Source organism: Myxocyprinus asiaticus, chromosome 42, assembly GCF_019703515.2.
Source record: "Myxocyprinus asiaticus isolate MX2 ecotype Aquarium Trade chromosome 42, UBuf_Myxa_2, whole genome shotgun sequence".
NCBI lineage: Eukaryota > Metazoa > Chordata > Actinopteri > Cypriniformes > Catostomidae > Myxocyprinus > Myxocyprinus asiaticus.
The window spans coordinates 9562834-9837500 of record NC_059385.1 but is presented as its reverse complement, the minus strand read 5'-3'; the positions used below and the strand labels follow the sequence as shown (position 1 = coordinate 9837500).

The window sequence follows — 274667 nt, the reverse complement described above, 5'->3', positions numbered from 1 at the left end:
CAAAGAAAGTGAATGGAGACTGAGGCTGTCATTTCCGAAAGGTGTTCCGTGGAAAAGACAAACAGGTCTGGGACAACATGAGAGTTGGAAAATGAACATTTGAACATGTAACATTTTTAAGTTACTTATTGTTATTTGCTTAATTTCTGAACAATAGAAGTCAATGGAAAGTACACAAGTAAACATTTGCAACTTTGTGTGTGAATAGCCTCTCTTATTAAATTCCAAGTCATTCTTGTTCAAATAATGCGTTCACTAATGTAATGTTCTGAATAAGTTTGCATGAAAGAGCACAACGAAAGCTCGAAAAGCTTCAGACTTCCTCAGGGACGTACCCTTTGTGGGGGCACGCGGTGTATTCCGTCGTCTTGATCATCCCACGTTCAAGAAGGAGGATACGAAATATCCGTATCAGACACGTGCATTACGTCTCAGGGTTCCCCAAATCACTCTCCAGAATTGGTCATGAGGACGTAGACTACCGGTTGTACCCATTTGCGTGCTCTCCTGCACTGAGAGACTTCAAATCGAGATACAGTTGTACTGATTTTCGGCGGCTGATCAATGCGATGCCGTTATGACAGCCTCCCATTGACGTCTGTCTAAATAACTACGCGAAAACCCATCTTCTTGGGAACGATTAAGCGACGCCATCAGTTGAGATTTTCGACATAACTGCGCACTCTGGTCGAAATCTGCTCATTACAACAAGTGAGAAATCTATCCCGCGTCAGTCATAAGAAATTAAACAGCGATTTACTGTTCTTGCTGGAAATTTAGCGTCCGCGGGTTCACCAAAGGGTGAACGCAAAGAATCACGACCCATGTGAACGCTCCGGCTGGACAATCGATTGTGGCACATATTAAAACATCTTGAAAATAAAATGAACGGTATCGTTAGAATATTAGATTTATTTTTCCAAATATGAACCAAAACTTATACAGACCATCCTATATAAAATGTGTCCCGAATGCATGAATTAACATAACTTAAAAGTTCATATTTTTTTCTCAGTCTGCTCTTAGGCAAACAAAGTAGAGCTACATCAAAACCAACATTCATTTAATCATTATTTGATGGCCCTAAAATGTATTTAACTTCATTGCCAGTCTTGATAGTTTAAATTACAGGTTCAGAAACAGGAACAGGAAACTTATAGGCTATTTACAGGTAGAGAGCCATTCTGTGCTTGTTTTAACATTACTCCAGGAGCATTGTGAGAATCCAAACTCTCCACTTGGTCTTTATAAATAGCAGCCCCGTTGACAAAATTCCGTCGATGACGTAGAACACGCGCGTAGTTGAGTAGGTGATACTTTTTAGTGAATGAGTCCCCCTCCCTCTCCAGCTTACTAGTACTACCAGATCTCTATAAAAAGCGCACGGTAGATGGGAAAGCTTGAGAGTTGCTTGTTTCTACCAGGAAAAAGAAGACAAGACGAGAGTGACGAGTGTAGACAGTGGTGGCCCATATGACGAGAGAACCGTCCGGCTAAACTTCTCACTACGCAGTGCGCCGGTGGCAATCGAGCTGCTACCCTACTGGAGCGCAAACATCCAATAGACAAATGACGAGAAAACGGACTCCTATCGCAATTTTGGACGAAGAGTCTTCTATTTCAAGGTAAGTGTGATTTGACACTCTTGGTTGAAATGGGATATTCTCGGCTGAAGTTCATTTAAAAAAATGACATTTTCTATCGTAGAAGTTTCTGTCTTAGAAGTTTTCAGGTAGCATTTTTATGCGTGATTATTAAAAGCTGTACGGTATATTGAAGATGACCTGAAACTTACTGCAGTATGACTCACTTTTTTGCACGTCGGCAGCATGAAGCCCATTTAAAGAGAGCAGCCTAATGGACAGTGCAGTTGACGTTGAAACAGTTCTCTCTCTCTCTCTCTCTCTCTCTCTCTCTCTCTCTCTCTCTCTCTCTCAGGGTGAGCAAATTATAACTGAAATAAGAAAAATTAAAATGCACTTTTATTGGAGAGGATTTAAATAATAATTTGTAATCCAGTGTCATAATTATGAATTCAAAATTGCAGGCATGATATTAAAATATTATTTCCCCAATGTATTTGCGTTTATGAACTGAATATTGTGAAATAAGCCAATCCTTGATAGTTGCTGACATCTGTCTGTACAATGCCCTCCAATCTTCGCGGTTAGCTCTTCTCTCGTCAATGTGTGATATCGAGAGATTTCCACTCGTCGTTTTTCTGTACACCTCTGTATCCCTGTATCCCCCCCCCCCCCCAATCCTTTCATTGTTGCTGTTATATTCAACAGGATCGTTCTCTTTTTTCGCTTTACCTCCCTCCTTCCTCCCCTGAGTGTATGAGTTTCCTTCCTACCTAACGTTTCTGTTCACCTTTTTTTTATCTACACAGATTCTGACGTGTTTTCAGGCGTTGAAGTCAGGTCTGCGTCACTCTTGCGCACTTTGCAGATGAGTCGTAGTCACCTACAGTAACCCTTTAAAGAGACAGCGTGTGCTCTTACAAACACACTCACTCACACACAACACACAAAATGACTGCAGTACAGCCCTCTAGTTTAATTTTATGCAGGGGTGATAACGAAGGGAGTGGGCGTTTGTTTTTCATTCACATGTTAAACATTTATTCATTGATGCCTTAGTGTATGAATGAATATAAAACTGAATTCGCGTAGCCAACACTAATGACGAATATTTTGAGTGGCTGAAACCCATATGAATACACAGAACGTCCCTCTAACGTTAGTGTATGGCTCAAAGTTGGTTATTTTTCGGGGAACCAATTCCTAACGTTCAAAGAGCGTTCTTTTTAGGTTTAATTGTTTTGTTTTTTGTTGTTGTTTTTTTGTTTTTTATAACCAAAAACTAACGTTTCTAGAATGTTCTGTGGACCAAGAAAAAGAGTAGAACTTGTGATTCCGAGAGGCAGTTACAACATAAAGTAATTGTCTGCCTTTGGGACGTTGTAACTTTAACAACACCGAGGCTTAATAAAAACTGAAACTGTTTAACAATAAGCTAGGGCTGCTATTTTACATTGGTTTTCCATTATAAGAAGCGGACGGTGTTTTCAGAACCATGGACAGCGGTTCGCGCGCTTTCAAAGCTACATCCGGCTCTCACGCTGGAAGTCTCGAGACTGAACAAAATTCAGCCGTCTGCCAACAAAAGCCACTGCAATAAATTACATAGAGAATTAAGCGACACATTGAGAATAAAATCAATCAAAAATCTGACCGGAAATGGCCCTACTTTTTAAAGAGGTTCAAGCCGGCATTTACGTCACTGATCCAGCATCTGTGCTCGTGGAAATCCAAAAACATTTTGCTTGGTCAAACCATTTATAGTGATATGTTTCTAAAATAGATATTTTTCAAATAACCAATAAGACTAATATTATTATTAAAACTAATATATTCTTTTCATCTACACTCCTTTATGTTTACACTGAAAAAGTGCTAACCCACAATTGTTAGCTCAAGGATCTATTTCTACTTGATGACTTAGTTGCAACCTAAATTGTCAGGTTGATTTAGTGAGATTAAATGACTTTTTTGACTTGAATAAAACCAGTTAATTTAGATCTTATCACATTAAGCAAGAATGGCTGCTGACAAAACATTTCGTGTACATTCTTTGTATAATAAAACTTCTATTAGCCTACCCATGGTGCAGTGCAGGTCTAAGATAAACTTTTATGTTCATACAACACTTAAAATTGCTTCTCTTCAATTGCAGTAGCTGTTCTTTCTGTCTTTCAGTGAGCTGCATTGTTCCTGATGTTACCCAGCATGGCTGTAATGGGAGTCTTTTCAGAGTATGCCAGCACTTCATGACCTTGGCTCTAGACTGCTTACTGCTTATGGAGTCCAACAGTACAGTAACAGTCTACAGTCATGGCTACTGAAGTCTGGCTCCAGCACCTGTCTTACAGTATGATGATGGGTGATTAACTCACCGTAGGCAGTGATACCAATGTCTCAACATCACACACAAATCACATTCATAACAGGCAGAAACACAGAGGATAGTTACGGAGTACTGGTGTTACATTGGTTTTAGCTCTGGAAACCTAAATACTGTTTGAAGTTGCAACTGTTTTATTGTCTTTTACAAAACTGTAATCTGAATTGCAAAGGTTGATGTTGGTAAATTGGAGATAAAAGTGAACACTTTGTAATAAGGAGCTCTCTCTCTCTCTCTCTCTCTCTCTCTCTCTCTCTCTCTCTCTCTCTCACACACACACACACACACACACACACACACACACACACACACACACACTCACACACACACACACACACATACATGCTGGTGCAGCTATCATTATGAGGACTCTCCACAGACATAATAATTTTTATACTGTACGAACTATAGATTCTATCCCCTAACCCTACCCCTAATCCTAACCCTCACAAAAAAAAAAAAAAACTTTCTGCATTTTTACATTTTCAATAAAACACCATTTAGTATGTTTTTAAGCGATTTGAATTATGGGGACACTAGAAATGTCCTCATAAACCACATTTATAGCATAATACCCTTGTAATTACCTAATAAAAGTCCTCGTAAACCACTTAAACCTGCCCACACACACACACACACACACACACACACACACACACACACACACACACACACACACACCAAAATACTCTGCTGTGACGGCAAACAGTTATGTATAACTGAGCCTGTATTGGGGGAGTTCTGTGCTATGGAGGCTTGCCGTTTCATCTAATAAGCCAATAGAACTGCACTTTTTCCAGTTACCATGCCAACACCCCCTCATCCCTACCTCTGCTGTCTCCATGGTGACCGTGGCTTTAGATTGTTACTGTAGCGACGGCACGTGGTAACAGTCTACAGCCATGGTCGCCAAGGGGCAGGTGTTCTAGCGACAACTGGAAGCATCAAAGGTAATTGTGACTTGCATGCAAAATTGTGTTACATAAGAGATTTACTAAGAGGCAGTAGCAGAATGATTTGATGTTAGAAAGTAGATCAGATTCTCACTTTATTTATTTATATATCTTTTCCCTCTAAACACTTCTGAAATAGCTCCCTGATTCTGCAGACATTAGAGTAAACTCTGGATTTCTTTCTTGATTTTTTTTCTTGTAATTTTCTAACTAATAGGTTCTTGATTTTTTTCCCCACCTAAAAGAAAATAGAGAAATGGTGCAGAATGTAAACTTTATTCTTATTAAGGAAAATGGTAATACAATTCAATATGTGTAGATTCATGAAACTGAATATGTTTTCTGTTGTAATAAATGTAATACCTGTACGGTATCATTTAGCTTGTTATTCTCTCTAATGTTTTTGTGTGATGATGCAGTATCCTCATGGCCAAGAGAGTCATAATAATGTTGGATGCCAGTGATTTCTCCTTTTCCAGATTATTTCCAGTGGAACAGGGAGATTCTGTTTCATTTAAACAGATTTTCAATGAGTGACAGAAAAACTGTGTAATTGATGAAATCCATACATTTTTACTGCTTACAGTTACATCTATGAACATCAATGTGTTTAGATCTGAGAAATTAACAGAACTGAAATGAGCAGGGTTGTCTTGTATAATTTATTTGAATCCGCAGCATATTTCAGTCTTGTGTAGTTGAATATGGCCCAGATGTGAAAACGGCTGTATTTTAAACGTTAATCTAACGTTTTGCAGTCTTATAGCGCCCTCTGGAGGACAGACACTATAGTTGCAGAATACAGTCTGTAAAGTAAAATGGGGCATTTTGTGCATGGTACCAAAATTAATTCAGCATCAAATTTAGTATTTGTTTCAGAAATCTATATGTGAATTCAATAAAATCCTAGTATCTCAAGAAAATGTCCCATGTTTTGTTTTATTATTTCAAATTATACAAGTTGTTGTTGTACCATTTTTAAATAAATTATTTTGGTCATGCTCTTGGGCTAGACGTAAATCTTGACCAGGGTCATCTAAAATGAATAATTGTTTAATTATTTTTACCCAGGTATTAATATTTATTTATCTAGTTTAAACCATGTTGATCTTCCAAACAACAAATTAAAATATTAGTATAGATACACAACAAGATGTTGATGCAAGATGCTCTTTTCCCTATAAGTAAGAGACCATGTGCCGATATTTAAACCTCAGCACATAAACTCTTACTGTTCAGGGCTAAGGGCATTATATTGGATAGATACATTTTTTCACACACTGATTCACAGCCTCTCTAAGAATCAGTTACACATTAAGCCTCTAAAAGTGGTAAATAATCTCACCTTGCAGTGTCAGTACTACAAGCAGAAGAGCATATACAATAACAAAAAAAATAATATTTCGTTTAAAACAAAAGACACCATAGTTAAATTGACCATTTCATCAAGCAAGTCTATTAATTTTAAAGAGATAAACTCCTTAAACAGAGACATTAAATGTAGTCAGTAGAAATCAATGTAGTCTCCGATTTATCAACTCCACCTCCAATTGACCCAAATGCGCCCCTAGAAAAATCACCAGATGGAACAGCCAAACCACAAGTATTTATATTTTTGTCCAGGTCAGAGCAATCTGTCAGCCAAAACCTTACAGTTCATTCCACTGATGTCACAGAGAATGAAAGAAAGAAAGAAAGATAGACAGGGACTGTGGTACTAACTGTCCAAATAAACAGGAAAACCATGAACCAGCAGGACTGTGTGTTTGAAATAAACAATAAGTAACTCAAACCACACTGTGCTGGATGAATTCCTGGCATGAATTGTTTGTATGGTTATAGGACTCTGCCTGAACCTCTGGAACAAATAAACAAATTGCCAACATGCTCTATCATAAATACACAAAAACACAACATGTCTCATACTGTAGTTATATGGAAGAATTTATCCTGTCCTGACAATTACAAAGGGATAATTCTGAAACAAACAAGCTTACTCCACCATACAACTATGATAATTTTAAATAAAATCTCTTGATTTTAAGCATATTATTATTATTATTATTATTTAAATAAAGAGTAATAATACACCTTTTCTCATTTTTGTGATCAAAACTCTGAAGTATCAGTCTTCAATCCCTATCATTTTCTTCACTTTTAACCCTTCTTGTCACTCAAAGTATTTGTCACACTAACCTCATACTCTTTGTAAACACTGAGCATGCGCCTCATTATAGCATGACATCAGAGTGACATCATAGCTGTCCCTGAGGTTCAAATCGACTCCTTGGGAAACTTGAGTGCGAAGTCTCCCACCATCTCTCACCATCCCTGCTGAGATCTCATTGGTCAATCCTGCCACACCAGTCCTCACAGTGACCTCTTTGCATTAACAAATTTCTTGGAATTAACTCTTATACTGAATGCTATTCTTGGAAACCTCAAATACCGCATTCATTTCTTTGATTATTTCTTCAGTTTTTCCACTCTTTTCTACTTCCTCTTTATTAATCTAAACCACATCATCTATCCAAACCTACTGTTATCCAAGAGATGTCAGTTCACTTGTTTACTTTAGAGTAAACAAGACCTAACCATACACATAACCAGACATATTATGACATTTAAAATGGAACAAATCGCAATGCCAACTTTAAAAATGTGACTTCAGTAGAATCCCAAGTGTCTCACAAACATTTTTATTCTAAATTCTATATATTGTATAACAGAGAAATTTGAATATAGATAAATATATTCACACAGCAAATAAAGCCATTCTAATATGCTGAATCCACAAGATCCTGGAAAGTCTGCATACAGACATTCAAACATTTTGTTTTACCAGGAAACGTCTTTCAGAGGAGACCGTGAGACGAACAGGTTGCTGTGAGACCCAACATATGACTCCGACATAAAAATAATAGGCACCCAGGATCATCATTGCTCCAAATGCATCACTCCTCAAAACATCCTATGAAGTTGTACATTTCAATATGGGTAGCATGAAGGATCTGAGATAGGTGTTAAGAGGCATCAGTGCAATCTTGTGATATAGTCCATTCTGAGATGGAAAGTGAGCTGTGCCTTCTGGATGGGAGAATGCAAAAGTCACTTCAAGTAACATTTCAGGATGAAACTGGGTTCTACTACTCTTATAAAAACACTCAGTTGCTCCACCCCATTCTTAAAACCACTCCTATTTCTTTTAACACAGGTTACTGGCATCCTTCCTAATGCAATGGCCCAACAGAGTCAAAATCCAGCTTGATGCACACTCTCCACCTCCTCTCCAGACATTCCCCAATCTTACACAACTCTCTCTCACCCTTTGCCACTGCTGTTGTGTAAGCCAATGGATTCCTGAGGCTGAGAGTCACAGTCCTGTTGTAAAACTTACTGGCAAGAGGGATTTTCTGTGTTTCTTCTCTTGTCTTCCATTTTATCAAAACCATGTGTTTGAGTGCAGAAAGGGACACGTGGCACTGAAAAGGAAAGAACAGAAAAACAAAAGGAGAAGGATACAGGAAGAACTGACAGAAAGAGGGGAAAAACAAATGAAAGGGCAAAAAAAATTCTTAAAGTTTACCTGATCATTGACCAGATATTTATAGCCAAATGTACTAACATAATATGAGAAATGTGTTATATAATTAAATCAAATAAAAATGATGAATTTATTACATGGCTCTCTGGAATGCTTGATTAAGACTGGTCAATAGTCAAATATTTTTGTATAATGACCGCTAAACTGATAATGACAACAGGCAACCGATTTCCGATGTCTTTCGTATCACTCTGTGGTCTATTTCTTCTTGCATATTAAAATAAATTAAACTCAAAACAATGATTCAGATTAATTCATTTATATATTTTGCGAAATTATTTGGCTTGTACATTATCTCTAGTACTTATAGCCTATAATTTTATATAGTCATTTTAATTAAATACATTTATATACAGTACAGGTGCATCTCAATAAATTAGAATGTCGTGGAAAAGTTCATTTATTTCAGTAATTCAACTCAAATTGTGAAACTCGTGTATTAAATAAATTCAATGCACACAGACTGAAGTAGTTTAAGTCTTTGGTTCTTTTAATTGTGATGATTTTGGCTCACATTTAACAAAAACCCACCAATTCACTATCTCAAAAAATTAGAATACATCATAAGACCAATAAAAAAAACATTTTTAGTGAATTGTTGGCCTTCTGGAAAGTACGTTCATTTACTGTATATGTACTCAATACTTGGTAGGGGCTCCTTTTGCTTTAATTACTGCCTCAATTCGGCGTGGCATGGAGGTGATCAGTTTGTGGCACTGCTGAGGTGGTATGGAAGCCCAGGTTTCTTTGACAGTGGCCTTCAGCTCATCTGCATTTTTTGGTCTCTTGTTTCTCATTTTCCTCTTGACAATACCCCATAGATTCTCTATGGGGTTCAGGTCTGGTGAGTTTGCTGGCCAGTCAAGCACACCAACACCATGGTCATTTAACCAACTTTTGGTGCTTTTGGCAGTGTGGGCAGGTGCCAAATCCTGCTGGAAAATGAAATCAGCATCTTTAAAAAGCTGGTCAGCAGAAGGAAGCATGAAGTGCTCCAAAATTTCTTGGTAAACGGGTGCAGTGCTTTTCAAAAAACACAATGGACCAACACCAGCAGATGACATTGCAACCCAAATCATCACAGACTGTGGAAACTTAACACTGGACTTCAAGCAACTTGTGCTATGAGCTTCTCCACCCTTCCTTCAGACTCTAGGACCTTGGTTTCCAAATGAAATACAAAACTTGCTCTCATCTGAAAAGAGGACTTTGGACCACTGGGCAACAGTCCAGTTCTTCTTCTCCTTAGCCCAGGTAAGACGCCTCTGATGTTGTCTGTGGTTCAGGAGTGGCTTGACAAGAGGAATACTTTAGCCAAATTCCTTGACACGTCTCTGTGTGTGGTGGCTCTTGATGCCTTGACCCCAGCCTCAGTCCATTCCTTGTGAAGTTCACCCAAATTCTTGAATCGATTTTGCTTGACAATCCTCATAAGGCTGCGGTTCTCTCGGTTGGTTGTGCATCTTTTTCTGTTAACATGCTTGGATACAGCACTCTGTGAACAGCCAGCTTCTTTGGCAATGAATGTTTGTGGCTTACCCTCCTTGTGAAGGGTGTCAATGATTGTCTTCTGGACAACTGTCAGATCAGCAGTCTTCCCCATGATTGTGTAGCCTAGTGAACCAAACTGAGAGACCATTTTGAAGGCTCAGGAAACCTTTGCAGGTGTTTTGAGTTGATTAGCTGATTGGCATGTTACCATATTCTAATTTTATGAGATAGTGAATTGGTGGGTTTTTGTTAAATGTGAGCCAAAATCATCACAATTAAAAGAACCAAAGACTTAAACTACTTCAGTCTGTGTGCATTGAATTTATTTAATACACGAGTTTCACAATTTGAGCTGAGTTACTGAAATAAATGAACTTTTCCACGACATTCTAATTTATTGAGATGCACCTGTATATGCATAAAAGTTATATAAATTTGCCACAATTTTAAACATCATAAATATTGTGGGATGAAATTTAATTTATTAATTATACAATTGTGACCAGCTGAAAGTACATTATCCCTACTTAAATAATTTTACATACTTATTTTTATTCTATAAGTGTATAAAAATTATGCACGTTTGCTACCATTTAAAAATCCAGTAGCAAATGAATTATGTTTAGATGATAGAAGATAAAGAATGACATGGGTAGATTTGTGGTATGTGGTTAAAGGAATAGTTCACCCAAAAATGAAAATTGTCTCATTATTTACTCACCCTCATGCCATTCCAGATGTGTAAGACTTTCTTTTTTTCTGCTAAACACAAACAAAGATTTTTAGAAGAATATCTCTGCTCTGTAGGTCCATACAATGCAAGTGAATGGTGATCAGACCTTTGTAGCTCCAAAAATCACATAAAGGAAACACAGAGGTAATCCAGGACTCCAGTGGTTAAATCCATGTCTTCAGAAGCAATATAAATGGTGTGGTTGAGAAACAGATACAAGTCCCTTTTTTACTCTAAATATCCACTTTCACTTTTACATTTGAAAGTCACATGTGGTGCTTTTTTAGTTTCACTTTCACATCTGAAAGTAAAAGTTAAAGTGAAGATTTTGAGTAAAAAAGGACATAAACATTGTTCTGTTTCTCACCCACATCTATTATATCACATCTGACGATATGGATTTAAACACTAAAGTCATATGGATTCCTTTTATGTTTCCTTTATGTGATTTTTGGAGCTACAAAGGTCTGATCACCATTCACTTGCATTGTATGGACTTACAGAGCAGAGATATTAAAAAAAAAGAATCTTTGTTTGAAGAAAGAAAATCTTACACATCTGGGATGGCATGAAGGTGAGTAAATGATGAGAGAATTTTGATTTTTGGGTGAACTATTCCTTTAAGAATTTTTGTCAACCACATTACTCAGACATCTATCCTTTTTTCAGTCTTTTGAGAGTCTGTATACAAACACATATACATACAGAGAAACAAAAACAGAGCAACCAAGAAAAAATGCAATTCATATTTTTTCACATATATTTGTCAACAAGAAATTACTTTGACAATCAGTTTTATTCCCATAATGTGAAGTACTGCCAAGTGAAACAGGAATTTCAAAGAGAGAGAAAAAAAATTTAGTGAGGTATTTAATCTTTTGGGAGTACATTAGATCATGAAAAGTGGGTGTTACATGCCAGAAAGGAGCCAGAGTTTAATGTGAGTTTACGAAAATAATATCTAATGGCAAGAATTGGTTAACATTATCCAATAGCCAGCATGGCCTCTGTAATGTAACAGGAAAGTTGTTTCAGAGGTGAAGCAATTTATTAAAGAAAGTTTACAAAGACAAACCTTTTTTCTTTTTCATTTGGAATAACATCTACAGATGAATTGTGCACAATAAGACCAAAAGCATGCAGTGTGGTCTGCTGAAAACAATACATCACAGCCTAATAGATTTTGCACAGAGCTGTTTTATTGCCATTTACAAGAATTAGAGAGGGATGGAGCCAGGGAAGGCGAGAGAGAATCAGAGGAACAGTGAGAGATTGTGTCATTAAAGGGAGAGGGAAGGTGTTGGGACGCTCTCTGGCTACATGGAAAGAGCGAGAGAAAAGAGAGGAGTGCTTTCCGCAAACATCTGGAAATCATCATGAATGCAATCCTGGACTGCAAACTCCCTTCAAGCTACAAGAGAACACAGAGTTCCCATTCTGCCTGTGAGTGCTCACAAACACATAGACAAAATTGACAGAGAAATCAAAATGATAAACAGCTGCCAGTGACAAAAGGCCCACTCACTCTCAACCACCCCTGCTGGGAATAGGAGGTACTGCACTTATAAGAGTTAAAGTGAATTTAATGGGTTTTCTATAAATGCAGGGCATCTCAGGTACATTAAATTAGATTAACAACACTAAAATTATGATTTAGGTAACCTAAAAGCTCAAATAATGAACAATTTTGTACAGAGGAATTAATAAGTGCCTTAAAGCTGAAATGTGTCATTTCTGCACCACCAAGCGTAATTGCAAATATAAGCATTGTTTTCAAACAGAATTCCTCATATGCCATTACTCACAAAGTAGATAGTCCCGCCCGAAAATATTTTTTTTGGTGGTGATGAACAGGTAATGACATATGGATGCTTTTGATAGAGATTAAAGAAATAGTTCACCCAAAAATAAGAAGATTCTCTCACCACTAACTCACCCTCTTAACATCCCAGATGTATGAATTTCTTTCTTTCTATTTTTTCTTTTTTTTTCTTTTGCAGAATACAAACAAAGATTTTTAGAAGAATATCTCAGCTCTGTAGGTCAACACAATGCAACTTCCACTGGAGTCGTATGGATTACTTTTATATTGCCTTTATATGCTTTTTGCGGCTTCAAAGTTTTGGTCACCATTCACTTGCATTGTATGGACCTACAGAGCTTAGATATTCTTCAAAAAATCTTCGTTTTTGTTCTGCAGGAGAAAGAAAGTCATACACATTTGGGATGGCATGAGGGTGAGTAAATGATAAGAGAATTTTCAATTTTGGGTGAACTATTCCTTTAAAGCAATGTTCTGGGTTCAGTACAAGTTAAGCTCAATTGAAAGCATTTGTGGCAGAATGTTTATTACCATATAAAATTAATTTCGACTCGTTCCTCCTTTTCTTTAAAAAAAGCAAAAATCTGGGTTACAGTGAGGCACTTACAATGAAAGTGAATGTGGCCAATTTTTGAGGGTTTAAACAGAAATGTGAAGCTTATTCTGTTCGAACTTGTGTATTATTTTAGCTTTGAAGTTGTTTAAATTGTAATTTTTACATTAGTTTCAGGGTTTGTTGACGTTACATCGTCATGGTAACGAAGTTGTAAAATTGGCCATAACTCCACACAGAAAAGGTTTTCAAGTCCTTATAATGCTAGTACACGGGTGCCAGCACTTTGATGGTCCAAAAGTCACATTTAGGCAGCATGAAAGTAATCCTGGAGACTCCAGTTGATCAATGTCTTCTGAAGCAAATCGCTAGGTTTATGTAAGAAACAAGTCGATAATTAAAACGTTTTTAACTTTAAATCTGCGCTTCCATCCAGGGCTCTGACGCTGTTTGAAATGGCCAAACTATCCTATGACATTTGTTCTTCTGTTGTAATTAAGCACTGTCAAAGCCCTTCTGATAGGGAAGCCTAAAAGGTTAGCATAGATTAGCGTAACACGGCCATTCCATTGTCATTCTCTGGTGGTACACTGGCGAAGAGACAAGAGGCCGTTCTTTTTGAATGAATGTCTATGGATGAGATGCTTCACAATGCTGAATAAACCACTTTTGTGCAGAAATAGCACATCATTTATAGAATTAACTGTCTGCTAATCTTCAACATGTTTTACACTAAACAATCCTTTTGGAGTGTACTATGTGAGGGGTTTACTTTGATAAAATTGCTTTTTTATAAGAGAAGTCATGCACGATTTTAAGACCGGAAGTTTCTCTCCATTCATTTGTATAGCACCAGCAAACTGTCGTAAAATGCTAGTTGACCGTTACAGGCGTTACGCTCTCTCCAACGATAGAACCGCGAAAGTTATTATCTCGGTACTATAAGATCTCTGGAGCCATTTCAGGAATTCTTGTGTGAACTCGCCGACGTGCTTACATCACGTGACAGCTACGTGATATAGGTCAACTGCTGGCAGGAAGCGCTTTTTAAAAGTTAATAATGTTTTAATTAAAAGTTAATAATGTTTTAATTATCGATTTATTTACACAAACGTATCGATTTGCTTCAGAAGACATTCATTGATTGACTGGAGTCTCCTGGATTACTTTTATGCTGCCTAAATGTGACTTTGGACCGTCAAAGAGCAGGCACCCATGCACTTGCATTATAAGGACCTGACAGAGCTTTATCTTCTTCTAAAAATCTTTATTTGTGTTCTGCTGATGAAAGACAGTCATACACATCTGGGATGGCATCAGGGTATGTGAATAATAAGAGAATTTTAATTTTTGGGTGAACTATTCCTTTAACTTGTATTGAACCCAGAATAATCCTTTATATATCGATACTGTCAATCAAATGAGCTGGAACACAAATAAAACAGACTGAAAACTTGTGAAAGTCTTTATTGAAGTACTGTAGCTTTTTCCCTGAGAACACATTACTATAAAACATCCCTTAAGTTTTTTTTTTGTTGTTTTTTTTTTAAGGCTGTAATTATGTTTAAATCACTTAGCACATTTTATACATTTTCCATGATTACTTCCATAAACTCACATATTCTTTGATCCCATCACTGAAACTTTTTAAGAAAGTCTTGGTAGGTCTGTCTGTGTGCGGATGCTGCAGGAACAAAGTGTCCACCAGGGTGAAAGAGGATTTGAGCTCCATCAAATGTGGGCAGCAAATCTCGACTCATTTGCTCTGGAATCACACGATCGTCCTGTCCAAACACATGCAGAGAGGGAATAGAAATCGCCGGCCCCTCGTAGAACCGCTGATGCTGGGAACAGGCACTACGGAATCCAGCGACCAGTATGGCAAAGTGGAAATTAAAATCAGGCTCTAATTTGTGCTCCTGTAGGGCACACAGCATAGCCACCAGGGCGGCGCCCTGACTAAAGCCCAAGATGCCATCAAAGGGGCCAAGCTCCTTCACTGCAATCTTTACTGCCTCCACACTGTCTTCCAGACCCAGGCTGCTCTCACACTCCTGATTAGCATTGAAACTTCGAGCCTTGACATCAGAGAACCACCAGCCCCTCTGGTCATCATCACCGCCACCGGCTGCCTTTTCTAGCTCCTGATTGGCTGATTTGTAAGATAAGCAGTTAAATAGAAGACACAACTGTTACACTGATGTCTTCAATATGATAAGAATATAACTTAGTGTAACTCTGTTTTAAAATAAATGTATCTGGACTGCATTTTTGGGGAGCACAGTTTTTAATGCACATTGGATGCCCCAAAAATGCTGTTTAGGTCACTATAGGGTTTAAAGACAGACAGTTTGGTTACTTACTTTCGTTTTTAATGGCAGGCACTTGGTGTGGTGCACTAATATACACCAGCTCCACTTGTTTCTTTAACAGTTTGCGTAAAGCACCTGTCTTCTCTCTAAAAGAGTTGCTATTTTGTCGATACCCATGAATACAGATAATTCTGAGAGGAACAGCAGCTTTAGACATGTCTTTCGAGTCTATTTACAATTTACTAGCTATTATCCAAACAGGACGTCTTAAAATTACAGAGAAATGACTGTGTTTTAGTTACTGAAAATAATATTAAAACATTTCCGGATGCTTCGTCTCGTGACTCTAATATATTTAGCCGTGCGGAAACACGACGCATCAAAGGTTCCGCCTGTCCGAGCATTCGCTGCTATTTATTTATTGAACTCACCGGTTGCGTTTTTGAGCAGGGTTATTGCTATAGGTTATCGTAACGTAATAAGGTATGTATTAAATATCAAGCTGAATTTGTGATAATTCTAATTTAATTATGTAAATTGGTGTGAAAACTAAATCTATTTTATAAAATGCTGTTTTATATATTGTAAATGTTTTAAAACGCATGAAATCCATTAAATATTACATAAACAAAGCTTTTATAAAAACTGAAATTGAAACTTCCGAATGGAGACACCAGATGACACTCTGTCCCTGTAGAAATGTGCAACCTGCAAAGTAACTCGTCTCGTTTGCCTCTCATATAGGCCTACAAATGCCTGATGGTATATAATTATAGCAACTAATTGAATCACTCTAATCCTCAATAAATATTCTGTCTCAAGGCTAATCAAAGAATGTACAATTTGAAAATGAGTTATGAATGTTATCTAATAAAATTTAATGTTATGTTTAAGATTTTTTGGTAGAATGTTACCTAGACATGTATGTATGAATGTATGTATGTATGTATGTATGTATGTATTTATTTTCACTTAGAGATGTGTAACAAATTGAGTACTGTGTAAGAATGACACAGATTGCATCAGTATTGGGATGGATGAGTGACCATGTCAGAGGGACCCGTAACATTTGATTTGAACAAAACAACAACAGTAGGCTACATGGAAAAAAAGTCTGTGGGCAAGAAAAGTTCACTAGCACACAAAGAGTGTAATAGTGTTGACAACAGACATAGTGGTATGAAAAGCATGTTCGGAGTGGTAAAATCGAAATGAATAGCGAAAGCTGATAAGGAAAGTACCACAGCAGTTATAATTAGAGCAAGAGCAAGAGCAAGCCAAAAAGCCCAGAATAGGCAACATAGCATGGATATGAAATGCTAGATCATTTCAAAAGAATTCAAGAACAGAGACAAAGCATACTATTTATGCATTTCTACAATAATGCATAACAATTTAAGTATGCTGTGTTTACCCACATTTCCAAAAGTTTGCATAACAAGAGAGAAAAACACACCTCTAAACTTTCAAAGAATATACATATCCGAGTCAAAGAGTTTAACAACAATCTGTATGCATTTAATATTTCATGCTATCCTGGAGGGAAAGGTACTTAATTTGGTTAGATGATTATTTCTGTATGTTGATGTCAGAATTTTCTAGATGATTGTGCCTCCTGAGCACTTGACAATTAATCGAAAAATGTGCAGAGACCCTGGAGGATTACTGAGATAGATAGATAGATAGATAGATGGATGTGTTTAAATCCATATCTTCAAAAGCAATATAATAAGTGTGGGTGAGAAACAGAACAATATTTAAGTCATTTTTTACTCTAAATCTCCATTTAAACTTTCACTTTCAGATGTGGAGATTTTTTAGTAAATAGAGGACTTAAATTTTGATCTGTTTCTCTCCTACACCTACTATATCACTTTTGAAGATATGGATTTAACTACTGGAGTTTTATGGATTCTATATTCCTTTATGTGATTTTTGGAGCTACAAAGGTCTGATCACCATTTACTTGCATTGTATGGACCTACAGAGCAGAGATATTCATCTAAAAATATTTATTTGTGTTCTGCTGAAGAAAGAAAGTCATGCACATCTGGGATGATATGAGGGTAAGTAAATGATGAGAGAATTGAAAATTTAGGGTGAACTATTTATTAAGCATGTATAGAGTACTGCATCTCACCCTTGATGAATTCCTATTTTTGTCACGTGATAGAAAGAGAGAGGCAGCAAAACCAACACTGAACATGTGCTTCAAGCCATAATTAAACCAGGTTTTGTTGCGATGCACCATGTTAACTTAAATTAGTAGCTGTAAAAGAAGAAGAGGTTTAATTAAGGTTTGAGGCTCTCGTTCTCATTTATTGTCTTGTCTGTGCATATTGAAAGTATATAAATAACCAGCCATTCCCTATGGATAGCCTCCCTACCTCACTCATTTCATGAACAAATTTACTGAACACATCTATAACAATTTTGCCAGTGCATTAAATGCACAAATTGGAATTGAAACGAGGATTGAGTAAATGATGATAGAATTTTTAATTTTGGGGTTAACTATGTCCATCAAACAACGTCTCGTTCGCACCGGTTTATTACCTCTGAGTTTTCCCTGTCCTCTGTCTGAACTGCTGCTCTCTTTAATATTCACCATGATCAACCAGAGAGATGAGACACAAATGAGACCAAATAAATAAAACAGGCCCTAAGGTCAGCCTTCCTTTCAGTGCTGTTTAAGTGATTTATTCTCAAATGCAGCCTGTTAGCGGCAGGTGAAGGTGCTCCATTCTCACCCTTTGCAGCAGGAAGTAACCCCTGCAGCAATGTCGGCACGGAATACAGATGAGGAAATGGATATCCATAGTAACACACATGAAACGGGAAAGCATGATTGCGCTGATACACTTGCTCCCACACACAGTGTAATGGACCACTGGGTAAGGATGACACAGACTGCATCACGATTGGGATGAGTAACCATGTTTTGTAAAAATGTGGTAATCAAAACAACAAGCAATTTCCACCATTAGCGTAAAAAAAAAAATCGGTATAGGGATTATAGGGAGCGGCAGTACCAGTCAGTAATACTATTATTGAAGATGAATAATACCAAGAAATTGACCATATTCAGATGGTCTCACACCACATTCTTCACAGTTTTAGCAATAAATGCTTTTTGAGTTATTAATAATAAAATGTGTATATATTTTCTTAAATGCTGAGAACTCCCCTGACATAAACATTATTTGTGTTAACATGATTTTAGCATGATTGCTTACGAAAATTGCTTACTAACCTTATCTGTGTGAAGTTATATATAAAAGTACAACTTAGTTCAGGACAACGTAACTTGACAACGTTTCAATATATTTAAATATAAATGGACTGGCCCATTCACTTCCATTGTAAGTGCCTTACTGTAACTGCAATTTATTTATTTTGATAAATGAGTGACGTGTTGAAAAAAATTTATGTGGTAATCAACTTTATGTTACAAAAGCTGAAGACTGAGCTTAACTTGTATTGCACCCAAAATGTTTCTTTAAATGAGGTTCACAGTATTTGGAACTGTTTCAAAATTTGGGACATTTCTGAATACAGTTTAAAACCCTGATTGTTGTGAATTTCATATTTTCTAACAATACACAATAAACAGACATGAAAATTAAATAAACACACAAATGAAATACAAATGTTGAAGGTTCTAGTAAAAATAAAAATACAAAATAAAAAAAGATTTGGGACAATTGTTACTCTAACATCAGATAATTCTATCTTCCATGGGATTGGGATATGCCTTATTCCTTGTAAGTGCCAAAAGTACATGGACAATATAATGTCTAATAGCACAAGGCTTGATGAAACATACAGCATCCTTTGACATACATATATTAGAAGCTGTGGGATATCAGATCTCATGAGACTTCACAAATATCAAATTATTAGAGCAACTGTCCATTCCCTTACAATAAAAATGCATTAATGTAGTTACAGCGCATTATAAGAAATGTATGAATTTCACATATCAGGTAATGTGTCGATATAGAGCAATATAGAGGGAGACACTGCAGACAGTTTGGATGCAGGAAAGTATAAAAATAAATGGTATTAATATCATAGTTCCAGTTCAGTTGCGGCCATGGCATTGTTATTGTACTGTGGTGATGTACTATAAATAATATCGTAAGTCATTTGTACAGTAAGTTCCTGGAAGTGCATGAGCACATTGCAATCACAAAGCTTCTTTATCATAATCCAAAGTCATACAGTATCATCTCAGGTTTACACCACCATATGGTTACTATCTCACTCTCAAACAGATACAGTGCAGGTTTTACACATTGAGAGAGATATCACAGCATGTTACCTGTAATGCTGTGCTCTCAAAGAGCTGGGATTTTATTGTAGATTCTTGCTTGTTTGTATTGTACCATGTCACTATCTTTGTGGGTGGGATGTACCTTTTCCCGTTCCCTGCAGCTATTCTGACGAAATATTTATGCCTCTCCTGAGTGACCTCACTGTTTGGTTCATATCCTACCAGCTCAGTTCGGAAAGCTAGCTGTTACAGTTTAATAACAGCAGTGTTTCACACAATAAAATGCCGACAGTCTGTGCCATTGACTTGCCTTGTCTATAAACATAATAACTGCAGTCAGTTTGCATCAATGTAATTTTCTGTTGTAAGTGCATTACTGTAAATGTTTCCTGTCTGGAATTTTTGTTTGTGGTAATCAACAGCACGCCACAAATGCCCACAGGCCTTAAATTGAAAATAATCCGCAATATTCCTTTAAATGGTACTGAAGTATACACTCAGTGCCTTTGAATTTTCTTCTTAACTGTGCTGTCTTAGTACATGGTAAGTGTGTTACACTGATAATTAGGACCAAGTTTTCCCGGAGGACAGGGCAATTAGCGCTAACCATTACACCGCTATTTATAGCATGATATTGTGTCTTTGTTTAAGTAGAATGGAAGAGAAACTGGAGGTAAAGACAGAGGTCAAAAGCTTCAATGAATGACACCTATTTTGCTTTTATGACGGTGCTATCCAGAGGGATCAATTTAAAGACAGGTCAGAATGGATAAATGATCTATTTCACAAGTAATTTTATCTGAGGTTTCTATTTGTGAGGCGCAGTAATGTTGTACGGCTATGAAATTGTGATGTGAGAGACATTGTAAAAGCAGATTTAGTCAGTGAGACTGATTGAATGTTCAGAGATCTGTGAACAGAAGAGGAGCTCGGCTTGATCCAAGATAAATTTGGTCAGTTAGGTCGACTAACTAGAAATTGATTCACTGGCAAAAATGTAGTCTTTCATCTCGTCCTAGGTCCCTACCTGCATTTTTAGTTCATGCAAGGGTTTTGCCAATATAATATTTATCCAAGCCAATCTTTAGCCAAGACTCATAATTTACTTCCGTAATGTGAAACAGGCCTTTATGAAATCAGAATTGGAGTTTTGTGGCTCTTAGTCCATGTCTTTAAGGTCATATATGCTAGTATCCTAAAAAAAAAAAAAAATGAACAAAAATGACCTTTTAGCAGATATACACTGGCAGCCAAAAGTTTGGAGTAATGTACAGATTTTGCTGTTTTGGAAGGAAATTGGTACTTTAATTCACCAAAGTGACATTCAACTGATCACAAAGTATAGTCAGGACATTACTGATATAAAAAACAGCACCATCACTATTTGAAAAAAAACAAAAACATTTTTGATCAAATCTAGACAGGCCCCATTTCCAGCAGCCATACAACACTGTGTCCTTGAGTAATCATTCTAAATTGCTAATTTGGTACTAGAAAATCACTTGCCAATATATCAAACACATTTGAAAGCTATTTGGTTCGTTAAATGAAGCTTAACATTGTCTTTGTGTTTGTTTTTGAGTTGTCTCAGTATGCAATAGACTGGCATGTCTTAAGGTCAATATTAGGCCAAAAATGGCAAAAAAGAAACAGCTTTCTATGGAAACTCGTCAGTCAATCATTGTTTGGAGGAATGAAGGCTATACAATGCTTGAAATTGCCAAAAAACTGAAGATTTCATACAAAGGTGTACACTACAGTCTTCAAAGACAAAGGACAACTGGCTCTAACAAGGACAGAAAGAGATGTGGAAGGCCAGATATACAACTTAAACAAGAGGATAAGTACATCAGAGTCTCTAGTTTGAGAAATAGACGCCTCACATGTCCTCAGCTGAGAGCTTCATTGAATTCTACCCACTCAACACCAGTTTCATGTACAAGAGTAAAGAGAAGACTCAGGGATGCAGGTCTTATGGGAAGAATTGCAAAGAAAAAGCCACTTTAGAAACAGAAAAACAAAAAGAAAAGGTTAGAGTGGGCAAAGAAACACAGACATTGGTCAACAGATAATTGGAAAAGAGTGTTATGGATCTTCACCCCATTGAGATTTTGTGGGATCAGCTAGACTGTAAGGTGTGTGAGAAGTGCCCGACAACACAGCCACATCTATGGCAAGTGCTACAGGAAGTGTGGGGTGAAATGTCACCTGAGTATCTGGACAAACTGACTGCTAGAATGCCAAGGATCTGCAAAGCTGTCATTGCTGCATGTGGATGAATTTTTGATGAGAGCTCTTTGAAGTAGCTTAATTTTTTTTTTCAATTTTAATAATAATTTTTCACATTATTAATGTCCTGACACATTGAGATCAGCTGAATGCCAGTTTGGTGAATAAAAGAGCAAAATGTATTTCCATAAGAGCAAAATCTGTACATTATTCCAAACTTTTGGTCACCAGTGTATATATTTCAAAATTTGAATCCTCCTCTTCTGGGAAAATGGACCAAAAATATTGATGACTCATCTTGGGGGTATATACAAATTCTTGTCCAATAAAAAAGTTATCTACTACTAATGACTAATTCTCTAAAACTGTAATAAGATTGCTTTACTGATTACTAAATTGGAAAAGTAACCACAATACTAAAGACTTGACTTTTAAGTAACTTTCTAAACCACTTTCCTAGAAAAATGCAACAAATTCCTTTTTGTTCACTGTCACATGCAAGCTGTACACTCACAAGTTTCTCTTTATGATGACTTGTTAGAGGGCAAACACCCATCAGCTGTCACAGAAACACACACAGACATTAACATGATTCATGTTTTAAATGTACACATATTTAATATTATTCCAGAAATATATGTAACCCAAGTAATGTATTTAGAAGTAATTAACTTAAAGGGATATTCTGGGTTCTATACAAGTGAAGCTCAATTAATAGCATTTGTGGCATAATGTTGATTACCACAAAAAAATGTTTTGATTTGCACCTTGTTTATTAAAAAAAGTTGTTACAGTAAGGGACTTACAATTGAAGTGAATGGGTCCAGTCCATAAACATTATAATACATTCAGGGTTGGGGAGTAACAGAATACATGTAACAGGATTACATATTTAAAATAAAAAATTTTAGTAACTGTATTCCACTTCAGTTACAATTTAAATCATTGGTAATTAGAATACAGTTACATTCAAAAAGTATTTTGATTACTGAAGAGATTACTTTGCGTTTTATTGTCATTTGTTTCATTCAATATTTAGTCCTTTCAGATGGAAAACATTTATACATAAAATGGTGCGGTCAAAAGTGCATTTGAACAGCGGTGAAACACTTTCTTATGATGTTTTACATTCATATGAGCAGACAGAGAAGTAAGTTTGAAGTAAGTTTGGAGCAGAAGAAATAGAAATAAACCTTGTGTAAATTGCCAGTTATACGCTAAGCTAAAATGCTATTTCTAGCCATTTTACATGCACATGTTACCAGGCACGATCATAATTTTTTTATCAAGAAAATTCACGTTGGATCATAATTTCTATTTTTCTAGTAAGACCTTTGATATTAGGGCAAAAATCATATTCTTGATAATCATTTTTGTAATGTTTTCCTGTAAAAATATCTAAAAATCCTTAAAACAAGATCAATTTTATATATCTTGTTTTAGAAACAACACTGCATAAGATATTTAGGTTTTTCAGAGAATGTATTTTTAAACATGTGTATTTTGTCTTACTGTACTGGCAGAGTTTTTATAGTCAAAACAAGTGAAAGAATCTGCCAGTGCTGAAGAAGTAATCCAAAGTATTTAGAATACGTTATTGACCTTGAGTAATCTAATGGAATATGTTACAAATTACATTTGACAGCATGAATTCTGTAATCTGTAGTGGAATACATTTCAAAAGTAACCCTCCCAACCCTGAATACATTCATGCTAACATGTACAGTATAATGTTTACATCTTGTGGCTATACTTTTGAAACAATGTGTACAGTAAATAATTTTTTATGGACTGGCCCCATTCACCTCCATTGTAAGTGGTTTACTACAGTATAACCGTAGTCTAAATAATTTTTTATGGAAATCAACATTATGCCACAAATGCTGTTCATTGATCTTAACTTGCATTGAACCCAGAATGTTCCTTTAATTGAAGGTCAGTAACTGTAATCTGATTAAAAAAAAATTAAAATGTAGTGCGTATTTTCGACTAAAAAGAAATTGGATTGCAGTAACTAATTACATCGTACTTTGTAATCACATAACAACAAACACTGCCTGCCACAAACTAACGACAGCAAGTAGCAAATCATGGTTCACAACTGTGACAAATTGAAGGCTATATTGACCTTAATAACATTGGTGACTATAAAATTGTCTATTAAACAAAAAGTGACAAGTGATTGGATTACCGAAAGTTTTTATATAACAGACTGTAATAAGGGAAGGGTTGGAAAATAAGGAGGCTTGGTGACATCAACAAGAAAGGACGTTTTTTATGGACGGAGCAAGTTTTACATTTTGATTTAAAATTATGTTTAGATTAAGATTAAGATTATGAAGAGAAACATAAGGAATGTTTATTGAGAAAGTAAATAGGGTCAATTTTGATTTAATGCTGATTTAAACATAAAAGGGCAAAGAACAGAAATTAAGAAGAATATTGAGAGATTTGAAAATCTGAGAGATACCTTCAGAGAATGCATGGCATGTAAAGTGCAGCCCATGTCTTTTAGTTGTTTATTGAGGAAGTGAGATCAGCTGCCCACTGTTGAAAGTATGTGTGGTCTGCAGAGTGAGCAGGTGTCAGATAGCAGAAGGTCAATAGATGCTAAATGTTCTGTAATGAGGCGATGTTGAACTCGAATTCCATTTGTGATTCTCCTACTATTGCCGTGTGAGAATGTGCCACCTTACACACACACCCACACATTTATTTCCCTCTCCCTCATCAACTTCATCTGCATACATGTATACAGACAGCCTGGACTGACTGTCACTTCCCATTAGGATCAGTCAGTCTCTCTCTCTGGTCTCTATTTACGTTCACACCTGGCCATAATAAGAGCTCACTGCCTGAAATTTCACAAATGAGACGTTATACAGTAACCTATTAAAACAGCTGGGGTTATTTGATATTTATCCTGCTCTTTATCAAAACTGACTGGTACTACCTCATTAGGATTGTGCTTGTTCAAATGGGCCTGATTTTTGAGCTTACACACAAAGAATCCATATACAACTCCCTCTAGTATTATGTTTTTACTCCATTTTACTCCACTTCAGTGTTTGCACAGCGATAGGCTTCTGTTTACAGTAAAGAAACTTCAGATTTACCCTTTATTAAAGGCAGTGACCCTAGGGTGGATTTATAGTTGTTTTAATGTATAATTAATCAGAAATACATCATTTAAACAGGGTTTACCTTATGGTTTCACAACATGATCACACAGGAAATCGACAACCCCATTCAGCTGAATTTACCAAAGTGCATTTACTTTTGGTGCCACTCTCTGGACAATTCACCCAAAAACTGGAGCAAACATGTGCCCATACATTCAACAGCACTTCCAGCTTCATCCACTGGGGGCAGTGATTCCAATTTCAGTAAGCTCAGACCGATTTCAGCTGAAGAACTTTCGATCCACTGTTGTCGAATTCACAGTGAGATCAATTTGAATTTTTATGGATGCCTTTTCAGTAATATGTCTAAGGTAGAAGGGAAGCTTTCTGCATGGTGTTAAAAAAAATGCTCACGGCAGCTTTGTAAGTGTAGATGGGAACACAAATAAGCTCCAATGCTTGCAAATGCAAGTCTTAAATAAATAGAAATATGCCTAACATATGTCAGAGTGTTTCTAAGACCCCAGAGTTCTGAAATATGGACATTTAAGTGGATGACTAGGAGCATAACTAATTCACATGCACTTAGCCAAGCAAAAAGAAAAAATCAAGAGAAGGATTACATATGGTACTCACTAATCCAAATATGTGAATTATTTAAGGGAGTGGAATCTTCATTAATATATTATTGTATATGCCTTAGTGCAGACAAGCTAGGAGAAACAGAGAGAGAGAGAAAGGTTTGGAGTAAAAGAGGTTTGGTTATTGACAGTGCAGTTGTTAATATACAGAGAAAGAAAGTGTCATGATACTTTAATCTCTTGCACTGTTCATTTTCTCTCACAAGACACATAAAGTATAAACCTATCCTTACTTCACTCGACTCTACAGCAAAGACACTGCATTCATCTCACTGGACAACAGAGAGAGAGAGAGTGAGAGAGAGAGAGAGAGAGAGAGAGAGAGAGAGAGAGAGAGAGACAGATATGGTGAAGGAAAAGAGAGAATAAGAATCAGAGGCATGTGAGGAAGACAGAAAAAAAATAAGAGGAAGAGAGAAAGAGATCTTGGTGGTGAGTTGCTACCAAATGAGAAAAGAAATAGGCCTGTTTGTGAACAGATGGGCAAACAGACAGACTAATGAACAGGCAGACAGACAATCATCCTGGTTACTTTCATAACCTCTGTTCCCTGATGGAGGGAACGAGACATTGTGTCGATGTAGTGACACTAGGGGTCACTCTTGGGAGCCCCAAACACCTCTGCTTTTTGAAAAAAGGCCAATGGGAATTGATGAGTGGAATTTGCATGCCACTCCCCCGGACATACGGGTATAAAAGGAGCTGGTATGCAACCACACATTCAGGTTTTGTGCTGAGGAGCCGAGACAAGGTCCTGGCCATTTCAGCAGGTAGTTCAGTGTTGTGGCAAGAGGGACACAACGTCTTGTTCACTCCATCAAGGAGTGGAGGTTACGAAAGTAACCAAGACGTTCCCTATCTGTCACTCGCTTGACGTTGTGTCAATGTTGTGACACTAGGGGTCCCTATAAAAAAATGCCACAACTGGCGGTGTGAGATGGGCAGACCGCTGTGTGCCTCATAGCCAGTGCACCAGGCTGTCACGTAACCTCCCCCAATGCTCTTATGACCGCCGAACGGTCCTTCGGGAACAAGTCGACTGCCCAACAAATAGGGACAGGCTAGCCCAGCTGTGGCATCTTTTCCTCTTTTTTCTTCCCAAAAAGAGTGGAATTTGTTAACCGAATGGGGGCCATAAATGTCTATGTAGGGGGGGTGTCACTCCCAAGGGGAAGACACCGCGGAGACCACACCCCGCCCAGAGAAGGGGGGGGGGGGGGTATTTTGAGTGGAAATACATCACATGGTCTTACTGAGTCTTGTTGGAAGTATGTCATGTGGAGAAGTCGCATGGTAGGTCCTACCCGAGGGGGGGAGGGTTTCTACAAACATGGTGACCGGGGGCAGAGGGGCCTCTGCACAAGGAAGACGCAGATTACCGACAGGGAAACAATTTAGTGGAAGATATCACATGGGGTCACCTATGGGGAACCAGCACATGTGGAGCACCTACTCCAGTACAGGGCCTAATTAGTCAGTGAGCGATCCTCTGTTTGGAGACAGCACTTCCTTTCCACTGTCCACCAAACAGACAAAGAGCTGCTCGGAGATTCTAAACTCTGCGTGTGATCCAAATAGATGCGTAAAGCACGCACCGGACACAGCAACGCCAAGGCTGGGTCTGCCTCCTCCTGGGGCAGCACTTGCAGGTTCACCACCTGATCCCTAAAAGGGGTCGTGGGAACCTTGGGCACATAGCCCGGTCGGGGTCTCAGGATCATGTGAGAGTAACCTGGACCAAACTCCAGGCACGATTCGCTGACAGAGAACGCCTGCAGGTCCCCTACCCTCTTGATGGAAGTGTGCGTAGTCAGGAGGGCAGTCTTCAAAGAGAGTGCCTTAAGCTAAACTGACTCCAGGGGCTCAAAGGGAGTTCCCCGTAGAACCCGAAGGACTACAGAGAGGTCCCACGAGGGGATGAGGCACGGTCTGGAGGGATTCAACCTCCTAGCGCCTCTCAGGAACATGATGATCAAGTCGTGCTTCCCCAAATACTTACGAAATGGTGGCCACATACACCTTCAAGGTGGAAGGGGACAGCCGCCCCTGCAGCCTCTCCTGCAGGAAGGAAAGCACTGATCCGACTGCGCATCTCTGGGGGTCTTTGCGTCAGGAAGAACACCACTTGGCGAACAGATGCCACTTCAAGGCATACAGGCGCCTAGTAGAGGGAGCCCTAGCCTGAGTGAATATGTCTACCAGGGCCAGACATGGAGATTCCAGAGGTCTGGTTGTGGGTGCCAGATTGTGCCCTGTCCCTGAGAAAGAAGGTCCTTCCTCAGGGGAATTTGCCGGGGTGGGGGGGGGGGGCTGTCGTGAGGAGATTGAGGTCCGAGAACCACGTCTGGGTGGGCCAGTAGAGTGCTATTAGGACGACCTGCTCCTTGTCCTCCCTACCTTGCACAGGGTCCGGGAGTATCACTGGGGGAAACGCATATTTGCGTAATCCCAGGGGCCAGCTGTGTGTCAGCGTGTCTATACAGAGGGGTGCCTCAGTCGGGGCGTACCAAAGCGGGCAGTGGGAGGATTCCAGGGAAGCAAACAGGTCTACCTGTGCCTCCAAATCAGCTGGACCACCTGGGGGTGGAGTCTCCACTCTCCCCTAAGCGTAGCCTGTCGTGACAGCGCGTCCGCTGCGGTGTTGAGGTCACCCGGGATGTGAGTGGCCGCATCGACTTGAGGCACTGCTGACTCCAGAGGAGGAGACGGCGGGCGAGTTGTGACATGCAATGGGAGCGTAGACTGCCTTGACGGTTGATGTACGCTACCGTTGCCATGTTGTCCGTCCAGACCAACTCGTGTTTGCCCTGAATCAACGGCCGGAACCTCCACAGGGTGAGCAGTACAGCCAACAACTCGAGGCAGTTGATGTGCCAACACAGCCGCGGGCCAGTCCAGGAGCCGGCGGCTGTGTGCCCGTTGCATACGGCACACCAGGCCATCTTGGAGGCACCCGTCGTAACCACGACGTGCCTGGAGACCTGCTCTAGCAGAACCCCTGCCCGTAGAAATGCAAGGTCGGTCCAAGGGTTGAAGAGGCGGCGACAGATCGGTGTGACGACCATGTGATGTGTCCTACGGAGCCGGTGCTGTTGCTACAGGAGGACGCCCTTGGCGACAAGCAGACGGGGTGTGGGGTCTTGAGCTGTGCCAGGGCAGGATGTGCTGTATAGCCTCCGTCTGCTTCACCGCCGAGAACTGCTGGGCGAAGTCCTTGACAGTGTCGCCGAACAGGCTGACCTGGGAAATGGGAGCATCAAAGAACCATGCCATGTTAGCCTCTCTCATCATGACCAGGTTGAGACATAGACTCCTGGACTCCTTGAGACACAGCTCCTGGACCACCAGGGTGGACATCGCCTTCCCGAGAGACTGCGCCGTGACCTTTGTCGCCCGGAGAGCGAGGTCGGTCACTGAGCAGCTCCTGCATCAATCCCGGGTCAGGACTACCCTTGTGCAGTTTTCTTAGCGCTTTGGCTTGGTGCACTTGCAGGAGAGCCATGGCGTGCAGGGCAGAGGCAGCCTGTCCAGCGGCACCGCGGGCCTTAGTCACCAGAGATGACATAACCCTACAGGCGCTGGACGGGGGTCTCAGGCGGCCCCACCAGGTGGCTGCGTTTTGCGGGCACAGGTGAACTGCAACTGCCTTATCCACTTGGGGAATCGCCGAGTACCCCCTGGTAGCCCCACCATCGAGGGTAGTGAGAGCAGAGGAGCTCAGAGACCGGGTCCAGGCAGTGAAAGGTGCCCGCCACCACCTTGTGAGCTCCTCATGCACCTCCGGGAAGAAAGGGACCGGGGCGTGGCATGGCCGTGAGTGGTGCTCCGTGCACAGGAACCAATCATCAGGCTGCGAGGGTTCACGGGGGGTGGAGGGTTCCACTCCAGCCTGACACACGCAGCTGCCCGGGCAAGCATGGCTGCCAGCTGCGTGTCAGGCTGCGACTAGGCAACCACACCTGAAGGTGGGAGCCCAGTCAAGTCCTCAGCATCAGACTGGACAGCCCGCTCTCCGATGCTGCAATCGAGAGCTCATCCACTTCACGAGCACCAAAACGAGATCGCGAACTCGCCCTGAGACGAGCCGGCAGTCTTATCCCAGCGGGGCAAACGAGTGTAATGGGGAATGGCCGTGGGGAGTTACCCGGCGGAGTGGCTCCCATTGGGGTCCCCAAATCGCCCCCAGTGCTAACCGACGTGGCCTCATACCCGTAGGTAGAAGGACCGAGGCGAGGAGCTGCTGGGGTGGTCTTTCCTTCTAGCGAAGGAAAAACCGCGACCGCAACGTTGCCATGGTCATGCTCTCGCAGTGAGAACCTGACCTGTCCACGAACGCTGTCTCCGCATGGGCTGCGCCCAAGCACGTAAGACCGCGATCGTGGCCATCGGAAGCGGAGAGGTAACGACTGCAACCAGGAAATACACACAAACAGAAAGGCATCTTTAAAAAGATGCTCTCCGTTAATGCCACTCTTTTAAGAAGGGAAAATTTACTCTTTTAGTAGGAAGAATATACTCTTTTAGCTACTGAAGCACCCAGGGGCGTTCTCTGCACTTCACCAGTGCAAGAGGGGGAGAGGCCGCTGTAATGTGCCGTAAATCCTACAGCTTTTTGAGGTGAATGGCTCGGTAGAGTAATTCAGCTTGCTGAACACAACCGCTCGGCTCTGAAGAGAAAATCTGAATAAGTGGTTACATACCAGCCCCTTTTATACCCGTATGTCCGGGGGAGTGGCATGCAAATTCCACTCGCCAATTCCCATTGGCCTTTTTAAAAAAAGCAGGGGTGTTTGGGGCTCCCAAGTGTGACCCCTAGTGTCACTATATCGACACAACTTCGAGTGAGTGACAGATAGGGAACAGACAGATAGATGAAGACGGAGGGATAGGATACAAGCAAAATAGAGCTAAAAATAGTTCAGTATCAGTATTAGAGGTGATATAATGAAATTTAATAGTTAGGAGTTTTATACTTACCTATTGACTAAAAGAACAGGTAGGTGATTACATTGTGTGGTAGCTTTCCTGTTAGTTACACTGAAAAAAAAATGCGGTTAAGTAAAGAAAGATATTGCAGAAAAGAAATATATTTTCTATATTGAATAAGTTAAAGCGTGAACTTGAAAATATTAAGTAAATTCTACATTTGTTTTTAATTCCAACATTCCTACAAAATGTATGCTCTAGCTTATTAGCAAATGCTATTTATGATTCTTTGTTATCTTTACAAAGCACCATCATCTAAAAATCATAAAGATATCATATTTATTCCTTAATTTGAATACATTTCAATGCTAAATAAAGTAAGTAAAGTTTACTTAACTTTTCGAAGATGTTGTTCCCAGCATGCACCAGGCTTGAGTAATTAATGAGCCTGCATGGCTTAACTGTTTGCAAGTTTATTTCCATCATTTTTATTGATGATTTAGTTGTTATGTTTGGTAACTTCTTGTTTTGTGAAGTCTGAAGTTCATTTTCTGCTCAAAATGACCAGTTCATGATTCTGTTAATTGTTAATGTCATCGTGTTTTGTGCACCAAGTGTTGAGGTCTGCATGCGCAACTTCATTTTGTGATCCCATTGCCAGTTAAGCAAGATGATATTGCCTGAAACACTACAGAGCATGCATTAAGCTTTCTTGTGGAAAGCTTCTGTAAGTCATGTAGTACATTACTTTACATGTTAATAATGAAAGTTCAAAATGTGGAATGTTCTAGTAAATGCTCATGTAAATTTTACTAAGTTTTAACAGTTTTTAAGTAATTAAATACCATCAGATTTGTAAGTTAATAAAATGTTTCATGTTTATTCGCTCACTTGAATCAATATTATATCATGAAAATAAGAAGATTTTATGTCATTTATTTACCATTGAAAAACTTTTTCATTTGTGTAGGACAAATTGATGCTCCTGAATATTTGTGTGGGTAGATGAGATGCATATCCTGCCCTTTTCTTTACCCAAGGGCGTAGATTTGGCTTGAACATTGGGGGGGTTGCTGCGTGAAGCATTTGCATGTTTCCATTGATCGTGGGGGTTACCTCCTCCCCATCCCCTCTGGAATCTACGCCCCTGCCATTGCCTAGAAAGCACAGTATACAATATTAGCTGACATAGTTCATAATCTCCACTGGCCTGTAATCAATATGCTTGTATGATCGATCTCACATTTATTGGTGTGGACAGGAAGCGTGTCTCTATCTATCCTTTCATTCTTTCCCTTTTCTTCTTCCACTTCAATTAAATTACTCATCAAGTCAAACATTATTTGCTTTGTCAGATTATGTTTTTGTCCCCACTCCACAGAGGAGAAAATTTGTGTGTGTTTGTAGTTTGTTAATGAAAGTGGAGACCAGCAGGGGAGGTAAACAACTTGTGTCAGTGGGGAAGAAATGTTTCATTTAATGTTTATGCAAATTTCTAACAAGTTGCCACACCAAAACAACACTTATGTGGGTCTGTATCAGATGAAGATATAAACACAACAAATGAGATGTTAGACACTCCATCTAATAATTGTCAAATCATATGCTGACTTCATATTAATGATACATTGTGCACACAATCAAATACACACAAAATGAACACTATCTCTGAGACACATCAAAATGCATCATATATCAAATAATGATTGTGCATCTATGTCTCTGATTTTACACACAGCTACTTAACATGCAGATTGAGCATCTAGACAAATTCAGCAGAAAACTGCATTCACATTTTCTCTTACAGTCTTACTAGCACACATTTAAGATGGCATGAAGATACAGTATATTGTAGTTCTTGCAAAAAATATGTACTGATCTTGAGAACACTTTTAGATAACACATTGCATTGTATCAGATTATCTTTGTCTATCTTTTTTTTTAATAAATGCAATGTAATGTACTTTACAGTTGTGGAATTTATAAAATGTAATATTTTTGAATTTAAAACAAATCAAGACTTGCTTAATTGTAAGGCACAATATACTGTAACTATATATATATATATATATATATATATATATATATATATATATATATATATATATACAATTTTATTGCATGCATTTGCATTGTACTGCCCTTGATAACACATTTAGATAGCCTATGTTTTATATTTAGATCCGATTTTTCTTCATTCCATACTTTTGAAATTTATATAAAAAAGACAAATTAACACAAATTAAAATATTTATTGAAATGTTCATTATTATTTTTGTTTTTCGTATTTTTAATCAGCATTATTGTTCTATCACTGAATTAGGATAATTTTGTTTTTCTTTGTTTTTCTTTCTTTCTTTCTTTCTTTCTTTCTTATTTTGTGCTTTCTGTCTTATATGACAAAAAATATGTTGATGTATGCTCAGTTATATGTGGAAAGATATGAAAAAAATGGATTGAAGGAATATTCTGGGTTCAATGCAAGTTAAGCTCAGTCAACTGCATTTTTGGTATAATTTATTATATAGTGATTACCACAAAAATTTATTTCAAGTTGTCCATCCCTTTTCTCTAAAGAAAAGCACAAATCTGGGTTACACTGAGGCACTTAGAAGTGAATAGGGCCAATCCGTACATGTTAAAATACTAAATGTTTTAAAAGTATAGCCAGGCGATGTAAACAATATGTGTGTTAACATGATTTTAGTGTGATAAAATCACTTACTAACCTTTTCGGTGTAAAGTTAGATCCAGTTTTACAACTTTGTTGCAATGGCGACTTAACGACATAAACCCTAAAACCCTGAAACAACCGTATAAAAAGTTATTTAAAAGACTTTAAAGCTCAAGAACAATTTTTAATAATTTAAGTGCTTTTATAAATTATAAGCTTCACATTTCTGCCTTAAACCCTCCAAAAATTGGCCACATTTATTTTTTATTGTAAGTTCCTCACTGTAACCTCAATTTTTGCTATTTTATTTTCTTTTTTTTAAAGAAATGGGAAGGATAAGTCAAAATAATTTTTTGTGGATATCAATATTATGCCACAAATGCTATCGATAGAGCTTGACTTGTATTGAAACTGGAATATTTCTTTAAAAACTAATGAATTATTTAACAGCGATGCAGTCTTTCAATGTAACCCAACAATTTAAAGAGAACAGAAATATCTTTAATTTTAAATTCACAGTTTTTACCATTCTGAAAAGCAATACATAACCTACATGATCATATTTTACTGCAGAAATTAGTTGACATTTGCATAATCAATCAGAGTCAAGCTCTATACTCCTTCACACTGACTCTACAGAAAGAATGCAATCACCCACTCTTCTCCTCCTCTCCCATTTTAGAACATATAAATGGATCCAGAAGTTTCCTCACTATCACTCAGGCTAGGGCGCCCTCTACGAGGCGCCTGTATGCCTTGAAGTGGCGTCTGTTCGCTAAATGGTGTTCTTCCCAATGCGAAGACCCCCAGGGATGTGCAGTCGGATCGGTGCTTTCCTTCCAGCAGGAGAGGCTGGAGGGGCGGCTGTCCCCCTCCACCTTGAAGGTGTATGTGACCGCTATAGTGGCGCACCACGATGCAGTTGACGGTAAGTCTCTCGGGAAGCACGACCTGATCATCAGGTTCCTTAGAGGCGCGAGGAGGTTGAATCCTCCCAGACCGCGCTTCATTCCCTCATGGGATCTCTCCATGGTCCTGCGGGGCCTGCGGGGAGCCACATTTGTGCCCCTGGAGTTAGTTGAGCTAAAGACGGTCTCTTTGAAGACTGCCCACCTGACTGTGCTCACATCCATCAAGAGGGTAGGAGACCTGCAGGCATTCTCTGTCAGTGACACGTGCCTGGAGTTCCATCCGGAATACTCTCATGTGGTCCTGAGACCCCGACCGGGCTATGTGCCCAAGGTTCCCATGACCCTGTTTCTGGATCAGGTGGTGAACCTGCAAGCGCTGCCCCAGGAGGAGGCAGACCCAGCATTGTCGTTGCTATGTCCAGTGCGTGCTTTGCACGCAGAGCTTTAGACGCTCTGAGCAGCTCTTTGTCTGCTTTGGAGGACAGCGGAAAGGGAGCGCTGTCTCCAAACAGAGGATCGTCCACTGGGTCATTGATGCCATCGCTTTGGCATATCACGCCCAGGGCGTGCCGCCCCCCATGGGGCTATGAGCACACTATACCAGGAGTGTGGCGGCCTCCTGGGCCCTGACCAATGGTGCCTCTTTAGCAGACATCTGCAGAGCAGCGGGCTGGGCAACACACAATACCTTGGCGAGGTTCTACAATCTCCGGGTCCTGGTTACTTTCGTAACCTCCGTTCCCTGATGGAGGGAACAAGACGTTGTGTCCCTCCTGCTACAACACTGAACTACCCGCTAAAATGGCCGGGACCCTGTCTCGGCTTCTTAGCACAAAACCTGAATGAGTGGTTGCGAGCCAGCTCCTTTTATACCCGTATGTCCGGGAGAGTGGCATGCAAATTCCACTCGCCAATTCCCATTGGCCTTTTCTCAAAGATCAGAGGTGTTTGGGCTCCCAAGGGCGACCCCTAGTGTCACTACATTGACACAACGTCTCGTTCCCTCCATCAGGGAATGGAGGTTATGAAAGTAACCAGGACGTTATGGATGGTGTTAACAATTTAATATTATTTTTCTTCTTATTCATTTTAATCATTTTAAATTGTATTCACATTTATTTTAAAACTTTTTATTCTTATTTCATGTTCTTAATTGTTTTTTTTAATGTATTTTTTTATGTATCTTGTATTTTCTTTCTAATTTAAATGTAAAGCACTTTGAATTGCCATTGCGTATGAAATGTGCTATATAAATAAACTTGCCTTGCCTTGCCTTGATGGGAACCCTACTGTCGGTCTGATTTATGAAAATGAAAAATTTATATATTATAATTAGCTGGCTGTATGTTAGGGATAGACAGAATGATTTAACATAAAACAGCCTAGATAAGTACATGATAGTAGAGATTTCTATGATCCTCTGTGACCTCATTCTACGTTCTTCCATGATGGATTCACATTAGACACAAATCCTGGAGTTTCATATGGTTTCAGTCGCTGTGAAACAGCAAATATTAAACAGAAAATCTTTGTTAGGGTGAGCGTCACGAAATCTGTCAAGAACATGTCCAGGTCGTTTGTCACCCCAAAAATGAAAAGACTGAAATTAGAAAATACATTTTGCTGAAAAAGAATCAAGCCTATTTTGCTGACCATTGGACATTTAAGCATATATTTATGCATTTGGCAGATTGGTGTATGTTTATTGGGACTTGGAAACCCACCTTATTAATATAGCACCATGTTAAACCAATTGAGCTACACCGTATTTGGTCTTGTGACATGTTCACATTTATTTGATCTCTTCTTATTACTATAATGCAAAGTAATCTAATTCATTACTGTAATGTGACAAAAACTAATTCTCATTACTGTAATATAACTATAACTATAATGTTATATTATTTAAAAGGTAAATTATTTATACATTATGTTAGTGTTTCGTTTAGATTATGGATTGAAATATGACCTGGACATGTTTTTGTGAGATTCACTTGTTGAAACTTCACCTGCAAAACACATGTGGTATCCCTTACAAAACTATCATCTATAAATCAGTCCCTCAGCACTGAATATTCTTTGACATATTGCACAAAATCTTACTTAGAGCCAACTCAAGAAGCCTAAATGTAAAAAAATAATAAAGAACACTGAAAAATCTTTATTTTAAAGAGAGTTTTGCAGTCACAAAGCAGTCGAGTTACTCTTTCAGCCTATAATGATTCAAGCCAACTTTAATCTGAGCCAAATTTGAGTTCAGACACTTCTTTTCGCACTGGTGCTCTGCATCAGCACAATCCATCTGGGGATATGTGTGTCAGAACTGGGCTCGTGCCGGTAGAAGGCGACAGAGAAATGGGCCACACGATTCCATCTATCCAGCCCTCAGTGCCTGCTGTTGGGCTTTGGGTCGTGAGCTGGCTGATGTCCCCGCACATCCATGGGGGGCTGGAGTGTGAATCAGAGCCTTGCAGAGCTTCCAGCGAATGACCCAGCTGACTAAACAGTCGCACAAGGGCACGGTATCAGTGCATCTAATTGAGGGCCAGGAAAGAAAGGAAAGCAGAGAAGGTATGGCGGGATCACACAGCAGGAGAGAAGAAATGGAAGGTTGTGGCTCTCTGACATCTTATAGGAGACTGATTAAAGGCATGTAAGACGTATATTCGGAATGGCACACTAACATACTAAGTGTTGAGAAAGTTATTTCCAGTACCTCCGCTCCTTATATGCATATTACGCAGTCTGCATAGGGCACCATCTTATAGGGGCACCAGAAACTCCACCGGCTGCCATTTCCCATACGTTATACATTATTGAAGGACCTGATAGCAGTCACAGACCACAGATGATTGCCTCACAGCACACACCACGTCATGATCACCTCGGATCCAACCCCCCCCCCCAGTATGCACAGTATGTAGTGACCAGTCTACAGTATACTAGAAATCTATTCTGAACATTGCTTGATATTGAATGAGATTAAATTAAGAGAGGTTAAATGAAGACAGACATACCAGATAGAGAAACGATAACATCACTTAAGTAATTACATTAACACTAATATAATTACACATCTAATTATGACCACGGCTATCTTTAAGAGAGGGGCTAAAAGACAAACCAAGCAAGGTACATGTGTGTGTCTTTGTGTGCGTAAGGGCTACAGGATGTCAAGCTGAATTAATAATTCAAATGTACCATCTTCTCTGATAATGAGGAGGCAACAGGCAGGTCAAGACAGACTGAAACATGACAGGAAAGTAATAGTAAAAGCCATATTCTTCCAGCCGGACAGGCCAAAGTTTGTCTGCATGTGTAGAGTTAAGTGTCCTGACAATTTAACGTGTGTGACATGCAATGTTTAAGGTGAAGGTTGATACCAAAGAGGAAATTGCTTAAACTATATTTTTCACATTGGAGGACTTTGGTAGAAAAACATACTATTAAATTTTTGTCATTTCTCTGAGATATAAATCACTATTGTCACTATTAGCAATTTAAACACTGTTTTCATGGCAGACACAAATGTAATATTAAATATAACATACAGACTGCTCTTTTCAGGGTTCTAAGCACAGGTTATTATTGCTAAAGTCAATAAAATTATGCTTGTCAAATAATGTGACCTTAAAAAACAACCCTTTTACATAAGACAGCTGTTTGTATGCATATGTACAGTATGTGTGTGTTTATGCGAATGTGCAAAACAAACAATCTAAATTGCAGTAGGGTGACACCTTCAAATGAGTTGTCCTCTAGAAAATGTAATTGTGTTTTTCAAAGGGCAGGCACAGCACTCTGTCTGTAGTGTGAAAAACAGTAACACCCCTTTCTCTCTTGTTCTGATAAGGGCTAAATTATGATAATGTAAAAGCTTGTTATAGAGTCAGAGACCCTGGTACAATTCCCAACAGAACAAGTCCTCATCTCAAGGACAAACCCACACACCTTTCATCTACAAAAATTAAAATAATAATAATAATAATAATAATAATAATAATAGTCTACCTGGAAAAATCATGGTTATCTACCAGGAAGAAATGCATTGTGACATAAGAAATTATTTTAATCAATTTAAATGTTTATTCTAATCTGTAGTTGAAATCATATGGACCTTTATCTCATATTTGAGATGCCAAAACAACAAGCTGGTTAGCAGTTTGCCTATGCAGTGAGATCTTCTCACGACTCAAGTGTTTTTCATACTTAATGATGTAGCGTGTCCCTCTGGTAGCATTCAGAGTTCACTGGCACCAGTGAGAAACTCTGAGTCCCACGAGTCACGAAAACTAGCTTTCCTCAGTAGTCTGCACCATCTCCCTATATATTCATTATCCCACTTTTCCTGGCAATTAGGTCTGATCTCTCATGTCTCCCTGCTTCCAAATCATCCTTTGCCCTGAACTGTGACAGGAGAGCTGGGGAGAATGCTCTCACGGCTTCCTCATGTGTCAGGGCTTTTTGCACGGCAGCAGTATGAGGAAAGGAAGCTGGTGTGTTGTTTACAAATGTGTGCGGGGAAATGTGGTGGTCGTATGCAAATTGCACATGACATACTGCTGTTTATCTCTGATTTATCCTCTGGGTGTTTTGCATATTAACACTATCATTACAGGTGGAATGTTTCACTTGATATATAACTTTGCTGATGCAAGAAATTTATTTAAATTACAAATGAAAAATGTAGATGCTTCTTTCTTAGAATATCTTTGTTAACCACCATTTTTTAAGAAAGTGACTTTTCCAATGGGACAGAAAGCTAGTCAAACTATGAATAAAGAAATGTGAGTCATACTTACCTGTGCAAAACTTACCGCCAAGACTCGCAGCAAGTGCTGTGGCTGGTTAACAGGCCATTGCTTGGTGGTTGCTAAGATGTTCTAAGTGTTTTTTAGCGTATTGCTGTGTGGTTACTTGTGTGTTTTGGTCCTTTGATGTGTTTCTGGTCCCACCTTCAATGTAAAACAATAGGAGTTTTGGGCCAGTTTGATCATCCACTGGGGAAAAATCTGAAAAGTCAGTTAGCTTAGGAAAGTAATATCATGCCTCTCCTCAACAAGCCACATGATTTGAGGTCTCATTCATGTTTGTAGCACGAATTGTGTTTTTTGAAAACCCCCTAAACCTAAGTATGCACAATATTAATAGTGAAGCTTGTCTTAAAAAGCTACACAAAGCATACAAGCTCAGTGCATATGCTGTATCAAGTGTAAAACAGATGATAGTGAACATGTATTCATACCACAGTTAGATAGAATTAATTTAAGCAAAATCACACTGTTGGCACACTGCTTGTCCAATCAAATTAGAGGCCTGGAACTAACTGTCGTATAATTGAGATTATGAACCATGGAGAGAAAATACTATGCTGCCAGCTAAAAACTCTGATGATAATCAAAACAAAAATACAAAAATGGGAAGTAATCATATATGGCATTTTCAGGACAAATAAGCGCTCTTAGTTTGCATACAGGAAATTAAACTATTTACATTAAAAAAAACGCGGGGTCCATTTTTGTCATTTCAGACACACATTCCTTTGCAGAGCAACAGAACCCTACAGTGCTGCAGTAAATAGGATCTTTTAATATAAAAGATCCATTGGTCAGGTAAACAAGATAGCATTCGATAAATGGCTTAGAAACAAGAGATGGTGTGATAAATGGAATATCTGAGGAACACGAAAGATATGTCTGTCTGTCTGTCTGTCTCTTAGGAATGCTTTGTTTACAGAGCTTCCACATATTGATTGACATATCTGTTGGGCGGTGTGTCACGAATGCCTGTAACCTTGGCAGAGCTGAACGGGACTCCCACGATCTGCACAACACACGTATTTTAGCTAAAAGTGCAACAGTCATTGTAGTTCACTGAATGACTCATATTTTTTCACAGAAAGGAGGGATTGGCAAGGAAACTGAAGACAAGCCCTTCTGTTTTAAAGGTTGAGGTCTGAACATCTGACTTGGATGTTAGGAATTTAGACCTACAAAACATTCATTACAAGGTAGATGTTTGAGGAATGGTCAATAAAAGGTCAGCAAAAGGTCAAAACCCCATTAAGTCGACCAATAATCTGCCAGGAGTGTACGCCATATTTGTTGAGCAGAGTTCAATGTTGAAATGTTATTTCAAGGTCAAGGTAATTTATAAATACAAATCTGTGTCATCAAATATTATGCACAGTGGCCTTATATGAACTGCTTGTTCTAAGAATAGTTCACGCTTTGCCAATATCCCTAACAATTCTTCAAAAGCTCAGAAATACACTGAACACAAATTGAGCGTACTCTTGGACTTGCACCTCTAGAGTCCAAACCTAATATTTTTTCTTCATGTATAATAGGAACCCATGAGACTAACTTTTGAGAGTAAATAGTATTACCAGATCCCAATACATTTAGCAGAACATGATAAAAACAGACTCTGCAATAATATTCCACTCATAAAGTGCTAATCTTTGAAGTGTTCTATGTGAGAATTGGTTGAAAACTTTGATATTAATGTGTTTATTGTTTTGTAAAGCAAAATAATCCTTTTCCTTGGTCTTTCACATTTTAAAGGAAAGCTGAATCAACAGTATTTGTGGCATAATGTTATATATAACAAATGGGGCCAGTCCATAAACATTAAAATACACATTGTTTCAACAGTACAGCCACAAGATGTGCGTGAACACTGTATGTGATTTCAGTGTGATTAAATGCTTACTAACCTTATCTGTGTAAAGTTACTGTATAAACAATCTTATAACTTTGTTGCATGATGATGCAACACTGGTAAACCCAGTAAGTAATTTCATCAGACTAAAATCATGTTAACATGTATAATGATTACATCTTGTGGCTATGCTTTTAAAACGGTGTATTTTAACATTTATAGACTGGACCAGTTCACTTCTAATGTAAGTGCCTTACTGTAACCACGATTTTAACTTTTTTTTTAAATAAACGAGGGACAAGTAAAAAATTTTTTTACAAATGTTGTTGATTGAGCATAACATGAATTGAACCCGGAACATTCTTTTAATGCAATTGCAATAAAATCTGCAGAAGTGAAAAAAATAATCCTAAAAAGTCCATGCAAAACTCAGTTATTCAGCAACCCTGCTGGAGTGTTGTGTGTGGTTGCCAGGACGTTGCTATGCAGTTGCTAAGGTGTTCAAAGTAGTTTTAAGCATATTGCTATGCGCTGATATGGTGTTATGGGTGGTTGCTAGGCCATTGCTAGGGTGTACTCTTGTGTTTTCTTACTGACCCAAAAGCACACTTCCCCAAGTCTCTATGATATTCTGGTCTCTAGATAAGGCTTGGGTCCCTCCTTCAATGTAAATCTATGGAATTGTTTTGCCCATTTTATAGCCCACCAGTTGAAATCTGAAGTCCAATCACTTTGAAAAGTGCTAGCACACCTTTCTCAACAAGTCGGTTGATTTAAGGTATTATTTTTGTCTGTAGCACAAATGGTGCATGATGAGGTACATACCGAAGTTTGATACACAGGGATAAGGGGTTTCTTCAAATCCCTAGCCCTAAATATGAGCATTAGTGATGCTTGCATTCAAGCATCAGTAAAAAAAAAATAAAAATAAAATAAAAATAAAAAATAAAAAAATAAATAATTGTTTATCTGAAGTGCTTTTAAATTCAGATGGTAACCCCAACAAAACTCCAAGGGGAAGAGACAGAGAGAGAGAGAGTGAGAGAGAGAGAAAGAGAGAGAGAGGGAGAGAGAGGGAAAAAGCAAAAATCCAGACTGGACTACAGACTGAAAAATCAACATCTGACATGTCTGAGCACATAGTTCTTAGTGCCCTAGTGTGTGACCAGTTTCTAAATGTCTTCATAAGCACTTTGAAACACTAATGTTTGTGTTCCTGCATCTCTCTCAGAGACAAACAATATTATGTGTCAGTTGACCAGGTTCTCCTGGGAGGACAGGCAGAGGCAGCATGACTTCTCCACTCACGCAATGTTGTTTTGTCTTTCTTTTCATGCATATCTCAGGCTTTGTTCTTGTTATATGATAAAAGTAACTCTTCGTCCATTTATATGTGCAATGCATGGAAATTACCTTGATTAAATTATGCAAATCAATATTAAACAGTTGCCAACAGGTGAATCTGAGATTTTATTTTTGACAATTTTGTAATGATTACTAAACTTTCTCTTTTCCTGTTGTGTGTGATCACAAATTCAACCCAAAACAGTGAATTGTTTTTTTTAAGTCAACATGAAAAGGTGTTCACAACCCATTTTTACTTCAGTAATCTGACATATTTCCAAGTGAAACAGGATATTCATTAAAGAAACGTGGTTTTATTTACCGGAAATAATCTGGATCTGGGTTGAAAAGTGGCTGTTACAAACTGTAAACAGAATGGAGCCACGTGGTTGGAGGGGAGGGGTTGGTGATGTCATCCAAAAAGTAAAGTTGTATCGGAGGCGGAGCAAGTTAGGACATTTTGATAAAAGATTACCAAAACAAACATTTTTTTCTCTTTGGAATAACATGCACTGAAGAATCGTACACAATATAAGGGTCAATTTTGATTTCATTTTGACTTTAATGCATTGCACTGGAAAGTAACTGATCTGAGAGCACTGTAATATTCATCAAGTTCAGCATAAGTAAAGGTCATGTGTGACAGCGTCTGCAGATTGAGTGCAAGGAAGGCTGTACGTTAGCAATGAAATGTATTAAGATGTACAGTATGATTAAACCACAGCCTCACACTAGTTATTCGCTACTCCGCTCGCTAGAGATAAACCAAAACGGAGACTGAAATAGACCACAGGGGAGGAAGAACAATTTCTATCTATCAGTGCCCATCCTAAACCCGGCCCTCCAAGGGAGAACGAGAGCGAAGGGGAGCATTATCCTCTTTAGTCCAGATTAAAACGGTTTTGTGATTGACCCTGCTACTTTCTGGATTGTGTGATCATGATGTGGCAGATGCTTGTGTCAAATGATGCTGGATAGGGACATCAACCCCTTTCACCCTACAGAGAGACATACAGGACATGGGGACATTAACACTCTCACTTTACACAGACACAAAGATTAACAGCTTTTTATTGAAGCCACTTGGCTCAGCAATGAAGGACTGGTGCTGCTGTGGTGGCAAATTTAAGAAAACAAATATATCCTAACCTAAACCAGACAATGGCTGTTTTTCAGTGTGCGTTCTTATGTGTTCTGTTTTATTTTTATTTTATTTTATAATTGTATCCCCTTTTCTCCCCAATTTGGCATGCCCAATTCCCACTACTTACTATGTCCTCGTAGTGGCGCAGTTACTCACCTCAATCCGGGTGGTGGAGGACAAGTCTCAGTTGCCTTGGCTTCTGAGACAGTCAACCGTGCATCTTATCACGTGGCTCACTGTGCATGACACCGCGGAGACTCACAGCATGTGGAGGCTCATGCTATTCTCAACTTACCAAGCGCCCTATTGATAGTGAGAACCACTAATCACGACCAAAAGGAGGTTACCCCATGTGACTCTAACCTCCCTAGCAACCGGGCCAATTTGGTTGCTTAGGAGACCCGGCTGGAGTCACTCAGCACGCCCTGGATTCGAACTCGTGACTCCAGGGGTGGTAGTCAGTGTCAACGTTCTTATGTGTTCTTAAATTCTCGTGGATGTGTTCAACGTCATCATCCACTGCCGAAGTTCAATTCCAATGCTCAAGAACACAAGTACCGAGAATACATAAAATTACCCAGATGTACATTCTTGATGAGTCCGAATATCTATCTATCTATCTATCTATCTATCTATCCAGTTTCTGAAATCTTAAGAAAACAATTTTGCTCAAGACTTCATCTTGCAAAACAAGAGCCTGATTGCTCCTCCCACCTTTCCATCATCAGAGGGGAAAGTCAGAGGACCAGACAGGTAGCACAACATCAGTTTCGTCTGAACGGAAACTAAACATCAGACAGGCTCTCAAACGAATGGACGTAAATTAGATTTCCTAATAGATGCTTCTACCTTAGAAAGAGAGAGAGAGAGAGAGAGAGAGAGAGAGAGAGAGAGAGAGAGAGAGAGAGAGAGAGAGACGAGTTAAGAGTTAAGAAGGAGGATAGACAAATATTTGGAATATAGGGGGAGGCGGGAGAGGGAAAATATCTCTCTCTCTATCCGTCTTTCCTTCCGCGACACCTCCCTCCAGAAGTGCTCTCTATCTTTCCGACTCCTGAGGAAGCAGAACCGGGCGTCTGTCCGATAACGACCCGAGCATCTCTGGCATCCAACGCATTTAATAATTAGAGCATTATAGCCGCGCTGTAGTCGTCGTAAAAGTGGCATACTGGTAGATTTTGTACCACATCGTTGTTTTCTCGTAACATCGACTGACATTATGAAACTTTAAATAGTCTTTATGGCTATGTGAAAGGTTCCTGAGGCAATTATAAGTGCTTACTGAAACCTATACGAAACATTTTTGGTTCAAATCATTCGAAGTGAAAATTTCTTCTCATCACGAGCTTGGGGATCGTGCGATTTCAACGTCGGCGATGTTATTTTCCATTTTAATCGATACATGAGACCTGAGGTCAAGAATTTGCGTATTTGATGTGGATTGCCTCACTTTGAAGATAACTCAAACAGCTCAAACTTTTATCACATATGACACGGATTATTAAAGATGAGATGCTTATTTTGACTATTACATTGGAGTAAAGGGCAGAGCATCATCACCGCACCTTCAGGATGTTCAAGCGAGGTAAGATCAATATTTTTGATTTGCTAACTTTTTAATATAATTGTATTTTACACATACACATATTTTATTATATGTTCATGTGTTATGTAATTGCGTTTGTTGGTACAGCTCAAGCTGAAAGAAGGTTGTTTCTATTCATCGCGCGTGTGACTCTTTCACGCGCATTTCAGAAAGTCTTTATGATATTTTAGTCGGGCTTGTCTCTGGTCCCTCTGTCTCTTTAGGTTGTGGCGAGCTTTTAGTATGTGCGCCAGTGAAATACTCATTAACAGCACGTAATATTTTTCTTAAAAATAGACAAGCATTGCCGCACTGCAGCTGACAACTACTAGAGCTTACTTGATGGCCGTATTTTAACTAGTCCGATTAAAACAGTTGTATCCATTTAGTGATTCTCATCAGGCGGTGCATGGAAACAGCTGGCGCCCGTGGGACCATTGTTTGTGAACTCTTACACATGTTGTGTCTGACTCAGACAAAGAAATTATAGATGCATTTTGATCTGTTTAATTACAATCTCTAAACACTAAACATTTTTTTTTGTTTTACCTAAATGTGTTTCTAGCACACTGTATTTTGCTGTGTTACTTACATAGTTAAATGTTATGCGCAGTACCTACATGGTACATTGCATAAGAGATATGTTTTGGTAGTGCCTTGATTTCAAAACAATGTACGAAATAATTCAAGAAACATCCAGGTCATGAAAATTGATGGATGTCCACAAAGGGGAGCTGTTTTACCTAAACCAGGGAGTTAAACATGCACAATATTTTTAAGGACATTTTTGCTATTGTTTTAACTTTTGTCATATATCTTTAGAATAAGATGTGTGATTGCCAAGAGATAATATTGAAGACATGGTAATTCATAGCAATTTTTGGAGTGTAACACACACACACACACACACACACACACACACACACACACACACACACACACACACACACACACATGCTGGTGCAGCTATCATTATGAGGACTCTCCATAGATATAATGATTTTTATACTGTACAAACTATAGATTCTATCCCCTAACCCTAACCCTAACCCTACCCCTAAACCTAACCCTCACAAAAAACTTTCTGCATTTTTACATTTTCAATAAAACTTCATTTAGTTTGTTTTTTAAGCGATTTGAATGATGGGGACACTAGAAATGTCCTCATAAACCACATTAATAGCATAATACCCTTGTAATTACCAGTTTGTAAACTAAAAAAAATTCCCTGTAAACCACCCAAACCCGACCACACACACACATGTTGGTGCAGCTATTTTGTTTGTGTGTGTGTGTTCAATTTAAATGCCATTCATATCAGCAAGAACTACTTTTCATTTCCATATTGTTTTAGTCATTGGCTTTAATGTTTGTTTTTAATTCTGTTAAACATTTTTTTTATTGAAAATGGTAAAAAAAAAAAAAAAAATAAAAAAAAAATAAAATACCACATAGTAGCTATTACTCCTAACTGTATTAAAACAAGAGTTTTGGTGGGGAAAATGCATTATGAATACCAAAGTCACACAAAAGTCACCTCAAAGCAAAATGTGCTTAAAGATCAAGATTTTTTTAATCAGTGGCTTCCTAAAAACACGTTCAAGGAAGAAAAAAGAAAATACATCATCAATCTCTGAGTTTTAATGCAAACGTGTGAGAAGACAATATGGTGACTGAACATTGCAGATTACAATTGCTGGGTTTCCACCCAACTATTTTTATACGAATTTGAAATTTGCATTTAAAAACCTGAATAGAAACGCTTGATATGCGCATAAACTCTCAAAATTCACTTAAACTTTTATGAGCTAGGCAGAAGTGGATTTTCTTGAGTTTTGCGTGCGTCAAAATGCGCATTATGGTGATGGAAATTTTTGACCATTTGTACACGTGATTCCACTCTTTCTCACAACAATGCAATTCTTCGAATATAGCCCTTGACATCTGGAAGTGTTTAACCCATGGCTGGTCATTAAAGTGGGTCCTCACAATCGGCCAGTACAGTGAAACATTTGGAAGGAAACCCAGCCAATGATAGCCTTATAAAAAAAGTACTGTGGTGTTATGGCAATATCATGGTACTGAATGATTACCATATTCCTTTATCATGGTGTTTTGGTGCCTTGTAAAATTATTGTGTGGTTACTAAATTCTACAAATTTATTGTAGTCAAAAATATTAGGAGACATTTTTTTTTCCTTCATCATTGAGATCAAAGAGCTTGCAATTTTAGGAAAACATACTATAACTTTCAGAACTCAAAACCTAATTTCAGTTAGAAATTTCTCCTTTTGTTAACAGCTGCACACTTTAATTTCTTACCATACTCCAAGGTACTTCATAGAATACCTTGGTATTACCATGGTACATGTCCAAAAATCATGGTATTACCATGACACCAAGTCTAAAACACAATGGCCTTTTTTTGAGCAACAAGAGCCTAAATGTATGCTTGGTAGGCCAAAAACTCCTTGTTTGTAGTTCTGGATGTGGAGCACCAGGAGATCATTGACTGCTTGGTGTAAAGGGCCTGTTTCTTTTTCTGCCCACCTCTGTGAAACCATCTCTTAACCTCAGATTGCTCCAGGTCCTCTACAATATACAGCTTCTATTTCCATTATCCCTCCACCTGTGCAAGAGCCTCAGAAACAGTTGAGGCAGCTCAGATTAAATAAAGGGTTGAAAAAAAAAAAAGAATCTATTGGCTGTTGTGCAGACAGGAAACAGAAGCCTACTTACCATACAAAGTGCAGTGGCTGGGCAGTGAGCCGGTGCAGCTCGTTGGCCCATTTTAATAGCTTGTTCAGTTGAAAGCTTGTTTAGTCAGAGATCTCTACTGCCAGGCATTTGGAGAATGACACAGAGCCACATACACCCCCACCTGTGGCAGAGAAAATCTCCCGTGCTTGCCAGATTGCAAACCTACTCTTAATGATGATTCAGTGTCAGTGTGTGTGAATATTACCCTTCTTGCTCTATAATTTCTAAGCATTTATGTTTGTAGGTGTCTGTGGCTGGACTCTGGAGGCATGTGTACTGCTTGTGGCCAACTGTTAGTGTGTGTGGAATGCACTAAAATAGTCCCGTAAGTGACTGTTCAATTTGTAAGAGATTAAAAAGCTCTTAATTAATTGTGCAACATGTCTTAAAAAGATTATGTACAGCCGATTCCCTTCATATGTGGAAAACAGCCAATGGACCATGCCTGCCTTTTGGAGCCTTGAAACTTAATACTTTTACTCAGTGATATGATATAAACTTATTAAGTTATGATTTTAGCACTAATTATAAGTCGTCAACTTATAAAAGTACCATTAAGGCCTGTTTTACCTTCTCGCATATACTGCATGCTTTCATTTCAGTGCCCATATTAAAAGTTTACAGCATTCACGTTGCGCATACTGTATAAGCAGTGTGTACAAGTAAAGTTTTGGCAAAAAATAAGATAAAAATATACTTTAAACGTATTTATTAAAGACAATTTTTGCAGGATAGGCCTTTATAAAGCTACATAAAATAGTGTTAACTACTCACCCATTGTTTGAAAAATGACATCAGTCGGGTGTAAATTACAAATGTAGTGACAAGTCTTAAAATAAAAAAGTGTACCCCTGAAGTGTAGCTAGAAACGACTTAAATTGTCTGTATTCAGTCAGATTGAGTAAACAGAAAGTCACTTTAAAGGAATATTCTGGGTTCAATTCACGTTAAGCTCATTCGACAGCACTTGTGGAATAATGTTGATTACCACAAAAAATAATTTCGATTTATCCCTTCTTTTCTTTAAAGTCTTTAATCTGTTAAAATAAAATAAGGTTTTGAAAGTGTAACCACAAGATATAAACAATATGCGTGTTAATGTGATTTTAGTGTGATAAAATCGCTTACTAACCTTTTCTGTGTAAAGTTATATCCAATTTTACAATTCCGTTGCCATGAAGACATAACGCTATAAACCATAAAACCCTGAAACGACCAAATAATACACAAGTATAATAGAATTTATGTAAGTGCTTTTATAAAATTACAAGCTTCACATTTCTGCCTTTTAATCCCTCCTAAAAGTGGCCCCATTCACTTCTATTATAAGTACCTCACTGTAATCTTCATTTTTGCATTATTAATTTTTTTTAAGAAAATGAGGGATGAGTCGAAATTATTTATTTTTGTGGTTATGCCACAAATGCTGTCTATTGAGCTTAATTTAAATTGAACCAGGAATATTCCTTTAAAGTGACTATCTATTTACTAAATCTGACTGAATCCAGACAATTTGAGTAGTTTGTAGCTACTTCGGGGTATGGGTTCCATGCAGATTAATTACCATTTTGAAGTAAATGTGATCTTCCTCTTCAAGTAAATTAGATGCCATGGCAATCAAGTTTGTAATAATTCTCAATGGCCCACTTCCGATTATCATTTTATAATTTGTGGCCATTATTAAAGGAAATACTCAGTGTAGTAACTCAGAAGTCACTTTATTATCTTTATAGAGTCAGAGATCTATTATGCAGATGCAGGATGTGTAAAACCGGCATAATTGCACAATTACTGAGCAGTATGTGGAAAAACCATGACCCTTTTGCTAGCATTATACAGTGACTCATACACTAGAACTAATATGTTGTTTGGAAAAGGGCACAGTCATGAACCAATTTGAATACGACACTTTTTTTAATATATTCATAGCTCTTCACCTCATTGCGGATAATTACCACAAGGTCTACTCATATTTAGCATTTATGCAATCATAAAAATTGACCCACCCAAGTCTGACCCCTTTACTGTGTCATACAGATTATGAACCCAAACTCTTGGCAAACATTTGGTCCTCTCTCTCTCTTTGGAGTGTTAATTAAATCTGAAGGGTTGGAAGGTGCAGTCATTAGCTGATGATAATTAGCAGTCAATGAGAGAAAAAGCTAACAATAATCTTTCGACAGAGGTCTGCCATGTCGCAGCCTATTGAGAGATTAATGATGTATTAACAGGCGAAGAGGGAAACCGTGCAGCGAAAGGTCATCTGTGACATGAGTTCCCTTTGGAAACTTTGGACCTGCAACTCTGTACATATCGTATAAGTCATTCCTACAATTCGGTGACATTCCGGCTTTGAAACGTTTGAAAAATAAAACATTCTTTTACAAATATCTTCATGTTTCATCATTACAGGGACATGTTAAAGATTGTATTAGTCATACTGATCAAGTTAATGACAAAAAATGTCAGATGTACATCCAGTTAAATGGGCATGGTCAGGTTGGAAAATAACAGGGTAGAAATTCAGTGGATAAATGAGCCACTACATGGTTTGTGATTGATATCTAGCAAACATATTTGTAAACTAATCCTGATGATTTTATTTTTGTTAGCATAAATACTGTATATTGAAATTTTAAAATTACATACATTTCCCACATATCTTCTCATAACAGGGGCATATATGACTAACATAACAAAATAAAGGCAAACATGAATAAAACAAAAGAGTTACAAACTTCAAATAACTCAAAATAATTTAGCAGAATGGCTGATATCACAGTGTGTGTGATGTAATTTCATAACATACAGGCTGTGTCTCGTTTCGAAGGCTGCATGCTAGGTAGGACACGTCCTATGAAGGCTGCAGCATACCGAGCGTCCTCCTTTAAACAAGTCTCGTTTAAAGAGGTGGCCTTCGTAGGACGAACTGAAACGTAACGTATCATGGTTGCTACGACAGCACGCCACTCTTTAACAAGCGTGAGTGCTTTGAGTGACAAGGGAACAAAGTCCCTTTAGAAGGGAATGTGTGAGGTACATTTTAGGAGAGTTATAATGATGTAAAGAGAAAAGAAAACAGATTTTACAGGTGTACTTTTAGTCTAATACTTTATTTTAATTATATATTAATATAATAAAACATATTATATACTCTGCACCCATCTACTGAGGTACTTCAACTTGGGAATTAACATTATTTGCGTTTGAACATAATATTTACGGGCAAATTCGAGTTATTTCTTTAGACATTTCCATAGAAGCAAAGAATTGTGGGTTGTGTCCACGAAGGATACACCTCATGCATCCTCCAAATTCCCGTGAAAGAAGGTCGCATTCGAAGTGTCCTACTCTTCTGAAACGAGACAGCCTTGATGACGTATGCGGCCGACAAATGCGACCTCCGGAGGACGCAGCCTTCCAAACGAGACACAGCCACAGTATATCTTCAACAGGGTTGACAATAAATCAAGGGACACACAAAAAACCTCCACTATCAGTGTTAAAATTACACATTTACTACAAATGAATACATTTTTAGTGAGAGAATTTAAAACTAAACTCTTAATTGTATGGGGAAAAAATAGAAATCCAATGATTTAGCGCTTATTTTTGTCAAAGATGTTTGATGTGCAGTTTTGGTGATATGAGGAAATGACAGTGCAATAGCTATAAACTAATACTGATGATTTTATTATCTCACCGATATCTCGCCGATATCTCACACAACTCATGCAAATGTTGTGTGTGTTTCAGGCCCATTTCTCGATTTGTGAAACATTCTCAGCAGTTTGGGTGTGTGACGCTAAAATACGGGACAAATGGCATCGCTTATGAATTTCATACGGAACAAAAAATTTTCCCTCAATTACGGGACGATTCCTTATTTTACGGGGCGTTTGGCAACATATATTTTGCTAATTAATTGTACCTCATACTACTTCAGCATGAGGGTGACTCTCCACTTACTTTTGTGATTTCTCTCAGTCGATAATGGTGGTGACAGTGGTTATCGGGGTGGGGAATGGTAGAATTCAAGTGATAATGCACCAATTACAACAAAAAATCACCAGTTTTACAAAACAGCATCTAAACTAACACAACAGTAGATTATGGACTTATGAAGCAGCGAAACAAGTGGGTGTACCGAGGGTATACACAAATATTGATCTTAGAAGTTGTCATATGCAGACAGCCCTGGGAAAAAAGTAAGCACACAGCGTATACGTGCGCATGGCCCTGACTACACCACTATTCTTGCATATGATTGCATTTTATTAACTTGATAGTGTGGCATAATGCTACCTAGTGTAAATAATACAAACTGGCCATCCATTGTTATGGATTTTGAAATGTTCTCTTAATGCTGCTGCCAAGTTTACAAAGACCAGTATTTACTCCTTTATTGTATTACTACCAGTGTCTACTAGAAAAGAGAATAAAATAAAATAATAAAAAAAAATAAGACTCAAACATACAGAGAAAATATTTAATTTCAAAAAAATATTTAATTTAATTTAATTTTAAAAGATCATTGTTTAGGGATGTAGGCAGGTATTACAAACAAATTTTGCACACTTTTGTTTTAAAGTTTGTCTATTTATGACCCAAAAATAATAGTCAATTTATGTTCTTTACACATGGGCCTTTAACAATTTATCCAGAAAAGATTAGTTTCCACTGACAAGAAATTTGCCTGTGCTCACTGAGCACAAAATTGCTACATGACTCTGCACAATTACAGCCAATCAGAACATATTTGATGTTTAATATACAGTTACATGGAGCGCAATTTTGGAAAAATTTTATTTTATGGTGGGCGGGGCTACCCAGCATGACGCAATAGATAAGAAGCCAAACAAACCACAAAATGTCATGTGTCGCTCATCACTTATTGTGGCTGTTATGGGGCGAAAACTCAGATTTACATGGCTTTTAGTATGTACTTGTCACTTCATTGAGTCGCCTAAGGACACAGTGTAATGGTCAAAGACTTTTAATACCTAACGAACATCACTGGACCACTTTAGTCCCTTTCAAGTCTTCTCACTTGCTCTTAATGAAGGTTAGTTAAAATACAGAATGTGCTCGTTTGAACTGCCACATCTGAAGTGAATACGTTGTCCACAAGACTCTTAAATGATTTACTACATTCAGAAAATATTAGGGCCTCTCCTTGATCCTGACAGTTTAAAAATTAAGCTTTCATTATCACAGACTGTTAAAAGACAGAACAAGGACATGAGGTGTGTTTTATTTTTTCCATTTCTCCCCAAAAACTACACACCTTCAACATTAAGAGCATTTGACATGTACCGTCCAGATCTCTGATTCAACATGGCAGCCTTCACTTTCCTTGAGACATGACATAAAGACGTGTTCAAACACATCTAAGACTCTCGACAAAATGAGCTCAAAATCACAGTGCAGGAAATAATACGAAAGGACGTTCTTTGCGCTCATGTCAGCGGTCGCTGTGAGGGTTGGGTATGTTTTATTTTGGGAGACAGGAAGAAGAAGGGACTGTCCCCTTGAATGGCTTCTTTTCCTATTTGTCCTCACATATCTTGTCAGGCCTTTGCCAATGCAACCTGACATAGTTAATGCAGCGGTCTGCAATCAGGTAGCTAGCCAAGGTAAAACACAGAGAGATACCTTCTTGTTTTCAACCCATACTTATATTTATATAGTATACAAACACACACACACACACACACACACACACACACACACACACACACACACACACACACACATGCTTCCCTTAAAATAGTCAGGTGGAACTAAACCTGTTAGCGGTCCCCATCCATCATAGAGTGCCGTGAATGGAAACCGCACACAGATAAGCACAATATATAAGCTGATAGAACTGTTATCTCTACATGTGAATAAAGTAACTCTCTCTCTTTTACACACACAAACATGAAGGGTCTGCTTACCACCAAAAACCTCTTTCTGATTCACTTGTCACAGTAGGACCACCAAACTCAACTCTGATACTGGAGCCGACTGACAATCTGTCCTTTTTGAATACATACTATTTTTAGGAGCCATACACACATACATTGTGCATCTATAATGTATGCATTAATAGGATTTGTTGTGAAGGAAGTCAGATTGCACTTTTAACGCCATGCCTTTAAATTGAAGGAGGTAATCTGTGTCCTGTTTAGTCTTTTCCGAAAACCATATTTTTAGTGCCACATACAGTAGATGTAGACTGAACTGGCAAGTGGCACCAAGATATTATAAGTAATAGGGAGGGGTCCACACCAGGCATTTTTCAAGCAGGTAAAACATTGTTTGTTTTGCTTTTTTGTATTTTTCCCTTTTTCAAACTCATTAAAAAGATTTGTCCTTGGAAATGGTAAATAAATCCTTGCTGCCCTTACACAGTCAGGCTATAATGTGTCTAGCTTCAGGTGGTAACTAGAGGTCTTAAATTTATTTAGTAACCAAGATAAAAGGTTTCTTGCAGTTACAGTAATATTTTAGAAAGTGCATTTTAAAGCTGCAATATATAAGATTCTTTTTTTTATTAGAAATTTATAAAATACCATTACTAAGAGAGTACATAAAAAAATCCATGTTCAAAACCTTGTCCTTGCATTACCCTGATTCACTACGGTAAGCCTATGATTTACATGTTGAGTTTTCACGTCGGATTTGGTGCGAAATTGCAGGCTTATTTAATTTGTCCTTGTGTGTTTACGTCATGTTCGTAAGCACAGAAAAGAAGGGTCGACTGCTGTGTTGCATGTGTGTTGGCAGGGGAAGCTGCAGAAGTCTCCAGATGTTTAACTGTTAACCTTTGGCCAAGTTGTTTACTTGCAATGATGCTTGGATATGTTTTCTAGTAGGGTTGTTCAAGCTTATATTGGTAGTCGTGCTTTAATGAATCGAACATTACTCTGAGAATATTGTGTTTACCTATCGTGAGGTGTTTAATTGGCTTCGTTTTCCGGTGAAGTTACTGTAACATATTTACTAATATTCATGACTTCTGAATATTTTATAACATTGATGTAGTTTCGGTATTCCCTAAGTGTGTGTGTCACTGTTTAAAAATGTATTTTACCCAAGTTGCAGAAATGCACAAGGTGTTGTATCAATGTAAGAACTGTTGATTTAACGCATTACTTTAGTGTAATTAATTTGATGAAAAATAAAGTGTAAAAAAAATACTGCAATTAATCATATACGTCCTGTACGTAAATTCTTTAAATAAGGAGTGTACCTGCTATTAGAGCAATTCAAGCTTGATGTACCACATTGATGCAGTAGGGGGCAGTCAGTGCTAAAAGCTGTTAAAAGTTTTCTTAAGTTGTATTTTTTGTTCAATTGTTTTTCGTTTCTGTTCATTGCTTTTATTTTGTTTCTTTGTTCTTATTTTATTACAGACTGTTTACTTGTCTTGAATAATTAATTGAGAACTCGAAATAGTACTTACGGTACAAATTGAACAAATTAGTTTTAGTATTTGATATAGTATTGAAATTGCTATCGAGAGTTGTTAAATTTCAATGCCAACTACTGAAATTTGGTATCATGACAACAGTGCTTACAAACATATTGTTCATTGTAGACCTTGCTATAAAAACATTAAGAAAAAGTACATCTCATTCCTAAGTGTGGGCACCCCTGTTTTAAGTGCTCCAAATTCACTTTAATTTCACTTTTGTATAATTCCAAATATGTTTCACTGCTACATGTTAAAATACAAATAGAAAAAATACACCCGAAGGCGCAGGGAGGAGATGTTAAAATGAGGAGCATGTTACACTGCTGTTGTGAATACAGCTACACACAGAAACTCTTCATGCAGATGTTACTAAAATAAAAGCTTAATGGTTTAGAACTCTTTGGTTTAACTAGTAGCAATTCCCTATGCATTACAGAAATATATTATTTTTGTTTAATAAATAATAATAATCAATAAAATATTATAACATTACAGTAACATAATATTCAAGATGACTAGGTAACAAAAAATTATGATGATGAATAGTGGGCTGAGACAGTATCACAAAGTGGACAAAAACAGGTACACAGTGGACAAGTACAATGTGAAAACATTTCTGTCTCTCTTTGTTTCACTGTTTTATTTATTTATTTATTTGTGGCTGGAGTGAAATTGGTTTGAGTTTGTTTCTTTTTAAGAGGACTCAGGTGTGAACCCTCAAAGTGTAGCCTAAGTCTTTTTATTGGCAGTAGAGCATGGGAAAACTTTACCAAATTTTGGTAAAGAGGAATCCTGTATTAGTATATCGCAGATCAAATCGCAATCGCAATATTTTTCAAATTAATCGCAATATGACTTTTTGTCCAAATTGTGCAGCCCTAGTCAGTTTTCACAATATACAGTATGTACAGTATATGATTTAACGTACTTAAAATGATCTGAATAATATTTATTATATATTTATTATTATTTAAATTATTATATTCTAAAATACCTTTTCTGGGAGGCCTTTCACAGTAAACATTGATATTCAATTAATTTGATTAATTAATCAGCACATCATTAATTAATTTGATAAAAATAAAAATAAAAAAAGAATCGATTCACAGCCCTAATCAATCCATTGTCCTATTAAAAAATGTTTTTTTTTTAAATGCAATTATAGGTAAGGTACTACAAGGTAGTTCCCCATGAATGTATACTCATCTTTATTTGTTTATAATGTACAGATTTCATAGCACAGTAATGTACATATTCATTTGTTAAGCATGAAACCATCTCTCAATTATAACTTTACTGCCAAAGAAACTAATAAAGAAACAGTTTATTATTGTAATTTTTATGTTGCATGGTTCTGCATGTTATTTTCAATTATTACGGTTTTGGCCATTGAGGCTGTAGATTATAATAAAAAAATTATTAATTGTCTTCCATTATACTCAATATTATAAATTTAATTTCTTAAATTTGGGATATACGTAGTACAATACAAACATTAATGTGTGGTTGATGAAAAAATTAAATATTCATATTATAAATATTTATCTTCCTCAAAGCAATCTCAGTTATAAATGTTTAAACGAATAACATAATATCAAAGTGAAAATAGCACTCTGGCTCTGCAGATGAATATTTCTGAGTTATCACAAGTGTAGTCCAGGGAACCTCAAACCATAAGTTTCATCCACCCAGAAGAGCAGTGCTGAAACACAACTTACTTAAAATATTTTTCCGCAAGTAATACATTTGTTTAGTTTTTAACCACAAATGTGAAAATACATAAAATGTAATTACTGTAGTGTATAATTTTGGTGAAGCCAATGTTGCTGTGTCAGTCATTGGCTCATTGTTTTGAGTGTCACAGAGCCACATTGTTCGCAAGTTGGGATAGGAGAAAGTATTTAAAAAATAAATAAAAATAAATAAATAAAAAATGACTTGTGTCACATTTAAAATGTTATATCATAGTTAAAAAAAAAAAAAAAAAAATTCTTTTCATTTCCAGATAAAAACTAGTGAAAAATACATGTTTATATTTTTCGTTTGGAGTTATAATTTTCTGTGAAATTTCATGCTGTCTTACACACCCATTTTAAACATGCCCATACGTGAACATTTGCCCAGACCTAAGGGCAAAATTTCATGAAATTTTAAGCATGCCAAGTGCTTCAAAAACACCCAAATATAGGATGAAAGGAATAATAAAAATTAATGTGTTGCCATGGCAACAGTATTTAAGATATCAAATATCCCTTTACAAATTTACATCAGCAGTGTCTTGACATTATTCTAAAGAATTTTGAAGCAATTCATGTAAACATAAGAGGGCTATTTCAAAGTCTGTTAAAAGTTCCATACTTCCTGCTGCCAATTGGTGGCGCTTTGACCGTGACCCATAATAGCCACATCAATGTGATCAGCCCAAATTACATACAGATGAATTTTCATTAAAATCATACAATGCACACAGAAGATATAAGGAACTTACTGTTTCACATTTTTAGCCATAAATGTATTGCTTTGCCATGGTGACACTGCTCAAAATATCAAAAATCCGTTAACAATTTAGCATCTACAATGTCTTGGCATGATGTTGCACAAATTTGGTGCCAGTCACATGAATATGTGTATTTAAAGGTTCAGAGCTCGTGATTTTAAGAAAATTCGACTTCCTGTTGGGTGGAGCTAATGACTATAATTATGAAAGTTGTCCGGCTTGGTGAGGACTATATATGTACCAAGTTTGGTGACTGTAGGTGAAAATGGGGGCACTACAGAGCCCCCCTGCCTTAATGCAAAGTGCAAAATTTCAAGAGTGTTCACGCATGTTAAGTACCCCAAAAGTACCGAAAACCTTGAAAAAAGAATAATAATTATCCTTAGAAGAACAATAGGGTCTCCGCACTTTCAGTGCTTGGTCCCTAAGAAATAAAATCTGCAAAAGGTCTTTTTGTGCTGAACCCACCCCTAAACGGCATGTTAAAACAAAAACAAAAAGACAGTTGCTTTACATGTCTGTGTCCTCCTATCTAAGTGGGTGTTTCTTGGCCAGAATAAGTTGCAAAGACCAGACTTCATGCCGATAGTCAAAGGTCTGGCTACACAAATCTATCAAGTTAAAAGATTTGGCAACAAGCTCCCATTGAATGTTTGTTGTTCAACATCTATTCCATTCATGTAGACACAACACTTTGGCTACTGTTTTTTTTTTTTTTTTTTTTTTTTAATATTTTACTGTATTAGTGATCACAGGTTGATTTCGTGTGTGTTTAGGGTATGAGCATTTCTGTGTGGGCAAAGAGAATTGTTGAGATTGATATTGAAACACCAATAATAGTCCATATGAAGGAGCTCTCATTCTCTAATTTTAACAGATTGAATCTTCCACGACCTGGGGCTGGATTCACAAAACTACCATTTTCGTCTTAATTTCTAACTTCAGAAAAAGGTTACGAATATTTTGTATTCCCGAAAAAACTTTTTAAGAAAGTTCTTATCTTTTTTCTTAAGACTGTTCTTAAGAAAAAACTTAAGAAGCATTCAAATTCTCAAATTTGTTTTCTTAAAAATCATCGTAAATAACATTTTAAAGTTAGGATAACCTCACAGTTGTCTTAAATTACAAGGTAAGATGTTTAATGAATTTACTGGGTTTATCATGTTGAGTCTGAAGTTGCAATGGGCTGTTTACGTAGAAATGTGATTTTAGACCAAAAAACATTTTTGACTGTTTTGTGTTTAATGATATTTTTATTTTCAGCTTTCAAACCATGTAAATGTTATCACCAAATTCAAACATTGTTGTTTTGAAGCTTCTTAATGTGGTGACCAATCATGCTTATTCAGACGGATGCACTGCATATAGCGCTCTCTCTCCATGATCTTTAGAGTTCATAGAAACATAATTATAACATTAGAAAGCTGAGACTTTCTTTTTCACCCCATCCACATCCCTATTGGAGTTGGGCACAGTGGAGACAGCCTCCACCACCCTTTCCCATTTAACCGCCTCTTAATTTATGACATGATATTATTATCAAGCTTCCCAAGGAGAACTTTTTCCTTGCAGTAATGTCCTCGACAAGAACATACAGCTCTTGTCTACTGAAGTTTTTGTTTTTGTTTTTGTTTCTTTTCTTTTCCTCCATGTCAAATTATGTTATCAAATGGTTAGCATCTCCAATGACGGGTAGTGTCCTTAAACTAACACATCTCATGCACTATACATTCAAAATAATTATCATGAGGTGCTTGCTACATTAAAAAAAAAGGTTCATAGATAAATTCATCATTACGATTTACCAGTGTTGAAGTATTGAATTTGTTGTAGGCTATTAGACAAGGCAAGCCCATGAGCAGGCTGATCAGACAATGTCAAAGCCTGTCTTTTTATTCTTAAGAAAAAAATTAAGAAGTTCTTAAGAAAATATTTGAGAACTTCTTAAGAATTTTTCAAGAATTGCACTTTTGAACATTCTTACGAACTTCTTAGAATTTATCCTATAATTTTTTTCTTAAGAACATTTACGTGAATCCGACCCCTGATGTTTATAAATGGGACGTGGTGAGCGAGAGATAGTGGAGAGTTCTGCCTTCTCTGTAGATAAAGATGTGAAGCTTTAACTTAGATAGCAAGATCAATGGAGAGCTTGTGTGTATGTGTGTGTAAGTCTACACAAGCGTGTGTACGCGCTTTTTCTGTGTACGTGAATTATTGCGTAACACTGTTACACCGTAAGGGAAAGCATGGCAGAGGCTGCTGGGAAAGTCTTGGGGATGACTGGTGCAAATGTCAGACCAGAAACATGCAATTCTGCTCCAGATAGATGTAACATGCACAACTACAGTAATCTCCAGAATGAAAGGGAATGACAGAGGTGAGCATATTGTGAGCACACAAGAGAAATTGTAGATGTACACAATGCTTGAGTATAAAAAATATACAGAACAGAGAGAGAGCGAGAGAGAGAGAGAGAGAGAGAGAGAGAGAGAGAGAGAGAGCTGGAGAGATAGCTGGAGAGAGAGCGGGAGCGAGAGGGTCATTTTCCTCACAGAGACATATGGAGAGGAATTGTCTCTGGGAGACCTGGGACTGTGGTTGGGGTCTGGCCCCTGAAGATGTTAGAAAGAGAAAACGGCTGTTAACTACACTCAGACATCTCTCTGAAATCCAGACTGGACTGAAGGAGTTAGCCATACATTGTTAGAGACTGAGAGAGAGAGAAAGAGAGAGAAAATAGGACTTTAATCGCATAAAACCTTTAAAAAAATTACTCACTCATGTTGTTCTTTTGTGGAATTCAAAAGGAGATTTTAGTCAGAATTCTAGCCTCAGTCACTATTTACTTTCATTGCATCTTTTTTCCATAAAATGAAAGTGATTGGTGACTGAGAACGACAAAACGACAGTTAGGACTCAGATTGTCATCAAACTGAGTTTCAGAGACTGAGGCCATGCCACCACTTATCTGTTTTTGTCTGAAAACTTAATTTTCAGTTTCCTAACATCATGGTTTTCCAAAGTATGCAGTAATGTAGGGCATTGTAGGAAAATCCAGTCTGCCACTATGTGAATTCCAGTCAACCCAATTTGTGTAGATACACCGCTTCAACCCAGATGGCTTATTTATCACAGAGACAAGCAAACATCCACACCTTTGTGTCACATGGGTTATCATGTTCTCAGAGACATCAAACAATTATAGCTTGGGAGCAACAATGGGCCATCTAGAACCATCCTGGACGAATGGGCACCAGAACTTTTGTCAAATCTTAATTTACATGAAAAGCACAACTTCATTTACATTGTGAGTGGCAAACTGTTTCACAAACTGGTTAAAAGGTTTGAGTTTACAATGTTCGTTGTTCAGTTTGACTCCACTGAATCCAAGGTGCTTCATGTACTTTGTCACTGCTACACTGCAATTAAAGACTTAAGCATCTTCAACTTAAGACCAAGACGTTTGTTCCTTCCTTTTTGTATTTATTTCTTGCAGCGTTTTTGAAAGTTTCTGTTTTTAGTGGAGGAAAACCCTGTTCTAGTCTGGATGAGCGGTAATCAAGAGAAAAAGAAAAACAAAACGTATTAGTGTGGATGTAGCTTCAGGGCGGTCACACACTTTCAAAAACCCTTGCATTTTTCCTCTTTGTGACTCACCGTCCCCATTGAAATTAATGGATTTCCAGAGTTCTCTGACGCAGCGCGAACTCTAGTGTAGGTACCCTTATTCCCAACATAATCATAAAGAACCTGAGAATTCTTATTGTCTAGTAAAAGGAACAGCACAGAAACAAATAAAATTTCCCTCAGGCAACATAGTGTGCTAAAATCCCTTCTACCTTTGCCAAAACTGTGTTTGGTTTTATATTAAAGGTAACTCTGACGGTCACAGCAGCACAATACAACCTTGTTAAGCTCCCTACAGATTAAATAAACCTTGAATTATTTAGTAATAAAATTTATGAGAAAGAAAAAACTGCGTTTCCAGTGCCGTTGTGGAAATGAGAGCTAGTAAAGGGGACCCAGGAGTCTGTGTGTCCTCTCAAATGCTCCCTGACCTTGGCTATCGATTCCTGTGGTTTGCCTGCCCTTCCTTTACTGTCAGCATAACTTTATAACCCTTTACTGCCTACCCCACCACCAGCACCATGGTAAGCTGACATTCCAAACACAAAACATGGGATTTGAGTATGTTTCAGACAATATTCATACACAAAGTGCAACACTGTTTTTTGCGGTAAAGGGTATCTGCTGAAGAACATCTGTTTGAAAAACAAAGCACATAATACTAACCCTGCATAATACCTTAACCCTGGTTTAAATTAGTTTAGTTGGTCTCCCTGCCAGGCCAAGCTGGTGTTTAGCTGATCAAACTGGGATTCCAGCCTGGTTAAGCTTGAGCTTAACTGGTTAAAGCTGGTCTAACTGGTGTTTGGCTCATTTAAGGTGGTTTAAGGTGGTTTAACTAGTCTCCCAGCCAGACCAAGCTGGCATTTGGCTGGCTTAAGCTGGTGTTTAGCTGGTTGGCCAGCTGGTCTCCCACTATGACCAGCTGAAAAGTGCCCAAAACCCCTTTAAAACCAGCACACAAAAAAAGAAAAAAGAAGAAAAAGAAAATAAAAAGGCCTAACCAGCTTGGCTAGGCTGAAGACCATCTAACCACCTTAGGCTGTTTTAAGACTTGAATCTCATTTCTCAGGTGTCAAAAGGCATGTTTAAACAGTGTGGTATTTGAAAACAAGCATTGAATGACACAAAGTTTCATTGATTTTATGCTTTTGTAGTATCCAAATGCCATTATTGACCCCCATCAGACTCTTTCAACTTTCCCTCAAATCCCTAAAAGCTGTACATACCACGAAAATGAGACATGCTGCTGTGATTTTTCACACTAGCATTCTGCGAGCTATTGCTTTGTTATTAATGATCTTGATGAGTTATATTCAGTGGTTTTTAATGAAGAGTTGCATATTGATTGAAACGTTTAATGCGATCGAATAGGTATGCAGTGCATTAAAATTGTAAGCTTCAGCTCCTTTCACTTTCCTGTGTTTTTGTCACAGGCGTGTCTTGCAGCCCTCTGTTTGTCTCTTGCCCTATTTTTCTCTTTCTCCCTCACACTCTCTGTTTCTGTTGAATTATTAAAGTATGTTTTGATTGCAAGAATGATTGGGAATCTAAGGCTGAAACTTTCAACAGCTCTGTCTTCATGCCTTCCTCTTGTCTCATCCTCTCCTCCACCTCCCTCTGCACCCTTATCTATCCGTTTCTATCCATCCCCTTACTGTATGTTATTGATAGTGTTGAAATAGGTGTGTTTAAAGACAACATAAAATCAACACTGACCCTAATTACTTTCTTAATAAAAGCTTGAGTCATATTTTAACCCAAAATCAAAAGAAATGACAAATTATATTTTGCATAAATACACTGAGGCCTATTTTTTTTAAACTGTTAAGATTTAATAAATATTTGTATGAATATTTAAAATAAAATAAAAAGATTTAATTGTTTTAATAGGATTTGTTTTACTAATTTTTTTTGGCCGATAGTAATATAAAAATAATTGTATTACAGTAATTTTTATTGCAAACTTATAATGAAAAAAATAATTTTGAGAATCATTATTGAGAATAATAGAATAAAAGAAAAAAGAAAAACCTAGTAAAATGTAATATGGCAATGAGAATTTGTGAGACACAAATTATGAAAGTAATATCACAATGCAAAAAAATCTTACAGTGCATCCGGAAAGTATTCACAGCGCTTCACTTTTTCCACATTGTGTTATGTTACAGCCTTATTCCAAAATGGATTAAATTCATTATTTTCCTCAAAATTCTACAAACAATACCCCATAATGACAACGTGAAAGAAGTTTGTTTGAAAAAAAAAATCACATGTACATAAGTATTCACAGCCTTTGCCATGACACTCAGAATTGAGCTCAGGTGCGTCCTGTTTCCACTGATCATCCTTGAGATGTTTCTACAACTTGATTGGAGTCCACCTGTGGTAAATTCAGTTGATTGGACATGATTTGGAAAGGCACACACCTGTCTATATAAGGTCCCACAGTTAACAGTGCATGTCAGAGCACAAACCAAGCCATGAAGTCCAAGGTATTGTCTGTAGACCTCCGAGACAGGATTGTATCAAGGCACAGATCTGGGGAAGGGTACAGAAAAATTTCTGCAGTATTGAAGGTCCCAATGAGCACAGTGGCCTCCATCATCCGTAAATGGAAGAAGTTTGAAACCACCAGGACTCTTCCTAGAGCTGGCCGCCTGGCCAAATTGAGCGATCGGGGGAGAAGGGCCTTAGTCTGGGAGGTGACCAAGAACCCGATGGCCACTGTGACAGAGCTCCAGCGTCTCTCTCCACAGAGAAGAGAACCTTCCAGAAGAACAACCATCTCTGCAGCACTCCACCAATCAGGCCTGTATGGTAGAGTGGCCAGACGGAAGCCACTCCTCAGTAAAAGGCACATGACAGCCAGCCTGGAGTTTGCCAAAAGGCACCTGAAGGACTCAGACCATGAGAAACAAAATTCTCTGGTCTGATGAAACAAAGATTGAACTCTTTGGCCTGAATTGCAAGCGTCATGTCTGGAGGAAACCAGGCACCTCTCATCACCTGGCCAATACCATCCCTACAGTGAAGCATGGTGGTGGCAGCATCATGCTGTGGGGATGTTTTTCAGCAGCAGGAACTGGGAGACTAGTCAGGATCGAGAGAAAGATGAATGCAGCAATGTACAGAGACATCCTTGATGAAAACCTGCACAAGAGTGCTCTGGACCTCAGACTGGGGCGAAGGTTCATCTTCCAACAGGACAATGACCCTAAGCACACAGCCAAGATAACAAAGGAGTGGCTATTAGCCAACTCTGTGAATGTCCTTGAGTGGCCCAGCCAGAGCCCAGACTTAAACCCGAATGAACATCTCTAGAGAGATCTGAAAATGGCTGTGCACTGACGCTCCCCATCCAACCTGATGGAGCTTGAGAGGTCCTGCAAAGAAGAATGGGAGAAACTGCCCAAAAATAGGTGTGCCAAGCTTGTAGCATCATACTCAAAAAGACTTGAGGCTGTAATTGGTGCCAAAGGAGCTTCAACAAAGTATTGAGCAAAGGCTGTGAATACTTATGTACATTTTATTTTTTTATTTTTTTATTTTTTTGTAAATTTTTTTTTATAAATTTTCAAAGATTTCAAACAAACTTCTTTCACGTTGTCATTATGGGGTATTGTTTGTAGAATTTTGAGGAAAATAATGAATTTAATCCATTTTGGAATAAGGCTGTAACATAACAAAATGTGGAAAAAGTGAAGCGCTGTGAATACTTTCCGGATGCACTGTAACTGACCTAAAAAAGATTTACAATTATTTATCTTTTGATTTTGACATGAAAGATTACCTGCGCATGTTCTAAACAAGTTTCACAAGATTCACCCTATTTTGCATGATTCAGTTTGTTTTCATAAACTTTCATCACGATGTCTTTACCATCTCAGTCTGTGAAAAGAGTTTTATTTTTTGCTGACGTAACCTATAAGCAAATGCAAGCTTGGAAACTAAAAGCAATGACAAAAGACTGAACTGAAGCTTTTACCAAGTCTGTTTGTGTGTTTTCAGCTCCGTATATTCAGTTTTACCAGAATAAAGATAGAGCTTCCATTAAAATACTCCCCCATGTCTGTAACTCCAGCACTCCAGTGTGTATTTTCATATCATAAAACAGCAAACCGTTGGCGTCCGAGCTTTGCTTACATAATGGACTGCATGTCTATGTTGTCTCTGAGCTCATATGGCATTCACTGTCAAGCAGAAAATGACTTCAACCCTTGTTTCTGTTGGTAATCAAAGGTGTTTGTGTACTGGAGTGTATTGTTAACATTGGCTATGTACAGAATAGCACATTACCATACTACTTATACTATTGCAGCAGTATATATTGTATACTGTGCACAGTATACAAATTTTCTGTATTCATGGGATGCCCAAATGACCTGTTATATTCAGCAAAATACAGTATTCTTGGACTTGACCTTCCATTTACATTCAATAAATGTTGAAATATTTAAAATGCAATTTTTTCCTCCGCCCCCCCCCCCTTTTTTTTTCTTTCCTGATAACTGGATGCTGAATTTAACATGCAACATAATAAGGTCATCTGACAACAACGTAGCACACTACAGTTTGAAGTGTTAAACATTGCATAGTGCATATTGGGTAACACTTTACAATAAGGATGTATTTGTTAACATTACTTAATACAATAGTTAACATGAACTAACAATGAACAATATCTTTTGGGATAGAGGGAGAAATATGAAATTAGGTTTAATTTTCTTTATGCAGAATGTAACTGCATTTTTTCCTTTTGATTTTGGGGTAAAATATGACACAGACATTTCTTCATGAGAGTATATCTTCACCAAGTATTCCATTCTGAACATAGCCATTGTATTTATTAATGAAGTAAACCAAAACTAATGTAGGTTTGTTTAACGTTTGTGCGAAGACTCAGAGGACAGAACTGTGCCTATACTCATATAACAGCACAGTGTGATTCAGGAAGAGAATCACATCAGCTATTCTTTTTCAAGTGAAGGTGTTTGTTTTTAAGCGCCATGTTTGTACGGTATGTGTGTGTGTGTGTGTGTGTGTGTGTGAGAGAGAGTGTTGAATAGGTCAGTAAGAGAAAAGCCTGAGATGGCTCTAAGGACAGCTGACTGATAATACAGTACTTATCAGACTGTGACAGTGCAGGGACAGCTGTGTACTGATTGTAGATTTGCACAGTATGTACTTACTCTCTGCTTACTGACCGCAGGGATTTCTTAGCATAATCTGTGATATGTGTGTGTAGTTAGATACTGCATCTCAGTGGTTTAGAGAGGTCATTCAACTTAGAAACCATCATAAAACTACCAGTATAAAACTCTATACTTAACTTAACATTCCCTGAAAACAAGTCTTACTTATCATACATAATTTGGATTCTCAAGCAAATGTATTCCTTTTTAAGCATGTTTAGATTCTTTTACTCAATAAATAAATAATAAAATAAAATAAATAAATAAATAAAAGAATTTGATAATTGTTTTTTTTTAGTTTTTTTTTAGTTTGTCCTTCGTCTCTTATCCTGGCACTAAAAACATTCTGAAGCGTCTTGGCAGTAATGGGCATTATTTATAAAATGTTTCAGAGATGATGATAAATCAGCGAATGATGCACTTGTTTCTGGTGGATGAAGGAATGATATTGCTTGAAATAGAGACTAGCCTGCTGACAAGTGCTAAATGGAGGTATAACAGTCATTCTTTTGAGACTCATTATTTAATAAATAAATAAATGAAAGGATTTTTTTTCTATTGATTAAACCATTTCTGTTTTTAGAGGCTTATGAAAATGACTCAATTTATTAAATTTAGTTACATTTATTTCAGTAGTTCTACTGATTTGTTTTACTGAATGTTCCCTTTTATAATTGGTTTGACTCAGCATTTTGAGCAACTATGAAACATAATTGTTTTAAAAAGACTTTATTGAGAGATTAGTACTGGCAGCCCTCACTCATCCCCCACTCCATCCTTAATGTTTTTTCTAAAATGAGACATTTCGATACAGTTTTAATCCCGCACTGAAAACCAGCCACATAAATACATGCCACAAGCTGAAATACAAATGATTCACATTTCAATGTACTGAATTATTGAACAAAACAAGCATAACTGAAAATAATACTAAAATACTGTACAGTATATAATAATAATATTAATAATACAACCCTTTAAGTTCCTATACCTTTTAAATTCCACAAAAAAACATTTTATTCCTTAGTTCTAATGATAGGATATATTGGCTACATTTGTCAATATTTGACCATTTGGGATTATGCGATAAAATTATCCATTAAGGTTTATCTGATAATGCTGTTTGATTGGCAGATTTATAGTTGCTTGTTCCCCATTTGGTCAATTCCAAATGTACAGTCAGCCTTATTAATACATGTATGTAATAAAAATGTTGTGTTTACAAATAGTCTTCAGCTAATTTGGAGTATATAGGGTGTAAAATGTGTTGAAACTTGTTTGATTATTTTTGCAGTTCTGCTCGGTGATGAAATAGTGGCACAGAAATTACACACTTCACTTATAAAGAACCTAGAAATACAATATGCTTATCTGAAGAATTTATAATGTAACATCATGAACTAGTCCATTGAAGAACCTTTATTGTTTTAGAGTGACAAAGTTGAATGAACTGTTTAGCACAATTCACACAGTAATAAATCAATGTTCATGTGAAGTTGCGGCTGCACTTTGCCTAAAAGAGCATTTTGATTGAGCTGATAAGGTGACTGAGCATCTGATAATATCTGGCGCATGTGGCCTTTCCATCTAGGAAAGGTAGACGTCATATATGACATTTTGCTGTGATCTTAAGCAAGATATATAGCATAATTTATTTGCAGTAATGGACAGGTGATTTGGCAGTAGTCAGGCGGTCATCTGGGCCAGTTGTGTGCCAGTGTGCACTCATCTTGCCCAGCTCTGATGAAACAGATGGTGTGGGGGGCTGCCAAATTTCTACACATCATCAGGTGTGTCTGTGAGAGTACAAGGTGAGTGATATTTATGTACTTGAGTATGTATGTTAGGGCGGTATCTGCTTGGATGGTCCCATTTGTATTTTTAACTAGTACAATTTAGTATATTGCACAGCTAATAGAGATAGTTCACCCAAAAATGATTTTTTTTTTCATCCTTTAATCACCCTTACCATGTTGTTCCAAACCCATGTTACTTTTTTTCTTCCATGGAACTCTTTCATTGTAAAAAGAAAAAAAAAGATCCAATGAAAGCGAATGGTGTCTGAGGCCATCATTCTGCCTAACATTTACTGTGGTGTTCCACAGAAGAAAGAAAGTCATATAAGTTGGAACAAGGAATTACTGTAAATGAGGGTAGTTAAATAATTTTAGAGCCGTTAGGATATGACTCACTCTTGTCTTATCTTGTCAAACTTGTCTTGCTTTATATAATCATTTTATTTCCTTAGAGCTGAAATGGGTCAGTTTCCTTCTGGGCTTCATAATGATAATGCGATAATGGCTTTCAAATATGAAGTGTGTAATTTTTTCGATGTTAAAATACTTCTACCTATTCTAGGTTAATGTGCAGAGACAACTATAAGTAGGCCATTCTTAAATTGACTTCCTGAATAGTGTAAACACCTTGGCTCTGTGACGTTTTCGGGCAATTGAGGCAAGCATCACTTACACTATTGCTCATACTTAGGGTTTTCGCCTGGCATACAATAAAAACGGGCAAAAAACAAAAAAAAAAAAGATATTTGACAGAGGGACCTGAGCCATATCTAAAGATCAGAACATCACAGAGACTTGCATCTAACCACTTAGCAACCACCCAAAAAACCTTGCCAACTGCATACCAATGCCCTAGCAACCACCTACAACACCCTGGAATCGTGGTGGCAACTTTTACACAGGCAAATCCCACTCACATTTTCTACAGAAAAGGCAAAACATCAATTTTGCAATTCCATTTGCTACCACTAAGTCAAGCTTGCGATTTGTCATAGGACTAAAATAATTCCACACATTCTTCAGACAATCAAACCAATATATTGTATTGTATTGAGCCATGAATTTTATTTGTAAATAAATTTTATGGGCTTTAGGCCTTAAGACTCTTGGTCCTGTCTTGAAGAGTGAAAACAGTTTCTTTAAGCATTTAGCGAGTCTAGGGGTACATAGGAAAATATCAGCAGAGGGAGGGCAGATTGTGTGTGTGTGTTTGTGTATCAGGGACTATAAGAGGCCATCATTTCACATAGTGCCTCAGCTTGGCTTTGCCATTTGCTCTGGTGCAGAGAGAGTGAGAGGTGAGTCTCATATCAACAGCTGTGCACTGCGCTGATAACACACAACACACTTAATAGACAGAAAAGACAACACAAACTTATCAGAGAGACTGCACCATTATACCATACAGATGTTCAGGAAGCTAATTCAGAGCCAAACACACATACAAAGCTTGGGAGACATATATGAAAAGGAAGATAAATAGAGAAGAAATTTATGAAAGCCAGACCCATCCTTATTCCTCACCCCTCTGTTTACCCGTTTCAGTCCCTTTTCTTGTTGCCATCAGCAAACATCACTATGGCTACTGGAGATGGTGCAGTGGTTGTAAACTAGATCCAGATGGCGACACAAAACAATCGCAAAATTGTTTATTGTACATAAGTAAATGTCCTTAAAATCCTTAAAATCAAAATTTAAAATGTAATAATATTACCATTAACTGCACAGCCTCAACAATGTGCAAAATGAGCTCAATAGGAAAATTGACAATTTTGAAAGGTCTCTTGAACTTTGATGGTTTCATGTTCTGGGCAGCCAGTAATTCACAGCACAAAACTCCAGTGGTTGGAACAAAAAATTTTTTAATCCTTGTTGCAAATGAACCCATTTTTAATGTAGTCTGGGTCGTATTTTATTTTACCTAGTGCTTTGTTTTCAATGGATGTAATGCAACCTGTCCGTGTTGGCATCTGTTTTCTTTGTCCAGCTTCGAGCAAGTGAATTTGTGGCAAAATACTGTTAAGTTTGATAAGACGACAAACTCAAACAACCAAAGATATGAGAAGGTTCTCCTCCTGTTTACAGTACATGTTGATATGCCTATTTACTTTGCTATCCTAACTATGCACGATTATATGGTTAGTTGCATTGTATTATTTGCATTAAGCATTGCTTCCCTGCTTTCCATGACCCTTTTAAAACAGACATGAGACCCATTTTTGGGTTACGACCCACTGGTTCAATCACTGATCTAGTTTACAGAGCTCCTTAAAGATTAAATGAAAATTACCAGAGATGAATTCAACTCTTGAAGTTGAAACACACACACAGTGAGGATACATTGAGTTAATTACTTCCCAGGAATAATGGGACAAGAAAGATAAAAGGAATGCCAAAGTAATAGAGAGAGAGAGGAAGATAGACAGAGAATAATAGGTAATGCTTTGAGGCATTCATTCAGTCAATATGTTAACAGGCTAATCAATAGTATCTCTGTGTGTCTTGTTATGGCATAACCTCAGACGTGTCATTCACTTTTATGAGAGAGCAATCAGCTATAAAACACTGTGCAGGATACACACACGCACTCATACAGAAAATCTGATATAACCTCCTGAACTACGTAGACCTCTTGTAGTAACAAACATTGAAATTATCAGGTCCCTGTTCTGTTGTCCACTAAGATAATATCTCTGTTCTCACTAGAACCCTAAAAGTCCAGAACATATGTATGACCACAGACCTCTTTTCGCTGCTGCTTTACTGTCCTTGCTGGAAAAAAACAGGTCATAGCAATCTAAAGGCCTGTTCTCACCAAATCCGTAACGATTTTGCAAGACAAACCTCTGACTGAAGGACTATTCACACTGAGTCTGTAACAAAAATTTTATGAAAAACTATTCCACCCCTGTACAGTAGGCGGTGCTGTTGCTGGTCTACAAACATTTATACCAGTCTCCTGCTGCACATTCAGCTGTTGAACATAGTTAAAGCATTTATTTACCTAATTTGGCCTAACTGTTTCATTGTGTTCTTTCCATGGTGTTGATGCATTTTGACGAGTATATAATATGTGTTTTTTATGCGAGCAAGATGAGTAAAGAGCGCTGTTGCATATTTACTGTATTTGCTCATGTATTTTGCTACGAGAACGGACTCCCGAACCATATTCTCTTTATATAATGCCTGGATTAATGCCAGGATAATATAACACAAGGTACAGTGATATAAATACATGTGGAATAATATACATTAAGAATAACAGTAGGCAACAGTACAAAATAGGATGCATAATATTAAAAATAATATAAAACACTGGCTCACAGTCTTTTCTTTATAAATTATTGCAATACTTTGTTATATTATCCTTGAAATAAAAATAGAGGTGTGGTTCTGCAATTCATTTGTCTACTGTAGTAAAACATTGCATGTAACTAGTCTTTATATGGGATATTTTTCTATGAGCTTAGTGCAAATGAATTTCTGTACCTCACTGCTGTTTTAAATGCCAGGATAATATAACAGTGATATAGCCTACATATTAAATAAAGTAAGAAAAAAACCCCCCAAAAAACATCAGCAGGCTTTCAAAATGGGGTTTTTGTTTGCAGTACAAAGGGTTCATGAACTGCAACTATTTTTATGCATATAATTTTCAGGGGTATGTATCAGCAGCACATCCAGTACCGATGTTTGCCAGTTGATTAGCACCACCAACGCGCTGGACTGAGCATCTGCAGCAACTCTGGAAAAAAGACAAAAAGCTCTTATCTCTTATCTCAAACCTTCGGATTGTCGGCGGACGATTTGTCGGACCTGATGTGAATAGCGCCATGGGAATCCATTATTCCCATTAAGAAGCTAGTCGGAATGAACAGTCGCACAGAAAAAACAGACTTGGTGTGAACAGGCCTTAAGGTGGTTAAGCTGGTCAAACAGTTCAAGCTGGTATTTGGAACATAATTAACCAGCTCAACGGGGTCCCTACCCTGCTGAAAATAAAATGTTTAAACCCATCTAAAGTGGTTTGCTGGTCTTAGTTGGCCATCAAACTGTTTTTCACTGGTCAGACTGGTCACGTTTGATGGGTTTAGAGGCTCTTGAGCCACTTTTCCATCATCGGGCCAAAAGGTTCTTGTTGCAGAACCATGCAGTTCCGGGCTCAGTAGCATGGTTATGGTTTCTTTTTCCACTGTGGCGCTGCAAAATCAGCATTTTAATGGACTAAGCAAGTTACAATCGTGAGTTTACACCAACATGGTTTTCTGTCCCAAATATGGTTAGCTAACCGTCCTGAGAAAGTTGGGCAGAGAACTTTTTGTAACTGTAAGTGACAAGGAGAAGCCGGGGATGCCAGAGAGAGAGAGAGAGAGAGAGACGCACGTGTCTGTGTGTGTCCACCTCCCAGCGGATGACAGTGAGCTCCCCTGCCCCCTGGCGGACGGTAGCGGCTCCTCCGCCCTCTAGCGTCCGGCAACGGCTTCTCCACTTCCTGGCGGATGGTAGCGAGCTCCCCCGCCCCCTGGCAGATGGTAGTGGCTCCTTTGTCTCCTGGCGGATGGCAGCAGGCTCCTCCACCTTCAGGCAAACCGCTCCAGTACCACTGTATCATACCTCCCCAGCGTCGCGACTCTCCCCCAGCAGCGAGGGCTTTTCTGACGGCACGTCTTCCTCCTATCCTGGATTTTGGCACCAGTGTAACAAGGTTCAGGAAAGGAGGAAGCGGGAACTGGAATCAATTAACAATACTTTAACATAAAACTCAGAACTGAAACACAACAACACATTGAAAAACACACACACACAGAGCGGCCGCGTGCATCTCTCGCTCTCTCTCTCTATGGCGTCCCCGGCTCCTCCTTTATCTCTCTCCTGCTGATTGGGCAACTCAGCGCCGGGCGTGCGTCCTCTCGGCCCGGTCACACTCACACTGTACTGTACGGAACCATGCTCAAATGGAATTGCTACAGGAACCGTTACTCACCATACTCAGAACCACTCAGCCCGATGGTGGAAATGTAGCTTTGGTCTGGCTGGCTAGACCAGCTTAAACCAGCAAACTAACATAGGCCAGTTTAAGATGCTTTTTCAGAAGGGCACCGGTTTAGCCAAGGTGGTCTTCCAGCTGTAACTAAACTGACATCTACTCCTACAGATAGTAGTTCTGCTGATCAACCAACCAAACCAAACCAGTTGAGGACCACTCAACATGTTTAGACCAACTAGAAACCAACAAGATTTTAAAGTAGGTCCTCAGAAAAAACTAACTCAAATACTGTTTTTAGTGTGTGCCAAAATAACAAAACTTAACCCTAATTAGGGCTGGGCGATATATCGAATATTAACGATATAATTGATATCATTTTGCTGATGATGTAAAATTGACCAATATCGTGAATATTGCAATGATTTTAATGTGCTCTCATTTGGCCATTAAGTTTAATAAAGAGTGCATCAGTAGACTAATTTCACGATCCTTCAGGGCTGCACAATTAAACAAAATAACATCAAAATGGCAAGGTGGTCATTTGTGATTATTAATCCACAAAAGGCTGTGATTTAAAGACAGATAAACATGGTTTGTGTGTGATTCAGAACAAACCAGTGACGCACTGAACTGTGTGCACGCGCATGACGGCGCTCTCAGATCAGTTCATGTGTGTTGTGAAATCAAAGTAATGCAGGTTCAAGCACTCGTGCAATTTCAAACATTAGCAACAGCTACAAGTTATTATACAAATCTACAAATACGGCATGGAATAACAGAAAAGGAGGAGATTACAGCATTCAGGAAATGCAGAACATTGTAAACTGTCAAATACACATTCACCACTGTGTCTAAATAAAAGTTCCTTGTGAAGTTGAAGTAATTACGACAGTACTTTCGGTGTCAAAATAAAAGCCCCCGGGTGAAGATGAAGTATACAGGACAAATATATTACTTTTGTATAACGCAAATCTAATAATCAGAATAATAATGATAATTCAGCATTATATGATAATAATCAACCTAAAGTGTACCACGGTAATAATTTAGTATTATGCAATGTTCAACTGGTGTTTAAAAAAAAAAGTCTGTGTAGTAGCTTTGCACAGTAAAACCATTTGAAGGTAAATAATGCTTTTTATTAAGCTACTATGTATCATTGTGTATGAAATATAAATATAAAGTGCATATCAATGAAAATTATTGAATTTTATTCTCCCTTGTTTTTTTTTTAAAACAATTGAATGAAAAACGAATTATTAGATTTTTATTTAATGTCTTCAAAATATTTAATCTACTTGGCTACAATTTGGATGAAATGATGGTTCCTCTGATTAAAAAAAACAAACAAAAAACTTTTGAGCCATTTTAGAGCAAATACATAATTATCGAGATATATATTCAATATCGTCAATAGGCTGAAAAATATGGAGATATAATTTTTTAAGACATTCGCCCAGCCCTAACACCAATGTGGTTTTTGCTGAAGTTCTCCACTGCGGCCTTTAAGAGCCTTTGGTCGTTTTGCCCCAATAACTGTAAGCTTGTGGTGCACAGTTACCTTAGAGGCAATCAGAGCAATGAAACCATCAACCCTGATGAGAGTCTTCCTCACATCCTCAATGGAAAGCCCATAAACATATTGATCGGCCGTTAGCTGTTAACATTGATGTGTATCTAATCATGTCCTCTGTGATTTCATCACCTCTTCAGCTCATCAGCTTAGATGCTAATGCTTACTCACTAGTCATTTGGCTAAGTGGTGGCTAATGTAACATAAAACTAGCAGTTAACAAAAGCTAAATTTAAGACCACTAGCAGTTATGGACAGTTCACTTTAAAATAGGAGTTCAATGAGAATTTATTTGTATTTTTATTGTTTAGCATTTTATAGCAACGTTTTTAAGTTTTCATGGTGTCCCAAAGGAAAGAAAAATTACAAATATTTCAATTAATTCTCCCAGAAAGCAATGGAGAACTAAATGGAGACTTTTGTTTAAGTCTCCTGCTTCTTAGATTTTTCTCCTTAGAAAACACCTCAGTAATCCAATATGTGTCAGCTCAAGAGTTTTAGAAGAGATCTCAACAATATCTCAAACAACCCAAGTCTGCAATCAAAAGTCAGCGATAATGGATTTTGACAATATGATAACTATGGTGGTGGGAAAGACTGATAACTGATTAATCAGCCGATAGTTTTTAAATTGATGTCTTATTCTTTCCTTACTATGACAGGGACAGACAAAGAGTCCTAAATGAATAAAAAAACCAGATGCAGTTTATTGTTCAACCAAAATCCCCCAAATAACCTGAAAAAAAAAATCAGATTTGGTGCATAACACAGGACTTTAAAGGATATAAACCAGCCAGAAACACACCAAGGACTCTTATTTTGAAATGATTAAAAAACTATTGTCATAGAGTTTTGCCAATAACGATAGTTGCTTTTTGGAACTATTGCCACCAATTAATCAGTAAAATTGATATATCCGTCTACCTCTAGTCAACGATTAACTACATTTCTCATCAAGTTCTTCCAAGACCGAAGCTATACCATGCACGTTCATTTTATAACTCCATACTCTTACTGTATGACAACAATTGTCTCGTTTGTGTTTTTAGCAGAAATTTCTGAGCCAAAGTTGATACTTAAATACAGTATAGCTAAGAACTCAAATTCGTCGAGATGTGAAAGAGCAACTTCTGAGGAATTAAATTTTTCTCTGGGTGAGTGGCACAATCCAAATAATGGTCAATGACAAATAAGATTAAACAAATTGCCTTAAGCTTTTTTTTTAAAGAGCAAATATACCTTTTATGGTTGGAGGAGAGCTAATCCCAGATTAGCACGTTTCCACACAATGACTTCATCAGTTTTTAAGAAGTCCTCAGGATATTTTAATGCAGCATACATTTGGCAACACACACAGTCCATATGCAGGTGCCTGAGTGTGTCCCTCAGTTCTGGAGATAGAGTCCAGAGGTGAGACAGAGAGGAAACTTTTTATGTAAAGCTGCTTTGCTTTATGCAGGATGAGGGTAGTGCTCTGCGGGCCCTTCTGAATAATGCAAAGACAGGCTGAGCCCTCTGGTCTGTCGTGGAGAGGCATAGGGGGATGTGATTAAAGATTTATACCCTCTGGGCCACTGGGGAGAGTCCACCCTGTGGTCTTACTAGGCTGAGGCCCTTTGTACCTCTGTCAGAAGGGTCATATATGTGCTATGAAGAAGGCAGAGAGGACAGCTGGCCTGAATTATTCAGATGTGAGGCACTGAAATAACCAATCACATCAATGCTTCCAGCAAAGTGACTGGATTTGGAACAGTTCTGCAGTGGGTTTTTCTTTAGAGGTATACTAACTACTTTTCCACTAGTTTTACACCTAAAGTAATGAATTGTGATTTTTTTTTTTAGTGACGTACACACAAACGATGAAGTCTTCATAAAAATGCTGAAGAAAAAGCTGTTTTATTCCACATAAGTGTAGGCCTCCCTTTATGGTGGCCGCCATATTGAGATTACATGACCAGCCGAACACTACTCTTTTTATCTCCCGAGGGACGTCTGTGTTACAGTGAGGCACTTACTATAGAAGTGAATGGGGCCAATCCATAAACATTAAAATACTCACTGTTTCAAAAGTGTAGCCACAAGACATAAACTATATGTTGTAAACTGTAGTTGCCTCTACAATGAAACACTGTAAACCCTAAAACAAGTGTAACAAATGTAATTTTAAACAACTTCACAGCTCAAATAATACACAAATTTTAACTGAATAATTAATGTAAGTGCTTTTATAAAATGATAAGCTTCACATTTCTGTCTTTAAACACTTTAAAATTGGCCCCATTCACTTTCATTGTAAGTGCCTCACTTAGCCCTTTTCCACCGACATGGTTCGGGTGCGGTTTCTCAAACTGTTCTGCGCATTTCCACCGCAGAAAAGGCCGTTTCGGGGCCAAAAACCTGGTTCCGCACCAGCCCCAAAAGCTTGCTGATCTCTACGCAGGAACTGATTACATCAGGAGACGGAGGGCAGGATAATGTTTCATCACCATGGTAAAGTTTTCCCAAACAACAACAGTAGCTACCGTCTGCAGCAAGGAGTACTTTTTCACTCTACAACAACAATAACAAAAACCCACAAAATTATCAGACATCAAATGCATTCAAGTAACACGATGAAATGAGTGCTCTACTTGCAATATGGTATTTATGAAGATCCAAGATAAACTAGAGAGATCGCATAAGGAAAAAAATACTGTACGAGAATGAAGATACAGCGCAAAATGATGCACGCCATGTTCAATCGGACAATTGACCAAATCATAAACAAATTGAAAAACACTTAAGGGAGTACAGGGACCATAAGAAGGACATAAGCAAAGTGACAGTGGACGGAGCAACGATGTTTTGGACTCGGACACCGACCATCATGCTAAAGAACAGGGGCATTGAATTCAGCCAGTAACGCTTGTGATAAACAGTGAATCGCCGGTGTCCTCTGCAGCTGATCTCAGCAAGTTGTTATATTTGCCAACTTTGTTAGCTTTTCTTACACTGTTGTCATCTTATTTTGTGCATTGTTTTGTTCTGTAAGGGGATTTTTGACCAGCTACTCACTAAGTTTGGAAGATAGTGGCTATCTGTTAATTAAAACGGTGGGGTTCTCATTCAATAATATTATATGCTATGGCAAAAATCCAAATACAACCATCTGCTACACCAATGTTAATAATGATTCCACTGTCAGGATTGGGAGGGTTACTTTTGAAATGTATTCCACTACAGATTACAGAATACATGCTGTAAAATGTAATTTGTAATGTATTCAGTTAGATTACTCAAGGTCAGTAACGTATTCTAAATACATTGGATTAGTTCTTCAGCACTGGTAGATTTTTTTCACTTGTTTTGACTATAAAAACTCTTTTTTTTTTTTTTACAGATATTTTTACAGGAAAACAATACAAAAATGATCATCAAGAATATGATTTTTGCCCTAATATCAAAGGTCTTTCTAGAAACGTTACTACAAATGTTCTTTTGTATGTCGCTTTGGATAAAAGCGTCTGCCAAATGAGTAAATGTAAATGTAAATGTAGAAAAAAAAATATGATCGTGCCTGGTAACATGTGCATGTAAAATGGCTAGAAATAGCATTTTCGCTTAGCGTAAAGCTGACAATTTACACAAGGTTTATTTCTATTTCTTCTGCTCCAAACTTCAAACATGCTTCTCTGTCTGCTCTTATGAATGTAACACATAAGTAAGTGTTTCACCGCTGTTCAAATGCACTTTGGATCGCATAATTTATATGTATAAATGTTTTCCATCTGAAAGGACTAAATATTAAATGAAACAAATGACAATAAAATGCAAAGTAATCTCTTAAGTAATCAAAATACTTTTTGAATGTAACTGTATTCTAATGACCAATGATTTAAATTGTAACTGTAGTGGAATACAGTTACTTATATTTTGTATTTTAAATACGTAATCCCGTTACATGTATTCCATTACTCCCCAACCCTGTCCATTGTAACAGTTTACAGAACTTAGCAAGTTAAGCCATAGTTCATACAATATAATGTAATGACATTACCGGTCATATTAGGCGTAGATGTCGTCTCTGACAGTCTTGCTGAGCAATGTAATAATGATGAATTGCATTAATCCATATGTTTAAATATGTCCTCAAAAACAAGAGTAAAAGCTGCATACAAACACACGTGACACCCAATGTTTGTTTATGTTTGAGGTAGTCATGTGAAACTACCACGTAGGCAGTAACCATACACAACCTTACATCACCGTTCGGCTCTCAGGTTAGTGGAAAAGCATGGCCGGTTTATGACAGTCTCCAGATTGCCCCAGCTGTGAACCAGCAGAGCACAGGCTCGGCACGAGAACCGTTGCAATTTCGGTGGAAAAGGGCTAACTGTGACATACATTTTGCTTTTTTTTTTTTTTTTTTTTTTAATAAGAAAAGGAGGAACAAGTAAAATTATTTTCTGTGGTAATCAACATCATGCCACGAATGCTGTTAATGAGTCAGGAGAGGATGGAGGATCTAAATGCAGCATCTTTAATAAAACAAAAGTGACTTTCTTTCTTCCATGGAACACCAATGTAGATAACTGGCAGAAATAGGCAGATTGCTTCTTTTTCTATATAATGAAAGTGAATTGTGACTGAGGCTAACATTATGCCCAACATATCCTTTTGCTTTCCACAGGAAAAAACATATTCATTTGGGTTTGGAATGGCAAGAGCATGAGTAAATGATGATACAATTTTTTGTTGTTGAATAAACTATCCCTTTAAGAAGCCTGGTAGAGACACCAACACCAGCATCCAAAACACAACATATGCTCCCACACTTTCAACCTCCACTCCTCCTCAACCTCTACACCTTGCGTAGCATATGCTGATGTATCTCTTAAAGTAACAATTTTTCACCCGTCAGTCTCAACTCTGGTCCAAGGCCGAGGACGTGTGACAGCACCTCACTGTGCTTCTCTCTCTCTGCCTCACATTCATCCAACAGACAGATTTAGGGCTTGAAACCTCTCTGCATGTCCTCTCAAAATGAAGCTCTGCCCTTTTCACACAAAGTCCTTTCATCTACTATATCATTACTGAAGCCCCACCTGAGAAAATACACACACCAATGCCTCCTTGGATGTGTTCCACGTAAGAAAAAAGTAATACGAGTTGGTAACAACAAAGGGTTGAGTAAATGATGACAGAATCGTCATTTATGGATGAACTATCCCTAAGAGATGTACATGGTGTTCCATAAGTCTTTAACACAGAAACAATAAAAACATCAAATGAAACATTTTCAAATGAAATGAAAGATTTTAGAGGTCCAACACACACACACACACACACACACACACACACATTCTTGTAATAGAAACAATGGCCACTAGCTACCTTAAAGCTAGACAGATAGTGAAAGTGGAAGTGCAAGACAGTGAGGGCTAGGGTGGTGTGGGAAGGTTTGATGTGGTATCGATCAGTTCTCTCGGTCTGAGACGAAGCTCGAGTAATTGAGGACGAAGCAGGCAGAGCATGCTGCTTTCACTGGCCACATCACCAGCTGTAGCACACTAATAGAAAGGGAGCTGCTCTTGTCAGGGCTATCTGCGTCTGTAAGGGGATTTTTAGTGTCCTTAGCACAGAAAACTGAAAAGTGGCTTGAAAACGTCTCACACACATAATGTATTTCCCTTGAACCACATCCATTTTTTCATCAAGCTACAATCCTTTAAAGTATTAGTGCACCCAAAAATGAAAATTCTGTCAACAATAATTATCCTCATGTTGTTTCAAACCCGTATGACTTTCTTTCTTCTGTGAAACACAAAGGGAGATGTTTTGAAGAGTGTTCAAGCTGCTCTTTTCCTTACAATAAGAATGAATAGGAAAGTTGTCGAGCACCAAAAAACTAAAACAAAAAAGCATCATACAGGCACCATAAAAGTAGTCCACAATACCTTTGCACTCTATTTGAAGTTTTCTGAAGCTGTACAATATAAAGTGTGAAGAACAGACCAAAATCTACATCTTTATTCACTTAAAATCTTTGCCTCCAAAGTAGCTCTTAAATTCACATAGTTTGTCCGCTCCCGTTCACAGTCATTGGATGGAATGGTAGAAAGAAAATCATATGGGTTTGGAACAATATGAGAGTGAGTAAGTTCTTTTCTTTTTTTTTTTTTTTCTTTTTAGGGTGAACTATCCCTTTAAGGTTACTGAAAGTGAAAAATGTGTTTCACTCTATAGTCTTGTAAACCTGCATCATGCATCAATTCCATTAGAGCACCTGGTTGGTTCACACTACATTAAATTGGCCTGTCATGCATTAGCTAAATTGTTTTCACTCTTCACTTGCTGTGTCTTGTTTATAGATTCATATGGGTTTGTAAGACATCTGGTTTTGAGTTTAAAGAGCAATTTAGTGTTTTAATACATTGAGGGAACATGTTACAGACACTTTGACCCAGAAGACAGGCTTTTGTCATGGTATAACAGCCTCTTTGTCTGTTTAAATCATCTTGCGGCCTACTTTAAATGATGGCCGAGCTCCCAGATAGGCCTTGTTGAAAACCACTGTCATAAGACATCAGTGGCCATGCGGAGCATCAGGATTGATCTGAATTAACAGATACATTTAAGGGGCGTGAAAAAGATATGGAGGTGGTGCCCATGTCAAATCGTTAAAGAAGAAAAAGGATGTTCTCTATCTTGTGACATTCTGCAGTATGCATAGAGCCCTGTTTCTGTATAATTGAGGAGTCGATTGCAAACGGTCATGAATAATCATCCATCTCTCTGTAACATCAGATACAAATAATCCAAGCCTGTGCCCAACCCATTCCATCTGCCATTTTTAATGCTTGAAGCCGGCAAACTTAATCACCGACCCCGACAGATGATCCATTGTGAACAGTGATGCTGTTTTGTGTCCTTGCAGCTTTGATAAGTTCAGACAATACTGCTCCAGAGTGGCAGTGCTCTTTTCACAGGGCCATTCAATTAGCCAGTTAAACGCTCTGCCAGCTCTCATTGCCACTGAACACACACTCACACAGAACCGAGAACATAAACTTTTTCATTAAGTGCATCACATTTTGCCCAGTAGTCAGAGCTTATGGAAAATCTCAGAGTGGGCATGCTTTTTTAGTTTACGATTATTGGCCTACTTAGCCCGTTTGTTTAAAGAGTATTTCTGAGAAATACTATAATATTGAGCTATTCCTTGGGGAATGTAAACGTTAGCCCTGGACATGAAAGATTTGAATTGGTCTTTATATACAGTGTGTGTGTGTGTGTGTGTGTGTGTGTGTGTGTGTGTGTGTGTGTGTGTGTGTATATATATATATATATATATATATATATATATATATATATATACACACACACACACACACACACACACACACACACTGTATATAAAGACCAATAGTATATACTGTATAAGTAATGGTCTTTTTGATGTATATAATTGGCAAATAAAGTGTTTATCTATGAGTATTTAAAGGAATTAAAAAAATAGTCCAACCAGAACTGAAAAGCCCATAGTGACCATTGGTCATTTTGCTCCAAAAAGGATAAGAAAGCACCATAAAAAGCTGCATCTGCTCTAAATTTTATACATAGTCACAGTACCCAGACTTTTGACTATGGTTTTGACTATCACATAAAGTCTGGTGCATATTGTATCTTATTCTGCAACATACTGGAAGCTCAATTTAATTACAATTTAATAGCACAGTAGTCTGTCCTGCAGAGAACAGCAAAGAACTTAATGGAAACTTAGTTTTGACTTAATTGTTAAAGTGTTCTTTCATCTAAATCAAGCTGCATTCCCAAAGTTGCAAAGTTGCTGAAGAGAAGGCAATAAGATGGTTTCTATCTGAGTCACATACAGAGAGAGGATCATGGGAAGAGGGCAGAGGACACCTGGTTGGAGATGTTACAGCATGAAAGGAGATTTGTGATGCTACTCCACACAAATGAAAAGAAGGAACAGAGAAATTGACAGTGGAAGACCAGATATTGCTGCACAGTTCTAGTTTATGTGGACTTCGATTGGTATTTACACATATATGAAATATATATACACCACTTTTTCTCTTTCTCAGATGCACAAATAAGCAAGCATGCCTTACTGTTAAAAACAAAAACAAAACAAAATACAGTATAAGCCAGTCTATGCTGGTTTGCTGTTTTTTTTTTCTGGTTTTAGAGGGGTTTTGAGCACTTATCAACTGGCCAGGCTGTGAAAGCAGCTGGCCTACCAGCTAAACCAGATGAAGACTAACTTGGTCAGGCTGGAAGACCAGCTAGATCAGTTGAAGACTAGTTTGACCAGGCTGGGAAACCAGCCAGACCAGCTGAAGACCAGCTTGGCCAGGAAAAAAAAGGTTGGCAAGGCTTGTAAACCAGCTAGACCAGCTTGGCCAAGCTGGGAGACCAGCTGAAGACCAGCTTGACCAGGCTTGGAGACCAGCAAAAGATCAGCTTTGCCAGCCTGGGAGACCAACTTGACCAGCTTAAGACTAGCTTGACGAGACTGGGAGTCCAGCTTATACCAGCTAAGACCAGCTCCTTTCAGCAAGGTAGGCACGCACACACTTGCCACCCACTGTGAGATGTGAAACATTGTGATCATGGATGTGGAGCTCCTATAGGTCTATTGTTCTTGTGAGTGAGCTTCCCTACGATGAGAGACACACACAGAGAGAGAGAGAGCTGCTGGTTTTCCTCTATTACCCCCTACTTTGGCTGCAATCATCCTTGCATTCAGCGGAGAGCCAGGGCAGGGCGGTCGGCTGCTCCAGCAGTGCAGGCCAGGAGGGTAAAAACCAGGGAGCGGGGGTGCACAAAATAAGCCTCTGCATGCACAATCTACTTATGTACAGAGGTACATGAACAAACATTGGAAAGGTTCTATTTGCTCTGTTCTAAAAGCTAGTGGCTACTTAAGCAGCTGCCTTTTAAGGTAATATCTTAACTGAAATTAAACCTTATAAGTAAATGATTTGAGGTAGCTAGTGAAAGCTCATCATAAGCAGCAACTCCACTAATGCTTAAAGGAATGTTAGACTCAGGTTTTACTCACTAGGTTTTAAGGAGAAAATAAATGCATATTGAAGCTGCAACTTTTCATATTAAACTCTACTTACATTAATGCATGTGTGTGTGTATGTAAGCGAAAGAGACAGAGCAAATAAATTACAACTCTGCTATGTTATATTAGCAGTTTTGCCCTGTTCAGTAGTGATAATTCTCTTTAGCTGCAGACATGACAGAGGTTTGAACAGCAGGGTGAGCTAATTACAGGCCTGCATGAGACCTGCTGGGACTATACCTCCCCCTTCATCTCTCTCTCTCTCTCTCTCTCTCTCTCTCTCTCTCTCTGTCTTTTCACAACCACTTGCCCCTTTGTCTCCATCTAATTCTCTGTTTATTTCATTAACCTTTCTTTATTCTTTGTCCTAAACATCTTCTCTTCGTTCTGCTTTGGTTCCCCCTCTCAGCCCGTCCTTCTCTTCCTATTCTTGCAAAACCATGATCAGTCTCTCCCCGAATAGAAACGGCATTACTTACATTTAAAGCTCAAGTAATACACTGTCAAAAAAATCACAGGCTGGCAGATTTGGATTAACCTCAGCTTTTCGTACATCAAAAGAAAAATGCTGTCTCCCAGCAAGTTATGTGCCAAAAAGAAGGGGTAAAAACATATTTCAGAGCCATTTTATGCATTAAATTGCTTTTCTGGTGGATTCTCGTGAATCAAGCAGCTTTTCATGGTTCTACCAAAGATGTGCAGTCACAGGCCAAAAGTTCAGTAACTTCATCAAAAGCATGAGTTGTTTTCTGAAACAGCACATTCACCGTGAGTCACGCTAAGAAATGAATGTGTGTGTGTGGGCAGGTTTGGGTGGTTTACAAGGACCTTTTTTTAGGTTACAAACTGGTACTTACAGGTTTATTATGCTATAAATGTGGTTTATGAGGACATTTCTAGTGTCCCCATAATTCAAATCGCTTAAAAAACATACTAAATTATGTTTTTTGGAAAATGTAAAAATGCAGAAAGTTTTTTGTGAGGGTTAGGTTTAGGGGTAGGGTTAGTGTTAGGGGATAGAATCTATAGTTCGTACAGTATAAAAATCATTATGTCTATGGAGATTCCTCATAAGGATAGCCGCACCAACATGTGTGTGTATGTGAGAGAAGATAAAGATACAAAAACATATAAAATAAGAGATAGATAGATAGATAGATAGATAGATAGATAGATAGATTACTCTGCCAATGGATGGATGGATGGATAGATGGTTTGATTACTATTTTGACTACAGACAGACAGACAGATTACTCTACCGATGGATGGATGGAAGGATTCGTCTACCATTTTGACAGACAGACAGATTACCCTACTGATGGATGGATGGATTACTCTACCATTTATACAGACAGACATGTAGATAGATAGATAGATAGATAGATCTAGTGCAGCAAGACCATCAAGTATTTGATTGTTGGACCTTTTGCTTGGAGTAAAAAGTGAGTCAATGCTGCAAAACACTGCACGAAGATCCCTGTGTTTGCTGATGAAACTGGATCGTTTAAAGCTGAACACAGAACGAGGCAGGGAAAACACAGTGTAGGAGTAACTGTATTATTTGCAACATTAGAATGTGCATATCCTCAACATCATTACAAAGTGTGTTGGCGTTAAGTGTGCAATCTTATCTGACCTGGCCAGCTAAAAAAGACTCCCACTACCATTGAACGTGTACAGTATTTGTGTGTGTGATGAGGGGAAGCTATTGGTGAGGGTTTTGTGACAGAGAAAGAGCTGTTTTGCTTGTAAATATTAGGCTCAAATACTCTAAATCTCCTACCTTTATTTTCTACTACACGACATTTAGATTACCTGCTTCTAATCAATCTGGCTCATTTATGATATATTTAATCTTTTTTATGACTTACATCACTACAGACATTGATTTTTAAAAGAAAATAATTTGTTTTCAATCTCTTTCTATCTTGTTAAACCTCAACTATATATTCTATTTGCACACAAGACATCAAACCATTCTGTAATTAATTTCTTTCTTCGAGGGAGCATCTGTAATATACATGATCTTCTTAGCTATCTACGGTTTGCAGCAGCAATATCAAGGACGGCAAGCAGATCTGATGGCTCAAATGAGCATTCTGATGGGCTGTGAATCCTGCAGCTGTCCATGGTGCTGAAACCCAGGCATGCAATACAATCCTGTATTAATCAGTGTCTGAAATTAATCAAATTTTATTGAAGCTATGAGCTATGGCTCATGCTGAAACTATCCTTGGTGCTGATATTTTGGTATTTCATTCTGTGCTCAGTATGAAGAACTAACATAATGAGAAGTGCTTTCTAGAAGAGACCTGTTGCTGTATTAGTCAGCACAGGAGCAGCACCATATTTGCAAGGCAGCACTGTATTGATATTCCTTTGACTTTCTATTTTTATTCTTCATTTTTTTGCTATTAATATAGCTCAAAACTCTAAGCGTACAGACTGATTTCAAACTTTGTTTTGTACATATTTTTTCATTCTTAACTGTGCTACCTTTTTTTTTTTTTTTTTTGCCTTTTATAAACTAGAAATGTTAGATTAAAGTTTGAAAATCACTTTAATCAAATCAAAATTGATTGGTCTTTTCTTTTTTACATCTACTCAACCATATGTTATGTGTTGATTCATGCACAACTGACAGAAAATGAAGAAAAATGAAATAAAAAAGAAAGAAAGAAAGTGCAAAATGCTTAATCAGTAACGCAGAAGCTTAGTAACTTAACATAGAAGACATTACACGCAGAAGCTTTAAGTGCATTTCCTCTTATTTATACGTGCATCGTTATCTCTCTGACCGTCAACATTACATCACTATTCATCAGTCAAAATCTACTACAGCTCATGTTTCTCAAGGCATCCCTCAGGGTTGTTCTTGGTCCACTGCTCTCCATCACTTATATGCTTCTCCTGGTCATTTTCTCAAACTTAACACTGACAAAACTTATGCGCTTTTAGTTGGTTCCACAAATCTTACATCTCACCACTCTGATCAGTCTGTTGATATTGATGGTGTCCTGGTCAGACCCTCCTCTACAGTCAGAAACCTCTGCATTATTTTACCGCATTCAGTATAAATGACTCATCACAACATTTAAAGCTCTACATGGTCTTTCCCCTCCTTACATCACAGATCTTATTCATCCCTAGACACCATCTCGCTCACTCAGGTCTTCTGACTCTGGTTTCCCACAAAACATATCTCTTTGCCCTATGTCATTCTGACTCTTAATTGATCTGCTCTTCTGTTTATATATATATATATATATATATATATATATATATATATATATATATATATATATATATATATCTCATCTTTTCTATTTGCAAAAGTAATGTTTGGGAGTCTAACATTTATATTTCCTATTGACACACTAAAGCTGAAGATATAAATAACCATCTTAAGACAAATGCTTTGTGAAACATCTTATGTGCCTAAGACTTTTGCACAGTACTGTGTGTGTACATATATATATATATATATATATATATATATATATATATATATATATATATATATATAAACAGAAGAGCAGATCAATTAAGAGTCAGAATGACATAGGGCAAAGAGATATGTTTTGAGGTGGGTTTTGAAATCATGTATGGTGTTGAGGTCACGGAGGGATTGTGGGATAGAGTTCCATAATGTTGGAGCAGTAGTGCTAAAAGCCCTGCCACCCAAGTAATTTGCTCACATATATTTGCACTTGTAAAGCAACCTTGAGTTTGTAGAAAGGTGCTATATGAAATAAACGGATTATTATTATTATTATTATTATAATCATTATCTGAAACCAATATTTACATCTTATACTAAACCATTATCCCAATAATCAGAAAATAGCATCTTTAAACAGATCCATAAGCATATGATTATCTCAGTAATTGCTAGTGAAATATAACGGGTAAGATCAATAAAATGTTATGCCTGATCTTCCTGTCATTCAACTGTGGCTAAAATATTGATAGTAAGTGCCATAATACATGAAAGTGGGGCTGAGCTTGATTGACAGTCACTTACAGCTTCATTGCCGTCTAACCACACAAGATGTCTGATGTGTAAATAATGTACCCCCACACAGGCAAATGAGTGTGTTAGTGAGAGAGCACATGCTAGTTAGGCCCTGTGTTAAGGAGAGAGTTTTTCTTACTTTGAAGCCATTAGAGCTGAACACAAAATGTGTTTGGTTGCTAGTTGCCTCATCTGCGAATTTCTGAAGCCCAGCACTGGGATCTGACTAATGGATTATGGGTAATGTGGGTTTGCCAGTGCTCTTATGAAAGGACGTCACGTCAATTGCTGAGCGTGCAAGAATCGGCATCTTTTGAACAGATGTTTGTTTAATAAGGGCTTAGAGTCTGTAAAAATGCTCTTCATCCACTGAGAATGTCTGTTGAGTCATTTGCATTCGGACTGATGTGTGAACCGGTTCCACTGTTGTGTTTATCTCATTCTAATGTGGGTTTTTAAAAAAGAACAACAAAAAGAGGAGCGGAATACAAACATAAGGGGCTTGGCAAGGAAGATAACAGAGGAACTGGTCAACAGAAGGCTAAATAAACTGAATAACATGGACATTATCTCTTTTTGCAAAGCTTATACAACGAGACAAAGCCCCCAAACTACTTCTTGACATAATTGAAACTTTGAGTGTGTGTGTGTGCTGTAAGAATATTTTGGAAAGCATATTAAAATGACAAATAACATGCCTTTTATCTCAAGCTAACTCGACAATGGATGAAGTTACATTATTCTGAGATGATAAAAACAGAAACTCTTAAAGGAATAGTTCACCCAAAAATTTATATTCTGTCATCATTTTCTCGCCCTCATGTTGTTTCAAACCTGACTTTCTTTTTTTGTTCAGTGGAACAAAATAATGTTTTAATGCACACAATTTGAATATGTGGAGGCATAAATAAGAATTTAGTGCTATGTAGGAGGGCAAAATCTTCAGTGAAACGACACAATTTCTGCCTGTTACTCATACAAAGCTATCGTATGGGTTCAGAAGACTTGGATTATATCTCAAAAGTCACATGGTTTACTTTTATGGTACCTTTATGGTGATTTTTGTCCTTTTGGAGCTTGAATGTATCTGGTCACTATATACTTTTATTATACTGAAAAGAGCTGTGTTAAATTTCTCATTTTATGTTCTGTGGAAGAAAGAAAAGAATAATTCCATGCACAGAGAGACAAAGTGAAATGCTCAAGAATTTCTGTCAATACAGTTAAACACACACTGTTGACTGTCTCAAGTTTAGTTGACCATAAAGCTCACTATTTAACCTTTGCAAAAGTCCTTGAACTCAAATATTAAACAATGAAATGTCACCCAAAAATGTGAAACCTATCTTCACCTTTTCTGTGGCTCTCAAATCAAATGTGACGCCTTAAGCAGTTTTGACATCATGATGTTATAAGACATAAGAGAATGACATTTGTTGTCATTGACATTTAACCTGTGCCATATTGATTTGAGAGTGAATAATGACTTAAATTTAGGTCGGTTTCTCACACAAAGTTGTTGTATGGCTTCAGAAGACTTGCAATATAGTGCAAGAGTCGTATGGACAATACTTTCATGATGCTTTTATAGTGCTTTTTTGTCCTTTTGGAACTTTACAGCCTGTGGTCACTATAAACTGTCGTTGTATGGAAAACTAAGGTTTTGAAAGCTCTTTAACAATTGTGTTTTTCCATTTCCTTAGGAAAATAATGCCATACAGAGTTGGATCGACATGAGTATGAGGAAATATTGACAGAATTTTAATTTTTGGGTGAACTGTTCCTTCACAGGAATGTCCCGGGTTAAGTTTAGTTTTTAAATAAATGAGTTGAAATATTTGCTGCAATCAACATTATGCCACAAATGCTGTCCATTGAACATACAGTAACTTGTATTAAAGCTGGAATATTCCTTTAACCCTCCAACCCCACAACTGCAGGAGACATATCAGAGGTGATTGTAGACATGTATTCCTACATTTATTCTCCAAAAGAAACTCATTATATAGCTGTTGAGCACCATCTCCTGTTCTGTGTCTAATCTGGGACACTGCACCATCTCAAATTCCACCTCCTTCAGCGTATTTGCAGGCTCCCAACGAACGGTTGCTGGTTTCAGTTGTTTCCAGAACTCTGAAATCAACAGAAATTAGTAGATAAATACTGCAGAAAGAACCTGCTGCTCCATGTTTATGCTGCTACCACATGCAGTAAACAAGCTGTACTTTTGAATTCACCCTTGAGATTGTCATTTAATACATGAATAAATTAAATCATTTTCATCCAAATAAATGTACATTTGGCAATGCATGAAATTACACTTGGGTTTTGCTGCAGAGGAAATGACAACGCAGCTCTCTCTGTTTGACAGTGTGGAAAGAGACAAACAGTGACCCACTTAAAGTATATCGAAAACCATGCATCACACATTTGCATACACGCGCACAACCACGTTTGTTCTTCAGTCATGGTAGTGACTTTCCATTGACTTGTATTGTTTTTATACTGAGCTAATTATATTTTCTATCCCGTTACGCTAAAGATAACCCTCACAGAAACATTTTTGCTATTTTTACTTTAAATAATACATTATTTATAATGTTTATCAAGCCTTTTTCCAAGTGGGGACCATTGGCTGGTGATATAGGTGATTTCAGGTTTTACCATTTTGTCTTGTACATTTTGTGCAAAACCTGATGTTCCGTGTTATCCCAGCATGAATTTAATGTTCCAAAGAGCATCTTATGCTGCTTCAAAGAAGAAAAGAATATCTGACCTTTTGTACAAAGGAGTTAGCATGGTCAGTGTAAAAAACAGTTTACATTTAATTTGTGACCTAGAAATAGTACAGAATCCTAATTATTTCATATTCATTATACATATTACTGTTACATCATATCATATCATATCATATATATATATATATATATATATATATATATATATATATATATATATATATATATATATATATATATACTTTATACTGTATTTTTTTCTTCAGAATCCTAAATCCTAAAATTTCCAGGATTAAATCAGATTATGAATCCTAGATTTTCAATGTGGACTCAGACTTTTGAATCCCACTGTATATACGCAAGGACATCAGGCCAGATGTCCAAACCATGGTGGATTTATTTTATTTGTGTGAGAGAGCGAGTGCATATTAGTTCCTGGGACAGATGTGTGAGTGTGTTCACGAGTGTTACAGAAAGGTAGCGTTTGTGACGGATATGTTTGGACGGTGTTCGGGTCAGGCCGTGACACAGAAGAGCTGACATCAGCATATTAGGATGCCTACTAATCCCAACACGTTTGAACTTCTCCTCCAATCAGCTCAATTGACTCAAGGACACACTCTGCTTCACTCACTCACGATTCCACATGTCTCTCTGATTCTGAAAGATTGTGCATTCTAATGGACAAAAATGTTAAGCAGAATGATAACTTAGCCTGTGCATTTTTGTATCTCAATCTGAGCATGATGAGTCTATTGTCATCTTGATGTGTGTGTGTTAACATGTGTTTATGTCTTTTTAGTATTTGCATTTGTTTTGTGGTTTCGTGGCTTTTGCTTGTATAGAACATGACACGTGTCTTTAGAATGCAGAGGTATGCAAAGTTGTGACACTTAGTCAGACTATATATATATATATATATATATATATATACAAATACAAATACAAATATATACAAATTTATTTATATATATACTGGATATATTAGGACTGGGAAATTTAACACCTATTAATCTGCCCATTTCATCCTATTATTTAAAAAAGTCCACTGGAAAGAAGATTTTGCCCAAATTTTAACTGCAAAATGTCCTATGATTTTATGGCATGTATGCATATACTTGTATCAAAGATTAAAACCTGTAAAAATCTGAACATTTTAAAATGTACATATTTAAATAATTAAATGATGACTAACCAATTTCTTGAAAGGTTTTTCAGACAAATTATAAAGTAAATGTGCGATTAATACGTTTTAGCGATTCACAGCCCTGCAACAGGTTTACTTACCCTGACTGAGCATTTACAGGAATAATACACCGAAAATTTCAGGCTCTTTCTCACATAAAGCTATCTTATGTTTACATTTTTTTTTTATTATTATTTATTTATTGTTTTTGTTTTTTTATGCAATAGAGCACAAGAGCTACAGTATATAGTCCACATATGATTTATTGTCCTTTTTGGAGTTTGACAGGAGTTTTTTTTTTTTTTTAAACAGCATGAACATTCTGCAAAGCATCTTCCTTTGTGTTACTTGGAAGATAGAAAAATCATTCAAGTTTAAAATGAAACGAGGGTGAGTAATTGATGAGTGAAATTTCATTTTGTGGGAGAACTATATCTCAGCAAAATACTGCAAATCAATATACTGGTACACTGTTCCCCACCGACCTGATAATGTGTAAGAAGACAAATCAATATTTGTCTCCACTACTCTGAATCCAGCAAACTGGCTTGTGTTTCATGTGCAAGTTCTTTGATTACACTTCTAATTAAAGTATGCTAATCAGTGTTCAGGGACACAACGACCCAGCATGTGTGTAATTCTGTAACACACTTTTTACTGGATGGGTATCTCTAGCAATTAAATCAATGTCATCTCTGCTTTGTGTCGCTGCATCCGGAAGAGCTATCAGGTTCAGGTACAGAAGAAAAATAAATGCATACTGTTGGATAAGCTACTCAAAATTTTAAGATGTTAAATTTCAGTCAAGCAACACTTTTAAATAATTGCTGCAAGAAAAAAGCTAATAAAGGGATAGTTCACTCAATAATGAAAATTCTATTATCATTTAGTCACCCTCATGTTGTTCCGAGTCTGTATGATTTTCTTTCCTCCATGGAATAAAATAGATGTTAGGCAGATTACTGGCATCAGTCACCATTCACTTTCATTGCATTTTCTTTTTCCATACAATGAAAGTGAATGGTCACTGAGGTTAACATTCTGCCTAACATCTCCTCTTGTGGTCCACGGAAGAAAGTGTGTCATAGCGACAAACAGCAGGATTTAACCAAATATTTCTTTCTAAAAATGTTTTAAAATGCCACACAAGGATGTCTGTGCAGGGACTCAAATAAATTGATTCATTTACATGAAATGTCTAAACAAACCAATTCACTGAAGTGACAGAAACAGACGTTGGCAAAAAAGAAAAAGTGACAGCACTGTAACAGCGAACTGAAAGACAAGGAAGATTGGTGATGCAGTCTCGCTTTTGTTATGTCTGAATTACTCAAAGATTACAAAGAGATAGAGAGAGAGACAGAGTGCAAGATAAACATAGAGGCGAGAAAGTGGGAGGGAGGCAGGAAGTTCTATTGTGTTTGCTTTAACAAGACGAAGAAACAAATTAAAACGAAAGGAAGGGTGAATGAAACGGTCAAAAATTTGCCAACCCACTGTCAGTTCTTTAGTTAGACAGTGTGTTTACAATGCTTGCTTTTGTGTGACTCGTTCTGTACGATCAAAGCGCGAATTGACAAAAGCTATTTAAGTCTTTTCATCTACTCTGTCATGTTTTTCTTTCCCAAAAGCAGATGACAGTCAATCAATTGTGAAACACTAAACGAAGTGACGCTTTATGTTGTTACGTGACCCCCCCCTAGAATATCGCTAATGCTTTGTTTCGTTATCCCGTTGTTTATCATTCTTCTCAGCATGCGCGAGTGTTTAGTTCATTTGGAGTTTTTTGGTCCTTTCATCCTGCATTCAGTGCAGAGAACACACATTTTCATGTAATCATAATCTACTAAAAGAATGGAAGGAATAAGCTTTCTAATTCTCTCTCTCACTTTCTGTGAGTAATAAGTGTTTCATGAGATTCACTCATGCCTTTAACACCTTCCAATCTGTTAATGCGATCATAGGAAGTGACAAAACCTTCATGTTTGGATCATGGCACCGAAATGTTCAAATCATGTGCTGTTAAAGGGCTTCAGTGCCTACGCCTCAAACATGCACAGCCCCCAGAAACACTCATTATTTGTCTGAAATAAGGAGTTTGTCTTGTATAATCTTGGCTTGGGGATAAACTGTGGTAAGTTTGACTTTAAAGAGTCCATGTTATACTAATTTACAGGTTCCTAATTTTATTTTGGGGGTCTACTAGATTAGGTTTACATGCTTTAATGTTCAAAAAACACATTATACCGGTACATATAATTTCTCATACTGTACATTTATTTTCCCCGCTCTTCATACTCTGGCCGAAATGCTTTGATTTATCTCCTGTCTCTTTAAAGACCCCCTTTCCAAAAAGCCCAGTCTGCTCTGTTTGGTCAGCTGGCCTAGTCTGTTGTGATTGGTCAGCCGCGTAGAGCGTGTGTCGGAAATGTAATGCCACTTACCATAATTGAGTTTCAGCTCCCAAGGCTTCATGAGCAGCTCTGTAAACACTGTTGTAACTATGGTAACAGTGGCATCAGTTTTTGCTGCACCAGCTCTAGCCCGAGTCTGATAATAAATGAAATAATGAAAGTTTGAAAGAACAAGCTGATCGACCCGAACCACCTTCGCAAGCATGACTTGAGCAAGACGTTTCATAGTGGTAATTTTTAACTTTGTAGCTTCCTTACAAGTACACTGTTGATTATTGTGAACCTAACAAAGCTTCAAGTAAAGACATGTAATGCATATAAGTAAGTCATCTTTTGCTGGAATAGGTGCAGCCGAACTTTTTTTTGCCCACTATGAACAGAGAACAGAGGCTTCTCCGGTTGTACATTACTGGGTGTATTAGACAATTAGTTAGCCGTGGACTACCAATAGCGGCCGTAAAATTACAGCTTGTAATTATATAAGACTCTTGAGATCCACCATTTTGTTACACGGTTTTAGGTAAAAGCCGGTGCACAGCTGAAAGCCACAGAGTAAACCGTTTCCAAAACAATAACATTACATAGCAAGGTAGCCGAGTTTCCATCGAACCGCTGTATTCCGCGTGCCAGCGGCACCCAAAACACATGAGGGAGAAACATCAACACAATAAGATCAAAACAAAGAGAACATGGAGCATGAGTGTCCGGATCCCGACACAGACCGAAACTGAACCATACAGGAAGTCACTATCCAGACACCATGCTCTGGACATGAAACAACCGGACCCGTGCGCTCACACTAAGAACGTACACAAAACACAAGACATGGGATGATGATGCCTCCTTTTCGGTTTTCTTAATATCTTTTCAGCTTTTAGTTGCATTACGCTTACATGTTGTCAAAAGTCTGGCGAGTTCTGTAAAAACAAAAATGTACTTGCCAATGGCGATTCTTTGTCCAGCATGTCCGTTAAGGGTTGCAATTGCAACACTAACAAAAAAAAAAAAAAGTAACAAAAAGTCCTAACATGTTTTGGATGTGGTACCATGCTTATGTCATGTCATGTTGTTTTTTTTGTTTTTGCAATTTAATGCAATAGTATTCTTTGAAGTACCATGAAGGACTATGTAGAGACCATGGTATTTATCAAAGCTACTTTGGTATAATCATCATTGTACCATCATGTTACCATTTTGTAAAGGAAGGGTCCCTGCAAAATTAAAAGTACTCCTCTGGGTACCAAATAGCCTTCAACAGTGATGCGCAGTAGCTACAAGCCTAACCCGAACACTGACCCTAGCTTATAGTGCAACTAGCTACTTTCTCTAAAGTGTAAAAAAATATTAGTCTTTGTAATCTTTCATAAAAATTTAAAAACTTGCTCCACCTCTGCAATGACTGTCCTTTTGACCACTTTTCACAATCCAATCAATTCCCAATGAATAAAATGATGTCCTGCTCTACATGTTTTTCCTCATTGAATGTAGAATAAAATAGTAATTTCTATGCCCCAGTTGCCGGCCCTGGTATGATATGCATGAATTAAAGTTAGTTTTGTTAGTAAGCAGGCTGTGTAGTGAAGAGAAGCTAAATTTAAACTATCGACTTTTTTGAAGACGGCTCTTTACAAAAACAGACAGCTCTCTAATCTTGTGCTCACATTCTTTTGCTTCTTCCTCCCATTCGCTCTTCGTCTTACACAAAATACACACAAACAGAAACTTGGCAGTGTTGTCCTACAAATTACACCACAGTTCTCAACCAGATAAACAATGCCAAGATGAGAAAGAGAAGAAAGTGAGAGGAAGAATTGCACAAGCATTTTTATGCTCAATGCATTCAGCATCTAGCTTGATTTAACCAAATTATCCAAATGTGCCCAGCCAAAATCCAATCTCTCTATCCTCACATTCTCCTGCAGCCCATTATGCACCTTTCCAACTTGCCCAAATCACTTAGAGTTCATTTATTGTTAGGAATTTTTCAAAATCAATTATCCATTTACCCCACACTCTTATTGGAATTAAGCCTTGTTAGATGCTGCTCCTTTCACTGCTGTCGGTGTTGGAAATGGAGTTAATGATTGCTAATGCATGCTAATAAATGCTAAATGGGCTGATCTATTAGGGATCGGGCAGCGCTGGCTAGTGACACCACCCTTGCACGAACTAACACGCACACATGCACACACATTAATTTGTTCTATTCAATTATTTTTACCGTAATGACTGAAATTGCTGGGTGATCAAAGTAATGGATGGTGTGGTGAAGTGTTCTTGGCTGCTTACTGAAAGGGTTTAATATCGCCGCCTTCAAGTCATGTCAGAATGATCATAGTAATGTACAAGATGGGCACACATGAATGCCACCGTAATGTTGTAATTACCAGTGGGGAATTCAGGATGTTCTTAGAGCCCCATGTCAATAAGAGAATCTGGCTAATTGGTATCAGTCATAATAAGTATTAATTGTGAATGCTGACTTTACAGTTTAGTTGGTAGGTTTATTGTGTTCTGTTGATTTAGTACAGCAATAAAGCTTGCCAGAAAATACCACTCATTTAGTTGGTTTATGAGGTGACACGCTTGTTTGGCCAAACAACAGTCTCCATCTTTTTCTGTCAGCATGAGAATAATAAATTACAGCATCAATCACACACCTAAAGTGTGTCCTTTGCTCTTCATTTTGTTGCATTTGAACTAAAACACATCCTGCATTTGAGGGAAAATGAATATTAATTGCTCAGTTAGAATAGAAATATGAAATTGTCTAATACGTACATTTTATTCCAACAAAAATCACTTATCCTAATTATATACATAATTTTGGACCTCATAAATAGTTAGGTACTTCCCAGGAGGTCTTTAAAGCAGCATAAGTGTACTGTGAGTTGCTCTGGATAAAAGTGTCTTCTAAATGATAAATTAGCAATTTGTAATTAAAATGGTGTTAAGTCACATCTAGGGAAAGGGTGCAACATTAATGGGACGCTGCAGACAGAAATCCTTTTTGTCTTTATTATATTGTATATTTTTTCCGCCTCCCATGACGGAGATGCTATCTTGCTCGGAGTGGGTCGAGCAGGACCGGTTACACTCACTAAGCACAAACCAAAAACACAATTTATCCACAGAAAACAAAACAGCCCTCACCTCCTACAACTTCCTTACATACTATTATTAACTATTTACAGTATATACAGAATAGTTTTGTCAAAGATCTAAGGCTTGCCATCAATGCCACACTGCTAAATTCCACCTATTAACATCAAGTGAATACATTCAGTCGATTTAAAAAGCAGAAATGTGTGCGGCACACACACAAAACAAACAAGTACGATTGTTTGCTAACTGTTATGTCAATGGGGGCTGAGGATCTGTTGTTGTAGAGTAAACCCAGCGCGCTCTTAGAGCATAGGTCACATGGATCAGGCTTGGTGTCTTAAAAAGCTTTAGTGAAATATGAGGGAGTCTTCTCCCTGAGCTGATGAATGAGCGAGCTGCTATTATTGAGGTCCTGCTCTTCTGTTCCCCTCCGCAGAACGCAGGATTGTGTACCCAGCACAGCGGATCATTGGCAAATTTAATTACCTTTCTGAGAGCTCTTCAATCACATGGATTATTGTGTGTATGTGTGTGATTGTGTGAGGAGGGAAGAGAATAACAGAAAGTGAACTTACAAGTGTATATATTTTTTAAAAGGTGTGTGTGCTTTTGTGTGTGTGTCACTATTCTGTTGAGGCAATAGAAAAAAATCCTCATAGCTCTAATCAAACCTCCCTGTTTTCGAAGCAGAATTCCCTGAGGCTCTCTGACTAACACACAGTCCTTGTAATTGTGAGGGTGAGGACATTTTAAACCACAGTTGTGAATCAGAATTAAACTATGCCTGTTGAAAAGTCCAGCTTTTACCAGCATAAGGTCTGGTTTTCAGCCGGTCCAGCTGGTCTGCCAGCCTGGCAAAGCTTGTTTTTAACAGGTCTAGCTGGTCTCCCAGCCTGGCCAAGCAGGTTTTCAGCAGGTCTAGCTGGTCTCTAAGCCTGGCTAAGCTGATTTTCAGCAGGTCTAGCTTATCTCCCAGCCTGGGCAACTGGATTTCAGTAGGTCTAGCTGGTCTCTCAGCCTGGCTAAGCTGGTTTTCAGTAGGTCTAGCTGGTCTCTCAGCCTAGAAAACTGGTTTTCAGCAGGTCTAGCTGGTCTCCCAGCCTGGCCAGCTGGATTTTAGTAGGACTAGCTGGTCTCTCAGCCTGGAAAAGTGGGTTTTCAACAGGTCTAGTTAGTCACCCAGCCTAGCCAAGATGGTTTTCAGTAGGCCTAGGTAGTCTCCGAGCCTAGCCTAGCTGTTTTTTTAATTAGTCTAGCTGGTATCCCAGCCTGGCCAAAGAGGTTTTCAGCAGGACTTGCTGGTCTCCCAGCCTAGCCATGCTGGTTTTCAGTAGGTCTAGCTGTTCTCTCTGCCTTGAAAAGTGGTTTTCAACAGGTCAAGTTAGCCACCCAGCCTAGCCAAGATGGTTTTCAGTAGGCCTAGGTGGTCTCCGAGCCTAGCCTAGCTGTTTTTTTAATTAGTCTAGCTGGTATCCCAGCCTGGCCAAAGAGGTTTTCAGCAGGACTTGTTGGTCTCCCAGCCTAGCCAAGCTGGTTTTCAGTAGGTCTAGCTGTTCTCTCTGCCTTGAAAAGTGGTTTTCAACAGGTCTAGTTAGCCACCCAGCCTAGCCAAGCTGGTTGTCAGTTGGTCTAGCTAGTCTCCGAGCCTGGCCAAGCTGTTTTTTTTAGTTAGTCTAGCTGATTTCTCAGCCTAGCCAAGCAGGTTTTCAGTAGGTCTAGCCGGTCTCCCATCCTGAGCAAGCTGGTTTTCAGTTGGTCTAGCTGGTCTCCCAGCCTTGCCAAGCTGGTTTCTAAGAGATGTAAATAGTCTCCCAGTTTGGCGAAGCTGGTTTTCAACAGGTCTAGCTGGTCAATCAGTGACTCTTCCAGCCAGATCCCTCTAAAACCCTCTAAAACCATCAAACTAGTCCAGTCTGACCAGTGGAAACCAGCCTGATGGCCAGTTAAAACCAGCAAGAAACCTTAGACTGATTAAATCTGTTTTTATCAGAAGAATGGTGTTGAATAAGCACCTGGCTATTTTGGTGCCTGGAAAGAAAAGGTCTGTCAGCTGAGATGCTCTCTTTGTGAGATTTTGGAACAAGTTGTTGAAGGCAGCAGATTTTGCAAGTACAAATTCAGTAGCATATTTACTCTGACCCTGACCCTGTACTCTGTTTTCTCATAGATATGGTGGTTTCACCTTCAGTTTACCTGATATTTTATTTATTTTGTGTTTGTGCAGGTAGTCAGAAGTCTATGTGTGTGGGATTAAATGTGTGTGTGTGTGTGTGTGGTTAATACATTCTAGGACTCTGAAGGGCATCTTCCTCTTTAAGTGTGAAAGTGAAAAGTGTTTCTCCTTGACGTGCGTCCTTGCTTTCGCGAGACGTGGTTCTCTGTCTGAAGACCTTTACAAACAGCTTACTAGTGCATTTTTCATGTCTCTCAAATATCCCCTTCAGTATGCGTGAACACACAAAAACACACACGCACACACACACACACACACACACACACACACACACACACACACATCATACACACACACACACACACACTACTTTCTTCACTTGTACTTTGACCCTTTTCCTCTTTAAACCTTTACACTGTTCTATGTCATTTTCTTTTTTGTTCGCTGTTTTTTTCTTTCTCTGAATGTCCTCTGATCTTTGGTTCAGAGTGCTGGACACACCAGCTTTTCTAATTACAGCTCTGACAGAGAAAGAGGAGCCACTGGGTTTTGTCACCCAATTTTCTTCCATTTTTTTCACACTCTGTCCTTCTCTCTTCCTAGAGGATTGAAGCTCGGAAAACAAAGTCATATCAGTTTAAGGTGGTTAGGCTGGTATGTTGCTGGTCCAAGGTTTTCTACCCAGTCTAACGAGCATGACCAAAATGGTCTATCAGGTCAATGCCAGGTCCATCAGCTGGTAGAGAAATAACCATCAAGACCAGCTTGGACCAGCTAATGATCATAAATGATCAGCTTGGACCATCTAAGAAAAATATACCACATGTGAGTGTGCTTGCCTGTGCAAAAGTCTCTGACATAATGCCGGGGTGTTGCTATGTGGTTACTAGGGTGTTCTGGGTGGTTGTTAGGGCATTGCTAAGATGTTACTAACTGGGGTGTTCTAATTCCATTTGGGTCTGTAGACAACAGCATTAAATATACTGTATAGAGCATCTAATGATTCACTAGGGTTGTTAATGAGTAAAGCTGGTTTTGAACACTGTAGCAGATGGAGCTTTTCAAAGAGATCTAGTAACATTAATTGCCTCAATATGCACAGTAACCTTTGGTTGAGTGGTAAATTACTGACTTGACAATTTTGCCAGCAATAAACTGAGATGGTGACTTTGTGGATCATTATATCGCTAGCATGACAACACAAAAACAATTTGTCCTTGCTTTTGCATACTGCTTTAAGTTTCCTACTTGTACTCATAACTCTGTGTCCCAGCTCTGCTTTTTTCCCCCATGTCTATGAGATTTGCAGTGAAAGCATTCTGGTGTGAAATGGCCAACAGAAGAGAGATTAATCCAGCATCTCCCTTCTGTCCCTGTGCTCAGGTAATGCTAAGGGAATGGTGACTATGTGCTTTCCTACTCTGTGCTATATATATATATATATATATATATATATATATATATATATATATATATATATATATATATATATATATATATATTAGTTCTGTAGTGTCAAAGTTTTATTTTTAAAGCTAAACCATTGAAAAAATATTCAAATATCTTTCCCAAAAAATACCCCCATCTGTCATTAATCAGAAAAAAAAAAGAAAAAAAAAGAAAAAAAAAACAGAAAGCCACACCTTAAACTCACAATTCTGTTGAGCTGGTCAGGATGCTCAAACAAACAGCACTGTTTTGAAAGTGCCATAGTGTTTACACTTTTCCAGGAAATAATCCTACAACTGGCTAACCTGGTTATCTCTGCATATTAAGTTAGGATAGGAAAAAGTATTTCAACATCAAAAAAATGTAACACGTCACCTTTAAGTTGTTTTTATTTGTATTTTTGTGTGTTATGATGTGTATGTTTTGCTGTGATCTTACAATGAGACTTTAGTGCTTAAAATGTTTATTTTTTTACACATTTATTCCATTTTTCCAGTGACAAGAATCCTTTTACCTTTTGTGGTATGTCCCCCTGCAGCAATTCATATCCATATTTATACAGTTAGTCACGTTATAACTCAAGCAGTTTGTTATTTTGGAGGAATATTCATACAAAATATCAATATTTATAGTGTCCTAACTAGAGGATTTAGCAGCGGAAGAAGAATATTCATGTAATGCCATGCAACATTTTAAACACGAGTCAATGTGCATAAGTTGTTACAGTTTTCATATTGCTTGCTAGAACATAATATACACTTTGCACCAATTCGCTCGCTTGTTCTCTCTGTATTTCACACAGACACACATTGATAACCCATAACCAATGTCAAGCTTCATTAGGAAGCTATTTGTATGCCCTCGGGAATGACTCCCCATCTCACATGGCATTCGTCTCGACAGCCATTAATTCCGACCTCTGCTGTCTCTCGTAAAAACATTATTCTCTAGCATTAGCCCCCTGCTCTCATTACAGCCGGACTGACCAATAGGTGATGAGAAGCAGGTAGAATGTGTTAGGAGAGATTACAGTAATCTACCATGTAGGGCAGACCAAGGACAAATTAGTGGATGTTTTAAATGAGTGTAATAATATATAATTCACAGAATCATATATCTAATATATCAAAGTCTAATATCTCCTTATTTTGGCTGACCTGCTGGTCATGTAATTTATCCAATAGTAGTACATAGTACAATGTAACACACTGCCTCAATTAGCTTACTGCTTTTATGAAACGGCAGCAACAGCAATATTATAAAAACACCAATGCTCAATAAATAGGTAAATCTATTATTATTATTATTATTATTATATAATAATAATAATAATAATAATAATAATAATAATAATAATCATCATCATCATCATCATCATCATAAAACAATAATTTTTTATATTTTTATCATTATTATATTAATATAATAATAATAAGAAGAAGAAGAAAAACATTATGCAAATAGAATGTGCAATCATATGTACTTCATCTGCAATTAATTGCCTTTCAATGTGGCTCATCCAATCAAGAACAATATAATCTAATATATCACAGCATGAGATACAGTTAATTTTATTTTGTTTACAATTAACATTATTAATAAACTGTAAAAGGTGAAAATGTGCAGTTGTTACCTTAAAAAGCTCTTTTTAACACTCTTTTTTTATGACCAAATTTTACTTTGTTGGTTTAACCTAATGTAGTCAGGTTGATTCAGTCCTAGTAAAGTATTTTTCCAAATTCAATATAACCGATGTTACAACATTTTTGGTTACCTGACAAAACATTTTTACAGTGTATTTGAGTAGCCATATTTTAAGATATTTCCCTAATACTTATCTATTTGGAAACACTTCACAATAAGGATCTATTAGGTATCATAAACTAACAATAATAGTATTAATAGCATTTTTTAAATCTTGGTTAATGTTAATTTATCAAAATACTATTGTTAATTATTGTTCAAGTTAGATCACAATGCATGAAATTATTGTTAATATATTTAACTTTTAATGTAAAAAATGTATTAGAGTCTTTAGAAGTCCTCCAACTTCCAAACATTTTGTCCTGCCTGAACAGTTTTAAATGGAGAAACACCTTTTTTTCTTTCCTGTATCAAAGAGGTAGTCATAATTACCATCTCTGTTTCAGACCAAGACACACTGCCACAAATCATTCGGTTCTCATGAGGATTTCCAATTTAGTCTTTAACCTCTAGTCATTACGGAGAGAAAGAAAGAGGGGGAAAGAGAAAGAGAGATGCATGAGAGGTAGATCTCTGTACACATGTGATGGAGAGAGCTAGAGAGAGCAAAAAGAAGGAGAGATAGAGAAGAGGCCATCTGGGAGGTGGCGGCATAGAGGAACATGTTGTTGAGAGGGGTTTATAGCCCACTGTCTTAGCTCTGCCTGTGCCTGCAAAAACACATCAATTATACAGTGGGGCTTGTAGACAGCTGGCCTGTGGAAGAAAACAAAAAATAGAAAGCATGAATATAACAAAATAGTGGTGTCTATTAAAGGCTTACTGATCTCTCCTCATTGAACATAAGTGAGAGTTATTGCAACACTTTGCGGAACGATAGCTTCTGCCACAGCCTTGACACGGTATTAAAGATCACATTCACAGACGAGATGATAAAAAAATAACTTTTTAATGCCTTAGCAGGACACTTTCACTTTAGGAATGAACGACACATGAATGTGCAATGAAACAAACAATATCAACCTATTGGCAGCATCTAAAATGTAAACACTTTGTTTGAGCAACTTTAGGAACATTCAGTCGAAGTATGACTTTTTAATGACCAATTTATGGGACTAGAGTAAAGTCATTTGGATGGCTGAATTTAATCATTGTTAAATGTTTTTTCCACCCACTTTTGATAGGAAATAATTGGCCCTGATCATGAATCAGCTGTTTTTAGAGAATCTGAAAGTGTAGATAATTGCTTTTATCGGCCAATACCCATGTTGTACCAATCGATATTGTCTATCCAAACATACAGAAATATATGTGTGCTAGAATAACACCTTATGTATGAATATAGGTATTAGTACTATTGAGATCACATTGCTATTTGCTCTTATTGTCCAACAATGTTGCCGTTCACTGCAGTGGGATGAGAGTAAAGGCTGTCTATCCAAACACACAACAATATATGTCTTATAGAACTACAGTTCATGTACTAATAGCTATTAATACTAATGAGATCATTTTGGTAGGTCTTTGGGACATTGGCATTCAGTGCAGTATAGTGATGGAAAAGGTTTTCATTTGCTCCATTAGCAAGAGGTGGGCTGGAAATGTAAGCATAAGCATGGAAGATCTCGGGATTCATTCATCAGGCATCACAATCCAATCACAATACAGCCTCCGCTTTATTAGCCTGTCAAATGCTCATTGTTCGCATACTTCTGTGTTTTTCTCACGCGCATGTGAGTGAAACACACATCATGTTACACGCCTCACTTCTCCAAGCAACAGTCACTTCAGATTGGATGATCACTCACCTTTACGTTCACACTTTTCACCAGCCAGTCTCCATCAGGAAAATACCCTAAGTTCTCAGTCTATTCTTTTGGGGAACAATCGTCAATACAAATAGCTGGTGGTAGATGGGGTTTTGTGCTATCTGCTTCCAGTGTTCTCAATCGTATGTTCACCATAAGCTTTATAATGCATCAATATTGCTTTAAGTGGCAACATTCATTTTACTAGAGCATTCGGTTCTCACCGATTATGTTAGGTGATTGTGCGTTTCACAGCACGGTGGCCGCGCCTTTCAGGCACCCAAGCATGGGTGCACATTTCTCAAATGTTACCATGCCTGAGCGTTCTCCTATTGGGGACGCAGGATCCAATATTCATGTACGTCCTTACATGCAAGTACTTCTATGCATAAGGTCTGATCATCCATCAAGATGATGCTTCTTGCATTGTGTGTTCGCTCCTATCTAATTGTATCAGTGAAATATGTTAATTGCAAAGGGACCTTCAGCTTGGGAAAGGCACTATATAAAATAAGCTTGTTCTTCTTCTTCTTCTTCTTCTTGTTCCTATCACACATCAAATCACGTTGTTTTTTTCCTCATATGTCCACATCTGCGTTTCCTTAAAGGGAAAGCATCATCATTGCTACATGTCCTCTGACACCTAGTGGTAGGCATTACTCATTACATTTCTGTTTTTCATTAACAGCACACTGCAGATTGTGCTCTAATACAAGAAATTATCAAATAAAATCAAGGTATTATTTCCATATCTAGCTATGTCACATGTTTCATTTTATGAGAGCCATATGTTGTCATTACAGTGGAGAGATTTGTATTATTATGAGTCACTGAAACTATTGATTATTGTATTAGTATAGGATCATGAAGGTTTCTAAACATGGGACCTTTCTACACTATGGGGCTTTTTCACTAACATTTGAATTCCAAGCTTCATTACTCAAGTTTTTGCATACAGTTAATTTCTGCATCTGTTGGTCAAAACATAAGCTCCCCACTCATGCTCTCTACATTAGTTCATCAACATATGTGTTCACTACATGTGCTTGTGGTCAGGGCAGTAACATGTAGTAGCAGGTAAGTAAGGTATTTGTATGAATTTATTGGGATAAAAACAGTGCTGGCAGCGCAAACGTGCTGGCAGTGCAAATGTGCCGTCCAGGCGCTAAAACTGTGGCTTGTCGTCTGCTGTGTGACTAAGCGTCCCACAAAACTGCAACCACTGTGTGAATTCTGCTGTCAGCTCACTACATCTTCTTAGCAGCGCAGATGTGCTGTCTAGGCGGTGCAACTACGGCATGTCTCAGGTGTGCTTTCAAGCGCCTTACGACACCGCAGATACAGTTTATATAAAAGCATTTTAATTCCTCTCACATGGCAAAGCATTGTTTATCTTTGCAGGGGTATTGCAGAAATAATGCTCGCCTTCACCGTAGGGCTCAAATGTAAAACGTTGTCAAACGCAAAATGTGTTCAAATGCAAAATGTTGCTATTCTTATGCAAAGGTATTGGACAAACAATGCCACCCTTATCAAGGGCTCAAACGCAAAACTTCTTTTGTACTCCAGCAGTGGTACTGCACAAACGAAGTCACCTTTATCGTAGGGCTCAAACGCAAACGTCGTTTGTCCTTTTGCTGAGGTATTTCACAGATGATGTCACCCTTATCGTAGGGCTCAAACGTACTTTTGCAGGGGCATTGCACAACCATGCCAGCCTTTTGCAAGGGCCAATCCAAGCAAGGGCTCATTCGTAAGCATTGTTTACCCTTCTGGAAAGATATTTCACAAACAAGGCTCACCCATTCAGAGCGGCTCTGCAATACTCATAAGCTAGCCTACCCTTCTGCGGGGTATGACACAGTAGTAGCATGTCGTACACACTTACATGTGAATGTTTGCGTCTTTCATTTATATTTATTTTCTTTCAGATTTGTCCCTCATTATCTTGTATCTTTTCGTTCGTATTATTCCAATAATCTCGAGTCTTTCTGACAGAAATAGCTTGAGAAGAGATGGCATTTGTTTTATTGTGTTCAGTCAGCTCTAAGCTGGCATTGTTGTATTGCTGTCTTGAGGGGTTTATAGATTGTACCTGTATAAAGTAAAGTCTAGTTGCTTTTTGCTCTGTTATGCAAGACCGGGTCATTTAAACTGTCAGGAAGCACTAATGTGTACTTAAAAGCTCGCCATGATATAAAAGTATTGAAATTCAAATCAGCGATCAGTACATTTGAACCATGTGGCAGCCATTCAAAGATGAATATGTTGCCAAGATTTAGAATTTTCAAGGATAAAGAGGTTTGATATAACTCATGAACGGCTAGGAAACAAATCTCATCTGTAAATTTCATAAAACACACACCCATTTGTGTGTGCACACCCATGCAACTCTGATCTCCCCAAAGAAAATAAGAGAGAGAGAGAGAGAGAGAGAGAGAGAGAGATTTGAACTTACAGTTTTTCTTGGAAAAAAAGTTTGGCTTGATAATAGTGGATCTTATTGCCATAAACGTAGACTTATGATAAGCACAGCAGCACTTATGAATAATACATCTATTTTACTTAATATAAATGAGATTTACTGTGAAAAAGTAATGAAATTCAAGGAAATGTATATAACTGACGTACAGTAAGTGTACATTTTATTAATATATTTAATTTTTCAGTATGAATTACCCAATAACATGTTAGCATACACAACAGATGGGGTATTTTCAGATACATTAGATGATATTAATAATCAGTATTTGAAATGTGACGCATAGACATTTGTATTTGAATGATATAATAAAATACATTTTATGGACCATGATGGAAACACATTGGTATAATTTTGTGTTGGACATTTTGTGCTGTTTAGTAAAATTAACATATGTTTAGATGGCTATGTTAAATCTTTTGGCAGTTTTGAACAGTTTAATGTCAAATCAGTTCAGAACAATTTATTCTACAAAGAGTAAATGAGCATAATGAGGTTCGACTCCCCTGAAAAGTGTAAATACTGTTGCTCTGTTGCGCTTTAAACACATTGTTCTCTTTGTTTAAACATCCCGACCAGCCAGACACGGCAACGTTGGATCAACCAATGGCATGAGTTTGAATTTGGGCTATTTGCTTGTCCAACCAATGGAAGATAGAGACATTCAGGAAACCTGCCTGAAAACTTTTAGAAATTCTGACTGGTGATGCTAGTGGCACAGACATTACATACTTCACCTTTCAATTAGAATTTTGCCCAACATTTGAGTCTTACACCAGACCATAACAAGAACATCCACCTCAACATTTTCAGATCTTTCTTTCGCTCTGTGTCACTCTATTTGTTTCTTTCTCTCTACTTGTCTCTCTCCCTTTCACTTTTTCTGTGTGGAAGGTAGACAGGAAGCGTCTGTGAGCTTTGTGATTTCTGAAGCGGCCAGCCGTGATGTACAACTCCTTCTGCTCTGCCACAACACACACACACACACACACACACAAGATAAATCAAACGCTAAACCTGTAAAAGGAAAGGACGCATCGGCAGATGCATCGGCAGAAGTGTGCAAATTATACAGTAACTTTCAGAAGGGTCGACCTTATAAATGAATTTCTATAGGGTGCGATTGGTCGTGCAAGGTTGTCTTTGGGACCTTCATCACAGTCTGCAAACTATCAGCTATCTTAAAGACGTTTTGAACAAAAAAATGTTTTATATAATGCTTCTTAAGTTTTTAGTGATATATATTTCTATAATAAAGTGATTAATAATAACAGTATTTATGTTTTGTCAATGCATTGTCTGATGATGATCCTGATATGAAATGCTCAGCCTTTGGTGACCTTTGGTTAAAGGTGAGTGTTCGACTGTACAGAGATGCTAAGTGTTCGTGTCAAAACCAAAGTATACTTTGGGGACAGTTCATCAAAAAATAAAAATGTAGGACATAATTTACTCACCCTCATGTTGCTCCAAACTGTATGATGTTCTTTTTTTCGTGGAACACAAAACGAAATGTTCGAATGATGGTCTCGTTGTTTGGGGAAAAAAATGCAATGAAAGTGAATGGTGACTGAGGCTGTCACCTCTCTTATTGTGTTTTTATGTACACAATAAGAATGGCAGAATTTTCATTTTTGGGTTGACTATCTGCAGATGGCACTGTTTGAGCCAGGCTACATTAAATTAATCATGGCTGATCAAATGGAAATGTCAAGCAGAAACAGACTTTTACAGGGAATGAGAAAGAGAGATGGAAAATTACATAAATTAAACCAGCCAGGTTACAATCAAGGGTGGGAATTGATTTTGGAAGCCTATTCAAGCGGAGCACCACAGAGAGCTAGCACATCAAAACACAACAGTTTTGATTAGATTGACATGCACGTAAACACATGCACACACCCGCAAATACAAACCAAAGTTTGCAGATCAATTAAAAATCTTAATGTGAATGTTTAGTTTGGCTTAGTGTCTTTTTCTGGCAAATTCTTCATTGAACATTCACTGGTGCACTTCAATTTACACTCAGAGATTAAAAGATCTTTCCAACGTTTCCCGCTAATACTCATTTTATATGGATAAAGCACATTTAGAATGACAAAAAATGAACAAGAAATAGCTTGTCTAATATGCATAGTCGCAGATCTTTTGCCTGTTATCTGGTGTTATTAGTTACAGCAAAATAAATCCCTGATTTTATTGTTTCTTCCTTCGTTAGATTGCAGTCATAAGACAAATTATCCATTATCCAGCCATGACTCATATCATAAAGAACTAAATGAGAAACTCCCTCATTATCTATTGTAGTCATTTTGAGACTGCTGAAGGAAACATAGTATAAAATAAGAGGAAAAACAATATTACTCCATTAGTTACTAATAGTTACTGTCAGTGCTTATTTAGAGACAAGCTATCTATCTCTTTCTTACTCTTCCCTGTACCCATAGGAAATTAAAATTACAAATAAGATCTCCTTAATATCTCGATTGATCCTAGACAGCAACAACATTAAATGGAAAGCAAATGAACGAGACTTTTGCTTAAGTATCCTGCTGCATAGATTTTTCTCTGGTGAAAAAGGCACCAGTAATCTAAAAAATGTACTTTAGAGTTTCAAAAGAAATCTCAACAATGTCCGGAGAGCGACCTGTTAGCAATAACATTTTCTATGGGGAAATAAACAAGTGAGTAACCCAATATTTATTCATAAGTATACATTAAAATACCTTTACCTGGTTCTTGGCTTTAAATGTGCCAGAGATCATTCATGTTATGACATTTTCTGCTGCAGTCTGAACAGAGGATGCTGCGTTCGCTTTTGTAATGATAATGCTTTAGATTGTGATGTAAGAGCTGGTCTCAGATCAGTACTGCTGATCAAGGAAGCATCAGAAAGTGAGTATTACATAGAAAGAAAATGGAAATCACCTGAGCTTTTGGAGCAAAGGCAGAAGAGAGTTTGGCAGAAGAAGAAAGGACAGAAGGGATCACAACAACACAAAGGTAAGGCTCTTAGAAAGAACAGAGAAGACCTTTATCCCATGAGAGATGAGGTTTTTGCAGATCTGAAAGCTCAAACAAGAGTTTAAAATTCACATTTTCATTTTTCATGAAGGTGACTGACTTATTCGTGCCATTTAGTGTCTTTGGGATAATTTTGTATTATCCGATGTGACGTGGTCTCTCTCGGCTTTATTGATCTGCATCAGCTTTTGAGAGCTCTAATGTTCAAGCCTCATATCTTTGGAAAGCACTACCTGCTGATTGGTGTTGCTGCGTGCATCTGATTGGATAAGCGCAACAGGCTGGATGCTGTGATTGGTTTGATTCTGAAAACACGTCGCCAGGCTGTTTCTGCCAGTGCTCACTGTTTATCGAGCTAAACATCTAGATAGATAGAGATAGTGAGAAAGTGTGTGTGTGAGAGAGAGGGAGAGAAGGGTGGTAGTCCACAGTAGTTTACAGAGTGAGTTGTTACATAAGCAATACCTAAGGAGATTCTTCAGCTGCGTGCGTGGGAATGACTGCCTCTTGCTTTGTAAGAGATGCTGACTGAAGCTGAACAACTTAAAATCGACTACTAAATATAATAGGCCACATACACATTGACAAAAAGACAAAGACACATACATTATACATACACAAAAAAATTAACAAAATGCATGTATTGTGAAACGCTACAGCCTGCAACAACAAACATTCAGCGCAGTCAGTGTAATGTGATTTGCGAATTAATGATTTTTACGACCCAATTATTTTGTTGAATTTGTCAAAAAGACCAAAAAAATCAGTCTCAAACTTACAAATTATCTATTGTAATGAGTTCATTCAATAACTTACTTTCTAAATCAGTCTGCACAATTTTTTTCACTGAGCCGCAAGTAATTTCTTTCGTCATGTCCAACTCAATCAGTGAGAAAACATGTTACCAAAAAGCATTTTTTTTGTTTTTTTTTGTTTAGTACAGTGGTGGCCAAAAATATTGTCACCCTTGGTAAATATGAGCAAAGAAGGCTGTGAAAAATATGTCTTTTTGCTTATCCTTTTGATCTTTCATTTAAAATATTCACAAAAATATATCCTCTAATGGATATCAAACAATTGCAAACACAACACAAGTTTTATCTAAAAACAAATATTTTTGTCAAATATATGTGTGGCACCAGAGGCGTCATGCCCATTCAAAGTAAGGGGGCACATGCCCCCTCAGATATTTGAGCCAAGAGGATTTTAAATGGATTATTTGAACTTCCAAAAACATATTTTTACCTTTGATAATTAAATTAAATGATTATTGCATTTACAAAAGAATGTGTATATGGCAGAAATCTTTATTCACATTCAAAATTGAGTTTTTTTGTCAGTCCAATTGACAAAATTGAGTCACATGTTCTGCTAAAGGCGACGTCCCGTGGCTGCCTTGGATCATGCTCACGGGGAAGGTCGAGCACATATGGGAAAGCAAGATGTTAAGCTAATTAATTAAATCAACTTATGTGCCATTAACCTTTCCTAACTGTGTCTGTCTCAGTGGAACAGTCAATCTTTTTTTCATAGTATAATATAGATTATGTCAATATGTTTGATCGGTCACTGTTCATTTCCTTTGGTGCTGGAATGCGTTTGACTGGTTTTGCAGCATAACACTCTCTTTTCTTCATGGTTAAAAAAAGCAGCAGTTCCTCTCCTTTCCAGTCATTATAAAAACTGCTTGTTTTTTAGTTTTTTTTTTTAGCAATGAAAGGCAGTTTTACATGGTTCCTCTGTAGCATCAGATTCTGTATCCGTTGAAAAAGGCAGCGGGCGGCTGAACGGATTGAGACGAACCGCGCTGTTTATGTTCTCTGTCTAGGGGAAAACTGTAATGTGTCAAACAGTGATGGCTATTGCGATAACTGCCGTGATGAAGAGACACGGCAGTTGGCATGTTTCAGAAGACGAAAGACAAACAGATATGGTTTGCTTGGCGACATTTCCACTGTATTCATCCATTCACTGTTATTGTAAACGGTGCAGCGACTCTCTCGTCAATCTTTTCCTTGCATTATTTCTTCGCGAAGTTTCTGTGAAATATCAAGAATGTGAGCATTTTTGGGCGGAATCTTGTTATTTTCTGTTTGATTTTCTCATGAATAAAAAAAAAAAAACAATTCTCTCTGCAGATTATAAAAAGCTGGCATTTAAAACACATTTCATTTTAATGTGGTGAGGCCTATGTTTAAAATTTGATGCCCTGTTCAGTTCTTTATTTATTTAAAATGCATCAACAGATTATTATTTTATTTTTTTATAGTCTACATATGAGCTATTCATTTATTATTATAGTATTTTGAAACACTGATGTTTGACCTGGAATTTAGACTCTTAGACTATCATCTAAGAGTGAGTTAGGCAACCTTTTGTAAATTAATGTTTGGTATGATTGTTCTAAAGTTGATATTTGATATATTTTGTTATTTTATTTCTATATTTAGATGTTTTTTTTTTTTTTTTTTATGTGAAGGTTTAAATACTCTGTAGTTGAAATTTAGTCAAACTAAAGAATTTAGCCCTTGGAATTCATTTATGAAATAGAGCTAGGCTAAATTTATGCCACATTAAATAACATTACATTATTTCACACCTTTGTAAATGTACTAGTTGTAATGGTGGCTGGCGCTGACAATGATGAAGACGATGGCGATGAATTGAAGAACCCAAGTGCAGTTTTATGTACAGTCGTAAAATCCAAAACCCCAACTATAGATGTGAACTAAACAAAACATGAACAATTAACATGAACATAAACTTGACTTGACTTGACTTGGACTTGACTTAAACTTGACTTGACATAGCATGACACGTTACCAAACACAATACCTGACAAGGGACAATGGAAAACATGAGGGCTTAAATACTAGACATGGGAGAACACATGACAAAGATGACCAATGAATAGACAGAACTGATAGCAAGATAACAAGACAAATGAATCAATGAAAACAAGACACATGAACATGGAGGGAAAACAGGACATCACATGACTAGGGAACACATGACATGAAACAGGAACTAGAATACAAAATAAAAGACATGATATACATGAACACACACATTAAACATTACATATCCCCCCCCACTAGGGGCAGCTCCCGATGGCCCAAAACATGAACAAACACATAACATAACATAGTTCCAAAGTTCTGTAGGGAGTCTGGGGGGGGAGGGGCGTGGCCTGGCGAGACAGGCGTGGGGCATGGGACCAGGGCAGAGTCAATGGAAGGTAGGGCCCTGAGAGTAAACGAAGACTCGAAGGGCCAGGGTGGAGCCGATGGCAGGGAGGACCAAGGTGGTGCTGGAGGCTCGGAGGAGTAAGGCGGAGCTCGGGGAATCGGAAGACAGAGGCAGAGCCAGTGGGACTGAGGACCAAGGTGGAGCCATAGGGAAGGAGGTCCCCGGTGGAGCTGACGGATCGGAGGGACGAGGTGCAGCCAGAGGATCGGAGAGCCAAGGCGGAGCCAGGTGACCGACAGACCAAGGAGGAGCTGGAGGGACGAGGGACTCCGGCAAAGCTGACAGGCTGAAGGACCGCAGTGGAGCCGAGGGAATGCAGAGCTGAGACAATGTCGAGGGACTGACAGGCCAAGGCGGATTCCAGGGCTCGGAGGGTCCAGGCAGGGTCGGAGGGTTGAAAGTTCTCCTTGCCTGCTCAGGAGAACTAAGGGTGGGTACAAGGGCAGGAACCATCTCCAGGTCCAACTGCTCAGATGTGGCCATGACATGGCGTGGAACAGACTCAGGCGTGGCTGTGACATGGCATGGAGCAGGTTCAGGCGTGGCTGTGACGTGGCATGGAGAAGGCTCGGGCGTGGCTGTGATGTGGCATGGAGCAGGCTCGGGCGTGGCTGTGACGTGGCATGGAGCAGGCTCAGGCGTGGCTGTGACGTGGCATGGAGCAGGCTCAGGTGTGGCTGTGATGTGGCATGGAGCAGGTTCAGGAATAGGAGGAAAAGATGGCGCTAGCTCAGCGGCCATGACGTGAAACTCTGGCTCGGCAGCCATGATGTGAAACTCTGCCAACTTTTATCGGAGGTTTATCCGGAACTTCAGCACTGTAGTCGCCCCTCTCACCAGCCTTCTAAGAGGTAAACCCAAAATCCTCTCTTGGTCTCCAGAAGCCTCTAAAGCCTTCCAGCTGTTAAAGACTTCCTTTACATCAGTGCCCATTCTCAGACACCCCAACCCAGACATTCTCTTTGTCGTCAAGGTAGACACTTCAACCTCAAGGGTAGGGGCCATACTCTCCCAGTGTCAAGGCAATCCTCTTAAACTGTTCCCTTGCACTTTCTATTCCAAGAAACTTTCTCTAGTCGAGTCTAACTATGACGTTGGGAACAGAGAACTACTGGCCATCAAGCTGGTGCTTGAAGAGTGGCACCACTGGCTGGAGGGCACTCATCGCCCCTTTACTGTTATTAACGACCATCGCAACCTCAAATATCTGCAATCTGCTAAATGCCTAAACCCCCGTCAAGCAAGATGGATACTGTTCTTCACACGTTTCAAATTTACAGTCACCTATCGCCCTGGTTCCAAAAATATTAAAGCAGATGCCCTTTCCCGGTTGCACTCCTCTGACCGGTCCACATCATCACCAGAACCCATACTCCCTCCTTCACTCTTCGTCATCCCCCTACAGTGGGACATGGACCAACGAATTACCCAGGCATCTGCCTCGAAACCAGCACCAGCAGCCTGCCCACCTGGCTTAACCTACGTTCTATCTGCACTCCGCACAGCACTCCTTAAGTGCTCCACTCTTCTCCTGGATCTGGACACCCTGAAATCTCCCATACCCTTAACCTACTCAGGAACAAGTACTGGTGGCCTCATCAAGTCTGGGATGTTACCAGTTTCATCCGCCCCTGTTCAGACTGTGTCATGGCAAAAGCACCTTGACATCTCCCGGCAGGTAAGTTTTTGCCTCTTCCTATTCCACGCCGTCCTTGGTCCCACATTGGTGTAGACTTCGTTACTGACCTTCCTCCTTCTCAAGGGTTTACTTGTGTCCTAGTAGCAGTAGATCGGTTTTCCAAATCCTGTCAGCTGGTTCCCCTCAAGGGTCTCCCCATGGCCATGGAGACCGCGGAGGTACTTTTCCAACACATCTTCTGGAACTTTGGACTGCCTGAGGATATAGTATTGGACAGGGACCCCAATTAATCTCAAGGGTATGGAAGGCCTTTTTGAACCATCTGGGTGTCTCAATTAGTCTCTCCTCAGGTAACCATCCTTGGCTATCAACCACCTCTGTTTCCCTGGTCTGGAGAACCTTCTGAAGTGCCAGCTGTGGATCACTGGTTCCGTAACAGCGAACAAATCTGGAACGCCACTCACGTACACCTTCAGAATGCTGTTCGACACCAGAAGATCTAAGCTGACACCAGACACTCTACAACACCCAAGTACCATCCTGGGCAGAAGGTCTGGCTCTCCACCAGGGACATCCGTCTCAAGCTCCCCTGTCAAAAGCTAAGTCCTTGTTACATCGGCCCATTCACTATCATAAAACAAATTAACCCTGTCACTTACCATCTAGCACTACCTACACAATATCGCATCTCCCCTTCATTCCATGTAACCCTTCTGAAAACTTATATACCTTCTCCCCATTCTCCTTCCACAGAGCCTGATGAGGGCGACCGTCCATCTCCGCCGCTGCTCCTGGAGGATGGCCCAGCTTACATCGTCAGGGCCATCTTGGACTCTCGGCATCGCCTGGGTCAACTAGAATACCTCGTTGACTGGGAGGGCTACGGTCCAGAGGAGCGGTCTTGGGTTCCCCGACATGACATCCTGGACCCATCAGTCCTTATGCACTTCCATAGTCTTTCCTGATCGCCCAGCACCTCGTGGTCGAGGCCACCCTAGACATTGAGTGTTCCGGTCCGCAGGAGCTGCCCGTGGAGGGGGGGTACTGTCATGCCCTCGTCAGCCTCTGCTCCTCCAAACTCCTCTCACTCTCCTGATTATTAATTACGTCCACCTGCTCCCCATCAAACCATCACCCAGAACACTATAAAGTCTCACCACTTCCCTTCAGTCCTTGTCTAGTCTCGTTTAGACTCGCTTCTAGTATGTTCAGCTCCTCCTTGAATCCTCTGTTCGTGAGTTATATACCAGTTGGTTATCGATTATCTCTGTTACTTAGCATCCTGATTTAATCTGTGGTTTCCCCTTGTGTTTCTCTGTTTACTTCTGAGTTGTGCAATAAACTGCATCTGGGTTCTACACCTTGTCTCGGCTTCCTAACAACTATATACTAAACGAATCATTAATGGAATCTAGGACCATTAAAGGGGTGGTTCACAGAAAAATTAAAATTCTGTCATCATTTATACACCCTGTTGTATTTACTCTTTTTCCATAAAATCACTGCTATTGGTGACTGGCGTTTTTGGGTTATTTATCCCTTTAAATGTTTCGAAATGGTCCCGTCCCTACACTGAGTTTTCTGCCCTCTCTCTCTCTCTGTATCTCTCTTCCATATATGAAGCTCTCTCTCGACCACTGAACTGGCAGTTATATATATTGGCAAATGCGGTCGTGATACAATGAAGGTCAAAGGTGCGAGCAATATCTGCTGTCAGTTTAAGCGCCTCTGGGATTGAGATTACGATCTCTGGGATTTTATGGGTTCAGATAAGGCAGAATTATAAGGCAGAATTATTCAGCATCTGTTCAGTGACAGCACTGCGGCCTAGCTTTACCGCACTAACATGTACTGTGTCTAACTGACTGATGATTCCATCTATAAATGGATATAGATAGATCTATTCTACGAATTCTATGGGTGGATCCATCATCTATTCTCTGTTCTACTGAGAGCAACAGAAACATGATTGAAAAATCACTCTGTGATCTATTTTCAGAGGAAGAAAGGTGGAGAGAGAGCAGGAGAGAGAAAAAGCTATAGAGCTATAGAGGAATGGACAGAATGATTGCATAAAGAGTGAAATGACGAAGGCCTATATGGAGAGAGCGAAAATGTGTTTATTAAATTTTCATTAAATCCAAGAGTCCTTTCGTCTGAACTGAAAAACACTGAGAGAGAGCTGTTATTTATAGCAGAGCTCGATCACTCTCTCTTTCACACACACACACACACACACACACACACACACACACACACACACACACACACACACACGTTGGTGCAGCTATCCTTATGAGGACTCTCCATAGACATAATGATTTTTATACTGTACGAACTATATATTCTATCCCTTAACCCTACCCCTAAACCTAACTAGGGATGCACCCATACCACTTTTTCTCTTCCGATATCGGAAATCTCAGTATCGGCCGATACTGATCCCGATCCGATACCAGTGTTGTTTTTTTGCATAATCAGTTTAGAAAATCTTTACATTATTGTGTGGAACTAATTGGGTGTACTCTTTAATATGTAAAGAAACACAAACCTCTAACTACACATTATTTCAATATAAATGTATAGCTTATTAAGAAACACTTTATTATTAACTAGTATGCTGGATAATGTAGCAGCAAAATTAACAGTAATTCCAGTATAAGTCATCAGTAGAAAAGAATATAAAAATATTCTATACATTTCAAAATGTATCTCTAAATGTGGTACAGTAATGTTATGTTAAACATAATAGACAGTCTAAAGAAAATTTTACTTTCATATTGGGGGTCCCAGGGTTGGTTTAGCATCTGGATGGGGGGGACCCTGCATCTGTAAAGATTGAAAACATCTAACCCGATCAGCTTGCTGGCCAGCTAAGACCAACAAACCACCTTAGACTGCTTTAAGCTGTTTCTGAAGAGGTAGTATAACTCACACAACATCAATAAATCAGCCTAGCACTGAAACACCTTTGTCAATACAGAAAATGAACATGCCTGATGGTGAAAACCACTCTGGATTTTTTGCCGTTGTATCGTCATGCCTCTCCGGTTACACACTTTTCTTTTGGGTATTCTCATTGGCATGTTATTGTAAAACACTCAGTTCAGAACAAGCTCCCTAATTAAACTATAATTAGTTAGATTGATTAAGCATAAATCTTTGTGGCTTAGCTGACGCTGTTTGCGATAGGAAAGCGGCAAACGCCTGGCTTTATATGGCAAAAATGGCATGATTTGGTGCAGATGACAGTGTAAACCCCCTGAGAACACATTAAAGTCAGGAATGAAATGACATTATGTCCTGTGGTCAGCAGAAAGTCTTCAACAAAGGCTTTAATCCTTTGGGGTGTGATTCTTAAACGTGAGATTGCAACAAAAAGAGAGGATATTAGATGCCGTGTGTTGAATTGACAAGAGCGCAGGAAATCGTGACCGTCTATAACAGCTGGCCATCAGTAGAGCATACACAAAGAAAAGGCATTAATAGACCTTATTGGAGGCCTTTCTTTATTCTTTTGATTTATTTGTTTCTTTGTTCTCTTGTTGATCATTTCATAAACTGGCTGATGCAAATACGAACAAAAAAACCCTGCAGAGACCCAAATCCTGAGGCTGATTACAGCTTGTCGACCACTGCTGTGACAACACACAAATTAGATTTTTATATTTTTGGTGCTTGCTTATGCAAAACTCGCCACCATGAGGGTAGGGTGTTGTGGCTGGTCAAGGCATTGCTATGCAGTTATTAGGGTATTCTAGGTGGTTGCTAGGGTATTGAAAAGTGGTTGCTAGGGTGTTTTGAATGGTTGCTGTGGTGTTCTGGGTGGTAGCTTCATGGCCAATGCCATAGTGTCTTAGCACTTACCACTTAAAAAATGAAAATGCAAAAAACAAGTGAACAAAAATTCAAGATGACTGTTTTGAAAGTTAGCCAAGAAGTTAGGTTGACAGATGTATCTAAAAGGATGTATATCAAGAGATGGGAGTGATACAGTCAGTGCTTATCCAGCAATATGCAACTGAGCAGGCCATGATGCCAGAAAAGTTTGAAAAGTTTTTGAAAAACCTGATGGGTGCAGGTGATGGTAAAAAATGGAAAGGGAGAGAGAGGGGGAAAGACAAAAAGGATATTAAAAATGTAAACACCAAGCAATCTGCACTTCCAGAAAGCAGCTACAGAATAAACAAAGATGTACCACACACACGGATTCTGTCTCCCTCGTCATATTCTCTGTTATGATTACACTTTATTTCCTTGCCATCGATCAACATGAAGTCCCATCTTATCTAGCGTTCAGCTCTATCAATACTGTCATCTTTAAGGGCTATTTTAAGACCTCTATATATCTCAGTGGTGCCCAGCAATCACAGTATGGCTGCATCCACTGATGAGGATATATGACAGAACCTCAGATCAGATGAGCAGACCGTTTGGTTTTATTTATGTGTGGAAGAGGTCAAGAATTTATCGACATCTGCATCTACATGCATCTGTCGCTTTTCACATAGTAACTACAATACCATGTTGGGGAATCCAGCCTAAGCTGGTAGATGTGTTTTGGAACATGATAATTGGAAATAAGCTGGTCCAAGCTGGACAATAGCTTGTCATGATCTTGTCCAAGCTGGACATAAGCTGGTCCAAGTTGATCATTAGCTGATTCAAGCTGGTCATTAGCTGGTCAAAGTTGGTCATAAACTGGTATAAGCTGGACATTAGCTGGTCTAATATGGACATTAGCTGGTCCATGTTGGTCATTTGCTGGTCCAAGTTGGTCATTAGCTGGTCCAGGCTGGCCTTTAGCTGGACATTAGCTGGTCCAATTTGGTCATTAGCTGGTCCAAGCTGGACATTAACTTGTCATTATCTTGTCCAAGCTGGACATAAGATGGTCCAAGTTGGTCATTAGCTGATTCAAACTGGTCATAAGCTGGTCCACGTTGGTCATAAACTGGTCTAAGCTTGACATTAGCTGTTCCAGGCTGGACATTAGCTGATCCAAGTTGGTCATTAGCTGGTCCGTGTTGGTCATATCTGGTCCAAGTTGGTCATAAGCTGGTCCATGTCGGTCATTAGCTGATTTAAATTGGTCACTAGCTGGTTTAAGCTGGACATTAGCTGTTTCAGGCTGGACATTAGCTGATCCATGTTGGTCATTTGCTGGTCCAAGTTGGTCATTAGCTGGTCCAGGCTGGTCTAAGATGGACATTAGCTGGCCCATGTTGGACATTAGCTGGTCTAATCTGAATATTAGCTGGTCTAAGCTGGACATTAGCTGGTTAATTTAGGTCATTAGTGGTCCTAGCTGGAAATTAGCTGGTCTGAGATAGATAGTAGCTGGTCTAAGCTGGACATCAGCTGGTCTAAGTTGGACATTAGCTGGACATTAGCTGGTCCATATTGACCATTAGCTGATCCAGGTTGGTCATTAGCTGGTCCAAGCAGGTCAGTAAGTGGTGGAAGCTGGACATTAGCTGGTCCAAGTTAGTCATCAGCTGGTCCGAGCTGGTAGACCATCTTGGACCAGCAACAAACTAGCTACCAGGTTGTCATACGCAGCCTAAAAGGGATAGTTCATCTAAATAGGAAAATTCTGTCTAAAATGTACTTACACTCATATTGTTCCAACCATGATTTTCCATACAACAAAAGTGAATGGTGACTGAGACTGCCTAACATCTTCTTTTATGTTCCATGGAAAAAGGAAAGTCAGGTATAGAACAACATGAGGCTGAGTAAATGATGACAGAATTTTTCATTTTTGAGGAAAGTATCTCTTTAAGATCAAGATTTATGATGAATTTGTTCCAAACACATCTACCATTTAAAGCTGGATTTTTCCAGCAGGATAGTGATTATTGGCTATGTCTGCTATTTAGTGCACAGCAATTAACAACTGACACGAGGGTGACCTTTCACATGCTGATAAACTGTGATGATGACAGTGTTTGACTAATAGGACAGTGACAGGCTGCCACGAACACGCATGGCAGAGCAGACAGGGAGGAAGCAGGAATAGTGTACACTTTGCCAGAGGGGACAAGGCATGAGTGAAGGGAACAAGAAGGCAACTGGGACACTTCCACAGAGAAGGGACACTTGTGTTCTCAGTGTGTCAAGGGTATAAATCTATGGAATGCACACCATTAACCAGAGTCACAACACCCGAGTCATCCTCACAGAAGTGGACAGAGGGCAGCAGTAAAGAGATGGCAAAGAGAGCAAATGATGCCTTAAATGACTGAATGCTGGATGAATCATATAGATAAAGGGAAACATGAATTATAACTGCCTGTACGAAAGGGAAAAAAAATCACAAATGAGATCTCTGTAATGTCTGAATCATTTCTCCTACACAGCAGGGCTGTAATAAGACTCTCAGGGGGACACATCCCCCAATATTCAGATTAGTGGTTGACCAATGTGTGTTTTGTTGTTGTTGTTGTTGTTGTTGTTTTAAATTACATTTGGTTCCCACAATCCTGAATATGTATTTACAATCTTGTTAGAGCACTGAATGTGCATAATGGTAGCAGACATCCCTCCCACAGCAGCTCCAGAACAGGCCTTGGAAAGATATATGGATCTCACAAAACACTACAACAGAGCAAATAATGAGAGACAACAAGAAAGATAGTCATGACTGGAATCGTATTTTTGTTGCTTAGCTTCATCCAACATGTATACACGTTAATTGGACCGCAATTGACGCAATTGGCAGTATGCATATGCTCCGAAAGACAGAGGTGATGTGTGACGTATTACCGACACTTCCTCAGCTGACGTACTTCTTTCAAATATTCAATTACGGATTGTGTCATGAGTACTTGGACAGACAGATGAAACCTGTAGCTCGACAATGCAAAAACCTGATTATAACTGCACATGTAAATGTACTGATTGTCTTAAGCAGACCTGAACAGTTCTCTGTGCATGTGATGACCTGAACCCTCAACAATGGACTGAGGAATGATCGTTGTATAGTCATAAGGGGAATAGGAAGAGGAAGTGATACATCATGCATGTGGCGAACAGCCGGTGATGTGGCTCCTCATTTCTGGCCTTTTTTGTGTTTGACCCAAGAGTGTGACAACCGACCTGTGCTCAGCTCCAACAAACAGACATGTCACATTGGTGTGAAAGGCCTGTTTGTGATTGTTAGTGTTGCTTTCAGGCTTGTTGGTGTTGAGTCTTGTTCACACTTAGTCTGATATGACTAAATAATTAAATATACAGAGGCAATATTTTGCACCAAAACTATTAAGTCCAAGTCTGAAGCAAAATTTTCATCAAAAGTATGGAATTGTTTGGCAACCCGCAAGAAAGAGAAATCATAAATGAGATCACAGTGTTTCTATAAGTGGTCAATGAGATTAAATGGAGAGCAGATGGTGGCATTTGCTGATGTCTCCAGTTTATCAGATATTTTTCATGAGAAAATGACCCCAATAATCCCACGTCTCCTGTAGAGTTTCAGAAGAGATTTCAACAACGTTGCAAACTGTGCTCAGATGTGCCGATTTTAAGTTCTTGAATCAAAAGCCAGATATTTTAAAATGAACTAAAACATTTTCATCTAATTCTTTCAAGACCAAATGATCTGAGCTGATAAAAATTATTTTTCTAACATTCAAATTTTAAATTATTTTAACATTTAATTTGTTTGTTTGTTTTTAATGCCATACCAGCCTCTATGGCCATTTTCATATCACAATCCAGGTTAAAAAATAAAAACAGGTAAAACAACTAAAAACCTAAATAAAATGTTCCTTATCAAATCTGGGAAAAGAAACATACATTACAAAACATATTATGCGCACACACTCCTTCCTACATACATATATGCATGCACAGGTTCTCGACTCTCCCTCCTGCAGTTGTTAAATTTGGACCCCTAGAGTTTCCATATGTTAAGCATTTATACCTGCAGGACAAACGCACACACGCTCCATGATATTTAAAAACATCTCGGCTGCGCCGTCCATCTTCATTAGCTGGTAGGACCGAGAGCCGATACAGACATACTCAACAATTAATAACATAAAAAGCACATCTCAAGCCTCAGGGAGAGCCAGCACAAGAAGGAGAGAGCTATTAATATCCAAACACTCACACTTAGTATGTACACCCAGCCTCATATGAAGAATCCCACACATACACACCAACCAACCATACACTCAAAAGAACACATAACGCATGGTCAGACTTTGAGTGTGATGGTAGATTGCTTTTAGCACAGTTAAGAGGCAATTACAGAAGTATGTTTAATTAATTCTCATGAATTTCGACTAGCAAGCGTTTTGCTGAAAGCAAGGCAGCAGACATCTTTCCTCTCTTCTCCCACAGCACTGTTAAAGGAATGGTTCACCCAAAAATGAAAATTATGCCATTATTTACTCACTCTCATGTCGTTCCAAACCCATATGCTGTCATTTTCTCTGTGACACCCTAATTTTTGTAATGCTCTTGCATGACAATGGTTCATAGTGACCACAGCTGTCAAAAACGACCTAAAAACACTAAAAGTGCAGTTGTTCCTTAAATAACAATTGTTTGAAACATGTAAAACCACAAGAACATTCAACATACACTTAAGAGTACCACAGTAACACAACAGTACCGACACGGGATTTGAATATGGTAATCATTAAATTTCATGATATATACACACACAGTCAAAACTTTTGGAACACTTGACTGAAATGTTTCATGATCTTAATCTTTTGAACTGAGGGCGTATGCTTAAATGTTTGAAATTAGTTTTGTAGACAAAAGTTGTGCCACCATATTAATTTCATTATATATAAAAAAAATAAAAAAAATAAATAAAAAAAAAAAACCCACACACCACACTTGAAATTGATGACTTGGACCAAATAAAGAAAAGCTGCCAATAAGTGCCCAACATAGATGGGAACTCCTTCAGTATGGTTGAAAAAGCATACCAGGGTGAGAAAGTGTCAAGAGTACATGTGTCACGAGTTTTGGTAGTGAAGGAGAGGCGATGGATCTATTTCTAGGCTTTAATGAAGATAATGGAGATAGAACAATGTGGAGTGCCATAAACTAAACTCTCAAGTCTTACATAGATGAGAACTGACAAACAAAAGAACAAAACTGAAGGTTATTTATACACAAAGGGACTAAATGAGGTAATTGAAGACAGGTGAGGGTTTTCAGGAACAGATGTAGGTGATAAGGGCAGTGCACTATGGGAAATGGAGTCCAGGGGGAAACTTCAAATAAGAGTCCATAGAAACAGGGAGAACGAAAGTGACATTACCCCCCTTTACAAGGTGACTCCTGGTGCCTAAAGATGGAGGAGCAGGAGGAAACAGGTGACCAAAGGACAGGGGTGGAGTCGGGAGGTTTCGGAGGGAAGGAGGTCTCTGGTAGAGCTGATGGTGGAGCCAGGTGACTGACTGACCAAGGCAGTGCTGGAGGGACAAAGGAGCTCGGTGACGCCGACGGCGGAGACGAGGGGACGTAGGGCCAAGGCGGAGTCCAGGGTTCGGAGGGCCAAGGCAGGGTCGGATACCCTTGTCTGTGGAGTTAACTGGGCTGATGGTCGAGCTGGTGACTTGAAGGGAACTGGCTGAACAGAGGAAGGAGCCGTGGAAGGTGTCGAGGGGCTGAAGGGAGCCTGTGGAGGTGGGGCTGAGGGATTGGATAGCCTTGGCAGAGGAGGAGGGAGTGGGAGGATGGGCGGGAATGGCAGAGACTAAGATACTTGAAAGCCGGGCGGAACCGGCAGAGATGAGGAGACAGGATGGGAACAGTGGCGACTGGAGACTCATGGGACAGATTACTTCAGAAAACATCAACCATTTTAGTAGGGACGGGGCTCAGCTCACCCTCAGTGGCGGGAGTATTGGCAGGGCTCCACTCAATGCCCTCAAACTCCACTAATATGCCCTCTGGGACAGATGTTGGTGCCAGCTCTCGCACCTGGTCAGACTCCGATGGGCTCGGGCTCTGAGTCTGCGGTGGGCTCTGACTGTTGGTCCGTTGCGGGCAAGGCTGATGGCTGGCTGGGCTCTGGGGCTGGAGTGGGGCTGGCATTGTCCTCAGCAGGGCAGATGGTGAATGGCGAGTCACAGCTTACGAGCACCCACTCCATATTTGGTGAAGTTCCATCGAGGATCCTCCCTAGACAACTTGGCCTTAGTCACGATGTTGAGTCCGACATAGAACGTGAATAGGCAATCGTCTAGATAGTGGGTTAGGTGAGCCAGATCTAAAAAACTCACGAGTATGATCCGAGGGAACAATCCTCCTGTGTGAAGAGGCGGAGAACTGCCAGTAGATCCATCTTGTTAGGTCAGTTCTTCTGTCACGAGTTGTGGTAGTGAAGATGGAGGAGAGGCGAGAGATCTATTTGCAGGCTTTAATGAAGATGATGAAGGAGATATAGAACAATGTGGCGTGCCATAAACTAAAACAAACAAACAAACAAACAAACAAACAAACAAACAAACAAACAAACAAACAAACAAACAAACAAACTATCACAAGTCTTACATAAACGAGAACTGTCAAACAAAGAACAAAACTGAAGGGTATTTATACACAAAGGGACTAAATGAGGGAATTGAAGACAGGTGAGGATAATCAGGAACAGATGTAGGGCTGTGCACTATGGGAAATGGAGTCCAGGGGGAAACTTCAAAATAAGTGTCCATAGAAACAGGAGGGAGACAGAACGTGACAACATGTCTGCAAATTCTAGGCAAAGGGTGACTACTTTGAAGATGCTAAAATATAACACAATTTTGATTTATTTTGGACTTTGTTTAGTCTCATAATTCCAATAGTTCCATTTATGTTATTCCATAGTTTTGATGACTTTACTATTATTCTAAAATGTGAAAAATAAATTATAATAAAGAATGAGTAAGTGTTTCAAAACTTTTGACTGGTGATGTATATATATATATAATGAAGAGCCTCATTATGGCTGTCTTTAAACACCGAGCGCGCCTCTCCTCGGGAGACCAGTCTCTACCTGCTGGCATCTTCGCAGGTCCAGGAACGGAGCGGGGTTAGATGCATCACTGGACCTACACCCCGGAACCCTGGCATGAGTTAAATGCGATGCTGGGGATTGGAGTACGCGTCACGGCTGATGGGCCAGGATGCCAGTCCGCTATTCCACTCAAGTGCCCAGGCCCAGGGAATCCGGGCCGCTCGTGAAGCTGCCGCCCCATGCACTTTGACCAAGGAGGGGAGCGAGGCGTGGCCGCAGGGACCCCGCCCACTATCACCAGGACCTTCCCCTGTCATACTCTTCCTTCACATAACACTTTCCACCATGAAGGCCCCAGATTCCCCATTGTTTTGGACACTTTCCCCTTTGGACACTTTATTCCCCCTTTCTGTTGTTTTAAAATTTTAAATAAGTGCCTCTCTGGGGCCTGACGCCACACCCACTGTGTCCATCTTTTGCTCACCCCGCCAAACAGTGTTATCAGATTTTACTGCTGATTTGAAAAATGTTCTTTGATCGTAATCTTGACCAACCGTTTTGGAGATATCGGTCTTTCCCCATTCAAGAAGATAGGAGCTGCACTTTCATGCCGCTTGTTTAGCTGCCCAAATTGCCCAAGAGCATTCCAAAAATGGCCGCTGAGTGGACTGTCTTACCTTGAAAAAGTGACTTTGTTGAAAGGATCCGGAAATACATCTGGACCATTCTAATTCCTTTTTTTTTTTATTTACATTCTTGAAATGGTCTCTCTCTCTCTCTCTCTCTCTCTCTCTCTATATATATATACTGTATATATATAATTTGGTATTTCAAATATAGCTGTATATATCAATAGCAGCGTAAATCGCATATAGCACGGTATACACAGAGGTGGATAGTAACGAATTACAACTACTCTCATTATAGTATTTGAGTACATTTTTCAAAAAACATTTTTAAGTATAACTAAATAATAGTACTTTTAATTTAGATTATTAAAAATGAAGTATTCAACTTCGCTACATTTATTTTTCACCACAATTACAAAGTACAAAAAAAAAACAAAAAAAAAAAACATCATATTTCTGAATTTTTGGGAAGAAGAATGTTATATGCGCTAAATCTGTTTATAAACTAAAACGCACTGTGCGCAGCACGACGGAAGCCCGCACGGCACAGCATCATGACCACACTACAGCAGCTTGCATAAACTGCCGCCGGTGTCTTCTCTTCTCTAGTTTCTCTAAGACTTTGTGCCCTGTCACTACACAAGAAATGTAATACTGTGATTTTCTGCATATTTCAATTTATTCTGGAAAGGAGCCGTTCACTCAGGTACGAGGGAACCGTCTGAAAACGTTTAGCCACTGATCAAACTTCACTTGTTTTTAAGGCAGGCAATGTTTTAACTGAGTCAAACATTAACACAATGTAGTTTGACAAACAGTATATGTGGGGATATCTTGTTTATTTGCTACTATATGTCTAAAACAAACTTTTAAATACCTTAGAAAGATACAATGCCAATAGTGTCGGAAATGGCGCTGAAATTAACAAAAATATCCCCGAAATTCAAAATATGGAAGCAAAAAATGCCCACGCAATGAGTTTTAATAATATTTGATGTAGTTACAATTACATACATTGCAATTTTTGTTTTGTTTTCCACCAACCGGTTCATCGCACCATCGCGCACACAGACGGGCTGTCCGCTTCTGTCAATCCACATCAGTTCGGTTTTGTACTCCCACATTAAATTCCGTAACCGTTCGTCCCTCCTGTTCAAAATAAACTGTCCTATCGGGTATTGCTCTCGCTCATGGTGCTGTACTGTACTTCCCTGCCATGTGCTGCTGTTTATCTGTCTGTAAAGCCTCACCCACTAGTGCACAAGGGATGTTATTTGTTATTTAATTGCCATCACGGGTAAAGAAAAAATGAAATAAATACCACTTACCGTAATAATAATTTGCTGTTAATGAGTTTGGCAGTATTTTTGATCAATTTAATGCATCCTTGGTGAAAGGAAGCATCAATTTCTTTCAAGAACAAAAATTTCTTTGTGTTCTAAAAATGGAAGCGTATACACTATATATGATATAATTTTCATAAAGTAACTTGTAACATAATTACTTGAGTACTGTTTTGGAAGACTACTTATTTACTCTTATTGAGTTATAATATTTCTCAGTACTTCTACTTGTACTCAAGTGAATTATTTCTTCAGTAGCAGTACTTTTACTTAAGTAAAAAAAAAAAATCAGTACTATTTCCACCATTGGGTATACAGTATGTCAAAGTAACATGGTATTACCATAGTACACAGCCACAGTGCTTATTTATAAGAATATCACTCAGTGCATATTAGTTTTCATAAGTAAAATTTGATGTCAGCTGATTTATTTCCCTTAATGTAGTGGAGGATTTAAAGTCTCCCTTCTTAAAGCATCCTCAGGGTTACAAATCTAACATGAAAATGCAGCTTTCATGGTATTTAATCTGCATGCACCTCACAGCATGGAATATTTGAGGAATGCATGTTACAGTTGGGTGTCTTCAGGGTGTTTTGGAAATATTAACCCTTAATAATAACTGTATTCTTTTGTTTACTGCTCATATTTTAAAATACAAAGCTATTGGGTAATTAGAAACAGAAGAATATAAAAAGCTGGTGTCCTGCAGAGCACGGGCATCATAGAAGACTGCTTTTTATCACTCTTTATTCATCCTGTTGTCCTTTGCTGCCACCCCTCTTTCTTTCTATTTCCTGTTCATTGTTCTTCTGTTTTCCATTTGAATCTCGTGGGAGAGTGCAGTTTGCTCTGTCTGTGAGTTTCAGTTGCGAGTTTTCTCCTCCATGGTTCATTATGTGTGAGCATGGCAGATCGGCAGATCTGTGACGGAACTCTTGGAAATGCTATCTTAGCTCCCTCTCCCCAAAAACAATTCAGGCATGATTATATCACAAGCCAGAACACATTCCAGCACAAAGCCTGATATAGCACTGTTTCTGATGTCAGCACACCTACAGTGCAGCACTGATGTCCATCCTGTTTCACCCGGCCCTTTAACGGCGAGTAAAAATAACACAATAATAATAAAAAAAATAGTTGTTGCTTTTTTAAATGGGCCAAAGCTCTATTTTCCTTACAGATTTATCATGGCACACTTTTTAGAGTATAAGAACATAATTACGAATATTTTGCTCAGTTGAAGCACTTAGTTCACCGAAAAATGAAAATTCTATCTTCATTTACAAACCCACATGTTGTTCCAAACCTTTCTTTGTTTCGTGGAACATAAAAGGAGATGTTATGCACATTGACAACCTCAGTCACCATTCACTTTCATTGTACAGAAAAACGTCTTGGTTACTGTCGTAACCTCTGTTCCCTGATGGAGGGAACGAAATGTTGTGTCAATGTAGAGACACTAGGGATCGCTCTTGGGAGCCCCAAACACCTCTAATCTTTGAGAAAAGGCCAATGGGAATTGGCGAGTGGAATTTGCATGCCACTCCCCCGGACATACGGGTATAAAAGGAGCTGGCTCGCAACCACTCATTCAGGTTTTGCGCTGAGGAGCCGAGACAGGGTCCTGGCCATTTCAGCGGGTAGTTCAGTGTTGTGGCAAGAGGGACACAACGTCTCGTTCCCTCCATCAGGGAATAGAGGTTACGATAGTAACCAAGACATTTTCTATCTGTCACTCACTCGACGTTGTGTGGAGACCACACCCTGTTTTTGGAAATACGTCACATGGACTTACTGACCGGCAGTATCGCATGTGGAGGAAGTCCCCGTGTTAGGTCCTACCCAGAGGGGATGGAGCTCTACAAACACGGCAACCGGTGGCAGAGGGAACTCTGCCGAAGAGTGATGGTGGTGTAGTGGGCTAAAGCACATAACTGGTAATCAGAAGGTCAATTCCCACAGCCAACTCCACTGGAGTTAAGAGCAAGGCACTTAACTCCAGGCTGCTCCAGGGGGATTGTCCCTGTAATAAGTGCACTGTAAGTCACTTTGTATAAAAGCGTTTGCCAAATGCATAAATGTAAATGTAAATGTAAGGAAGACGTAGGTTTACCAACGGGGAAACCGTACCGCGGAAGATACATCACACGGGGTTACTCACAGGCATCCAGTGCATGTGGAGCACCTACCCCAGTACAGGGCCTACTAGCATACGTACTGGGCTGGCATCGAATTTCTCCACCGAATTCGCCTGCCACAGGGCTAAGGAGGAAGGAGATCCAGGGTCCACAGTCTCGTGAACTTGGCTGGGGGAAAAAAAGGTGCACGTCTTCCCCTCCAGGAAGGGGAAAGGCACTGTATGTAAGTGGTACACCTGGCCAGTTGCCCTGCATACTTACCTGTTTGTACCTGACAACACGGGACAAAACCGGCTCAAACCGGAGATTGTAGAATTTCGCAAAGGTATTGGGTGTTTCCCAGCCCGCTGCTCTACAGATGTCTGCTGAAGAGGTGCCATTGGTCAGGGCCCAGACAAAGAGCTGCTCAGACCATCTAAAGCTCTGCGTGCGATCCAAGTAGGTGCGCACAGCACAAACCGGACACAGCAACGACAAGGCTGGGTCTGCCTCTTCCTGGGACAGCGCTTGCAGGTTCACCACCTGATACCTAAACGGGGTCGTGGGAACCTTGGGCACATAGCCCTGTCGGGGTCTCAGGATCACGTGAGAGTACGCCAGACCAAACTCCAGGTAGGTGTCGCTGACAGAAAACACCTGCAGGTCCCCAACCCTCTTGATGGACATTAGCGCAGTCAGGAGGGCAGTCTTCAATGAGAGTGCCTTTAGCTCAGCTGACTCTAGGGGCTCAAACAGGGCTCTCCTCAGGCCCCGCAGGACCATGGAGAGATCCCACGAGGGAATGAGGTGGATTGGGAAGATTCAACCTCCTCGCGCCTCTAAGGAACCTGATGATCAGGTTGTGCTTCCCGAGGGACTTACCTTCTACTGCGTCATGGTGCGCTGCTATAGCAGCCACATATACCTTCAAGGTTGAGGGAGACAGCCGCCCCTCCAGCCTCTCCTGCAAGAAGGAAAGCACCAACCTGACTGCGCATCTCTTGGGGGTCTTCATGTCGGGAAGAACACCACTTAGTGAGCAAATGCCACTTCAAGGCATACAGGCGCCTCATAGAGGGAGCCCTGGCCTGAGTGATTGCATCTACCACTGCTGGTGGTAGGCCACTTAGGTCTTCCACGTCCCTTCCGAGGGCCAGTGCGTCTGTGCTGAAGGGAGCCTCGGTCAGGGCATACCAGAGCCGAATCGACTCCAAATCAGCTGGACCACCTGGGGGTGGAGTCTCCACTCTCCCCTGAGCATGACCTGCTGTGACAGCGCATCTGCTGTGCCGTTGAGGTCGCGCGGGATGTGAGTGCCTCGCAACGACTTGAGTCGCTGCTGACTTCAGAGGAAGAGACGGCGGGTAAGTTGCAACATACGATGCGAACGTAAGCCTCCTTGGTGGTTTATATACGCTACTGTCGCCATGTTGTCCGTCCGGAACAACACGTGCTTGCCCTGGATCAATGGCCGAAGCCTCTGTAGGGCGAGTAATACTGCCAGCAACTTGAGGCAGTTGATATGCCAATGCAGTCGCGGCCCTGTCCAGGAGCCCGCGGCTGCGTGCCCATTGCAATTGCCTTACTTGGAGGCATCTGTCATAACAACGACGCACCTATACACTTGCACTAAAGGGACCCCTGCCTGCAGAAATGCAAGGTCCATCCATGGGCTGAACAAGTGGCAGCAGATCGGTGTGATGGCCACGTGATGTGTGCAGCGGCGCATTCCCATCTCAGCACTCGAGTCTGAAGCCAGTGCTGGAGTGGTTTCATATGCATCAACCCGAGCAGCGTGACCGCCGCCGAGGACACCATATGCCCCAGGAGCCTCTGAAATTGTTTCAGTGGGACCGTCGTTCTCCGCCTGAATGACTTCAGGCAGTTCAGCACTGACTGCGCGTGCTTGCTCATGAGGCACGCTAACATAGAGACTGAGTCTAACTCCATTCCGAGAAAAGAGATGCTCTGAACCGGGGAGAGCTTGCTCTTTTCCCAGTTGACCCGAAGCCCCAACCGGCTGAGGTACCCGAGCACCAGGTACTTTTTTTTTTTTAAGAATATATACTCTTTTAGGCTGTTGAAGCACCCAGGGGCATTCTCTGCACTCAATCTGTGCACGAGGGGGAGAAACCGATGTAATGTGCCATAAATCCAACAGTATGCAGAGGTGAATGGACCGGCAGTGGAATTCAGCTCTCTGTGAATCAACCACTCGGCTCCAAAGAAAAAATCTGAATGAGTGGTTGCGAGCCAGCTCCTTTTATACCTGTATATCCGAGGGAGTGGCATGCAAATTCCACTCGCCAATTCCTATTGGCATTTTCTCAAAGATCAGAGGTGTTTGGGGCTCCCAAAATTGACCCCTAGTATCACTACGTCGACACAATGTTGAGTGAGTGACAGATAGGGAAAGCCTATTTAAGCTATAGACAACAAGGCAGCTTACTAGGTTTTGGAAAAGAGCTTATGTATTTGTACAGTCACTACCTGGCAATGGATTAGTTAAAGTGTTAGTTCACCCAAAAATTAAAATTCTCTCCTCATTTGCTCACCCTCATGCCATCCAAGATGTGTGCGACTTTCTTTCATCTGATTAACACAAACAAAGATTTTTAGAAGAATTTCTCAGCTCTGTAGGTCCATACAATGTATGTGAATAGGTGTCAAAATTTTGAAGCTCCAAAATCCACATAAGGGCAACATAAAAGAACCGCAGATGACTCTGGTGGTTAAATCCATATCTTCAGAAGTGATATGATATCCGTGGGTGAGAAAAAGATAAAAATGTAAGTCCTTTTTTACTATAAATTCTCCTCCCTCCTCAGTCAATCTCCACTTCACTTTCATTTCCCATTCTTCTTCTTCTGTTTTTGGTGACTCACATTCTTTGTGCATATCACCTTCTACTGGGCAGGGAGGAGAATTTTTAATTAAAAATGACTTGAAAATGTATCCGTTTCTCACCCACACCTATCATATCGTGTCTGAAGACATGGATTTAACCACTGGAGTCATATGGATTACTTTTATGCTCCCTTTATGTGGCTTTTGCAGCTTAAAATTTTTGGCACCCTTTCACTTACATTGTGAGGACCTACAGAGTAGAAATATTCTTCTAAAAATCTTAATTTCTGTTCTGCAGAAGAAAGAAAGTCATACACATCTGGGATGGCATGAGGGTGAGTAAATGAGAGAATTTTCATTTTTGGGTGAACTATCCCTTTTAGTAGGGACTTAAATGTATTAGCAGTTATTATGGGCTTTTCATATTGTTTTAAGTTTCTGTTGGTCTTAGATGCCTAGTTTAGCATGCAAAATATACTGTTACTCTCTGGTAATTGATCTCTGGCAATTGGCACTTTATTAAATGTTGCTTTGGTAAAAGTGTCTGCTAAGAACAAAAGTCTAAATATAAAATGCATCAGTCTTGTCAAAGTTCTTGTAACATTCTTTCAGCTTCAGCAAACACAAATTCAGTCTTTTCACAACATTTGTTTAGTTAAACTGCAACACTTCAAGCGCCGCATGAACAGCCATGGGCCCTATGGCATCTCTGTGAAGATTGAAGAGAAAAGAGAAATAAACAAGAAAAAACTCTGGGGTGAGAAAACAAGACAGAGCTGGCACATTTTTTTTTACCTTTGTGTAAAGAGATTATAGCTGCAGTTTTTTCAGATTAACAATTTTTTATTGATTCACATATATGAACACTTAACCCCCACTATTATCCCTCCCCCTCCCAATCCCACCCTGTCCCCAACAACATCACAGTGGTCTCAAATGATATAGACACACACACGCACAAAAAAATAAATAGATAAATAAACAAATAATAATAATAAAAAAAATAATAATCACATATCCATAAATGACTTATACCCGCCCCATTTCTGCATGAACATATTGTACCTCCCCATTCTTCTAAATGCCCCTTCCTCAAAGGCTGCCACCATTCCCATCTCCGAGCACCACTCCTGAAAAGAGGGTGCTCCAGCCAACCTCCAGCCCCTTAAATTGATCTGCCTGGCGATCATGACACTGGTTAAGACCCAACTCTTTATATGTCTACTTTCAATGTCAATGACCGCCCCATCGCCCAAGATACAGAGTCTGGGCAAAATGATACCCGAGAGCCTAACACATCGCACACCAGACTCTGAACATCTAACCAAAACTTCTGTATTTCAACACCCCCCCAGAAGACATGGGTTATGTCTCTAGACCAAGCCTGTACAATTTAGAGGGGGTCCAATAGAACCGATGTAAAATCTTGAATTGTATAAGGTGCACCCTTGTGTCTCAAGATGCAGTTTTTATGTTTTTTAGAATCCTAGCCCACACTTCCTCCTCCAATTCCAAGTTTAAATCTTTCTCCCATAACCTCTAGAGAGTGGTTGAGGCTCCGTCCCCCAGACTCTGAATTAACAAGGAGTAATACACTGATGCCTCATGACCTTTTCCAAAAGCAGTAATCACCTCTCCTAGAGTATCTGCTGCTTTAGGGGGGTGTATGCTATTCCCAAAAATAGTACATAGTAAGTGGCGCAGCTGTAGATATCTAAAAAAACTGAGATCTGGGGATCCCAAAATGTTGAACCAAATTTTCAAAGGATCTCAACACACTACTCTCATATAGGTCACCGAGTGTATAAACCCCCCTTACACTCCACTCTGACCAACAGAAAGGGGACTTATTAATGCATAGTTTGGGTTTTAGCCATAAGCTCGAGGAAACATTTAGATAAATATCTGAATTTAACACTCTGGACACTTTTGTCCATACCGAAATATGCAAATGTGAATTAACTTCTCTGGTTAGATTGATAGAAAGGCTTTGCAATGGCAAAATAGGGGCAAGAACTTCCTGTTCAATACAGAACCAGGGAGGGGCTCTTTCAGGTGGAAGTGACCAATGAGCCAAATGTCTGAGACCGAATGCATAATAATAAAACAAAATCTTGGGTAGGCCTAGCCCAGCTTTATCAATCGGCCTATGCAGCTTATTGAAATGTAATCTGGGGTGCTTACCATTCCAAATGAAGGACTTCGCTATGCTCTCAAATTGCTTGAAATAAGAGAGGGGGACATCTATAGGGAGTGACTGTATCAGGCAGTTGAATTCTGGAATACAGTTCATTTTAATAACATTAACCTTCCCAATCATCGATAAATGTAATGAAGCCCACCTGTCCACATCGCTCGAAAACTTTTTTATTTTAAGGGACAAAATTAACTCTAACTAAATCAGACAAATTTGCTGGGAATAAAATACCCAAATACTTAATGCCCTGTTTGGGCCACTGGAAGGAGCCCGGCTGGAAGGCCGTTACTGGACAGTACACTGTCAGAGCCAAAGCTTCGGATTTAGACCAGTTGACTTTGTATCCTGAGAACTTGGAAAAGGAATGAATAATTCTGTGGAGGCAAGGCATAAATCTAGTAGGGTCAGAGACGAATAATAAAATAACATCTGCATAAAGCAGAAGCTTATGCGCCACACCTACCGCCACCACCCCTGGAAAATCATCCTCCTTTCTTATCGCGGCTGCGATGATATTGATATTGATGAAACGCCTAATGTTATCAGAAGAGCTACGACCCCGAATAAACCCCACTTGATCTATATGTATAAGAGATGTCATAACTTTACTTAATCGATTAGCCAAAATTTTTATCTAGCTGGATCAGGGAAATTGGACAGTAACTTTTACACTCACTTGGATCCTTGTCCTTTTTAAGAATCAGACTGATCCGGGCTTGTGTCATGGTTGGCGGAAGATTTCCATTCTTTAATGGTTCCATATAAATTTCAAACAAAAGTGGAGCCAGTTCTGTAGCATAAGATCTAAAAAATTCAGCAGCAAAACCATCTGGCCCCAGAGCCTTGCCTGTAAGGTAAGGCCTTAATTACCTCATCAAGTTACTCCAAGGTGATCTGAGAATTAAGAGATTTTCTTTGCTCAGTCGTCAATTTAGGGAGTTCTAATGGTTCCACAAAGTTTCTAATAACTTCATCAGAAGACGAAGACGTGGAACTATAAAGATCAAGATAGAACTCTCTAAAGGCATTATTAATATCAATGGCCGAGGTAAAAATTTCACCAGCAGCAGATTTCACTGAGGGAATGGTAGAAAAAGACTCTCTCTGCTTTACATATCTAGCCACAATCTTCCCTGCTTTGTCCCCCAACTCAAAATATGACTGTCTTGCCCTGAATAACCAAAACTCCACTTTCCGTGACAAATAGTATTATATCTGTATTTCAATCAGGTCAGTTCTCTGAAGCCATCAGATGACATTCGGCACTTCAGCTCTGCCTCGGCACTTTTAATATTCCCTTCCAACTCCACGAGTTCTCATGCTTTGGATTTTTTGATGAATGAGGCATACTGTATGATCCGACCCCTAAGAACCTCCTTGAGTGCCTCCCAAACCATGCCCACAGAGGATACTGAGGACCAGTTGGTCTTCATATAGACATTGATTTCAGTCTTTAACATTTGTTGGAAATCAGGATTTTGCAAAAGGGATACATTAAAGCGCCAGCTGTATGATTTCTTTTTCTCCATATGTGGCAACGCCTCTTAACTCACCAGGGCATGATCTGAGAGTAAGATGTTTCCAATTGAGCAATCAACAACAGATGAAATAAGGACTTAGATATAAAAAAAATCTATTCTTGAATAAATCTTATGGGCTGATGAAATGAATGTATAGTCTCTACCAGATGGGTTCAGAAGTCGCCAAATATCTGCAAGACCAAGATTTTTACACATACAGTGAAGCGTCAGTGTTGCTCTAGGGGGCTTGCACACTTTTGATTCACTATGATAAAGGACTGAGTCCATCAAAAGATTAAAGTCTCCTCCCAATATTATACCATGAGGGGTGCCAGCGGCTTGCAACATCCCTTCAAGATCTATAAAAAAGCCCTGATCATCAGTGTTAAGCGTGATAATATTAGCCAAAACCAACCTTTGCCCCTGAATTTCAGCTAAAACAATAACGACTCTTCCTAATTTATCTTTAATCTGTTTGAGACATTTGAATTGTAGATGCTTACTTATCAATGTAATGACTCCCCTGCTCTTACTTGAGCCAGCACTAAAGAAAACATGTCCACCCCATATCTTCCCAAATTTTTCAGCTTCCTGTGAGGAAAGATGAGTTTCTTGAAGAAACACTATTTCATATTTCTTATGCTTAAGAAAAGAAATAACCTTCCTTCTTTTTATGGGGTGCCCCAACCCATTCACATTCCATGTGGAGAAAGATAACCCACTCATATTAACATTTGACATTTTGATATAATAGAAAACATTAATTGTGCATCAAAAACAAGATTACAAAGACCACATTTCAACATCAGTGCAACAATCAAACCCTGAACTCCCCCCGAACCAAACAAACAGAAAAAAGAAAAATGTGCGCATGACAGCGCCAACCGGCGTCCATCCCTCTAAACTCAAAAGGTCTATGTACACCTACGAGAGCCCCCGCAACAACTTTGCCATCAGATTGCTCAAGTCCGGTGCTTCTGCACAACTTTTGTGAGGCAAAATTACATTACAGAAAATACTTTGTAAAACAAACCTCAGCCAATAGGTAGAATAAACACAAAGAACGTGTAGATTCATTCACAGAACTGTCACAGAAGGTGTGTTCTTCCACAAAAAAAAAAAAAAATATATATATATATATATATATATATATATATATATATATACATACATACACATACATATACATACATATACACATACAGTACATACATAAAATAATAATAATAATAATAATAATAATAATATATATATATAAAGCCGTTCAGTTTCCTCGGACAGTCAAATGAGTGTTCAGTGAGCCGGCTGTTAATGAGTGCATAAGATGATGTAATCCTCCCAATGTCCTGCAGAAATACTCCATAAAACAAACTCCAGCCGACAGGAGGCATAAGCCCAAAGAATGAGCAGATTCATCCACAACTGTCCCGAAGGAGTATTATCCCACAAATCAAACTCCAGCCGCTAGGCGGAGCCAGCACAAAAAGAAACAAAACAGATGTCCCAGATCCTCAGATGGTAAATAGTGAATTGAGTGAGTCAAATTCACTTGGAGGCCACATAAAAAAACACACCATGACTTCCTCAGTCTGTCAACTTTATAAAAGATATCGCTTGTTGTGGACATATAGATATTTTGCCGCCATCCTTAGTATCCATTCTCAGTCTGGACGGGAACTTCAGTGTAAAAGCGATCTTCCATTGATGTAAGAGTTTCTTGAAGGAGTGTTATTACACAAAACAAACTCCAGCGCTAGGCGGAACCAACATAAACAGAAACAAAAAATGGCGCCCAGCTTCCTCAGACAGCCAAGAATAAGTACAGCGAGTCATTCCACTCTGGAGCCACATGAGAAACACCAAATGGCTTACTCACCCTATGTTTCTATGAAGGACAGTGCTTGCTTGGGACATGTAAATACTTTGTGGCCATCCTTAGTATCTATTCTCAATTTGGCCGGAAACATCAGAGCAAAAGCGATCTTCCGTTGATGTAAGAGTTTCTTGCATTCCTTGAATCGATCGCGTTTCTCTCTTGTCGAATTCGCAAAGTCCAGGAACAACAAAATGTTGTGATTCTTCCAAGAAAGCTTTCCTTTGCTCCTTGCCTCGTGTAACACACGATCTTTATCGGATGATCTGAGAAATTTGGCCAGAATTGATCGGGGCCTGTCTCCCTCAGCAGATATCCAAGCCGGGACTCTGTGAGCTCGCTCGATTTCCAGCTTGTGGCCTGTTATGTCGAGCAGACTCGGGAAGAGCTCATCTAGGAATTTCACCATATCTCTGCCCTCCTCATGCTCAGGAATTCCAACAATTCGCATGTTATTCCTCCTACCACAGTTCTCAAGGTCTTCCAGCTTTTCAAAAACATGTTGTACATCTGCCTTTGTTGCCAATGGATTAGCAGCCAATTCCCTCTCCGATGACTCCGGATTATCGATCCGTTTCTCGGCGTCCCGAATTCTTGTAACCAACTCAGAGAATTTTATTTCCATCGCCGTAATCGATCGATGTATTACAACGAGATCCTCCAAGTCTGCAAGATCTTTCATCAGCATCACAGACATGCTCGCCAGTTGACGCTGAATTTCTCCCGCCGCACCGTTCGAACTGAGTCCCTGGTCTGAGGGCCTATCTGAGGTATCAGCTTGAGCACGTAAGTGTCTTTTAATATCTCCAGAGCCCGAGGATTTTTAATTCTTTGCCATGTTGACTTCAAAGAACAAATATGTAGTCGATGTATTGAATCTCACTGATTTATAACACAAAAATAATTAAAAACTAGCAAAGCACGCAGAGCTCGTCGTTTATACGTCTGCTCCTCGCATGGCGTCACCACCCTCCACAGCTGCAGGTTTGACCATATGCACAAAATCAGTGCAAGTCTCCTAGTTCTCTGCTGAGAAAAAAAACTGCTTAAAGGAATATTCTGGGTTTAATACAAGTTAAATTCTATCAACAGCATTTGTGGATTGTGTAAAGTTGTTTAAATCATCATTTGTACAGTCTTTTTAGGGTTTTAGAGTTTGTTGACATTACATCGTCATGGCAACGAAGTTGTAAAATTGGCTATAACTTTACATAGAAAAGGTTAGTAAGCAATTTTATCACACTAAAATCATGTTAGCTGTAGGATCTGACTAGCCAGGCAGAAGGAAATTAATAAGAATTAAGACAGAATTACATCAAGATGTCCTATAATTCCGGGAAATTCCTCTAAGCATTAAGAAGCCAGGAATTCGGACTAGCGCCAAGGAGTCTGAGCTGACCTGCATCTGGCCAATGTAACTGTCACAAAACAAGGGTGGGTGTCCAGAAAAACCCAACCTTTACCCAAAACCCCCACAACTGGCAAGCACATTCCAGAGAAATAACTGTGACCATGGAAGCCTGGGGTTTCCAGAAATCAAAAGAAGCTCCTTTGTTCCGTTCATTCAGTCAGAACACAAAAACACTTAAAATAATATACTGAATGACCATCATGTGACAGTCAGCCATTATACTTATCATATGCTTAAAACTCATTGTTCAAGACAGAGAGATTGAACAGACACACACTGGATCCGAACCGTTGAACTGTTTTTAGTTGGACTCAAACTTTTGATATTCTTATCTCTTCAAAAGACAATTTTAAGTTTTTTTCAATGAATATACATATATTATGAAATATAACACTATACAAAGACTCCATTGTATCATCATTCTACACTTCACAATGCACATAACCTAATTTTAATATGCTAAGATGCATCACATGATGCCTAACTGTGGTTAGAATCATAGAATATATTATTCTGGCCTCGTGCATACATGATGCTCAATTATACAATGTATAATAATGTATATTCAAATGTTAATGTGTAGTGAAGTAACCATAAAAAGAAAGTATGTCATGTTTCATATGTAAATGCTTGCCTGTTTATGTAGAGAATGTTGATGTTAACAGATGTCATGTCTCTTGTACTGATTTCATTATATAAAAGTCAGGATAAAAGTATGTTAACTTTTGAGCAGGAAAACCGACAAACCTTAAGAACAAAGACTCATTAATCACCTTCAGAAGAATATTATTCAAGTCGGTCTTGTGTGTGTTTGGTCTTGTCTCAAGTCGGTCCTGTTCCTGGTTCATTCCCCAATCCCTGCCCAGTCTGGTTGGTCCTGTGTCAAGTTCTTCTCCAGTCTGGATTATATTATTCCCCTACGGGGTAGTTTATGTTTGTTTTTCCCTCCTTGTGGGAGTTTTGGTTTGTTTTTCCCTTTCTGGTTATATTAATAAATCCTTTGTTTTTTAAAACTCTGCGTTTGGGTCCTGAGCCTCCTCATTCTCTGCATTTCCTGACAAAATCCTACATATTACTGGTGAAGATATGTGGGCAGTTTAATCCATAATATGTGCATTTATACTACCAAAATTCTGACATATTATTGGGGATAAATGTGGGTATATTTAAATCTGCCCATTACATTTAGCATTCCATTACACAATTCTTACATATTATTGGTGATGAATGTGACAGTTGTAAATATACCCTGCCACAAAGTCGCTAATTTCCTACATAACACACATATTGTTTATGTCTTGTGGCTATATTTTTGAAATAGTGAGTATTTTAACGTTTACAGATTGACCCCATTCACTTCCATTGTAAGCGCCTCACTGGAACCCAGATTTTTGCTTTTTTTAAAGAAAAGGAGGGACGAGTCTAAATACATTTTTGTGGAAATCAACATTATGCCACAAATGCTGTCGATTGAGCTTAACTTGTATTGAACCCAGAATATTTCTTTAAAGCAGCATAAGGTGGTTAGTAGGTCTTCTAGCATGGCCAAGCTGGTTAAGCTGGTCTGTTTTGCTGGCTGTAGAGAGGTTGTGGACACTTGTCAGCTTATTAGGCTTGACCAGCTGGCTGACCATCTACCTTAACACCAGCTTCACTAGACTGAGAGACCAGCTAGACCAGAAAATTACCTTAGGCTGGTTTTTTAAAAATTCAGCAGGGTTGCCTGAGAAAGATTTGTATCATTCAGCGTATACATTGTTTTCTTCTCTTTTCCTCTGTAATTCTTGTTTTACCATTTTAATCTGATAAACTGGCAGCAAAAATGGCACCTGGTGAAATGGCCATTACAGCTGCTGTCAGTATGTGCCCAGCAGCACCTGCCAACCCCGGCCGTAAATGACACCTGCCCTACTGTCCTCAGGTGTTGAGCATTGTAAGAGAAAGAGAGAAAGGTAGGGAAAGAAAAAGAGAAGAAGAGAGCAGAGGTACACAAGCCAAGGGTAAATCGGACCCTTGCTATCAATATTATGCATATAAGTCTTAACTGCACTATAATGATAGAATTATGGTACTTTTTGTACTATAGATTATGCTAATTCAAGGAAATTGTTGAAAATTATGGAAGGGCAGTCTGTAAAATACTATATATTTAGAGTATAAACTAAGCCACGACTATAATCTTAACTCACAGCTGCTGTACTTATATGTGCATGTATAGCCTAAACCACGTACAGTTGTGCTCAAAAGTTTGCATACCCTGGCAGAAATTGTGAGATTTTGGTACAAATTTTGAAAATATGACTGATCATGCAAAAAAACTGTCTTTTATTTAAGGATAGTGATCATATGAAGCCATTTATTATCACATAGTTGTTTGGCTCCTTTTTATAACATAATGGTAACAGAAATCACCCAAATGGTCCTGATCAAAAGTTTACATACCCTTGAATGTTTGGCCTTGTTACAGACACACAAGGTGACACACACATGTTTAAATGGCAATTAAAGGTTAATTTCCCACACCTGTGGCTTTTTAAATTGCAATTAGTGCCTGTGTATAAATAGTCAATGAGTTTGTTAGCTCTCACGTGGATGCACTGAGCAGGCTAGATACTGAGCCATGGGGAGCAGAAAAGAACTGTCAAAAGACCTGTGTAACAAGATAATGGAACTTTATAAAGATGGAAAAGGATATAAAAAGATATCCAAAGCCTTGAAAATGCCAGTCAGTACTGTTCAATCACTTATTAAGAAGTGGAAAATTCGGGGATCTCTTGATACCAAGCCAAGGTCAGGTAGACCAAGAAAGATTTCAGCCACAACTGCCAGAAGAATTGTTCGGGATACAAAGAAAAACCCACTGTGTGGTTGTTTCAAGGAGCACAATACTTGTTGACCCCTCTCCAAACATAGCGCTTATGGTTGTGACCATAAAGCTCTATTTTTGTCTCGTCACTCCAAATTACAGTGTGCCAGAAGCTGTGAGGCGTGTCAAGTTGTTGTCGGGCATATTGTAACTGGCTTTTTTGTGGCATTGTCTTCTTTCTGGCAACTCGACCATGCAGCTAATTTTTGATCAAGTGTCATCATATTGTGCTCCTTGAAACAACCACACCATCTTTTTCCAGAGCAGCCTGTATTTCTCCTGAGGTTACCTGTGGGGTTTTCTTTGTATCCCTATGTGCACCTTTCAGAATTGAATGAAGAATGCCAATTGAATTCCTAAAGTTGGACTGAATTTGAATTGAGGTAGCATAAAGGATGTAGAATTGTATTTCGAAGTTGAATGTTTCTTTTCCCTAATAAGTGTTCAAGTGATGTGTAAAAATTGTATATTATTGCTTTAAGACAGCAAGCAAATCACTCTCTATGAAATATATGTTTATAGAGATGTGCATGAGATGCTCAGAATATTGAACAGTTAAAACCATGTAAATAAAGGAAGCAATTATCATATGACTAAGTTGACATAGTTTAAAAATCTTCTTAAAGTTACTTAAATTAAGTATATAATTGTAAATATGTAAAATTAATATGTAATATGCACAGCTAACATGTAAAAGTCATGGCAGGATGACATTTTAAGTTGACATTGACATTGTAACTTAAAAAAAGCAATGCAAACTTAATTTCTTAAAGTTTTACAAACACATCACTTTTTATAGTATTAATAGTCAATAATAAATATAATAAAATATAACTCCTATAGAAAAAATATCACCTATAGAAATGTGTATTTCATTATTTCATTTATTGAATACATTTTCATTTTGTGGACCATGTTGGAAGAACACTTCATTTCCAGGAATGCTCTACTTTTCTGAATATATTAAACAACCAATAGATTCATTTTTGAATCTATTTTTATGAAGTTATCTGAAAACAATGTGGTGGACCATTTCTGGTGCTGTACAGCGATAATAATAATAATAATAATAATAATAATAATAAGTTACTGGCTATGTTAATTTTATTTAAATTTATATATTTAGTTAGAGAGAGAAATGTTCTGTCTAAGTTAAAAAATATTTATTCTTCCTATGGGATAAATAGGCATACTGGAAAAAAATATTAATAATAACATAATTAGTTGTTTCAAAATGTATCTTGGACTAAGGAAATTGTGTAGTGTGACTGTGTTACTTGCAATTCAATAAATTCTACTTCCTATCATTCTAATTCAAATTCCAGTTCATCTTCCTGTGGGGCGTAGGGTTGCCACCCACCCTGGATTTTACGGGATCATCCCGGGTTTTGGCCATCTGTCCTGGAAAAATAAAATTCCATTCCGGGATGCAAAATGTCCCGGAATTTCAATATTTTTCCGACGTGTGTAAAATGAGTATGATGAGCACTTTAGCACATGCATGAACGCAGGTTAATGTTTTCTCTGCGTTGCACGCGGCTGCGCTCAAGAGCCGCAAACCTAAATTGTATGCTCCGTGCGCCAAAACAACAGCAGCAGAAACAGAGCGTCAATCAAATAAAATGCGAGACATCTGTTTGCCTGCAAGTCTGGGAGTATTCTATCTAGTTGCTTGACGTATGATGAGCTTTCACTCAGAAATACTGAATTCAACCTTTCTTAGAGAACATGTGTTTCTAATAGAATATTCATATTAGTGGTCGAGTCAGAAAATGGATTTTCATTGTTCTATTCTTAAACCAGTAAATGTTAATTAAAACATTTATTAAAATGGTTACATTTATTGTGTTAGTGTTTACTACAAAGCAGGAAAATTCATTGCTTTGTTTGAGCTTTAGCACTGGCTATAATTTATCTTAACATGAATATTGATAGTAATAAAAGTATATATCATTATATATACATATATATATATATATATATATATATATATACAGTACTGTGCAAAAGTTTTAGGCACTTGGGAAAAATGTTGCATAGTGAGGATGTCTTCAAAAATAATGCCATAAATTGTTTTCATTTATCAATTAACATCATACAAAGTTGAGTAAACATACAAAAAGCTAAATCAGTATTTGGTGTGACCACCTTTGCCTTCAAACCAGCACCAATTCTCCTAGATACACCTGGACACAGTTTTTCTTGGTTGTTGGCAGATAGGTTGTTCCAAGCTTCTTGGAGAATTTGCCACAGTTCTTCTATCTATTTCGTCTCAATTGCTTCTGTCTCTTCTTGTAATCCCAGACTGACTCATTATTCAGTGGGGGGCTCTGTGGGGACCATGCCATCTGTTGCAGGGCTCCCTGTTCTTCTATTCTATTCTATTCTATTTTCAAAAGAAATGTTTGGGAGTCTAAAATGTATATTTCCTATTGACACACTAAAGCTGAAAATATAACTAACCATCTTAAGACAAATGTTTTTGTGAAGCATCTTATGTGTAAAAAAAGACTTTTGCACAGTACTCTCTCTCTCTCTCTCTCTCTCTCTCTCTCTCTCTCTCTCTCTCTCTCTCATATATATATATATATAATGTGTTATGGATAGGGTTGCTGTTTATTTTGCACTCCTTTGTTTTGGTTGCTTGGAAAACATTAAACTAAGACAAGAATTTTCTCAATGCTAGTAGTCTGTCAGATTTGTTTCTTTTACACATTTCAATTTCATAACATAATTACATCAAATTGATTTTAGTAATATTTAAAAAAATAAAATAAAAAATGTAATATTTTTTGTTTCAGTAATTTAGTTAAAAATTGCATTAATATTTTGCAGGAATAAAAAAAAAAAAAAAAAGGCTACAATATTTTTTTTTTGGGTGTATTGATGTTAATGTTTGATTGAAATATATGCTATGCATGTGGTAATAAATAATATGTTTTATTTCTTGTGTGATAGCCAGCAATACATTTTTTGGTCATTGAACAGGTGTCCAGGAATTTTATAGGGCCGAGGTTGCAACCCTAGTGGGACGTGGCCAATTCAAATCCCAACTCATGAATTGAATGTTTTTTCTTTCTTTTTTTTTTTTTTTTTTTTTTTTTTTTTTTTTTTTTTGCACAACCCTGACCATTACTGTACTATGGTATATTTTAATCTTGATTTCCCCATGAAAATATCCATAGAAGTGGCATGGCATTACAAACAAACAAACTGTACCATAATGCTGCTACATTAGTGTGACGAGGAGAGAGAGCCACACGCAGATGCCATGTGTGTTTGTGTTGTGTGTCTTTTTGTTTCATTAAATATTATTTTGACATTCAGCCGGTTCCCGCCTCCTCCTTTCCCATTTTTAACCTTGTTACATTGGTGTCGAAACCCGGGAAGGAGGAGGGATGCGTTGTCGCGGAGTCCTCACCACTGCCATCCGCACAAACGGCAGCTGCGTGTGGCTGTCTCTTTCCCGAACTGCCGCATCCTGCTGCACTTATAACTCTCCTCGGCCGATTAGCCCGATTGGGGGCCAGGCGTGCGTAGTCACGGCCCGGCCCCGCCCTCCTCCTCATCACAAGTATTTTTTTGTAATGGATGTACATTATACTGCATATAGTATAATACAGTTGAAGTCAGAAGTTTACATACACCTTAGCCAAATACATTTAAACTCAGTTTTTCACAATTCCTGACATTTAAAAGTGGAAAACTTTCCCTGTCTTAGGTCAGTTAGGATCACTACTTCATTTTAAGAATGTGAAATGTCAGAATAATAGTAGAGAGAAGGATTTATTTCAGCTTTTATTTCTTTCATCACATTCCCAGTGGTTCAGAAGTTTACATGCACTTTGTTAGTATTTGGTAGCATTGCCTTTAAATTGTTTAACTTGGGTCAAACATTTTGGGTAGCCTTCCACAAGCTTCTGTCAGTTGCTGGAATTTTGTCCCATTCCTCCAGACAGAACTTGTTTAACTGAGTCAGTTTTGTAGGCCTCCTTGCTCACACACGCTTCTTCAGTTCTACCCACAAATTATCTATCGGATTGAGGTCAGGGCTTTGTGATGGCCACTCCAATACCTTGACTTTGTTGTACTTAAGCCATTTTGCCACAACTTTGGAGGTATGTTTGGGGTCATTGTCCATTTGGAAGACCCATTTGCGACCAAACTATAACTTCCTGGCTGATGTCTTGAGATGTTGCTTCAATACATCCACATAATTTTCCTTCCTCATGATGCCATCTATTTTGTGAAGTGCACCAGTCCCCAAAAGCATCCCCACAACATGATGCCCAAGCTTCACGGTTGGGATGGTGTTCTTCGGCTTGCAAGCCTCACCCTTTTTCCTCCAAACATAACGATGTTCATTATGGCCAAACAGTAAAATTTTTGTTTCATCAGACCAGAGGACATTTCTCCAAAAAGTAAGATCTTTGTTCCCATGTGCACTTGCAAACTGTAGTCTGGCTTTTTTTTTTTTTTTTTTTTGGTGGTTTTGTAGCAGTGGCTTCTTCCTTGCTGAGCAGCCTTTCAGGTTATGTTGGTATAGGACTCATTTTACTGTTGATATAGATACTTGTCTTCCTGTTTTCTCCAGCATCTTCACAAGGTCCTTTGCTGTTGTTCTGGGATTGATATGCACTTTTCGCACCAAAATACGTTCATCTCTAGGAGACAGAATGTGTCTCCTTCCTGAGCAGTATGATGGCTGCATGGTCCCATGGTGTTTATACTTAAGTACTATTGTTTGTACAGATGAACGTGGTACCTTCAGGCATTTGGAAATTGCTCCCAAGTATGAACCAGACTTGTGGAGGTCCAAAATATTTTTCTAAAGTCTTGGCTGATTTCTTTTGATTTTCCTATGATGTCAAGCAATGAGGCACTAAGTTTGAAGGTAGGCTTTAAAATACATCCACAGGTACACCTCCAGTTCAGCACACCTCCTATCAGAATCTAATTGTCTAATTGTCTAAAGGCTTGACAAAATTTTCTGGAATTTTCCAAGCTGCTTAAAGGCACAGTTAACTTAGTGTATGTAAACTTCTGACCCACTGGATTTGTGATATAGTCAATTAAAAGTGAAACTATCGGTCTGTATACAATTGTTGGAAAAATTACTTGTGTCATGCACAAAATAGATGTCCTAGACTTTATATATTACATCTGTGGAGTGGTTAAAAAAATTAGTTTTAATGACTTTAACTTAAGTGTATGTAAACTTCAACTGTACTTCTGACACTTTGTACAGGGTGTTATAAATCTTTCTCTTCTTCCTAAATCTCTGAGCTTTATTATCTAATATCTGAAGGTCCCCTTGAAGCTCTGATGGTAGACCACATGTTTGATACCAGGACACTTTAGGAAAGGAAAGCTGAGAGCCTTTAGTAGCAGCCAGAGAACGTCCTGGTTACTTTCATAACCTCCGTTCCCTGATGGAGGGAACGAGACGTTGTGTCGATGTAGTGACACTAGGGGTCACTCTTGGGAGCCCCAAACACCTCTGCTTTTTTGAAAAAAGGCCAATGAGAATTGGCAAGTGGAATTTGCATGCCACTCCCCCGGACATACGGGTATAAAAGGAGCTGGTATGCAACCACTCATTCAGGTGTTGTGCTGAGGAGCCGAGACCAGGTCCTGGCCATTTCAGCAGGTAGTTCAGCGTTGTGGCAAGAGGGAGACAACATCTCGTTCCCTCCATCAGGGAACAGAGGTTACAAAAGTAACCAGGACGTTCCCTATCTGTCACTCACTCGACGTTGTGTCGATGTAGTGACACTAGGGATCCCTATACAAAATGCCACAACTAGCTGAACTGTGTTACATGAACTGGCGGTGTGTGACGGGCAGACTGCTGTGTGCGTCATAGCCAGCGCACCAGGCCGTCACGTAACCTCCCCCAACGCTCTTATGGTTGTCGATTGGTCCATCAGGAACAAGTTGACTGCCCAACTACAGGGAAAGGCTAGCCCAGCCGAGTCCTCTTTTCCCTCTCTTTTCTCCCCAAAAAGAGTGGAATTTGTTAATTGACTGGGAGCCATAAGTGTCTGCGTCGGGGGGTGTCCCTCCCAAGGGGAAGACACCGCGGAGACCACACCCCACCCAAAAAGAGGGAGGGGGGTGTATTTTGAGTGGAATACGTCACATGGTCTTACCGAGTCTTGTCAGAAGAATGTCATGTGCAGAGTTCCTATGGTACGTCCTACCCAAAGGGGGAGGAGTTTCTACAGAGCATAGTGACCGGGGCCTCTGCCCAAGGAAGATGCAATTTGCCATCAGGGAAACAATTTTGTGGAAGATATCACATGGGGTTGCCTTTGGGGAACCAGCACATGTGGAGCACCTACCTCAGTACAGGGGCTCATTAGCATACGTACTGGGCCGGTCAGCAAGTTTCTCTGCAAACTCAACTGCCAGAGAGCTAAGGAGGAAAGTCATCCAGGGATCACACTCTGTGAACACGACTGGGAGTCAAGAGTGCATGTCTTCACCTCAAGGGAGGGGAAAGGCAATATGCGCAAGCAGTAAACCTGGCCAGTTGTCCCGGAACTTACCTGCTTGTGCCTGCCAATACATGGGACGAGACCGGCTCAACCCGGATACTGTAGAACCTCGCAAAGGTGTTGGGTGTTGCCCAGCCCACTGCTCTGCAGATGTCTGCCAAAAAGGCGCCACTGGCCAGGGCCCAGGAGGCCACCATACTCCTGGTGTAGTGGGCTCATAACCCCACAGGGGGTGGCACGTCCTGAGCCTGATATGCCATCGTGATGGCATCGATGACCCAGTGGGCGATCCTCTGTTTGGAGACAGCGCTTCCTTTCCGCTGTCCACCAAAGCAAACAAAGAGCTGCTCGGAGCTTCTACAGCTCTGCCTGCGATCCAAATAGATGCGTAAAGCTAGCACCGGACACAGCAATGCCAAGGCTGGGTCTGCCTCCTCCTGGGGCAGCACTTTCAGGTTCACCACCTGATCCTTAAAAGGAGTTGTGGGAACCTTGGGCACATAGCCCGGTCAGGGTCTCAGGATCACATGAGAGTAACCCGGACTGAACTCCAGGCATGATTCCTTGACAGAAAATGCCTGCAGGTCCCCTACCCTTTTGATGGAAGTGAGTGCAATCAGGAGGGCAGTCTTCAAAGAGAGTGCCTTAAGCTCAGCTGACTCCAAGGGCTCAAAGGGAGCTCCCTGTAGACCCCGAAGGACTATGGAGAGGTCCTATGAGGGGACGAGGCGCGGTCTGGAGGGATTCAACCTCCTAGTGCCTCTCAGGAACCTGATGATCAAGTCATGCTTCCCCAAATACTTACCATCTACTGCATCGTGATGAGCCGAAATAGCGGCTACGTACACCTTCAGGGTGGAGGGGGACAGCCGCCCCTCCAGCCTCTCTAGCAGGAAGGAAAGCACTGATCCGACTGCGCATCTCTGGGGGTCTTTGCATCAGGAAGAACACCACTCAGTGAACAAACGCCACTTCAAGGCATACAGGCACCTCGTAGAGGGAGCCCTAGACTGAGTGATCGTGTCTACCACCGTGGGTGGTAGGCCACTTAGGTCTTCCACGTCCCGTCCAGGGGCCAGACATGGAGATTCCAGAGGTCTGGTCACAGGTGCCAGATGGTGCCCCGTCCCTGAGAAAGAAGGTCCTTCCTCAGGGGAATTCGCTGGGGGAAATGCGTATTTGCATAGTCCAGGGGGCCAGCTGTGTGCCAGCACATCTATACCAAGGGGTGCCTCGGTCAGGGCATACCAAAGCGGGTAGTGGGAGGATTCCCGGGAAGCAAACAGGTCTACCTGTGCTCGACCGAATCGACTCCAAATCAGCTGGACCACCTGAGGGTGGAGTCTCCACTCTCCCAGGGATGTGAGTGGCTCATAGCAACTTGAGGCGCTGCTGACTCCAGAGGAGGAGACGGTAGGTGAGTTGTGACATGCAATGGGAGCGTAGACTTCCTTGGCGGTTGATGTATGCTACCGATGCTGTGTTGTCCATCCGGACCAACACGTGCTTGCCCTGGATTAACTGCCGAAACCTCCACAGGGCGAGCAGTACTGCCAACAACTCTAGGCAGTTGATGTGCCGATGCAGCCACGGGCCAGTCCAGGAGCCGGCGGCTGTTTGCCCGTTGCTTACGGAACCCCAGCCCGTCTTGGAGGCATCTGTTGTAACCAAGATGCACCTGGAGACCTGCTCTAGGGGAACCCCTGCCCGTAGAAATGCAAGGTCGGTCCAAGGGCTGAAGAGGTGGCAACAGATCGGCTTGATGGCCACGCATTGTGTCCTGTGGTGCCATGCCCATCTCGGGACTCGAGTCTGAAGCCAGTGCTGAAGCGGTCTCATGTGCATCAACCCGAGTGGTGTGGCCGCCGCTGAGGATGCCATATGCCCCAGGAGCCTCTGAAAAATTTCAGTGGAACCACTATTCTCCGTCTGAATGCCTTTAGACAGTTCAGCACTGACTGTGCATGCTCATTCGTGAGGCGCGCTGTCATTGAGACTGAGTCCAACTCCAAACCGAGAAAAGAGATGCTCTGAACCGGGAAGAGCTTGCTCTTTTCCCAGTTGACCCGAAGCCCCATTCAGCTGAGGTGCCAGAGCACGAGGTCCCTGTGTGTGCACAGCAACTCTCAAGAGTGAGCTAGGATTAGCCAGTCTTCGAGATAGTTTAGAATGCGGACGCCCACTTCCCTTAGCGGGGCAAGGGCAGCCTCTGCATCCTTCATGAAGACACGAGGGGACAGGGACAGGCCGTAGGGGAGGACCTTGTACTGGTACAAGGTCTACCACCGCGAACCGATATTGATGCCAGATGCTCACTAGAATGCGTTTTTGCATCAGCATATTGAACGGGAGTCAGCGCAAAGCCGGTTCAGTACTCGCAGGTCAGGACTGGTCGCAACCCACCGCCTTTCTTCGGTACAATGAAGTAAGGGCTATAGAACCATTTCTTCATCTCGGCTGGAGCGACAAGCTCTATCGTGCCCTTGCGCAGAAGGGTAGCGATCTCCGCACACAAGGTAGCGGCGTTCTCGCCCTTCACCGAGGTGAAGCGGACGCCGCTGAACCTGGGCAGGCGTCTGGTGAACTGAATCGCGTAGCCGAGTCGGACGGTCTGGGTCAGCCATCACGACGGGTTGGAAAGCACGAGCCATGCACCCAAACTCCTGGCGAGGGGGACCAGGGGAATGATCACGTCGGACGTACCGGCGGGTCAGGCCTCACGGCGGGGCAGAGCTCGAGGTACTGTGCTGAGTCTAGGGACATCGAAGCACTTACCTGGCTCCTGCCGCCCACCATAAGATTGGCCGAGGAGGGGGGAGGAGGAATCTCGTCCCCGTAGTCCACTGGAACCAATCCCATGTGGGCGTGTTTGTGCCACAGCTGGGCTCACAGGGTCGGGGGGGTCCACCGCTGGAACGCCATACTTGCCAAAATGGGACGGTAGATGGTGGTCGTGATGACGGCCGTGCACACCGGATATGTGACCCAGGAGACAAGGGAACCATTCTTTTGTCAGGCTTTTGGGTGCCACAGCCTCCTGGGCATGCGGCAACAAAAGATTCTCCTTCCGGCCCTCCACCAGGGGATGGAGTGGTCTGTTGACCAGCCCCAGAGAACTGGGTCTCCTCGCCCCTGGGTCGCCCATCTCAGGGGCGCTTCGAAGCCTTCCTCGGGTTCTTAGTGGCCGGCTGCGAGACGGGTGGTGTCTGCTTCCTGCGGAGGGCTCTACGCCGGAGCCAGGCCACGGGGGTGGGCTGCGGCGAAGCCAGTGTTGTTGCTGCAGGAGGACGCCCTTGGTGGTGAGCAGACAGGGTGCAGGGTCTTAAGCCGTGCCGGGGCAGGATATGTTGTAAGGCCTCCTTCTGCTTCTTCACTGCCGAGAACTGCTGGGCAAAGTCCTCGATGGCGTCGCCAAACAGGCCAACCTGGGAAATGGGGGCATCAAGGAAATGTGCCTTGTCCCCCTCTCCCATCTTGACCAAGTTGAGTCAAAGGTGGCGCTCCTGGACCACCAGGGTGGACATCGCCTGCCCGAGAGACTGTGCCGTGACCTTCATCGCCCGGAGAGCGAGGTCGGTCACCGAGCGCAGTTCCTGCATCAATCCCGGGTCAGAACTACCCTCGTGTAGTTCTTTTAGCGCCTTGGCTTGGTGTACTTGCAGGAGAGCCATGTCGTGCAGGGCGGAGGCGGCTTGTCTAGTGGCACCGCAGGCCACAGTCGTCAGGGATGACGTAAACCTACAGGCCCTGGATGGAGCCTCTGGCGCCCGTGCCAGGTGGCGGCGCTCTGCGGACACAAGTGCACCGTGAGCACCTTATCCACTTGGGGGTCACTGAATACCCCCTGGCCGCTCCACCATTGAGGTTAGTGAGAGCAGGGGAGCTGAGAGACCGGGACCGGGCAGTAAAAGGTGCCTCCCATGATCTTGTCAGCTTCTCATGCACTTCCGGGAAGAAAGGAACGGGGGTGGGGCATGGCCGTGGGTGGCGCTCCGTGCCCAGGAACCAATCGCCAAGCCACGAGGGTTCAGGGGAGAGTGGAGGATTCCACTCTAGCCCGACGCTCACGGCCGCCCGGGAAAGCATGTCCGTCATTTCCACGTCGGCGTGAGACTGGGCGACCATTCCCGAAGGAGGAAGCCCAGCCAAAGCCTCTGCGTCATACTGGATGAGCCCGCTCTCCGATGCTGCGCTCGATAACTCATCGTCTTCCGGAGCTCCGAACGAGAAGTCGAACTCGCGCTGAGACGAGCCGGCAGTCTCGTGCGAGAGCCCAATCAGTGCAAAGCGAGAGTGCTGGGGAATGGGAGGTCCGTTGGGGGATACCCGGCGGAGGTGGTCCCATTGATGTCCCCAAATCGCCCCCAGTGCTAACCGACGTGGCCTCAAACCCGTAGGTACAAGGACCGGTGCGGGGAGCCGCTGGGTTGGCTTGCTATTTTTACGAAAGCAAGCCGCGACCGCAACGTTGCCATGGTCATGTTCTTGCAATGAGGACATGACTCATCCACGAATGACGTCTCCGCGTGGGCATTGCCCAGACACGTAAGACAGCGATCGTGGCCATCAGAAGTGGAGAGATATCGACCGCAACCAGGAATAAAACACAAACGGAAAGGCATCTTTAAAAAGACGTTCCGTGTGTGCCGCTCTTTTAGAAAGAAAATATACCCTTTTTAGAATATACTCTTTTAGTTGTTTCTGCCAAAGCGCCCAGGGGCATTCTTTGGACTCCACAGGTGCAGAGGGGGAGAAGCCACTGAAATGCGCCATAGAATCCAGCAGATGAGGTGAATGAACTTCGCGGATGAATTCAGCTTCAATGAATAGAACCGCTCGGCTCCGAAGAGAAAATCTGAATGAGTGGTTGCATACCAGCTCCTTTTATACCCATATGTCCGGTGGAGTGGCATGCAAATTCCACTCGCCAATTCTCGTTGGCCTTTTTTCAAAAAAGCAGAGGTGTTTGGGGCTCCCAAGGGTGACCCCTAGTGTCACTACATCGACACAACGTCGAGTGAGTGACAGATAGGGAACCAAAACGCACCATGTATTACCACCTATATTTAAACACTTATTCCAACATGATTTGCTTGCGCTGTCGTTCAGCTGATAGAGTGTTAGACTTTAGACTTGAAAGATAAAGGTTCGAGCCCAGCTAAGCACGCAAGCTGACACGTCAGACAAAAGTGTCACAGAAACGACATGAAATGATGTGGCTGGTTCAGAAATTGTGCTTTTCATATCGTATTTGCTTTTACAACACTATCGGTTAGGTTTAGGTGTCGGTTTAGGGTAAGGATGTCTGTTTGGTTCCCCTATCATTTGCTTTTAGGACACTATTGGATAGGTTTAGGTTAAAGTTTTAGGTTAGGGAGGTACATTTACTCATTAAAACCTCCATGTAAAATTCACCTTAAAAATCTTTCACGCCCCCCACTGTATATTTCACTGGGAAACTACTGCCAAACGTGTAATGAAGCATTAAATTTCATTTTGCAAAAATGTTGCCATGGTCACATAATGTTCATGAGATTAGGCTGTAAATTTTGGCATTTAATTCACCCTGCCTTGTTTGTGCTACAGACCTGCACTTTATTAAAGAGACGTGAGCAGTTACTTTTCTAAGCAACTGGACTTTGATTTTCACATGGTGGACAATAAAACAGGCAAAACAAACCTATATACTTGCATGATGAATAGACCCCAGCCACCCTAGCCATGTATCAGTATAAGAGAGACTTGGGGGTGGGTGGGCTCTTTTGACTTGAGACAGTAAGAAACCACCTAGCAACCACCCAAAATACCCTAGCAGCAACCCAGTACACCCTAGCAATCGCATAACATTATGCTTTTTGCATGGGCAAAAAAAAAAAAAAAAAAAAAACATTTTAGAAAATCTGAAAAAATTAATAACAGATAACTGTGTTGTATGAAAAGGTAGCTAGTTACTCCTATAGCGCATATTTGGCTTTTATTTATATTATTTAGGGTTTGACGGCTAGATTTGTTTATTGTGTTTCAGTTTTTCGATATATAATCTATGAATCTACACTATATTGCCAAAAGTATTCGCTCACCCATCCAAATAATTGAATTCAGGTGTTCCAATCACTTCCATGGCCACAGGTGTATAAAATGAAGCACCTAGGCATGCAGACTGCTTCTACAAACATTTGTGAAAGAATGGGCCGCTCTCAGGAGCTCAGTGAATTCCAGCGTGGTACTGTGATAGGATACCACCTGTGCAACAAGTCCAGTCGTGAAATTTCCTCACTACTAAATATTCCACAGTCAACTGTCAGTGGTATTATAACAACGTGGAAGCGATTGGGAATGACAGCAACTCAGCCACGAAGTGGTAGGCCACGTAAAATGACAGAGCGGGGTCAGCGGATGCTGAGGCGCATAGTGCGCAGAGTCAATCGCTACAGACCTCCAAAGTTCATGTGGCTTTAAGATTAGCTCAAGAACAGTGCATAGAGAGCTTCATGGAATGGGTTTCCATGGCCGAGCAGCTGCATCCAAGCCATACATCACCAAGTGCAATGCAAAGCGTCGGATGCAGTGGTGTAAAGCACGCCGCCACTGGACTCTAGAGCAGTGGAGACGCGTTCTCTGGAGTGATGAATCATGCTTCTCCATCTGGCAATCTGATGGACGAGTCTGGGTTTGGTGGTTGCCAGGAGAATGGTACTTGTCTGACTGCATTGTGCCAACTGTGAAGTTTGGTGGAAGGGGGATTATGGTGTGGGGTTGTTTTTCAGGAGCCGGGCTTGGCCCTTAGTTCCAGTGAAAGGAACTCTGAATGCTTCAGCATACCAAGAGATTTTGGACAATTCCATGCTCCCAACTTTGTGGGAACAGTTTGGGGATGGCCCCTTCCTGTTCCAACATGACTGCGCACCAGTGCACAAAGCAAGGTCCATAAAGACATGGATGAGCGAGTTTGGTGTGGAAGAACTTGACTGGCCTGCACAGAGTCCTGACCTCAACCCGATAGAGCACCTTTGGGATGAATTAGAGCGAAGACTGCGAGCCAGGCCTTCTCGCCAACATCAGTGTCTGACCTCACAAATGCGCTTCTGGAAGAATGGTAAAATTCCCATAAACACACTCCTAAACCTTGTGGAAAGCCTTCCCAGAAGAGTTGAAGCTGTTATAGCTGCATAGGGTGGGCCGACGTCATATTAAACCCTATGGATTAAGAATGAGATGTCACTTAAGTTCATATACGTCTAAAGGCAGATGAGCGAATACTTTTGGCAATATAGTGTATGTGGCTTTGTTTATTTTTTTCCTAATTTTGTAATAAGTATCCCTAGACTGATTAGGCTATTGTGATAGTGATGACAGATGCATTTGATTTCAGTGTCACTGTGATTCTGATAAAATTTGTATTTCCTTTCTAAAGCTTTTACCTTCATATTAAACCATTTGTCACTGCCATTTCTCATTAACTTGATGTCTCTTTCTCTGTCTGATCACACTATATTCCCTCTTCACTTACACAGCCTATTTTTATCTTTTTAGCACCTTTCCTTTGGCTCCTATGATCTCTGTTTCCACCTTCTCTTTTCACACAGTCTTTCATCCCTGGTCTGTACATTCTCTCAGAGCTACATACACACACACACTGAAAACTGGCCCATATGTTGACGAACACTGCCTCAATTAAACGTAGAAATCATGTGAAATATGAATTCAGTTGTCAAAGACAGATTACAGCTTAGTTGAGCTCTCATCCAGGTCACCACTGCAGACCTGAGCGATCAAAGAAAGCTGCTCTGCTGTAGACAGACAGGTGAGAGACTGAGAGGGTGCCGGCGCACACCGGGGCCCTCAGACCTGAGATCAGATTAGTGTGGCAGGATAAGGAACCGACTGCTCTATTCAGAGGCTAAATCGCTCTCTACAATCCTCCTGAGGCTGGAGGCTTCCTTGATAAGTGCTTGACTACACGAGGAAGGCAAATGTTGCTGTTTGTGTGGGAGGAAAGATATCAAACTACTGAAGCAAGTTTTACCCTTCTTTGATCTCTTTTGGCGTCTCTTTGAGGCTGACAGTGCACCCGCTGTTCTTTACCCACACCTATCATATCGCTTCTGAAGACATGGATGTAACCACTGGAGTTGTATGGATTATTTTATGTTGCCTTTATGTGCTTTTTGGAGCTTCAAAGTTCCAAAAAATTTAATGGACCAACAGAGCTGAGATATTCTTCTAAAAATCTTCGTTTGTGTTCAGCAGAAGAAAGAAAGTCATACAAATCTGGGATAGTATGAGGCTGAGAAAATGATGAGAGAATTTTCATGTTTGGGTGAACTATCCCTTTAAATAACACTTGTTTTCAGCTAGTATATATTGAATTAAGTTTATTTTTCCCACTTCTCTTCTCCTCGTCATTTCCTGTCCACACTCCACCAATAAAGTTGGTCAAAATGAGGCCATAATTTGCTTGATAACTTTGGCGTAGCTATTTTATTCATCCCGCTATTCTTTCGCTCTCTCAGGGGGCTCTCTCTCTCTTTCTCTCTCTCTCTCTCTCTCTCTGCATCGCATCACACTACATCACAGGAGATTAATGTCAAATCCTCAAACGCTACTCTTTGACACTAAAACACGCTCCTCCCGCCCTGCAAATTTCAATTCGTTCAATTAAAAAGACCGTCACACACACAGCCACGTATAAACCATGAGTAGACACACACAGACAGCGCTGTCACTCATAATGGCTTGAAAGCCCTGCCACCCAAATGTCTCCTGTCTTGTCCTTTTGGAAATGTTGAAAAACTGACATCTGAATGCTTCAACGGTACTATCACTCCATCATTCATCTCTATCTTCCTCCTTCCCGTTTGCCTGCTGGTGCTGCATGAGGAGAGTGAGTGAGTGTGTGTGTGTGTGTGTGTGTGTGAGAGAGAGAGATTCATGCCAAAATAGAGAACAACTGATCACATCTACACGCTGAACACACGTATACACAAACATGTCCACCAAACAAAACAAGGAAAAATATTTGGCTGCTTTATTGATTTAAAAAAAAGCCTTTGATTCAGTTTGGCATAACGGATTTTTCCAAAAACTGATTCAGAGTGGATTAGGAGGAAAGGTTTATGATTTAATAAAGGACATGTACAAAGACAACAAATGCTGCATTAAAATAAACAACAGGTGAACTGATTATTTCAGCAAGAATAAGGGAGATCGTCAAGGCTGCAGCCTAAGCCCAACTTTATTTAATATTTACATAAATTAATAGGCCACAATGCTTCAAAACTCATGTAGCCCTGGAAATTAAATGTCTTCTGTACGCAGACGACCTGCTGCTGCTCTCACCTACTGAAGAGGGATTACATAAAAGTCTCTCAATTCTAGAAAATGACTGCAGTAATTGGGCATTACCAGTTAACATGGACAAGTCAAAAGTGATAATTTTTCAAAATAAAAATCAATTTCATAAAAAATAAAAATAAAAACAATTATATATATGTGTGTGTGTGTGTGTGTGTGTGTGTGTGTGTGTGTGTGTGTGTGTGTGTGTTTTTTACACTTGGGGGAACAATTCTTAACCATGTTACCAGTTACAGTGATTTAGGTCTGACAGTCTATCTCGGCTTCTGGACAATTTGACTTGGCAGTAAAAGACTTAACAGACAAGGCTCTTAGGGCATATTATAGTATGAGAAAATCACTATTTAAATTTAACCTCCCTATTAAACTGTGGCTGAAATTGTTTGACAGTGTCATCAAGCCCATACTTTTGTATGTCAGTGAAATCTGGGGCCCCAAATATAAACTGAATTATGAATCCTGGGACAAAAGTTCAACTGTAATTTTCCACCTTGAATTCTGTAAAAATATCCTGGGAGTTCACAGAAGAGCTTCTAACCTGGGCTGTAGGGCAGAACTTGGCAGATTCCTTCTCTTGACTGACATTCAAAAGAGAGCCAATAAATTCTGGTTCCACCTATCAGACTCTTCCCCAGAATATCATCATCACTGTGCTTTTTTACACAGAGCAGCTCACCCAGAGAGCGACCCTTTAAAGTATTTAGTGGACAAACATCAACTATCATCAATTCAATTCAAATCAGGCAGGCAAAACCTATACAAACACAAAACAAAACCCAAGAAGAATACCTCCATTACTGGCATATTACTGTTACTCATTGTTCTCTGTAGTTACTTTTCTTTACAATTTGTGCACTTACATGTATGTTGTTTTAAGTATGTAATACATGTTTTTTTAAATTATTATTTATTTATTTTTATTATTATTACAGAATGATTTGTCAACATTGTACATTGTATGCAGTCATGCCAATAAAGCTCATTTGAATTTGAATGAGAGAGAGAGAGAGAGAGAGAGAGAGATTGTGTGTAGAGTTGTGATGGTGCGTAAGCTGATAAATGACAGAACCAGGACGGCCTATTTTACACAGTTTGTAATTGGACTGTTTGCACAATGTAAAATATGGTTCATGGTGGAAGAGGACATTTATGTTTAAAAGCAACTTGTTAAAGTTTTCTCTGAGCTAAAGGTTTGGGAGGATCAGATGCTCACAGTTTGTAATAAAAGACTTGTGAGATGGAGGTATAAAATTATTTAATCAACGAGAATGATATCTGGAGAACATTCGACTGGGACACAGTGGAACATGTACTACTGTTTCTTTAATTCTACACATTCCTAGTAAGTTAGTAGCAACTGTATGAATGGAATAATAAGCTTTGTTGCTCATTTCACATGCAAAGAGTTCAGTCAAGCATAAACATTTAGCTAATTAACATACAGTATAGAAGTCTTAAAGATACAGTAGCAAAAACTGAAATTACGTGCTTCAGTACACGTTTAGCAGCAGTTTTCAAGTGAAATGTCCAGTGCAGGGTGCCAAAACAGAGCGAAATGAGGTTGTAATCAGATGAGGTTTTTAAGGTCAATTTTAGATGGACGTTTTAATAAGTAAAACGTACCTTCTTAACCTAAAAATGTACCCTAAACCTAACCAATAGGGTCAGAAAAGATAAATGAAAGTTTAACAAAACATCCTTGCCCTTAACCAACACCTAATCCTAACTGATAGTGTTTTAAAATACAAAATAAAATAAAAAAAAAAAAAAAAAAATTAAAAAAAATAAAACACATTAACTTAAGCAACCACGCCATTTTGTGTCGCTTCTATGTTACTTTCACTTCTCTGCTTCTTTTGCTGGATTCAATCCATGGCCATTGAGCCCCAAGTCTAACGCTCTAATCAGGTGAGCTACCAAGCAAGGTAAAGTCATAATAATAAGTGTGTATATGTAGGTAGGTCTCCAAAACAATTGCTAAAATGTTTCGCTTTTCAAATCATGCATTAAAGTAAAAGTGTTTTGATATCATAACATAGTGGGTGGTGAATAATAGAGTGAAATAAGGTTTTTTTAAAGTCATAATCAGCAATTGTACTCGTGATTTGTGTGACAATGATGACACCACATAGCTGTTGTAGCTCCTCTAGTGTTCATTTCACCAGGAAGCTGCAGCGAAACTTAGAAAGCCAAGTCAAGTCAATTTTATTTGTATAGCGCTTTTCAGCGTATTTCAAAGCAGTTTTACAGAACATCATGCATTAACAGAAAATGAAGTCTTAGAGTCATTGTGTTGTTTGATTAAATATGATAGTAATTTGTTAATAAAAATAAATAATTATGTAATTAAATAATAATTGTATTTAGAACCCCAGTGAGCAAGTTCAACTGGCAGGTCATTTCTATGAGGTTTCTCTAAAGTCCAAGGTTCAGGCAGTGGCATATGAAGTAACCCATGTCTTATGGTTGGAGTTGGCATCAGTTCCTCTGAAGTCTGTTGCAATATACTGAAGTGATGTCTGGCTGGCACCGGCTGCATTTAGTTGTCATCACTCAGAGGCACGTAGCAGTGGAGTCTGACGCCAAGCAGGAACGGAGCTGTATCTGGATGGCTCTGGTAACCTCAGCATATGAATCCCGAGACTGAGACAGGGAAACAAATAGAATAATATTAGCGTAGATACCATACAATTTTAAATTTGATGTTTAAATGTTTCTGGTTCCGGCAGACCCAACTAAACAGCCTAATTGTGAGTTGATGGATAAATTAGGTGTATGCCTGGCTAAATAGATAAGTCTTTAGTCTAAACTTAAACTGAGTGAGTGTGTCTGCATCCCGAAAAATGTTAGGGAGACTACTGTTAGGGAGACTATAGTTTAGGAGCCAAATAGGTAAAGGATTTACCTCCTTTTGTGGATTTTGATATTCTAGGATCTATTAACAGGCCAGAATTTTGCGACCGTAATGAATGTGATGGAATATAGCATGGTAGAAGGTCACTTAAGTACTGCGGAGCTAGACCATTCAAAGTTTTGAATGTAGTTAACAAAATGTTAATATTAATATGAAATTTAACAGGTAGCCAATATAATGACGATAAAATGGGGCTAATATGATCATTTTTCTTGGTTCTAGTCAGCACTCTGGCTGCTGCATTTTGAACCAATTGAAGTTTATTTATTGAACTTGCAGGACATCCTCCCATTAATGTATTCCAATAATCTAGTCTTGAGATCATGAACACATTAATTAGTTTTTCAGCATCAGCAAAAGAGAGCACGTGTCGTAACTTAGATATATAAGTTCTTAGCTATAGAAGACGATATAACAGTACATCCATCGAGAGTCAAATTATATTTTAGCGGAGGTTTTTGGTCCAATAATTAGTACCTCTGTTTTGTCGAAATTGAGTAGAAGGAAATTTCTGGCCATTCAATCTTTGATTTCATTGATACACTTTGGGTTTCGAAGAAATGTAAAGTTGGGTATCGTTGGCATAACAGTGGAAACTTATTTCACGATTCCTGATAATATCTCCCAGGGGAAGCATATATAAGGAGAAAAGCAGAGACCCTAAAACTGATCCCTATGGCACTCAATAATTTACTTAACTTTTGTTTGATTTGACAATTCCTCATTTACACAGAAAGCGGCACGTACAAATCAGTTTGCAAAAATGTATATAGAGTAATGTTCATTCTGTGAGACCAGGTTGAGAAAGTTATAGGGGGCCCCCTTGTGGCCCGAGGGGAAGGGAGAATGTAAGTGCAAGGAGAGAGTATTAGCTAGATGTGACAGGTACGTGGACACTAAAAGGGTTTTTTGTCATCATGAAGTGCACCTACAAGTTATTAATAAATGCATTTTTTTAGTTTTGTGTATTGAATGTATTCCAATTTTACGTTAATATATTAAAATTTGTTGAAGACTTTATTGTGGTGCGATTCTTGGGTGGGCCCGGTTCCGGGGGTGGGAGGTTGCCGGGGGGCTTCCAAGTAGGATTTCACTTAGTACGGCCCTGCATTTGGGAGAAATTGATACTCAGTTTTAGCACCACACAATGGACATTTGACCTCCAAACTGAAGTGATACGTGTAATAAACCTGAACCACCTGTTATAATTTAGCAAAAATGTCACCATTGTCACATGAGATCAGGCTAAACATATTAAGTGTGGATGTGACCTTAAAGTAATATAATGGCTGAGCTTGTGTTCAAAATCTCTAGCACAACAAAAGCAGTTCATTTTATCTAAGTAATTGTAACATCAAATGTTACAGACCAGAACATTGTTTTATAACAACAGACATTCTAGGGTATCAACTTAACTTTTGGCATTCGGTAACTTTCTCATCACTTGCTGAGCAATTCCTCAAAGCCGTTTGCTAACCCAAACCGTCTGTCCTGTCTGTCACTGTCCTCATTAGCAAGCGGATTCACATTTCTGGCATGTTTTTCCATTTCTCCGGTGTCGTTTAAGTATGTTGGATGCTGCAAAATCTTCAGAACGTGAATTCAATAATGTAATTTCAGAATGCATCAGTGTCATGTCAGAGCAGTCGAGCATGATTTTGAAGGAGCTGGTGCAATGCTGGTAATGCTCTTAGCGTGGAGATTTGAGGAAGTCGGGTATATAACGGCGCTGTTGGGATCTGTGGGCTGCAGAACAGCAATTGCAATTAATTAGTATATTTTATGGTGTGGCTGAACTGTTCTAGGCTCATCCTGTCCACTCCTTTTTTCATTTAATGAAAGTGAAAGGGGACTTGGGTTTGGGTTTGTAAAGCTCCAAAATGACAAAAAAAAGTACTTTATTCCAGGGGTTTTCAAACTGTGGTCCGGGGACCCCCAGGGGACCGCAGTGGGGTTTTACAAGCTCCGCGAAAGAAAAGGTGTAAAAAAATGTGCTTTCTAAAGACTGGTTGGAAATCAAGAGATGAATCATGATTATTTGATTCTATTGACAGGTTTAGTTTTAACTGTAAGAAATAAAAATAAATCTGCATATCACGATGTAGGTTTGTAAAAAAATATTTCTAGAACCTTTTGTTGTAAGGCCATATTCTCAGTAAAGCTGCTTTGGAATTATATTTACTGTGAAAGCACTATACAAATACATTTGAATTTTAAGGTTTATATATGAACATTAATAGTGAAAATAAGATGACGATGAATAAAACCAATGTAAACTTGATACAAAATAAATATTAGTGGAGTATTTTATATATACTAATATATATATATATATACACTATATTGCCAAAAGTATTTGCTCACCCATCCAAATAATTGAATTCAGGTGTTCCAATCACTTCCATGGCCACAGATGTATAAAATGAAGCACCTAGGCATGCAGACTGCTTCTACAAACATTTGTGAAAGAATGGGCCGCTCTCAGGAGCTCAGTGAATTCCAGCATGGTACTGTGATAGGATGCCACCTGTGCAACAAGTCCAGTCGTGAAATTTCCTCGCTACTAAATATTCCACAGTCAACTGTCAGTGGTATTATAACAAAGTGGAAGCGATTGGGAATGACAGCAACTCAGCCACGAAGTGGTAGGCCACGTAAAATGACAGAGCGGGGTCAGCGGATGCTGAGGCGCATAGTGCGCAGAGGTCACCAACTTTCTGCAGAGTCAATCGCTACAGACCTCCAAAGTTCATGTGGCCTTCAGATTAGCTCAAGAACAGTGCGTAGAGAGCTTCATGGAATGGGTTTCCATGGCCGAGCAGCTGCATCCAAGCCATACATCACCAAGTGCAATGCAAAGCGTCGGATGCAGTGGTGTAAAGCACGCCGCCACTGGACTCTAGAGCAGTGGAGACGCGTTCTCTGGAGTGACGAATCACGCTTCTCCATCTGGCAATCTGATGGACGAGTCTGGGTTTGGCGGTTGCCAGGAGAACGGTACTTGTCTGACTGCATTGTGCCAACTGTGAAGTTTGGTGGAGGGGGATTATGGTGTGGGGTTGTTTTTCAGGAGCTGGGCTTGGCCCCTTAGTTCCAGTGAAAGGAACTCTGAATGCTTCAGCATACCAAGAGATTTTGGACAATTCCATGCTCCCAACTTTGTGGGAACAGTTTGGGGATGGCCCCTTCCTGTTCCAACATGACTGTGCACCAGTGCACAAAGCAAGGTCCATAAAGACATGGATGAGCGAGTTTGGTGTGGAAGAACTTGACTGGCCTGCACAGAGTCCTGACCTCAACCCGATAGAGCACCTTTGGGATGAATTAGAGCGAAGACTGCGAGCCAGGCCTTCTCGTCCAACATCAGTGTCTGTCCTCACAAATGCGCTTCTGGAAGAATGGTCAAAAATTCCCATAAACACACTCCTAAACCTTGTGGAAAGCCTTCCCAGAAGAGTTGAAGCTGTTATAGCTGCAAAGGGTGGGCCGACGTCATATTAAACCCTATGGATTAAGAATGGGATGTCACTTAAATTCATATGCGTCTAAAGGCAGATGAGCGAATACGTTTGGCAATATAGTGTATATATATATATATATATATATATATATATATATATATATATATATATATATATATATATATAAATTAGGAACAGGAGTCTCTTGCAAGGGGATCATCATCATATTTGTATTTGTGCATCAAAAAGTTACAATTTTACGTTAATATATTCAAATTTGTTAAAGACTGTATTGTGGTGTGATTCTTGGGTGGGCCCGGTGAAAACCCCTGATTTATACGACTCGTGCACTATATTCCAAATCTTCTAAAGCCACAATAGCTTTGTGTGAGGAACAGACCAAGTTGTTGTTCACTAAAATTCCTCCTCTATATGGCACTGCTTTCAAATCAAATATTGCGCCATTGATGTCTATGACGTTTGGTCATGAGGCGCATCAATGCCGTCAACTCTATATGATTTTTGTAGTCCATTACAGATCTTAGCTGAAGAGGAAAACAATAATGACTATCCACTTAAAGTTTGGTCTGTTACTTACCTAAAGCTTTCATATGGCTTCAGAAGACCTGAAATATAGCACACAAGTCATATGGACCACTTTTATGATACAATAATGGTGCTTTTGCATACTTTGTGAAGCTTGACTGCCTAATTTACAGTTCATTGTAACTGCATGGAAACATTGCAACCAGTACATTTTTCAAAATTTCTCCCTTTATGTTCAACAGAAGAAAGTAAGTCATACATGTATGGAAGGACATGAATGGTGAGTAAATAATGACAGAATTTTCATTTTGGAGTGAACCATTCCTTTGAAACATCGACCAAACAGGATATGCAGACTTAGTGCACACACATACATACATGTTGGTGCGGCTATCCTTATGAGAACTCTCCATAGACATAATTATTTTTATACTGTACGAACTATAGATTGTATATCCTAACCATAACCATAACCATAAACCTACCCCTAAACCTAACCCTCACAAAAAACGTTCTGCATTTTTCATTTTCAAAAAAACATTGTTTAATATGTTTAAGCAATTTGAATTATGGGAACACTAGAAATGTCCTCATATTTATAGCATAATACCCTTGTAATTACCAGTTTGTAACCTAAAAAAAAAAAAAAACACCCAAATCCCCCCCCCACACACACACACAAGTATTAATGACTTTTTAGCCTGATCGATGAATATCCTATCCCTGTCACCACTGTCTTTTTCTCCCATAATCTTCTAAGCTCTCTCTGTCCATCTCTCCCACACCCTCTCTCCCTCGCACACCCATCTCTCTTCTTGTTTTCCTTCTCTCTTTCTCTCTTCTGTCCTTTGGCTCTGTCATTGATATAATCTTCAGTCAGACAGCGGGCAGGCCATTAAAATCAGCTCAAGCTCTGTCATTGCTTTGCTCACTTCCTGTCTCTCCTCTTGTCTTGTTTCCTTGTCAACTACCATGACAGCAGCTGAAAATATTTTCATGCAAATGCACACTTACACACACTTATGTTTTATGCATACACACACACACACTCGCACATTTTGAGGGCTCACGGTTGGAATTGCATACACACTTACTGTCAAATTACTAAACCGGTGGTAAAATGCATGCAATACTGGCTTCACAGAAGGGGGGTGGGAACCAAGCTCATGGAGGTGCTAACTGTTCATTTCATTTAAATGAAAACCAAATCATTTAAACATCCACACTCACACAAACACACGAACGCTATCATATAGGTTCAGAAACATGCAATTACTGTTAATTGAGGAGAGAAGTCTCAGTGAGGCAAAATTGATCAATTTCACACTTAGTGAGTACAGAGAAACAGATGCAGTGAGTGGGAAACTCACTGCATCTGTGAGAGAATAGGGAGGGGTTGGGGGTGATGAAAATGTACACAAAGCGTATGAATGAATGAACAAGCAACAAGAGAGAGACAGGTAGATATATTGTATGTATTGTGTGAATGCCTTGATGTGCAGTTTTCTTTCCTGTGTTAATGTATTACCTAAACATTATGTTTGGGCATGACACATTGAATGGCTCATTCTTTGTTTTTGTTTTTTTTATTTTTTTTTTAAGTTTACCTGTATTTTTATTTATTTTAAATTTATTTTATTAATTTTTTGCTATTGGTAGGCAAGTGTTTTAAGAGGGAGAGCCAAATTAATTCTAGAGAGCATTTCATTCACCGTTTGGCCCCGTTTCGCGGCCGGCCCACTGAGAAAAGTCCCTGTTCTCCCTATGGCCAGTCCGCCCCTGGATACGCCACTAAGAGCAAGATGAGTAATCAGTATTTTGAAGTCCTATTTTATGGTTTGTTTTCCTTGAAGAAAAATACTGTACATTTGAATTGCCTATATCTTCTAAAAGTTAAGTTAATTTTGGAAACTTCTCTATTACACTAGCATACAGATAATCTCAAAGCTATTATTCATGGATTGAAAGCCACAAAAGCCCAATTCTACTTAATTTGTAAATAGATTTAGGTGTTTAAATCATTCATCTTTATCTGAAGGTGTTTTAACAAATTGTATGTTTTTGAGCTCCTTCACGTCAGTGCTAGATCATCTGAGTGTGAATGGGGCGTCTCAAATGAAGATTCCATTTACTTTTACCATCAGGATTCTCATACCTTTTAAAATTGCTTCAATCAATGCAATAATAATAAGGACATTAAATACTAACTATAAATAGATATTAATAATGTATTAATGCAATATATTGAGTCAATATCATGATGAAACACTATCAAATGTTGTAGTCAGTTTCTGTTCTCTTCTATTGACTTTTGTAGTCAGGATGTTTCTCTGAACAGTGAATTGCCTGTGTTAAATAACATGAGCCGATATCTAATAGCTTCTTATCTAAAACCATTCCAAGAAATTAAAAGAGATCCTTTCATAGTGATACCACACAGACAGTATAGTTATTGGGCACCACCTCTAATATGCACAGTGACACAACAAGATTCTGAATTGATGCTACAAGGGCCTAATAAAATCAGAGTGGCAAAAATGAATTAAAACACATCATTGTAGATGCAATCAACATCATCTGAAACTGATCTACAGCGAGATCTCCATAAGAAGCTAAGAGATGTTTTTTTAGAAAGTCCTGATCATTTATGCTCCAAGTGTGTCCAACTGAGATATTGTTGTATTAATTTGATATATGTTGTTAATATACAGTATTTGTAAATATATAAATGTATGTTCATTCTGCTCATGCTTTTGCCTTTAAAAGTGAGAAAAATACAGAGAACCTACAACTTAGTTAAATAAAGACACACTTAAATACAAGCCATAGAGTTTAACTAGGACACAAACGCTAACCACCCTCTCTGCTACATGCACCTGACATATGGAGACGTTAATGCGCAATCCTCTGAATCTGAGCACACTTTTGCTCCCCGTTGCTAATTAGAACCCTTAATTCGTGTCTGGATGGAATTTGCTAACATCCAAATGACCCAATTACGTGGTATAAAGAGCTAGTTTTATTTTTGCTCAATGTGCACCTAGAGTCCTCAGACTAACAGGGAAACTGAACCAGGAGGGTCTGTCGGTTTTACGTATCTGCTAGAGAGAAAAATAATTTATCGCAACAGAACTCACAGTATAGACTCTGAGTCAGAGTTGAATTTTAACAGTTTAAAAGGCAACATGAAATCAAAACCGACTCTATTTACAGTAATTTCTTGATACTGTAAATGTTCCTGGTCTCATTATGAATGATTCAGCAGAGCAGGTTATTCCAAAGAAAATAATACTTTGTTTTTAAACTCATTCATCAAAATGTAGGAACTTTTTCTGGCTCTGAAAAAAAAAAAAAAATTGTGTGGACGGGGAAACAATAATATTAACCAATAATATCATAGCTTTACCATTTTCACACCCAGGATGTCCAATCAAATCCTTATTGATTTAAAGACCTGGGGCCGGATTAAGGAAAATCTTAAGAAAAAAAATTAAGAAAAACGAGAAAGAAAGTCTAAAATGACAGAAGAACGAAGGGACTCTGTCATTTTAGTAGGAAGTGCCAGTAAGAGCGATTTCACAGCTGGATGCATCTATCCCCAGGTACAACTACACATCTGTCTGCACTAGACACAAACACACAGGTTTTATTCACAAATCTCAATGATGTGCATGTTTCTAATTGTACCTGGAGTTCAGTGTACCAGTGTATTCCTGGAAAACCTTCATGTTAGTTTTTTGATTGGTTATTACATGTATGGATTTGCTTGCGTGTTATTACAGCAGGTGCATTTGTTCTGTGGTATGAGAGATTAATGCAGCTGTCCTGAGCCTCAATATTGTTCTTATTGATATTCTATATGCATCAGATTAAATGTGGAGCACAGATAAGAATAAATCAGTTTGCACAAGAAAAGCAGCATTTCAAAATCCATTAGAACTATAGCCTGTGGATCTGCAAACCAACATTTATTAAGCACTTCACATCACAATAGATCATAAAAAGATTATGCACATATTACAGAGCAAATCATATAATGTTTTTTAAGTGTGGCTGCTGGACTTTTTTGTAGTCTGAATCATTTCGATATTAATCATATTTGTATTGTCTGAAAGACAGGCAGCAATTTTGGTCTTCACTTTACAGTATATACGCATTTTTTCCCAGTAAAACAGAGAATGACTGTATATGAATGGGTAAGTGAATGGACATGACTGAAACATAAGCTGGGTTAGAATGAATATGTTATGATTATAAACCATTTAAAGATTAATATCCATATAGCTGTAGATGAGAGAGACATTAGCCAAGTTTTTATGGGGTTGCATGGATTCTGTCTAGTAGTTAAACAGAACGTCTATTAACCTTCAAATAGGTGCTCAAATCATACTCAATCTCCATCCATTACCACGTTGTCTCACGTTAAGAGGAAATTTATTTTTAGAGAAGAATCATTCTTTCTCATCTGTTCTCTCTCATTCACTCTCTCTCTCTCTCTCTCTCTCTCTCTCTCTTTCACATACACAGATGGGTTGATAGGAAATTTACAGGGATCAGTCACAAGGCAGTTATGATGAAGGTCAAAGAGAGAGAGCCAAAAAGCAAAACCATAGAAGAGAACCACTCATTACCCAAAGAGTCTTGATGCAGTCTCTCAAGAGACCCCCACAGGTGCCATTGTGGTCACTCCATGTGGCTTTAAAGTACTCCAATTACATGAATCTTGAGGGTATTTTTTCTTGGCAGACATCAGTGTGATTGACCACTCACAGTGTTTGGAATGCTTTCTTGGATGAAAGTGGCAATCACTAAAAGAGAATTCCAAAAGAGTGTCTGTGGCTGTTCATCAAAGACTGGATAGATGTTCCATAGTGACCACCAAAAAAAAAAAAAAAAAAAAAAAGAAGGCATATACAGTATATCCACATCTATTATTGGTGCTTTTGTGCTGTGAGGGGTTTAGGATATGTAATATAATTATTAGATTTAGGTGTAGAGATGAGAATCGTAAAGAACTGAACAATTCCAGTTCCTTGACGATACCATTAATGATACTTTTAGTCATTCTGAGGAAGAAATACTTGGAAAAAAGAAACTGAATTATTATTAGATTTACTGCCCTAAGCAGCCTGTTACAAAATGATGGGATAAGTTCATATTAAAACAAAACAGCTTCTTGTAAAATGCATTTACCTAGACTTTTTAATGAAGATATTTTATTCATTCATTTATTATTATAAAATACCACTAATTACTACAAAACCCATAATTGTGTATTTTTATCTCCACATTGTCATATTAAAAACCATGCAGTAATTACTCTGATGTACAGTGAGTCTCACAAGCTTTAAGGATAACAGTAACACCAACATTAACAGTTCATTTTGAGTCGGACATGACGACAATAATGACTTGTGATTCAGTTTCAAGTTTTTCATTCACTAAAAGAGCCGGCTGATAAGAGTCATTCTTTCAGGAGGAAGCTCTATATGTTTTGCAGTGTAGACTCAAAAGAACCGACTCATAAGAGCCATTTGTTCTGAAATCGGACTACACTGGCTGCACTTTAAGTTTTGTGGTTTAGATTTAAAAGAACCATCTCCTAAGAGCCATTTGCTTGGGAATCGGGCTACACTTGTCACATTTTATGTTTGGCACAGTATATTCAAAAGAACAGGCTCAAAAGAGCAATTTGTTCAGGAATCGGGCTACACTGGTTGAACTATTTGTTTTGTGCTGCGAAATTAGTAGCAGCGTTGCAGTGTCGCTGAATGAAACACTGTAAGAGTATTTTAGCATGGTGTCCCATCCTTATCGGCAAAAGAATGCACATTCGAGAACCGTTAACGGAACCGGAAGTCCATTTCCAGTATTTTTTAAAGATTGGAACATGTTCTAAATTAGAACTGGTTCTCAGTTCCCAACCCTTTCATGCTCATACATACATGAATAATACAATACCTTTTTTGTAATGGTCAGACTTACGATTTTCACCTGGTGGGTGATAATACAGGTGAAAAAATCCAACAGATTTACATCAAAGGATGGAATCAAGAATTTCAGATACAGGGGCTATTTTGACTTAAACCAGCAAACAACCACATTGCGACACTCTACAATCCACTCAAAACACCATAACAATTGCATAGCAACTTTCAGACAATCACCCACAAAGTTGAACATTGTTGCTGTGAGTTTTGCATGGGCAAGCACCACTCTTATTTTTTTATTGATATTATTTTATTTATTTATTTATTTTTTTCAGAAAATACAAAAATCCGTTTTACACATGTTGTGGCATTACTCCTTGGTGTGATTTTCAGTGAGAAATATTACTGAAAAATGTCCATTGACAGTGTAATTGTAGCAACTGTCAAAAACAAAAGGAAATAATTCCCTCAGATTGCATAATCCTAAAGCCTTGTCTTCGATCATTTGTCATATGTCTTGTGATCCACTGTCGCACACAGAAAAATGGAGCATTCGTGGTTCTCAACAGATTTCACAGCTAATACGAAGTACTATAGCACCTCTTTCAGAGACCTCAGCATCCTGCTGTGCATGTGACTGGAATTTGACTTTGAAGAACATTATGTGTCCCTTTCCACAAAGGAAATTATAACTGAAAAAATGGTCAGAAACATACAAGGCATCTTAAAAGAAGAAGTACGTCATTTGTTTGATGTTAAAATACACAACATTTTTCTATCCCAGCTTAATATGCTGAGACAATTGTAAGTAAGCTATTCTTTGGTTGATTTGTCTGAAAAGTGTAAAAACTGTGGCTCTGCTAAGCCTTCAAAACATTGCTTTGCGTTTGAGCATCTCGACCAGCAACACTGACTCAGCCAATGGTGTAAGTCTGGGGCGGCACTCTTTGTTTTGTTTGATCAATGGCAGACTGGGGAGTTTTTGGGAAACCTGTTTGAAAAACAGTCATACTTTTACAATTCAGTTTAGTGATGCTAGTGGCACAGAAAGTACACACTGCCTCTTTAAAGAATAAAGCAGAATTTATTATCATTCATTTTAGGGCTTTAACAGGAAAAGTGCATGCAGGGTACCTGCCGGTCCCTGTCGTCTTACTTTTTTGTCTACTTTCTTGGCACACCTTTGTCCCTGCACTCTGTTAATGTACTATAGTGGCATTTCCTTTCTCGTTCCCTGCTTTATTTTTTACATTTACACGATCCCCCCAGGCATATATCCGTTTTCAGTCGGCTGAACGGACAGACACTCATTCCCCGCTTGGTGTGGCAGCATAAAATTCCTTTCTGTCTCTAAATGCCACATTCTCCAACTCAGACAAGCAAAACAATCTGTGTGAGACATAGAAGACCACCAGGTCTCCCTCTTGGCCTCCTATACCAGTCCAGAGTTCTCGGAGGCTTCTAAAAGGTTTAAGGTTTAATTTTTCCACTGTTAAAATACTTTCTCCTAACTGAGTTTAATGTACAGAAATGAAACCACTGTGTGTGCTTTTTTTGTTTAAATGATCCGACATGTCAATGTCCAAAAAAACATGAAAAAACAACAACAAAAAACATCAGACTTACATTAAAGGATGGATCTGGGCCATATCTCAGGATTACAATATCATAGAGACTTTAGGGTGTGCTCTTTTGACTTGGCCAGTAAACAGCCACCCAGAACACCCTAGTAATGTCCTAGAAACCACCCAGAACAACCTAGCAACCAAGTCACGTTGCTTTAAGTACAGATTAGTAATCTGAATGTTTAATAATGCTTACATTTGTTACTGCAAGTCATGTTTTATCGTTTTTCTTTTTTTTTCTTTTGGTAGGTGTAGAATATGTTGGGTATTTGTGGCCGCAGAATATATTGTTTGAAAACTTGCCAACCTGTGAACTGTGCACTTTGCGTTTATGAATGTTTCATAAGACTTCTGTATGTGTGTGGTGGCCTTTAAGTGAGGGCTTGGCACACAGCCCACACCAGTAAAAACCATGGGACCTTCACCATCAAAAACCTTTTCAGAAGGAGAGAGCAATAGGAAGATAAAGGCGTGAACATTTCAAAGTTATCCACATTTATAGCACCTAGAGAATACAAAGTAATATAGATTTGGACACAGCTGAACTGTAAGCTCATTCCTGCAGTATACAGGCTGAATTGTTGGACTCAGTATTCAGGGCGGCATTTTCTGAGACTACTAACTCTTGTGCACTTCCCTACAGCCATCAAAAACAATGGATCATGATCTACTTTTTTCGTCAAGTTTAAGAAAAGAGAGATGGGTAGACTGGCAGATATGGGGGCTGTGTGTGGATTGATGAAGTGGTGTGCCAGGCTTTGATGTTGGCATGTGGCGTGGGGTGGGATTGCCCGGAGACACAGAGGATTCGGGGGATAAGTGACTATCTCAAAGGCCCAGATACCTCATGCTAAGACGAGAGCTGGGCAAGGGTCTTAAATACAGCCCACAGTGCTGTATCAGAGAGAACAAGAGAAACAGGAAACACGTTATGGTTGTGTTTTTGTGATGTAGAGTTTGTATGGTTGGCTTCTTTTGGATAGATTACTTATTGCAAAATATCTTTGCTTTTTTTTCATTAGACTGAAAACATTAAAAATAGTGCTGTTACTGAAAATATTGCCTTTTTATGATATTCGATACATCTCAAAAAATGTATGCTCTAATGTTTTACATGCTCTAAAAATTGGTCAGAAGTTTAGGGGAGTTTTAGAACTAAATCTTGAAATCTTGTCAAAATAATTGCAGCATGTTTTTCACTGACTCCTATTAACTAAATGAACACAAGGAAAATATACTTTATTTTTATTTACTAATAAAAAGTTTTATTTTAATACTAACAAAATGTTTTACCTATATATTAGCTATATATACATATATATTAATATTTTTTTCTTAGCACGTTAAAACAAATAACGCAATTTATGCAGTATCTATTTTTATTTTATTTTTACTTCCTGAAACTTCATGGGATAAGAGAGTTGTTCCTGGCAGGAACCTTAAAGGCTCTGATTAGGGTGGGGGCAGGTATAGGGCATCTGCTGCCACATATATATATGTGTGTGTGTATATCTATATACTGCATGTATGTATTTATATTCACTGTATGTATGTATATATATATATATATATATATATATATATATATATATACACTATATTGCCAAAAGTATTCGCTCATCTGCCTTTAGACGCATATGAATTTAAGTGACATCCCATTCTTAATCCATAGGGTTTAATATGACGTCGGCCCACCCTTTGCAGCTATAACAGCTTCAACTCTTCTGGGAAGGCTTTCCACAAGGTTTAGGAGTGTGTTTATGGGACTTTTTGACCATTCTTCAAGAAGCGCATTTGTGAGGTCAGACACTGATGTTGGACGAGAAGGCCTGGCTCGCAGTCTTCGCTCTAATTCATCCCAAAGGTGCTCTATCGGGTTGAGGTCAGGACTCTGTGCAGGCCAGTCAAGTTCTTCCACACTAAACTCGCTCATGCATGTCTTTATGGACCTTGCTTTGTGCACTGGTGTGCAGTCATGTTGGAACAGGAAGGGGCCATGCCCAAACTGTTCCCACAAAGTTGGGAGCATGGAATTGTCCAAAATCTCTTGGTATGCTGAAGCATTCAGAGTTCCTTTCACTAGAACTAAGGGGCCAAGCCCAGCTCCTGAAAAACAACCCCACACCATAATCCCCCCTCCACCAAACTTCACAGTTGGCACAATGCAGTCAGACAAGTACCGTTCTCCTGGCAACCGCCAAACCCAGACTCGTCCATCAGATTGCCAGATGGAGAAGCGTGATTTGTCACTCCAGAGAACGCGTCTCCACTGCTCTAGAGTCCAGTGGCGGCGTGCTTTACACCACTGCATCCGACGCTTTGCATTGCACTTGGTGATGTATGGCTTGTGTGCAGCTGCTCGGCCATGGAAACCCAGTCCATGAAGCTCTCTACGCACTGTTCTTGAGCTAATCTGAAGGTCACATGAACTTTGGAGGTCTGTAGCGATTGATTCTGCAGAAAGTTGGCGACCTCTGCGCACTATGCGCCTCAGCATCCGCTGACCCCGCTCTGTCATTTTACGTGGCCTACCACTTCGTGGCTGAGTTGCTGTCATTCCCAATCGCTTCCACTTTGTTACAATACCACTGACAGTTGACTGTGGAATATTTAGTAGCGAGGAAATTTCACGACTGGACTTGTTGCACAGGTGGCATCCTATCACAGTACCACGCTGGAATTCACTGAGCTCCTGAGAGCGGCCCATTCTTTCACAAATGTTTGTAGAAGCAGTCTGCATGCCTAGGTGCTTCATTTTATACACCTGTGGCCATGGAAGTGATTGGAACACCTGAATTCAATTATTTGGATGGGTGAGCGAATACTTTTGGCAATATAGTGTATATATATATATATATATATATATATATATATATATATTACATGGGGGGGTGTTGCTGTCCTTTTCTGCATATTGTTGCCCCCTTTGACATATCGCGGTGCCGTTTTGTGGCCCATTCTGCATAATGCGGTGGCCCATTTCAGCTTATCACGGCCCATTCGGCCCCTTTTCGCGGCCGGCCCATCAGCCCATATTACGAAAGCATTTTAAAATGCCATGCTGTAACTTCTGTGAAAATGTCATGCCAAACAAATCATTGAATCAGTGTTTTAAACTAATTATTGCAACTGGCAGTTTGAAAGAGGTATAAATCTGATATGCTATTCAAGTATCTCTGTCTTAACACTTTAGAGCCCATCGCATAGTCTATAGGAAACTTAATAGGCAAATAAAAAGTACATTAAGATCATCACTATATTCACAATGTGTCTTCTTTTCATATCGCCAACATAGTTATTTTGAATATATCATAAATATTTGATATTTTGCCCTGCCCTAACTGAAAATCAGTGTTTTTGATATTGTAAATTTGTTTGACCATGTTTCTGATGATTCTGTCTGTGTGTGTGTGTGTGTGTGAACAGTGAGTGATAAATGAAGGCTGCACAGAGAGCTCTGTCCTGATTAACAGTGTTTCAGCACTGTGAAGTTAATGAATAGACATTACAGCAGGATCAATGGCGCCTCTCTCACAGTCTCCATATAAACAGGCTTGATGAAAAGGGATTACACTCTCCAAACCAAGGCCTCTGTCTTCTCTTCCTCTTTTTTCTTACACTCTGACTCTGTCTGTCTCTCCTACCCCTTCTTGCTTTACCCGTTATCTTTTATCTCACTTCTCACTAAGAAAAAATAAAGAAAACTGAAGAATTCTGACCAGCATACTCAGATCAGATAGAATGCCTGGTAATCTCTGAATCTTTCTTTCAGAAGTTTAGTGATTTTGTCATCTCTCCAAAATATGTTTATTTACAGCATAACCAACTCTTAAATGATCAAGTTGTTGGAATCTCTTGATAATGTCTGCATGTCACATTTCATTCCCAAATTAAAAGGAAAAATATGCAATGGTCCTAAAATTGGGCCAATTAAGATTTTGTTTTAATTTAATTAAAATTATTTTCATGACATTTTAGCACATTGTAATGTGTCCGCAAGATTTCCTTATAGGTTTTGTGTAAGGTCCATTTCTTCTCGAAGGTAATTCTCATTAGATTCTTATTACTGTTAGACAGCAAACTTTAGTGTGCATGCAATACAATAATCTTTTATTTGAGGGGGCATAAAGGCTTAATTTTTCATAATTTCTATCTATTGATTTTGGGTTGAAATATAACCCACACGTTCTTGGTTTCATGAGATTCACCCTGTTACTCTTTCATGTACATGGTGCACACAAAATATTATAAAATACATGTTTTGAGTAAACATTGTTAAAGTTTGATATTCATAGTTGGCATCAATATACTTTATAGTCATATACAACTTTAATTTATAAGTACTAAATCATTCACCATGTTTTTTACTCACATAAACACACATCATCATCATCAGCAGCATGGTGGGAACATTACATTGACTACTAATTATTACACTGAGTTTAATACATTGAGATTACATTGAGCTAATTATATTTTTTGTCCACTAATCCTATACCTAACCTAAACCTAACCCTCCCAGAATCCTTTTTTTTTGTGCATTTTTTTTTAAATCTGTATTTGTGTATGTTGTCACTGTGTAAAGATCTAATTTAACCCACCAATGTGACATAATTATGACAGCAGCACATGTTTTTGCAACTGACATTTCACAACATTAAAACATTAGAGCTACAATTTGTGGGGACAGCTTCAACTACTGGATTCACTACTAGCTTTACTAAAGCATTGAAGTACTGTTGATTGACTATATTTAAATCAGGTCTAATATGTAATTCAGCTTAACTAGCGCTATGTTGTTAATAGGCGTAAAATAAAACAAAGCAATAATACAAAAACACTTGCATAAGCATATAACACAACACACTGATAAAGAAACAGACAGCGTCTTACTTCCTGCTGACAGGGGCAGGAAATTAAGTTTGTCCAGAACAAAAGAAGAGAGGGAATGCAGGAGATAGAGCGAGAGAGAGAGAGCGAAACAGTGCGGTTCAGTGTTGCTTCTCATTAGACAGACAGTCGGTGCTCATAAGTGCTGTCATTGATATGCATGCGATCGCCTCAGCTGCTGCTGCGCTATTCACTCGGTCCTTAAAAAAATAAAAGAGCCTTTAGGTTTTATCTGTCTCAGTGCTGAAAGGAAGGAAAGACACCTAGTGACAGCCGAGGTCTGAGGGTCACTGACACATCCCCATCGCCGGCCTTTCAATTAGTCTCTCGGCACTAGACATCAGCTTCGTGTTGCACAGGGAAAAAGTCAACCCAAAATACAACCCATAACAATACAAATTTCTCTCACTTTAATGTGAAATGTATCCTATTTAACAAAACAGAATGCTAAATAGATCAGTTTCAAATAAAACCTGACAAAAACAAAGTTTACTTTCATTAAAGATTTAATTTACTTGCAAATGAAATGCAAAATCAATCCATCCAACAACACAAATATCACGCACTGCAATCCACAATGAAGCCCATCTGGCCAAAACAGATTCACTAGCTTTAATGCAAAATACAAGTCAGCTGATAGTATAAATTTCACTTGCTTTAATGCAGTTATATAGTGATGGTGTAATCTCACATAGCCAGACTTATGACTATTGGCATAAAGTCTGGTCCTCATTCCACATTTATTTTGCCAAGAACTGCATATTTACTAGGGATGTGCACAGATAGTCGACGTTCAGTTAACCATTCGACACGCTACTATTACAATACTAAAATTACTATGCAGTTATTCTACACGTGCAATAGAGGTCTTAAACCTGACCTGAACTCGAAGAGTTCAGATAAACTGTTTTCTGGCCGGGCTTGGGCCAGTTTTTGAAGTATAGGGCGATTTATAGGGTGTGTCTGCGCTGTTTTTGTATATACTATTTACACAGGCTGGATGAATGTCTTTGACTGGTGCTCTGAATCGCACTGTTTTTCCTTTCAGCGTCTAGCACAGAATCGTCACATATTTGGAAACCAAGTAAAGTTAACAATAACTTACATTTTTAAAAATGCATCTCGAAACACGTTGTGTTCCATTCGTTGGGCTGCGTTCTGAAGAAGTTCAGGTTGCAAAAAGGGACTTGTGTGACTGTTATACCAGTAAACATGATTCCAGGTTGTTTTTCACTGAGCAAAGTTTCAGTCAGACAGTGTTTTTTCCCTTTTGCTCTGGTGTGCACATTTACAGTATATACAATAATTAGACAAGTTCAATGCCATTTGATTTTAAACCATTTAAAATCAAAGCACCCCAAAGAGGCTATTTAACCGCAGCAGTGTAACTCCACGCACATGACAATACTTGCTTTCGCTGCCTCACGGAAATGTTCTTATTTCCGTGCCCTGATGATAAATAGATTAACCATTAAACCTTGTGGTTAACCGAATGTTAAAAACGGTAACAGTGCACATTCTTATATTGAGTCGGGATCTGACCGACATGTAAAGCAACAAACCAGTTTGTTTTGTTTTTACACGCAGGATAGAGGCAGGTTTATTTAAATTAGGTTATTTTTGTTCCACTTGTTACCGATATGGCCTTTATATGTTCCTTTTACTCAGAGACCAACAATAGCAATACCAGGAACACCAGTATCAGACTCAAAAGCTGCTATCTTTTTGGCCGATGAGTTTTCTTTGCTGGACGAAGAAATAAAAATGGTCCCATTATTTATTTTAAAACCCTTCTGTTCTAGTCTTTAAATTTATTTTTTTATGCACATTTTTTTGATTTGAGTCTTCTTTGTGGCAAATAATAATGGGGAATAATCACTCTTAGTGTGAATAGCCCAACAAAATATTTGGGAAAGAGAAACGCAGTGTCTATACTCTTAAGAAATTTGTGTGACGTCAATGAAGCTGTCAGTTGTCAATAACCAATCGTGAACTTGCAGTGCCGTGAGTTTTGTTGATTTTAATGGGAGTGATCTGGATCTAGTTTTATCATGTTATGTTGCCTGCGCAGACTGAATGTGAGAGAAAGAGAGAAAATGGAGTGAGAGAGTGAAACAAGTGAGACAAGAAAATTTTGACAGAAAATTATTAGCGCTGGCACACAGACGGAAACTGTCTCATTCTCCAGTCCAGAGGCGTGTACTCAATCCATTACTGACAGGGTGTGCTGCCATACAGCCCACAATCACCCCACAAACCATAAGCGCTGTCCCACCCCTTTCCCTCGTGACTCTTTCTCCCTCTGTCAGTCTATAGCCTTTTATCTCTGTATGGATCTTTTCTCTTTGTCATTCTGCACAACATTAGTCCCAGCGTGTGTGGGTCCACTCTTTTCACGTCGTTTATTCAGTCTGTCACTACTGCCTACTCCCACTCTCACGTTATTTCTCTTGCGGCTCTGTTATACCAACCTCCTGCTGTGCAAAAAACATATAATGTTACTTGATGTATTACTTTCATAATAATGGGCGCACTTGGGTGAAGAAGGAATGAAAACAGGTGTGGGTTCCTGAGTTAATTACAGTGCTTGCAGGGCAGTACTGTATAGACACTCCTGAAACATTGTAGTTAGGGTTTGTTCTAAACTTAAGTATTACATTTCTGCAGTTAAATTAGACCGAACTGCTTTATGTGCAGTCTCCATCCTAACTTTGTTTTGTGGATTATTTTAGCCTGATGAGTGCAGTTTATTTATTTGTTTATTTATTTTAGTATTTTTTTTATATGAAGTTTAAAATTAGATAGGTAAATAGGTAAAAAGATAGACAGTCAAGCAGACTTGTAGATGGATATATTTTGTATTGTAACCTAAAGCCATGACATGGCAGGACTTTTGTGTGTTTGTATACATTTGCAATTTTTGACAGTTGCTGTTCGAATCAACGAACATTTCATTTGAACATTGTGTCAATGTAAGTCTATGTAAGGGATTTTTGATCACCCACTGTGTGAAAAACGTTATTCAGATTAGTTCGAAAAGATAAAACAACGTGAATCAGAACAGTCTACAACAGTCTTGGTTTGTGCCAAGATTGGTGGATAAAGTTTGAAAGCTGTAGGAGAAGTTACAGTGTTGCCTTTGTCAAACTAACATTTTTTAATGTTAAGTTTAAAAATCTCCCTTTTCCTTGTATTGATAGAATGTTCAGCATTTAAAATGTAACAGCATTGGCATCATAGTAATATTTGCATACTGAATCCTGATTGGTCTTTTGTGTTTGTGTGTGTGTGTACAGGTTTCATTATATTTGTGAGTGCCAAATTTTTGAAAATCTCCTCACTAATATAGAGAAACTTGTTGAACAGTTTAGGTGGTCCTCACTAGTAAAAAAAATTGTTTTAAATCTACTGGTGTGCACAGGTTTCTGTGAGGGTTAGGTTTATGGGTAGGGTTAGGGAATAGAAAATAACATTAGTCTGCTAAGAAATCAGTGGAAGTCTATGAGATGTCCTTACCTATATAGTGTAACAAACGTGTGTGTGGTTTGGTTTTGGAGGAATTTTTTTTAGGTTATACACTAGTACGAGGGTATTATGCTATAAAGGTGGTTTATGAGGACATCCCTAGTGTCCCTGCAATTCAAACGGCTCAAAAAAAAAACATACTAAACAATGATTTTTTGAAAATGTAAAAATGCCAAAAGGTTTCTGTGAGGGTTAGGTGTAGGTATAGGGTTAGGGTTAGGGGATGGAATAGATAGTTTGTACAGTATAAAAATCATTATGTCTATGGAGAGTCCTCGTAAACCACAAATACCAACATGTGCGTGTGTGAGTGTGTCCCTCTATAGCCACCTTTGCTCTGTTGATTCTCATACTGCAGTATTCTCAGCTGACAGAAAACAAAAGTGTTGTGACAACAGCAAAGCAGTTTAAACATTTTTAAGACATTTTTTAAAAAGTTTAAATATTTAACAGTATTCTTTAGCTGCCTTGCAAGCACTGTTATTTCTGTCAGGAAATGTGAATCTAGAAATCTAGTTATGTATCTTATTTCTATCTGGCTTATACAGTAGCAGACCCAGATGGAAACTTTTTCACATCTTTTTTTTTTTTGTTTTGTTTTTTTGTTGTTGTTTTGTTTGTACTGGTGTTCATACAAAATCTGTAGAATTCTGCAGAAAGGATATACACATGGAAAAATGTCTTAAATGATGCTGAAAATACTACACACTTATTGGTAGCTATGGTCAAATTAGCCAATATATTTTTACATTTACAGGCAAGGTGTAGGAAATATGTAGATCTTTGTAAATTATGACCGATTTTTGAATTTTTGAACAGAGATTTCTGTGGAGCCTTATAGCTTATATAAAAATTTGTGTCGGGCCCAGGTGCCCAATATTTTAGCTCCGTGACTTTGATGGTTGGGGCCCATCTGGCAGGGGCCCCAGCGGCTGAATCTTGCTAATAAGAGATCATTATTTAATAAAGAGACATCATAATATATTTAATGCACTTATTATCTACTAGAGTTGAAATAGACTCCACATGTGTGCTCCAAATGTGTCTCTTTCTAAAAAATGGAGAGAGTGGGGGGAAAAAATATAGAATAGGAAAAGAGAGGTGACTGGATGGTTTTGCTCCATCTCCCAGAACGTGGAGGGATTTCTGCAGTTTCTGTTAGGTGATCAGAGAGAAAATCAAAGAGAGTCATTATAGAAGAGTGAATAAAAAAGTGAGAACAAAGGACAAGGATTCAAAAATATTAAGACAGTAGAAAAGAGAGAGGGGGTTAAGATATGTGTGTAATTTGGCATGTGTGCATATGCAACACAATTGACAATAAAAAAGTAAACAAATTACTATTTTTAATTACTAATTACTAAAGCTCAGGAGACATAATGGTGATCTCAGTTATGCTTCATTAAAATACAATGAACTTGCTCTCAGATGTTTCTCCTAAAAAGCCTTTACAGAAATAAAAATATAAACAAATGAGACAGTTATTGACACATTGTGGATAGAATAACTTTGAACAGTTTGATGAGAAATGTTTGAGTTCCTACTGATATCTCTGATTTTTGATTGCAGACTTTCATATCCTGGAAAATCTGAGCACAGTTTGTGACACTGTTGAGATCTTTTCTGAAACTCTAGAGGACACAAGTGCGAGATGACTGGGGTTTTATGAGAAAAATCAGAAAAGCAGGAGACTTACTGTATGCAAATGTCTCCATTTGTTCTCCATTTAATCTCATTGCTGTTTAACAGAGGCTATTTATATTTTGAAGAGATCTAATTTATGATTTCTCTTTCCAATGGGAATGCACACAAACACACATAAATCTCACACACATTCATTCACACAACGAACAAGGCATTATGTTCATGGTAAAATCATTCTGATAAGATTGAAAATAACTGAAATCCAGCCAAAAAGAAAATAAAAATGAGAAAGGGAGGGGGTGTTATATGAACATTAAAAAAGGGAATATGATAGATAAAGTGATGAAGTTCTTAAACAGGGAAAGGCAGGGATAGGGATGGATTAGTGGCGATCAGTGGAAAATAAGGACATAGGCCTCAGCCTCGCTAGCATATGTTTGGTTTCGTGACAGTAAAAGCACTTTCTAAAATGATTGCTTCCTCTGATTGGATAAACAGACACCCTCTGTTTAGGCGCACAGTTGCAGAGACCTGGCACGCTATTTAGCAAATGCTAAATTGACTTGAACAAAATCATCAACAAATGTGAGGTGAAATTAACATTAAGCATGAAGACATACAGTAATTACTATTGAGTGGAAATTCAATTACGACATTGCCTTAAGAAGGATATGAATTGTAAATGAATTACGTAGTGGCGCTAAAATATCACATTTAAGCAAATCACTGCAATCTTGTGCCTTTATTACGAGTAAAATAATGATCTTTGCCCAAAGGGTTAAACAAAAACCTTTCTGTTTAAAATAGTTAATGGATGCTTCAGAATGTTTAATGGATGCGAACGCTTCTCACCAGTAGGAGCTATAATGTTGGTAAGGCCATGTCAGGCTGTCCTTAATAAGGGCTCTGTTTAACCTTTCTGTAACCCCGAGAAGTGATACTAAAATATATTTTCATTTGCAAGTACAGCCCTGAGGAAAAATAGAGGAGTGGATGAGCTTTGACCTTTTATTTAAGCATTAATTATCTAACTCTTCTAAATGGCCATATTCATGCTTGCCAACTCTTCCTCTGCATTACGTGCAGTACATGTGTGTGCACATGCAAAAGGCTGAGGCAGAGAGAGGGAGATAAAGAGCCGCACTGTCTAGAAGAGTCATTTAGGTGCAATATAGCATGGTAATATGCACTGGTTTGGCTTAAGTCGATTTTCATAATCAAATAAAGAGAATCCTATCAGACAAATTCAGTTCATTGTTGCAGCAATAGAGCTGTGTATTCAACATCACGTTTTTAGAAGAATACACTTCATTTTAATTTGACTGACTTTGTTGGAATGCTGTTATAAAGATTAAAGTAAGAAAATGTGTAACAGAGGCAGTCTATGTCAAACACAAATGCAAACATTTAAACGCAAAGGATTACATATGTCAACTGAGGTTGTGTGCAGTTTCACGCTATATTAGCCATTGTGGTATGATAAAAACTAAGCTTGGTGGAAAAGGTCATCTGTAAAGTGTGTGTATATGGAGGAGATCAGTATAAGCTTGCAAAAACACAATTGTGTGTTGTTGATCCATGTACAATTCCACAATAATGATTTGACGACTCAAAGAACAAGACATCTGACCGGATGATAAAGCTTTCTCGCAATTTTCCAAACACCTTTAAAGTGCAAAACGCACAGAAAGTAGCTTTACACTTTCTGAATAATTTGCTTGCTCATGCAAAACTCACCACCACAATGCTAGTGTTGTGGGTGGTTGCCAGGGCATTGCTAATGTGGTTGCTAAGTAGTGGTGGTGATTTTGATTCATTTTTGTGATTTGATTCTTTTGATTCCGTTCACCAAAAGATTTGTTCAGATTCGTTCATTGACTCGTTCACTGACCAGATCTTCAAGTTAACCAGTGGTGTAGTAGTGACTGAAGAGATGGGCATACTGTGAATTTATTTATAGTTTGTCTGTAGTAGTTTAGTAGTTTCTGTGTATAGTGAAAAGGCTTCCCTATTAAATTAAGATGATTTGATATCACAAGGGGAAAAAAGGTACCTCTGACAGCAGTAAAAGACAGAAAAAAATAACATTTGATGCAATTACGGGACAACTCGTCATCTGCGAAGAGCACAAAAAACTAGCACGGGTGCAGTGACTCAGTATTTTCCCAAAGTTTAATGGCATAAGTTTTTATTTAAATGCATTAATTTTTTCACATTTAGCAGTGAGGTAAATACATTTACTTCAGCGCTGCTGGCGCATCAGTATTTCACTGTAGATGCAAGAAATGTCCCGCCCCTTATTGAAACGGAAAATATGATTGGTTAGAAAATATCCAACCGCGTCTAAAACGAACGTTCCGATTGGTAGCTCAACTGAGTTGGACTGTCTATCTGCCCGTGCCTTCAGTTCAGCGCTCCCGCTGTTCCTTGTGCATTTAAAGATAATATCTGAACATTTATAAAAAAAAAAATTTTCATTAATCACAATTAACTCAACGGTGCTGCGGCATCACCTTAGTATAGTTAAAAGTTATGAGTCAAAAGCCTCCTCGCTGTTCTGGTGGCCATACGTATCATAACTCATTTTAGGTTGGCATATGCAAAATCCTTAGAAAGATAGGTGGGCATACAGCATATGCCTGCGTATGCCCTAGACTACACTACTGGTTAAAACAACAAATGAGCAAATATGTGAGAAGGAGCTTTCTTTAGTGTGTGAAAATTACTAGTGCAGGAGGAAGGGAGAGGGGGTGGTGGGCCGATAGAGCTGATAAACACAAAACACACTGATTAAAGATAAAACTATTGATTTTATTTGTTCTTCTGCAGGGATTCATTTGACTACTTTTCACCAGCATGTAATAGTTTGTGCGGTCTGTGGGGGAATTCCAGCATTATGAAGGCCAAATTTTAATTCAGAGCCTGTTATAATAGAAATAAAATCTTTATAAAATAAATAGCTAGTATGTGCCTTACCTTGAAGCTTATAACAATGATGATAATTCTCTTCAATTGCCTGGTCCAGTTCTTATTGGCAAAACTGGCCCGACCAATTAATCAGAGAAGGAAGACAAATTAATTGAAGCTGCTATAGTGAGCAGCCCCCTCTGTTGGTCAAAATAAACAGCACATGGTAGGCTTTGCTGCTCAGTCTTACTTGTCATGTGGGCCGTTTTGAACACGTGGGAAAAACGGGGACATTTCCGGGGACAGCTCCAGTCAGGGACAGACCACCAAAAACCAGGAGTGTCCCCTGAAAACGGGGACGTCTGGTCACCCTAAAAGCATCATAAATCTTTACCCACAAATGACAACAAAGCATATCTATTATGCTGTTATCTGCTGAGCATGACTTTTTTGATCAAGCTATACAAAATAGGACAACAATACTAGCCTAAAAATAATTATGAGTTTCAATAACATCCGTATGTCATTGTAATGTGTGGTCATCACTCTCTTTTATTCATAACTCATCCGGCCTCTTTTCTTGTTGAACAAGATTGACGATATGAAAGAATGACATGCAGCTCCTCCTCTCGGTCAGCAGATCATCGTTCATGATGACTGATTTGTTCATGTCTGTAGCGACTTGCGAACGAGTTTACCAGTACATTCAGTTTGTTCACGACACGAATTAAATGAGCGACTAGTTCAGTGAAGGAGTGTATTCGTTCAGTGGGTCATAACCAATGTTATGCTCCTTCAAAGCTCACTCTTGAATGTAATTGGCTTATGATAAAGTCAGTCTTTAAAAGCAACACAAAGGAAGACAAATGGAATTTGCATGTCTACAAAAGTACGAAGACACTTTAAAAATAGAGTTTGAATGCCATAACCGTTTTCACCACAAATAGCAGGTCTTATTTTCCCGATATATTGTCTAATGCTGGGCTTAATTAATTAATTACCAAAACAAAGAAAAATTTCAAGAAAAGCCTGTACATTGTTCATTGTGTGTAACCGGTCCTGCTCGACCCACTCCGAATGGGCTTTGAACCAGCGTCTCCGGTGTGGGAGGCGGGTGCGCAAACAAGGAGGCTAGGAGTCGCTAGTGCGCCTCGAGGCCAGGAGAGTGAGGTTTACACACTGCACAGCTACCTACCAGCTGGCTACCATTACACTCACCCCCTTAAACCTCACTCCCATCCGGGTCACGGCACCACTGTAACCGGTCCTGCTCGACCCGCTCTGAATGGGATTTAATCTGGTGTCTCCGATGTGGGAGGCGGGCATGCTAACAAGGTGGCTAAAGGCTAAAGCCTCTAGCGTCAGTCACTAGTGCACCTCTTGAGGCCAGGGGAGTGAGGTTTACACACTGCACAGCTACCTACCAGCTGGCTACCGTTACATGTGCATCAAAGCATTTCCATGTGTAATTCGTGTTATTTTAACTGTATGGTCTTCAGTCATTTTTACATATTCATAAACTGGGGATCATGTTTTGTGTATACCTATGAACTTGTCTTCTTGAATAGTTCACCCAAAAATGAAAATTCTCTCATTATTCACTTACCCTGATGCCATCCCAGATGTGTATGACTGTCTTTCTACAGCAGAACACGAATAAAGATTTTTAGAAGATAGAGCTCTGTCAGGTCCTTATAATGTAAGTAAACGGGTGCCAGCACTTTGATGGTCCAAAAGTCACATTTAGGCAGCATAAAAGTAATCAGTGTGACTCAAGTCGATCAATGAATTTCTTCTGAAGCAAATCGATACATTTGCTTCAGGTTTTATTTAAATTTTTTATGGAAATTCATGCTGGTCTAAGCTGGTCTTTTCAGGAGGGAAATTTCCACTGATCTAATTTAACCATCTCTGTTTTGTTTTTTTTACATCTCTCTCATTCCATAGGCTGTGGTCTAGAGTTTCTCCTGGTGCTGTGCGGTTTAGAGTTAACCCAGGCATGTCCCCATCACTGCATCTGCTACGACTCTCCCAGCACGGTGAGCTGCCAGGCTCACAACTTCCAAGTGGTTCCGGAGGGAATCCCAGCCCAGAGCGAGCGCGTCTTTCTGCAGAACAACAAGATCCAGCGACTGCTCCAGGGCCATTTCAGCCCGACCACTGCCATGCTTTGGCTGTACTCCAACAACATCTCATACATCCAGCCCTCCACGTTCATGGGCTTTACCCGCCTGGAAGAACTCGATCTGGGGGACAACCATCACCTCCGCTCATTGGCCTCTGACACATTTCAGGGCCTGACTCGACTCCATGCCCTGCATCTCTACCACTGTGGCCTAATCAGTCTGCCTACTGGGTTATTTGAGGGGCTGCACAACCTGCAGTACCTCTATTTACAGGTAGGTTTCACACTCAGAGTCTTGGTAACGTGCTGTCATTTGACTTTCTTTTACCATCTGACTTTATTTCTGCAGTGTAACACAAAAGATGTTTGGCAGAATGACAGCCTCAAGCACCATTCACTTTCACTGTATGGAAAAAGATGCAATGAAAGTGAATGGTGACTGAGACTAACATAATGCTTAACATCTCTTTTTGTGTTCCACAGAAGAAAGTAATTGGGCTTGGACAACATGAGGGAGAGTAAATGATGACAGAATTTTCATTTTTGGGTGACCTATTCCTTTGATGTGTCCTCTCTGCTAGATCTTAGTTGCTGTGTAAATATATCATATTTAGGTCCTCCTCAGCCAAATTGATTGTGAATTTATAAAGCACTTGACTTGGCACCATTGTGCTGACACTTTAGGAAAAATTTGACTGGATACAAAACCAGTTTGTATGGATATCAATTTCTTAGACTGGCATTGCTGCCGGTTGCAACTGTTGCTTAGGAATCATCTGACTTGCCAAGTAAACCCAGTTAAGATCTGCTCAAAATGTCCAATATCGTGTGCAGTCTTGGCAGCAAATCATCTTGCTTCAATAAAAAGATGACCAGAGACAATATTTTGTTCCAGTGAATATGTCTAAAAGGGGAATACACTCTTTAGGTACCACTACGAAAACTACGAAGAACACTACGAACGCAGAACACTTGGATTTTATTTATGTGTGGGGCTTAAATGTTACTGACTTCAATGAGGTTTCATGAGTAAATTTTAATGTAGTTCAATTATCTTTCTTTCTGAAAAAGGTCTACATAATATAATAACAGCATCAAACAATAAGAGCATAATCATTCATTTGAACCACAAAGGTTAGGACCACATAAGATATTTTATGTAAAAACGTAACACTTTACAATAAGATTCTATTTGTTAACATTAGTTAATGCATAAGGAATCATGAACTAACAATGAACAATATTTTAGTACAGCATTTATTAATCTTGGTTAATACTAATTCATAAAAACATTTTGTTAATTGCTAGTTTATATTAGTTCTTAATGTGATAACTAATGTTAAAGTATACAATTTTTCATTTAAAAAATGTGCTAACACTACATGCATTTAGGTATTATTATTTAAAGGAATATTCCGGGTTCAATACAAGTTAAACTCAATCAACAGCATTTGTGGCATAATATTGATTACCACAAAAAATTATTTTGTCTTGTCCCTCCTTTTCTTTAAAAAAAGCAAAAATCAAGGTGACAGTGAGGCACTTACAATGGAGGTGAATGGGGGCCAATTTCTGAACATTAAAATACTCACTTCTTCAAAAGTATAGCCACAAGACATTAACAATATGCATGTAAACATGATTTTAGTGTGATAAAATCACTTACTAACCTTTTCTGTGTAAAGTTATGGCCAATTTTACAGCTTCGTTGCCATGACAATGTAATGTCAACAACCCCTACAACCTTAAAATGACTGTAAAAATTACAATTTAAACAACTTTACAGGCCATTATAAGCTTCAAATTTTCTGCTTTTAAACCCTCTAAAAAATGGCCACTTTCACCTCCACTGTAAGTGCCTCACTGTAATGTCGATGTTTGCTTTTTTTTTAAAGAAAATGAGGGACGAGTCTAAATGGATTTTTGTGGTAATCAACATCATACCACAAATGCTGTCGATTGAGCTTAACTTGTATTGAACCTGGAATATTCCTTTAACGATGAACAATATTTTACAGCATTTGTTCATCGTGGTGAATGTTAATTTATAAATATAGGCTACTGCTGTTCATTGATAGTTTATGTTAGTTTATAAGTGCATTAACTAATGTTACCATATGCACCTTTAATTTTAAAAATGTATTCGCATATGTTAAAATGAACATTAACCAAGATTAATATGTGCTGAAAAAATATTGTTCATTGTTTGTTCACGTTGTATCATATAGTTAACTAATGTTAATGAATGCAACCTCATTGTATAGTGTTACCAAAGTATATTTACTTCTCTACTCTAAAGGATGTGCCCTGAGAACACAATGTATTAAAAGTGCTTTGGGTTTTCAAAGATATACTTGTGATATTAAAAGTGTTTTGGGTTTTCAAAGATATGCTTGTGATATGAGGAATGTAGTTGAAGGGGGGGGGGGGGGGGGGGTTAATCTAATATATTTAATATAGATAAAGTATCAAGATTCAAAGTGTGGCAATTATATGAGTCATCTTTGAACTGCCTTTATGAAGAAATAGAAACATTTGCATGATTAGATTTGGTGCTTTAGTCAATGTGCTGTGTATATTCATATCTGTGACTTAGTGGTTTTCTGTGGCTGTTGCTGACTGGCTTTATTTGGCATTCTACAGAACAACCAGCTGGAGTTTCTTGAGGATGACATGTTCATTGATCTACTCAATCTCAGCCACTTATTTCTGCATGGAAATCGCCTGTGGAGCCTCCACCAGAACACTTTCCGCGGCCTCGGGGCACTAGATCGCTTGCTACTCCATCAAAACCGACTCCAGTGGGTCCATACACAGGCTTTCCACGACCTGCGTCGCCTGACAACCCTCTACCTGTTCAACAACTCTTTACCTGAGCTGCCAGCCGAGAGCTTGGCTCAACTACCCGCACTGGAGTACCTGCGTCTCAATGACAACCCTTGGGAGTGTGACTGCAAGGCCGTGCCACTCTGGGATTGGCTGCGGCACTTCCGTGGCTCCACCTCTGCATTAATATGCGTGGCTCCACCAGAACTGGCAGGAAAGGATCTAAAGCGGTTAACGAAAGAGGAACTACCTTCTTGTACGGGCTCAGAGTCCCTCCATCAGAGCAAATCCAGCAACCAAGGGGACATAGGGGTGTCACTAAAGAAAGAACATAATCACCGATCACACAATCATCATCATCCTCACCTGCCACATCAAGATCAATACTATACCACTTCCCCGTCACCTCTTCCACGGCCGCCCAAATCTGGCCGACACAGAAACTGCACAAGGCATCGTGGCCGCAAGAGTAATGGTCAGAATGAGGTGTATAACCTCAAGGAGTTAGCCAATAAGGAGTCTGATGAAAAATATGACCCTTTAAAGCCTAAACTAAAGAACAAGTGCATCCCACGGACTTCAGTGGGGCCCCCTAGTGGTGTGCAAAGGGCAAACAGCAAGGCGGTGTCCCTCTTTGCACCTCGTTACATCATCCCTGTTTGCTTATTGGTGTCTCTCACTGCCCTTATTTTCCGCTGAGCCCATGGAAGTCTCTATTAATGGTTTTACCGTAAAGTCAGCCCTCTGTCTACTCTGGCTCCTAACACTTTTGTGTGTGAGTGTGTGAATGTGTGCATACGTGTGTATGTGTGTGCATGTGAACAAATGTGTGCGGTACCTTGGCGAGCCCATGTTGAGGAACAGAGGACTTGTATGAACTTGCCGGCCTGGAATAAAACTGGAGGTTAAAACAAACTCTGGGGTTTGAGGACTCAAAGAGAAAAGACACCAAATGGAATCCTCAATAGTATGCCTCCATTTTTACACCTGTCTCAAAATCGTGGGCCCTGTCTCTTTATTTCCTGTTGCTCCTGACAGATTAACTTGATCTATAACCAGGGAGTATACAATAACAGAAGAAGATCATCTTATTTGCATTTGTTCAGTGCATTCAATTTTCATTACACCTCTGCAGAATCATTAGCTGCCCACTGTGGTCAAAATCAGCACCATTAAAACCTTAATGTCCCTGCCCTACCTTTAGACCTGTAAACAGGCTATGGCCCAGGCTCTCAGCAGGGGGAAAAGTGTGAGCCAAATACATAAACCAACCAATATGGCAGATGTACACGTGTGAGCTGCTGGACTAATGTGTTTCTCAACAGTTTCTGAGGGAGGGTTGATAACACATTGAGTATGTGACAAGTTAAATAGATAAGCACTCAAGAGAGGTATGGTGTTTTATTGTTATAAGCAGGGGCGCATTAACACACGGGTGAAATCTAGACGCAACAGTGAAAGCCATCCGTGTAGAGCATCTTTTGCGCCTTTGGTTATAAGATTGATTTTTTTATTACATAGGCTAAATATTTTAACCATTGTTTTGGTTGCAAGATTCGCACATTAGATTCTGCTGTTCTGAAGCTGCTATGTTTGTACTCTGAGGTCACTAAGAGAAAGTAAAGTTTTTAAAAGTGTACGAAAGATTATGGGATGTCTCTGGGTTTGTCTGTCTATGTGTGTTCTATATTTGTTGATTGTATCTTGAGCATAGTATTTTGGAATGAAAAGCAGAGGGCCAAATTTTTCTAAAGACATAAAAAGTTCAAGTGAGGCTCGTCCAAAAAGCGTAGCGTGTTATCTGTCACTTGGTCACAATAGTTTGCTCTTTTCTAACCTAACAAGGTCAACATGAAACGGCATTCGCAAATCATTTAACTTCCATAACGTGAGATTTCAGTGTGAAACAGGATATTTAACTAGAAAAGAATACAGGGATAGAACTTTGTTTTATCCATTAGGAATTTAATGGAAAAGGTAGTGAATAATTGTTTCTATCATTGCGCGACCCTGCGAACACATGCATGGACGTTGTATTTCAGTTTCGCTATACACAACGCAAGATTTAAATTCATTTAAACAGACTGATCTCAGTTCAGAAGACTCTGGGCTGTCAGTAAAGGGATAAACATTCGAAGCACGGAGTCATGTGACAAAACATGGCCCCGATCACAGCAGAGTTTGTCTTTGGGTGAAACGCCAACAATACTACATCTGGTAAGAATCCTAATTAAGTTTTTTCATTGAAACCTGTTTGAGTCAAAAGATTAGAGTCTCTAGTTTAATCCAATATGCCATTTTTAAAATTTGAACAATTTATCGCAAAACACCACGCTGCTAAATACAATGTACACAATAGTTTACAATACCGCTATTTTTCCTTAGAAATCCTATATTTACTGTGCATTATCACATTGAGAATCAGTGGGTTCATCTAAAGCTACAAAATGTTGCTTTCAGAGGCTTTATATGGAGTTAGGATGAAAATTATGTGCATTTCAAACTGTTCTGAGACCAGTGCAGACAGCACACTGGAGATTAAGTAATTTACTAAATAGGGATCAAGGGAGCATCCTATAGCTTTCCTATGCAGCCAAGTGCATTCACTCCTAACATGATGTTTGGACCACTCAACATGTTTGGCAGACATGGGACAATGGTAATCAGTACATAGATTCAGAATTAAAATGTATAATTTTATTTGAACATGGTTGGCAGTGATTTGATGATGCTGGCCATTACTTTGAATCAGAATTATTTATGCTAAATGCTTCAGCACTGGCTATAAATTGTTTGTTTGACTGTGCAAAGAGATAAAATTGAGATTTTTTTTTTTTTTTTTTTTGCCAAAGTAGAAAAAAACAAAAACGTAACATAAAAGTAAAATCGAGTAAAATCAGTTTTATTTGTGTTTTTCACAATACACATTGTTCCAAAGCAGCTTTACAGAAAATCAGCTGTAATGTCTCAAAAACATAAATAAATCAACACTCCTGGAAGAATAATAAACAATTTCTATGGCTTGGTATCATTTAAAATTGTACAACTTAGTCCTGCTGTCCACATATGTGAACATAAATTTGTAGTAAACCTTTTTTTTATTTTTTTTTTTTATGTTTTTTAGGTGCTACTTAGGAAAATGTACACATCAGTCACACTTGGGTCTCAAGAGCCTGTGTGACAGATGATTGGAAAGGGATAGAAAAATAAGAGGGCTTGGTGATGTCAGACAAAAAAGTATGTTGTTTTAGAGAAGGACCAAATTATACAGTTTGATGCAAAAGACCTTTTTTTTATTTATTTATTTTTTTTTTTTATTTGGAACAATATGCACCAATGTATCATTCACAAAAAGACCAGGAATGTGTTAGTAATTTTGATTTCACGTTGACTAATATATATATATATATATATACATGGTACACTCAGAGAAATTTAACAGGAGGACTCAAAAGCGGGGAAATTTAGAAAGCCACAATGGACACTGCAAGATCTGCAGTAGAGTTACAGAATGATCCTTGCAGTAAATTGAGGAACAAATCAGTCACTCACATTCTCTGATCCCTCCTACTGTTGAGCCATAGAATGAAATGTCTGTACTGGAATACTATAGCAAATTGTCAAAGAATAGTCACAGAGCTCCCTTTTGGACAGGTGGGGCAATAGCACTTTCCCGCTTCCTTCCCTTGAAAGACTTTCTACCTTTTGAAGATGATTTAAAAGCGAACCTAGAATATTATGACATGTCCATTGTTGACATTTATTTGTTTGAGAATATTTGTCACTTGCTAAAAAAGAACTGTGTCACCATCTGTGGGGACGGAGGAAGTTATTTTGTATTCATGTACTCTTTATTTTTATATTTGTTTGCCTGCAAAATGCCATTTTTGACATACAAAGTGCACCATACTAACACCTTTATATTGTCTTCCTCAGTATGTCCTTCCTCCCTTTCTTTCTCTTCTCTCATGACTCCAACTTTCTGTCTGTTGTTATTATCTAACACCACCAGACTCAGAAGCTGTTTCTTAAGAACATTAAAGAGAAATGTGGTTATCACCACCCATGGCTGTGTTTGTGGGTGATTCTGTTTGGATTCTGTTTTCTACCTTATGCAAATGTACAGCATTTGAGGGAAAATACATACTGAAGCATAAAGATCATACAAAGTTTAAGAACGGAAATGATTACACAAGACTGAGCTTTTAGTTTCCAGGACCAAATTCAGTTACCCTTGAAACACTGCACTGTAAAAATCACATTGAATCATTCAGTTGATTTAAATTCTGAATCTAAAAGGCTGGCAAGATATCTCTCAACTGCATTCTCAACTGCATATTTCACCTATTCTCACACAGTGGAAATAATTAGATTTGATTTATATTTTTAAGCACAATTTCTTTAGAGATAACAGGACTCTTTTTTTAATATACAATAGACATACTTTATTGAGACCCAAATGGGAAATTTTATCACAAATTGATGGTAAAGCTAGAAACATACTCAAATTATGTAAACACAAACATTAATGCTTGGCCAATGCATTGCAAGTATTGTCTTTTGTACAGACTTTAATGTATATTCCTGCCTAACTTAACCATTTTACCTGAAGGAGAAAGCTAATCGTAAAAAAGACACGCTCTGCTATAACGCCTTTTGTGGCAACGCTGAAAATGCTATGCACACATCCCGTTGTGTTATGGATTAGTACGTGTGCAATGCTGTCTAAGAAGGACATTTCAGAGAACTATCCAGAGAAACACACATAAAGCAGAACAAAGCGACACTATTTGAGGACCAAAAATCTTTGACACTGAAGGTCAGGATCATTGTTAGTAGATCTTGTGAGGAAAAATTCAATTGTCTTCTTTTCCCCCTCGGCTCCTCATGAAAAGTGACCTGAGAGTTGGGATAAAATCTAGTTTTGTTTTCTCATTCACTTTAAACTTAGGGATGTCTGGGGGGAAAGAAGACTTTTATGCAAGACTACAGACAAGCCCTGATTAAATATTAGCAGTCTACAGCTTGTAATACAGTATGCTCATTTGGTCTCACTCTCTTTTCAAAGCACACACAGGCAACTGACCTTTTCTCGCTCTATACTCCTTATTCTCAAGTGAAACTAAAACGTTTGTGAAATTGAAGATATTTTAAGAGAGAGTGAGAGAGGGGAAGAGTCATGATTGTAAGTCAGCAAACAGTATGGTTATGTTTCGAATAGCATACTAACATACTACACTTAGTTTTATTGCAGTATATAGTATGTGTATTAGGAATGTCATAAAATATTAATACATTGATTACTGATCGGCACATTATTTTCTCAATACATTTTTGGGGCATCAATATATTAATATTAGCCAACATTTAAATTAGAAGCCTAATTTCTATTTAATGTAGTCTGGTGTATTAGCTTTGGGAGACCACAAGGGGGTGATAAAACATTTACTGTACTTAACACTGAAGGACCCGACAATGCGGAGCACGTGGCAGTCCAAAATTGTGAATATAGTCACCATACAAAAAAAACAAAAAGTTATAAAGGTTTTTGTACTTCTTCAAGAATTAACAGTGACATTGATGAATTTGCAGGTTAGTGTATGAAACTGGTGGAACTGCGCAAACTGAATGATTAGCAATAGCTACGTTTTGTTATGCTGTTTCTCTGTATGTAGCCTTGAATAGGTTTCATTCAAGCTGTCAAACCACAAAAAGAAATATTTGTATCTGAAAATACATTGTATAAGCTATATGAAAGATACACACAGTATTCACAATATATCATCCAGTGATGTCTAGAGTAAATAATCTATGTCCTTTGATAATGATTTGGGTCCATTTGGAAAACTATGCGAGTTGCACTCTGTGGTGATGCAGAATTCTGAGCAGCCTCCAGAGTCGTAGCTGGATGCCGCCAACATGATGGGGAGTGGTGGTGTGTGTACCTCCGTAGAAAATAATTGTTTCAAATGACAGAACGTGCTATGTCGTCTGTCAGACGCATCTGGTGTGCGATTCGCTTTAAAGGGATAGTTCACCCAAAAATTTTAATTCTCTCATCATTTACTCACCCTCATGATATCCCCGTATGACTTTCTTTCCTCTTCAGAACATGTTTAAACAAAAATAGAAAAATATTTGAACTCAGTTGATCCTTAAAATGCAATTGGATGGTGATCCGGCTTTTGAAGCTCTAAAAAGAACAGATATTCAGCATAAACATCATCAATACGACTCCAGCGGATATGATTGTGTGAAAAAAGACCAATATTTCAGTACTTTTTAACTACAATCCATCGCTTCCAGTAATCTTCACAAGAGCGCTGAATTCACGTGGTCTCTCGTGTGACATATTCGCTTTGCCATGCTACTGACGTAATCTTACGTTCTTCTCTCGGTTGAGACATCCAGGATAAGCACACAAACACACCATTGTGAGTAAGGAAACTGATACAAATACAGATATAAATCAAATCCAATGAAGCTTCTTTACAGTGTTCCTCCTACTCAGTTGTAAACAGCGCTGCTCTTCCGGGTACAACACACATGCATCAGTCCTTGCGTATCTCACATGCCAATGCGATTACGTCACGCGCATACTGATGCTGACCGGAAGCGGTGATTAAGAGTTAAAAAGTACTAAAATATTTATCTTTTTCGCACCAAAAGCAATCATGTCGCTTTAGAAGACATTAATTTAACCGCTGGAGTCGTATGGATGATGTTTATGCTGATTGTCTGTGATTTTTGGAGCTTCAAAAATCGTATCATCATTCACTTTCATTTTAAGGACCTACTGAGCTAAGTTATTTTTCTATTTTTCTTCAAATGTGTTCAGCAGAAGAAAGAAAGTCATACACACCTGGGATATCATGAGGGTGAGTAAGTGATGAAAGAAGTTTCGTTTCTGGGTGAACTAAACCTCTTAAGTTACTCTGCTGCTAACACTTTAGCAAAGATGTGTTAAAAAGTATGTATGGAGAGACAAAAACTACTGTGCAATGATTAGCCTTATTTATAAATAATAAATAACTGCTATAGATTGATAATCATCTTGAACATTTTCTGATTATCGATGCGTGAAAAAGCTTCGATCCCAAGCCTAATAAGTTTATGCATGTAATTTGCACAGCCTATACATACACTGTATTTTATTTTTATTAAGAGTTTTAAGCCTTACACCAAATGTACCAGCTCCAAAATTATTTTAAAATTACAAACTTTTATCTGAAGCAAAAGGGGGAAAAAAATATGAAAATCATAACAAAAAGAAAGATGACAGCTATACTGAATACTGTGCAGTATAAACTGTATGCTGTCTACTGTATACTGCCTAATATTTTTATATTCCTGTAATAAAACAATTTGGATCCAGGATCAGCTCCCTGTTTCAAATGGTGTGTACCAGTGTCAGAAATGAACTTTTACATACCGGAATCACCCACTCTAAAAATGTTTTTTTTTTTTTTTTTTGCGTTTCTTCAAAAAAGACACTGGCCACCACTTTTGTATACCTCATTCCCTATATACTCTGGTTTCTCACTGAGGCCTCTCTGTCAGCACAATGCATGTTTAATTAAACGCAGCAAGTATTCTGCAAATTAAAATGAGGGATGACATAGAGGTGAAGGAGTGCCCCTCATGGTGCCCGACACATAATGGGTGGAAGGAAGGATGGAGGAAGGCAAGAAAAGAGAGGTACATGAGGAAATAAAAGTGCTCCCATGTTTATTCTGTCTACCTTACGAATCCCTCTCTCCCTCCATCCCCCCTCCTCCATGAGTCCTTGCCTCCCAGATCAATCATAAATCAAATGTCGCCTGTACTCCTAAAGCTCTTACTTTCTATAATCCTTTTATCCTGCTTATTTAGTCATTCAATAGTTTCCTTCTGAGTCCAAGGACACCTGGCAGCATGACGAGGTCTGACAAGAGGAGAAGAGAAAAAAATAGACTGAATGAAAAGGGGAAAAAAACGAAAAGAAACTGAGATGGTGACACATGGGTGAGATGACAGCACCTCCGACAGGTAGGGGAAAGTATTACATAACCAAAAATTAAGTATTTAAGAGCAAGTCAAACTAAAATAAAGTAAAATTACCTTTAATTTGTTTCTGTGACTTTCATGCAAAGTTGACACAGAACAGCACTATGGACTTATTATAGAGAAAACCTCCCTGGAGCACAAAGGGGTCAAATGCCTCAGACAATAGAGCACAATAGAGTAAAAATCTTATTCCCATTTTGATTTTTAATAGTAACATACAGAGTAAGCCTTTCAAGACAGACTTACCAAAAGTTTTATATACAAGGAGTCAAAAGACTGTGTTATTTCAGTATGAACTTTAAAATTTTAAAGTAAACATTTTAATTTTGTATTTATAATATATATATATATATATATATATATATATATATATATATATATATATATATATATATATATAATTGCAGAATTATCATTAGTAGGCCTACAACCATGTAAACTACCAATAATCTTTAAGAGAGATCCACCAATCAGATGAGTTGCTGTTACCAAGAAAACGGGAATCATGGCAAAATAGTGCAACAGTTAACAACCACTCCTAAGAAGTATTAAGAACGATGAAATTGAGTCTCACAACACTCTCAGACAACTTATATGTTTGTTTGTATTTGAATATTTTGCAATAAACTTCCACTAAATTGTATTTTACACTTATGGTCAAAGACTTGAAGTCATATGGTTAGATTGTACAGTACCATCACTGCTGATTTCGATTACGTCATTTGCAATGCTTCATGGCAGAGTAGATTTGATTAAGTAGTCTTGTGCCTTTAACTATTTTTCCAGTTTCAAATAAATTTTTGTTTGAAATAATTGTTATAATGTTGTATAAGCACTGGTTAAATTAAGGCATAGAACTCTATCAAAGGCTTTTTTTTAAATGCCTATGTAGAAAATAAATGGGAAGAATACTTCCACAACCAAAGCCGCTGAGAGAGGACACAAAGAAACCCCCAACCTTCCTGTTACCAGCCTTGAGACTAAACCACAACACTGTGCCACCCCCAGAATGTGACTTCCAGCAGTTTTGAGGTACACCTTTAAGCAAATATATAACCACTCTTTGATTATACCTATAAAACTAACATCATTTAACTAATACACTACTCATAATACCAGCACTGTAGTCCTTCCATGTTTGTAGTACACCCATGCTGAGAACTTTAAAAAGTGTCATCTGAAAAGCTCTTACAGAATTCCCAGAGCTCCATTATGCGACATGAGCTCTATGACTCTCGATTTGAACGTATGACTCCAGAACTCTCGATTTGATCCTCCTCTCTTAGTACTTCTAAATCCACCATGCTGTCAAGTCAAAGCAACGCTTAACACAGAGAGAGAGAGAGAGAGAGACAGAGACAGAGACAGAGACAGAGAGACCAAAAGAAAAAACGAGAGCGCAAATCTCCGCCATCGTCTTTGTAAGACAACTGTGATGAAGTGGAGTTGGATGCAATCAATCACTGATGCAGCGCTTCAGTCACTCAGGTCATCACAAGCACTGACTGCGAGAAAATCAGTGAGACGCATGAAAACAAAACTAGCACTAGAAGTGTTTTTTTGCATGCATCTCTTGGTTTAGACGGTTGTCACTTCAGTAACCTTTTTAATCTCTTACTGGGGAATTTTTCTGTCTCTTAGATTAGTGTGCTGCCCAATTACTCAACTTTGTTCTATATGAAAGGAGAAAGATAGAGATAGACTAGCTAAAATGTGTAATTTCTACGCCATGAGTGCCACAAAATGGAACTGAAAAATAATGATTTTTTTTACTATTTGAGCTGTAAAGTTGTTTAAATCGTAATTTTTATAGTCGTTTTAGGGTGGTTTGTAGACATTACCGTATCTTGGCAACGCAGTTGTAAAATTGGCTGTAACTTTACACGGAAAAGGTTAGTAGGCTATTTTATCACACTTAAATCGTGTTAACACGCATATTGTGTGTCTTTTGGCTATACTTATGAAATAGTGAGTATTTTAACATTCACAAATTGGCCTCGTTCACTTCCATGTAACAAAAGATTAAAAAAAAAAAATTAAAGAAAAGGAGGGGGCAGTCAAAATTATTTTTTGTGGTAATTATTATTATGCCACAAATGCTGTCGATTGAGCTTAACTTAATTGAGCTCAACGTATCAATCTTAACTGTGCAAAACATTATGTTTGCCGACAGCTCATAAAGTCAGTTCAGTGATTCAAAATTTCAAATCCTTAGTTAGCTGTCTTAATCAAGTCCAGACACATGAGCTTCAGATGTGAGAAAACTGGATGTGTTTTATTCCAGTTAAAGCAACTCTTCATACTTTGCATAAGTCGCCCAACTGACCACATTCATTTGTTTACAGAAAGGATGAAGAATGGCCCATATCAGCATCCTCATTACTATTCATATATCAGAAGAAATGGTATTACTGATTAAGGCAATGTTCAAAGATTCATTTTCCATAGTTGTATGATTATTAGAATAAGAACAGTAATCAGAAATATTCCATCTGTTCCAGATCCTCCTGGAACCTCTCAGTCTGTGTCAGAACCTGCCCAGGGGCTCCACGGTTAGCAGATTGTTTTGTGTTTTGAATCTAGACCAAAATCTGATATAGCCCAAAGCAGCCGGCAGTGAACACTGCTGATCCACCGCATTTTTACTTGGCAGAAACACAAAACAGCCTCGGTTTGATTTAACAGCTGTGTTCTACAAAAACAACAAAAATGGATTTAAAAAATATGATGGCCGAAATGTCTAAAACTCCAAGATATATAAGAACCAAGACTGAATAAAACTAATGCAAATGAAATATCAACAACAGGGGTGTAAATACATTCTTTGACAACGATTTAATTACAATTATTTACCAAATGATGCAATGCATCATAAAACCTGAAATTTTATTACAATTCGTTTTGATTACTTGGACACCATTAAATATTTTCAAGTTGAAGACATAGCGTAGCCTACTCGCATAATACAACGTACAATGGGTATAGTTATAGTCACTATAATTTTCAAATTCAGCAATCAATTCATTGAATTTTCATTGTCAGTTCGATGCATTGCAATGCATTAGTGCATTTTTACTTCAATAGCAACTTATCCTTATTCCACTACCAAGTGTGTCTTTCTGTCTCAAAACGTATGTTGAAAAATAAATAAAAAAAAAATTTACAAAGATTACAACTTGATGTGCCCGTCAAGGTGCTTTATAAGATGACACAAGTCTCCATGGATCAAACAAGATTACAGTGAATTTTTCATCTCTATCCTACTTTTCTCTCCTACTAAAACATTGGACCGACTAGTTGTTTTTCCATTTCCCATCTTGCATGGTAGGCACCCAATGCAAGGATGAGGCTATAATCTTTTGGCTCATTCTTTAACATAAAAAAAGAAAAGTCTTTGAGGAGAATAAAGCCCTGAATAAGTGAAACATTTAAAGTATTCCGTTCATGTCTAAGTAAAATGGAATGTGTGATTAAGACTAGCTCATTAGCCAAGAATCCAAACCGTTTCTCAAAACCACAGATAAAAGGAGAAACAACCCTAATTAGTTGACAACCGACAACATTAGAGCCATATATAACAAAGAAGTACAAATTGGAATGTCCTTATAGAAAAGAAATTAAGAAAATACCTCACGTCTTATTTTTCACATCAATATATTTATTTTTCCTTTGAAGAAAAACTCACATTTTCTCCTTTTTAGATAAGTCAAAACAACTTATGAACTTGTCAAAACATTGCAGCTGAGCTCATCTACAGTCAGGCAGCTAACTTTTACATGTGTAACCAATTTTGGGAAGACAAAAAAGTTCTAAAACAAGGACATTTATTTAAATCTATTGGGCAATTATGTATCTTACTAAAGACACTTTGGAGTCTTACTAAATTTCAGCAGCACTCATTAAGGAGTACGTAACACATTCAAACAATAATGATCAAATGAGTGAGAAAGTGCCTTCATAATAGCATTTGGGGAAGTTGTTTCAGAGATGGCTAAATGAAGTTGTGAGAGTGAACAGAAAGGGTGAGAGATGAAAGGAAGGCAGAAGCAGTTTATTTTTAATCTGTGAAGATAGCACTCTGATTAGAGAGCAGCCCCATTAGGTTATATGAGGCACATCTATAGAACTGTTCTCAGACTTTAAACACAACAGTGTACCAGAGACAGATTACAGTTACAGACTGATGTCTTCTAGGTTGACAATATTTGCAGTATTTGACCAATGATGTAGAGGCTAGTGTGTTAAAACTCTTGCTTTTATACTAATGTTGCACATGCTGGCATTAGCTAAATAATAATAATTGTAATAAAAATCTATTGATTCCATTGCAAAACAAAAGTTATTTGCAGAGAATCCTCTTCTTATCAAGAACCATTTTCCCCTGTATATGGCTCTGGGGTTCTTGTTACAAACATACTCTATATAACATACTTTATATAACATATCTGTAAATATGTTATATGTTACATAATTGGTACTTCAGGTAAGTGTATTGGTTTCTGGGTTCTTCAAAGTACCAATACATTTTTTAAATAACTAGAAAATAAATAGTTTTTGTGGAACTTCAAAAGTTGCTCTTATGGCGTTAGGCAGTAAGATCCTTTTTTGTTCTTACAGGAGCTTTATTTTTTATAATGTAGGGAGATTTAAAGAACTTTTCAGTGAAGATGTAATCACACAGATGTTAAAAATAAAGATCAAACTCAGACACAAAAGAACCCACAGCAAAGGAAAGCCTTGAGAAGACAAGGAACAAACATGTAACATATGGGTTTTTGAAAAGAAAGATATACAGACATATAAAGAGACTATATTTGACAGAAAAAAACTCCCTGCTTTTTCTGACTTCATTTACACTTTAAATACACCTAAGAACAGTAAAGGAGAGAAAATATACATTTCTTGTTTGCACAGGTAAACATGCACGAGTTGACAGAGCACTGTGTTGACAACAGCTGTACATCAAATTCGGATAAGACTTAAACTGTAACAGATAGCACCATTAGAAATGATGACAGCGTTAAATCAGGGAGCAAAACCACCAGTAGTTCCCATCACCTAAACCACATGCCCACAAGTGGCCCTTCTTCCAAAAGTGTACAAAAATTCACTTATGAGCCTATAAAATTACATGCTTGTATGTTCAAGTTCTAAAGGGTGGGGATGAAACACATCCTTGATATATCTTCAACCTCAAGCCTCTCTCAATCTCTTTGACCCAGTTCCTCAGGGTCCACTATTGTCACGGTTACAGTGGTCTTTAGATCAGTGATATATGTTTCAGACATCAGTGGTCCAAAAAAAAAAAAAAAACAAACAGCTTCAGCCAAAGTCTAGTCTACTTAAAACGGTCATATTTTCAAGCAGAATCTATTTTTTCTTACCGTACACTGTAACTTTCAGAACTTTCTCAAATTATTGAAATTATCATGCAAAACCAACTCATTATGAACTTCCGCATCTTTTTGATGTCAGGCAGAGGAATACATCAACATAACCACCCACATTTGACGGTAAATGAATATAACTTAACTTTAATACAAGTTAAGGTCCATCGACAGCATTTGTGGCATAATGGCAAATGTGGAAAAGAATAGAACAGTTTTTACAATGTTTTTTCTTAATGTTTTTAATCTGACAGGGACAATGCATTGTCACTGTAAAAATTTAAATTGAATCAATTAATTAAAATTTCCATGTTTAGGGGCCTGGGTAGCTCAGCAAGTAAAGACGCTGACTACCACACATGGAGTCACAAGTTCGAATCCAGGGCGTGCTGAGTGACTCCGAGTGTAGAGTCACGTTGGGTTAACCTCCTCGTGGTCGCTATAATGTGGTTCTCGCTCTCGTTGGGGCGCGTGGTGAGTTGTGTTTGGATGCCGCGGAGAATAGTGTGAGCCTCCACACACGCTAGGTCTGACGGTCTCAGATGTGGAAGCAACTAAGATTCGTCCTCCACCACCCGGATTGAGGCGAGTCACTATGCCATCAGAAGGACCTAGAGCACACTGGGAATTGGGCATGCCAAATTGGGGAGAAAAGGGGAGAAAATACAAAAAAAAAAAAAAATGTTTAAAATTCCATAGAACTCAGCTCTCTAAACTGCAATATGCAGATTCTATAGAAAGGGTATGTGGTACAGTAATCTTAGCCTCAGGTGGAACGCCCATGTACTGCCCACAGTCCATTCCCCAACTGTTTGATGCATATTGCATGCAAAATAGGCTGCTAAAGTCAAAAGTCTGGCTGTGCAAATCTACAGTGAACCAGGACCACAAGGAGTTGGATAATATAAGGTATAGTATTTTAAGCACTCTCGGATACTCTTGGGTTTGAAAATACAACCCTCTACACACCATTACCTCCATCCATTACTATATTTAAACACAAAGTGGAAGAAATGTGTGCCTGGTTGCACAGAATTTAATGAGGTGCCTTCTCAAGAAAGGGACGAGAAATCAAGAGGTACCTTTCTTAAGACATTATGTTATGCAGTTGTGACTTTACAAGCATGCAGATTAGCATATAGAGAGCAGAGAAGATGAACAAACAGGGAGAGTGTGAAAAAGAACAAAAAGTTCACGAAGACCAGAGGGCAGAGATGGTTACCGTGACAGCCTTCCATCTCGTCAAACAGCGTCAAGCACAAAACCGATCAGTCTCGTCAATTTTAGATGCAAGTGTATATTTGTGCAGCGCCACTGAAAACTGGAGGGGCGTTGTGTGACGCAAACACAGCAGGGGTGGTTGACTCACTCTGACAGCACACTGACATACTCTGGAATCTCATACTCTTGTAATACCAAAATAGACCTCCAAATTAAAACTAAATTATGATACTCTGCAGGGCTGGGTTATATATGTATAAAAAAGAAAGTTATGTCTTGATATTTTTCAGCCATTTTACAAGATTCAATCACAATATTTACAGTATGTATTGCTCTGAAATGGCTTAAACTTACACACTGCACTTGCACTATGCAAGTTTAAAAATGTATTTTTGATAGACTTTTTCAGCCTGTTTGATATTCAGTGTGCAGACAGCGTCTCTTGTGGATTTTGGATATAATTTTTTGTCTCTACACACCTGAATTTATACAGGTCTTGTTTGAGCACAACAATTCCTTCTACAGCCAAAATGGTTTAAAATACTTAAAAAAAATCTGGTTTAAAATAAGACCATTACACTGTTTTTCACTAAATAAACAAAAGAAAAACATAAAAAAAATTTAAAAAAAAAAAAGTCATGCAGATGCTGATAATGCAACTCATAATTCTGAACTGAGTAAATGAAATGGACAGTTTAAAATGGTTCACATACAGTATTAACTCTCTACTGAAATTATAAATAAATAAAAATACTCAACACTCAAGCAACTTTTGATGTTATTATTTTCTCCTTCATAGGGGCACACTGAAGTCCAGGGGCCACAAGATTTTTTAAAATTTAGTTTATTAAAATGTTTTATATATGTATATTGGTCTAATTTTGAATATGCAGCTATGAAGACAGACAGCTGATGACAAAATATTTAACCCTGCTTTCTTTTTAAAGACCTGTAGGCAATAGCGTGCATGCGCACACATGCGACACACACACAGAGAAATTATGTTGACAGGCACACACACAAAATAATTTCCTTCTGACAAGCAAGGCCAAAACTTTAGACCATCAACTTCTTTTACTTGCAAAAAGATCCACATAAAATCTACCTGAAATCATGCTGGAATATTTAAAGGCCTCAATCTCTGGGAAGCAGGGCTGGACCCTTGAGAAAAGCTAATCCTCTTTACGCGGTGTGACACGTTAAGGTTCAGGTATGGATAGGAGGAGACAGAGAGCAGTGACATGCTTCAGGTAGGCTTTTATTTTCTGCCATCAACACTGTGTGCACTCTTCTCGGTGCTTTTCTTAGTTCAATCAGTTCAGTGTAACAAAAACTCTCAGTCAACATAAACTTCTTGAAATCTTCAGCTGCACAACACTTAAACAATAGCACACTCAATAAGACACGCCAGTCACTGCACACTCGTGTCGTTCTCTCTCTCCCTTCTCTGGTGTGTTTGGCTGCTTTTAAGTGCTCTCTCCGCCATCACTGTAATGAGAAACAGCTGTTGGAAATTATGCCAACCAGCTTGACGAGCCACACCACTCCCTCTCTCCCGCAAACAGACACACGACCACGCCCCCATCCCTACACGAGGTTTCATCGGCTGAGCCAGATTCATTCTAAACATTTCAGACAGGCTGGTACTATGACTCATCATTACTGGCAGAGGAAGGGGAAAACATTTAACAGAACAGCCTGCAGCAGAGGGCATGAACGCATTTAGCAGAATAACCCTCAGGACAGCTACAGTACTGATTTACAGACTTGTCGATTAGTGAGGTTTACAAGTTTATCTAGATTTTTTTAAATGTACATTTTGTTTTTATATTTTTTAGAGGCGGTGCTGTAATTAGCATGCTATGCTTTAGCTGTTCAACAGTAAAATCCTTCCGGAAAACGTGCTTCTTTAAATTAATTCCCTTTGAAGAACCACTGTTCAGAGTCATACACATTAAGACAGACGTCTTCAGCCACCATGACTTGCATTTTAAGACAACAGTCAAGTTAATAATAGTCCAACTTTCAAAAACAGGTCTTGAGTACCTGCATTCTGTTTCACTCTGTTGCACTCCTTCCAGCTGTTTTTGGATGTATCTGTGAGGAGGAGGAGGGTGTAGCCAGGCTGTAACGATGGACGCCTGCCGCTGAATCAGCCCAATCAGTGGGAGAGGGATAAGGAGGAGCCAGGACGCCAGTTCGGGAGAGTGAGAGACACACGCGGCCGCTGTGTATGTGTGTTTATGTTTGTTTAAGCTCACTTATGTAATTAAAGTTTCATTGACTGCTCAGCCAGTTCCCGCCTCATCCTTGCCATCCTTACCCATTACATTGGTGCCGAAACCCAGGAAGGAGGAGGGACGCACTGTCGTGGAGTTCTCTGAGCTGCCGTCCACCAGGAGAGGAGCCACTGCCGGCCGCTGGGAGTCAGAGGAACTGCTGCCGTCCGCCAGGAAGGGGAGGAGCCATTCTGTCCGCCAGGGGTCGGAGGCCTCGCTGCCGTCCGCCAGGGGAGGAGGAGTGGCTGAGGACCAGGTGACAGGGTGTCTGGGGATCAGCGAGCGAGTTTTTCTCTCTCTCTCGTCTATCTCTCTCTCTGTCTCTCCCCTTCACTCTTTCCCTCTCCCCTCTACCTCCCTTTATCTCTCCCAGGGCTCCAGAGAGGCGGGGAAGACCTACCGGCAGAACGACAGCCGGAAGGGCAACACCTTTGCTCCAGGAAGGGAGGGGAGGGGAGTACGTAATGCCGGAGGTTTCCCCGGCCTGAGTCGGGCGGTTGAGGAGCGTGACGAGCAGAAGGGCGTGGCCAAACCGTGAGGATGCACGCCTGGCCCTGAATTGTTCTAATCACCCGGGAGGGGGAAAAGACGAGCCGGAGGTGCCAGATCGAGAGAGAGAGAGACACACATGTGTGCATGTCTGTGTGTTTTATGTTATGTTTTAGTTGATTTATGTAATTAAAAGTGTCATTGACTGCTCAGCTGGTTCCCACCTCCTCTAGGCCCATCCTTACCCGTTACAGTATCTTATGCAAACGTCCCCAAGAAAATACATCTGATTGGAGTCAGGCAAACCAGAAACCATTAGCTTCCTTAAAACCGATTAGTCACCTAGTCATTCAGACAACTCACTAGTCGATTAGTCGATTTTGAAAATATGTAGTTTTGCACATCAGCTCTAAGTGTGGCTCATGTCTGGAGACTTCCTGTCAAAATGGACTACTTCAAGACATTCGCACACCTACACACACAATATCTGTGTCTCAAAACGGATTTCTGTCATACCTTGGTCTAGCAGTAATTGACAGTGGCCAGAGGCCCTTGGTGAATGTCCACTTCAACACTCTTTGTTTTCTGTTATGCTGTCAAGTTTGTTGGAAAGAGGGTTACCTGCTGATGTCTCGGACTAAAACGAGAGTGGCGATGATTCAGCATGGCATGTCATTTAAATTTGTGGCTCTTGAGGCCTGCTTCAGTGAGCTCAGGTAGAAGACTAGTATAACAGTGTGCTTTTGGTGGTATGTAATGACAGCTTTTGTAAGTCTTTAGCCACAGACTTAAGCTACAACACTAATTCAGCTATCAGACAATAAGGTCATTTTCCTCTGAGGGAAAAGAGACATCAGAAAGGATCTTGATTTGAGAAACAACAGGAAGGGACATGAGGGACAAAGAATGTGGGTGAATCTCACGAAAACATGTCTGGGTCATTTTGCATCAAGATAATGGAGGCTGTTTTTAGGACCAATACGATTTTTTGCATTGTGACATTATATTTATGCGAAAAAACCTTATTCACAGAATGGCATATTTAATTTTTTACATGAATAAAAACGAGGCTGTGAGGGATTGACTTACAGTCTCTTCAATGGCATGCACTGTATAAAGCTGTTTAAAGCTTGTAGTTCACATATCATTTTCCACAACTCGTGTTTTCACGAGTTTAGTAGAGTTTTTTGTCTACTAAATTTATTTTTTTCAAATTTTTTTGTTGTTTGTTTTGTCAGCGGAGTGATCAAAAACACTTTAAACAACAGTAAAACCCACTGAAGAGATTGTAAATCTATTCCTCAGCCTCGTTGTTAGGATTAGAAAAAAGATAGATTTTTCGATGCATAGTTATCTTCATCTGAACAATCTCGATATTGATTCTTAAATTCTTAGATCGATCTTTTACTATATGCGAAAATTTCTACAAATAAGAGACCAGATTTCGCACTATAAATGTCTATGATTATCCACTGTCATCAATGTTCAGATTTCACTCACCAGTGAATGAGTGGCAAATCGGCTAAGAAGCTTAGCATCATTTCACAGCATGTTATGTGTGTCCAGACTCCAAATCCATTTGTCATCGAATAATGACTCTTTTAATATTGTGTCTGTTCTTTACAGTCAATTGTTGATCAAAAACAACAAAACATAAACATTTAATTCGTATCATGTATAGCACGGATGATGTAAAGGAGCCATTTGAGTCCTCTCTTGTTAATATGCGCTTATTACAGAACTGCTGCTTTCTAGAAATTAGTTAAAAAACTTGTAAATAGTACAAATTATGCATTAAACAATAAACATGTAACAAAATATATGTAATATAATATCATATTTATTTATGGAATGCATGGACTAGTACATTTTTAAAAAGCTAAAATGTGACCAAAATGATGAAAAACAAATAAAATATAATTTGTGAAATTACATAAAAATATGTAAATATGTATGTAAAAAATATGTAAAAAAAAATTTCTTTCATATGTAAGCGAAATGGACATTATAAATTAAATTTACCCATATGAATCGATATAGAATTGAAATCAGAATCGAATCAAATCAGGAAATCTGTATCAGTACCCAGCCCTATTCATTATCATTCCCTTTAAATCCTTTAAGCACATTGTACACTCAAATTCTCATTAGCGTAATGCATCTGGACTTTTTATTTTTACTTATTCATAAAAATAAAAAAAAATAGTAATTGTACTAAAATAGGCTTCATTTCCATCAAAATATAGTATATAGTTCTATATAGTACAGTATAGTGTGTATACTATTGAAGGAGTTCCCATATATAATGATGCCTGTTTTTGCTTCACTATTTGTTCCAATGAATCCATTAATAATTTGGTTTTGTAAAGAAATTCATAGATAGGTACAATTTAAATTAAATTCAGTCAAGATTGTCTATATTTTAGTGTAGTCTTTTGATTTTGGGAAGAAATATGACCCAGACACGTTCTTGACAGGTTTCCTGAGGTGGACCCATGTGATAAAATTTACACAAACATGTTTACTCTCGCCGTCTTGTTTATGCACTATTCATGCAAAACCTTTTGAACTTCTTGTCACAGAGGAACTGTCAAAAGCATGACAATCTCAACAGGCGGATCCACCTCCCCCCACCCCCCTCTACTCTCAGTACACACAGGTTTTTGAAACTTACTTCAGAGCGCAATGTAAGTCTTTAAAGAAAATTCACTGAAGCATCCAAAAGGCATTCAAAACAGCAGGGGGCTTCTCAAACAAGCACCACATTGAACAAAGATGTCTTCATGGCCACGAAAAGCCACAAAGAGTCGCTTGCTCTGCTTGTACTGCAGTGGGCTTCAATGGCAGAGTCTGCAGATAGAGTTTCACTGAAGTTGGGAAGTTTGCTCATTGATGAAAAAAAGACTCCACCGTTAGGACATAATTCAATGGAGCACTAAAGTCGCAACTCAAAACCCACGACATGGACAAACAAAAAAAGAACTTAGAAATCACCATTCCACACATAAGACATTTGGATATTTTGTTAGAACCACTGCTTTTTTTATTATGGTCGCTATATACAATTGACTGTAGTCCTAGACAACCGATTTCCAACATAGCTGCACTAGATTTATCTCTCTCATCACTCTAAGGTCTCTTAATTTCCATTAAAATAAAAATGTCATGTCCACTTATTGCGAAAAAAGAAAAACACTGATAACCCTTTCTGGGTTTATTAATGACTGAGTGACTGTACATTATCCCAACTTACTGTATTTGAACAGAAACAATTATGTCATCTTATTTGTTAAATAAATGTTTTACATTTACAGGATTGTATTTTTCATTGTGCATTGAATTATGCAGCATTTATAATTCAGATAATGGACTGTTACTGAAAAATGGCTTTAGAATTTTACTTGAGCATTGCCGACTGTAAAACATAATTACTGGCTACAGTTTCTGATACTCAATTTCAAAATCAGTGCTTGGATTCAAAGATTAAATGAGAAACAATGTCTGTAGGGTTAGTGCTGAATCAGGCCATTTGAGGAAATATACAACAATAAACATGTCAATGTAAGAATAATTCATTAAAGCTCACTGTTATCGTCATCCCACACACTCAGACATGAATACACTCATGCTAATTTACCATAAGCCTTTTTAATATGCCTATTATATCACCTTTTTGAGTGTGCGTATACATCTTGAGTGATGGTTTGAGAATGTGTGTCTGTGTTTTTCAATTTAAATAAAAAAAACTTTAAAATGCCTCATAAAGTAAATGGAATATAAAATGGACTTTTCTGTCAATTGAATAGGTCATTACACTGAAAGCCCTTTTGAGCCAGTACATTTTTGGCTATTACTTTCAGTTGAACTCAGTGGCAATTTTAGGGGGTGGCCTGTGGTGGCCTGGGCCACCCCTGAAATCTCATTGGCCACCCTGTGGCCACCCCAGAACTGATTGGTAGTTCATCATGTTCATCAACACAAGAACGAAGAACCAATAGAAACACCTGTCAATCAAAGATGACATCTCAGGTCATTTGTTGATTTAAAGCCACACTGACCCAGGGTCAGTTTTATATTTCTGACCATTATAGTAGTGGTGGGACTGAAGCTGTGTGAGCTGATCTTTGATCAGTGGGGGGAGGGGCAGGCCGCGGGTGGCCAGGCAGGTGCCGCAGGTCGCAGGCAGAGGGCGCCAGGTCTGGAGTATAATGGTCAGTCAGAAGCACCAAGCTGACTCGAGCTAGCGTCTACCTCCAACTTCCAATGAGTTGACGATGTTGATTTGTGGTCAAAAAGAAAGCTGTTATTTGAGAGGTATGTTCATCTAATCTAACGTTTAATTTATCCCGAATTTCCATGTGAATGTGAAAACATTTTTTCATTGTTACAGTAGCTAGGTTAAAGAGTAAGCTAGACCCTACACCACATTCAGCATGTTATCTTTATATTGACATGAAATATGAAATGCCATGTTTTCTGATTTAATGACGGTGAGGTGATGAGGTGTGTAAAGCATTTTACAGATGTATATGTTCAATAGCTAAAGTTATATATATATGGCTAACCTGTGTGTGAAATGGAAGGGTTTGTGCTGTGACTGTACTTTAAATCTTTACATGAGTTATTTATGAGCTCTTTATGTGTATTATTGGTCAGTCAGACCAATAAAATCTTCAAAGTTTTTATATCTTATTTGACATTTTAAATATGCAGAGGCAGGGCAAATTGCACTTAAATGCCGCAAATGATTTGACTAACTATTTTATTTGGTAATATTCAAAGTAATTGAAGCTATCAGAACATGTGGAAAATAAACCTGAGTAGACACTGTAAATAGAGTTTTGTTTTTTTACTGTATTCAGAGCTCAATCTGCAATTTTGGGGTTTCCAGACAGACACCTATAAGCCCTCGTAGCCAATTTCACACACTGATTTGTACCCAATTTAACAATATTTCTGCTGGACAGTGCAGTTATAGCTAATAAATGAATGAATAAATTATTGATTGAATTGCGCCTCAATCAGTTATCACCTGTAATTGTATCTTTTTATGATTATACACTATACCTGATGTTATACGCAGATTAATTCTCTACAATGAGAATAGCTCTTAAAAATGTGTAACTGACTTTTCCTAAACAATTACTGATTTAAAAATGGATGTTAAAATAACCAGAGATTCCCAGAAACTGTAATAGGTTGAAATAGAACAGGAATAGAAAACTGTCAAATGTCAAAACAACAGTCTGATATTGAATACAAACAATTCAGTGAATGCTAACATGAGTTTAAGAATTCATTTATTCTACATGTGTAGATGTTGAAGCAAAGCAATGCAATATTTACACATTTTGATCATGTGCCATCCATAAAGGTTCTCCCAGTATCGCCACCCCACACTAGGTCTGTGCCCCATCTTGGCCACCCCAGTAAAAATGTCCTGGATACGCCACTGGTTGAACTCGACTGAACACCAGCCAACAACTCAGAAGTTTATTGTCAATGAACAAGAGTTACAGTTTGAGCTAGTATGTTGCATACTTTGCACTGAGAATTTTCATATCAAATCAAAGAGTTGCCAATCCTATCAAAAATGCAGACAAAAAATCTAAACATTTGAAACAAAAATTGAACCCGACACATATCAAAAACTCTCATTATTTTCACCAGCAGACATTTGTTTGACATTTTTTATTGGTACAAGTAATGAAATGAATGAAGTCGTCTCCAGGGTGACAATCAGTCACTGTTCATAAATGCTTAACAAAAGAAAGGTGATGGCAGCCAGTCCAAAGAAAATCCAATTAAAAGTTCTTCAGAGACTCAGAGCTCAGGCTCTACATTAAAATCTTACATGAAGCTGCTCATGAGGTTGTTAGGAGGTTATTACATGTCAGGAGATTATTACACCTCTACATTACCACTCTACTGTCATTAATATTATAAATATGGATCATACTCATAACAGGTACATATATTCCAGGGACCCTCATCTCTGTGCCCTTGAACAGGACTGTTGAACCCCATACACATGAGTATGTGCATCCAAGCCAATAGAAAGGTATTGGTCATTCCTGTCATGCAGAATCTTTTGAACTCTCTAAGTTTAAAAAAATGAATATGCTGGGACCTGTGTATCTCTGCGAGTATTGATGCTGACTACCACCCCTGGAGTTGTGAGTTCGAATCCAGGGTGTGCTGAGTGACTCCAGCCAGGTCTCCTAAACAACCAAATTGGCCCGGTTGCTAAGGAGGGTAGTAAGTTGTGCGTGTGGTAAGTTGTGCGTGGATCGCGGAGAGTAGCATGAGGCTCCACAAGCAGAGTCTCCGTGGTGTCATGCACGACAAGCCACGTGATAAAATGCACGCCTTGACGGTCTCAGAAGCGGAGGCAACTGAGACTTGTCCTCCACCACCCGGATTGAGGTGAGTAAACACACCACCATGAGGACCTACTAAGTAATGGGAATTGGGCATTCCGAATTGGGAGAAAAGGATATGCTTGTGTTGTAATTTAAGGATGTGCTTTAAGACATATAAGGGATATTTTCCACTATAACAAACTAAAATGCACTGTGAATGCCATTTCGTGTCGTCTTTAAACATTCCAATATCAGCAATTACATTTACAAATCTTGCTACTGGTAATCCTGCAGTATAATAGGATATTATATGTCTTTGCAAAGCATGAGACAACAACAGTGGTATTGCACTTGATGGGTAAAGTGAAAATGTGGAACAGGGCACTTCCAATCCAAGATTTCATCCAAGTGTTGGCAACTCACAAAAACAAACAAACCACAAACCTTGGAGGGCTGCACTGGCTCATCACCTGATCTTGGCCTTGGCCATTTTGACTGTCAGCGTTTCTTGAGTCTCAGTTTTAAATGAAGTGGCACTGCAGTAAGTGCAAGCATGAGTGGCACAACCCGAGTCTAGAGAGAGGAATAAAGAAAGAGAGTGAGTTATTATAAGTAAAATGTCCCTTTTTTATCTGTCTTTCACAGTACATCACTTTAAAAGTCATGATTCTATTCAGTGGCTTTACTTGAACAGTTTAATTAGGGTGGCAGGGCTGGGCCTGGGTGTGCTTATAGTGGGATAATTTTATTAAATCTTAAATATCCACATATATAATTCATAGGAAAGAACTAAAATTTAGGAGAAAATTATCCTCAATGAACAACTAGGGAGAAGGAAGATAGGAAGGAAGGAAGGAACCAAAATAAAGGGGAAAACATCCTAAATTAACAATTAGGAGGGAAGGAAGGAAGAATGGAAGGGAGGGCGGGAGGAACCAAAGAAGAAAAACTTCCTCAATTAACAATTATGAAGGAAAGAATGAAGGAAGAAGAGAATGGAAGGAAGGGTGGGAGGGATGTAGGAAGGAGGGAGGGAGGAAGCAACCAAAACAGAGAAGAAAAACTTCCTCAATTAACAATAAAGGAAGAAAGGAAGGGAAGAAAGAAACCAAAATAGAGGGGAAAACCTCCTCAATTAACAATTATGAAGGAAGGAAGGAGGGAGGAACCAAAACAGAGTGGAAAAACTACCTCAATTAATAATTAGGAAGGAAAGGAGGAAGGAACCAAAATAAAGGGGGAAAACATCCTAAATTAACATTTAAGAAGGAAGGAAGGGAGGGTCCTGAGGGGTCGGGTGCTCTTGGTTTCAGCTGACAAACCCTTTACCACAATGGTTCCTCTACAAAACATGTAAAAGAGAAGTTCAGACTCAACACTTTCATTTTCCAATCAAAATAACAAATCTGAATAGGAACTTTCTACTTAAAATTTCTATATATGAGGGTGTGAAAGTGAAGATAGACAGTTGTGAGTGGGTTAATTGAAAGAAAGAGGGTGCAGTCAGAGGTCACACAGATAACAATGACCTCAAGCTCCTGATAAGTACAGCTTCATTAAGATAAGACCCAGCATGCCTGCTTCTGATCAGTGCCCATGACTCCAGTGACAACCACTGTCTTTCCGTCTCTCCCTCTTTCTGTCTGCAGATGAGTAGAACCTAAAAAACACTTAAAACTTAGAGTAAGCTCCCTTTGAGCTTCTAATCTTCAGATGACTTGAAATAGAGTGTTTGAATGTTAGAGTAAATGAACTTCACGAGTAGAGAAAGAAACATACTTTTTCACTTGTGGAGGCTCTGGGATCCTTCAGAGATACATATACTGTAGGTTTTCACTCATTTAGTAGTAGTACAAAAACACACCCCTGTGTTAGGATTCTGCCTTCTGTCTAGTTTGTTGTTTACTCTTTATTGGCAGGATCCTGGCACTTATGTTTTGTTGTTCTTCTGTCATTGTGTCTGTTATTTTGTCTCTCCCATGTGTTCTCTGCCCCGCTTGTTTCTGTCTTGTTCCCTATCCCCGCCCCCTCATTTCTCTGATCTTCTGTTAATTTGTTCCACCTGCCCTTCTCGTTTGCCCTCTTGATTTCTCTCCCTTTATATTCCCTTCCTTTACTCTATTCAGTGTTGGATCATTCCTCTTGTGTTCAAGATTCCTCCTGTATCCCTCCTGGTTTCCCTTTGGTCAGTTGTGTGTGTTTACAGTCAGTCTTGATTTTTATTTATTTATTAATTTTTTTAATTATTATCTTAAAAAGTTCACTGTCTAGATTTCTGTTGTAGTTTTCCCTCTCATGGGTTGTTTTATTTTCTGCCCAGTTTGTTGTACTTGGGTTTTGAGTTTGTTTACCCCTCAAAGCATTTTTAATTTGAATTTAGTCTACATTTGGGTTCTCATTGTTCAAACCTGACACCCTGATGCATAAATCCAAAAATGTTTTAAATATGAGAACGTGGCACAAAATTGATTTGTAATTGTCCTATCAGTTTTATAGTTTTACTGTAACTTAAGTTGGATTGTTCACCCCAACAATTATGGCTGACCATGGACCATGGTGCTATCATAAACCATGGACTGAATGATGCATTCCTATACCATGGTATTTACATGGTAAAAGGATTTTTTATTTTTATTTTCCTTTTTACCTTACTACATGTAAAGGATGTTGTATTGTCAGCCAGTCATTATCAGTCAGGACTTGTTTGATCCTGAAGGGGTTTATTTTGCAATAATAACTGTCAAAATCTTATCCTGCTTTTTTTGTTACATTATTTTGTGTGATATGGTTGCCTGTGATGGTCAATGAGCGGTCATTACAAAAACATAAAAAAATAAAGTAAAACCACTTGACAGCAGAATCCCATGATTTACTAATCAGAATTAAGTGTTCCAGATAGATGACATTACCACAGTAACCTGTCTGAAAAAACTTATTCTATCTTAGTGACAGCTCTGTTTACTTAGAGTTTTTGAACATTTGTGAAACTAATTGTCTTTTCCAATTATCAAGAGTAATTTTTTTTTCTACTTCTTCCATCAGTATAAATCCCCTTTCTTTGCTTTATTGTATGTAGATAAGGTCATGTTTAATTAGACCCGTTTCCTTTTCAATGATGCTAGGCACTTCAGAGCAGAGAAGCAGCTTCTAGAAAGGGTCACAGAGAGCAGGAAACACTACGGATGTGAAAGATGGGGTTTATTAAGGAAGCTGTAGGCAAGCAGTGATTTAAGAAGATCAGAGAGAGGCCTTGCATGTGTGTGAAATTCAGTCGACACGCTGAAATGACTTGTTCATTTTTTAGTGTTGGCAGATGTCGGAGCCTGTGCTGTGAGTGTATGTGAGAGAGAGAGAAAAAGACAGAGGAAATTGAGTGAGAGAAAGAGGGATGAGAGGGCAGATTGTACAGCAGCAAGGAAGGGTGTTACAGCTAATTTGAGCCACACCCATGGAAAGCAGTCATCACCAGCAGAGACATGGTAAAAGCACATTCTCCATGGAAAACAATGCCATGCTTTAAACACACATACAAACACACACACATACTTTTCATTGGATAAATGTACTGACCTACAGCGCTACACAAGCAACTTGGCAACAAAGGCTTTTAACTCACACAGTATGAAATATTAAATGACATCCCATTTTAATGTTATATCATCCATACTCAACACACAAACACACACACAAAACGTATCTTTTCTTAGGTTATGTTAGACTGGAAGACTATTGTCTTATTGCATACACTGAATACTGTCTACTTTTAAACGTAGTATGTGAAACAGTATGTGACATGCACTCTTAGAATTTTTTTTTAAACTTTTTAAGGTACAGGGGCTGTCACTGGGGTGGTCCTCTCAAGGGGATATTTTTGTACCCAAAGGACCTATTGTGTACCTTTAAAGGTACAATACATATACTGTACATGTATTGTTCCTCTGAGAACAAAATGTACCTGCACAGTCCCTTTTGTATCCTTAAAGGTAAAATGATGTACCAAAAAGGACCCCTTGAGGGTGACAGCCCTTATATCTTTAAAGATAAGCTACAGTTTAGTACTTTTGTTGCTAAAAGTGTGCAGTGCAAAACAGGTTTATTTAGCATTTTTTTATCTGTTTTGAGTAAAAATGTGTTCACATTTGGCAGTCCAATTAAATAGTAAGAAAGATTTGTGTGCCTATATGATTTCCGATTACACTGTATATAACAACATTTGCAGATAACAATATCAATAGTTTGGTGGTTCTGTGTATTTTATGAAACCTTGTTTCAAATAAATGATAATTACACAACTTCTAAAGAAATTTAAATAATTTCTTTAACTTCTTTACTTTTTTTTTTTATTCATGATCATCTGCTGTTTTCAAACAATCAGCTGATGTCTGACAATGATGTTTGGCAAGTACATTGGTGCATTTTTAGTACATATACTGCAAAAATAGTAGTATGAGTAGTATGTATCCTCCCCCATGCATAGCCTTAGTGCAGATTCACATTGACACAAAGTACAAATGGAAGTACAAACCCTCTTTAAATGCTCATCAAATCTTTCTGTTCACTCTGCTTCACAGGCTCTCACTTTAGATTAGCATCTCTTTGCAGGAAGTAAAACTGACTGCCAGGTTGTTCAGGTCTCTATGAACTTCATAACAAACAGGAAGTGCAGATAATCCAGCTACAAACCGATAAAGAGCCAATATGAGCGTTCTTATCCTGACTTAAATCTCAACATCTACAACTCTATTAGAAAACACACACACACACACTGTGCTTGCATATATGTTTACATGGTTGTGTTTGATGGACAAGTCTGGTATAGGCATAATGATTACACTGCCCTACAATGCCAAAATGAAGTAAATGCATAAAAAATGAAAAGAGAACATGGCTTCCAAGATTTTGGATTGTCCAGCCAAATGTGGATTATAAAACAGTTTCAGTCCATTTTCTCTGAATGTAAGCATAGTTGAGTCAAACACATCTCATAGCCTAAACTCTAAAGAGACTTTATTTCAGTTACAACTCATTTTTGAAGAAGAAAAAAAAAAGTGCAGTTACTGCATTTTGTAGTTGTCAAAGTTATCAGTACAGAAAATAGAATATAACAACACCTTGCTTGCCATCCGATTACTTTAGCAGATACAATTTTTTTTTATTGTCTGTGTGACCCACAAAACATGCAGTATGGAGTTGTGGGTATAAAAACATGCCTTTCAACATGTAAAGAAAATCTAGCTGAAATTTTTACTTTTAGGCAAACATGTTACATTCGTGTTTACATGCATTCAAATATGGACCATCAAGACACATTAAACGCTGTTGGATTTTGCATGACTCATCATTGACATAAGGGTGACTAAAAGATGACAGTGTTTTTCATTTTTGGGTGAACAGTTTCTTTAAAGCCAGAATCCTTTTACGGCATTTAGGGTTGTCTTATCTTGTTGAGATTTAAAAGGGTCGTAAGGTAAATGAGGTAGGTACTAATGCCACATTTCCACACCTCATTTATTGTTGTTGTCGCCTCAGATTAATTTACAAAACAATATCTCACAAAATAAATCTGCCATGAAAGACCATGGCATGAAAGTGTTTCAACTCTGACTTCAACCATATTTCTTCAGTTTTATTGTCAAATGAATTTAATTATGACCAGAACACACCGCTAGCAAGAAAGCAGAAGAAAAAGAAGTAGGCAGGAGGTGGAAAGGCCGACAAGTTTGTGTATATGTGTGTGTGTTTCAAACAACACTCCCTGAAATGTTCTGGGAAGTGGTTCAAAGCGCTAAGAGGATTCAATTTTTTTAACAACGCATATCACAATACAGGCATATTTAAAATGAAGTGAGAAATGTACAAATGTTTGCCAAGATTTTAATTTCAGTTCAAGGTTACATGCAAACACAATCTATTTCAAATGCAAACTGAATAGCAGTGATTCACAGAAACATTAACACCCCAGGCAACACATCTAGAGCTACAAAAAATGGGAATCGTTAGAGCGGGGCACTTACAGTTCTCAAAGTGAACAATAGCAAAAAGGATTAAGTTAACATAGACTTAAAAAATACAGAAAAAAGTAGAAAAACATGGATTTACTCAATATAATTACCACAAACTCAAACACACCAAATTAAATGTCAATAGCAAAAGGCAATATATTGGAGGATGCTTCTGTTAAGTAAACTTAGTTATCTATATGGTGGCTCAGTAGTTAGCACTGTTGCCTCACAGCAAGACGGTCCCAGGTTCAAGTCCTGGCTCTGTGTGGAATTTGCATGTTCTCTATGTGTTTGTGTGGGTTTCCTCTAGGTGCTCTGATTTCCCCTACTAGTCCAAAAACATGCAGGTTAAGTGAATTGGAGACTCTAAAATTGCCTTGTAGGTGTAAGGGAGAGTCCCCCAGCCACTGGATGTTGTGTCAAGAAGGGCATCCAGCATAAAATCTGTGCCAAGTCAAATACTCAGATCACAGATGGTCTGCTGTGGCAACCCCTAATGGGAGCAGCTGAAAGAAGATAGCTATATATCTTAAACACAATGTGCAATAATAAAGATTTTCTCTAGTTCCTTAAATTCTTAGTTCTCGGTTGCAACTGTAAGATAATTAAAAAGAACATCCTTAACGTCTTATTCACATTAGCAAGTGCCTCATTAGCTATAAGTGTGTCCCCTCAAGCATCATTACATGAGGTAGTGAGCAACAGCGGGTGGTCACAGCAAAAAAATTCCCAATGCTGCTACATGCCAGAGACAAACAATCAAAATAATTACATTTATGTAACCAGCTGAGGCTTCTTTCCATGCAATAGAACTGTTAAATATGCCAGTGTTTAGAGAGAGCACAGCAGGAACTGAAGCAACTGTGGCATCACGGTTCACTGTGCATTCACATCGTAGAGGGCTTTTTAAGTTTCCTCAGCTCTGTTTTTCTGTATTTATGCATTTCTTTAATTAATGCTGGAGAAGGAAATTTAAGGATAAGTCTTTACCTGAATTAATTAATACATTCTTGCACACAAAATCACACACATAGTCTGTCTTACTATATTTTCAAGCAAGTAAATATGCTTTTTCTCACAAAAATAAGTTTTTGTTTGCATTTTTAATACTCTCAATTAGGGATCGGAATCAGAAAAAATTCAACAATTTGTAAAGAATTTAACAGTTTCATTTCCTTTTAATGATTACAATTCCTTAACGATTCCATTAACTACACTTTCAGTACTTTTGAGGAAGAAATTATCTGGAAATAAGAAAGGAAATTCATATTGAATTTACTGCCCTCAGCAGTTTGTTACCAAATTCAGATTTTCTCAGATTCTTACAAATGGTGTTCACTCATAATGTGTATCTTACACATTGCCATATCAACTATGGTGAACAGATAACACAGTAACAATTTTTGCTTTATTTGTGACCGAAATGAATGACTTGCGGTTCAAGTTTTTAATTTACTAAAAAGAACCGGCTCGTTCGGGAGGAAGCACTGTATGTTTTGCAGTGTATATTCAAAGGAACTGACTCATAATAGTCATTTCATTCAGGAATCGGACTACACTGGTAGTGCTGTATGTTTTGCACTGTAGATTTGAAAGAAGTGACTCATAGGACTCATTTGTTGGGAATTCAGACTACGCTACTACTGATTCGGAGTTGCAGTGCAGCTGAATAGTAGTGCAGGAAACACAGCCAGCACGGCGTTGCATCCACATCGGCAGAAGAATGCATGTTAGAGGACCGTTAACGGAACCGAAAGTCAAAAATCTTTCGGTTCAGGTATTTGTTTAAAAATGGAATGGCTCTGAATAAGAACCAGTTTTCGGTTCCTACCCTCGATACATTTCCCATCCACCAATCACTGTTGCACCTCAATTACAAACTGTCATCAAAAAAATAAGCTACTTTATGTTTCCAATAGAGTGAGAGCCCTCCAGGGGGCAACACCATCTACTTCAGGGCAATGTAGAGTTGAATATTTTCAAATAAAACCCACTCTTCACCCATAAAATGATCTTCATTGTCTTCTCTCTGCTGTGTGTCTACTCAATAAAGAGCCAAAGAAAAAATTTACTTAGTTCAGCTCAGAGTATTTTATGTGTGACATTCAACATTGGAAATCAAACTGTGGCAGTTGTTAAAATTTTGGTTAAGTTCTGCTCTCTCTACCTTGATCTCTGCATTGATGCTAGCTGCTACAAACTGCGGGTGCTATGAGTTGTTTGCCGGCACATGTTTTTGAAGTCTGACAAATGACCCGTGTCGCACTAGTTCATATGTGACAGACACATTTTGCATCAGTTTGGTGGGTCGTCTCCCCGTGTCTCTAGGCACTCAGTCTAATTATGATTTATAGGGCTCATCGAGCCCACGGCCTTGGCCATGCCTCTGTCTCCATCATTTATATTCTCTTAGTTCCACTCTGCTTTGCTTGCCTATGTGGACTAATTTTACCCAAACACACACAAACACACACTCCACAGACTCTTAACTTTTGTTCAAGTATCTAGAATAGAATGCATTACTTCAATGTCTCTGTCTCTTTATCTTTGTTTTCCTCCATGCTTGCAATCTGATGGTTGATTGTCCTTAGTCTTTGGTATGGTGTAAATTTCACCATGAAGCACTATTTCATAGGGAGGTGATGTGATTTATCAAACATTTACTTTTATAAAGAATGTTAAATAAAAGTTACGCTCCATCGACAGCATCTGTGATGTATCTGTGATGTTTTTGTCATCCTGGATTTTTTAAAACAAAGCAAAAAATGTCTTTACAGTACAATGGCAACCTGTGAAGTGACATATGAGCTCTGGAGTAAGGAGCCGCTCAGACCAAACAGGTTCTTGCTCTAAAAAAAAGCAAGAATAATGCAAAACACAAGTTTTGAGACATTTTTTTAAAAGATGACTCACCATCTAAAAAACATGATATTTGCTAGAGTGTGAGACTGACAGTCACGTGGGCAGAGCTACAAAAACCCTCGTTACAGAACAATGGAAACCTGGCTTATCGAAACACCACAGATGCAACAATAAACCAAGAGAGAAGCCACGAGACAAAGGAGGGAGAAAGAGAGAAAGCAAGAAGGGCAGAATTGAGACTAAAAGGGTTTAGAGAGAGAGAGATAGAGAAAGAGAGACAGAGAGAGGACACTTCATATCAGTCTCATTACAGTAAATGAGAAACACAAACAGGGAGTGTGGGGCGGACAGAGCTAATGAGCCCAGAGTGTTGAGGTAAATACATCAAAGATGACACATCATCAATAACACCGACCTGATCCTAGACCTCTTCACACACACCCATGCACACAGCATTGACACTTACTCATGCACACATTCATTTAACACACAAACATGCCAGGTGCTGTCAACACACACACAAACATGCACAAAAAAAATTAAAACGAGACCTGAAAATAAATCATAATATATAAATAATGATTTTAAAATGATATCACGATTGCAAATACTCAATTAGCTATTTATTTGAATTTATTTCAATACGAAAAAACAAGTTAGGCCTAAACAAAGAGAAACGAACAAAGATCCTTTAGTGTGCTCATAAAACAAAACAGAAATCTAATTTGATGTAAGGATTACCCTGGCGACCACCAGGGGTCGCTATGTATGTTTATTGTTCACTTCGTTTCTTTCGTTTGATTATGCGTTTTGTAGTTATTTTCCTTGTCGTTGTTCATTGGTTCTTGTGTTTATTACTCCCAGATGTGTCTTGTTAACCCTATTAGTTCTTGTGTATTAAATCACTGTGTTCTTTGTCAGTTCTTTTCCATTCATGGCTGTAGTGGTTTGTTCAGTTCTCATGTTTTTGGTTTCTTGTATTTTCTGAGTTTTAATTAAAAGCTTGGATTTAGATCCTGTCCCACTCTTCTCTTGTTCCTGTAAACATTAAATTTAAAGCATAGGTGTAGATATACACTTCCGTTCAAAAGTTTGGGGTCACTTGCCTGAAATGTTTCTCATGATCTTAAAAATCATTTGATCTGAAAGTATATGCTTAAATGTTTGAAATTAGTTTTGTAGACAAAAATATAATAGTGCCAACATATTTAATTACAAAACAAAAATTTTATATATTAAAAAAAAAAAAAACAGTTTTTGAAATGGATGAATTTGACCGAATAATTAGGAAAAGCAGCCACTACGTGTCCAACATAGATGGGAACTCCTTCAGTACTGTTTAAAAAGCATCCCAGGGTGATACCTCAAGAAGTTGGTTGAGAAAATGCCAAGTGTACATGTCTGCAAAGTGTGGCCACTTTGAAGATGCTAAAATATAACATAGTTTTGATTTATTCTGGATTTTTTTCAGTCACAACGTAATTCCCATAGTTCCATTTCTATAATTCCATAGTTGTGATGACTTTACTATTATTCTAAAATGTGAAAAAAAAAAAAAAATATATATATATATATATATATATATATATATATATATATATATATAAGAAAGAATAAGTGACCCTAAACTTTTGAACGGTAGTGTAGGTAGGGATGATAGGGACATGTCCCTATCAACTTTCAGACTATAGGAAATGTCCCAACCAACATTTGGGCAATTTACCACACAAAAAATATTTTAATTTTATACTATGTTTTAATGTGAACAACTATTAAAGTCCTTTAACATAGCAATAATTGTAAAAAGTACATATAAATAAGCAATATGAGAAAAGATTATGGAATTATGTGTGAGTGAGGGGAGTTGGAAAGCAGAAAGTGGGGGAAATCTCCCCATAATTTGTTTATCTTGTAATGTCATTTTTGCACATGTAAATTGTTAATTTACCCTACCCTTTGTTTAGATTTTCATTTGTGTAATGTTGGAAAATGTCAATATGTCCCTACCAACTTTAAAACCAAACCAATGCCCTTGAGCATATTGACTACAAAATCTTAATCTCTTGATGAAGAATGGATTGGAAAAAGCTCCTGTTTGGATCTAAACACTGTCAATAAATTATATATAGCTGAAATCTAGAACTGTGAGTTCTACCACCAAATCTAATCTCTTCTCAGCCAAACCAGCAAACTTGTAATGTGAGCAAAATTATCTTGCTATGCAACTCAGCCCGACCAAATGCTCTTTTTGCCATCGCTCAACCAGAAGACCATTTTTTATTCTCTGAGCCAGCAGAGCAGATTCGAATTAATGAGGCAGAATTCATTAAGCACCAACTGCGTGTAATACAGACCAATTGAAAATAACCCAGAATGAAATGCAGCTTCACGTAAGTCAATAGTGTTGACAATAGACGGTGAAATGAATGTAAATTAATGATCTGATGTTAAATTATTTAATGGAACAGTTCACCCAAAAAAAAAAGAAAATTCTGTCACTATTTACTCACCCTAATGTATTTCCAAACCCGTATGTCTATAGAACACAAAAGGTGAAATTTATTACATTTTATTAGACTGCCACAACTGTTTTACTATAATGAAAGTGTATGATGACTCCAGGCTCAAAATCATAAAATTAGAGACATTAAAAGTCATTAAAAGTAATTCTTTACTCTCAAACCAAATCACTGATTAACTTCAGTTTGCAGCACCCTATTCAAATATGGAGAATGTGGCACAGCCATATCATGATGTCTGGTCACGAGATACGAAAGACCAATGAAGTTTGATGTTATTGACGGCCAACCTTGATCAATGATTAACTTAAATTTTGGTCTGTTAATCAAACTAAGTGATTGAATTAATTGAATGGCTTCAATAGACTTGGAATATAGTGCATGACTCAGATAACAACTTTTACTGTGGTTTTTAGGTGTTTATTTTTTTATTTTTTTTTTGACATTTTTGGAGCTTGGCCGTCCTGAGTCACCATTTACCTTTGTTAAATGGAAAAAGCTGTGTGGAATTCTTCACATTTCTTCTTTTTTGTTCCATGGAGGAAAGAAAGCCATGGATTTGAAGTGATATAAGGATGAGTAAATAATGAATTGTCATTTGTAGGTATACTATTTCTTTACATTTTAGTAACAAAGAAAACTACTACAATATATTCAACAATACATGTAAATGCTCACTTTATGGGAGGAAACATGTCACATCATAAAAAATGCAGAAAACTTTTAATCATTCTGAGGAGAGGCAGCATTTGTTGGATTTTTATTTTTCTCTTCAGTTCTACTGAACTAATTGCTTTATTGACCACAGTCCAATGATACCGAAATTAATGCTTAAAACACAAAAGACAGGACAGACAGATGTGCTCCATTGATCATCACACACACACATACATATGCACAACCACAATCAACCATGGCAAGATGCCAAAGTCTGTCACTGAATATGACACACCAACAGAGCAGCCACTCCCAGTTAAGACAGTCAGATGTGAGGGCCATGGAAGGCTTCCCACACTAAATTAAGACTTGTCTTCTTCAATTATTGTCTGGATGTTGGATAAATAATGCTGTTACTACAGTGTGTGCTGTAGTTTATGGCTATAAATGGACAATATAAACAGCTGGCCACTGCTTACATTTACATTACATTCATGAATTTGGCAGACACTTTTATCCAAAGCGACATACTGTGCATTCAAGGTGCAAATTTGTTTATCCGTATATGCCTGTTTCGCGGGTATCAAATCCAAGACATTGTTGGTGCATCATCAATCAGTGACAGAAATATGCCCAATAGAGCTCGATTCAAACTTCATCACTATTTGAAAAAAGTCATTTTTGATCAAATCTAGACAGGCCCCATTTCCAGCAGCCATCACTCCAACACCTTATCCTTGAGTAATCGTGCTAAATTGCTAATTTGGTACTAGAAAATCACTTGCCATTATATCAAACACAGTTGAAAGCTATTTGGTTCATTAAATGAAGCTTAACATTGTCTTTGTGTTTGTTTTTGTGTTGCCACAGTATGCAATAGACTGGCATGTCTTAAGGTCAATATTAGGTCAAAAATGGCAAAAAAGAAACAGCTTTCTCTAGAAACTCGTCAGTCAATCATTGTTTTGAGGAATGAAGGCTATACAATGCTTGAAGATGTCATACAAAGGTGTACACAACAGTCTTCAAAGACAAAGGACAACTGGCTCTAACAAGGACAGAAAGAGATGTGGAAGGCCAGATGTACAACTAAACAAGAGGATAAGTACATCAGAGTCTCTAGTTTGAGAAACAGACGCCTCACATGTCCTCAGCTGACAGCTTCATTGAATTCTACCCGTTTAACACCAGTTTCATGTACAACAGTATAGAGAAGACTCAGGGGTGCAGGCCTTATGGGAAGAATTGCAAAGAAAAAACCACTTTTGAAACAGAAAAACAAAAAGAAAAGGTTAGAGTGGGCAAAGAAACACAGACATTGGACAACAGATAATTGGAAAAGAGTGTTATGGATCTTAACCCCATTGAGCTTTTGTGGGATCAGCTAGACTGTAAAGTGCGTGAGAAGTGCCTGATAAGACAGCCACATCTATGACAAGTGCTACAGGAAGCGTGGGGTGAAATGTCACCTGAGTATCTGGACAAACTGACAGCTAGAATGCCAAGGATCTGCAAAGATGTCATTGCTGCATGTGGAGGATTTTTTGATGAGAACTCTTTGAAGTAGTTTAAGATGTTTAAGATGGGAGATGATTTATTTTTATATATTTTTTTTTTTTTTTTTTTTTTTGTAATAGTAATTTTTCATGTTATTAATGTCCTGACTACACACTGTGATCAGTTGAATGCTACTTTGGTGAATAAAAGTACCAATTTCTTTCCATAAGAGCAAAATCTGTACATTATTCCAAACTTTTGGCTGCCAGTATAAATCTCCTGTGATGAAAAAAAATAAAAAAGATAATGATTGCTAAGCCCTAAACATGCAGATGACTTTGAGAATCTCACTAATTTACAGCTTTAATGAAACAAGTAACAACTTCATGCACATCATTTTGACATTAGCGCTGAATAAACAGATGCATTCTAAACATTTTCCATATTTAAAGAGCACTAAAATTATTTAAAGAATGCTCTTTTATATGACACAATGACAACACAGACTTGTGTACCCACTGAAATGAAAGACAAATGTAAATGTTCCTCTGACCTCAGTGGGTCGTGAAGGTAAACTAAGCAAACCAGATTTCACAAGCTGGAAAATGAAATCAAACAGTCTATTTGGACAGAACAGGGATCAGCACTTCATTATCTCATGTTTAAACCAAACCTCGCAAGACACTATAAACAATGAGAAACAGAGGCATGATGTCTCAAACAGTGAGTGTGTGGTTTTGTATGTTAAAATGAGAAGAGACAAGTGTGTACAGTATATGAGAGAGAGAGAGAGAGAGAGAGAGAGAGAGAGAGAGAGAGAGAGAGAGAGAGTATTGATGTGTATTTTCATCTCCACGTGACTTAAAAAGTGTTTGTTCAGCTGTTCAGTGCATCATGGTTCTGTGCTCTGATTAAAATGAGATTGTTCATGTCCTAATTCATTTCATATACCTACTAAAAGCCATTCAATTACGTGATAGTACAACACTGCTATGCTCAGTAGGGTGCTTTTCACATCTGTTTGCAAGTGTTATTACTGCAGGCATTGGAAAGTGCATTGAAAATTGGCTGGAGAAATTCAAATGATCCTTTAATGTTTGGGTCTCAGTTTATATAATCTAATTTCTAGCCATTTTACTCTATGGGAGGCCTCCCTAACAACTGTGTGACTTACATCTTCACACATGAATACTGGGTGAGTGCAAATATTCTAAACGCCCCATTAAGGGACCAAAGCAGACTTCAGGTTTGGAAAGATGTCATGCAAGTCACAATATAGCATTTGAAATTAGAAGCCAATGAAATGACACATACACATGCTCCAATTTAGACCAAATCCATCTTCACAACATCTCAATATGCACCAGGCAGCAAATAATAAAAATAAATGCAACATACCATGTAATCATGCATAGTTAGGATAACAAAATAAACAGGCTTATCAACTTTTAAAAGGGAGGAGAAAACACTTCTCATTTCTTTTGTTGTTCATGTCGAAAGCAGTGCTTCCAAACAAACTCATCGCAACTTTAACTCAACACAAATTCATCACTTGGTAGCTAATATAATATATGGACTGGTGTTTGTTCCATGAGTTACTGATAAATCACACATCTGTTGTTGTTTATGCACTAAGATGTCAAGTTTCCTGTTAAGCCTTTTTCATATTAATCATTTTGCATATTGAGGAACTGGTTATGTAAAAGTTCAGAATCAGCAGACAAAATAGCATGGCAAAATAATGACTACTTTCAATGTAAAATGGAGATCATGGAGAGAAACTGCTGTTTTTGGAAAAATTATACCCACAGGCAAGATAAAAACAGCTGTTGAGACACAAGTATAAAACATAACCTTATTAAAAACAATAGAATGTAAAGCTCTCTGTAGATCCAAGCTTGTCCTCAATAACCAGATGTGTGATAAGCACCATCCCTAAGGACATCACAGATGAAATAGGTATTTACAGATACAATGCAACATTAATATTCATATGCAGATATGGGGACACTTCCTGAAGTGAAACCAAGTTATAAACACAATCTAATCCTTTTCATTTACAATTATGATTAACTTGAGTCTGTCCCCTGATAATGGTGCCAAAGATACTGTTCAGCTCAGTCTGTGTTAAGTAAAGGGGGAATTCAGGTTAAATGATGAGATAAATGGCGAACAGCGACCCAGTTTTCCTGAATTGACTATTTATGTGCTGTAAAGGTAGTATATGGTCTATAAAACATGTTATATTTGTTCACTTTACAAACTTAATAGAATTTTCTTCCTTATTATCATAAATGATACTAGTGACCTCAGGTAGGCTATGTGAAGTTGTAGAGAGCTTTTTAACCTCATGTGGGCTTGTGTGTAAACTTTTCCATGCAATGTAAATTACAGAAATAATTACATTTTCACAAATATTATACAAAAGATTTTTTTTTTTTTTTTTTTTAGATGCTGTTTAATTTTGTTAAGAATAAACTGCTCTCTTTAATAAGATTTCTCAAAGCAAAGCCAAACAAGAGAAATCATTAGCTTTGCAAATCCTGTAAATCCTCATGAAGGAGATTCAGACTTTGTAGGAATAGGATGCATTAAACACATTTCTAGGACACTGATTAAATCCTGTAATTATAATAATGTCCTGGAAAAAAAATCTAATTATCGATGAAGAATCTGCATTAGACCAAGGCAACACCTGAACTCAGACGCCTGAAAACAGGGCCTGTATCTGGGGTGACCATAAGGCGAACTGGCTCTTTTACCCAGGGAACCCTTTGCGTTATTTTCACTAATTAAGTCCCAAGAGAGCTTTACCGACAGCCGAAATATTATAAGAACAAAATGTGCGTCGAAAACTGAGGAGTAATCTACCCACTTGTCTCGTGTTCCCGAGACGCACGTTTCTTCAAAAGGAAGAAGATTGCACTGTGGAGCAATGTCGTCATCTACCGTAGAAATCCATACATGACCCTTTCAGTGATTTAGCTTACTACAGCGCAAAAACTTATCAGCTTTTTTCAAACAGATATTGTCATTTGATTTATATGTGTTGATGAATAAAACAAGCAAAAACACCTTCGTTTCCACTGAATGACAATATATATATATATATATATATATATATATATATATATATATATATATATATATATATATATATATATTATTATTATTATTATTATTATTATTTTTTTTCCTAATAATGACCTACATGTTCCAATATATGGAATTTAGGAATTACATTTTATTTATTATATATGAATAGATCACACAGAATTGAAATTATATAATTTACTTACCTCATTTCGTTCCTGGTAGCATTTTTTTATTTATTTATTTATTTTATTTTTTTCGTGGAACACCAAAGAAGATAGTTCGCGAAATGTCTTCTTTCTTAAAACGTCTGAAGGGATGGATGTCCAAGAAAACAAATGACTACTTGTATGAAAAATCTCAGTATGCAGTACACTAGTATTCCAACCTGATCATAGTCTGTAATTCAGTACTGAACACTGGATTATCCTGCAGGATCCACAGAGAAAGTGAAGGGACTTTCAAAATGGACTGAAATAAAATGCATTTAAATGCAGAATAAATGTGCTTTATTGAACATAAATTATAAAAACAAATATTTTTAAAAATCAAACTGAATGTCCAGTGTACCTTGACTGTATTTTGTGATGTGTCAGTGTATTGACAGTGTGTGTGTGTGTGTGTGTGTGTGTGTGTGTGTGTGTGCAGCAGGGCAGAGTGCGTGTAACTGTCGTCAGGATGCTGATGGCTCAATGACTGGCATCGTGGTTCTCTGATCCTGATGCTTGTATACCAGCACAAGTACATCTCTTATGTTCTCCCCATAATTGACCCATAACAGACACTGCTGATGAACTGTGCTGACGGTGTGTGTGTGTGTGTGTGTGTGTGTGTGTGTGTGTGTGTTTTCTTCTGTAATAAGGGCACTAAAGGTGACTGGAGTTTGTCAGGTGGAAGCGGCTCAGGAGAGACTCGACAGCTAAAGAGACCACCAACCGCACTGCTGCCAACGCTATAGAGCTTTACAACACACAGGTAAACAACACACACACTCACACTCTCTCTCTCTCTCTCACACACACACACACACACACACACGTTTATAGGGTTCACACAGTCATGCAAAACCTGGAAATATCAGGGGATTTTTAAAACTGTGATTTCCAGGCCTGGCAAAATCATGGAAATTAATAAAATGTTAACATCATTGAGTTTTTTGGGTTTTTATTGTATGATTGTTTTATTCTCTGCTCTTACCTCCTGAGACTCGAGCGTGACAGCTGTGTGTATTTTTCATTTCCCTTTTTGATTTGTAACTTGTAGCACTTAATAAACAAGCAAAAATAAATAAATAAATAAATAAAATACATACATACATTTCTAGAGCAAATCGTTTTCCTAAAACTTTGTGTCCTCATATGTGGACAGTGGGACTAAGTTGTGAAATTTAAAATAATAACAAGCTATAGAAAGTCAGATTTTTTTTTTTTCATCAAATAGTTTATTATGTGTCCAGGAGTGTTGATTATTCATGTTTTTGAGACGTTATAGTCATTACAGCTGATTTTCTATAAAGCTGAATAAATAATTCTGATTAAAAGTAATGGCCAGCATCATCCAATCACTGCCAACCATGTTAAAATAAAATGTAGAATTATAAATTCTGAATCTATGTACTGATTATCATTGTCCCATGTCTGTCAAACATGTTGAGTGATCCAAACATCATCTGCAGCCTGAAACTGAACTTTTGATCAGATTTTAGGAGTGAATGCACTTAACTGCATAGAGAGCTATAGGATGCTCCCTTGCTCCCTATTTAGTGAATGACTTAACCTCCAGTGTGCTGTCTGTCTGCACTGGTCTCATAACAGTTTGAAATGCACCTTATTTTCATCCTAACTCCATATAAAGTCTCTGAAAGCAACATTTTTTAGCTTTTGCATGAATACATTTATTCTCAATGTGATAATGCACAGTAAATATATAGGAATGCATTTGCTAATGTTAATGAATCGAACCTATAGTATAGGTAGTATAAGTAGTATAGTCCTAGTCTTCTGAAGCTATATAATAGCTTTGTGTGAGGAAAAGACAGAACTTTCTGATGCTAGTGAAATTTTGTAATACAGCACTTTTCCTACCACTGTCTCCTTGAGATGATTTGTTTACAATGTATTCCTCTTTTGTAAGTGGCTTTGGATAAAAGTGTCTGCCAAATGAGTAAATGTAAATGTAAACTTTAAATTCATATTCGCCAAAAAATAAATAAATAAATAAATAAATAAAATAAAATAAAATAATCGTCACCTTCACTGTTACTCTCCCATCCCAGCTATAGGGTTGCCACCTGTCACGTAAAATACGGGATCGTCCCTTATTTAAAGATAAAATTATGCGTCGGTATCGAATCAATATGGGACGCGATTTGTCCCGTATTTAAGCTGGTCAGATGGCGTCACAGTGAAATCGTTCCAGATCGCTAATTTAATACTGATATAAGTTGGAAAATGTGCCTATGGTGGGTAAAGGACCGTCCGAAAAGTCCACAAATGGTGCTAAAACTGTGGATTTTTTTCTACATACATGTTCAAAAAGATCAAACAACGTATGAATACAATCACTGAGTCATTAAGACAAGTACAGGTGAAGGAAGAAGAAGAAAAAAAATAAAATAATAATAAATAAATAACGTTTAACCCAACCAAAATGTATATATAAATAAGATAAAGGAGACAAATAATCGAAAAGATAAAAATAAATATATTTTAACATATAAAATATGTATTTTTTTATATGATAAAGAGACATAAGGGACATTTAAGTGGCAACTCTAGACTGACGTTTAATGTTGTATTGAACAAAGAAACGGGTTTGAAATGACGTGAGAGTGATTCAGTGATGACAAAACTTTTATTTTGGGTGATCTAACTTTGAGATATTTTGTTTTTAACTTCAACAACTCTTGAGTTTTATGTGAGGAAAATGTAATTTCAGAGAAAATCTTTTTTTATGGATACCTCCCGAAATATATGCTTAAATTAACATTTAAGGAATTTATTTATTTATTTATTAATAAAAGTTTACTGAAACCCGCGGGAAAACGAATACGGAACCTGTATTCTGAAAATTGGTAAAAGTCTCTACAGGAAGTCGCTTCAGTGCTGCAAAAATCCAAAGTGTTTGAACACTTTCCTACTTACTACTTATGATTCTGCAAATGAGTATTTTTTAGTGTATTTTAAATGGATCTGCCCTGTCCAGAGTGGGTTCGGCATGTTGAGCAGAAGTGGACAGAACTGAGTTCTGAAGGAAGGGAGCGCTTCAATCTGCTGACAGATATAGATGAGATATTCCACAGAGGACTGTCACTAATTCAGTCAGTGTGATGCATTTTTTAGATATTCATACATTATTCATTTCAAACTTGGTCAATTTTAGAAGTATGTTTATTTCTTTGAAGATGGGCATATTATTTATAATTTAAAAAATAATTAAAATATGCTCATGTTTATACGTCATCATATAGAGCAAAACAAAATTACAATTTCCATCTACCTTTGTGTTATTTATCCATATTTCAGCCCAGAAGATCTCACCATTTTGTCCCTGATCTCTAAAAAGTACTCTGTGAAAAAGTGTCCTGATCTTGCATCTGAGTGTAGACAGCAAGGTAACCTCAGTTTTAAGGTTAAGGATTACACAGCTGCTGCACTGTACTACTCTAAGGTAAGGAGAAGAAACTCCAAATATCTAAACACCTGCTTCATAAAATAGCGATGAAGTCCATAATGTACATGTTACTTTATTCTGTATTGGAAGCAGTTATCACAGCCTAGAGATTGAGACATTGGCACTGTCATAGCACTGCCTGATACCCTTTTATGCTGAATTAAGGTCAAAATGGGAGCTTCTCTGATAATGGTTTGGATTTCAATTGGCAGGTGTTTGTAGATCAGTATGCGATGTTAAACTGTACTGTGATCATAATATTCTCACTCTGTTTTATATTTCAGGGAGTTTGCAATGCTGACAAGAATACAGAAGAGCTATCTTTGTGTTACGCTAACCGTTCTGCGGCCCTCTTTTACCACGGCCTCTATAAGGTAAGTGCCTATGTTTTCTTCAACTTTATGAAACATGATGACCAAAATTTGACAATAATATGTTTGACACATATCCATACAGTGGGGTCCAAAAGTCTTAGACTACATGGAAAATCTGATTTTATTTTAACCTTTAAATAAACAGACATTTTTAGAGGTTTTGTAAAGTTTTAAACAAAGAAAAGTTATGGCATACAACTTTTCACTAAAACTGTTGTGCTGATAATTATGTTGGCTTGATAAAGCCAATATACTGTTATTCTAAAGACATGATTTAGGGTTTTTTCAAAAATCCGTAAACCAAGAACAAAATTTCTAACTGTGACTCCACCTAGAGCTTTCAAGCTACATCCACCAAACTCAGCACAGACCTTCAGACTGTTCTAACTCGGGTTGCTATGTTTTTTCAAACTGATCAGAATTAAGATTTGCCCACAGTGGGTGATAAAAAACAAAATGCCATAGACTTACAGCCTGTCTACACCTGATGCGAGCGTCTCATCGCGTAAAAAGCAAATAGAGCCCATCATAATCATTGAAGCTGTCTACACTGGAAGCATCCGTTGCGGCGCGTCACTTAGCTTGCCAGCACTGCCAGTAAACAGATGCCCCGTTCTATTGCTGAGGTGTTGCAGAGCTACTCCAGCCACTTTATCATTCCTTCAATCTGAAATAAAATGATTTTACTTACCAAATATCATATGTTTTAATCTTTTTGCCATGAATTTTGTTTGTCACATATTTAAATAACTTCTGACTTTGCATGTAGCAGTCAGTTTGTGATTTTATTGAATTTTTTTGTGGTCTCTGGTCTACTTTAAATAAGTTAAATAATATTTTGTGTCAAACCACATGTTTACGCAGCTTTAGCAACAATAACATTACAATAATTATTATATAATAAGTAAATGTTAATACCAGTGGATTTCCTTAGGAAAAAAAGGTTATTATCCCTGTTAACCCTTGCTAAGTCTACTCGAGCTCACAGCTGATTGGTCTGTGCTTTCTACACGTCATTTAGAATATTCACTTCGACGCATCCAGTGAAGACATCCTCAAGCCGTTGCTTTGTGTCGCTTCAAGTCAACGGATGTGCCTGGTGTATACAGGGGTATTTTCTCAATGTGCGTTCTTTTGTGTTCTTATGTTCTCATAGACTTTTCGAGTAATCCACTGCTGAAGTTCAATAGAGTGCAACTGTCTGGTTCCAGAAGTAAAAATCCCATAACATTTTAACATTTTCAACGATAACTTATAAACATTTGGAGACAGACCTACCTTGAGCTCCGAGGTTGTTCATCGATGGTATATGCTTCTGTTGAAGCCATCCGTCTGTGTTATTCCAACTTCATTGTTCAAACAGCATGTTTGAAATCATAAATCCTGTTAAACAGCTACATTACCCATGGTACAGCAGAGAACGGTTCCAATCAGAGAACCGAGGCCAACAGCGACCGCCCTCTCCCATGATGCACTGTGAGTGACATAATAGAGTCGGTCTCCCTTTACCCTTAAACTACATATATAATGGTACATATTGGAATAATGTGCAATAAACGTAAAATATAGTGTTTCTATACAACAACCTAAAATCAATAGTTTGATACATTCCCATAGTTTTTTTTTCAATTACATCATTCGCAATGCCTCATGGAATTGTAGTTTGTACCCTTGTGAAAGACGGTAAGTACACATCCTTGTACCTTCGTCTTTTAGTCATATTTTCAAATACTATTTTGCCTCAAAACAAAGTTTTTTGATGTTGTGATTCACCTTGGAGCTGGTTGGTTTGGTTAATGGCTTAGAACTCTTTTATGGAGGATTTTATGAAAAGCCAATGGAAAAGAAGAATGGTAAAAATATCTCCGGAACCCAGATGCTGAATAAGTGGGCAGGGCACTGTTGCGCTCTACTGCAATAATCAAGAACGCAAGTACCGAGAATGCATAAAATTACCCAGGTGTGTTCTTTATCAGGCCGAATATCGAGGATGCAACAGATGGTGACTTGTGGGCAAGATCCCGGTTCTTCGGTGGCAGATGACGAAAATGTTCCGTTGTGTTTTCCCTCAAGAGTTTCCCGCTGTAAGCTCTTTCTTTCTTTCTATCATTGAAACTTCGGATTTTGATATCTAACTTTCAGACAAGGCTTTGGTGTTTCTCCATGCAAAGAATGCAGAGAATGAACTTGCGTTCTTATGAAGACCAGTCTTGCCAAGCTACCTTGAAAGAACGAACTCGAAAGGACTGGAGGCATAGAACGCATCTATTGCGAACTTTGAGGTGTGCGCAATTAACCATCACAAGTACATTTGTAGCCAGTGAGAGACCTATTGGCATTATCACATTACAGGACTAGTGACATGTTAAAAGAATAAAATCTGTAAGCACTCGTTTCCTCCATGTGCTTATTACTTTATTAAAATGATGTCCAACAAATGTTGACTGAGTGTAACGACTCTCACGAGCTGTCAGACTTTTGCGTGCTTACAGCTGAAAACTCTTGAGGGAAAACACAACGATAAATGTTCTGCGTCTGCCACCATTGTACCGGGTTTTTGCCCACAAGTCACCATCTGATGCATCCTCGATATTCGGCCTGATCAAGAACACATCTGGGTAATTTTTTGCATTCTCTGTACTTGCGTTCATGAGCATTGGAATTTAACTTTGGCAGTGGATGATGACGTCAAACGAGTCCACAAGAATGTAAGAACACAAAAGAACACACATTGAGAAATAGCCTTTGTCAAGCCAAAACTAAACTTTACCTGTATAGTGTAATTTGTAATGAAAAACTTAAATTACTGAATTTCAGAATAATGCAAAATACAAGCAAACACTAGTGGTTTACTTAAAGTGACATAAAGTTACTACTTTAACCCCACTATATGTATATTTTCATTTATTTATTTTTATATAATATTATTTTTTTAAAGGAATGCCTTGAAGACATCCGGCGTGCTTTGGAGGCAGGTTACCCAAGCCACTTGCAGGACAAACTGACCATTAGACAGACCGCATGCCTGAATCAGCTTGAGAAGCTTAAAAAATCCAGCACACTGGCCAAAAATCTTCAAACACCACTAAGCCAGAAAAGAAGAGCTTCTTCTACCTGCACGGCACATGGCGTGTCTGTTTATTTCAGCCCAGAAAAAGGTCGCCACCTGTTGGCCACAGAGAATAAATTAGCTGGCGAAGTAGTACTTGAAGACAAAGCATTCAGTTGTGTGCTTATTCCAGTTAACAGACTCAAGACAGAGACCAAAAAGACAGGAAAAACAGCTTTTGATACTGAAGCTAGACACTGTCACCACTGTCTAAGCCAAACACTGAGCTTTGTACCCTGTCCAAGCTGTAGTTATTCTCGATACTGTGGAGAGATTTGTCAGAAAGAGGCTTGGGAGCACTGGCACCAATGGGAGTGCACCATTGGAGCAGATCTCTTGGCCCTTGGGGTTTTAGGCCATCTTGCATTAAGGGTGGCTCTGAAAGCTGGGCAAAATGAGGTCCAAAGGGCAAGGGAAAGTTCTTCTGGTATGTCAGAGGCAGACCATGTGGATGGTAAAACTGGTCCTTCTAAAGGGGTTTTACCAGTCCAACTGACCCTTGGAGGCCATTGTACCAAAAATTCTGATCATACTGACTATTACAATGGCAACTCGTATATGGGTATCTACAGTCTTTTACCACATGTGGCAGAACACTCACCCAGTGCACGCTTCATATTGGCGGTGACCATGGCAGCTCTTTATAGGAGGCTGCAATGTGGACCTCCACCAGACAAATGGGCATCTTGCAAGGGCGAAGGAGCAAGTGGAAACTGGCAGCATGAGATGAGCATGCTTGGAGCCACAGCTCTGAGACACATGATGCAGCTCAGATGCAATGCTCAAGCAGTCACTGCTATCAGGGTCAAAGGTCAGATGGAACTCTCATTCGAACTTTGGACACTTAATATTGATACACAAGCTTCCAATGTACACTTTCTTTTGATTTTGGGGATAAATGTAACCTATTTTTTGGGGGGGGGGATTCACACTTTAGTGTCTTACTTTATTGCTTTTAAATGATGTACTGTTTGTACTTTTCCATGTATTGATATTCATGGAAAGGCACATAATAAATAAGGCTCTGAAACCCTTTTCACATTGCTAGCATCTATGTCATTTTTAAATCTTACAAAGTAGTCTGACCAAGTCTCATCTCTTTCTCATCTTTGACAGAAGAGAGAGATGCAGCTGTTCAGTCCAGTCGGGAAATCCGCATTGCTACAGCTATCTTTCCTGTCCTCAGTCTACTTAACCACTCCTGCTGTCCAAATACAAGCATCTCCTTCAACACAGGATTTAAGACTGATGCTCTCTGTCAGTTCACTGGCTCTGAAGGTCAATATGACCATGCACTGATCTCTCAATGTGGTGTGACCGTCACTATACGCACTTCTAAATATGTCACTGCAGGACAGGAGATTCTGCACTGTTACGGTACAATGGAATATGCAACTCTGAAATGTTTTGAATTTTTATACTTGCTGTCATTTAGATTTGTTTTTATTTTGTAGCACACACATCTTTTTCACAGGCCCTCACTGTAGTAGAATGGAGGTGAAGGAGCGCCAGCGCCTCCTACTGGAGCAGTACTTCTTTCACTGTAACTGTGGAGCATGTCAGAGAGAGCTGAAAGAAGGAAGCCAGAACACAGAAGTGAATGCAGCACCAGGGCTGAAGTGTGTGAAATGTGAAAACCCCCTTCGGGTAAACATCTGCAGAGCAGCATAACAGACTTATCACGTAGATGGGTCATGGTACATTTTTGTTTTTCCAATATTTTAGGCAAATGATAGTGTATTATGATTTATGGTGCAAAATATTGCAATGACTACACTGTTTTGTTTTGGGTTATGTAATGAAGGACTGAATGACTCTTGTGTCATTTCAGTCCCATATGAATTGGTATGTGTGCTCTCAGCCATCCTGTGGTCATCAGATCACTAATGCTGAACTGCAGAAGAGTCTTCAGGGTTTACAGTGTCTGTTGGACCAAGCTTTTCATCTCATGGAAAGAGACAGACCAGGTATTGCTAATATGAGTGTTCTGTACCCCTTGTGAGCAGGCTTGTATTGATTTACATTGTAAGGAAACCGCCAACATTGACTATTCGATGTTTATCCTATTAGGTTAAATACCCATAAACATACATACATTTTTATAAACTAATTTCTTTGTTGCATTTTCAGATGAAGCCATAAGGATCTTAAAATCGGCTTCCTCTCAGGCAGACAGTATCCTAGCAGAGACTCACCCCCTGCAAGGAGAATTAGCAGATGCAATAGCCCGTGCATACGCCACCACAGGTGAGAAAAACAGCCTGATACTTCATAGTCCTTAAGATTTGGACCCAGTGTATTGTATAGTAGTGCTTTATTGTTTTATGTATACTTAAAGATGAAATAAACAGAACTTGTTACACGCCACTCTGGAATACTTGATTCTGATTTGTCAATGGCGCTGTCTAACGGTATGATATTTCTGAGTATTGACCGCACATCCAGGGATTAAGACGTATCAGGGTATTGTGAGTCATCTTTCCAGCTTCTCGGATCATTGTGCAATCTCTACAAGTAAGCTAAAAAAATAATTTCAAAAGCAAATCAATGTTTCATGTCCATTTATTTATTCATTTGGCAAGTAGCCTTGTAATAGGCTGGATAATGAGGAGTTAGATGGTCATTTTTACATTATAAGCACCAACAGATCTCAGACGCAAACCGGAAATGGATTTCAGAAGTTCAGCGATTTATTTCTTCTCACATACTGTAATTATATACTTTCAGTGCAAATCAGTATTTAATGTCCATTTTTATATTTATTTGATTAGCAGCCATGTAATTAGCCGGATAATGTACAGTCTGCCGGTTGTTATCGCAAAATAAACCCCTTCAGGATGACACACCACCCATCCTGATCATCCTGTCTGGTTTATTTTGCGATAACAACCGGCTGAGTCTGCATTATCCCTTAAATATATGTGATTCATACTAAACATTATGTGCCCTTTATGATTATAAACCTGACAGGTAAATGGAATCAGGCTGCATCCCATTTGAAGCGCAGCATTGTTGCGATTCAGGCCCAATTTGGAGAGGACAGTATAGAATTGGGACAACATCTTTTTAAATTGGCACAGCTGCATTTTAACGGGTAAGGGCTTAACTTGTCCAAATTCAGTTATTATCGGGCATCTGTAAGTGTGAAAATGGAACTATAAAGAAAGCTACTTTCACAATCATTTACATCTTTTACTTTTACAGTCAAATGCAATCATACATAGTTCATTTTATTTCTTTTTTTGTAACCACTCCTACATTACTTTCTCCTTTGTTTGCACCTCATAGTGGAGACCGTGGTTCTGCTCTCTCTGTGATTCCCAGGGCCCGTAAGCTCCTCTCACTGCACTGCGGCCCTCACTGTGACGAGCTACAGGAACTACAGGAAATGGAGAGCTGTCTAAAAGGACTGCTGTGAAATAAAACTCAACAGTGAAAGATTGCTGTTTTTAATAAACACATGATGCTTGACTACATTTAAAGCATTTGTTTCAGATTAATAGTATATGTGAAATGGTGTTTAAAGTCACCAATAAACAAATTTTGGTATCTTCAAAACTGCATTTTCTTCAGTTTTTGGAAATTATTTAAGCCTCATTTTATACCTTTTTAGACCTCTAGGGGGCAGTCTTTAACAAAAGTGAGGGAATACACGGCACAGCTCTGTCTTATTCCCCTGTCTGAAGTCTTAATGCACTTCTGTTAATATCATGAAGCAGAAACATCTGCCGTTGTTATTGTTAAAGGGATAATTCACCCAAAAATGAAAATTCTGTCATCACTTACATGTTGTTTCCAACCCATTTGCTTTTTCTTTCCATGGAACTCAAATAGAGATGTTAGGCGGAAGGTTCAGTTTCAATCACCATTTACTTGCATTGCATAATTTTCCATACAATTAAAGTGAACTGTGACTGGGGCTGTCTGTCCCTAATATTCTGTTATATTTCATAGTAATATGTGAGTAAATGGTGTCAGATATGCTACCACTACAAATAACAGTGTACAATATAGTCACTAAACACCCCCACACTTATACAAAAAGTATATTGTGATTGCATTTGTAAGTATAAGCCCACCTGCACTTGTCTCTGTGCTTTGGTTCAATAACCCAGTAAAGGCCAGTGACGCCACTGACATTTTATGTTGTTAATGGGCTCTCTCACAACTAGAGTGCAGCCCAGGGGATGAGCTCTGTGCCCACAAGAAATTAAATCCACTTCTCCATTCTCTGCTTCTAAACCAATGACAAGTGGTGAAGGGGAGATTCCATTCTGGTAGATTTAGCAGTTTTTTGGCATCTTCTCCCTGGGTTTGACAACCATTGACCTGTGTGAGGCTTTTTTTTTTTTTTTTCCTGTTTAATTTTTTGTTTAGAAACGTACTATTCCAGTGGTTGGTTTGAGCCTCTGGTCAAGGTTCTTGCGTCGGTAAATCTGTTTAACAGTCAGGGGATAATGTGATTAAATATCTCAGGAGAGCAGCCACTATGCTTGTGTGACATGACCTCTTTTTACATTCAGGGGCATGAAGAGTCAAAACAGAGATAATCAGCATGGTTGTTTATATGACCTCCATGTAAGAAATTCCTCTTCTGCATTCAATGTAATTAAGATAATGTTATGGAATGGAATTAACATTTGATATCTTGGGGAAATAATCAGAAGCTTTGTGTTTATGCTACATTGTGAGGACCAAATGTCCCCACAAGGATAGTAAAACCTGAGATCATCTACTATATAATTATATAAAAACAAGTGTGTGAGTGTGTGTGTGTGTGTGTGTGTGTGTGTGTGTGTGTGTGTGTCATCTTGACCCACACGAACACATAAGTATGCACAAACAAGCACACAAACACACAAGTTGTCACAATTATTAGTTTAATACAAAAGCAATGGAAGTCAAAAATATTTTGTGACTGTTTAACTGTGATTTAACGAGCCTGGCAAATTAGACCCATTAAGTGCAACAGTGGTAATTGACTGCCAGGACCAAGGAAGGGTTAAAATGTCACTTGTTTTGATTTTGACTTGTTGTGATAACATTCAACACACATTATTTTTAATAGATTAAAGGGAAAGTTCACCCAAAAATAAAAATTCTCTCATCATGTGCATGTCCCAGATGTGCATGACTTTCTTTCTTCAGCAGAACACACACACACACACACACACACAAACACAAATATATTTTTTAGGAAAATATATCAGATGTGAAAGTGAAACTAAACAGGCACCACATGTGACTTTCAAATTTAAAAGTGAAAGTGAAAGTGGAGATTTAGGGAAATAAAATAAAAACGTACATTTTGATCTGTTTCTCACCCACACCTGTTATATTGCTTCTGAAGATATGGTTTTAATCACTGGAGCCTTATGGATTACTTCTATGTTTCCTTTATGTGATTTTTAGAGCCACAACTGTCTGATCACCATTCATTTGCATTGAATGCACCTACAGAACTGAGATATTCTTCTAAATCTTAATTTGTGTTCTGCTGAAGAAAGAAACTCATACACATCTGGGATGGCATGAGTGTGAGTAAATGATGAGAGAATTTTCATTTATGGGTGAACTATCCCTTAAAGTGTCCAAATGCTTTTTGGGTTGATGTTTTTCACTTGATGATCACATTTTACATATATCATTGGAGCATCCTGCTGTGTGCCGTGTCTGTGTGCGTGTTTATGAGAACATCACACCCAGTGGAATCATTTGGTCAATTTTACAATGTAATTCCATCAGGTAACCAGACCTGATAATGTGAACTGGCTGCATGCAGGTTTTATGATTTACAGGCTCATGAGTAAGCTGTTCTCATTGAAGAGAAATTTTTCATTATGATGGACAGCAGAGCTATGGGAGGAATGCTGTAAAATTTATGTGTGTTAGTGTGTGTGTTTTGCTGATGTCAGTTGCAAACTGTGGGCAGGGCTGCTGGGGAGATGAGTGAGCTGTTCAACCAAGCACAACGCTTAGCTGTCAATCATACACAGCAATTAATAAGCCAAGGTCATGATAAGCAGAGAGTGAGAGTGAGAGAGGCCATCAGAAGAGCTATGGCCATGCCAACATAGCTTTAAAAGAAGGCTCTAATTAAAAACTCATTGTTAAAAAATAAAAATAATAATAAACTTTCCTTATCTCTGTTAGACATCCAATATAACGGAATCTTGAATATTGTCTTAGTTCCGTATCAGTGAGGTATTAAAAGGATAGTTATTAAAAGAAAATTCTGTCATCATTTACTCACCCTCATGTCATTCCAAACCCATATGACTTTCTTATATTTAAAAAATAAATAAAATAAAAAATAAAATAAAGAATGAACTGGCCCCTCTTTTCCATATAATGAAAGTGAATGGTCTCATGACCAAACCTTATTGATGTCAGTGGCTCCATATTTGATTTTCAGTAATTTCCCAGAGGATTTTCAGTACATAATGACTTCATTGTCAGTCTGTTTCTCATATAGAACTAGCGTATGGCTTCAGAAGATTTACAGAATATCAATAGAACTTCTATGGTGCTCTTTTGTCATTATCGGACAAAATTATCCTTTCAGTACATTCTTTAAAATTTCTCCTTTTGTGTTCCATTCAAAAAAGAAAGTAATTCAGATCTGGAACAACATGAGGGCAAGTAAATGATAATAGAATTGTCGTTTTTGGGTGAACTGTCCCTTTAAGCAAATGTTTGTCCAACGTAACTGACTCATATCAAATGACAGCTTTATGATACATATATATAATCCAGTATAATCAATAACCCTGACCATTAATGCATCAGCTGAGGATTCTGTTTCCAGGCCTGGGTCATTTGAAACATGGACAATACCTTTTAATAGGCAGTGAGGTGATGTCCATCACTGCCACAGAGCGGAAGACAGTATAATCTTTGCAGATAAATCAGTGGGTAGAGAGAAATGAGGCAATTACATAACCACAACGTGGAAACCCCATATAATGGGTTAAAGATTTTTTTTTTTTTTTTTTTTTTTTTTTTTTTGCTGATACTGAGGACCTGCTTATGTTTGCCCAACAAAATAATTTGTAAAGATAATTATTAAAAGATAAGCAAGGAGTAATAAGATATGATGACATCTAGAGGTACTAAATATTAAAATAGTTCATTACAACTTTCTTTGACCTTATTTTTCATACTTTTTTATCAAGCCTGATGACACATAACGGCTGATAAAGCAGATTTAATCTCCTCTCCATGTCCATAATAAAGTCTTCATTACTCCCCTCATTAGAGTCATTATTTTAATGTATGAGCCAAACTCACTAATTGAGGGGTCTTAATGCTATTAAACTTTAATCAAGCAAATTTTTTTCAGAGGAGTGGGAGGGTGTCAGCTTGAGTAGAGACTTCCTTTTGATAAGGTTTCAGTGTTTTTAAGGATTGTTCCAGCAACTGTGGCATCAGACAGTAATTTTGACTCTGTAATCCCTCAGATTTTCAAAACAATCAAAGATCGCATTTATAGTAACGCACTTACTAATTCTACAATAGTAGTCTAAGGGGCAAATCATACCAAAAGGTTTAACACTTAAACACTTAACTTAGCATTAATTCTTCTATTAAAAAAATCATTATTTCAGATGTCAGGTTGTCTAAATCTATCTATCTATCTATCTATCTATCTATCTGTCTGTCTGTCTGTCTATCTATCTATCTAGGTTGCTGCTAGAGCTCGTGTTTGTAGCCTGCTAGCCTGCTTAGCATTGCTTATCTTTCTATTTTCAACATTTAATCTTTGATCTCTCCCATTTTTTCAGCGTGCATTGGTTTTTCTGCTTTTATATTTTTTAACCCATTACAATTAAGTGCATTTTATCGCGCACACCCGCCTTTCCACTTTTATCGTGATTGAACTGCATGCTTTACCACATGCATTTTTTACACGGATCATTGCATCAATCTCAAACCACTGGTGATCAGGAACCACCACAACAACAACAATTATGTGAGGGATTCACATCGATCTCAACCCCCCGCTGATCAAAAACCACCACCACAACAAATTCATGACTTTATGAATTTCTTTACTGATAAAATTGAAATCATCAGAATTTCTTTTAATTATGCATCCGTCTGCCACAGCACCCCAGAAGACTCAAATTATTCCCTACAAGCAACTTCAATCCTTTGCTGGTTTGGTTTAGCTTGGTTTAGGTCCTATCTCTGTGACCGCTACCACTTTGTCTGTGTAAATGAGGAACTGTCAGATCAAATTAAAATTAAAAGCCTCTCCTTTTCTCCCTGTATACAGTATGCTCCCCCTGGGAGACATTATCAGGAACCATGGAATTAGTTTTCACTGTTATGCCGACGATACACAACTTTATATTACTTCAAAACCCGACGAAATTTCACAATTTTCCAAATTAACAGAGTGTATGATTGATATCAACAGAGTGGATGGCTAGAAATTCCCTTCTACTCAATTCGGATAAAACAGAATTTCTAATTATTGGAACAAAAACCTAAAAAAATAAGATGATAAAATATAATCTGACTCTGATGGATGTACTGTAACATCAAGTTCTACAGCAAAAAAATTAGGTGTTATATTTTATAGCAATCTAACCTTGAAAAACAAATTTCAATATTTGTAGAACTGCATTCTTCCACCTTAGAAATATTGCCAAGTTACGACATGCTATCTGTTTCTGATGCCGAAATATTAATTCATGAGTTCATGACCTCAAGACTAGATTAGTCTTGCAGGTTTAATAAATAAACTTCAGTTGGCTGAAAATGCAGCAGTGAGAGTGCTATCTTGAACCAAGAAATACGATCATATCAGCCCAATTTTATCAGCGTTACATTGGCTACCTGTTAAGCTTCATATTAATTTTAAAATTCTGTTAATTGCTTTCAAAGCTTTGAATGGTCTGGCTCCAACGTTCTAAGGTGACCTTCTGTCACGCTATAGTCCATCGCGCTCACTACGATCGCAAAACTCTGGCCTGTTAACAATACCAAGAATATCAAAATCCACAAAAGGAGGGAGATCATTTTCATATTTGACTCCTAAACTATGGAATAGTCTTTCTAGCAGTGTTCAGAACTCAGACACACACTCTCAGTTTAGGTGTAGACTAAAGACTTATCTATTCAGCCAGGCATACACCATATTTATCCCTCAATTCATAGTTATGCTGCTTTAGTTAGGTCTGCTGGAACCAAAAACACCTCTTATTCTTTAACCCTGCTTTAAAGTGAATGGCATCTACACTAATTTCATTCTATTTCTTTCCCTGCTACCAGAGCCTACCAGATCCATCTCTGGTCCTGCCTGATGTCCGATTCCCACTATGTCGCTGAGTGATGATGACCAACTGCAGCATGTGCCAGCCAGAATTCACTTCAGTCTACTAAGACGGACTTCACAGAGGATGAATTGATGCAAACTCAAAGACATGGAATTCTTCATGAGCCACTGTCTGAAGCATGGGCTCAAGAAGGTGATCACCAAAATTGTCTGCCATAAGCTTCCAGCTGGACTGTGATGCTCCTCACTGAATATCAGCTTGGTCAAAGGAGGGACAATTGTCTCTTAAACTACATAGAAAATGAATTAACCACTAACAAAAGCTATCTGCCTGTCTATCTATCAACTACAGTATCTATCTATCTATCTATCTATCTATCTATCTATCTATCTATCTATCTATCTATCTATCTATCTATCTATCTATCACTCTTATCTGTCTATCACTCTTTCTTAACTACCTATCTACCTACCTACCCATCCACCCACCCACTCTTTCAGAAAAGGCAATGAAATTTGCTGCTCTATTTGTTCACATAAAATGCAGTTCTTTATACCTTTATATGCCATGACCAGCTATTTTAGCCATCACCCTGGGCAAGGAACCAGGTCAGCAGAAAAGGATGAGAGAGAATTAGAGAGGGGAAACTGAGTCAAGTTTATTTGAAAGGTGATGTAATTTCAGCTGCAGAATTCTAAAATTGGAAATTGAGGAAGGACAAAGCAATTCCTTGCACTACCATGGGTGGCCATTAAGAAGGATCTGCTGTAACAGAAATGCATGCCACATAAAGTTCTCTGTTAGGATTGTCTTTCACCTATGATCTCTTTTAGTCAGTCTGGTATTTTTCTTAGATAATTGTTTTGTCAGTGTTGCAGTTCATGCACACTTGCACACTCACAAACACACCCTCATGTTGTTGTTTGCAATGAAAATGAATGGTGACTAAGGATAACATTCTACTTGACATCTCCTTTTGTGTTCCAAGGAAAGAAAGGAAGTTACACAGGTTTGAAATAACATGAGGGTATGGGAATTATTATCATTTTTCAATTAACTATCCATTTAATGTTGGTGTATGCCAGTTGTTCTCAACTGCGACCCAAAAACAGGGTCATGGATATTAGCATGCTAAATGCAAATATTAAAATACAACTAACCATATAATTTTGCATACTTTTGTTAGAATGTCAAAGTCAATAAGCTTATCAACGTTTAAAGCAGAAGTGTCACCAAACAGAACTGCATAAATGACATTGTTTCCAATCAGCTTTTCGAACCCTCCTTTTGATCAAACAGATAGTCCCACCAAAAACTCACGCCATAGGAGGAGCCTTTGTTGCTGTGTCGGGCAGTTTTTTATAGCACCAAAAAACACAGTGTTTACATTTTTCGATACAATCAATCTATGAATGGCTTACTTGTACTTCTTTGCATTTAAGCTGGGATAAGAGAAAGTGTTTTTCACATCGAAAGAGTTAAACACTTCAGTTTTAAAAGAGATGAGAAAATACTTATCAGCCATATCTTTTGTTGTTGATATTGCCATCAATAATTTTGCATATGGGCCTACTGTATTTAGCTAATACATTTAAATGTTTGATTTTAAGGACATTTTTATTATTTTTTTTTTCTCGGTACTGAAACAAAACCAGTTTAGAACTTCTCTTTTCTGTTAAAGTGATGTCCTTCTGTGCAATCATGCGACCTGAAGCTCTCTGTGATAGACAAGGAAATTTCTTCTGCTTGAGTTCTACACAGCCACACCATCAATAATTGAATTTGTGTGTAGACATTAACCAGGCCACACATAAGTCCCACTATGGTCACTCCCAGTAGCAGAAATAATAGGCCACTGTCTGCAGCAACAAGGGAAACAAGAGTGAGAGAGCAGAACCACAGTGAGATGTTCAGTCAACCGGTCATTATTACAAAATTTATTACATTATTAGATTTGAAATCATGTGATATGAGAAGAAAGAGACCGCAGAGTGATGCTCTGCGAGTAATAATCAGTTGCTTTTTGTACAGGACAGTAGATCCACTCCGTTTTTCAAGTAACCTCTTTAAACTCATTCACAACCCATTTTACTTCTGTAATGCAACACATTTCCAAGTGAATCTGAATATTTTATTAGAAAAAAAATTATGACAGACTTGGTTTTACCCATCTGGAATTAATTGGATGGTGAGAAGTGGGTGATCCATACCAGAATGAAGTTGATTGTGAAGGACTTCAACCCTCTTGAAACTATTTGGCTACTGGTTAACATTATCCAATAGGATGAGAGGGCTGGGTGACATCAGCCAAAAAGGAAAGTCATTGCAGAGGTGGAGCAAGTTATCACTTTTAGATGAAAAGTTATTAAAACATTTTTGTTTATCATTGGAAAAACACAATAATGATGAGTTGTGCACAAAAACAGGAATGTGATCTAAGTTAATTAGGTAAATTTGTATTCCATTCGCTTACTGATCAGCTGAGCTTTACCCATAAATAACAGAGGGAATTGAAGGTATTGTCCTAAAGGTTTCGATATGCTTCAGAAGCCACCCACTGTATGCCAATGAGAGGCTGAATGAAATGCTTTGTGAAATGCTCATGTTGGAACAATCCACCAAATAACATCGAGACACACTGCCCTTGTGCAGCTCCCACTGGCGTCTGGACATGGCCCACTTCGTTACAACTGGGGATGACTAATTAATGCCTCTCTGACAGGTGACACGGTTTTATAAGTATAAGTTACTCTCCGGCCAATGGGCTGTTATAACACATGCAGAGTGCCCAAGCAAAGATGGAATCCACCTCCATTATTAATTCACGTGGCTCAAGAGTAGTGTTTAAGGAGTGTGTTTCTATGCACTCCTACAGTGTTCTGTTGGCCCCAGGGCTTCAGAGATTTGTTTTGTAGACAGGCAGAGAAGAGGAACGAAGAAGGATTCCTTTTGAATTTGCATGACCTGGAAAGTGATTGGGAGGGTTTTTAGTCCATCTTCGGGATGAGGTGATACTAACCCGATCTCATGAAAATTCGTACATACTTTATGAGTTGGCTATTTTGTATGGTCTTGCATGATGATGTTGCATAAACTCGTACAACTTCATCACGTGTAAATTCCCGGATGTCTAATGCAGAAGTAAGCGTGAGTTCTGCGCATGAGGCATTAAGGACATACTTATTAATATTATGCCCTTATCCAAACCCCTTATCTAAACTTAACCAATTAGTAGAGTGTGTAATCATGATAGGAAGCTGTTGTGTGTGACAGAAGGAAGTAATTGTCATGTATTAGATGGAAATGATGTCCAGCGACCTCATTGGCTGTAGTGAAAGTCATAGGGATTCAAACGAGTGCAGTCGCACGATATCATACGAATTAGCCAAATTTAGAAAAGTCATACGAATCCTGACAATTTCGCCGTGAGAGTGTGTTGGGCGATACATAACACTGTTGAATGATGGGACTGATCTAATTGATGATTGACTTTTCTTCATAAAATCCGTCTTTAAAAAGGTAGTTGGGAGGATTATGTGTCTAATGACAAATTCACATGCATTAATAGTGATGCTGATCTAAACCTTGAGGTACATTAAGGTAGGCACATGGCACCTGAGTGTGAGATACAGATGACCTTGTTTTGTTTTGATGGATGGAAAACGTGTACCTGTGTCAGTGATTTATCTGTGCAAAGTCGTTTGTCACGCAGACAGATGATTTTAGTTTACGTGGTGGTGCATGATGAATGAAAAACTTCTTCCTGAAGGTACAGCCTTGTGTGTGTGTGTGTGTGTGCCAAATTAGTGCACCACAAGCTGAGTCCTTCAACTTCTTACCCTCTGCTTACAGGCAGCTCTGAAGGACTTGATGGGATGGGAGGGACAGAATGAACAGCATTTATGCCACAAATCTGTGCCTTTTGGGACATGAGTAGTCCCCTGATGTGAAGCCAATGGAAATCTCCACTGACATATTGCTTCTGTAGGTCACTTTCATCGCTGATATACTTTTTGTGTGTAAACTTCTCATGGCAGGCGTAAACCTCAGGAGAATTTCCTAGAAACTGGTTGACAGTTTCATGCCAAGTCTCACAAGAAAGCTAGACACTTACCAGGCTTAAATATATCCTCAAGAAAACTAATCAAATTGCAAATGTAATTTAAAAATGCAAATTGTAAACATAAATACCAAATGAATTAAAATGTAAAAATTACTATTTGTATTTATTTATTTATATTATTTCATTATTTCAGGAAACACTGCAATCTTGAATTCTCCTGAATTAAATAAAATAAATAAAGTCATTACAGCCCAAAAAAGAAGTATCTGACAAATTCAACCTTACAACTATCAACAATTTTTGGAAAAATTTATAAAAGGCACACAATTCAAAGTTTAAATCTTTTCTACTCTATCCTTTAAAACTAGAACTACTGTTTTTAAAAGTAGCATTTTTTCTTTAAAATCATCCTAGGGGACCAAAGAGTTCCATAACTGAAGAATGGGCAATATACTCCTTTTATTACAACCCATAAATGTGTCTCAATAAATAGTCATCACAATAAAGGGCAGCTGAACTTTTTCTCGGTGTGAATAAACAGAAACCTGAAACTGTTTACAGCAGCATAAAATGCCTGCAAGACATTTCAGAGGCACAAAATAGCACAGTTTTGCTCCATTCTTGCCCCATAAACCTCTATTGGCTTATACTATTTCTACCACTGGCAAAACATTAATTTTGCTTGTGTATGTCCAAAATCTGATTTGGACCAGTGGGCCAATAATTCACATTTATTGGAGCCAAACAGGTTAAGCTAGGGGCAGGCTGCCAGATGCAAGTCAAAACCAGTCATAAGTCTTGATTTCAAGACTGGTCAAAGCGGAAATTGTTTTTGAACATACGGGCACATGTGAGCTCCAGTTTTTGGGTGATATGTCTGCAGAAAGGTGCCAAAAGCAAGTTTTAAAGGGAGTTGTTTTTAGCTGTAAAGGATGAAATACGGTGAAGAGAAATGCATGTTTCTGTAATTAACAATTTTATTGATTCCAAAAATAAAACATACAAACACAACATAAAAAATGGAATCAATTATTCACATTATTAATACCTCACTCATAAAGTTCTAAACCCTCAACCAAAATTCTTGGATCTTTACACATCCCCAAAAAACATGTATTGTGTCCCCATCTTCTGATTGGCACCACCAGTAGGTGGGTGTGTCTTTAAGACCCAACCTATACAATCTAGAGGGAGTCCAGTAGAACCGATGCAAAATCATAAATTGCATCAGACGGACCCTTGCATCTCTAGATGCAGACTTGATGCTTTTTAAGATCCTGGCCCAGACTCCCTCCTCCAATACCAGATTTAAATCCTTCTGCCATAATCTCTTGAAAGAAGACAAAGCTTCATCCCCCAGACTCTGAATCAACAGGGAGTAATACACTGATGCTTCATGACCTTTCCCAAAAGCAGTAATCACCATTTCCAGAGTATCTGCTGCTTTAGGGAGGTGTACACTACTCCCAAAAATAGTACAGAGCAAGTGGCACAGCTGTAAATACCTAAAGAACTGGGATCTGGGAATCTTAAAATGTTGAACCAAATTATCAAAAGATCTCAGTACACTCTCATATAGGTCACCGAGTGTAGTAACCCCCCTCCCAATCCACTCTGACCAACAGAAAGGGGAATTATTAATGTGTAATTTAGGGTTCAGTTATATGCTTGAGGCAACACTTAAATAAATGTCCGAATTAAACACTCTGGACACTTTCGTCCAAACCAGGTGCAGATGCGAGATAACGGGGTGTGACTTAACTTCTCCGGTTAGTTTGATAGAAAGGCTTTGCAATGGCAAAATAGGGGAAAGAATGTCCTGTTCAATACAGAACCAGGAAGAGGCTCTCTCAGGTGGGAGCGACCAATGGGCCAAATGTCTGAGACCGAACGCATAATAATAAAACAAAATCTTGGGTAGGTCTAGCCCACCTTTGTCAATCAGCCTATGTAACTTACTGAAATGTAACCTGGGATGCTTACCATTCCAAATAAAGGACTTCACTATGCTATGTGTGTGACTTAACTTCTCTGGTTAGTTTGATAGAAAGGCTTTGCAATGGCAAAATAGGGGCAAGAACGTCCTGTTCAATACAGAACCAGGAAGAGGCTCTCTCAGGTGGGAGCAACCAATGGGCCAAATGTCTGAGACCGAATGCATAATAATAAAACAAAATCTTGGGTAGGCCTAGCCCACCTTTGTCAATCAGCCTATGTAACTTACTGAAATGTAACCTGGGATGCTTACCATTCCAAATAAATGACTTCACTATGCTATCAAATTGTTTGAAATAAGAGAGGGGAACATCTACAGGGAGAGACTGCAGAGGTAGTTACATTTTGGAATGCAGTTCATTTTAATAACATTAACCTTCCCAATCATCGATAAATGTAATGAAGCCCACCTGCCCACATCACTCGAAAACCTTTTTATTAAAGGCTCAAAATTAACTCTGACTAAATCACATAAATTTGCTGGGAATAAAATACCCAAATATTTAATGCCCTCTTTGGGCCACTGGAAGGCGCCTGGCTGAAAAGCCGTTACTGGACAGTATGCAGTCAGAGCTAAAGCTTTGGATTTAGCCCAATTAACACTGTATCCCGAAAATTTAGAAAAGGAATTGATAATTCTGTGGAGGGAAGGCATAGATCTAGTGGGGTTGGATCACCACCATCACCCCTGGAAAATCATCCTCTTTTCTTATCGCGGCTGCTAATGGTTCCAGGGCCAGACAGAACAATAATAGGGAAAGAGGGCAACCCTGCCAGGTGCCCCTATCCAGACTAAAATAATCTGAAACTAATCAATTTGTTTGAACCGCCACTACAGGGTGTCTATAAAGTAACTTAATCCATCCAATAAAAGTATTCCCAAACCTGTATATTTCCAAAATCTTAAAAAGATAATCCCATTCTACCATATTAAAGGCCTTTTCGGCGTCAAGTGAGATGGCAGCGACCGGAGTCTGATCATTCGCCACTGACCACATTGATTAGACGCCTGATGTTAACAGAAGAGCTGTGGCCCTGAATAAACCCCACCTGATCTATATGTATGAGAGATGTCATAACTTTACTTAATCAGTTAGCCAGAATTTTTGCCAAAATGTTTACATCTAGCTGGATCAGTGAAATTGGACAGTAACTCTTACACTCACTTGGATCTTTGTCTTTTTTAAGAATCAGACTGATCAGGGCTTGTGCCATGGTTGGGGGAAGCTTTCCATTCTTTAATGATTCCATATAAACTTCTAACAAAAGTGGAGCCAATTCTGTAGCATAAGATCAAAAAAATTCAGCAGCAAAGCCATCTGGCCCGGGAGCCTTGCCTGTAGGTAAGGACTTAATTACCTCATCAAGCTCCTCCAAGGTTATCTCAGAATCAAGATAATTGTTTTGCTCAGTCGTCAATTTAGGGAGTTCTAATGGTTCCGCAAAGTTTCTAATATCTTCATAAGTAGACGAAGACGTGGAACTATAAAGATCAATACAGAATTCTATAAAAGCATTATTAATATCATTGGCCGAGGTAAACATTTCACCACCAGCAGAGGGAATGGTAGAAAAAGACTCTCTCTGCTTTATATATCTAGCCAAAAGCTTCCCTGCTTTGTCCCCTGACTCAAAATATGATTGCCCTGAATAACCAAAACTCCACACTTTCCATGACAGAATAGTATTATATCTATATGTGAATGAGGCATAATGTATGATCCGACCCCTAAGACCAGCCTTAAGTGCCTCCCAAGCCACGCCCACAGAGGATACTGAGGACCAGTTGGTCTCCATATAGACATTGATTTCAGTCTTTAACATTTGTTGGAAATCAGGATTTTGCAAAAGGGATACATTAAGGCGCCAACTATATGATTTCTTTTTATCTGTGTGTGGCGACATCTCTAAACTCAGGGCATGTTCTGAGACTAAAATGTTTCCAACTGAGCAATCAACAACAGATGAAATGAGGGACTTAGATATAAAAATTAAAAAAAAAATCTATTCTAGAATAAATCTTATGGACTGATGAAAAGAAAGTATAGTCCCTACCAGATGGGTCCAAAAGTCACCAAATATCTACAAAACCATGATATTAACACATCCTGTGAAGCGTCACAGTTTTGTGAACTTTCCAGTAATATAAATAGTAGTATAACTACAGGGGCCTTAAGCCCACCAGTTCAGTTTAGTTCCAACTGCCTAAGTGGATACATATCTGCATTTTTTTGAGATGGCATCAAGAGGCTGCAAGCATCTGGCAGATGCATTTTGCTATGTCTGCGGCCACTTTATCAAGATAAGAGCGAAAAAGTGGAAGCATCTGCTAAGATGTGTGAGGCCTACAAGGCATATTTCGGCATGCCTGTCGGGGATCAAGACAAACCCTGGGCACCTCTTTTCACCTGCGAGAATTGCAAAAAAACTCTGGAAGGTAAGATGAACAATTGTTGCTTGGAATTTTATGTTATAAAATTTGTTAATTTTTAAAATTGTAAAAGTTTTTAATTTTAAAATATTTTAAAATTTTCAATGTTATTGAAAAAATATATAATATATGAAAAATGTTATGAACACATTAGTCATGGGCGAAATAAATGTATTTTTGTTGGATGGTACAGAGGGGAAAAGAGAGCCATGAAGTTCACTATCCCAAGAATTTTGCGGGAAGCCACTGACCACACAAGCAACTGCTACTTCTGCATGATGGACCCTTCCAAACATCGGACTGGCAAGAATGCACCTGCTATCACATATCCGGACCTTCCTTCATCCATTGCCCCGGTGCCACACTGCCATGAGCTCCCCGTACCCACTCCTCCGGAAAGAGAGCAGCCGTCTTTAGAAGAGAGCAGCAAGTCAGAGAGCGAGGAAGATGTTGTAGAACCAGATGACAATTTCAGAGGTGGAGCTGAGGAGAGAAACCCATACTACCCCAACCAAAAAGACCTCAACGACTTGATTAGAGTGCAAGTCGCAGATCAGAGGAAGCGTCACCAACCTTTTTCCAGTTTCTTCACCTGTCAAGATGGGCTCTGCTTCTGCCACAGTATGACCAGTCTGTTCGAGGCAATCGGAATCGCCTGTAACCAGAATGAGTGGCGCCTCTTCATTGACAGCTCATCCAGGAGCCTCAAAGCCGTGCTGCTTCATAATGGTAACAAGTACCCGTCTCTTCCTCTGGCTCACTCGGTGCACCTCAAAGAGTATTACAACAGCATCAAGACCTTGCTGGACGCCTTGAAGTATGATGAGTACATTTGGGGGCTGATTCGTGAAAGTGATTTACAGTATCATCATAAATCTCGAAAAACTACTCACTTCTAAATCTTTTGTAGTCATTTTTGTATTACTTTAGTATAAATACATGTTAATTTGGATTCATATGTTGTTTTTTCTGACTTTATGTGAACGAAAAGACACAAATTTGCCCGTTTTCTCATTGGAAATAGGTAAATTTCAAAATATCACTATCCTGGTCACAAAAGCAAAGTTTGTGGGGAATAATAGCCATTCTCTATACTTTTGAGGCATAAGCAATTAGGAAATAACATTTACTACCCAGGAACAAAAATTGTGTTACATAGTGTTATCCAAATGTGATTACTGGTTTCAATGCGGGACGAGGCTTTGTGTGGCTGCTGCGTTGCGAGCTCCGACACAACATTGTAGTTTTTGTTTGTTTTGTTTTCAATTCTTATGTTTTTTGTCTTGGATGTTGTCTGCTTATTGTCTATGACAGAAAAACACTTTTGGACATTGGTTCTGCAATTACACACCATAAACTGGACTTCAAATTCCTCAATGCCGACCTGCTGTTTACAAACACGCCAGTGGAGCCCTTTGTCTGGGCAGCCTGGCCACGAATACACATAAGGAAAAGGGGAAACAGAGCCGGCGTTCTCATCAGAGTAACACGTCACGCAAATCGACCTCCGCTACCCAGTATTCTACTGGCAAATGTTCAGTCTCTGGACAACAAGCTCTGCTGAGAGCGCGGATCTCTTTCCAATGAGAGACGAGGGACTGCTGCATTATCTGCCTAACAGAAACTTGGATGTCTGTGGAGATTCCAGACTCAGCCATCGAACCCGCGGGGTTCTCCGTGCACCGAGCGGACAGAGCGAAAGACCTCTCAGGTAAAAGCAGAGGTGATGGTGTATTTTTATGATCAACAAATCTTGGTGTGATCAGAGGAACGTACATTCTATCAAGTCTTTCTGCTCTCCTGATCTAAAATTTTTCATGCTTCTGTGTTGACCATTCTGGCTACCAAGGGAATTCACAGCGGTCATTATCACAGCTGTGTACATCCCGCCACAAGCCGACACAGACCGGGCACTCAAGGAACTGTATGGGATATAAGCAAGCAGGAAACCACTCACCCTGAGGCCGCGTTCATTGTGACTGGGGACTTTAACAAAGCCAATCTCAAATCAATCGCACCAAAATACCACCAACACATCAGTTTTAACACACGAGGGGTCCGGGTTTTGGACCATTGCTACTCTCCCTTCCGGGATGGCTACAAATCCCTCCCCCGCCCACCATTTGGCAATCGGACCACTCTTCCGTTCTGCTTCTGCCCACTTACAGGCAGAAACGGAAACAGGAAGCACCCACCCTCAGAACGATCCAGTGCTGGTCGGACCAGCCAGACTTTAAGCTACAAGACTGTTTTGATCACGCAGACTGGGAGATGTTCTGGTCCGCCTCTGATAATGACATCGAGCTTTACACGTGTTTCATCAGAAAGTGCGAAGAGGATGTTTTTCAGTCCAAAACAATACGGATCTACCTGAACCAGAAATCTTGGATTAATAGCGATGTTCGCGCGGCACTTAATGTGCGGACCTCCGCTTTTAATTCCGGGAATGTGGAGGAGCATAAACAAGCCAGTTATGCCCTCCGAAAAACTATCAGAGCAGCAAAACACCAGTACAGGAACAAGATTGAAGGACAGTTTAACACCACCAACTCTAGAAGCATGTTGCAGGGAATTAATATCATCACGAACTTTAAAGGGAATAAAAACTCCGCCGTGAACACCGCTGCCTCTCTCCCGGATGAGCTAAATACTTTTTATGCATGTTTCGAGGGAAATAACACCGCCTTCACGGAGAGAGCTCTCGCGGCTGAAGCTACAGAGGTTAGTTCACTCTCCGTCTCTGTAACGGATGTAACCCGATCCTTCCGACGGGTGAATATCCATAAAGCCGCGGGTCCAGACGACATTCCGGACCGCATCATCAGAGCGTGCGCACCAAATGGCTGGTGATTTTATGGACATTTTCAACCTTTCCCTCTCCTTGTCTGTAGTCCCCACATGCTTTAAAACATCCACCATTGTGCCTATACCAAAGCAATCCAAAATCACTTGCTTAAATAACTGGCGTCCTGTTGCTCTGACCCCCATCATCAGAAAATGCTTTGAGAGACTAATCAGAGATTACATCTGCTCTGTGCTGCCTCCATCACTGGACCCATTGCAGTTTGCTTACCGCAACAACCATTCCACTGATGATGCCATTGCATCTACAATACACACTGCTCTCTCCCTCCTGGAAAAAAGGAACACTTATGTGAGAGTGCTGTTTGTAGACTACAGCTCAGCGTTCAACACCATAGTGCCCTCCAAGCTTGATGAGAAACTCCGGGCTCTGGGCTTAAACAGCTCCCTTTGCAGCTGGATCCTGGACTTCCTGTCAAGCAGACACCAGATGGTTAGAATGGGCAGTAACATCTCCTCATCACTGACCCTCAACACTGGAGCCCCACAGGGCTGTGTTCTCAGCCCACTCCTGTACTCCCCGTACACACATGACTGTGTGGCAACACACAGCTCCAATGCCATCATTAAATTTGCTGATGATATGACAGTGGTAGGTCTGATCACTGACAATGATGAAACAGCCTACAGAGAGGAGGTGCACAATCCGACACACTGGTGACAGAAGCACAACCTCTCCCTCAACATCAGTAAGACAAAGGAGCTTGTGGTGGACTTCAGGAGAAGAGAAAGAGAACACAGCCCCATCACCATCAATGGAGCACCAGTGGAGAGAGTCAACAGCTTCAAGTTCTTGGGTGTCCACATCACTGGAGGAACTCACATGGTCTGTCCACACTGAGGCCATTGTGAAGAAGGCTCATCAGTGCCTCTTCTTCCTTAGCTGGCTGAGGAAGTTTGGAATGAACCGCCACATCCTCACACGGTTCTACACCAGCACTGTAGAAAGCATCCTGACTGGCTGCATCTCCACTTGGTATGGCAATAGCACCGCCCACAACCGCAAAGCCCTGCAAAGGGTGGTGCGAACTGCCAGACACATCATCGGAGGTGAGCTTCCCTCCCTCCAGGACATATATACCAGGCGGTGTGTGAAAAAAGCTCGGAGGATCATCAGAGACTCCAGCCACCCGAGCCATGGGCTGCTCTCACTGCTACCATCAGGCAGGCGGTATCGCAGCATCAGGACCCTCACCAGCCGACTTCATGACAGCTTCTTCCCCCAAGCAATCAGGCTTTTGAACTCTTGATCTCTCACGATCAGTATACATCAGCACTGCACTTTATTAATCTTATTATCGCACACTGGACTGTCATAATTATATCTCTCTTAACAACACACTGACAACTGACTATCAACCGACAGCCTGAATATCAAAACAGTACAATACAAACTACTGTACATTTTATATATACTATATATACAATTTTTTATTGTATAATATGTATTCTATATTGTGTGTATTGTATAATGTACATTGTATGTTATTATTTGTATATTGTGTTGTGTGTAATTATGTGTATATTAGATTTTAAATTATGTTGTGTAAATCTGAAGTTTATTGTAAATTGGTACATGTCTCATCACTGTCACGACTGCTATGTTGCTCGGAACTGCACCCAAGAATTTCACACACTATTGCACTTGTGTATATGGTTGTGTGACAATAAAAGTGATTTGATTTGATCACTAGTGATTTTTGAACTAATTCCAAAATAAAAGACATGAGAACATGAACAAAAACACATTTAAACATGACAGACACCCTTGTTTACATCACGCCTTCAGGTCAGTATGACAGCCGTAATAATATCATTACAAGGTTTCGTTATCAATGTTTGGGTAATCATACTGGGTAGGCAGCCTGATAGCAGACATTCTACATGAGCACAGGTGTTCAGCATCTTCGCAGATGTCTCCGCATGATTCCCCGGTCCTTGCCCAGACCAGGAGGGAAGCACCTTCAGTTAATGAGAAATAAAAGCCTCAGTTAATGCTTATCAGAGCAAACAGAAGAGTCATCCAACCAAAATCAGCCCCTGCAGGCTCCACCGTCCACCCACCAGCCCTTTTGTCTGGGTCACGTGTGTGTGTGTGTGTGTGTGTGTGTGTGTGTGTGTGTGTGTGTGTGTGTGTGTGTGTGACTGTTGGAGAAAACTGATGGTGCTTTCAGTTGCAATTGGCCACCTACACAACACAATGACAACAGTACCTGCAGGTTTTACTATTACAATGGCAGCAGTTTGCAAATGGAATCAATGAAAGGTGGGGTTAACCAATGCATTTTTAAATGAATCTCTCAACACTGTAATGCAAAACAATAAATGTATGGGTGAATCTGATGAAAACATGTCCACGTCACATTTCATCCCATAATCAAAGAGAAAGAAAGAAAGATCAAATAAATGAAGCTTGTGTTATTGCAGTTTTGAACCATTAAGATTTTTTTGCATTGTGACATTATTTTCATAACAATTTAGCACATTAAGCACCCCCACATATTTATTACCATAGTACATCCTTATATTTTTCTTCTAAATGATTTTGTAATTACCATTATTCTCAATGGTGATTCTAATTAGATTCTCATTACAGTAATATAGTGACTGTTTTAGTGTAATGGTGTAATATAATGCTTTATAAATTAAAAGAATACTCTGGGTTCAATACAAGTTAAGCTCAATCGACAGCATTTGTGGCATAATGCTGATTATCACAAAATGTATTTAGACTTTTTTTTTCTTCTTTTTTTAGCCTTCCGGTAATAAGAATTGGGGTCTGAATAATTGTCACAATGCAAAAAATATTAATGTTCTTTTGATTTTAGGGTGAAATATGACCCGAACATGTTCTTGATAGGTTTTGTAAGATCATGAGCATGATTCAGATATCATTTGATATTTGATATCAGATATTATATTATTTTTATTTTTATATTTATATTTTATTTAGAATTATTGCTGGTTTCAGAATGATCACTTCAACAGATCACAGTATGGTAATCTGTTTGTTTGTTTTTTAGCTGTATACACATAAATAATTCAATACACTGGTTTGATTGTGCTAATGTATTGCATGAGTGACTTTTGAAAATGCACTGGTTTGGTTTAGTGCACTTATCTGACAATTAACTCTGGGCTGAATGTTAGGAATTAGCGGAAATGTGTGGCCAGTTTTAATGCAGAGAGTGTGTGGCGCTGAGGAGAAAGCTGGCATGAATGACAGGGCAGGGTGGACGGTGGAGAATGAGTTATCAGAAAAGCTCACCCAGACAGAGAGCAGTTACTACTGAGCCAGCAGGCATTAAACCAGTCACACACTGCCAATACACACACTTTAAAGTGACAGGCACAGAACAAACACACTGTTGCATGATGTGGAACTAATGCACATTATAAACAATGCATAAGTAAGCCTAAGTACACTCTTTCACACAACCACTACAAAACCAGAGTATTTGAAATGTATAAGGATGAATCACACAAAAACATGTTAAGGTCACATTTCACCTCAAAATCAATAGAAAAAGAATAAATTAAATGTAGCATAACAAAATGAAGCTGATTTTTGGAACTTTGAGATGTTTGTAATGAAAATTCCCCAAAATTTTCCCTAAAATTCTCATTACAGTACATACAACATACAGTAATGTTTTTTACTGTTTAAATCAGCATTAATCAGTGGCTATATAAATTAGAAGGCAGTTCAACAATGCTAACATAATGTAATATGTTTTATATATATATATATATATATATATATATATATATATATATATATATATATATATATATATATATAAGTATATACTGTTTTTCAGATTGCAGTAATGAGAATTAGATTAGGGGGTGCTTAATTGTCATGAAAATTTTCAAAAAAATCTTAAGAATTTTTTTTTTCTTTAAGCTAAACATAATTTCCATAACTTTTTGATTTTGGGGTGTAATATAACCCAGACATGTTCTTGAGAGGTTTCATGAGATTCACTCATGAACAGACTCCCTTTCTGCTGGAAACACACATATTAAATGATGATAGGAAACCTAATTGACACAAAATGCTAGACTTCTGTACATTACTAGAAAGTGATTTCAGACAATATTCAGTCGAGTCTGACTGCAAATGAGAATTCACATTTTTATAGTGCTAAAAAGCATGTATCTTGTCTCTAACTCTGGCTCTCTCTATTTTCCTCTATGGCAAACGACCTGCTACAGCATAAGTGACAGACATGGTGACACTTTGCCAACTGTGATACTTCAGACGGACAGCCTCAAAGGATAAAGTAATACCTTGCCAGGTTGCCCGTTTGGAATACGATAGCTCATATCTATTGCACACCTCAAACTGGCTTACCATAGGTTGACAAGCACAATTAGGCCACTTTGTCAGGCACCCATTGAATAAAATAAACATGGTTCATCACTCAATAACAGCTATCACTTAGGCTATAGCCCTTCTGACGCATGCATTTTTGATGATCATGATGCCGCTTCTGTATTTTAAGAAGTTGGTCTTGAACAGCAGAACAGCTTTGATTTTAAAGTATAGTGACTGGTAATACATTTTGTGTTGCTAAAGGGTGGTGGAGGATGGGTTGCTGTAATGAAATCCCACAAAATTGAATTATCTCCAAGCGTTGAAAGCTACATGCTCCACATGAAGAAAATGACAATCCTGAGTGCTCCCGTTTGAACTAGAGTAACCTTTAGTGGAACGGGGACTTATCCTTAGACCACCATGGCTGACGCCCATCCTGGTTCAAGAGTCAGAACATTAAGTTTTGCCACCTAATGAATCCTTTTCCTTTACTTCCCTTGGCACCTGACTGTTTATAGAGCCTATTGCCTGTCTATACTCTATGTATCTGCCAGATTGTGCCTCTACAGTTATTTTACTGTGCCATAGCCAACATGGTGTCTGGAGAAGGCCTCTTCACTACTGAACAATGACCCAGTCGAAACTGTTCTCCAAAAACCCTACAGGGACTAGTTTAAGGAGAGACAGCAAAATTGCTGTACTTGCCAACAGCATTTACCCCACACAGAGAAAGTAGGATGGCATAACATTAGAACCTGTAGACATCTGTCATTGGCAGTATACTGTAGATTGGATTGCATGAGTCACACTGAGGACAGATACGGTAAAAGATGGGGTCTTGGGGCATAAATGTTGAAGTTGCTTTTGGACCTCCAAAGTCATTTCTTAAGCAAAACTGCAAAGGATTGTAAAGTTAAGCCATGAAGTAAATATTCCACAGTGTAAGAACTGTTCTAGTTGTTGTTGCCATTGTTCATTAGTTAGTCTTACATTAAAAAGCCGTGCTTTGATTATTTTGTTAGCTTTTTTTAATTAGTGGTTAGTTGGAACAGGTTGTGGTGTTGGTTGGTACAGTGTTAAAACACTAAAGTTTTAAGAGAGAAGCAACACACAGAAAAAAACAACAGTAGTTTATTTTTAACCAGGACAACATAACACAAGTTTGCCAAATAAAGTCAGTTCAATTTTATTTGTATAGCACTTTTCACAACAAACAACATTTCAAAGCAGCTTTACAGAAATTATGCAATAACAGAAAATGATGCTGTGATGTCTTAAATGAAAAACGTGATTGGAAATCATGCCTTAAATATTATTGTCTTTCGGCCCTCAGTAAGCAAGCCTAAGGTGACTGTGGCAAGGAACACAAAACTCCATAAGATGTTAGTTCATGGAGAAAAGACAAACCTTTGGAGAAACCAGGCTCAGCTGGGGGAGCCAGTTCGCCTCTAGCTATATAGCATGAATATACTGCCAATATACTGTAAGTTATCTATGTGTAGTACAAGTCTTGTTTTGTGTAAATAAACTGAGTGGATGTTGGTGGGCTATGTTTAAAACTAAAGGATTAAGTATGAACTGTAAGATTAATGATTAAGTGTCTTAGAAGTCCATCCCAATTGACTGTTTTTTGTCTTATATCATTCATATGAGTAATGATTATATTCTTAATATGATTATGATAAATATATGATTACATTATGGTTTGGAATTAATATGAACAATATTTACCTACTGTATATACTTGTTTAAATATATACATATTTACTTATCTAAACTTAAATGCAAAATTGTTTTAATCACATAGAAGAAAGGAACTATTTGTAAAATTGGCTTGGCTAGAACCATGTGTGTGCATGTATCGTGCCTAAGAACTACACGGCGCTTTGGAATGCTCGATTCTGATTGGTAAATGGTGCCATCTAGTGGTCTGATATCTTTGAGTAACAACCGCACATTCAGGGATTAAGACATATTTAGTCATCCGTGTATTGCGAGTCATCTATCCTGCTTTTCGGATCACATTGCGATCTCTACAAGTAAGCTATTAAAATAATTTCAATGCAAATCAATGTTTCATGTCCATTAATTTATTTATTTATTTGGCAAGTAGCCTTGTAATAGGCTGCATAATGAGGAGTCACATGGTCATTTTCACTAAATAAACACCCACAGAACTCTGACGCAAACCGGAGATGGATTTCAGCTGTTCGGCGATTTATTTCTTCTCACATAATTATATAATTTCAATGCAAATCAATATAGTATGTCCATTTGTATATTTATTTGCTTAGTTTCCATGTAATAGGCAGGTTATTTTACAGTCAGCCAGTTGCTACAGTATATTGCAAAATAAACCCTTTCAGGATGCTACAAGACCCGTCCTGATCACCCTGTCCAGGTTTAATTTGTGATAACAAGCGGCTGACTGTACATGATCCCTTTCCTATATTAACCATTATTATTATTACTATTATTATACTTTATTTTATGTTATATATGTATGTAGGTCTGTCAGGTTGTTAAATTGTGTGTATGAAGTTTATGAATTATTATCTGTTTTTTGTTTTTTTCTCCCCTTTTCTCCACAATTTGGAATGCCCAATTCCCAATGCGCTCTAGGTCCACATAGCTTCATTCTCTCAAGAGTGTCCACTCTGCAAGACTGTCATAAGTGAAACACGGCTCACTTTCTCTCTCACTCACTCATAGGACGTGGGCGAGCTTATCCTCACCTCTGGGATGCTGCTGGACGGCGCTTCTTCACATTTGTAGTGTGGGCGTCGTCGGGGAGCTTCAGAAAGAGCCGGCGTCTAAATGCTCCCTTCCTGAACACTCACAGTCTATGATGGACCTGCTTTTCTCGATGGCTGAAACTATTTCTTAAAGCGAAGTGAATCCGAACTATGAAGAGAATTTATGTTCGCTCAGCGTTCACGTCCGGTTAACCCACTGGCACCGACTTAACCTGTCCGATTTGGAATGGTAGACTCTTATTCACTACTTTTTAAAATGGAAAGTAAAAGAAAAATGCTTGTTTTTCGTGTCGGCTCTTTATTTCACACTTTGAAGCAGTATCGTTTTACCGTGGGACTGATGTGTTTTTTTGTTTTGTCAGCTGATGCTTATGAATGCCCTTATCCCTGTGAATGTGATGACAAATCTGGACCCTGCGAGGACTTCGGAGAGAGCCAAAGACTACTTGAGACTACCACATTGGGGCTTCCACTGAATGTGTCCAGGGGGACCCCAAACATAACTTTAAAAGAAAACAAGCTCTCGAATTCAACCGAGTGCGGAAACGGCGAGAACTGCCAAAGCAAGGAATTTGAAGCCGTTTCTTATGTGTTTCTAGGAATTGTGCTGGCCCTCATTGGAGTTGTGTTCCTCATGGTGTTGTACCTGAACAGACGAGGCATCAAGAGGTGGCTCAATAACATCAGAGAGGCGTGCCGGGATCAAATGGAGGTGTATCATTACCGATATGAACAAGACTCCGATCCCAGGCTAGCAAACGTTGCTGTTTAAGCGGAATCTGCTGACATCGTCTCTTCTAGAGTTGGGTTTTCATGACCTAATGTGGACATGATAATTAAAAGCTTCGGAATGAATGCAATTTAATTTTAAATGCATGTATGGGTCATACAATCTAATATGAGACATACATATCCCAAACGTGCAGGGTGTATGCATTAAACGTTCCTCTGCGTTTCCCCTGCATCAGACTCCAGTTGGGCTATGGAAATCTGGGCAATAGGAAACTGAAAACGGGCATTAATGTATTTCATGAAATACAGAGCAAGTTTTCTCTTGTGACATAGTATGAATGTTAGGATGAGTGTGTATGCACACATTACGTATGCACAGCCTGGAAGACTGCTTGAATTTTTTTTTTTACCCCAATATAACCTTGTATACAGTGCCAAGTCCAGATACATTGTGTCTAAACCAAGACGCAATGAAATTAATTAATTTCTGGCAATGTATGTTGTTTGTATGGAGATTTGAAAATGTACAATAGATGTGCAATTCCAACATACATTAGCTTTTTGCATATTAAATATTATTGAGATGCAGCCCATTTAACCTTAGAAAAAATTCAACTTTAGAAAAGTGACATAATAACATTTTATAAAGGAATGACATCCTCAATAAAACTCAAGATATCAAATGACTGCTCTTTCTTGTTTGTTTGGGGTCATGTTTTTCTTTCATTTGGGATATGATGCCCAGTAAAAGTCTAATTTCTTTGTGTGTGTGTGTGTGTGTGTGTGTGTGTGTGTGTGTGTGTTTATGCTTCATTCTGTTTCTGAACCAAACATTCTTGATTTCCATCATCTAAAGTTCAAGAATGTTTATAACGCCATAGAATAGGGCTGAGATGCACTCATTTTTGCCTGTGTGAGTACACACAGGAAATGATGTCTACCCCATATACAGTACAAGAACATATTAAGCGTAATTTGATTGTTTTGAAGCACTTGGCAGTTGCTTACAGTAAGTGGAATATCATTAAGTACTCTTTTTCCTCATTTCCCTCTATCTCTATCTCTGTCATGAAATAACCCGGTATGGGGCTATCTCTCTACAATACTAATGATAGTTAGAGACAATTTGCTGCTAATAAAAGAACAGAGGCATGACTGAAGACAAATCTGTGACATAATTATAGCAGGGCTGGGATTAATCTCATCAGGGCCGTGGCTATAAGAGGGCAAGCTGATGTCCTATAAATCTTGGTTTCACCCCTGAGCCTGCTACATTTGCCCAGGTTTAATTACCAGGTTCCTTATGATTGAGTGTTAGATTTTGAAGACAAGTTCAGTCGTGCACTAGGACACCCCCTGATACAAGGCCTGTGGGGTTTGAACAGAAAATGAGCCAGTGCACTGTGCAAACCTACAGTATTTCCCTCCAGGTAGCCTGGATCATTTTCAGGGCTAGTTGTCACATAGGGAAGTTGTCACAAGAGCTATATCTGAGTAACTATAAGATTTTAAATCTAAATTGTGTTTTCTCTAGCAGTGGTTTTGTATGTTGGTTTCAAACACTTTAAGAGTCATTTTTGTTGATTCTATGCTCCAAACTAAAATTCAAAAATTATATATAGCAATATTTCACTGTAGCTCTAACAAGAGAATACCATTAAATCACATGCCATACATTCAGGCAAGGTCAAATGCTGTATGTAATGAAGCAAAAGTTTAATTGAAAGGCTAAACTGTGTTCTGAGAAAAATGACAATGATCAAATGACACACATCACATGTGTTTTCTGCATGTTAAAATTTTATCACGTTTATGCTTTGACATTTTTGCACATTGCCTTTTTTAAATTTTTGCAGTTTCATGAATTGTTTAGTGTATTCTGTTTACATTTGCTGATAAGCCTAGAATAGGCTGTTCAGTGGCAGGTTCCATTGTGACAACTAACCCCATATAAAAAGGTGTGAAAAATGTCAACATGTGTTCAATGAGCTATATCTTCTTTGTCTTTCTTTTTCCTGGGCTATAACAGTGGAAGTGTTAAATGGAAGCGTTTTTGTAGCTTTAAAGAGCAGTAAGACTTCAGATATGTGCCTGTACTGAAAATTACTTTTTTTAAAAATAACGTTTCCTAAAGAAATATTCACTGGAGTAAAAAGTGTGATGACTAGCCCCGATTTCACAGTAGTCTGAAAAGTCTGTTTATTACTGTTTACTGCGCTGGCCCTTACTCTTCATTAAAATTGTATTACTTTATTTTCAGGAGCTACTGTATTCAAGGCTCTCAAACAATTGCAAAACCAGTGGTGCTGATGCTAGCTAAAACAGCTGCAGGTGTTAATATGTGCTGATGGCATCAGTTCAGGTCTTGGATGAAAAGAAATAAGAATACTTTCAGCTGTTAAATTCAGTTCCTTAAAAGAGATAAAATCCATTACCTCACACATACATGAACATATTAATCGCACATCACCTCTGCCAGCTCCACAGTCTCTCAGCATTTCAGTGGTTAGTCATTCTTCGTCTGTAAAGAATTAGGCCTCTGACTCCATTGCCCATGTAAGCCTGAGTGAAATAAGACTTTGTCCAATTCTCTGGCTTTACAAAATTGCGGAGAAGGTCAAATATTTATGCCGACCAAAGCAAAAAAGAGAAAGAGCGTGGGATAAAGCAGGAAATAGGCTATTTTTCTCATAATGGCCAGCCGTAGTCTTTTGTGCTTTTCTGGTCTTGTGCCAAAACATTCTCTTTAGTGCTGGGACAACCAGTCATTACGATTCAATATTATCTTTTTGGCAGAGGCTATTTGCACTAAGTGCAAATAGCGACAGATGCTATTTTCACTAAGTGTAAAAAGCAATAAAAAGCATTTTCTTTGCACTAAGTGCAAATAGTGGCAGATACTCTTACACCCCTGTTTAAATACTAACATACAGTATAGTGGCATCACAGCAGCATTTTTATTGTGTTTATTTGGAGTCCCACAGACACCCTAGACCAACCCCTACCCTACAAAAATTAACCATGTTTTTACTACAGTAACCATAGTATCACCATGGTATTTTCAACTAAATTCATAGTAACAACAAAATTAAACATGGTTACTATTAACTACTATTAACAACATATTACTGTAGTAACACCATGGTTAGTACATCAGTACTATATAGTTTCCACCAAAACACATGGTTACTACAATATTACTACAGCAAACCATGGTTAATTTTATCCGGGTCAAATCCTTCTCTCAACTCCCCAACCTTCACTGTGACCAATTCACTATGAGGAATCTCTTTTATTTATTACTATAAGTAGTATTATAGGAAATATTAAGAGTAGATACATGGGAAAAAGTATATCAAGGGGTGGGATTCGAGCCCAGATCTCTAACATGACAACACATACACATATCGCATTACACCCAGAACTACTACAGCTGCACATAGGGGTGCATTTTGTAGTAAAATCCTGTGTTTCCACCAGACTATTGGAGCGCAAATGGTCACTTAGTTATCCAGTCTCTTAATCCACTGAATGTCTAACCCGTTAACCAATTTAATGTCTCTGCCCCATTGCGAAAAATTAAAATATGCCCGCCTTCATTTGATCAGCAGTTGACCCCAAAAAAATCTGTCGTGGCTGTCTTGAGTTTGGTCTGAGCAGTGGTGGGCGGAGGTAGTGTAAATAGCCTCTGCCAACAAGATGGGCTAATTGCACTTAGTGTAAATAGACACTCCATATCTTTTATGACCAGGAACACATTAGCATAATGTCCGCCAAGCGATGGCCTAGAACTATTTTTGGTGGTTTTCAGAAGTTTTATCCCCCCAGAAGTTTAGATTCAAGGCTGTTATTGCTATTGATGATGTGTCATTACATCACACACACACACAAAACAAAAAACAAAAAAACACCAACAGCATGTTTTATGCATTATAGTCTTTTCATAATGAATGCATTTGATTTTTTTACTCTTAATTCTAAAAAATAAATGAGGAACATATTGAATTATCTGACATGTTTTATGAGGATTTAATTGCAGTTATTGATATTATTTAAACTTAATGCATTTACTGTATTTCTCCAAAGAAGCGTGTCAAACCTAGTGCTACAATATTAGCATCTTTGTTAATCACTTATTTATTGTAAAAATGATAAAGACTGTCACAGACACAATATCTAAAAGGGGATGCTGTCTTCACTTTAACTGTTAATGTGTTTCCTGACTGTTAAGGAGAGAGAGGCTTAGAAAACTGATGTGGCTTTGGGAACTTCTGTAAGTAACCAGGCTTACTCAACTCTAATAAGACAAATAATGTAATGCAATTTGTTTAATATAAGAGGGATGAGGGTTCCAGTTTATAAGACAATAATTTCCTCAGCAATCCTGGGTTAAATGCAACTTTTGCTTCAGCTTCCAAATAAGACAAATTTGAAGGTTGTGACAGATATTGAAGGTTGTTGTCAGTCTGCTGTCTACCTGGAGCTTCAATCAAAACTAAATCCAGGTGGCGCAGGATGATGCACATGATAAATTTGATGCAGCATTCTTAATATTATTCTGATAGATCTGATTTATATCTCATCATAATAGACTACTGCAGTCAACTCCCAACATCTAAATAATCACACTAATTGCACATCTCTACTGTACTGTACTGTATTTGATAAAAAGCTTCATGTTTCATTGTTAATGTACAAATAAATGAATAAATAATAAGTGTGACCTCAGTTGATATATTAAAGGTATAGTTCACATCAAAAATGGAAAAAATGAAAAAAGAAAATGCTGTCATCATTTACTCACCCTCATTTTGTTCCAAACCAAGACTTTATTTGTTATGCAAAATGTTTGCGTTAGTCACCATTCACTTTTCTTGAATGAAAAAAGGCACAATGAAAGTGTAGTGATGTGGGCGTGGCCGAGCGACATCTGGAGAGAGCAAGGCCTGGAGAGGAAGAGCGGTAAGGATTGACACCTGTGGGAAATCACATCTAACAGCTGTTTTGTGTTGCAGTGACAGCTGGAGGGGGTTAAAAGGGCAGTCCAGACTGCCGGGGGAGAGAAAGAGACGCACGCAGCCAAGTTGGTGTGTGCATTCCGTGTGAAATAAAGATATACATTGGATTGTTTGCCCGGTTCTCACTTCCACCTTCAAAGAGAGTTTGTGACGTGTCACAGCAAGTGAATGGTGAATGAGGCTAATATTCTGCCTAACACCTCCTTTTGTGTTCCACAAAAGAAAGGAAGTCATTCAGGTTTGTTTGTTTTTTTTTTGGTTTTTTTGTTTTGTTTTTATCTTATTTTTTGGGTGAACTATCTCTTTAAATTCCTAAAAGTTCTGAGTCCTGATAGTGATCTGGCTCTGTCTCTAATTTTCTAGTTTTTCTTCTGAGATTATAATGACGTCTTTTTGAGTTTTGGGAGATCAATTACCTTGCTCTGAGAACAAACATTGTTGTTCTGTTTACATTCCATATCCTCTAAGGTCATTACCCCTTGCCCTCATGCGATTAGAGCAATGTGGGACTAATTACAGCAGAAATCAAAAAGTCTAGACTTTGTTTTTTTTTGTTTTTTTTTTTTTGTCTGTTTGAGAATTCCCTTATTAAGACTGAAAAATGAGTCATTTGCCAATATTGTTTTTATTTAGAGAGAATTAGGTTGTTTATGAGTCATTGGGTAGTTTATGTGTGTGTGTTTTTAGAACAATATGTCCTGTAAAATTGACTGGTAACTGACCAAATTAATTGTCAACACTAACATGTAAGACCAATAAAATTATTTACAAAGAATTGAAAATGTATAATAAAAAAGCTAATATGCACCAAAAGGGTAAGAAATGAATAAGTCACAGATAGACGGTTCACACGACTGGGTCAATGAAGTCCCAGGCTAGAGTGCTCGAAACACCTCAGATTAAGGCTTTGTTTTGGATAATCAAATAGCCTCTTGTCAGACCAAATCCTTTGTGTTCTGGAGCTTTGGTTAAAGGTGCACTCATTAATAAAGTTTTAGTCCGAAAAGAAATGAGTAGTCATTTGATACATATGTATAAAATCATGATGTCTCACATGAGATGAGGACTCTAGTCATATTAGTGACCTATTAAAATCTGTTTTATTCTACATGAAGAGGGTACCCTGATGGGGGCTGCCATATTAGGATCACATGACTAGCCAAATACTACTCACTTAATCTCAGTAACCACCCTTTATTGGACACTTTCACTCGGATTTAATAAATCATGGCTGACTGTGAATGGTGATTTAATACAATGGCATTTTTAACTAACAATTGCAATTCAGTGATGCTTCATCCATGCTGCTAGGTGTCACTGTAAGTCCAAGACGACATGGACAAAAACCTACTGAGTGCACCTTTAAAGAGAGTAAACCTTTATTTGCATAAGTTATGAAAGCTGAATATGAGCTCATTTAAGTGGTTAAAAAAGTGGGTTATGAAAATATATTTGTAAATGTAGTGAAAATGGCTTTTTCATAATACTCTTCAAATTAAGACAGAAGTACATGGTGTATCCATGAGTTTTCCGATAGTGTATCAGCACTGTTTGTTCATGTCAAAACAGTGCAGTTTCTGTCTGAGACCCTAGTTAGCATGCATCTTTTTTCAAATACCAAAAACATAACACCAACATTTTGTCTACTATGCATCTCTAACTGTATGTAATTAATTTAAACTTCACAAAATATCCTACTTCATGGAGAGAATAATCCACTTAGATCACTAGAAATACACAGATAAGTGCTCATTATTATCCTTTGCCATCTGAATATTAATCAATATTAATGTAATTATTTCAGAAATATCAAGTAGTTTGCCAATTCCGAGGTCTGTGTCTGTGGTGCATACTGAGTGAAAAGAAAGAAAGAAAGAAATGTCTTTTGACTGCTGTATACTGTATGTAACACCTCAATCAATCAAGTTGTTTAAACATGTTTTCACAATTCAGCAGAGCAGTAGGAGATGTGCAATAGTGAGTCACTCTCTTTTCTAAAGTAGCTCATTTCCACGTCTGGTATCTCCTAAAGAATGCAGGACTGTGTCTTACTGCATATTGCTGTATTTGTACTGAATGCAATCTACCATCAGCATGTCCGAGCATAACAAATGATCTGTCATGAGAAAAATAAATCAAAATCACTTAGGCTGTTGTTGTTGTTTCACTTAGTTTCACTAGGCTGAATTCGGAATGGCTTAAAAATGTATAGTTTTTCGAATGATGCGTTAGAGCAAAAGTGTGTCGATATAAAAAAAAAATAATAGTGTGTGAGTAATAGTGGGAAAAATAAGTGTTTATAAAGTCATAATCAGCCATTGTACTCGTGATTTGCATTACAGTGAGTAAAACGCACAGTTGTTGTAGTGCCTCTAGTGGTAATTTCACCAGAAAACTGCAGCAAAACATAGAGAGCGGCACGTAAAAGTCAGTTTGCAAAAATGTGGTTATAGTAATGTTCATTCTATGAGACTAGGTTGCACTTATCATATCGCTTCTGAAGATACAGATTTAGCCATTGGAGTTGAAAATGCAAGGACGCCCCTGGAAAAGAGGGTGCTGGATGGCAGTATATGTTGCTCCAAAATTTTTACATATTTGTCTGCATTCATGGTGTTCTTACAGATGTGCGAGTTACCCATACCATGGGCACTGACACACCCCTAGCCCATACAGACCCTGGCTTTTGGACCAGTGGCCATTAA

General features: G+C 38.7%; 3 protein-coding genes across 4 annotated transcripts; 2 read left to right on the top strand and 1 right to left on the bottom strand.

Moving 5' to 3' along the window:
* Window positions 1-14320: 14320 nt before the first annotated feature.
* ovca2 (OVCA2 serine hydrolase domain containing) lies at window positions 14321-15815 on the bottom strand. The gene is made up of 2 exons (XM_051684454.1): window positions 15486-15815; window positions 14321-15274 (listed from the first exon to the last, which is right to left on the bottom strand). Exons 1-2 carry the CDS (start codon window positions 15649-15651, stop codon window positions 14757-14759), a joined length of 684 nt encoding a protein of 227 aa, XP_051540414.1. The 5' UTR covers window positions 15652-15815; the 3' UTR covers window positions 14321-14756.
* A 28617-nt stretch (window positions 15816-44432) lies between these two features.
* LOC127432412 (reticulon-4 receptor-like 1) lies at window positions 44433-194987 on the top strand. The gene is made up of 3 exons (XM_051683461.1): window positions 44433-44949; window positions 187928-188379; window positions 190749-194987. The coding sequence occupies exons 1-3, from the start codon at window positions 44937-44939 to the stop codon at window positions 191628-191630; spliced, it is 1347 nt and encodes a 448-aa protein (XP_051539421.1). The 5' UTR covers window positions 44433-44936; the 3' UTR covers window positions 191631-194987.
* Window positions 194988-234421: 39434 nt separating this feature from the next.
* On the top strand, window positions 234422-242052 carry smyd4 (SET and MYND domain containing 4). Of its 2 annotated transcripts, none has more exons than XM_051683460.1 (10): window positions 234422-234664; window positions 234870-235014; window positions 235302-235391; window positions 238330-239311; window positions 239617-239877; window positions 239975-240147; window positions 240362-240467; window positions 240631-240747; window positions 241471-241594; window positions 241789-242052. In XM_051683460.1, the coding sequence occupies exons 1-10, from the start codon at window positions 234531-234533 to the stop codon at window positions 241916-241918; spliced, it is 2262 nt and encodes a 753-aa protein (XP_051539420.1). In that variant the 5' UTR covers window positions 234422-234530; the 3' UTR covers window positions 241919-242052. The 2 variants fall into 2 exon arrangements, with proteins under 2 accessions (XP_051539420.1, XP_051539419.1); XM_051683459.1 differs by having other exon boundaries at window positions 240332-240467.
* Window positions 242053-274667: the final 32615 nt, after the last annotated feature.

What these genes read in the sequence shown, in the direction of transcription:
- ovca2 (XM_051684454.1), bottom strand. Translation starts at nt 15,651, where the DNA reads ATGTCTAAAGCTGCTGTTCCTCTCAGAATTATCTGTATTCATGGGTAT. An exon ending in GCCTGCCATTAAAAACGAAA is followed by an intron (nt 15,275 to 15,485) that starts GTAAGTAACCAA and finishes CTTACAAATCAG; the next exon opens with CCAATCAGGAGCTAGAAAAG.
- LOC127432412 (XM_051683461.1), top strand. An exon ending in TGCAGTACCTCTATTTACAG is followed by an intron (nt 188,380 to 190,748) that starts GTAGGTTTCACA and finishes GGCATTCTACAG; the next exon opens with AACAACCAGCTGGAGTTTCT.
- smyd4 (XM_051683459.1), top strand. Translation starts at nt 234,531, where the DNA reads ATGGATCTGCCCTGTCCAGAGTGGGTTCGGCATGTTGAGCAGAAGTGG. An exon ending in TTTACCACGGCCTCTATAAG is followed by an intron (nt 235,392 to 238,329) that starts GTAAGTGCCTAT and finishes ATTTTTTTAAAG; the next exon opens with GAATGCCTTGAAGACATCCG. An exon ending in CACTGCTATCAGGGTCAAAG is followed by an intron (nt 239,312 to 239,616) that starts GTCAGATGGAAC and finishes CATCTTTGACAG; the next exon opens with AAGAGAGAGATGCAGCTGTT.